Here is a 288,358-nt window from a genome sequence, read left to right as displayed (position 1 = left end):
TAATGCCTTAGATAAGTTCATTTCCCTTTCTAGGCCTTAGTTTCTTCATTTAGTAAATGAAAGGGATTGAACTAGAATGAACTCTTAAAAGTTTTTATCCATAAGATCAATATTTATACAACTGAAGATTACAGTGACGATACATGCTCAGTTATTTGAAATAGAACTTTCATTAGGCCCAGCTAGCTCAGTCAGTGGAGCATGAGACCCTTGAGGCAGTAGTTTCAAACTGGTTTTTTACCAAATCCACAAAAAGAAACACTACATTTTGACCCAAGTGTGTGCGTGTACACTAATAATAAACTACTAACCTTACGTTTAATTTCGAATTTTACATACTATGTAACTTTTTTAATGATGGTTAGGCCCCAGAAATTAATTTCATGATCCATTCTTGGCTTATAGCCCCTGTTAAACATTGATTGAGTATATGCCATTGCCTTTACAGAAAATTGTTCAGAACCTGGATCTAAGCCTATTAAGGTATTGTATTGCTCTGGTCACAGGAATAGCAGGTGACCTGATACAGGCCAGTAAAAAGCAAGGACAATTTAGGGGGGCTTTCAAAAGGTGTTTCTTCATTCTGAGGAAGAGATAAATATCCTATGTGTGTAAGAGCTGGAATATTGCAGCTCCCTAGCTGCCAGCCTATGGATAAAGCCAACACATAAGAGGGCAACCCAAAAAATTAATGAGATACCAGAACAATCGGTTACTGCCTTGCCTTTATTGTTGTTGTTGTTACATAGGCAGTAAATGCCCTTTATTAAGAAAATTTAAGTTGGGTTTCCTACTACCGTAGGCAAAATCATCTTAATATAGTGGTCTTGAATTTAGCCAATGAATTACTGAAACCCAGCTGTGCCTCTGTCTTATATAACATCACTGTGAGCGAAATGGACTCAAATCAAGACAAAGTTGATGATAGAGTAATGCATTTCTGCATTATTAAATATCCAAAAACAAATCCATACTACACGTAAGAAAGATTTAATTAATGATGTTTAAATTCATTTTTCCAATTTTATAATAGAGTATAAAAGCGAATATAAGCTTCAAGAGGGCAGGGATATCGAATTTCTTTGCCTCTGTATTCTCCAGGCCTAGAATAATGTCTGATACCTAATAGTTGTTTACTAAAATGTCAAATGTCCAGCATTACAGTGATGTGAAAAGGTCTAGGATTGAATCTCAGCTCTCATACTTTCTAATTGTGGAGACTTGTACAAGGTACTGAAGTATCTTCATTGCTTAAGTTTCTTCATCTGTTTTAAGAATATTTTATTCTGTTTTACTCACAGGCCTTCTCTGAGACAAGAAATCCTATTATGTAAAATTATTATGTAATGTGCTATCTCATTACTAAAAATCATTATTTTAATACCAACAGTGTTATAACACAACATTGCTTGATAGAGATCATGTTAACTTGGGTAATAATATCCTTTTTTCTTTTTGACCATATATTGGTGCCAGATATTATTTAATTATGACAGCAACTCTATGAGGTAGGCTGTCACATTCCTCATGACTAAAACACTCAGGGTCACTCCAGGTGAACTGGGCTGTGTGAAATAATCACACAAGAGACAGAGATATCTTTTTCTTTGGGTCCTGTGACAGCTCCTCTGACCTTAAGGGTCCACAGAAAGAGAGAGCACATGCTGAACCCTTTTATTGAGGAGAAACCATTCAAATGAGGCAAGGAGTCAGGTTTCAGGGGGCTGAGTCTAGCTTCATGATGTCTGCTGTCAACAGGTTGACTGACATCTAGGAAGGCCACACCCAAAGCCAGAGCAAGAGAAGGGGAGACACAAAGGGCATTTCCATGAAACATTCTATCCCAAATAGGGCAAAGGGGTGGTATTACAGAGGGATAGGTGAGTGTAGCTGAACCCCATGGGTGACATGACTACATCTGAAGACACGCCCTCAACTTCCTGAACTGGGACAATGTCCAGGTCACTACAAAATATAGTGACCAGTCAAAGCCTCTCACTTCAGGATGGAAAGCATGAGTCATTCAGAGTAGCTATCAGCCCCATTTTAGAGATAAGAAAACTAAGGCTTTAGTCATCTATTACATAACAAATTACCCTAAAACCTAGTGACTTTAAATCATCAACAGTTATTATCTCATTGTTTCTATAGGTCAGGAATCAGATGCAGCTTAGTTCAGATTTTGCTTCATAGTCTCATGAGCTTTAACGAAAGTGTTGGCCAGAAGTGCAGTCATTTCGAGGCTCCACTAACAAAGGATGTTCTTCTAAGCTCACTCCTGCCCACAAAATTTAGTGTCTCACAAGCTGTTGGAAATTCCTTGACACATGGACTTCTGTAGGCAGCTCACAACATCTCAGCTGGCTCTATCAAATTGAGCAAGTCGAAGAATGACAGACTGAAGTCAATCTTTTGTAACCTAATTTTGGAGTTGACATGCCATCAGTTTTGTTATATGCTATTCATTAAAAGTAAGTCACAGGGCTGGGATATAGCTCAGTTGGTAGAGTGCTTGCCTAGCATGCATAAGGCCCTGGTTCAAACACCAGCACCACACACACAAAAAGCACAGTAACTAACCCATATTAGGAGGGAGTGTATTACACAAAGGCATGAATACCAGGGACAGAAGTCATTGTGAGCCATTTTAGAAGGCATCTCCTACAGGCTGAGAATGTACAAATTGCTGATTCAGTTTTACAAAGCTAATGAGTAGCAAACCTGGGATTTCATGTCATAATCTGCCAACAAAACCCACAGTGTTTCCATCTATTCTTTTTATTTTATTTTTCATCTGTTCTGGTAAATACATAGGAATGATATTCTGTCAGCATAAAGTTTCCTAGAATAAACTTTCCTAGAATTCTTCTAAAATGTTATAAGTCTTTTTCTCAAGGACAGAATAAGCCATCTGCATTCTAATTGTTTTTCATAGGATAGTTCATCCTAATTATTTTCTTTATAGATAGGTCAAGGTAAACCATTTTTATTCTTGGTCTGTATAATAACTTCCACATTTTGGCAATATAGAATTTTCATTTTTAAGAAATTATACAAAGAAATTACTTCTCAGCAAGATTATGTAAAGGAAACAACTTGGTAGCCACACCAGTATTACTAATGGGCCTTTGGGGAGTATATCTTTTTGTTAATTTATTCACATTTGGATGGGGAAGAACATAAACATTTGTAAATAACAATAAAGATGTATGTATTTATACATGGAACTGTATAAAGTTCAGAGAAGAAATATAGTGAAAGAAGTGTGTTAATGAAGAATTTGTTCAGGAAAAAAAAAATGCATTGAGACTTGAACCATGGATCTGAGTGTATCAGGTTATTATGGCACTGAGTTGTTTTAAGAAAAAAAGAAAAGTATCGCCCAAGATTTTTTTTTTTTTTTTGCAGGGGTGGGCAGTGTTGCTTTTATGTATTTATTTTCCCATATTTGTAATTGGTACATTATAATTATACATAATACTGGGATTCATTGTTATATACCCATATAACAACATAATTTAGCATGGTCCAAGATTATTGGAGCCTAAGCTGATTCCTAGCAAATTTGAAATTTTGAGTATTTTCTGCAATATAGGGGACAGATGAGATCTGATTGGCAAAACAGCAGTCAGACTTCAGGACCAGCAGTGATAGAAACATGGAGTTGGGGTGTGAGAATGGAGGGAGTACATATGTCCTAAAATAAAGGGTAACTGTTGGAGAATGGGATTTGAAACTTCTAGTTCAATTGGTTTCTTTCCCCATTCACTCTCTTCAAAACCAAGGGTACCCCAGAAAGGTATTTGTCCCTTGCTAGCACAGTGACTGGAAAGTTGGGGCAGATAAGCCAGGCAGTAACCCAGAAGGCTATGTCCAGGAAAGGAAACCTAACTTCATACCTACAACACTAGCCAGTGGCATACCCTATCCAAGATTATATTTTATTCTTCCCTTACAATTACTAGAGCAAACTATGTTGAACAGAAATGGTATCATGACATAGAATAGGAAATACCAACACAAAAACAAAATCAAAGCCAGGCGCAGTGACGCACACTTATAATCCCAGCAGCTTGGGAGGCTGAGAAGGTTCAAAGCTAGCCTCAACAATTTAGCAAGGCCCTAAGCAACTCAGTAAGACCCTATCTCTAAATAAAATACAAAAAAAGGGCTGAGGATGTGGCTTAGTGGTTCAATCCCTGGTAAAAAAAAAAAAAAAAAAAAAAATACCCAAAGAAGACTAATATCATGAAAAGGTAATACCAATCAACAAACAAAAGACTAACACCCAAGAAACCAGTTATTAGAGTAAACAGAGGAGGATCTTAGAAATTATATTTATTTAGTGCATACTGGTATGGTGTCAGGCATTGTTCTAAGGACCTTAAATGTAATTTTAATTTAATTCTTATACAGAATATCCCCAGAGGAATGTGAGAGAATATTGCATCATGAAAGGAGAACTAACTTATGAAAAAGAACCAGTTAAAGATTGTGAAAATTAAAAAATTAAAAGATGAATGAAACAACAAATGGACTTTGATGAAGTGCAAATTAGCAAAACTGCAAAAGTAAGCTGAAAAAATTATTCCAAAAAGAACAAGGATTGGGGGAATATGATTTTAGAGACTATAGATCCAGAAACTAATGTCTCTTTCATAGTTCTAAAGAGAGACAAGAATTTGGGGGAGGGAATAATTGAATAAGTGATAAAAGAAAAATTCTTGGTATTACTCTAGCATAATTTATATTTAATGCCATTTGCATTTTTTAAAATGATCAAGCATTACATAAGTGTATCTATTTTTTATTACAATTTGCATCTAAAATTCCATCACTTTGTAATATGTATTTCTAAATTATATTTTATGTTTTTATAACAATTATGCTAGGTTTTTAAACTTTATTTTGAAATAAATTTTCACCTAACAAAAGTTGCAAAAATACCTTTCACCCAGCTTCCCCTGTTATCAACTTACATAAGTACAGTGTAATCATCAAAATTAATCGATTAACATAAGCACAATACCATTAACCAAATTATTAATATGCCTTATATAAACAAGGATGCAAAACAAGTCAACGGGAATGATTAATGTACACAGATAAATGCAAAATAGAAAAAAAGAAAATGAATAACTATTGTATCTTTATTTCTATAATTGGTCTTGGTGCCACTGTTTACTATGTCCTTTCATCTCTTCATATTCTTTTTCTCAATATCTTCAGCTGGTTAAAGTTTCCGTGTGATGTGGTGATCCTCAAACTTGAGAAATTTTGAGTTCTTGATGTTCTGTTTTAATAGGTTCCTGTGGTCCTTTTAACATTTGCCACTGAACTTAGCAATACAAGGAGATGATCTGAAGTATCTCCTAGGTTTAAGACTTCCTCATCTTTGTGCTGAATATATAGCAGCAATCATATTTCCCTGATATCAAGCCTGTGCAGTAACCTGTTTTTCCTTCTATTGTTCCAATGTTATGAAAAGTCCAAAATAACCAAATAATAGAAGAAAACTTCCAGTTAAGTAAAACCATTCTTGGGTTCTCTGGGGAGAGTATTCCTTCCTTGGATACAAAGACCTTTAAATAGGCAAAGCTCAAAGTTGTGGGAAATAGAAAGCAAAACATATTATGAGTGGATCAGTGGAGGTATTCATCTCACTTCTGGGTTTCCCAGCTGATAAATTACAGATAAAAGAAAAATAGCATTTTATGTTGGTTATTGGTTCCCTACACATAATGCTGTAGGATAGGAGTTGGAAGACTTCTTTTCTATAAAGGGCCAGGTAGCAAATATTCCAGGCTTAAGGGCCACATAACATATGTTTTTTTTTTTTTTGTTTACAACCCTTGAAAAGTGTAAAAACCATTCTTAAAAGCTATACAAAACAGGATGTGGGCCATATTTGCCCTCAGACTCTAATTTGCTATGATAGGGCAACACCTAATTTTGCAAAGTGTTCCCTCCCTGTTGGCATTGGAACTGAGTATTTAAAAGGCCATTTAAGAGTTCTTAAGACCAACTGCTTCTGGATGATGAGATATACTATACAGTAAGACTCTAGTGAGTCTTGTGAGTATGTTATTCTGGGCAACCAGGGATTAGTACTATTGTCTAATAATCCCTTTAAAGAGAAAAATGTTTCCATTCCCCATGTTTGGTTTACCCTAGCAAATAACTATATATCCCTTTGAGGGAAGGCTGAGAAAAAGATGTACATATCATAATCAAAAGCTCCTTTCTTTAAAGTATATAGAATATTCTGTACTCAAGGGCCTCAGAGTCTGAACTTCCCAAGACTAAAAAATGGTTGAGGGCTTTTACGCTTAATAATATCCACAGTCTGGCCTCTGTTTTCCCAGCTTAGAGTTTATTCATTTGTATAAATATTTAAGTCCTAATGAGCTATCTGTTACACAGCTTTCCATCACTGTGACAAAATAACTGAGAAAATCAATTTAGAGGAGGCAGGATTTATTTTGGCTTACAGTTTCATAGGTTTCAGTCCATGGTTAACTGGATTCATTGTTTTTGACCTGTGGTGAGGCAGTACATTATGGTGGAAGGGGTGGTGGAACCAAGCTGCTTACCTCACGGAAAGCCAGGAATAAGAGAAATTGGGTTAAGAGAAGGGGCCAGGGACAAGAGACACCCTTTGAGGACACACCCATGGTGACATACTTTCTCCAACTAGGCCCCACATCCTAATAGACCACTCAATTAGGAACCTATCAATGAACCAACCCATTGATTAGATCAGAGCCCTCATGATCCAATCACTTTCCATAAGCCCTATTTCTGAACATTGCTGCCTTGAGATTTTAAGCCTTCAACACAAGAGCTTTTAGTGGGTATTATAGATCCAAACTATTTTTCTGGTCCTAGAAACTGATCAATTAGCCACCACCAAAGATCTATAGATCAAAACTTTGATCTTCCATTCTAACCCTACTTGGTAATCATGTACAACATGATGATGGCAGTTATGTTCTGCTACCTGACCTCTGCCACCTCAAGATCCTTCACCATCCTTAAATTAGAAAGCCATTTCAATGCTAGCACATTACAGCCATTACAGTAATGTTTAGGGATTCATGTATCATCCTTACCAATCTGTTTCTTCATGCTATGATATGAAGAGAATGTGCTCTAGGCCATTTGGGTATACAGGAGTAGATGATCTTAAAAAAAATAAAATAAAAAATAAAAAAAAAAAAACACTTCAATGTTGCTTTCTTCTGAGAACATTGGAATTTGTTTTCAACATTATACCAAGAAATTCTGGCAACTAACTCAGTTTTAGTCACCAATTGAGTCTAGTTTTTAATTAATCAACACATCTAGAACACTCCTAGCTACCCAAACTAGTAACTAGTATGACTCCAAAATTTCTAGTAAGTGTTCTCATATCAACCAATTCATCACAATCTAAAATTATGTTCTTTCTCTGATCTTGCACCCTTGGAGTCTCTTCCTATGCATATCCCTAGCATTTGGCTTCTGTAATTTAACAAATCTTGTCATTTGGGGGGCAAGTAAACCTTCTCTTCACAGATTTATTATGTAATTCCCTAGAGCATCCTGTGGTCTGACTCAATTTATATATAGGCAGTCATTGAAAAGTAGGGTAGAGGGGGAAATTTGATGTCCCTGTGCAAGGTGGGGCCTGTATTTATCTTCTATTGTGCAGCAAATTACCCAAAAGTTAGCAATGGAAGATTATAAGCATTATCTCAGTTTCTTTAGATCTGGAATCTGGAATTCTATAGCTGGGCAGTTCTGGCATAAGTTCACTCATGAGGTTGATATTAAGAAATCAGCTAGGGACACAGTCAGCAGAAGGCTGTAGGATCTAATTCCAAGATTTCTCACTCACATATCTAGTAAGTTAGTGCTGATTATTAGCTGAGGGCCTCAGTTCCTTATCATGTGGATTTCTCTGTAGTAAATACTACATGACATGGCATCATCTGACTTTTCCCAGATTGAAGAGAGTACGAGACAAAAACTGCAATATTGCTGGGAGCCATCAGCCAAGTAGGTATGACAAATTCCTTGCCAGCTTACTCCCATGCTGTCTAGTGGAAGGACTTCTGAAAGGTGACCTTGCTCAAGGACCAGGGCAGGATCCGTGTTTAGGGTGTTCCCCCTTTAGAATAGGGCAATTTAGCATAATAGGAGAGTAGGGTGTTTCCCCTTTAGAATAGGGTGGTTTAGTAATAGGAGATTAGGGTGTTCATCTTTTGGAATAGGGCGTATCCTGCTGCTGAGTTCCTCTTGAGTGCTTAGGGTCAGACAGTATTTTTTGAGAGACAGAAGCCCATGCGGTGTGGATTTAGGCAGGAGTGGATTTGGGTGGATTGGATTTGGGCAGAGAACCTGGATTCCCCCAGAACGTGTTTGTAGACGGCCGGTGTGAGTTCGGGAATAAAGAATTGCTGTTTGAATCTACAAGCTGTGTGGAGACTCGTGATTTGTGCCCAGCCAGAGACTGCGGCACAATATCTCTTACAACCTAGCTTCATGAGTCACACACCATCATTTTTGCAATATCTATAGGTTACACAGGTCTACCCTATTCAGGAGGGGAATATACACAGACATTTATTACTAGGAGTTGGAGATTACTGAGGCCTTCTTGGAGACTAGTTTTATAAGATCACAGTAGAGTTTTCAAAAAAAGTGAAAAGACAATCTTATCAGGGGACAAAGGAGACTACTTCTGTAAGTAAGGGACAAAGGATTTGAGGAACATAGAATGCCATATTTGGAGTCTTCTCATTTCTAGTCAATGCCCTAACTTCCACATTGGAGATTAAGTAATACTATTAATTCTACCTTAGTCATAATTCATCATTCTTCTAAATCAAATTTTGCTTCAAGTTTTTGGTGTGTTAGACCTGTAGCTATAGAGACAAGGAATTTTTTTAGGAAAATCAGAATAAAACCCTGGTTTTCTGAACATGCCCTGAACTAAGAATTTGAAATCTGGAGTCTACAATTTTCTTTAAGCTTTTTTTAGCACAATTAATACAGTTAGAAGCAATCAGCAAAACCCTGACCCTTGTGCTCCTTGTACCTTCCACAATGACCTATCACTGCAACAAGTTGGTCCACCAAAGAATTGCCTTTAATAGGTACTTCATTCCAGATAACCAAAGGTAATAATCTTTAGAGCAAAAAGAGAATATGTTTTTATACATAACTGAAATTTTTCTGAATTGATCTAGATCCAGGGACTCAAATTATATTAGAAAGAATCTCTACTCTTGACTATATCATTCTCTGTTGTGTTTATTTCCAGGAAGACTCCTTCCATGTGATAGCAAAGATGGTCTCTGTCTTACATTTTACTAGCTTGGCAGTTCATAGATGATAATTTTTTTTTTTAGTTGTCGATGGACACAATACCTTTATTTATTTTTATGTGTTGCTAAGGATCAAACCCAGTGCCTCACACATTCTAGGCAAGCATTCTACCACTGAGCTACAACTCCAGCCCCACAACTGTTTCTCCACTGTGTATCATTAACCACTTGCTTCTTCTAATAGTAATCAAATTCTCGCTTCCATATACAATTAGTTCAGAAAACTGGTCCCACATTTATATTTCCTAGAAATTTGATTGCTTATAACTTTTCTTATTACTGCATCAATCAGAGTTCAGCTGCATAGCAGATAATCCAGTTTAGGCAAAAAGGAATTTAAGGAAAAAAGCTAGATGCTTACCACTAAAAAGACAAAAGGAGCAAGCTCTTAGACCAACACCTCAGAACAACCCCTAGTGTTCACAACCACTCTATTTCTACCATGATTAGAAAAACTCAATACAATTGTTGCAGAAACCTACTGCCATTTTTGCTCACCACACAACCACATTACCTCTGCTACTGATGCTATAGGAAACCGCCAACTCCAGACACAACACACATCACCTCTGACAAATCCACACGTGCATCTTTCCTCTCTTGTGTTAGTTCTGAATTCGTTTCTTACAAGATACATTGAACTGAACTCTGGAATCCTAATGGAAAGGAAGTCTAGGAAGTGTCACTTGTTAGCTTTCCAACTTTTGCAACTTGGAAAGGGGTTGGGCTTCCATAATATTCTCATAACATTAACCCACAGCTCTCATAATATTTTGTTTATATCAAGAATTGTTATTGTACTATAGAATTGTTAGTTGTAATGTCTATGTTAGATTGAGATTTCTTTAAAAACAAGATAAATTTTTATTCATGGTTAGGATACCCTACATTTACTAGGAATCTTTGTGCATCAGAGTAAAGACTGGTCGTTATACAGTCCTTTCAGTCAGACCCTACTCATTGCCTCCATCCTAACCCTTTATTGAAATGAAAATTTGCTTCACATCATTTCCTTTCTTATCATATAGTATGCTGACTAGAAATATCAAGAATCTGGGATAAATTTGCATTTGAATTTTGGCTTATTTGCTTACTAGCTATATAACTTTGGGTAAGTTATTTATCCCTCTAAACCTTAACTGTACTATGAGGAAAATACGTTCCTCATAAATCTTTTGTGAGAGTTAAAATATATGAAATTACCTGCCACATAGCACACACTCAAAAAGTAGTACATATTATTATAAAAATGTCTTCTCCTATCTCGTACATATAACTCTGAAGTTGGAAAGAACATAAGAATTTATCTAATCCGGCCCCATAATACAAATAAACCCAAAGTCAGAGGAAGTAAAGTTTCACATCTCTTGTTTCTACTTGCCCCAGCTCATTCATGGATCATCTCCTGTGTATCAACACAATATTTACTACATGTTGACACAATTGCACCTCAAATTTCCTGATTAAATACTTACTTGAATAGCTTTTCATCTTCCCTTTGAGTGAGATTTAGTATGGAATTATCTTCAACTACTTGGCCCAGAAATAGCTGTCTTATCTCTATCCATGATATTTAGTCTCAAGGACAAAATACCCCTATGTGCCTCACTCTGAAAGGCAGTTATTGCCTCAGCATTCTGGAATCCAAGAACCCCCTTTTAGACACCATAACATGTAGTCTTGATGCAGCTACTTATTTTATCATCACTATAGATTGACCCATCTTTGGCTATTGAATCTCTCCTACATTGTTGAACATCCCTCTGCCATCAGTCAGGCCCAACGTTGTGGCAGTGTCTAATGCATAGGTTCTCGGCTGGGAAAGAAGATAATTTTGGTCTTTCAGTAGACATTTGGTAATGGTGGAAGACATTTTTCATTGTCACAACTGTGGGAAATGTTCTACTGCAGTTAGTGGATAGAGGCCAGGGATGCTGCTAAATATCCTACAATACACAGAACAGGCTCCTATAACTAAAAGATTATTTGGCCCAGAATGTTAATAGTGTGAGGTTGATAGATTCTGGCTTTTTAGACCAAAGTCTTATTCACTTAGCCTTGTCTTATAGTGTCATAACTTACTAATAAGTTCTAGAATAGGACATTTCCATCAAGATACAATGCCTTATCATTTCTTCCCATAGAAACTTCTTCCTCTGCCTTCATTAAGGATTTTAATCATTTATAGTCTAATACTCTCTTAATAGCTAATAGCTCTCTTTTATCTTTTCCGTGTTTATAAGTTGTCTCCCCAACAAAGCCATGAGTAATTTGGGGGCAGTATCCCCATTCCCTATATTCTGAAGCTCTTTTGTGTGTAACAGTATTAAATAATCCATAAAAATAATAACCTGGATTCATATAAAATCTTTCAGAACGCTCCCACTTTCTGGGCAAGGGCCCCAAAAGAAAAAGAATAGGGTCCTTCTTTATGGAAATATTCAAACTACTTGAAGTCAAACAAGTCAAATCTCCTTGGCTTCATGAATCTCCATCCATTCCCACCCATTCTTGAGTATTCCTGGGTTTTGTCTCAGCTTTTGATTTCCTTGCAATCAGAGTTTTCTTCTGCTTATCTTTAAGTGCTTTCTCCACTAGTTACCGTAATACCTTGTGTCTCTGACTACTCTCTCCAATAATATCTACAGCACCCAGGATTTCCTGTGTCATAACACTTCACATTTGAATTTCTTTTTCAGTGCCTTTCTTCCCCAAAAGACTTTTAGCCACATGAAGGCAGAGAAAAATCCTGTACTCTTCATTATTATATCCCCAGCATCTTAACAGAATGCCTAACACACAGTAGGCATTTAGTAGATACTTACTGAATGAATGCAGCACCTCTGTGCCTAGCCTGAAGTTATACTGTCTCACATTTCTCTCTGGCCCACATTAGTAAATAACAAAATTTATTTCCCTTGTCATAAATGCATTTGAGATTTTTTTTTTCCAAAACGAGTTTCATTAAAACATAATGGAGGGCTGGGATTGTGGTCAGAGGTATAGTGCTTGCCTAGCAGCATGCATGAAGCACTGGGTTCAATCCTCAGCACCACACAAAAATAAAATAAAGGTATTGTGTCGACCCACAACTAAAAAAGAAAAGTTCAAAAACAAAATAATGGAGTGGTAGAGCACTTGCCTCACATGCGTGAGGCAATGGGTTTGATCCTCAGCACCACATAAATAAATAAAATGAAAGTATTGTGTCCATCTACAGCTAAAAAAATTTTGAATTAAAAAAAAAACAGACTGGACTCCGAAAGGACATTCTATGAAAGAAACTGCAAAAAAGAAAATTGAAATTTTTAAAGTATAGCTTTCTGTTCTAACACTGATTAATTCCCAGGCTCATGAGATCTGTTTCACAGCCTACTTGACCATCTCATTCGCCCAGGGTAGCCTACCTTTCTCCTCTTTCTTCCCTGAGGTCTCAAATAGGTAAGTCTTGGGGAATGTTGTGCACGAATGGGCTGAGTCTTATGTGATGCCCTTACTCTTTTCCTGGTGCCTGTTAGAAGTTTATCTTTCTGTACTTCCATCTGTAGTGACTGGACAAGGGAAATGATAAGCCTTTTCAGTCAATGAAGGGGAAAGAAAAGAAACTGTACTACTTTTGTCTAATTAGAACCACTTCTTCTTAATTATCTCATTTGGAGAAACAGATATGCCAAATAAAATCCAAAACTCCATTCGAGTCAAACTTAATTTCATAATCACTTCCCCTTCTAGTCTTCCTGTTACAAAAAATTGGCTTGAGAGTATATTAGTCTATTTAGTATCCTATAACAAAATACCATATACTGGGAAGTTAACTACAATAATTTATTTCTCACAGTCTAGAGACTAGAAGTCTCAAAATGAAAGTGCCAGCAGACTTCTTATCTACTGAGGGCCCTTGTTTTGATTCAGCCATGGTGCACCTTCTCTCACACTGTGTCTTCACATGTTAGAGAAGCAAACCTTGGTCCTCTTTTATTACAGCATTAATCTTATTCATGAGGGCTGTGACCTCTTGATCTAATCATTTCTCAAAGCGGGGAGTTAAGATTTTAACATACAAACTTTGGGGATGGTGGGGGCAAGGTGGTATAACATTCAGATCATAGGTAAGAGAGATTTTCTTTTTATAAAGCCATGCTTGTTATTACTTGTCCTGTGATCAAAAGGAATAAGGCTTTTTAGGAGCAGGAGTCCAGGGATGGAGTTAGAGAGAAATGTTAAAACTCTTTAAGCATACTGCCCTTACAATTAAATCATCAACTTCAAAGCTTGGCCTCCTGGTTCTGTCTGTTCCCTAACCCATCCCCAATGCTAATTTTTGTCCTGGTTTTTAATCTCTTTTTTTCCATCTCCCTCCCCCTGACTTCTTCCTCCTTTTCCTCTTTCTTTTCTCCCTCATTCTTGTTCTCTGCAATTTCTATTCAACATACAAGTACCCAACCAAGAATTTATGAACTTCTGAAATGCCTTATTATTCACTAACTAAACTGTGGGTATGAGTGAAAATGTTTGCCCCACTCCATAGGCTGTCAGAGGCTTTTCTTGATTCCCAGAGCTTACTATCAGCCAACTTCCATTATATTTAGTAACTCCCCAGCTTAGTGTGACACTTCCTCTTCTTGATTCTTGAGTCAGGCAGATATCCAATTCAGATTTAATATATTGTAGAGTTACCCTGGGGCTCTTTGCTGATTAATCTGAGGTAGTATATAAGTGGTGGTACAGCATTTGGGCTCTAACCCATACTGCCTAGCCTCAAATCCTAGTACTACTACTTAGTTCTCTATGCTATTATAGAAAGAATAATGCTATCAACCACCACCAAAGGTTGGTATGTGTGTGTGTGTGTATGTATGTATGTATGTATATGTGTATGTGTATATATATATATGTCATTTAGAACATAGTCTGAAACATGATCTAGTAAGTATTAGTTATTATTTTGAATTTACCAATGACCTTACTGGGGAAAGACACAGGTTACTTCTAACATACTATTCAACAAATATTTATTGAATGACCACAAGTGACAGATAATGTGCAGGCAGAATATAGAGATGAAGCAGAAACTAGTTCTAACTTCAATGAGCTGCATTTTGTCTATAGATAGAACTAAGGGCAAAGGAATAGCTGCTTTTCTAGATAATCCTTTGCTATTATCTCTATTGACTTTAATTCAAGAAAGAATGTTTACCCTTTGACTAATATTATATTCAGTTTTCTTCAGAAGGTCAGAAACACATTTTGTAACCATATATCATGATCCCCCTTGCTCTCTCCTAAATATACTAGGGATTACAAAATTATATCTCTTCTTATTAACTATCAACAAAAAGAAATAATAGGGGCTGGGGCTGGGGCTACAGCTTAATGGCAGAGTGCTTGCCTAACATGCATGGGGCACTGGGTTCAGTCTCAACACCACAAAAATTTTTTTAAAAAGGAATTCTCTCCATCTACAACTACAAAAAAAATTAAAAGAAATAATATCTTGTCTTTTCCCCAAACTTCAGTTCTTCAAATTCTCAGATATGATAACTTTGGATGATTCTGGTCCTTTTTTTCTCCATCTGACTTTGATTTGGTGGTTTGTCAATATATATCTGTTTTCCCTTTGTGTATAGTGAAATGTGGAAAAGTAAGCTGAGTCAGAAAAGTGTCATAATTTACCATTGTTGTGGTAATTATTTAAGGCCCTTTCTCAACAATTTTTCCCAGATTCAGCTGCATATCTCTGTGGCTTATGATAACATAGTAAAAGCATGCAGACAGGAAACAAATTTAAAATGTTTTCACCAGAAGATAACAAACAACACTTTCTAAAACAAAACATGAAGTTCTAATATAAATGGTGCTTGAGAGGGGGAAAAAGGGATTTTAAAAAAAGATACAGTGAATTAACTAAAAAATAACAGCCAATTCTTTGTTCTGGTTATCATTCTTATTCAAAACCAAGACATTTTTATTTGTATACTCTGATAAGCATTGTCTCTTCTAAGGGAGGGAAGGAGTCATGGACAAGCCTGAGCTCAGCTGTAGGAATATGAAAATGGAGAAGTGCAGCACTGTGGGGACAGATTAGTCTCTGGAGAGCACTGGGTCAGCATTGTTTTATCATGGTATGTTTGCTTTCTGTTTTGAGTTCTTTGGTGACTCACAAATGTTCTCTCTCTCTCCACCCTTTATCTAACCAGCCACAATAAAATCTAACTGTCAGAGAACAGTATGTTTATTACTAAGGAAAGGCAGGTATTTGATGTAATAGTAACCAAAATTGGCTTAATTATGTAAAATTTGCCATACTATCATCAAATTTCTTTTAAGAATTGATTCATTATTCTCTTTTTAAGCCAATAATTATTCAACTAGTGATAATTAAAATTATTTTAGTAAATCATTAATATCTTTTAATAATCTTTAAAATCACAATTAGAATAAATATGCTTTAGACAATTTTAATATGAACAGAGCAATTACATTTAGTTTCTTTTCAGTTTGATGGGGGTAAATAAAAACTCTTCTATATTTTAGTTTGAATACCAAAATGTAAGATTCAAAAAAGAATACAACTGGTTAAGCTATAAAAACTACCTACTGCTTTACTTGACATCACAGAATTTTCCCATTTTCTCACATTATCTTTCCCATTTCCACTAATATTTTCAGTCTAAAATTTGTAGCCATGATGAGTACTCAATTCTAGATCCAGACATGCTAGAATTCTCAATAGTATATAAATCTTTCAAAGTCTCACCTCATCATTAAAGTCACTCTTTAAGGTTATATGCAACCTGTGGCAAATTATTAGGAACATAGAATATCTGAACATATAACAAGTACAACTCTTGTTCACTGCCTAAATCTGAATCAGAATCAGGGATCCTGAATTCCTGGCCCAGGAAACCTATGAATAAACAAATTTTAAAGGGAGAGTATTTGGTCAGGGAATGTGGTATCCTGGCTTCTACACCTTGAGCAACCTTAGGAGCAAGTCCCTAAATATAGATCGTGCCTCAGTTTAATCACCTGTGGAACTGTGATACTATTATCTATGCTTTAACATCCCCTCTTAGGGATACTGAGATCTAACACAGGAAAGTGCTTTGAACTGCTCAGAAAATAGTGCTACATAACTTCGAAGATTATCATTATTATCACCATCTTTATACTTGATACTTATTCTTGATGTTCTTTCCATTAGAAAAATTCAGATTTACAAAGAGAGATATATGTATTCATATAGCATATCTCTGGGAGAAATCTCTAATTTCAATATGCAAAATAAGTAATTAAGCAAATTAAGTTTTAAGACAAATTTAAATGATCCAAAGCCAGAATTCCAGTCTAGTATATACGAATATATTGGCTCTCAGAGCAACAGCATTATAAACTCACTGGTAACTGAGTCAATCTTCACATGACTAAGTCTAGCAAATTTTGTAATTTTGTTGCTGAAAGCTCAGTCCTTGTCCCCAATGTTAATCCAATAATGAGGACACTGTTTTGAGAAAAAGGGAAAAGAAGTTTCATTGCTTTGCTAGCAAAGGAGAAACACAAGGAACTCCTATCCCAAAAGCTGTGATTCTGCCCATCCACAGGAACAGGGGGCTTTTATAGAGGTGATTCAGAAAAAATGAGATTAGGGAGAAGAGATCAGGAAGGAGAAGTTTAGGGAAAAGAATATCAGAAGATCAGGGAGGAGATGGGAAAGGAGAAGAAGGTTTGGGAAAAGAAGATCAAGGAAGAGACTGGGAAGAAGAAAGTTAGGGAAAAGAAGATCAGGGAGGAGAAAAGAAGATTGGGAAAAAGAAAAAAACATGGAAGTTTCAAGCCAGAAGGGATATAGTCAAAGCATCAAGAATAAACAATGCATTACAATTTCACTTTTAAAATTTCCTACAACCAGGACTTCCTTTTAAATGAATGGCTTTTTAAATTAAATTAATGATCAATATTTCAAAGAAAGTGAGAGAATGAGAGAAATTCCAGGTTTCCTAAGACAACAACTCTGATCATAATAGATTTCCAGATAGCTACTGTGTTAATAGTTCTCCAGAGAAACAGAATCAACAAAGGGTGTGTGTGGGGAGTATGGGGGACAGAAGAAATAGACAAAGCACAGAGAGAGAGAGAGATTTTAAGGAATTGGCTCAGTTGAATGTGGAGGCTAAGTGAGTACAATATCTTATGGGCTAGTCCAGCAGAATGGAGATTCAAGGAAGAGTTGCAGGTCAAATCAAATTGCAGATTGAATTCAAAGGTAGTCTGCTGACAGAATTCCTTCTTGCTGGAGAGAGGTCAGTCTTTATTCAGTTAAGCCCTTTGTTTTAGTCAGCTTTTTCTCTACTGTGACTCAAAGTGAGACAGGGTGTCATTCAGAAGAGTATAGCAGAGGAAAGCATCTCAGGACATGGTCATTGAGAGGGAGAGGGAGGGAGAGGGGGAGGGGGGAGAGAGATAGAGAGAGAGATTGATTAAGCTTAGTTTACAAAATATAAACCCCCAAAGCATGACCCCAGTGACCCACCTCCTCCAGCCATACCCTATCTGCCTTCAGTTATCACTCAGTTTATTGCTATCCAGGGATCAGGTCATTGATTGGGTCAAGGCTCTCATAACCCAATCATTTCACCTTGTATTGTCTTACACATGAGATTTTGGAGGACACCTCACATCCAATCCATAACAGCCTTCAACTGATTGGATGTGGAAGGAAATCTGATTTACTCAGAATCCAGTTGAAATATTAATATCATTCAAAAAACACCATCACAAACACATCCAGAATAATATTTGACCAAATATCTGGGCATTATAGTCCAAATAAATTAACACATAAAATTAGTGATCACAGCTGCTTTGGTTTAGTGGCACTAAACTATAAAATATAAATATACATTATTACATATTGTCTTCATTCAAAACACTTTGATTTTTTTAATTGACATAAAATTGTATGTATCGATAATGTGACATTTAGAAGTACATATACATTGTAGATTGACTAATTAGTTAACGTATGCATAGTTATTTTGGTGATGAGAACACTCCGCATTTTTCAAAAATATAATGTTACTAACTATAATCACCATATGGTCACCATGTTGTATGATAGAGCTCTTGAATTTACTCCTCCTATCTGAAATTCTGTATCCTTAATCAACATCTCTCCAACACTCCCCCCACCTCGCCACACACACAGAGACACAGCTGTCCCAGCCCCTGGAAATCATCATTCTACTCTGTAGTTCTATATGATCTACTTTTTTAGATTCCCACATGAATGAGATAATGCAGCATTTGTCTTTCTGTGCCTAGCTTATTTCATTTAACATCATGTCCTCCAACTTCATCATATTGTTAATATATGTGGCAGTATTTCCTCTTTTTATGGTTGAATAATATCCCATTGTATAAATAAATATTTTCTTTTTTATAATACACATCCTAGCAGGTATGACGTGATATAGCTCATTGTGCTCATTGCATTTTCCTGCTGTTAAGTTATGTTGAGCATTTTTTCATATATGTGTTGCTGTTTGTGTGTCTTCCTAAGATAAATGTATATTAGAGTCCTCTAACCAGTTTTTGTTTTTGTTTTTAATTTTTTAAGTTGTCAATGGACCTTTATCTTATTTATATATATGCAGTGCTGAGAATTGAACCCAGTGCCTCACACATGCTAAGCAAGTGCTCTACCACTAAGCCACAAGCCCAAGCCCCTCTGCCCAGTTTTTAATCAGGTTATTTATTTACTTACTATTGAGTTGTTTTAATTCTTTATATATTTTGGAGATAAACCCTTTAGCAGATATATGATTTGCAAGTATTGTATCTCACTCTGTAGGTTATCTTCACCCTGTTGATTGTTTCCTTGAATGCACATTTTAGTTTGATATAATCCCACTTGTCTATTTTCATTTTGTTGCTTTGGATTTTGGGGTCAGACCACAAAAATCATGCCCAAACCAATGTCGTGGAACTTTTCCCTCGATCTTTTTCTAGTAGTTTCATAATTTCAGGTTTTACATTTAAGTCTTTAATCTACTTTCAATTAATTTTTATATCTAGTATGAGATAGTGATCTAATTTCATTCTTCTGATGTATATATCCACTTTTCCCAACACCATTTATTGAAAAGACTGTCCTTTTCCTATTTTGTGTTCTTGGTATCTTTGTTGAAAGTCAATTGCCTATAGATGTGTGAATTTATTTTTGTGCTCTCTGTCCAGTGATCCATGTATCTGTTTTGTTTTATATTTGTTTGTTTTGCCAGTAAAATGCTGTTTTGGTTACTATAGCTTTGAAGTTGGATAGTGTGATACCACCACTATATTCTTTTTGTTCAACATTGCTTTGATTGAGCAGGGTCTTTAGTGGTTCCATGTGAATCTTAGAATTTTTTTTCTATTTCTGTGAAGAATGTTCTTGGTATTATCATAGGGATTACATTGAATCTGTAGATTGCTTTGGGTAAGTGCAGATATTTTAACAGTATTCATTTCTCCAATCCATGAACATGGGATATCTTTCCTTTCCTATGTCTTATTCAATTTCTTTCATTAAATTTCTTAAATTTCATTAAAATTCAATTTCTTTCATTAAAACATTTAATTAATGTTTTATACTTTTCAATGTATTAATCTTTCATCTCCTTAGTTAAATTTCATTCTTTAGTATTTTTTCTGTATTTCTTGTAAATGAGATTGTTTCCTTGATTTTTTTTTTCAAATAGGTTGCTGTTAGTATATAGAAACACTAATGATTTTTATATGTTGATTTTGTATCCTGCAATTTTACTGAATTGTAGCAGGTTGGGTTTTTATTTGGGGAGTGTTTGTTGTTTTGTGTGTGTGTGTGTGTGTGTGTGTGTGTGTGTGTGTTTAAATGCCTTTTCTTTCTCTTGCTTAATTGTTCTGGCTAGGACTTCCAGCACTATATTGAATAGAAGTGGTGAGTGTGGCATTATTTTGTTCCAAATCTTAAGAGGAAAAGATTTCATCTTTTCCATGTTTAGTGTGGTGATTTCTCTGGGTTTTTCATGTATAGACTTAATATTGTGCTGAAGAATGTTGTTTCTATACTTAACTTGCTGAGGGCTTTTATCATAAAAAGATGTTGTATTTTGTCAAATGCTTATTTCTATTGAACTGATCATATCTATTAGTGTGATGTATTACATTTATTGATTTGTGTATGTTCAAACATCCTTGCATCCCTAGCATAAATCCCACCTGATTATAAATTTAGTTTCCTGGTATTTTGCTGAGATTTTTTTTTTTTTTTTATCTATTTGCCTTTATTTTTTTTTCTTTTTTTTTTTTATTCCTTTTCTTTTTATACTGTCCTTTTCCAGCTTTAGTATCAGAGTAATGCTGACCTCATGAGTTTGAATGCATTCTCTCCTCTTCAATGTTTTGGAAGAGTTGAAGCATTGATGTTAGTTCTTTAAATGTTTGACAGACTTCAGCAGTGAAGTCATCATGCTCAGGGCTTTTGTTTAATGGGAAACTTTTTTATTACTGATACAATTCCCTTACTCGTTGCTCTGTTGAGATTTTGTATTTCTTCATAATTTAATATTGTAGGTTGTATATGTCAAGAAATTTATCCATTTCCAATATGGACAGGTATGTCCAGTTGTTGGCACATACCTGTCCATATTCATCTCTTACGATCTAATCAGTATAAATACATGAATACTATTTATGCCAGTGATATTGAGCCCAGTTGTATATTCTATTAATTTGTATTTCTATTGTATTAGGGGGTTTTATTTGGTTGGGTTTTTTTGTTGTTGTTGTTTTGTTTTTGGTGGTGGTGCTGAGAATTGAACTCAGGGCCTTGTACATGCTAGGCAAGCACTACCAACTGAGCTATATCCTCACCCACCCACCCCCACCGTATTAGTTTTAATGTCTCTTTTTTTCATTTCTGATTTTATTTAAAGTCTTTCTTTTTTTTCTCAATCTACCCAAAGGCTTGTCAAAAATCATTTCATTTCATTGAACTTTTTCCTATTGGTTTTCTATCTACTCCATTTATTTCTGCTAACTTGGAATTCTGTTAAGAGATAAAAAGTCAAGCAAAGTCAGGTAGAGTGGTGCATGCCTATAATCCCAGCAACTCAGGAGACTGAAGCAGGAGGATCACAAGTTCAAGGCCTCAGCAATTTAGTGAAACCCTATCTCAAAAATAAAAACGACTTGGGATGTGGCTCAGTGGCAAAGTGCCCCTTGATTCAATCCCCATAGAAAGCAAGCAACCAAGAAAGAAAATCAGCCAGTAAAGGAAAAGCCACTGGAATCAAAATTTTTGAATAGATATGGATGTGCCAGGTGAAGTGGCACACTTCTGTAATCCCAGCAATTTGGGATTGCAGGAAATTTGGGAGGTTGAGGCAGGAGAATCAAAAGTTCAATCAAGGCCAGTCTTGGCAATATAGCTAGATCCTGTCTCTAAATAAAAATAAAAAAGGGCTGGGAGTGTAGCTCAGTGATAGTTCCCCTTAGTAAAATTCCCAGTACTACCCCCCCAAAAAAGATGTAGATGTATGTTTATCCAGACCTCAGTTTCCTCGTCTGTAAAATGGATATAAGGATATTTCTTCTGAGCTGTGAGTGTAGCGCAGTGATAGAGCACATGCTTAGCATGTGTGAGGTTTTGGGTTCAATCTCTAGCACCCTGAAAAAATTTTAAACTTCTATACAGAAGTGTTCTTGAAAATGTAAATGAGCACTTTACAGATTATCATTTATATATATAACCTGCTTTTTAAAACTTTTAAAAATTTGTTTTATATATATATAACAATATAATGCATTTTGACCTATTTTACATACATGCAGTATAACTTCCCATTCTTGGGTTGTACATGATGTGGAGTTACATTGGTCATGTATTCATATATGAACGTAGGAAAGTTATGTCCGATTCATTCTACTGCCATTCCAATTCCTATTCATCCTCTCTTCCCTTCATTCCCTTTTGTAATCCAATTAACTTCTGTTCTTTCCTACCACCCTCTTATTGTGTGTTAGCATCCACATATCAGAGAGAACATTTGGCCCTTGGTTTTTTGGGATTGGCTTATGTCACTCAGCATGATAGTCTCCAGTTCCATCCATTTACCAGAAAATGCCATAATTTCATTCTTCTTTATGGCTGAGTAATATTACATTGTGCATATATACCACATTTTCTTTATCCATTCGTCTATTAAAGGGCACTTAGGTTGGTTCTATAGCTTAGCTATTGTGAATTGAGCTGCCATAAACATTGATGTGGCTGCATCATTATAGTATGCTCATTTTAAATCCTTTGGATATTGATGTGTGGGTTAACTGGATCAAATGGTGATTCCATTCCAAGTTTTCTGAGGAATCTCCATACTGCTTTCCACAGTGGTTGTACCAGTTTGCAGTCTCACCAGCAATGTATAAATATAACTTCCCCCCCACACACATCATTGCCAACATATAATCTGCTCTTAACATGTATTTTCTGCCCTCTAAAACATGCCAAAATCCTTGGTTTATTGCATGTATATCTCTCTATTGCAGTTCAATAACAATAATTTGCATTTTCTAGAGAATGATTCATCAGCTACATTGTTTTACCACATTTTGGTCATACTTGGATATAAAATGTATTATAAATAAGCATTATCACTAATAAAATTTATAAAGTACTATATAGTTTGCAAATGATTTTCTTTTTTTTTTTTAATTGTAGGTGGACACAAAACCTTTGTTTTATTTATTCATTTTTATATGGTACTGAGGATGGAACTCAGTACCTCACCCATGCTAGATATGTGCTCTACCACTGAGCTACAACCTCAACCCCTCTTTTTTTAATGAGAATGGATTCAATATTACCCCTATAATAACATTCTCAATAACTTATATTCATATATGTTTTATTTCTTTTGGGAAAAAAAGAATACTAGGAATTACACATAACTTGAAGTATATTGTCATCTAAGTTGTTGCAATAATCTTGGTCACCTTTTAGCAGTATTTCTTTTATAAACTATCTCTAACTTTAGTTTTCCTAAGTGAAATAAATTATGATTACAGTAAACTAGAAGCATCTGTTGTTCTCCTCTACTTAACACTTTCAGTTTACAAGTCTAATATTTGAGTGTGTTGATGAAGTCTATTGACATCACCTCAGTTGTGCTACTATTTATACATTTAAGAATTTAAAAAAAAAATTTACTAGGGCTGGTAATATAGCTTATGGTGGAATACTTGGCTAGCATGTGAAAATTTCCAGCACTACAAAAACAAAAACAAAAAATTAAATACTATGTTTGACTTATAAAAATATTAGGCAGGGGTATTGTCTATTAATTCTTTTGGTCTAACAACATGCATCATAAGTAAGGGGATCATAGGCCATGGATTGCCTGGTATACTCATGATTTTTGCCTGCTGTACCAATGTAATTAATAATAACCCCCTTTTTCAACCTCCAAGTATAATGTACTCACTACTATTTATCAATGTATACCCAATTTCTAGTATTACACACATAGCATGTATTAGGAGCTCAGTATTTGTTAATGAATAAATGATAGTCCATATCCAAAGAGATAATCCCATTAAATAGAGTTCAAAGAATATATTTCTGCATTAAAATACTATGAGCATTTTGGTGGACTAAATGAGGAATCCCGAGAAAGATATGTTCATGTTCTAATCCCCTGGAACTTTATATTTCAAAAGATGTGATTAAATTAAAAACTTAAAAGAGTTTATCCTGGATTATCTGAGTGCAATCACATGTATCTTTATAAGACAGAGGAGGTTTTGTGATACAACACACACACACACACACATACACACACACACACACACAGAGAAGGCACTGTGAAGACAGAGTAGAGAGATATGACCACAAGCTAAGGAACAACAGCCAACAGCCACCAGAAGTTGGAAAAGACAAGAAATTAATTCTCTTTAGAGCCTCCGTTGGTAATATGGCTTGCTAACACCCTTTATTTGCGGTTTAGGGCCCCTAAGAATGTGAGAAAATAAATTTATGTTGTTTTCATTCACCCATTTTGTGGCAATTTTTTATGGCAGCCAGAGGAAGCTAATACAAGCTTTTTACACATTGCTTGCAAAAGTAAAAAAATAAATAAAAGAATATCCTCATGGTTACTTATGTTGTTGTAGGGGAGAATTTTGTGCACTTGGGAAAGTATGAGATTCTTCCACACATTAACTAAATAAAATTGGAAAAATTACTTAAATTTCAATTTCATGTATCTGTAAAATGGGAGACCTGATACATCCCTGCTTAGCCCAAAGTGGTTTTGTATTGAAACTAAATTGCAAGAATGTATATTTCATACTCAATAAATATTTATTGATGCCTACTATGTACCAGGATCTATTCTAAGCTTTTAATCTCTTGTTTTCCAATACATTGTCTACCAATGTATTTGTTTATGTGTGTGCATGCATCTTTTAAAACTTTTAAAATGGACACCAAATGACAGTCATGGTTCCTAATGTCATTGAACTTACATTCTAATGCAATGAGCAGGCAATACACAATAAAAAAAATTCAAAACATTATTTCAGATAATAAGGACTTTGAAAAAATTAAATGAGGTAATCTAATAAAGTGCTTGGGAAAGAGAGCAATTTTACACAGAGTGATCAGGAAAGGATTTTCTAAAAAGATGGCTATTCAGCCAGGCATGGTGGCACATGCCTATAATCCCAGCAGCTCACAAGTTCAAAGTCAGCTTCAGCAATGGCTAAGCACTAAGCAACTCAGTGAGACCTTGTCTCTAAATAAAATACAAAATAGGTCTGGGAATGTGCCTCAGTGGTCAGGTGCCCCTGAGCTCAATCCCTGGTACCCCCCCCCCAAAAAAAATGGCTATTCAAGTTAAAACCAATTTAGTAGTGGGGAAAGCCATCTAAAAAACTGGGATAAGAGGCTGAGCACGGTGGTGCACGTCTGTAAATCCCATCAGCTTAACAGGCAGAGGCAAAGGAGGATCATGAGTTCAAAGCCAGCCTCAGCAATTTAGCAAGGCACTAAGCAACTCAGTGAGACCCTGTCTCTAATAAAATACAAAACAGGATTAGGGATGTGCCTCAGTGGTCAAATGCCCCTGAGTTCAATGCCCAGTACCCCCAACAAAAAAAGAAAAAAAAAAAACTGGGATAAGAGCTTTTGAACAGTGGAACTTGAAAAACTAACCATAATTTTTGCATGTTGGAGGAATGGAAAGCTTTTCATGAGTTTGAAAAATAGAAAAAGGCCCAGTATGACTAAATTATAGAGATCAAGGGAAACATTGCAAGAGATGAAGTCAGATATTCAAGGGTCAGATCATGTAAGGTCATGTAAGCCATAATAAGGAGTTTTGATTTTATTGTGAATATAATGTATATCCATGATTAGAGGGTTGTATGCATGAAACTGGCATTATCTCATTTACAGTCTTAAAAGATGACTAGATTCTGAGTAGAGAATGTATTAGAAAGCAAAAAATGAAACTGAGGGACCAGCTCAAGGAGACTGTTACAGTAATATAGGCTAGATATAATGGTGGTTAGATTAAGGTGACAGCCATGTAGATCAAGCAAAGTGGATCAAGTTTAGATATATTTTGGGAGACAAAACTTCTGATGGATGGGATATGGAAGATGAAATAGAAAAATTACAACCGATTCAAAGATTTTTGGTCTTAGCAACTGGCAGATGATGAACAATAGGAGAATAACAATTTTTTTTTTTTGTACTGGGTATTGAACCTAGGGGCACTTAACCACTGAGCCATATCCTCAGCCCTTTTATATATTTTGCTTAAAGAGTCTTGCTGAGTTACTTCGGGCTTCACTAAGTTGCTAAGGCTGGCTCTGAACTCACAATCCTCTTGCCTCAGCTTTCCAAGCTGCTGGGATTACAGGCATATGTCACTGCACCCAATGGAGAATGACTATTCTGAACATGTTAGATTTGGAATACCTAACAGATATCCAAGAGAAAATTTTAGTGGACATTTCAGTACATGTGATATACATTTAGAGCTTCCATGGTAGGGAAGTGTGGATTAGGGATGAAGATATGAATTTGGAAATAATCATCATAACACTGATATTTAAAATCACAGAATAGATAAATTACTTTTGGGGAAAGTACTCAGAGGAAACAGAAGGTCCAGAATAAATCTTCAGGGTACTTCAATATTTGGACATCAAACAAGGCAGAAAACAGAACAAAGACTAAGCTAAACTGTTGAAAGAGCCAATGAGATAGGAAAAAAATCCTAAAGAAATATGAATCAATAAAATGTCAGCAAGATAATATTCACTTCTGTATGTATAAATAAATCTATTGGTAATACAGATTTATTTACATATACAGAAGTGAATATTATCATGTACCACCAGCACAAGAACCTTATAATTTTGGAAGGAAGATAAATATAAACCTCATAAAAACAATAGAGTAAATATTGCCCTCTAACTGGTCTTCCTATCTCCAAGTTTGCCTTTAATTTACTCCATACAAGCCCCTGGTGAATTTCCCCAAAAAAACAGTACTCGTGTCAATGAAAAGTTATTGGCTTTAAACAAAAATGATCATAGTTCTCATATGTTCAAGAATTTTCTTTGCCTATGTAGTCAATTATCATCTCATTCTGGTGCTAAACAAAGGATGGCCACAGCCTCATCTCCTGTTAAGCCATTTATGAGATCTTTTAGCATTTTTTTCTTGGTTGTCCTATTTATCATTGATTTCACCCATTCCTTCTCTTGTTTGTAACTAGTGTATTTATCTTGTCTTTGCCTAAATTGTGAGCTCCTTGAAAACAGGTTACATCTAAGCTCCTTGCTTAGCCACTAGTATAGTAACTAAATGTATTTATTTTTCTTCCAAATGGGCAAAGACCAACAAATTTTAATCATATAATATTTAACACTGGTGTTAAAATGGAGCAAAGTTTGAGTATCATAAAATTAGATTAGGGTTAACTGTGGGAATGAAGGAGAGATGAAGTAGTCTGAAGCCAGATTACAAAGGGCCTTTTATACCAAACTAAGGAATTCAGATGCTATTCAGTTAGGGGAGAGCTAATGAAAAATTTTTTAAATATTTTCTAGATGTTGATGTACCTTTATTTTTTTATTTATATGTGGTGCTGAGGATTGAACCCAGTGCCTCACACATGCAAGGTGTACCACTAAGCCACAACCTCAGCCCCAAGCTAATGAAATTTTAACACTAATATCTGTGTCAGGAATGAATCAGTAGAAAGAATAAATGAGAGTAGCATCAAATTGCAAGCAATGGGACATTAGTAGGAATGAATTTTTAGGGGTAGCCATACCAGTCTAACAGGCTACCCAAAAGAAGATTGGGTGTCTGGGAGTGGTGAAAAATAAGACCAATGAAAGAGGAGCAGAATATGAAGGACTTGAAAGCCAAGCAAAAGCATATGACTTGAGATCCCTGGTTTCTAATGCCTGTTTCCCTCCTTGGGGAACACCCCTTTTCTTTTCTGGAATGCAGTTTCCTTTTCCTAAGGTTTTCTTCAACAATAATGTTAATTTTCTATAATGCTCTGACCTGATATAGAGATTCTCAACCCTTCACTGCACATTAGAAATTCAGCAGATTAGACAAAGGGGAATGAAAAGAAGGAAGTGGGGGGTTGGGAATAGGAAAGACAATAGAATGAATCAGACATAACTTTCCTATGTTCATACATGAATATATGGCCAGTGAAACTCCACATTATGTACAACCACAAGAATGGGATCCTAATTAGAATAAGTTAGACTGTATGTTTGTACAATATGTCAAAATACACTCTACTGTCATGTATACCTAAAAAGAAAAAAAAAAGAAAGAAATACATGGAGACCTTTAAATACTATTGATTTCTAGATTCTGGATTTCAGATATTCGTACTTGTCTGAACTTGATTGTCTGACCTTAGATGCAGTCCCCAAGTGATTCTACTGTACAGCCAAGGTTGAGTTCAACAGATGAAGAAAACAGTGAAGCATCAAGATTGTTAAACATAGTAATGATATCTTGGGAGGGAATGTTTTAGGGAAGACTAACATGAGTATATAGACTAGAGGGAAAAGACTGGAACGAGCAAACAAGGATTTTTCAATAATTCAGGAGAAAAACTTCTAAGGCCTGGAGAAGCATGCATGCAATAACACTATAGGGAAGAAGATGAGTGAAAGAAACATTTAGAGAAAAGTAATACCAGAACTCAATAGCAGATTGAATATTAAACCTGATCAAAAGGAAAGAGAAAATATAAAGTCAAATTTCTAGCATAGGGGCTGGGGATGTGGCTCAAGCGGTAGCGCGCTCGCCTGGCATGCATGCGGCCCGGGTTCGATCCTCAGCACCACGTACAAAGATGTTGTGTCCGCCAAAAACTAAAAAATAGATATTAAAAAAAAAATTTTTTTTTTTTAAATTTCTAGCATAATACATTGTGAAACAGCTGGTTACTCATGATTATTGACAATATGGTAACCAACATTAACTACTATGTCAGGGTCTACTCTGTGTGCTTTATCTCATTTAATCTTTACAACTCTATGGATACCATCATCATTACCATTTTACAAATTCAAAAACTGAAGACAAGAGAGCAATTAAAGAAGTTGCCCAACGTTGCACAGCAAGTTGTAGAGAAGATATTCCACCTCAGTGGGTCTGACTCCTTTTCCTTAAAATAGGAAGATGATCTGCTACATATTGAATCTGGTGAATTTGAACAAGCAACTAGAAAAAGCAAAGTGGCTATAAAGAAGGCCAGACAAGAACATAAATGACTGAATCAAGTTAGATTTGACTATAGAAAATAATCTTTTTCTTCAATGATAGGGATCAAACCCAGGACCTTCTCACATATGCAAGGCAAATGCTCTACCACTGAGCTACATGCCCAGCTCCAAGAGGAAAACATATACAAGAGGCTCCTATCCTGCTATACTCGAGTGTTGCCCTGTGTGAATTTCAGGCCCATTATTGTCACTTCTTAAGACTTTTTCTAAAAAGATGGAAATCTGGGTTCATATATACAATCTCCTAATACTTAAATATCAATTAACTCAAGTGTCAACACTACTGGATTGTGAGCGCAGTAGCGTTCATCTGTAATACCAGTGGCTGGTGTGGCTGAAGCAAGAGGATAGTAAGTTGAAAGCCAGCCTCAGTAACTCAGAAAGACCCTGTCTCTAAACAAAACAATAAAAAGGGATGGGGATGTGACTTACTGTTTCAAACTGGTTTTGTACTGGGTTTAATCCCCAGTACAAAAACAAACACTAATGTGGCCCAAACTAAATATGGCTGCAGATTTGCCTCTCTGATCAATAGGCTGTTAGAAATTCAGTATTGGATTTAGATTGGAAGATTGGGGCTTAAGATGTATGATTAGGGAATCCTTCAGCACAGAGGATAGAAATGTTGTAGAAGTAGTATGCACTGGAATAACTACCAGCATATAACATTTGTTAAAACAATGCAAAAATATATGTTAACAAGACCAGGACTCTTTCATGTTTTTTTTTTTTTTTTAGCTTTATAGAAAGCTGACAAAATAGAAGTGTAAAACTAGCAGTTGGAAGTATGTTTAGTTCAGTTTTCTATGAACTAAATTTTTAAATTCCAGACAATGACCTGAATTTTCAGGTATCCAACATGTGATGGAAACATTTGAAATTGTGAAAATATTTTTATCCCCACTGATTGAAAGGTAAATAAAAAATTGTGTTTTATCTACATTTTTACTTTTTCTTTGCTACTTTGGGTTACTCCTTCCCAGTTCAGTTTCTCACAAACACTCATATTTTAAAAGCCTATAGCAGAGGGATTTACTATTAGCAAACATTAAAGATTAAGTAAAATCTTTTCATTTTTAATCATTCAGTTTCAAGTTCCTTAATTATTAGAACATTCGGGTTTTAGGGCTAAGTAACTATTCACTTTGATGTCTAGGTTACTATAGTGTTTCTGAAGTCCATTCTCACTATCAGATAAATGTATTCATTATCAGACATGAGGAGTGTAAACCAGTTGTGTAAAAATACACATATTTTTTGCAACTGCAAAATCCTACAAAAAAGTATAAACAAATATTATTCTGCTATTATTTTGAAGCTAGAAGTGTCCTGAAATTATAACATGAAACCTCTTGTATTTAAAACAAAATTTGCATCTTTCCTAAAAATATTTCCTTTTTTTTTAACACACAACTAAGTTTATGAATAAAAATGCTTTTTTTCTGGTTCTTAAAAATAAAGTGAAATTGATTTAATAGCAATAATTGTAGTAACAATAAGGTGGGGAATTTTTCCTATTCCATAGCAAAAATCTAAAAATGCAGAATTGTGTCAAAAACCTTCAGAACCACACCACTCCCTTCTATTATCAGATTTAAATGTTCAGGATAGTGCAACTGTTATGAAAACGGTATTCAGGACTAGGTACTTGGAACACCTAGAGCTGTTTTGACATGTCAAACCTAAGTTTGGGTTTTTGAAAATCCTGCCGTCCATTGGACACTAAGTCATTCACGATAACACACAGTTTTTCTTTTGATTACATTGTATCAAGAACTGTGCTCAAAATGGAGATGGGGACATTTCTGTTGTTAAAATATATAGAAACATGACTCCATTTTTGTAAAGCTAAAATGTCGCAAACGGTGGAACACTTACCCTCTCCTTTAATATATTACCTGAGAAATATAAATAGTTCAACCTGCCAGCTTTGAAAAGCCTAACCCTGTGTCTTAACGTGGACTTTATATAAAATGGAAATAAAACTGCTAACAGTTTTCACTGTGCTTTAAAGAAAAAAACAAAAACCAAGAGTGAGCAATTTAAAACCCTCCAAGCGCCCCGCGCTCTACCAACACTTCTTCAGAACAAGTCTGGCATATTCTGAGCATTCCTCGGTGACCGGTGGCCGGACGTTCCTTTGCGGAAAGCTGTTTCTAACCAGAGGTACCAAGACAATAAGCCCCTTCCTTTCATCTCTTTCTCATTCACTTTGTAGACGGCAGGCCAATAAAGAGCTTAATGTTTTCTTTCCGCACTGGGGCTTTTCGCTTTCGTCTCCTGTCCTCAGCCCTATCCCCGGATCCCCCACCCCTAAGCCTGCCGAAACCTAGGACCTGAAGACTGGTAGCGATTCCCCGCGCGGCGCCCCGGGGGCGCCAGGCCTCAACGCTGCAGGCTGGTCCCAGGACGCCTGACCTGCGCTGGGCAATCTCAGCTCCCTAGGGGCGCCAGGGAAATCAGTGCTCAGACACGCCACGGACAGGGGTTGGGTAAGGTAGGAAAATCGTGCGTTTTCTTCCCAGGTTGCAGCAGCAAAAACGAGGAGGGAAAAGAATCGTGTACAACTCGAGCTCGGGATCCGGATTCTGGGAACAAAGAGCCTATGCAGGAAGACGAGGCAACCACACCAACGCACTCAAAAGGGCTCTCCAGCTTTTACGCAAGCGGCCCGCAACTCAACAACGCTCGGCTCCCCTTACGCCACTGGCTTGGTCCCAGAGCCTTCGCGAATAAGGCTTTGCGCACTGCGGCGGGGCCGCGCCGCAACCGAGCTTGGCCCTCTGGCTCCTCCCCGCCGCCCTGCGCGGATTGGTGGCAGATGGCAGCCAGGCTGCTGATTGGGTGGCGAAGGAGCCATTCGGGGCGGCTCTGGTGGGTTCGGCTGCCCCAGAGTGATAAGTTCGGCTTCTGACACGCCTCAGCGCCAGCAGCGAGTTGGAGCTCTATGGAGGTGGCGGCTGGTACCGGGTGGTGGCTGCAGCAGGGACTCCTCTGAGCTGAGAGTTTCAAGCCGTCCCCGACTCCTTCCTCCCCCTTCCCTCCCCCTTTTTTGTTTTCCGTTCCCCTTCCCCCTCCCTTCCCCGTCCCCGACGACCGGATCCTGAAGAGGCAGCTGCGGTGGCAGCTGCTGAGTTCTCGGTGAAGGTGAGTGGAGTCGCCGCCGCCGAGCGGAGCGCTCTAAAATGGCCGCCGTCCCCGGCCGCTTCTTCTCGAGTGGTACAAAATGGCGGCCGCTGGCGGAACCGGGCGGGGCGACCCTATTTTAGCGTTTCCTCTGCACTTGGGGCACCTGGAAATTCCTGGCCTTTGCTTTCCTTTGCCGTTTCTGTTGGAGTAGAAGGAAAACTGCAGCTTGACTACGCTTCGTGTCGGGTGTTGGCAGGGTGCGCCGACGAGGCCAGGCGGGCCGAGGCATGGTGTGCTTGGGCGGCGGGCGAGCGGGGCGCGGGCGCGGGCGCGCGCCGCGGCGGGAGGGCGATGGGCCGCGGGCAGGGCCCAGCCGTTGGCGCGGGACCAGCGACGCGCAGGAGTCCCGGAGCCCGGCCTCCCGGCGGGGCGAAGTTAAGCGGGGCCTGTCGGCCGGCTGCCCTTCGTGGGGGGAGGCAGAGGGTGAGGGCTTGGGCCCCTTTGTCGGCCCGCGGAGGCAATGGCGAGGCGGCTGTCAGTCCCGGGGGATTTATGGGTGGGAGGGGGCCTACCCAGAGCGGCGGGTGGGCCGAGGCCGCCTTCCTGCCCCGAGAACAAAGAGCCGGGCGCTGAGCCGGCGGGGGCGGCCTCTGCTGCTGCTCCTGCCGAGGGACCCACGGCCTCGCGGGGCGCCTGTCGGTAGCACTTACCTAACTCCAGACGGGGTGGGAGGAATCCGCTGCTCTATTGTTCCCAGGAAGGGAAAACGGGGCGGAGGTTTTGCTGCCATGTTGTGGCCCTGGTCTTTCGCCTGCCGGGTGCCTGCACGCCTGGGCCATCGGCGAGTCTTAACACAACATGCCTTATGCGAGAAGGAGGGACGGGCAGTGAGGAAAGGAGTGGAGCCGCCTTAGGCCTTGTCCATGCCGTGCGGCTCGCCACCGAGGCAGCACAATTATGAGAGCAGACATTTCCCACCTAGTGCTCTAGGTGTTGATAACTTATCTTTTAAGTTTTAAAGATAGTAGCATGTGGCTTGGTTTTGAGCAGTTTGAGTTCTTGTGTGTCTTCGAGGGCTGGTCTTGCGTCCTTGAGCAGCCGGCAGTTTCTTAAACAAAAAAAAAAAAAAGATTCTGCCCATTTGTTTTTTGAGTACGTTCTATTTTTAGTGTTATGAGACCTGCAATGCAGTGAAAGTTAAATCAACTGCAGTGCCAGGATCTGAAATAATTTATTGAATGAAGGTTTATAGATCTCTGTGTTAGCAGTGTCTAATTTTGATGCTCTTTCTCATTCTAGGTTTTTCATTTCTCCCATCCCCTCCCTTCCCCACCCTATCCATTAATATTATTCTTTTGAAGATTCTTCGTTGTCAAGCCGCCAAAGTGGAGAGTGCGATTGCAGAAGGGGGTGCTTCTCGTTTCAGGTATGTGTAGATTTCTTTAGGGGGGATGGTTTAGAAAAGTGATAACAAAATAAGAAGTCACTACACTAAATAATTCTGACTTAACATGCTACAATTTTTAAAGTCCTTAAGTTTGTTGGTTTTTTTGTTTGTTTTAATGACAGTTTTCTTATTAACTACTTGAAGAATAAATGCAATTATTAGTGTTTTCTCAAGGCCCAAGTTCATCTGTGATTAATTTCTGAAGTATTTTTTTTTAAATAACCTTTATTCCTTTAGAATGAGACATGATTGGTATAATGAAGCAAAAAAAAATTTTTTTTAAATAGTGCTTCTTCGGGCGGAGGAGGAAGTAGGGGTGCACCTCAGCACTATCCCAAGACTGCTGGCAACAGGTATGGTAAACATGTAAAAACATCAACTTAATAGTAGATTAACTCTTGATCATCTCTTAAATAGATCATCTAATGTGAGTTGGGACTCTGAAACTGCTTATTCTTGGGTTATTTTTAATGATGTTATTTTTTGAAATCAGTTATTATTTGTGCAAGGTGTTTTATATGGAATGTGATCACAAGATATTAGTGTTCTCAAGGTGTGGCTCCTGGACCACCTGCATTAACATCATCTGAGAATATATACTGGAAATGAAAATTCTTAGGCACTACCCCAAACCTGCTAAAGCAAAACTGGGAGTGGGTCCAGCAATCTGTTTTATGAAGCCCTGTGAATGATTCTGATATACCATACTATTTGAAAATCAGTTATTTCCAGAGTTACTTTGTTGTGGAGCAAGTAGAGAAAGCATAGCATAGATTTTTCTGTTTGATAGAGTTTCTGATCAGTGTGACATTTGGTGTGTAACTGGCTACTGTTTCACATTTTCTTGATTTGAGTCTCTTTTTTGACGTTAATCAGCGAGTTCCTGGGGAAAACCCCAGGGCAAAACGCTCAGAAATGGATTCCTGCACGAAGCACTAGACGAGATGACAACTCCGCAGCAAACAACTCCGCAAATGAAAAAGAACGACATGATGCAATCTTCAGGAAAGTAAGAGGGTAAGTTTTAAAATCTGCTTTCATAAGAAGGAAGAAGTATAAATTAGCTGTATTTACACAGCGTATACCTTATACTATTCATAAGGTAATGTTCGTGCCCAGAGAGCATATTTTTTTCTAAATGTTTATTTTTTTAGTTGTAGTTGGACACAGTACCTTTATTTTATTTATTTATTTTTATGTGGTGCTGAGGATCGAACCCAGGGCCTCGTACGTGCTAGGTGAGCGCTCTACCACTGAGCCACAACCCCAGCCCAAGAATATATTTTAGTGAATGTTAATGTTCACAGTATCCCAAATAGTCTTAAACTGAAGAGAATCACATCAGTATTTGTACTGTTGGTTCTAGTCAGTTGGTTATAGCCATAAGCCTATTGTCCTGGCGTTTCCCTCTTGGCTTAGTGTGTAACCCCATTATATAGTAAGGAGTATAACTATCACAGCTAATGGTCTCTATTTAGTCCCTGATAATGAGGCTTTTGTGCTCTTAGTTTTGAAAAAGGTTTGTTGTCAGACAGCTGGGAACCCCCAATTTGACAGATATTATAGTCTAAACAACAGTGACAAGGAAGAACCTTTATTCTGTTTGCTGATATTTCAAATGTGATTCTTTTTTCCCCAGCATACTCAATAAGCTTACTCCTGAAAAGTTTGACAAGCTATGCCTTGAGCTCCTCAATGTGGGTGTAGAGTCTAAACTCATCCTTAAAGGGGTCATACTGCTGGTAAGTTTCAAATGTTGGAAACTTGGGAAGACAAAAATATTAACCCTAGATTGTTTTTTTTGTTTGTTTTTGCCTTTAATCATATCTTTACCCTGAGGTCTGAGTTAGAGGGACATGTGTTTCTGAATACTGATAGTAATAAAAATAGAACTATTAGCTTTGTCATCAGATTTAAGAGTGAAGTTTAAGTTGTTTATACTGTGTTCAAAGGGGCTATCAGCGAGCTATTTGTTTTCCTTTTGTAGAAATGAATTGTATGATAGCAAAAGATTTTTAGTGCTTTTTTCCACACACACACACCCCAATACCACCATCACCCCTTTGGACCTCTGGCCTCATATGTGCTAGGCAAGTGCTCTACCACTGAGCTACATCCCCAGCCTTCCAGTGTCTTTTCCAACTTGGTGGTAGAGGAAGGAATGAGAACACATGAGGTCTTTTTAACAATAAAAGAAGCAAAGAGAAATAATCTGTCATGAGATTTAAGACTGCCCAAAAAAAATGGTCATAAAAGGACTTGTTTGAAAAGCTGCCAGTTGATTTATTTATTATAAATGACTTCCTCTGTAGATTGTGGACAAAGCCCTAGAAGAGCCAAAGTATAGCTCACTGTATGCTCAGCTATGTCTGCGATTGGCAGAAGATGCACCAAACTTTGATGGCCCAGCAGCAGAGGGTCAGCCGGGACAGAAGCAAAGCACAGTATGTGGTGACTTTTATTTGTTTATTTTAAAATTGATTTGAAAGACATCGTTAATAAAGCCTGTGCCTTTTATTTTCAGACATTCAGACGCCTCCTAATTTCCAAATTACAAGATGAATTTGAAAACCGAACCAGAAATGTTGATGGTAAGAATTTGTTTATATATGAGGGCTGAGATGTAGCTCAATGTAGAGTGCTTCTTTAGCATAAGCAAGGGCCTGTGTTTGATCCCCTGCACCACACCAAAAAATTATATTTGATACTAATTACGTACAGTATATTTTCAACCTAATTCTAAGTGTTGGCTTTATTTTTTTCCCCCTTTAGTCTATGATAAACGTGAAAATCCCCTCCTCCCTGAGGAGGAGGAACAGAGAGCCATTGCTAAGATCAAGATGTTGGGGAACATCAAATTCATTGGAGAACTTGGCAAGCTTGATCTTATTCATGAATCTATCCTTCATAAGTGCATCAAAACAGTAAGTATTACTGGGAATTTACACTTAAATTAAGATAATCAATGAGTGCATCTTTGGGAGGAATTGAGTCAATTATAATTGTTTTGTGCCATCTTAGTAGATTCAGTGGGGCTGGGGCTCAGCAGTGGAGCACTCGCCTAGCACGTGTGAGGCCCTGGATTTGATCTTCAGCCCCACTTAAAAAAAAGATGTTGTGTCCAACTACAACTAAAAAACAAGTTAGTGGATGGTTAGTGAAATATTTAGATGACCAACAAAACTAAATGCTGTAGAACAATATTTAATATGAAAATATGCCATGTGTTTTACAAAGTAGATGTTGAACTGATTGTCCACATCAGAACTGCTTGTTTTGAAGGGATTGAAACAAATCCCTTCAAAACAAATTGAAACAAATCAATAGAACTATACTAGATGCTGTAGGAAATATGAATGGATCAGTGCAAAGCAAACTACTGCGTAACCCAGAATAACTAAAATTTTGTCAACATGTGGCCTTTCAGGGCTGGGGATGTGGCTCAAGCGGTAGCGCGCCCGTCTGGCATGCGTGTGGCCCGGGTTCGATCCTCAGCACCACATACAAACAAAGATGTTGTGTCCGTTGATAAATAAAAAATAAATAAATATTAAAAACTTCTCTCACTCTCTCTTTAAAAAAAAAAAAAAAAAAACATGTGGCCTTTCATTCTTTTGGTAGCTTTTGGAAAAGAAGAAGAGAGTCCAACTCAAAGATATGGGAGAGGATTTGGAGTGCCTCTGTCAGATAATGAGGACAGTGGGACCTAGATTAGACCATGAACGAGCTAAGGTGTGTATGTTGCTGATGAAAGCAGTATATGTACTTTATTTTTTGACATTAAAGGGGGTTGCCATGGTCATTTACCTTGGTGATAGTTTAGGAGTCTTAAAAGCCTAAGACAGTACACATTTGTTTTAGTTCTTTCAATTATGTATTTTTCTCTTTTATCAGTCCTTAATGGATCAGTACTTTGCCCGAATGTGCTCCTTGATGTTAAGTAAGGAATTGCCAGCGAGGATTCGTTTCCTGCTGCAGGTAAAACTGGTTTGTTTGAATACGTTGTTAAAGCTGAGTTTTTTTGTTCAGGAATATAAAAATGAAATTTACACTTTTAAATTACAGGATACCGTAGAGTTGCGAGAACACCATTGGGTTCCTCGCAAGGCTTTTCTTGACAATGGACCAAAGACGATCAATCAAATCCGTCAAGATGCAGTAAAAGTAAGATGATATGTGTTTATTTAATCAAGTAGACTTGAAGTATTTTTATAGTAGCACAGGGACACAAACCCTCCCCATCTTATTGAGATTGTCAGTGGGAAGTTCTTACAGAAACATAGCAGTCAAACATTCTATAGGTTTTTCTGTTTTCCCCAATATTAATTTTAGTTTTCAGTAAAATAGTGTTAAAAATGAAAGTACTTATTCACCTCATTTTCAAAGGATCTAGGAGTGTTTATCCCTGCTCCTATGGCTCAAGGGATGAGAAATGACTTCTTTCTGGAGGCACCATTCATGCCACCCAGGATGAAAATGGATAGGGACCCACTTGGAGGGCTTGCTGATATGTTTGGACAAATGCCAGGTAATTTTTGAACAGAACAGAAGTTTGGTTAAACTAAAAAAACTAAAAAATTAGTCTAAATTTTTTAATAGTAGAGTTTTAAGAGTTGCTCATGTATGTATTTTAAGGTAGTGGAATTGGTACTGGTCCAGGAGTTATCCAGGATAGATTTTCACCCACCATGGGACGTCATCGTTCAAATCAACTCTTCAATGGCCATGGGGGACACATCATGCCTCCCACACAATCACAGTTTGGAGAGATGGGAGGCAAGTTTATGAAAAGCCAGGTAAGAAGGCATTAGGAAACAAGTGTTAATATTGCAATGTCAATTTATTTTGCTTCTTTATATAAAGATAACAGCTATTTTAGGTGTCCTTTCTAAACTAAATTTACATCCTTGGCAGTTATTTCAAATTGAGTGAAATACTTAAAAAGTCACATTACTTTGATAGTTAGGCTAGATTTTTATTCTTCCCTGTTTCATCTTTTACTTTCTCTGGGCAAATTCAATTAAGCTTTCCCTATGGCTTGGCTCATCCCTTTGGTAATTTGTGGACCCCCTTTTTATCTAGACTTTCTTTCTCCCTTTCTGAAATAGGGGCTAAGCCAGCTCTACCATAACCAGAGTCAGGGACTCTTATCCCAGCTGCAAGGACAGTCGAAGGATATGCCACCTCGGTTTTCTAAGAAAGGACAGCTTAATGCAGATGAGGTACATTTGCCTATGTTACTTATATATGGTAGTTTGTGGATTCAGAAAATCTATTGCCCGATGATTATAAAAAGACGCGTTATTTAATGCTGGAGTTCTTTTCTTTTTTCTCTTTTTCTGTCTTTCTTTTTCTTTCTTTGAATGTCCAGCGTCCTATGAGCGAAGATTATGAGATATGAGGGCAAGACTTTATTAGTTAGGGTGAGGAAAATGGTTGTCAGTATGTTGTCCTGGTTTCCTTGTAAGTAGAGTGATTTAAGAACAAAGCAAGATGTTTTCTGAATTTCATTTAATTTGCTGGGATTTTATTTTAATAATGCTAATCCTAGGAGAATTCCAATGGAAATGTAAGGTTTATGACAATATCTTATTCTTCCGTGGATCAGGTCTTCAATTTTCTTGCCAGAAATTAAATGTATTACGTTAACATTGAATAACTTTTTTTAGTTTGTTTTTAAGAAACATTTCTGCCCTAGATTATATCATGTCTATAGAATTAATTTTAGGATATTAGAGTGTTAAATTTAACGTTAGCCAACTATATGTATTAACTTGGATGTCTGGTATGGTTTGTTTTTAATTCCAGATTAGCTTGAGGCCTGCTCAGTCGTTCTTAATGAATAAAAATCAAGTGCCAAAGCTTCAGCCCCAGATAACCATGATTCCTCCTAGTGCACAACCACCACGCACTCAAACACCACCTCTGGGACAGGTATGGGCCCCATAGTATGACATCATTCTTCCTTTTTAACTTCATGTTTTCTTCCACTAATGTCACATGTTCCTTTTATCTGTCATGTTGCTTATCTTTTAGACACCTCAGCTTGGTCTCAAAACTAATCCACCACTTATCCAGGAAAAGCCTGCCAAGACTAGCAAAAAGCCACCACCGTCAAAGGAAGAACTACTTAAACTAACTGTAAGTATCTAGTGGGTTCTATAAATAATCTTTAGTTACTGGGGTATATTTGGAATAGAGAAAAGTAATTGGATTGTATTCTTTTTAGGAAACTGTTGTAACAGAGTATTTGAACAGTGGAAATGCAAATGAGGCTGTTAATGGTGTAAGAGAAATGAGAGCTCCTAAACACTTTCTTCCTGAGATGTTAAGCAAAGTAATAATCCTGTCACTAGATAGAAGTGATGAAGATAAAGAAAAAGCAAGTTCTTTGATCAGTTTACTCAAACAGGAAGGGATAGCCACAAGTGACAACTTCATGCAGGTAGAATACTTTTCCTGATTGTTTAATAAGAACTCCACTCATTGAAAACTGTAACAAACTGACTGTTGTGTGTTCCTTCTAAGGCTTTCCTGAACGTATTGGACCAGTGCCCCAAACTGGAGGTTGACATCCCCTTGGTGAAATCATATTTAGCACAGTTTGCAGCTCGTGCCATCATTTCAGAGCTGGTGAGCATTTCAGAACTAGCTCAACCACTGGAGAGTGGCACCCATTTCCCACTCTTCTTACTTTGTCTTCAGCAATTAGCTAAATTACAAGATCGAGAATGGTTAACAGAACTTTTTCAACAAAGCAAGGTCAATATGCAGAAAATGCTCCCAGGTAAGAGAATGCTGGTTTGTTAACACTAAACCTAGAGGTTCTTGGTAACTTGAGTGGATTTATGTGGATCAGACAGCTTTATACCTTTCCAAGTAATAATAAACATTGCCCTGGATACATCTTAAGATCTTATTTTAAAAGGGGATTATCAAATCTTTTTACTTGATCCATGTATTAAGAGTTCATTTTGCGGTTGTGGGGTTGTAGCTCAGTGGTAGAGCACTTTGTAAACAGGCCAGTTGGATAAAGTAAACTGCTACTCAATGATGCAAATGATTTTATCTCTTCAGAAATTGATCAGAATAAGGACCGCATGTTGGAGATTTTGGAAGGAAAGGGATTGAGTTTCTTATTTCCACTTCTCAAATTGGAGAAGGAACTTTTGAAGCAAATAAAGTTGGATCCATCCCCTCAAACCATATATAAATGGATTAAAGATAACATCTCTCCCAAACTTCATGTAGATAAAGGATTTGTGAACATCTTAATGACTAGGTAAGATGAATGGTCTTCTATAAACAGTAAAATCCATGTTTTATTTGCTATAGAGAATAAGTCTGCAAGGCAGGGAGCTAAAAGTTAAACCTGTTTCTTGAGCCAGATAACTCACTTTGTGGTTCTAAAAAGGCTTCTTTTTGTCCAGCTTCTTACAGTATATTTCTAGTGAAGTAAGCCCACCTAGCGACGAAACAGATTCTTCCTCTGCTCCTTCCAAAGAACAGTTAGAGCAGGAAAAACAACTGCTTCTTTCTTTCAAGCCAGTGATGCAGAAATTCCTTCATGATCATGTGGATCTACAGGTCAGTGCCCTGTATGCTCTGCAGGTGCACTGCTACAACAGCAATTTCCCAAAAGGTGAGATGACAGGTGTTAAAGGAATGAGGAGTTCAGGGGCAGTGCATGAGATAGCCCACTAAGTGGGGATTTGGGGTTTTTTTTAGGCATGTTACTCCGCTTCTTTGTTCACTTCTATGACATGGAAATTATTGAAGAAGAAGCTTTCCTGGCTTGGAAAGAAGATATAACCCAAGAGTTTCCAGGAAAAGGCAAGGCTTTGTTCCAGGTAAATTTTTTAATTTGGTTTGGGGTTTCTTGCTTTTTGTTTTTCCAGTTTCGTTGGTAGTATTTTAATGAGTAGTGTGCTCGCTCCCTCGCTCGCTCCCTCTCACTCTCTTGTAGCCACACAAAATACCTGTATTTTATTTGTGTTTATGTGATGCCGAGGATTGAACCCAGTGCCTCACATGTGCAAGGCAAATGCTCTACCAGCTGAGCTACAACCCCAGCCCCCAGTAGTTCTCTTTTTTAAACTAAAATACAGGCAAAAGATAGTCCTGAAAGTTTCTTAATCCATACATATCATTTTGTACTGTTCAAAGCTATTAAAAGTGGGCAGTTAGCAGCATGAAGTAAAGCTAGGAGGTGAAATTATGCTTAAATCCTAGTGGTTTATAAGATGTTGAATTAGAGGTGATTAACAAAACTTTTTGGTATTAAAAGTACTTAAACAATTTTGGTGATTGGAAGTTTATTTTTTAATTTATTCTGTCTGTAAGTAAAGAATTTAGTATAAAGGTTCTGGTTTAGTAGTTTTCCAAGGGACCAGGCTTTGGGAAACTGTTGTACAGCGTCTTACCTTACTCCTAAGGGTTACAGAGTAGCTTCACAGGGATCATCTTGAGACTAAAAAGATTTCCTGAAATGTAAGTGGACAAATGTCATACTAACCTTGAATTAAAACTTAAGGCTGATTCACACAGTACATTTGCAGCTGTTTGCAGTAATCAAAATGTGGTTTAAGACTTTTGCCCTTGGGTAAATGTTTGGTTTTGGTTATGTCTTGAACCTGCTGTTGAATAATAATTACAAATCTAATTTACAGGTGAATCAGTGGCTAACCTGGCTAGAAACTGCTGAAGAAGAAGAATCAGAGGAAGAAGCTGACTAAAGAACCAGCCAAAGCCTTAAATTGTGCAAAACATACTGTTGCTATGATGTAACTGCATTTGACCTAACCACTGCGAAAATTCATTCCGCTGTAATGTTTTCACGATATTTAAAGCAGAAGCACGTCAGTTAGGATTTCCTTCTGCATAAGGTTTTTTTGTAGTGTAATGTCTTAATCATAGTCTACCATCAAATATTTTAGGAGTATCTTTAATGTTTAGATAGTATATTAGCAGCATGCAATAATTACATCATAAGTTCTCAAGCAGAGGCAGTCTATTGCAAGGACCTTCTTTGCTGCCAGTTATCATAGGCTGTTTTAAGTTAGAAAACTGAATAGCAACACTGAATACTGTAGAAATGCACTTTGCTCAGTAATACTTGAGTTGTTGCAATATTTGATTATCCATTTGGTTGTTACAGAAAAATTCTTAACTGTAATTGATGGTTGTTGCCGTAATAGTATATTGCCTGTATTTCTACCTCTAGTAATGGGCTTTATGTGCTAGATTTTAATATCCTTGAGCCTGGGCAAGTGCACAAGTCTTTTTAAAAGAAACATGGTTTACTTGCACAAAACTGATCAGTTTTGAGAGATCGTTAATGCCCTTGAAGTGGTTTTTGTGGGTGTGAAACAAATGGTGAGAATTTGAATTGGTCCCTCTTATTATAGTATTGAAATTAAGTCTACTTAATTTATCAAGTCATGTTCATGCCCTGATTTTATATACTTGTATCTATCAATAAACATTGTGATACTTGATGTACTTTTATGTGACTTTCAGTAGCACCTGCAGCTTTGTGGGGAATTGTTAGCTTTTGAGGATTAGAAGATGCATCTCAGTTTGAAGATTTAGGAACTTTTAAACTCATAATCTATTTTTTCATGATAGGACACAAAATGAGTAATTTCTCAGGTGAGTTTATTAGAATTATATTTATATAGAACTATCAACAGTTTCTGTAATCAAAGACCATAAGTCTCATGAATTTAGAAGAATGTTGCTATCTATGCATAGCAACCAAAACTGGTATCTTCTCATCAGGCTGAAGTAGGTTGATAATCTGTTCTCAAGAAGATTTCACATCCCCTCTTGAAAAATCCATTGTCCCAGTAAAATTATTTGGCATCTTTATTCAACTAAATGTTCATCATGGGGGTTAAGATGTATTTTTCAGAAACTCCTTAAGGATTTACCCATGCTCCCAAGCCTTGGAAGATTTTTCAGTCCTGGGCTTAATGTTAAAACTTGGGCAGGGACACTTCTGCCACCTGAGAAGAACAACCTGGTCTTGGTTTACAGAAACCTTTAAGGCAGGCAGTAGTACATCATGCTAATAGGCACTGTTGAAAGAGGCCCCACCTACTAGAAAGGGGTGATAGGTAAAGCCAATATATTTGTGTTCCATTGGGATCAGAAAGGCTAACCCTTTGTGGGGATGGTCATCTCTACCATGCGGCCAGCGCAATGGTTTCATTAATGAGGTTCTTGGCATAACAGTTAGCTAGCGAGATCGAAATAAACACACAGACTCAGTTACCTTTTTCTATGACCAGGTCCGAGAGGGCTCCCCTCTCTGGTTCGTTCCTCTAACCGCCCGGCAGGGCAGCAAGGATTACTCAGGGCTAGCAGGAGAGAGAGCACGCCAGGGAGTAGCCTTTTATTGGGGAGCAAGAAATTCAGGGGAGAATTCCATCCAATGAAGGTTGAAGGGGGGGCCGCACTCCAAGGCCGGGGTCAGTGGTCAGTTACACCCCCACACGGACAGGTTCTCGACAGGAGAGGGCCGGGAAAGCTCCGACACAGCCAGAGCGCCTCAGACCCTAACCGGGAGTCACCCAGTCACGTGTGAGAATGGCTCCCAACAGTCATCACTAAAATTCTAACAATTTATAGCTTTGGGTAGCTTTTAGTGGCTATCACAGCAAAAATGGTAGGTGAACAACCTACTTTAGATTTCAGGAGACTTGAAGGGTATTCAGATAAAATTGTGTTATTCTTAGCCATCTGCTCAGTAGTGCTACATGCCAAGGGTGAAAATTGATTAACTCAGCAAAGGTAGCACGTGGTTAGGGGGCATGGGTTAGCCCCTGAATTCATTTTATAGCCATAATTAATCCATTTTGGCCAGGGACTAGCAATCTAGTCCAGAGACTTAGAAATCTTATTCCAAATTTTTGATGTTGTATTCACCTCCTTTTCTCCCAATCTCAAACCTCAATACCCTTTGTACCTCTACTCGCAAGGTCACCAGTAACTCAAATGTTCTGCAATATATTTTTGATCATCCCGCTCATTCCCACCACCAGATCCCTTTTATAGCATAAATGCCCCACTATTGAAAAGTGTGACAGCCTCTAACAAGACTCAGGAGTTTGTACCAAATTCTTGATTGGAAAAAAAAAGACAACTAAGTAGAAAGTAAGTTTACTGGAATCCAAGTAACCAAAAGGGAGCCTAGAGAACCAGGCTTAAATATGAATAGCAACTAAGGGAAGGAAGTTTAAGCAGCACAAGCCACAGAAATTGGGGCAGATTTTTAATTAGCCCTTAGTCCTTGCAGCTTCCCTTACAAGTATCTTGAATGAATTCTCCCAGAGACAGAAGCCCCAGTGTCAGAACCCCAGGCAGAAGCTCACAGTTGCTAGTGGACTGAGTTAGTGTCATGCCTCCACCCTTCACTACCTTGGCTTCCTGTAGCAGAACCAGAATATGGTTTTTGGGGTCTGTTAAATAGGTGTAAGCCTCCAAGGCTTACAGTGTGGGAGAAAAACTTTGGAAGAAATTTGAGTGGATAGTCATTAGAAAGAACTGCCCATTCTCAGGCCCCTCTGTACTCCACTGCCTGATACCCCTGCTCTCAGCTTTCTCCTGTCTCCTGAGAGGACCATCTCCCTTCCACTGTCCACCAGAAGAGCATTTTCCATCCACAGTTTTGAATGAGAGGACACACTTCAAAATCTGTGGGAGGGGGCAACAGGGGTCAGCTATGATTCTCAGCTGTCCAATGAGGCCAGGAGAGAGACCAGGATTTACAAATGTCCCCACTCACCTCATTGGCTTTAGAAGCAATCTTCCAAGGAAAAGCAACCAAAGAGATGCCCAAGCATGGAGTGGATTGGTTGAAACAGAACACAGAGCTACATGGGCTACCTAGACCAAGACCCTGTCCTCCCCACCCCACATCTGGTTTAGGAGGATAGGCAGGAGCCCCATGACCCCTGAAGAGACCTGACTCCTGCGCCCTCTGCTTTGTAGCCTTGCAGGTGAGAGACCATGTGGCAGGTGAGATTCAAGGTTCTCATCCTATACATCCCAAAGGAAAGCAAGACCCAGACCTAGCAAACACAGTCACCAAGAAAGGGGAGTGAGAATTTTGCTCTCAGTTTGGTTCCCCGTCAACTATGGAAGATGCCTGATGTGCCTGATGAGTAGTGAATCTTTAAAGGAGAATAAACTATTGTTTGAAGCCACCTAGTTTGGCACTCTGCAAAACTGCAGCCTTGGGGTATCAGTCCCCTGCCCTCACAGACTCACCTCCATGAGGGCACTATGGCCTCCAGCTGTTCCCTCCCTCTCTCCCCAGACCTCTGGAGTTGTTTTACAGCTCAACTGAGTACAGAGGTGAAGGAAGAACTTCCACAAACTAGTGGAGGAAAGAAGAAAGGAATGTGGCAGTGATTAGAACTCTGTTGAGAATTCTTTGAATAAACTTACTGCACTAGTAATCCACCTTGACAATGAAAAACTAGAAAAATAAACCAGAAGAAAAGATAAATTAACATTGTCCATAATTTGCGATGGAGTGACTTTTGTTAGTATCAGAGGAAGTTTCAGATTTTATGGGATTGGAGGGCTCTTTTTCTGTTACTAGAAATTAAATCAAGGAGTACTCTCCCACTGAGTTACATCCTCAGATGTTGAGGGCCACGAATCAAGTCAAGATGGCGCCTGGCAGTTTGCCAGGAGGAGTGGTTTGTGAGGCAACGCCACCGAGCCATTAAGATGGTGGAGATTCCTTATTGGCTGATTGCTGTATCTGGATGATGCTAATTGAGTCAAGCTGTGTGTAATCAGTTAGGTATATATACTGCTGCTATTCCATAATAAAGCAGTTCCCGTTTCAACCTTCAAGTTGCTTGTCACCTCCCAGTTATTTTGCCCAGCTGGACTGTGGCACTCAGGCCCTTTTATTTTTTAATTTTGAGCTGGGTCTCACTAAGTCTTAAACTTGAGATCCTCCTGCCTCCACCTTCCAAGGCACGGGGATTATAGTCATGTGCCACCATGCCCAACTTGAAGGGTTCTATCTAAGAAATTGAATCCAGAATTATATATACAAGATGAAGTATTGGGTCTTGGAAGAAGCCCAAGCAAGTGCGGAACCCTGATGCATAAACTTTATAACTTTACAGAAAATCCACTCGTGGGCTGGGGATGTGGCTCAAGCGGTAGTGCGCTCGCCTGGCGTGCATGTGGCCCGGGTTCGATCCTCAGCACCACATACCAACGAAGATGTTGTGTCTGCCAAAAACTAAAAAATAAATATTAAAAATTCTCTCTCTCAAAAAGAAAGAAAGAAAAAAAAATCCACTCGTGTGTGGAAAAAAAAAATCCACAAGTCATAAAGGAAAATGTGCCTTTTAATGTTTGATTCAAAATGCTACAAAGGACAATCTAAGAAAAATATTTGCTATACACAAATTATAGGCTTGGCAAAAAAAAACTCTTTTAAAAAAATCCCCCCCTATTCCCACACACACAAAGTGAATTTTAGGGCTGGGGCTGGCTGTCACTCAGTTGTAGAGCACTTGCTTAGCATCCAAGAGGACCCGGTTCCATCACCAGTATTGGAAAAAAAAAAAAAAAATCAGTGGGGAAAATGTTTCGAACCCCGACTATATTAAGATGTTGAAAACTCGGTTCTTGTCCCCAGTACCAATCCAATAACAAGGACACGGTTTTGAGAAAAAGGGAAAAGACAGTTTATTGCTTTGATAGCAAAGGAGAAACACAGGGGACTCCTGTCCCAAAGGCTGTGATTCTGCCCATCCGCAGAAAATAGGGCCTTTCATAGAGGTGATTCAGAGAAAATGAGATTAGGGAGGAAAGATCAGGAAGGAGAAGATGAGGAAAAAGAAGATCAGGGAGACATTTAGGGAAAAGAAAAAAAAAAAAGTTTCAAAGCCACAAGGGATATAGTCAAAGCATCAAATGAACCCCTGTTACAATTACTCTCAGAAATGTCTTTGGATGTAGACAAATGTCCGTGGAAGACCTAGGATTTTAGGTTTTGGATAAGCCCGAATCTTTCTGGTTAAATAGCTCGTTGAAATTGGAGCTGGTTTCTAAGTGTGGTGAAAACAAAACATGGCTCCTTCTAGGTACTTCCCTAAGCTTCCTCTAGTTCCCACCAGCCTCTTGATCTGGAAACGCCCTACCTTTCCACACCCCTCCCCTACTTGATGACATCACCTTCTTTAAGCCCAAGTGAAAAATGTGATGGTGCCCTCTAGCAAGGGCACATTTGTCAGGCTATAGATCCTTGCTACTCAAAGTCTAGGCTTTGATTCAGTACACTTGGAAGCTTGTTAGAAGTGCAAAGTAATAGCTGGTCTCTTTCCACACCTACTGGATCAGAATCCCCAGGTGATCCAGTAGCCCATTAGAGTTTGATGAGTTCTAATCCACAAGACAACCTAGGCCTGCCACAGTGGTCCGCTTTATGCATTGAATGTAGCCTTGCGGCTTTGCCACTGCAACTGATTTTTTAAATGAATGTCTTTCTTTCTCTTTCTCTTTCTCCCTGCTCCTCCCAAACCTCTTCCCCTCTGTAAGTAATCTCCAGGGAAATAGGATTACCTTTCTTCCCCATCCTAGACAGATTTATCTGTCCTTGAGTACACACCCACCATAGGAATGAAATTCCAGACTTTGAGGATGGCACCAGACGATCTCAGAAATGACTACCTTCCAAATTAACAAGTGAATTACAACTCCAACAAAGGACATGTGGAATATAGCTTTTGAGTCACCTCTTTAAAGGTCCCTGTTCCTGCTCTTGAGGAGAATCACAGTCTCTGGGACAGGAGTCCCTGTGTTTCTCCTTTGCTAACAAAGCAGTAAACCTTCTTTTTCCTTTTTCTCAAAACCGTTATTGAATTGGCATCTGGGACAAGGACCAAGCTTTCAGCCGCAGGCCCTCTTACTGACTGCCAAGGATTATCTTCCCAGCTAAGGTGACCCTATGTCTCGGCTTCTACTTCAGAATAGAAGCAAATACTCTACTCTTGTATCTTACTACCACCCAAAGTACTGACATGCCAAGTAGTGTACTGAGACATGACTTCCTTCTCTTTATGAGGAGGAGAGGTTCCAGCTCTTTCCAAAGACAAAACCTCCTTAGGCAGGGACCCCATTCCCTAGAGCCAGATCACAGCAAAGCATTTGCACCCTCACCACAGAGCACCAGGGCTCACTGGCCCCAGCACAACTGTCCTGTGGCCCACAACCCCAGCCACCTGAAGAGGAGGGGGGGTTGGGACAAGATCAGCTGTTTGCAATGTGAGATTCCAGAAGTTCGAGTCCCTGGCTCTTCCTAGAGAACAAGAGGATGGAAACCTGTGTTCTGCAATTTCTGTGAACCACGAAAAAGGCTATGCAAGGCACTGCTAGAGAGTTCAGAAGAGGACCTCCAAGAGGATTGTGGGCTGCTGTGGCAGGGCTTTTATGTCTACTAGACCAGCCCCAGCCCTGGTCCCTCACACAATTGTTCATGGTCAAGGAGTATAGCAGGGCTCCAGTCTCCCACTTCCTTGGCCCTCAGATGCCCCTTCACACTGCCTTAGCTGCTACTCCAAGCTGGAAGCAGCAGGAGGTGAGATAAGCCAGGAGCATGTCTGAAGTTTCCAGCCGCCAGGACAATGGGCAGTGGTTAGGCAGGAAATGGAGTCTCCCTGTCTTTCCAGTTAAGGAAATGGAGCACCAGCTCCCATGGGAGAAATCAAAGCAGTATTGTTTCAAAGAACAAAACAGTTCAAAGAGAACAAAGTTTTTGGCATTGACTCCTCTCTGGAGAGGGTACTATCATATACACCACCCCACTTGGATGACTGCAGCCTCTCTGGCGGGGATTAACGACCAATGTACATGTTCATTTATGAGAATTATGCTCAAGGGTAGTGATCTTTCAGTGTCTTTTAATACTCCATACCTTCACAACTGTCAAAATGAGAAAATCTGGCCAGCAATGAGAGCAGGTTTCTAAGCTGGTAAGCAGGAGAGTCTGCCAGGGCATTTGCTCAGACGCCATATCTGTGAAGGGCCCTTGGACTCATGCCACATGGTTGCCATTGACATGACTTCCAATTTTCTGGAAGGGTAGAAGAGAAGCATGGAACTACCAGAGACCGAAGAGCCTAGAATCTAGTCCCTTTCCACAACTTCCACTTATAGATACAAAGTTAAATTTTATTTTTTTTATTTTTTTTTTTTTTTTTGAGGAGAGAGAGAGAGAGAGAGAGAGAGAGAGAGAGAGAATTTTTTGATATTTATTTTTTTTTTTTAGTTATCGGCGGACACAACATCTTTTGTTTGTACGTGGTGCTGAGAATCGAACCCGGGCCGCACGCATGCGAGGCGAGCGCGCTACCACTTGAGCCACATCCCCAGCCCCAAAGTTAAATTTTAGGAACAAAATAGACATCAGCATCTATTTCTTGCCAAGTCTTATGGCTTGGCCATTGGAAAATTGATGAAAAAAAGCATGAACCCTGTCCTTGGGTTCATTGTGTGATGGGAATATATACATAGAACATTTTCTGGGGCCTGACATTGATCAAATTATATTGTTACATTGTTTGCATGACCGAATATGTAACAATAAATCCCTCCATTATGTACAACTATCATGCACCAATATAAAATGTGGAAATGTGGGGCTGGAGCTGGGGCTCAGAGGTAAAGCTCTTACCTGGCATGTATGAGATTCAATCCTCAGCACCACATAAAAATAAATTAATAAAAATAAAGACATGTTGTCCACCTACAACTACAAAATTTAAAGAAAAAAAAAAACTGGAAATGTGACAGGGGTTTCTTTCACTTGATGCCTTGACTATATCTCTTGTGGCTTTGAAACTTACGTGTTTTTTTCTTTTCCCAATCTGTTTTCCCCTAAATTTCTCCTCCCTGGTCTTCTTTTCCCTAAATTTCTCCTCTAACCTTCTCCTTCCTGATCTCCCCTTTGATCTTCTTTTCCCTGATATTCTTTTCCTAAACTTATTCTCCCTCATCTTCTTTTCTCTGGTTTTCTCCTTCCTAATCTCGTTTTCTTTGAATTACCTCTATAAAAGCCTCCTATTTCTGCAGACGGACAGAATCACAGCCTTGGGGACAGGAATCCCCTGTGTTTCTCCTTTAGCAAAAGCAATAAGATGTCTTTTTCTTTTTTTCTTAAAACTGTGTCCTTGTTATTGGATTGGCATCAAGGACAGGGAACAAGCTTTCAGCAACAGAAAGAGAAAAAATAATTTCCAGGGATAGTGTGAGGGCATGCAGGGCAGAGACACACTTTAGTTTTTATGGCAGTGCATGATGATAACCAATGTCAAATTATAATCCTGGGTTAAATCTCCAGGTAGGTTTAAATGCTTCCTTCAGAAGTGTCATTGAGAAAGAGTACACAGCAATCCTTCAGCAGGAGTATAGGTATATTATTTTTACATTTTATTACATCACATATTCTGAACCCATTTATCATGGTAACATTTAAGAATGAATGAAGCCATATCTTTGACAATACTGAGTCTTCTGATTGAAATGCACCTTCCTTTCACCAACTGCACCTCACTCCCCACATCCAGTTAAAGGATGTAATTACCTTCTTAAATCAGTAGTGGGAAACAGTTTCTGTGACTTGTCACCAAAAGCTTCTGATTGCCATAGCTTATCTGACTCTGGACCATTTTGTGATGGAGTAGGGTGTGCTGGAAAACACTCTGGGAACCACATTGGATTAGAGATCTGTTTGGAAGATAGAATGTTCAAGAAGGTGAATTCAAATTAAGGTGACTTCTGGGAGAGACATCTGAAAACTCAGTCCCCTTATTCTGTATATTCACAAGTGTTCTTCACTAGTCAGCTGGGGGATCCAAGAACAAATACAGATTTGCCTCTGGAGTGTTACAGTAGTTGCAATTCTAGGATTGATCAACCATATCAAGACAAATACATAAAATGTTATTATTTTCCAAAACTCAATATTTTCAACATGAAAAATGTTACCAAAACATTTCTTGTATAAAGCAGAATAAAGAAAAGCCAAAAAAAAAAAAAAAAGCCAAAATTTAGACTTGAAATAGCGACATTTTGTTTTCATATACTCAAAACAGAAATACCTCAAGTTACTAATGCAGTTGGGATAGAGACACACTATTTAAAATTCTCTTGAAAAATGCTGGAATGTTAAAAGATTGCTAACGACTTTATTTTTATTTGCTAATTTATTTGTACTGGGGATTGAACCCAGAATATTTTTGTCACTGAACTACATCCTCCAATTTTTAAAAGTTTTGAGACAGAGCTGGACGTGGTGATTCATGCCTGTAATCCCACTGGCTCTGGAGGCTGAGGTGGGAAGATGGTGAGTTCAAAGCCAGTCTCAGCAATAGCAAGGTGTTCAGCAACTCAGTGAGACCCTGTCTCCAAATAAAATACAAAATAGGGCTGGGGATGTGGCTCAGTGGTTGAGTGCTCCAGAGTCCAATCCCCAGTACAAAAAAAAAAAAAAAAAATTTTTTTTTTTTTTTTTTTTAAGGCAGAATCTTGCTAAGTTGTTAAGGATTTTGATAAATTGCTGAGGCTGGCCTCAAACTTGCAATCATCCTGCCTCAGTCTCCCAAATGCTGGGATCACAGGCATGTGTCACTATGCCTGACAATAACCTTTATTTATATAGATAGGCTGAAAGTGAAACATTTTGTCACACCAATGTGTTAGGGTGGCTGAAAGCTTTGGCAACCTTCCCACCACCAGAGTCTGATGCGAAGTGAGAGTGTTTGAGGGAGGCTGAGCTGCTCATTCACTTGACCACACATCATAAGGTACACTGAGATTTTGCATGTGGTTTGCCTTTGGCATTTGCCCTCTCTTGTGTTCCTATTGCTGCATGAGAAGCAATACCAGCAAGCTGATCCAACACACCCAAAGCCAGAGCACCAGAAGCTACCTCTAGAAGGCTGCAGTAAGCAAAGGCTCTGAAATCCAGTTCATTGATCTTATTCTCTTTCAAAAGGTCTTTCTTGCCTCTGATGGCTACTTATACTCCCAGGGATGAAAACAATTTATTAGTGGAATCTAAACAATAGACACCTTAAAAGCCCCAGCAAAAAATCGTATTTACTGAAGATTCTAATCAATTTTTCTCAAAGGGAACTAGGAAGAATCAAGAATTTTTTAAAGGACGACCTTAAGAAAGAATAACTGGCATAGTCTCCCTTTGATCCAGACAAGTTGAGCAGGATAAACAAAGCCCTTCAGAACTGATTTGATCACATGGGTACTTTTTTATTGAGAATTTATATTGTGCTCATCAATTAATGTACCTTAAGTTGTAATCTTTACACCAATCCTATGAGTTAGGTATAGTGTTTTGCTATAATGAAATAGTTGTCTGCTAAGAACACCTGTTATAAAAATAGCAATTTCAGGGGGAAGGGGTTTAAAGTTTCAAATTCAGAATAAAATGGTTTTGTTTTTATGCAGCATTCCTGGACTCCATCATCCCTGCTCCTTATTCTACACCGCCTTCTCTGCAGACATTGACTCACTAGAAAATGGAAGGTGGATCCGCGTGCATAGAGAGGCTGTGGTAACAGAGGATGGGCTGCTGAGTTCTAGGGGCAGCAAGAGTGGAGCCTTCCACTTCGTCAGAGGAGCACTTTCCACTTCTGGGTCATTCCTGTAAGTGGTCTGCCTCAAGCTGCAGCCCACAAGGAAGCAGTACCTGGAGAAACATCAGTCTCTTCTAGTGTGGGCAGGACGGTGAGGAACATTACTGCTTTGCTTACCTAGGGACAAGGGGGAGGGGTGGGGGGGGGTGGAGGCAGATATTCCGATACAGAAGAGTTTGTACTCAAAAGGAACCTCTGTGGGCTGGGGATGTGGCTCAAGCGGTAGCACGCTTGTCTGGCATGCCTGCGGCCCTGGTTCGATCCTCAGTGTCCGCCAAAAACTAAAACATAAATATTAAAATTCTCTTTCTCCCTCTCTCTTTCTCTTTAAAAAAAAAAGCACCTCTGTAATCAAAACCTGGAAGAGGAGGTGAATCACTGGAGAAATTACCATATACATTAGGTAGAGTCTTCCAAGGAGGCCCAACAATGTTCATTGAGCCTGAAGTGATGGGAGTTGTCAATTGGGAAATGCTGTTTTTTTGTTGTTGTTGTTAGACTGGCATAGTCTCCGTTCGATCCAGACAAGTTGAGCAGGATAAACAAAGCCCTTCAGAACTGATTTGATCACATGGGTACTTTTTTATTGAGAATTTATATTGTGCTCATCAATTAATGTACCTTATTGTTGTTGTTGTTAGCGGGGATTGAATTCAGGGGCACTCGACCACTGAGCCACATCTCCAGCCCTATTTTGTATTTTATTTAGAAACAGGGTCTTACCGAGTTGCCTAGTGCCTCGGAGTTGCTGAGGCTGGCTTTGAATTTTTTTTTTTTAATATTTTTTAGTTTTCGGTGGACACAACATCTTTATTTTTTTATGTGGTGCTGAGGATTGAACCCAGGGCCCACGCAAGCCAGGTGAGCGCATTACCGCTTGAGCCACCTCCCCAGTCCCGGCTTTGAATTTTTGATTCTCCTGGCTAAGAAACATCACTTATCAGTCTCTGTAATCCTAAACCACTGGGATTACAGGTGTGCACTATTGGGCACGGCTGGGAAATGCTTAATTTAGATGGATTCTTGTCATTTGGGGATTAATCCACCTCAGTAGTATGGGCACACTGGAAAACACAGGCAGACAACAGAAGACCCGGATCCTAAATCTGAATGTCACTGGTACTAGCTGCACCACCTGCATCCACATCACTGAACCTGAGGCTCTGCAGAACACCCGCTGCCTGTAAGGCCCTCTTTGACTCACAGCTTGTCCTGAGAGCTGCACGAAGCCTCTTTGGTGCTACCATACCCCATGACATCAGCAGCCAGTCCCTCACACCAGGACAACTACTCTTCATGAAATTTTTGAGGACAAGATGAATTGAATGTACGATGAATTGAAATGCATTCTGCTCTCATGTACAATTAAGTAGAACAAATAAAACATTAAAAAAAAAAAACAATAATGGTAGTATTTAAATACTGACTGTACCTAACTATACCACTTTTGAATAAGTCAGGATGCATCCTGACAGCACTAAAACTCACCAGGGATTATCTCTGTAATTTCAATACCTTCGTGTTTAATACTTGTGGGGACTATAGTAATTAAACTTTTTTTTTAAACAGTTACATAAAATATTATTGGTAACAGGGATTGAATCCAGGGTGCTTACACACTGAGCCACATCCTCAGCCCTTTTTATCTTTTATTTTGAGAATCACTAAGTTGCTGAGGGTCTCACTAAATTGTTGAGGCCGGCTTTGAACACACAATCCTCCTGAGCTGCTGGGATTACAGGCATGTGTTACCATGCCCAGCATAAAATATTATTCTTAAACTGTTACTGAATAACAAAAAAATTACAGAGACACTGTTTTCTCGAAAAAATCTGTAAAGAATTAGAGAAATTGTGTAATACAGGTTTCCTAAAATTATCTGTGTAATTTATTTGTTAATTTTCATACACAAATGTTATCAAGCAAAAATTGGACAAAAAGTTACACACAAAAGTTGGTAAAAGAATTTATTATGTGGCTTGGGAGGTCTTTGCATTCTAACAGAAAAGCATGTTTCCACACCTCATTTAACCTAACAAAGTATCTATTTGTGACTTTACTGCATGGCTGCAGCACTATACTATGAACATCTGACTTTCACATGTACTTCGGTGCAATTACAGTAGACACCTCTTTTTCCAGGAAATAAAAATATTCTCATTCTAAACTCAAAAGGGAACAAAGACATTAAAAATGAACAATTTAAAGTTTCTGCACCACTTCATAAAAGACTGCAATAAAAATCAAAACAGTATGCTGCTTCACATACAAAGAAGAGACATCTGCCACAGTCCAGTCAAACCTTTGTAGGAATGATTTAGCATCTGGGTTTATGTTTACTGCACTTTCACATATGACAGGTGGAACTGTACCACGATGAAGAATACTCTCATTTGCACAAGAGGTTCAAATATTGGACTCCAGCACAGGAAATGTCTCTTGGGGCTTAGTAATATACAAACGGGTAGAAAAAAAATTGCCTTAAGAAAAATTTCACAATTGTTTGACCAAACATCTGAAACTTTTTATCACAGCTTTCATATATTAAAAAAAAAAAGTCTCCTCCAGAGATGAAGCTCCTTTATGAAACAACCTAGTCGCTATCATCTGACCCATGTTCTGAGCCTCGATCCGAGGCCTCGTTGTTGGATCCCTCTGGCTCGGATTCATTGCCAGAGCCTTGCCCGGAACCCTCGTTGTCAGACCCTCGCTCCGACTCGCGCTCCGACTCGGCACTGGGAGAGGCGGCGCGGGAGTCGTCGTTCTCTGAGGCCGCCGAGGGGCTTCTCCCAGACTGTGCGGACTCGTTGTCGGACTGTTCAGAACCCGAAGGCCTTCTCTTTCTGGATGGCTGGTCGCTGTCAGAATCCTCATCTGACTGCTGTCTGCGGGGCCTGCGGGGACTGCCCGCCTCACTGCCAGACTTGTTGGGGTTCTCATCAGAGTCGCTCTCGGATGAGGCGCGTCTCTTTGGCCGTTCATCCTCATCAGAGTCGCTGTTGCTGTTGCTGTTGCTGTTCCTGGGGTGTCTGCAGGAGAACAATGCAGGTTAGACACTGAAGCCTCTGGCCATCTCAGCTCGGCTCAGGCTCAGCTTAGGCTCTGATGATTGGAGTTTTTGTAAGGATGATTCTCACTGGCTCACGGCAGGCACTTTTTGTGAGAATTTTCCCAATTTCATACACAAAGGAAAAGGAAGGGATTTGTTAATCTTATAAATAAATTAATAGCCACTAAGGTAAAACCAGGATCTCAAATGGCTGTCAAGATTCTGAAGTCCCAAGGACTCCCTGTCCTATGTACCATCTGAACTAACAGACACCTAAAGAAGAGTGAAGTCACTATTTGCTTCTGTCCTGGGATTTCTATCCTAGATCCCCTGAACCATGATGAGACTTTATTCAAGACAGGAAGCTGGACTAAGCAGGTCCTGCAGTTTATCTACCTTTGCTCCCAAGCTTCACCTCTCCCCCCATGGTCAGCTGATACATGAAAAGGAAAAGGAACTGGGAGTCTTGGCTTGGCTTCCTGGAATCACACAGACAGCTGCTGGAGAGAAAGAAGGCGCACTTCACCAGCATTGTCAGTCCTATAAAGTTCAGTCTAGGAAGGTCAAACATACTATTCTCTTCAGAAACTAAGACATCCTACAGAGTAAAGAAAGGCTCTTTGCACCTAAATCTGAAAAAAGAAACCAGACACACATTATATAACCCAGGTCACTCTGAGAAAACATGAAGAATGACTGAAAAGGGGATAGTGTACACTCATTCTGTATATTAATGTCCACAGGTCCTGGGGCTGGGGCTGGAGCCTAGTGGCAGAGCACTTTCCTAGCATGTGTGAGGCACTGGGTTCAATCCTCAAAATAAACACATAAAATAAAGGCATGCTGTCCATCTACAACTATGGAAAAAAAAATCCTCTATGATCTATTTCACTTCAATCCATTTGACTAAATACACAAACACATTTGATGATGGTCAGGATAAAGTTTAACTGACTCAAGTGCCTCAAATACACTTAGCCTTGATCTCAGGCATAGGCCTAGCAGCAGCTCAGACTCACATTGGACAGACCTTTCTACCTTCACATTTTAACAGACTCATTCTTCAAAAACTACACATTTCATTCCACTGATCATGCATGTAGCAGACCAGGATGACACTGTGGGATAAAGGGCCAAGCAGTGCGTTAGGGAAAGCAATCCAAATTTGTTCAGCCAGTGTCTTCAGAGCAGCACTTCAAATTCTTACAGATGGATTTCTACACATTTCTACCCTATGAGGCTAGTCCCTCAGCAGTACCCTTATTCCCTTCAACATGTTAACTTCTCATTTTTGCCCCACCTCTAAGTCTCAACATCCTTTCTGTTATAAAAAATATTTCTTAACAACTTCCATCATCAACTCCAGATTAGATATGGTCCCTAGAGCAATAAATTCATCAGGTGGGCTGTGAGCTGAAGTCCTGTCTAAGCACCATAGGGTAAGCCCTCCAAGGACCAGAGTTGAATCACCACTGCCCTGAGCAAGGGAGGAAACAAATAACCATGAAGCTCCCCATCTGCACACGGCCAGGACCAGGCTGCTACTACAGTCAGTCAGTCAGTGGCAATTAAAATTAAATTAAAAATTAAAGTTCATTTAGGAGGATGTTACCTAGGAAATACCAGCTAATATCCAGGAAGAAATAAGATTTCAAAGATTTCTTCTATGAGGGAGAAACACGTAAAAGGATAAAATGACAGGGTTGGAATAAGAGGTCAGCTAAGGTTTCTTCATGTTGTAAGATTCTAAGAAGCTGGAAAGAAAAGACATTTTGGCACAATAACCACTCCTAGGTTAGTTATCTGTTTCCCCCAATTTTTCAAAAGTCTCTTTTCCCTCATATTAAAAAAAGAAAAAGAAAAGTATATTTTCCCTAATCCAGACAGGGTATTTAACAACCACTTTTGGTTTTACCACATAGGTAGGAGACTTTACAAGGAAAATATTCTTACCCCTCATCAGCAATTTTTAGCTTATCCTCATCTGAAGAATCATCGCTTGATGATATTATGGCTTTAGATTTTATTTTCCCCTTCATTGAAGGAGGCAGACGTTCTGGCTTGGGCTAAAGAAAGAATGTCAAACATAATAAATTAGTCAAGACTTTTTTACATTAATTAGGACATCTTATTAAATTGGGTTTGCATAATGATATAATCACAAAGCTACCAATAAACTTAAAAAAAAATCTGTACTTGAAGAAGCTGCAAGGAGAGAATAATTCCAATGTGCTGAGATTTTCTGTTTTATCAGGGGTGGGAATTAAAAAGAAAAAAAAAAGGAAAAAAGAGGATTATGAACTTACAGTCTTCTTCTTCTCTGCTCTTGGTGGCCGGCGCTTCTTTGGTCTGGGCCCATTTTCTGTTTCATCATCATCTGAGCCCTCTTCTCCCTTCGGAGGTCTTAAACAGTGAACACCAAGAGCTTGTCAAGAGGCACTCATGCCTGTGAGGTCTACGACTACTTGATTATCAAGTATTACCCCCTGCATGGGTGCTGACCTCAGTCATACTGCACACTTAAAGGCAGAGGCGACAATTTACTCTTGGTGCACCTGTCTCAGTCTGCAAAATCATATTTATGCAATGTTTGGGACTTAGTCACTGCTGAGCTCCCCCCTCATCAATCTACATTTGAATCCTGTCCTTGGTAGAGTGATTGAGAATGGGAGAAAACATCCAGGCTCCAGAGCTCCACATCTTTCCCCTCCTTTTCCCTCCCAACTACTAACTCCAGACCTGCTACTAATGTCCTTATCATAGCTCCAATTATCCAGGTCGGTGTCTCAATGAATTCACCAGGTTCTTGCCCATTTGTAATCAGCTAAGGGCCAGGAAGGGCAGGTCTAGGTAATATACTGAGTGGAGGTTCCCAGATAGGAAAGTGCCATGAGAAAGGAACGGTACTGCTCAGAAAGCACCCTTGATCTTACAGCAAATGACACTGGGTGGTTTAAAGGGCACTTTCATACATGTTGACATTTTGTGCACTGAGCAAGACATTGGGTGGTTTAAAGGGCACTTTGATACACATTCACATTTTGAGCGCTGAGCAAAACCATGAGGTGGTCATCACTGCTACTGTTTTACAGAGAGAAACCTGAGATTCAGTTGACTTGCCAAGATTGACACGAATGGGTGTAAATATAATCCACATCTTCTCCTTCTACATCACATACATTTTCCAATAAGTATTCTAATTTTAAAGTCACAAAACAAGTGATGACTAATTTGTAGCTCTCAGAAAGATGGAATGGAAATTAAGCACTAGGGGGATTCTGAAATGGGGTCTGTTTTAGGATTAAAATTGAGAGTGGGGGCACAAAAGTTTCACTGTTAGGGAAGATTAAGTGGTTCATAAATTCTCCACATACTCAGAAGATGAAGGGTCTTTTTCCACTTTTATAAGGCTATTTAAAACACTAATAATGATAGTACCTTCTCCTCTTTTTCTTTTTTCTCTCACCACCCTCTTCCTCTTCTCCTTCTTGTTCACTACCACTGCCCTTTCTTCTCTTCTTCTTTTTGGATATAGGTAGGTCATCATCAGTATCATCATTGACAAATTCATCAAACTCTCCTCCTTTCTTGGAACGCTAAAATCCAAACAAGAAGACAATCAGTTTTTTTCAGGCTGGTGTAGTGGGGCTACAGATTAGGAAGAGGCCATACAATATTGTTTAAAGTCATTTGGCAAATGAAAGATCTCTTACTAAGCTACATGAAAGAGGCTTGGCTAGGCCCTTGTTTGAAAGACTCCTAATGGAAGAATGTTTCAACTGTTAAAAAGTTGCAAAAATCATCAACTCAAGAGGTTACTACAAGGTAAAAGGCATTTAGCTAACCGTGGAATGCATTTCTTTCTTTTTTTTTTTTTAAACAGAAATGAATCTTTTATAACTTTTTTTAAAATATTTATTTCTTAGTTTTTGGTGGACACAGTGTCTTTATTTTATTTTTACGTGGTGCTGAGGATCCAACCCAGCACTCTGTGCATGCCAGGCGAGCACGCTACCGCTTGAGCCACATCCACAGCCCAGTGGAATGCATTTCTAAATACGAATATTCAACTTAAGATGAAATTAGGTCCTTGATATATGCACTGTAAGTTAAAAATGCATTCAATACACCTAACCCACTGAACATCACTGCTTAGCAACATAGCATGCTGTCACCTTGATTGTTTACCCTTATCATCACTTGACTGACTGGGAGCTGTTTCACTACTGCTGCCCTGCATCTCGATAGAGTATTGCACTGTGTATCCCTACCCAGGAAAAAGATTAAAATTCAAAATTCAAAGTATGGTCTCTATTGAATGCTATCATTTTTACATCATTGTGAATTCAAAAATTGTGAGGTGAATGGTTGTTAAGTTAGAAACCAACGTGGCTGAATGGTAGAGCATTAGCCTAGCCTGTGTGAGGCCCTGGGTTCAACCCTTTAGCACCACCAAAAAAAAAGGGGGGGGGGGACAAGTCTATACTAAATGCCATTTAGATAATTCTGTACTGGAAGACTCTTAATGATGGAGAAAGTTAAAGCTAAGAACCAAGTAGAGAGTAAATTAACCAATTGTCTTCATTTCTAAAAGCCAAAAGACAGAGACTGATGTCATTAGTAATGGCAGGAATACTGTCTTACCCGTCCACCACCTCCACCTCTTTTCTTCTCTTTTGTTGCTTCAGTCTCACCAGTAAACATAAGAATATTTTTGGTCTTCTCCACATACTGGGCCCGCTGTTCTAAAAGCTTTTTTTGCTCTTCCTTTTCTCTGAGACGTTTTTCTTCCTATGAGGAAAAAAAAAATTAGGGAGAAAAAAAAAAAACCCAAAATGTTCTTAAGATGAAAAAGCTCATGCATGATTATAGTCCTAAACAGAGGACTTTTTTTTTCTTTAAACAAAGCACATATATTCACACAATGTTTTAATACTAGCATAAATGAACAATAGATACCTGTTCTTTAAGAAGTTTCTGCCTTAGTAGCTCCTTTTCTTGCTCTTGCTTGGCCCGCAACTCCCGTTCCTCTTCATCCTGTTTGCGTGCCCGGGCCACGTGGTACTGGGCCTGGCTCAGTAAATCAGAGCACTGCCTACAACGTTCAGATTTAGAGAAACATGAACACACTATAGATTATTTAAAAATTTGAGTATTTGTTTTCCTTACATGCATTTTAAAAATTTGAAGCAGAAAGATTGGCTGATACCTATATGAAGTTGCAAAGCTAAAAAGATTTCCAACATTAACTTCACATATGACTCAAAAGATAGGAATCATATCTTGATTCTAGTGACAGAGCTAACACTAGTGAAATAGCATTTTTTCTCCAGAACCCAAGTACTTGTTCTAAATCAATTTTGCTAAATTTCCTGAAAGGAAAAAGCGAAAAAGCCTTAGCACAGATTTGGGCATCCCCAAGAAGAGTGCAAAAAGACTGACTTTTGGGAGGATGGGAACCCTGTTCACTACTGTGACAATCTCTCAGTCCACACCAATATCACTAAAATGGGTGACCGCTCGATGCCTTCCATATACAGTAACATTACCTGGCTTCTGTAGCAGCGAGGGCCAAATCGAATCTCATTTTATCTCCCACTTTACTTAAGTAACTGAAGTATCTAAATGAAGTGAGAAAATAATTTGCTTTAAAAAAAGATTCTAATGAAACAAGACCCTCTATATTTCTATAAAAACAGTCTGAGAAAAGGTTTATGTATTTCCCAACTTATATGAATTATTTAATGCATAAAAGCCTATTATTTCAATAGGAAAATATACACATTTCTCATTTTTTAAAAAAGCTCATCAATATGCCATTCAGTATGTTTAATAAAACATAAATTTATCCAAAAAAATCAAAGATATATTTAATATTTTCAGAAAATCCAGAATTACCCCCAAAACCATGCAATGAATGTTTGATACACTCTACATTTACTAAATATGTCATATGGAGATAAGAGTACTTAGGCCATGAAAGCACCTATACTTTATCAGATACCAAAACAAAAAAAGAATGTATACACAATTGGGATAAAACCTGAAGGAATGTCAATTTTTAATTTCATCACTAACTGAATTATTAAATAATAAAAGGTTAAACAAAGTTTTAAATGAGATGATAAATCTATTAAGCAATATTTAAGAGGTAAGATTTTAATTCAATCTTAACAAAAATCAACATCATCCTAAAAAGACATACTATTGTAAAAAATAAAAAACAACATAAGTACAGTCTAAAATTTCGCATTTAAAATGCTAGATCACATTATTGTCAGATTAATGAGCAATCTAGGGCAAGTGTGCAAAGCTAGCCCCCAGCTACATGATATGGCAGGATAAGGGCTACAGTTTGGTGCCCCCTGGTGGTAAGTATCTGCTTTGGTTTAAATATTGGCAGAATGATTCTAATGGAGTTATTTACTTATTTATTTTTGGTACTGGGGATTGAACTCAGGGGCACTCAACCACTGAGCCACTTCCCAAGCCCTATTTTTAAATTTTATTTAGAGATGGGGTCTCACTGAGTTGCTCAGCACTGTTGCTGAGGCTAGCTTTGAACTCGTGATCCTCCTGCCTCAGCCTTCCGAGCAGCTAGGATTACAGGCTTATGTCACTGTGCCCAGCTTTGGAGTTATTATTACTTTTTTGTGGTGCTGGGGATTGAACCCAGGGCCTTATGCATGCCAGGCAAGCACTCTACCAACTGAGGTATACCCCAGCCCTGGAGTTATTTTTTGAAGAAAGTGATTTTCAGCATTTTTTTGAGACAAATAGTTTTTTTTGTGTGTATATGTGGTACCAGCAATAGAACCCAGGGCCTCACACAGTGTTCTACCACTGAGTCACATCCCCAGCTTTTGTTTATTTTTATTTTGATACAGATTCTCAAGAAATTGACAAGGATGACTCAAAATTGCAATCCTCCTACCTGGGTCTCTGAGTAGCTGCAATTATAGGTATGTGCCATTGAACCTTGTAGGACAAACAGTTTTAAAGTGACAAATCATTTCAAAAATGGGTTCTATAAAATATTTTACCTATGTGCAAGCTCCAGTTCTTTCACAGCATTGAGTACTTCCTTCAGATTACTTTTTTCATCTTTCAGGACAGAGGTAGCTAATCTTTGCAACACCAACGCCACATTAAACATAAGAACTGTATCACTGGGTGCTACATGTCTAGCCTGTAAACAAAAAGAAAGCAGATTATCTCATATGATCTAATGACATGAAGAGTTTTAATCAAATAAGTATGCTAGTACATTTACACACACAAACACACACACAAAATGCAATACAGCATAGGAATGGACAAGAGTAATAGTGAATTCTCCCTATTACCTTCAGTAGAGTCTGTTTGCATTCCTGTAACTTGCCACATTTGAAGAGGGCCCGGGCCAAATAGAGCACAACTTCAGTATTTTGATGTTTATAAAACTTTCTAAGGCAGTTTTCATACTTAAAAAAGAAAGAAAGAAAAGAAAAAGTTAATTAAAAATACAACAGATTAAGTGATATTTTCATTTTGTAGCAAAATTTTAAACCATTTTAAAGCTCCATAAAAATGTATTCTTCTCTGGTTAATTTTAGAGAATACTTTGAGAAATCATTTTTTTTTTTTTTTTTACATTCATCAGGAAACATTTTCACAACATAAAAATCTGATCACAGAAAAATAAATCTATTAACTTTCTTCTTTCCCTCCTCCCTTTCGCTTCTTCTCTCCCTCTCCCTTCCTTTTCTCTTCTTTTTTTCCCCCCCAATGTTAGGGACAGAATTCAGGGCCTCACATATGCTAAGGAAGCACTCTACCACTAAACCACATCCCTAGCCCTAGAAACTCTTTTTCATATGTTTAGCAATACTACCTACAATTTATTTATTGGCCACTTAATAGAAGTTATATACCTGGATCCTTTCAGTTATAGTCTCTAGCGCCTTTCTTTAGATTTGTGGAACCTACCAGAAAGGAGCATAAAGAGTCTTACAGTTCTGTTTGTTAATTTGTTGGTAAAACCAATACAACAATACCAGTGTTCATTGTGACATGAACATGGCTCTTTTTGACCATGGAATACATCTTGTCAAAGGTAAATGACAAGATGATTTCAAGGAAAATGGTTAGTTCCTCCCCAACTCTCCCTAGTGATTTATTTGTGTTTATAAAGGGAAATATTATCATTTTGAGATAGGAAGTCTTAAAAAAACCTCTGAGATTACCATATTACCAATTACCATATTACTAATCTGGGTTCTGTTACTCTGTAGTAGTGTCTAGAAAAATTGTATCTAGAAAAAAAGGTAAACCACTTCCCAAAGCCTATACTTATACTAGTTTATTCTGCCTTTTGTAAGAAGCTTGTTCTTTCTGATCATATATTATGAGCATAAGAGTCTTTTTACTTTTTAATGTTATAGATGCTGAGTACAACTTTTATTTCAAGTTCAAGCATCAACAAATATGATATGCATAAAAAATTCTATAGGCATGACATTCTATTCCCATAATTTTTTCTTTTTCAAAAGAAGTCATCTAAGATGAGTATAGTGCCTATAATCCCAGCTACTCAGGAGGCTTAATTGGGAGGATCACTTGCCCGAGCCCAGAAACTTAAAATTATCTTGGGCAACACAGAGACCCCCATCTCAAAATACATGTATAAGTAAATGAATAAATAAAGTAGGTCATTTAACCTTTTTGAAACTCAGTTCAGTTCAACAACTGAACAAATATTAAATCTATTTTTCCTGGATACGTAAAGAGTATGCTAGGAATGTTAGTGCCAAATACTGGATCCTTACAAAATTCTATGTGGTTAAGGTAGAATTATCTCCCTTTCATAGATAGGAAAACCAGGTCAAAGAAAATGTTCTTTGCCCAAGGCATGTAATTAGTGGCGGAACCAGGACTCACATCTATCAGGACATCAAAGTTTGTCCTTATCATTATATAATTATAAACCTCTGAACAAAGTATCAGAAGAGAATTCATGCAGCTCCACAAGAGGGCCAGAATGGTTAAGGAATTCTGTTTATCAATGAATGTGACATGAAGATATATTGAAGGATAAGACATTACCATCTGAACAGCACTGATATACTGCTTTTGCTCCACATAGATGTGTGCTAAGTTCAACCACACATCACTGATATCTGCTGTTGCTTCTCTTACTTGGGCAAATACATCACGAGCTTCACGGAAATATCCTTTGTGGGCCAAAACAGCTCCTAAAGTTATACAAAGACTCACATTCAAAAATTTTCTAACCATAGCCAGAAAAACAACTAAAAGCGCAATTTTATTTATTTATTTATTTATATATATTTTTGGTACTGTGGATTGAATCAGGGGTACTCAACCACTGAGCCACATCCCCAGCCCCCTTTTTTGTATTTTTTATTTAGAGACAGGGTCTCACCGAGTTGCTTAGTGCTTTGCCATCGCTGAGGCTGGCTAAAAGCACAATTTTAAAACAACTACATAGTTAGAGAGAAAACCCTGATTTACAAACATGCCTCCAAACGCATTCACTTCACAAATCATTATGGATACCCAAGTCTTTTAATTACCTATGCCATTAGCAGCATACAGATTCTTTGCATCATTTCTGAGAACTTGTTTATAGATGGCCAGAGCACGATCTTGATGACGCTTTTCCTGTAAGAAGAAATAAGCGTTATTAAAAAAATTTAACCAAAATGCAGAATCTCAGTTTTGCTTAAAAAGATAAAACAGATTACCTTTTCTCGGTCTCGGGTGGGCTGATGCAAAGTTTGGAGCCACACATTGCCAAGGGCTAGCATAGAGTAAGTGTCACTCTGTGTGGAGGGCTGTTTTAATATCCTCTCAAATTTCTTCTGGCCTGGACCCCATTCTTGTTTTGCCAAATGAAGATTACCAATCAAAGACCAAGCATCTGGATGATCCTGAAACACACATGTATAAAGAAACAAAATTGGTAACTTAATGAGCAAAATCAACCATCTTTCCATGATAGCTAACAAATGATGTGTTATAACTTTCAAATAGAGTTGAGACTCGTTAGTGAGTTGCAAAATTAGCTTAATGTATAGTTATCAGTATATAAAGTGTAACAGAAAGGAATACAGTAAAAATATCACTATATTGCCCATTGGTGAAGGCAAATGATGATTTGCAAAACTTTCAGTTGTTGGTATACACATACGTTACATGTGTACTAGACAGTAATGTGAAATCTATTTCTGATTGGCTACAACCAAAATTAAATTAAATTAAATTGAACCAAAAAAATTAAAATTTTTTAATAACGCTTGTTTCTTCTTACAGCAAAAGTATCATCAAGATAGTGCTCTGGCCATCTACAAACAAGTTCTCAGAAATAATGCAAAGAATATGTATGCTGCTAATGGCATAGATAATTAATTTAGATGACCTCTAAAGTTCCATTTAAACTGCTAAGATACTATAAACTTTTCTCATAAGGTGTAACTAAATCCTTATATGTGAAGAAAGTAGAGAGGATAAAAGACACCTGAGCTATGTCATATGTTGATATACAGGTGAAAGGATAGAATGGGGAAATAGAAGGAACAAGGGATATAGAAGAGATCTATATAAATAACGTAGTCCCCCTTATTACATGATTAATCATGCAACCTACTATACTATTCAATATCTTATATAAATAAGTGGAAAGAAAAAAAAAACACCAAAAAAAAAAAAATAAGCAAAACAAAACAAAAAAAAACCCAGAAGGATGCCAAGGTTATTAGAAATACAAGTCATTAAAAGGAAAAACTGAGCTAGGCATAGTAGCACATGCTTGTAATTCCAGCTATTTGGGAGGCTGAAACAGGAGGATTGCAAGTTTGAAGTCAGCCTGGGTGATTTAGTAAGATTCTGTCTCAAAAGCAAAAAATAAGAAGGGCTGAGAAAGTAGCTCGGTGATTGAATGCTTGCCTAGCATGTACAAGGTCCTAAGTTCAATCCCTAGTACAGAGAAGAAAGAGAGGAGAGAGAGAAAGGAAGGGAGGAGGGACGGAGGGAAAGACAGAAATAAAGAAAAGCGGGGTATAAAGTGAATATAATTATTTCTCAAGAGTCAATATTACTAACCTGATTAATCTGAAGAGCTTCCTTAAACCAATCTGAAGCCTCATAAAAGTTTCCTTTATCTCTGGCCATGGCTCCTAGACGCAAATAGCCTGAAAAAATACATTCGAAAGTTTTTATGTTCAAAATATTAGCCATAAATGATCATAACTTTAAAGTCATACTTTTGAGAAAATTGTGTTTATTAATACATCCATATAAGGAACAGAAAGTCTCATAATGAAGAAACATCAAACATCAACCTAATGAGTTATAATTTTGGAATCAAGTCTCATGCTTGAAATCTAAGATTCATCTCTTCCAGTTCATTCCAAAAGCTAGCTCCCTGCTGCAAGTCCTTATCTCAAGCCAAGTTATTTTAAAAGTTCTGTTTCTGATTTCTCTTCAATGTATACTACTACCAGTTACTTTTTCTTAAAAAGCTACTTGTCATATGAAAAGTAGTGAATAGCTACTAGAGACCATCAGTTAGAAGGCCTGAGTTCTGACCTTGGTTCTTCCACTTAAAAATATAGTTCCATACAAATTTAAGTGTTTTCTCTGGAAAATTTCTCCTCAAAAAACCAATAATGTGCCAGGTGCAGTGGTGGCACATGCCTGTGATCCCAGTAGCTCAGGAGGCTCAGGCAGAAAGATTGTAAGTTCAAAGCCAGCCTCAGCAATTTAGTAAGGCCCTAAGCAATTCAGTGAGACCCTGTCTCTAATAAAATATAAAAGAAGGCTAGGGATGTGGCTCAGTGGTTAAGCGCCCCTGGGCTCAATCCCTAGTATCAAAAAACAAAACAAAATAAAACAAAAAAACAATAATGGCTATTACCTATCAAATCAATTTAAAGTCAATCTGTTATTCAACTAAAATATTATTTATTCTTGAGCTGGGGATACAGCTTAGTTGGTAGAGTGCTTGCCTCGCATGCACAAGGTCCTAGGCTGGATGCCCAGCACCACATACACATACATACTTACATATAAAAAGAAAAGAAGGGCTGGGTTATGGCTCAGCAGTAGCACACTTGCTTGGCATGCGTGAGGCACTGGGTTAGATTCTCAGCACCACGTATAAATTAAAATAAATAAATAAATAAAGGTTTATCAACAACTTAAAAAAAAAAATTTGTTTCATGGACCGGAGTTGTGGCTCAGTGGTATAGTGCTTGTCCCGCATGTGTGAGGCCCTGAGTTTAATCCTGAGCACCACATATAAATAAATAAAAGATCCATTGACGCCTAAAAAAAAAAAAATTTTTTTAAATCTTATTTATTCTAAATCACTTTTGCATCCATGATGCCAAGATAGATGCAAAAAAAAAAAAAAAAAAAAAAAAAAAAAGCTTCTGATCTGACTAGAATCAAAACATGTTTTAGGTACTTTTAAATAAAGTACAGAAGTCCCCATTATCCTTGAAGGATTCATTCCAAGTCTCCCAATAAATGCTAGAATCTGTAGATAGTAATGAACACTATAATTACTGTTTTTTTCTGATATATATATATAGAGAGAGAATTTATCTGATAAAGTTTAACTTATAAATTAAGATAGTAAGCCAGGCGCAGTGGTGCATGCCTTAATCCCAGCAGCACAGGAGGCCGAGACAGGAGGATTACAAGTTCAAAGCCAGCCTCAGCAATGGCAAGGCACTTAGCAACTCGGTGAGACCCTGTGTCTAAATAAAATATAAAAATAGGGCTGGGAATGTGGCTCAGTGGTTAAGTGCCTCTGAGTCAATCCCCAGTACCAAAAAAAAAAAAAAAAAAAAAAAAAAATTTAGTAAAAGATAAATAATAGAACAATTACAACAATATACTGTAATGAAAGTTATATGAATATGATCTTTCTCTAAAAATCTCTTATTGTATTATATAGATCTTAGTAAACTCAGCATACAATTTATTCATTTTTCTTCCTTATTAACAACTGATATGGCTACTAAGTTACTAACAGATGGGTAATATATACAGCATTGATACACTGGACAAAGGGATGATTCATATCCTGGGCTAGATGGAGTAGGATAGGACAAGATTTCATCACACTACTTAGAATGGTGTACAATTTAGAACTTATAAACTGTTTAATTCTGGAATTTTCTGTTTAACATTTTGGGACAACAGTTGAACTGTGGGCAAATAAAACTGAGGAGAGTGAAACTATGGATAAGGAGGGACTACTATATGTTATTGTAAATTATTTTTTAATTATAAACTTTGAATATTTTACAATGTCTAAGTTAAACTTAAAGTAGGACATTTGAGTAATAATTGTTTCAAGGAAAACCACTTCTTTTACTCTTATAAACACTGTAAAAATGTTGATATGAAATCAAAGGATAGTTACAAAAGTAAATCCACTATCAAAATATGCCAAGGAGTTACTAAAAGCTTAACAAAGGTAGAAGACCCACTGAACATAGCCTAATCATTGAATATAGTTCAAGTAAATTTTGTTGTTTCTTTTGTTTTCTAGGATAAATGTAAGTGAAGCTGTACTTTTTTTTTAAGGCCACAGATCTGCCCTGAACAAAAGGGGACATCAGAACCTTCAAAATATACGATTGTTTCTAAGACTTTTTTCCCCAATTAAGTTTTTGCTGCTATTGTGGGAATTTTATTACGTAAGCAAATTTAAAATTCTTACAGTCAACATAATTAGGATGCTCTCGTAAGATGTTTTTATATAGTTTTTCTGCTTCATGGAATTCACACATTGCCTCATACAGCCTGGCTAAATTGTATGATGTGGTAACAGAAATGGCATTATAATAATGTTCATCATGCTCAGCTTCTGCCTTTGCACGATCCAATGATGCCAAAAAATATTTCTGTGAGGAAGAAAAATTACATTGTTAAAAGATTTGATACATCTATAAAATATGCATTCAACTTGATCAAGTATAAAAGAAGGGAAGATTTCAATTTTCCTACCTTTGCCTCCCCTAGATTTCCAAGTCTAAAATGGAGGGCACCAACGTTATTTAGAATCTCAGGGGGAACATCAGCCTGCACTTTCTCTTGAAGGATTCGTGTTGCTGTTCCATAGGCTGAAAGGGCACCCTGTATTTTTGCAGTGGACAAAATACGGTATGTGTGCAAATCAAAAAGAAATAGTACACCATGTTTACAAAAAACACATATAGAAGATGAAAAGCATGACTACAATACCTGTATATCAGTCTGTTCCAAGATTTGTGCCAATTCAATCCAAGCTTCAACATCATCGGGATATTGTTCTGTGACCTTCTTCAAATGGCCCTGGGATAAAGAGAGTATCATATTAGTGCTGTAAAAGTAATAAATAGTGGCTAACTTAGCTAACTTAAGTCAACTGCTTTTTTATCTAAAGCAGAACAAGCTCATTTAACAAAACTGCTTCTACTGTAGCTCTACTAGCAAAAACAATAAATGAGCCAGGAATAGTAGTGCACACCTATAATTCCAGTGGTTCAGGAGACTGAGGCAGGAGGACTGAAAGTTCAAAGCCAGCCTCATCAACTTAGCAAAGCCCTAAGCAAGACCCTTTCTCTAAGTAAAATATAAAAAAGGGCTGGGGATGTGACTCAGTGATTAAGTGCCCCTGGGTTCAATCCCCGGTACCAAACCAAACAAAACAAAACAAGCAATAAGGACTTTGTCAAGGTTTTTAAAAATTTACCTTGGCAATATCTCGTTTTTCTTGATCTTCTGAGGCAGCATAGAGAGAACCAAGAATTTTCATAGTTTCATAATTATTAGGATAAGCTTTCAAAACTTTCTCAAAACATTGAGATGCATTTTCTTTGTCACCTCGATAAATATACATTTGTCCCAAGCCAAAAAATGGCAGCACAAAAGAGGATGAGGCAAACTGTGTGGCTTGATAGTAGTACTGAAAAGCTTGGTCATAATCTTCCTAAAAACAAACAAATAAGACCACAAAAAAAGGTTAAAAAAAGGTTAAAAAGAGCTGAAAAACTATAAATGCAAGAACTAGATATTTAGAGATGTTATAAAATTATATTACCTGAACGTGGAATGATCTGGCCAGCTGATAGCAACTTTCTGCTTGCATAGCCTCCACTTCTGTATTATGGAATGCATGAAGAGCCAGGTGCTGGACTTTACTATAATCCTGAATAACAGAGATTAAGTTGGATTAGCTGCTCTATAAATCATAACACTTCATTTATCTATATAACACATTTCCATCTTCTCCCTAAATAGTTGTCTGTTAGTACTATAACCATTATAGCCTAAACCTTAATCGTAATTCATATGAAAGTACAGTGTACTTCTATAGGCAGTGTAAAAACTACGATTAGTAGCCATGTACACTTAGACTATTAATTATGCCTCAGTTTGCTCATCCACAAAATGGGGAGATTACTTATTTCAGAGAATTATTGTGAAGATTACAGAACACTTGGAATGCATTTTTTTAAAGTGCTTAGGATTTAGTAAGCAATGCTTAAATGCATATTGATAACAACATAGTAGCTCTTACCAATAAGATTTGATACATTTTTGTGAGCTTTTATCTAAATTGCTATTTAACTGGTTTAAAGTTCTTAGTATAATTTAGTACCTGGTTTCAATACGGTAGGTTAAATTTTCATGTTCACTTTATAAAAACGACATGTCAACAAAATCTTGGTTATATATTTTAATATACCTAAAATATCATTGCTTCTACAGAATTAGTGACAACTTTAAAATGTATCACAGTAAACTTGCAAACATAAAAATGTCAATGACTCCTTGTTACCCACATAAGTACATCCAAATTCTACTACACAAATGCCTCACTCTCTGGATCCAATGCATTGCTGGTCAAAAAGTCTACCACATGCTATGCTCTCACTGAACTAAACTGCCAAGACTATTTTTAAGAAGTCTATCTTTCCCTTTTCAACTGCTTAATGCTCACCTCCTAAAAACCTAGTTTGAGAGCTTTTCTGTTGTGGTGAAAACCCTTCATAATCACTTGATCACTTCCTCATTTTTCTACCATTAGTGGGCAGAGACCTTTATCTTTACATTTACATTTGCTTACTCAACTGTGTTTTCTATGAAACTTAACTCCTTGAATGCAGAAACCATGTCTCACTCATCTCCACATTCATATCACAGTGTCACACACAGTATAAATGTCAATAAATATTAAGTAAATGAATGAATAAACAAATATATCCAAGCCCAAGTAACTAATATAAACTAATTTGGAAAAAACTCTTTTGACATTTTCAATTTTTTTTTTTCCAAATTAAAAAAAAAATAAGAAATCAACTACATTCAGGAAAACAAAAATCAGGATTTAAAAATAAATGATTCCTCCTACCTTTTTGAAGAAAAAATGATTTGCCAAGTGGTTTAATACCATAGGGTTGCTAGGATCAATAGTATAGGCTCTGGAAAGAAGCTGGACACCATTTTTGATGGAATCAGCCTAAAAGAAAACATTGCAATAGAGTGGAGTGGAAACATTACTTAATTAGCACTTATTCAAAATTTTCTTTATACCCTCAAAAAAATAAGGTTGTATAATCCTAAATTCAGACACCAAGATACAACTCTTATTATAGTTAGTCTTTACCAAGAATGACAAATTTTAATCAATGAGTCAAATTGTTAGAATTTAGTTTTCTTAACAAAATTTAAATTATAAGTTACATCTATAATCCCAGCTATTTGGGAGGTTAAGGCAGGAAAACTATAAGCTTAAGGCAGGCCTGGGCAACTTAGCAAAACCCTGTCTCAAAAATAAAAAATAAAAAATAAAAAAGCTGGGGATGTAGCTTAGTTTTAGAGCAATTTAGTCCCCAGTACTGAAAAAAATCAAACAAACCAACTAACTGTAATTATAAAAGCACCCTCACTATAATGAATTCCCTATTCTCTGACACTAGATTTATATAATAAATATATTTGCTATTATTGTTTTAAATAGTTCATACTGATCTCCAAGGGCAAATATTAGAAAATATTCCCCAAATCTATTTTTCAACACCTTTAATGAACTTTTTATTTATTGAGCTATATACTTTATATGCTATGTTGAGCAAATTGTGCCATTTTGCCATTGCAACAAGAAAGATCAGCTTCTTGTGAATTTTAAATATCTATGTTGCATTTGCAATGAAATCCCCTTTTTAATCCTCAATATTCTGCCACCCAGGGGGTTGCCATTTTTTCCTCTTTTTATTCTCTTGTTCAGTTCTTGAGATTTATCTACTTTTTAGTTCCTGCCTCAGCTGTCTTTTTGGTGTGACAGCCATATCTATGGATAACACAACAATGATTTTGCTTCTCTTTCCCTACTAAAAAAATGGAAATTTTATAGCCTGTGTGATTTTAGGAAGGAAAGCTCCCTTCCCCTCCTCCACAATCCCATTATTGATTTTCATCAGTCAAGAGAATCTATTCCCCATTTCTGGAGACTGGTTTAAAGCAGAGGTTCTCAACTAGGAACAATGTCATTTTGGTTCTCTCAAGTGGGGAGATGCTACAACAGTGCTGATGCTGAGAAACACTGGTGACCTTATTTTGGACAGTAATAAATAAAAAACATGATGGGGGAACTTCTCAATATAAGATAGAGATTCTCTAAGAAATACTTTTATCCTTTCCATTTTCTCCTCCAATGTAATAACAAGATGCCTGGAAAGGTGGCAGCCATCTTATGAGGTGACTGACATGATGAAGAAGGGCCACACACATTGTGGCTCAGTAGTAGAGCACTTGCCTAGCATGTGAGAGGCAATAGGTTCAGTGTGCATATAAATAAATTAAAAAAAAAATGCTTAAACATTTCTACTTATGAGTTGCAAAATTCCCCAAATTAGCCTCTGTATAACTACACTACAAAATTGCTTGGCCTACCACACTAAGGAAAGGTGGCCACACACTAAGGAAACGTGGATAAAAAGATATTTTAAAAACTTTGGGTTTGATGACACTGAAGTGCCATATCTGAGAGCTTAGACATTTGGTTTAAAACCCTTATGTTTTCAAGTTGCTGAACTGTTTCTGTTGTTGTTGTTGTTACTTGCAACTGAAAGCATTCCAAACTGATACACAGGTCTACAATCCTTATCTGAAATTCAAAAACAATTTTTTAAAAAAATACCCAGGTTTTTGTAATCGTGGAGCAAATTCATTTGATGGGAACCCTTTACCTGAATTGTGAGGCTATCGTATTAGTATGAAAAGTAACCATTTTGCCACAGAAATATGTGTGCTTTGGGGACAGTGCCCTAATAACTTAAGAATTATATATTATGCAGTATAAGTACCATATTAACCTTTCTATAATCAAAAGTCTTGATTTCTAAGGCATATCTGCCCTGGGAACTTTAAAATACAAGACTAGGTTAGACAAATGAGTCAAAAATATCTCCCCTACATACCTCTTTATTGTTGAGTTCTAGAACAGCCAGGCCAACCAACGCTCCCACACATTTGGAATTTAGTTCTAAGGCTCTACTGAATGCTAGACGGGCTTTCTCTAGTTTGTTAAGTTTCACAAAGCAATGGCCCATTCCTAAACGAACTTCAGCTAAAAATAAAATAAAATCAAGTCATTCAATTTGTCAAATTAAGCATTTTTAGAGTTCAATTACAAGAATGCTTAAACATTTTCTATTTATGAGTAGCAAAATTCCCCAAATTAGCCTCAGTATAGCTACACTACAAAATTGCTTGGCCTACCACAAATTGATTTCACTAGAGGTTAGATTGTAACACTCTCTAACTCTCTCACCTCTTTCTATCATTGAACAGAACATCTATAATAATATTGGTATTATTCTTTCTCCTAACACCCCTGCTATATTTTACCTTCATCAACATGCCTCACTCAATTTCAAATTCTTGAAGAGCAATATTTAAAAAGAGAAAAATTTCATTAAGACTTCAAATACTGTGTCCAATTCCACGTACATATCATCATTCCCTTCAGATCTATGCTTATATGTGCTACCTCATTTCAAGACCATTCAGAACACAAACAATTCCTACCTAAGGCCAACCTCTATGATAGTCACTGGATTCTTTCTCATCTATTTGAGGCCACTGCTTCACCAACCCTTCCCTATTTTTCCTGCATAAATATATTTTCCTTCTCTACTGGATCATCCTTATTCACATACAAGCATCCCCCGCCCCCTTTTTTTTTTACAGTGCTGAGGATTGAAACAGGGCTTTGCATAGGCTAGGCAAGCACTCCACCAACTAAGCTATATTTCCATCCCTATAAACATCCTTTGTTGAATTAATTTCCTTTTCCAGTTATCAATTTATTTCTGTTCTTCCCTTGGAAGCAAAATTCCCTGAAACACACACAACTGCTGTCTCTAATTCCTTTCCTTCCATTTTTCTCTTGAACTCACTCCAGTGAGGTTCTTGCTCCCATCATTCCAGAAAAAAACTGCTTTTATCAAGGTCATTAATGATTTAAATGCTCTTTAATCCAAAGATCATTTCTCTGCCCCTATTTTATTTGGCCTAATAATATACCTATTCTTTCTGAAAATGTTTTATACTGGCTTCAAGGACACTGCACTTACCTTGTTTTCCTCCTATACATCTAGCTTCTCCTTCTCGGGTTCCTTTGCTGATTCTTTCTCATTTTCCTCACCTCTAAATATCAGAGTGCTCTAGAGCTCCACCCAGGACCTCTTTTCTGTCTCCATTCACTCCCCTGGTAATTTCATGTAGTCTCATAGCTTATATACCATCTATATGTTGATGAATTTAAAATTCATTACTTCAGCCCAGACCTTTTTCCTGAACTCGAGGGTCTGATCTCTTCCCTTGTTGCCTCTTCAAACTCACTTCAAACTTTTCATGTCTAAAACTAGCTCCCCTTGAACTATTTTTCCAAATGTAGTAAAATGTAACTACATTCTTCCTACTGCTTCAAGAGTTACCTTTGCTTCTTACTCTTATCTTCACACATCACATCTACTCTATCAGCTCTCCCTTCAAATTACACCTAGAATCTGACTACTTGTACCATTGCCACTATTAGCACCCAGAGGAACCACAATCACACATGACCTGGATGACTGTGATAACCTTCTCCCTAGTCATCCTACTTCTGTCATCGCCTACTCACCCACATCCCACTGTAGACTCAACTCAGAAGCTCAAATGACTCTTTTTAACTCTAAGTTAGATTATGCTTTTCTTCTGCTCAAAGTTCTCCAATGGCTTTTTATCTCTGTTACATTAAAAACTGATAATAATCCAGGATGCCCTACATGATTAGTACTAGGTTGTATCTTTGATCCCATTTCTTACTATCCTCTCCCCCTATCCTGCAGATATTACTGTTTCTCAATCTTCCTTCAGTACCTTTGTAACTCCTATGTTCCTCTGGGAATGATCCTCTCCCATATATCTGCATAGCTCTTAAGTTTTCTTAGGTTTTTACACAAATGTTACTATCTATGATGAATTTCCCTGGTCACCTTTTTTACCAACTCCCAATGCTTCTCATAGGCCTTTTTTGCTTTATTCTTCTTTTCAGCCTTTGGCAATATCTTACACAGTATACATTTTCCTCATTTCTTCCCCACTGGAAGTAAATTACATAGGGGTAGGGACTTTGGTCTCTGGTTCATTGCTACATTTCCAGGGTTGAGAACAGTGCTAACATGTGTTGGTACTCAGTAAACACCTGCTAAATGAATAACATTTTGCAAAGTGTCATGGTTTGGATGTGAGGTGTCCCCCAAAAGCTCATGTGGGAGACAATGCAAGGTTCAGAGGAGAAATGACTGAACTGTAAGAGTCTTAACCCAATCAGCAAATTAATCCCCTGATAGGGATTTAACTGAGGGGTAACTGAAGTGGTAGGGTTTGGCTGGAGGAGGTGGGAATCGGGGCATGGTTTTGGGGTATATATTTGTATCCAGTCAGTAGAGTTTCTCTCAGCTTCTTGATCATCATGTGAGCTGCTTCCCTTCACCACACTCTTCTGCCATGATGTCCTGTCTCACCTTGAGTCCCAAAGAATGGAATCTGCTGTCTATGGACTGAGATCTTTAAAACTGTGAGCCCCCAGATAAACCTTTCCTCCTCTACAATTCTGCTGGTTGGGTCATTTAGTCACAGTGGCAAAAAAAAAAAAGGCTGACTAGGGCTGGGGTTGTGGCTCAGTGGCGGAGCATTTGCCTCATACAGGTGAGGCACTGGGTTTGATCCTCAGCACCACATAAAAATCAATAAATGAAATAAAATATTGTGTTCATGTATAACTAAAAAAAAATTTAAAAAAAAGGCTGACTAAAACAGAAATAAAAGTTGTATAGGGCAAAAGATTATAATATGATCCATTATCCAGCTATTAAATCAAAGATAACACTAAGAAAAAATAATCTTTCAGGAGGCTGAGGCTCTAAGGAACTTAGCAAGACCCAGTCTCAAAATAAAAAAATGAAAAGGATTGGGATGTGGCTCAGTGGTTAAGTACCCCTGGGTTAAACCACTGGTTGCCCCCCACCGCCCAAAAGAGAAAAAATATCTTGACTGTGTCATTTTAATACTCCAATAGTACCTTTTCACAACTGACTTCATAAGAAACTACCAAATTATCAGTATTTCAAGTTGGGCTATATACAGATTAGACCTAAAATAAAGTTTTTCTTTTACCTGGGCATCCTGGATTAGTACGTAATGCCTTCTTATAGTAAGCAAGAGCTCCTCTGTAATCCTTTTTGTTGAATGAAATGCAAGCTTTACCTATAATGATTTCAAAAAAAATAAACATGCACCACCTGATTAATACAAATTTACTACACTTTATACTAACTACTTAAATTTAATACATCTTTCAGTAAGAAATACTTAAAAATAATGAATATGATTTCACATTAAAAACTTGTTTTCGATTTGGGTATATTAATTTATGTCAAAGACAGGATATTCTGTCTTTACATTAAATGTTATAACGGAATAATTGCAACAACTTGAATCGTCTAAGTATAGATTGTTTATTGACTTTCTGGAAGCAAATAAATTACTTTTAACTGGTATATATTTTATTTTTGCAATTTTAACAATAATCTATTGTAGATCATTTTATTTATAAAAAGAATAAAGCTCTTCTACTTTGCTGTCCAGCTCAGTTATTAAGGTGCTATTACAAAGAGATACACTCTAGACATATGCTGAAAAAAACAGATTCCTAAGATGGTTGCAAAGATCACTCACCAAGAAGGGCTGGGATGTTATTTGGAGATTGGTTGAGTACAAAATGAAATTGTGCATCAGCTTGATCCATTTTGTCACCTTCAAGTAGACAGAAGCAGGCTCTTCCCAACAAATGGTTCTATAAAATAATGTATCACCTTAGACTTTACTAAGGGCAAACAATAATTTACCATAAATGTACAAATAAAAATGAAAACCACATAGGAAGGAAGTAGAGTATAATACAAATTCCTCTCTCAACTGTAATGTTCAAGCTACCAATAAACAGTTCTTCATTACAAAATGAGAAATTATCCCAAAATGTAAAACCTCTGTGCCAATAACAATGACAAAGAACTATATTCAAGATTCCTTAAAATATGGTTGAATTTCACCTGGAAATGTTAGAATTATTGATTCAACATAGGAGGACGTTTTACATACTAAATTTGTCTATATTACTTCAACAGTAAGTATAAGGATTGAAGGAATTCCAATTTTAATGAGGAATCCTTCTTTTTTTTTTTTTTTATTATATCAACATGGTTATTTTAAGAAACATTCTTTCAAAAACATCTGCTGCCTATCACACACATTTTGCTTTCATATGGTAGTTTTATCCTTTCAGAAATTTCAAGAAATTTGATTTGCTTTACCTGATCATACATAATAATTTTATCAGCCATTGTATACAGCAAGGTTGCCTGTGTAATAAGATCCTTCTTATTATCCTTGTTCTTTTCTTTTCGAGCCTGTTGTACATAATAGGCTGCTAGTGTATCCAAGCAAGTCATCTGGTCTTTTTCATGGTCTCTATAGTCCAAATTACCATCTATACGTGCTGCTTCCAACAACTTTACAAACTCTTCTGTTTTTCCTTGCTTGTAGTATTCCAGCTATAAGGTTAAGGATCAAATTAGAGCATACATTAAAGCATACATTCATATTAAAAAAAAAAAACTACACAAATATTTATAGCAGCTTTATTTGTAACAGCAAAATACTTGAAACAATCCAAATGTTGACTAATAAGTGAATGAATAAACAAACTGTAGTATAGCTGTACAACAAACACTATTCTGCCTCTAAAAGAAGTAAACAATATGGATACATCTCAAACCAATTATGCTGAGAAGAAAGCCAGAACAACAACAAAAAAGTACATATTGTGTGATTACATTTTCATATATTCTAGAAAATGCACACTAAATCTTAGCAAAATAAAAGAGATAAGGTTTGCCTGTCACTAGGGGGTTGGAGTACTATTAACTTAAATGAATTTTGCCTTTATCTTTATACATACTAATTTACCAGCAGAGTAGCATATCACTTAAGAAACTAGCCTTATTGTTCAATAAATGATAATTTATTTCCATACAGATGATATGATTTACTTATCATGTACCCAAATTGGCTACTGCTACATCTGAAAACAGAAAACACATATTTTCCCAGTCAACAAATAAAAACTATTTGCTACATGAACACTGACCGCCAAAGCAATCCATATGTGCAGTTGTGTGTGTTCCTGTTTCAGAATACTGATAACTTCATCTCCCTCCGGTAACTGATCGAAGTCAAGTTCAATGACCTAAAACACAAAATGTAGGTTTTATCTCTTATTTTTATTTTTTAAATTTCTATTTTTCTTTTCAGTTTTTCCTGACTATATATCAACACACATATACAGAGGATACTCATTTTCAACAAGGTTCAGCCAACACACAGATTTTATAAACACAGATTAATTGTACAAATTAATGGGTTTCAGTGACAATTTCATACATGCACATATCGTGCATTGATAATGTTCACCCTCCCTTCTACTCTTTCTTAACCTCCCTTATTTCCCCTTTCCTCCTGCTCCCCCTTCCCAATTCCATAAAAGTCCCTCTTCTACTTTCAAGTCTTTTTTTTTTTTTAAAATTTAGTTTCCACATTTGAGAGAAAACATATGTCTGTGTTTAGACAATATGTGTTAATATTTAGGGAGCACAGGACAAACAAACTACTAACACGTTAAAGTCTAGAGAAACAAAGAACACTGGCAATTGTCCCCAAATACTAGAACTATAAAATGCTACAAATGCTTTGTTTATTCAAAAGTAACAAAACAAAACCCTATTTCATCTATAAATCCAAGTAAAGTGCTGATAAGCACCCTGAAGAAAGATGCCATAGGTCTGACACCTTGGAGAAACATGACTCTAGAGGCCATGCAAAGTTGAATGCCACTGTACACATAAATCATGGAAGCAGCATTTGTGTGTCACAATCATTACTGAATGTGGGAACAAAAATAATAATAGAAAAATGTTCTGGAACTAGATGGAGGTAATAGTTTCACAACTTTGGGAATATATACAAAAGAAAACTGGATTTTATATCTTGATATTATACCTCAAACCAACCAACCAAAATAAGTACATGCAATATCCAAGAAGATTGAACATCAAAGCTGAGATTTATTCAGACAAACCAAAGGCCACCCATGAATGAGGAAATGTAAGGGAAAGGGGGTTGATTCCATCAGCACGCTGTAGTGGCTAAGTTTACTTCGCACATAGTGTACCACGTCATACTCGAGTTTCTAATGCACAAGAGGCAACCTGCTATATATTCCTAGGAGTTCGAGTAGCAGGTGGATCACGGTGACATCAGCGCCCACCTCTGTAATCTGTGAGGTGCTTCAGTTTATTGGGCACTCTCACGCCCCTGCGCCGGTGAATCGGGAAAAAAATAAGACTACTGTCAAATAAAAACAGGTTGGAGAGGAACTTTCAAGAACTCCTCCTCCAGTAACCTGCCGGGATGCAGCGCAGGGGCGGGGGAAGGTGATCAGGGCTTTGGCTGGGGATTTCGATCGAGGCTCCTGCGGGAGAAGGGTGTGCCCTCTTCGGAAACGAAGTCTAGCGAAGTCGGTGGGGGTCACAGTCCAAGTTCACGACCCCCACCCATTCCACATTGGACACCTACCTCGTCAGTGTCCCGGAGGGGAATCTCGATGGAGCCCCGCGACATGATGAGATCCAAAGGCGAGCGGGAATAGCGCTCGCAGCTCCGCAGCCGGCAGTCCTTGCTTCTGGCTCGTCCAGGAGGTAGCGACCGCCCAGGAGCTGGTCGTGACTGCCGCCCCGCGGCGTTGTCGGAGCTCGGGCCTCTGCTTCCCGTCAGCCACTAAAACAACGAACAGCGGACGGCGACCGGTCACTTCCGGAGGCCCCGCCCCCTGCCCCGGAAGCACTGCCCTCGGGGGCGTGTCCGACGCGAGCTCCGCCTATGGTTCCGGTGTTTCCCTCTTCGGAATTATAGCTCCGAGGATGTTGGCGTGTCCGCAGCAGCCGGCCCAAGAGCCTGCTGGACCTTCAGGGCTCTGCGGCTTTGGAATCTGAGCCTGGCGCTGGCGCGGGTCCCAGCCAAAGCCCGGAAGGCGTAGCCGCTCCGCCCAGCGGTGGGCGGGGACTCTGGCTGACGTGTCCTCTGGAGGCGGGGCCTGGCCAGCCTTGTTTTTTTCTCTAGATTGTTGAGCACGATTCCATTCAGTCGTTCATCTCACCCAATCATTAGTTCATCGTCCGACAGCTGCTGCGTGCGAGTCATACCGCCGATATCGTGGTGACCAGTTTAAATAGGTTGCAATGAATTCTGTAATCACGGGATAATACATGTAACCCTTTTTAATAGTTTTTTGAAGTATAGAGGATTTATTTGATTTGTGATTTTAATAAAATTGTGGAAGAATCTGATTAAATTTGTAATCAATATTTTGATTAAAGGATAGCATTTGATTAAATTCGTTTATAATCAGTGTTTTTACTAAATCGGAGAAGAATCTCATTGAGAGTATCAGTTTTACTTCCCAACTTTTTCTCAGACGCATGCCCTTCTCTTCACCATCTCTGTCTAGCCTAAACCACTATCATTACTCATCTGGATTACTACAGTCGCATTCTTTTGTACCCAATACTTTATCTTTTCTGGTCCTGAGCTCCAATCGAGCTTCAACCTTGTTACACACTAGGATTTAAAAATATATATCTGATTTTTTTTTCCCAGTTTAAAACTCTTTAAGTGGAAACTTTGTTAAATTTATGTTTTGATTTATTGGTTGTGTAACTATTTTAATGTGTATGGGTAATGTTGTCCAAATACAAATACAATGCTAATAATGTGCAATTTAAAATTTTCTAGTGGCCACATTACAAGAGTAAAAAGCAGATGAAAAGAATTTTAATAGTATATTTTATTTAACCCAATGTATCAAAGATATTATCATTTCAAATGATAAGCACTATAAAATTTGAGATAATTTATATTTTTTCCAGTATATGCATAATACTGGTTTACTTCACCTTTAGAAAACACCCTTGCTGCTTATTTTAAAAAAGGACATGTTTTTCTTTTCCTCTTCTCCTTCTTCCTCTCCCTTTCACTAACCTTTTCCCATCCTGGACCAAGTTATCTTTCTTTGAGTGCACACCCACCATAGGAAAGAGATGTCACCAGAAAACCTAAGAAGTGGCTATCTCACAAATTAACAAATGAATTTCAATACACCATCAGGACTGGTCCTCTGTCAAAACATACCTGGAGTGCAGCTTTTGAGAAAGAGCTTCCTTAAAAGCCCTCTGTTCTCATTTTTGGGCAGAACCACAGTCTCTGGGACTGGATTCCCCTGTGCTTCTCTATAGCTAGCAAAGCAATAAATCTTTTTTTTTTTTTTTTTTTTATCAAAACTGTGTTCTCATTATTAAATTGGCATAATTGGCCTCCAGGACAACGACCAAGCTTTCACTAACATATACTCAATCCATTTGCTTACTCTTAATTAGGTCTATATTTAAATTTGCTAAAATTTACAGTTGAAGAAAGATCTACATACATTAGTTTTTCTACAATTTCAATTAATTAAAAATTAAAAAATTTAAACTCAATTCTCAGTTGGATGAGTCATATTTCAAGCCCTCAACAGCCCCATGTGGTTAGTGAATACTGTGTTGGACAACAAAGAACAGTATTTCTTTTCTTTTCTTTTTTTTTTTTTTAATTTATTTTTCTTTTTTTAGTTGTAGTTGGACACAATACCTTTATTTTATTTATTTTTATGTGTTGCTGAAGATCGAACCTGGGGCCTCACACATGCTAGGCGAATGCTCTACTGCTGAGCCACAACCCTAGCCCTGGAACAGTATTTCTAGAAATACGTTTAATACGTTTTTAAGGTTTATAAAGTGAGCATTAAAAACATAGTAGTGGGGCTGGGGATGTGGCTCAAGTGGTAGCGCGCTCACCTGGCATACGTGAGGCAATGGTTTCAATTCTCAGCACCACATAAAAATAAAAATAAAGATATTTTAAAAAGTGGTCAAGATGGCAAATTAAAAAACAACAACAACAAAAAAACAACATAGTAGAGATTGTTATTCTCTATGCCCCCCAAACATTGCTGGTATTAAAGACCCTACTGATATGTTTGGTTTTTCACTTCTGAAAACCAAAGGCATCTTAACTTACAATGCAGAACACTATGAACAGAAGAGGAGTTCAATTTAGATTGGGATTTGGAAGGAGGGACATTTAAGTTGCAACAGGGAAAATTAGCAAGATTTTGTGAAGTAAAAGATACAGGGGAACATGTTTTAGTCAGAGAAGACAGCACTCTAGTGAAGACATTTCTGATCTTGAAAACCCACGTGGCTAGAACAGAAAAAGTGAGGGAAGAGGTTGCAGTGGCACAAGCCTGCAATCCCAGGTACTCAGGCTGAGGCAGGAGGACTGCCCATTCAAGGTCAGTCTGGGCAATTTGTCTCAAAACAAAAATTTTAAAAAGGGCTGGGGATGTAGCTCAGTAGTAGAATGTCACTCTATTCAATCTCCAGTACTGAAAAAAAAAAATGAATTAATCTAAAAATAAATAAATAAAAACGAGGAGAATATCATGAGGAGGAACTGAAGACAAGAAATTCTCTGACCATGCTGGGCTTTATCCATAAAGCAATACTGACAACTTGTACTGTTTCCAATGTAAATTAAATGTAGATATCATGCCCCACAGTTAGGAAACACAAATACTTGGTGCTCTGAAATAAGCCATAAAAGAACAGTAATTCACTATTTATTGTATCCAAAGTGAGTAAAATAGTCAGTATTTCCCATATGTTACTGACTCTTTGAAGTAAAACAATTTAATTGCTGACTTTGAAAATGCAAAAGTCAGAAGATATGAAATAATTTGGGGGTACAGGCAAGTATATAAGAAAACTGCCTTTTTCCCAGCAGAATCCAATTAACTATAAGACTATATCTGGGTGCTTGGAATGTGTGTGTGTATTTTAAAGCCTGAATTTGCTTATAAACTTTTTTTGGGGGGGGAGGGTGATACTGGGGATTGAATTCAGGGGCAACCACTGAGCCACATCCCCAGCCCTATTTTATATTTTATTTAGAGAGTTGCTTAGCGTCTTGCTATTGACGAGGCTGGCTTTGAACTCTAGATCCTCCTGTCTCAGGCTCCTGAGCCTCTGGGATTACAGGCACGGGCTGATTTTTAAATTTTGAGACAGGATCTCACTAAGTTGCTTAGGGCCTTGCTGAGCGGCTAAGGCCGCCTTTGAACTTGATATAAGGTTTTATCTTAGATGCTATGTGACTCAAGAGTTTTAAGTGATGTGTTTATGTCAATGAGAGAATGAGAGAGAATTGATTTTGTGGTTCTAAAAGATTGTTCTGACAATGGGGTAGAAAATGGATTACAAAGTGAGAGGATGTGGGGCAGATCACTTGGGAAACCACTGTTGCAGCGACAGAATAAATAGCTAGGTATAGGTTTAAAGAAATGGAGGTAGAAAGAAATGAATGGGTTTAAGCTGTATCTCAAGTCTATCCATTGATTGATCAATCAGTAATCACAAGGACTTGCCAAGGTATCAATATAGGGATAACTGAAAAAGTAGTGTTGAGAAAAACTTTAAAAAACTCTGGCATAAACAACTGGATAAATATATGCCATTTCCTATGGTAGAAAAGACTAGTGGAGGAGCACATTTGGGCGATGATAGATCATTAGTTGAGTTTTAGATGTGTTGTTCACACTGTCTCTGGGACACCCTACTAAATTCATAGTGAAGTCATCTAATAATTTGATTAACAGGCAGTGAGGGCTTTGCTAAGGCTAACCAGATAGTGGTGGGTGAGAGCCGAAGGTTGTCCATATTCTAGTGACTTGTGTTTTAACTCCCACAGGGAGACAGAATTAGACTTTGGGCCTATCCTGGAACCCTTAAAAGACCACACCCTAAGTGAAAGGGGAAGCTAGAAACAACCCCACTGTTACAAATACTGCAGTGACGCAAAAAAAAAAAAAAAAAAAAAAAAAGAAAAGAAAAGAAAAGAAAGAAAGATAGAAAAGAAAAATAAAAAATCTTGAAACTGGGTGGGCAAGGCAAACTTTTACCCCTGCCAGAAGAGTGAGCTACCAGAACCTGGCTAGCAAGCAGCTGGGCAGGCAGGCCTTGTGCTCACATCTCTAACCTAAGCTGCCCTTCACTCTGATTGGAGGAGTTTGGGGTTACAATCTATGGGAATGGCTAGTTTTAAAATTGGGGGTGGACAAAGGGAAGGGCTGTAATTAAAATAGCTACAGTTGGATCCAATGAAGGCTATATTCTGGAAATGGACCACTGGACTTCTATTTCTCATACCACCAAAAGAGATGCCAGTCTGGCTCCTGGGTATTCCAGTTAAAGATGTGCATAAGTCTGTATCTCAGGTAGGTTCCATGTTGGACATTTACCTGTTTTTCTGGGAGTCTCCAAGGCACAAGATTAGTATAGAAATTATCCCAAAATGTGACATTCTTGGCATGCCTAGTCTGATGGCCTAACCTCTTTGGTTGATCCTTACATCCTCTGGTAGTAATTACATAATAGTAACTAACAGGTAGTGAATGTTTGTGTCAGATTTTACATGCCCAAACTCATTGAATCTTTAAAACAACCCTATGCAGTAAACACAGCACCATCTATGGATGGTGTGGTGTGACCAGGGTGGGAGAAGGGTAGTCCTATCTGTCTCCTAGGATTGGTTTAAAAATAAGATGAAGTGGGTGGGGAGTGAAAGGGGGTTGGCGCATGCTGGTAATAGTAGCAACTCAGGAGGCTGAGGCAGGAGGATTGCAAGTTCCAGGCCAGCCTCAGCAATTTAGTGAGACCCTATCTCAAAGTAAAAAAAAAAAAAAAAAAAAAAAAAAAAAAAAAATATATATATATATATATATATATATATATATATATATATATATATATATAGAGAGAGAGAGAGAGAGAGAGAGAGAGAGAGAGAGAGAGAGGGCTGGTTATGTGGCTCAGTAGGTAACACCTCTGGGTTCAATTACAGGTACCTAAATAAATAAATAAAATTCAGTGTTGAGTGTGTTAGATCAGTGCTTATCTGTGTCTGCTTTGGATGCTGCCACCATATCCCTTGGGGTTTTCTTACTTCAAGTGGGACACAGACTCTCAAATTCATTTCTTCCTCACTTTCTTCTTGTCCCCACAGATAAGAACTGACAAGAATTTCTTATTGTCTCCAAAAATAGTTTGGTATTCCAAACTGTATTTAATTTGGAAGATTAGTATTTATCACAGCATATTTACCCCTTTCTCTAAATACACTGTGTGTGTGTGTGTGCCTGTCTGTCTGTCTTTCTTTCCCTCTGACTCTGACCTTTTGGAAGAGATACTTTCTGAATACTCCCCTCTTCCAGTGTGAGGACCCTAGACAGCCTAGACGGGGTATTCAGTAGATGAAGATTTTTAATTGCTTTATAAAAACTATAATTGAAAGCATAGAAAAGGACTTTTATTTCCAAAGACAAATGTACTCATGGAATTTGCATGTTATTACATCCTATAGATGAAGCTTTCTACTTAAATGTTTAAAGAAATAATTTGAAGATATTTTCAGGACCTCAAAAAGAGAAGATTGCTCTTCACATGCATTTCTAAAAGTTGTAATAGTATTTTAAATTTAAGGAAAGATGGGTTATTTTGACTGAATTAGCCTAGACTTTATATATTAAAAGACCAATGTTTATAAAATGATTTTAGACCTATTTAAAAATAGTTTTTCCTGATTCTTTGTCTCCATTTATGAATGTTATAAACATGCCCCTGCATCCTGGGACTTCCTGGGGCCAAGAAAGTTAACATGCTCTCCAGTGAGAATTTTTTTTAACTTACCCCTGGAGTGATTTTATGCCTAAAGAAGTATAACAATTTAAGAAATTTCTTTCCCAACTATCCTATCTGCTTGCCCCTTCAATTAGTGTGGAAAATCAACTTGACTGTGTTTATAGTTGGGTCAGATTAATGGTTTAAACAGTGTACCTAAACTTAGCCAACTTACCAGTGTGTTTTGACTGAGGAGGTGTCCAGGCCAGGTCATACTGACATGTACCCTGGAGGACAGGCTGCTCCCACACAAGAGACCTGCTTACAAAGGCTTTTTTTTTCTTTTTTAATGAAGTCTTGGGATCAAAATTTCAACACTATTTTTATTTTCATTCCTTTTGTTTGAGAAAATTGTTTTCCAATGTTAATAGCATTTTAAAATAACTTTATTTTATGATAAGATAAAGAAAGAGCTTTTCAAGTTTTGGAGAGATTTTTTTCTTTTCCTTTTCTGTTTCCTAGATAGGACTGTTCTTTAGAACAAACTTTTTCAAACTTTATTGTAATAGGCGTCACCTAGAGAATAAGTTAAAACTCAGATTTCTAGGTCCCAGTATCTGATTTGGTAGGCATGAAGTGAAGTGGATAATGTGCATTTCTGCTAAGTTCCCAGATGATGCTGTTCCTGCTGCTCCAGGGACCACATTTTGAGAACTTGTGATTAGAGAAGCCTAGAGTCAGACCTTAGAAAGAAAAGCTATAATTTCTTGAGCATTTAAACTGTGCCAGGCACTGTGCAAATCACTTATACACATTCTGTTTAATCCATACCTCAATCCTACAAGTTGGGGGTGATTATTACTTCTTTTGTAAAATTAACTAATTAATTAATTACTTTGTTCTAGTTTATCATACATTACAGCAGAATGCGTTTCAATTCATATTCACAAATGGAGAACAATTTTTCATTTCTCTCGTTGTACACAAAATAGTCACACCACACTTCATACATGTACCTAGGGTAATGATGTCCATCTCATTCCACCATCTTTCTTACCCCCACGCCCACTCCCTTCCCCTCCTTTCCCTTTGCCCTATCCAAAATTCCTTCATTCCTCCCATGCTCTCTGACTCACCCCCATTATGGATCAGCATCCACTTATCAGGGAAAACATTTGGCCTTTGGCATTTTGGGATTGGCTTACTTCACTTAGCATGATATTCTCCAACTCCATCCATCTACCTGCAAATGCCATAATTTTATTCTCTTTTATTGCTGAGTAAAATTCCATTGTGTATGTATACCACAGTTTCTTTTTTTTTTTTTAAATACAAGCCAATTCATGGCTTGGCCTTTTTAATATTTTTTTTAAATGTTTTATTTTTTTAGTTGTAGTTGGACACAGTACCTTTATTTTATTTATTTATTTTATGTGGTGCTTAGAATTGAACACAGGGCCTTGCACATGCTAGGCAAGCTCTACCAGTGAGCCACAACCCCAGCCCCATATACCAGTTTCTTTATCCATTCATCTATTGAAGGGCATTTAGGTTGGTTCCACAGTTTAGCTATTGTGAATTGTGCTGCTATAAACATTGATGTGGCTTCGTTACTGTAGTATGCTGTTTTTAAATCCTTTGGGTATAGACTGAGAAATAGGATAGCTGGGTCAAATGGTGGTTCCATTCCAAGTTTTCTAAGGAATCTCTGTCCTACTTTCCAGATTATTTGCACCAATTTGCAGTCCCACCAGCAAATGTGTGTCTTTTCCTCCACATTCTCGCCAACACTTATTGTTGCTTGTATTCTTTTTTTTTTTTTTTTTTGTGGTGCTGGGGATTGAACCCAGAGCCTTATACATGCAAGGCAAGCACTCCACCAACTGAGCTATATCCCCAGCCCTTGCTTGTATTCTTAATAACTGCCATTCTGACTGGAGTGAGATGAAATCTTAGTTTTGACTTGCATTTCTCTAATTACTAGAGATGTTGAATATTTTTCATTTATTTGTTAAACTCAAACTTTTGAGAAGTGTCTGTTCAGCTTCTTAGCCCATTTATTAATTGGGTTGTTTGTTTTTTTGGTGTTAAGTTTTTTGGGGTTTTTTTTTTGAGCTCTTTATATATCCTAGAGATTAGTGCTCTATCAGATGTGCGTGTTGTAAAAATTTGTTCCCATTCTGTAGGCTCTCTGTTCACCTCACTGATTGTTTCTTTTGCTGGGAATGATTATTACTTCTTTATAGATCAAGGAACTGAAGCTCAGGAAGTTAATTGAATCATCCAAGATCACATAGCTAGTAAGTTGCAGCTAACAAGTAACTTTTTAAAAAATTCTTTTAAAAAATTTTTTATTTTTTTAATTAATTAATTAATTAATTATTTTTACCAATAACCATAAGGAGTAACTTTTGTTGTTGTTGTTGTTGTTGTTCTGAATCCAAGCTATTTCCATTAAAATGTTTTTTGTTTGTTTTTGCACCAGAGATTGAACCCAGGGCACTTAACTATGGAGCCACATCCTCAGCCCATTTTTGCATTTCTTCTTCTTTTTTTTTCCCCTATAGTGCTGGGGATTAAACCCAGGGTCTTGTGCCTGCGAGGCAAACATTCTACCAACTAAGCTATATCTCCAGCCCTCTTTTTTTCATTTTATTTAGAGACAGGTGACCAGTTCTGCTCCCTCAAATGTTGAAGTTTAAACATTAGAGAAGCATGAGGAGGCAAGCATATAAAGCAGAGGTTATTAAAAAGGGGTAACATAGACTTCTCCCAGGAGGGAGAAGGGGGCCATAGTATCCTGGATCCCCTGAAGTGAAGTGTTCTGCCCTTTTTGTGTGTCCTAGGCTTCCTTTGTTCTCCTACCCTCTTCCCCTTATCTCTCTCCCTCCTGTGTATGTGACTAGGCCCTCCATGCTCTGAACCTCTGCTCCTTATTGCTCCTCACTTGTCAACATGGCTATATCGAGCACCTACAGTGTACTGGGTGACAAGATTCTGAAGAAACACATGGTTCTGGTCATTTTGGAAAAAAACCCCTTTTTTTCCTCCTCCTTATATTCTCTAAAATGTCACTAAAATACATGTGGGCTGTTTCCTCCACATCAATCAATTCTGTAGTGGACTCCAGAATTAAGGGCTCAGTAACACAGACCGTTCCCCTACCACCACTTCAGATGCCAATCCCAAGGCCTAGGTGAACTCCTATAAATTGGGAGTTCACATGACCCCCTTCTCCAGTTTCATTGATTTGTTAAAGTAGATCACAGATCTCAGAGAGACACTTAATGGTTATTATATTAATAAAGAATATTATTATATTAATAAAGAATATGATAAAGGAGAGGGATGAAGATACAGATGAAGAGATGCATAGGTGTGGGGGAACGGTTTGGGTCCTCCGTGCCCTCCCAGCAGCTCCATGCATTCAGAAATCTCAAAAGTCTTTGAACCCTACAGTTTAGGACTTTTATGGAGGCTTCATCATGTAGGCATGATCAATTACCAACTCAATCTCCCACTCCTCTCCCCTTCCCAGAGGATGGGGATAAAGCTCAAAGTTCCGTGCTCCTAATCATGCCTTCATCTTGCTGGTGACCAGCTCCCACGCAAGAGCCCACCCAAAGTCACCTCATACCCAACTTAGATTCCTACTTAGACAAATTTATTAACAATTCCCCTTAAGGCTTCTGACTTTTATATTCATTTCAGAAAAGGTGTCACCTTTCTTAGATTAGTAATAGGCTAATCCACATTTTTTTTTTTTAAAGAGAGAGGTGAGAGAGAGAGAGAGAGAGAGACAGACAGACAGACAGACAGAATTTTTAATATTTATTTTTTAGTTTTTGGCGGACACAACATCTTTTATATGTGGTGCTGAGGATCGAACCCGGGCTGCACGCATGCCAGGCGAGCGCGCTACCGCTTGAGCCACATCCCCAGCCCCACATTTTTTTTAAAGACTGCTTTTTCTTTTAATTTTTTTTAGTTGTAGATAGGTACAATATCTTTATTTTATTTATTTTTATGTGGTGCTCAGGATTGAACCCCAGTGTCTCACACATGCTAGGCAAGCACTCTACCACTGAGCCATAACCCCAGCCCCTAATCCATATTTTAAGATTTATTTTTTACGTTTGCCTATTTGATTCGTTTGGTGTGCATAAGGAGTGAGATAAGAACTCAGAATTGACATCCTTTCAATAGGTGCTAACCAGTTGTGCTGGCACCCTATATATACTAATCTTTCTTTCTTTTTAATATTATTTTTAGTTGTAGTTGGACACAATACCTTTATTTTATTTATTTATTTTTATGTGGTGATGAGGATGGAACCCAGGGCCCCACATGTGCGACGTGAGCGCTCTACCGCTGAGCCCCAGCCCCAGCCCCCTACTACTCTTTCTTTTTCCAAGTGATTTGAGATCTCACCTGTACAGTATATACAGTTCCCTGCACACTTGAATCGATTTCTGATTTTTCAAAGTACCTTATTGACTGAAGTTTCCAAGTCTGTTTTGGTATAAGTGGAGACTTGGAATGGAGTGGCCAGAGAGAGTTTTGCTGACTAGGGAACATTCAAATTGACCTTCCCAGAACAAGAAGTAACCAGGTCTGTGGAGATGGGAGCAGAAACAATCAAGTTAGAGGGAGCAGCATCTCCAAAGCCTGGGAGGCACATGACAGCTTGGTGACAGCTTGGTGCGTTTGAAAGTACTAAAAAACAAAAACAAACAAACAACAACAACAACAACAAACCCTCCCAGCATTGTGATCACATTCAATAAAGAAGAGAAGGGTGGGAGATGGGGTTGGATGAACCAGATAGTGTAGGACCTCACAGACCCTAGTAAGGAGTTTGGTTTTGTCCTCAGCACAAAGGGAAGCAGTTAATGAATTTGAAGGAGGGAAGTGACATGCTCACAATGTCATTCTGAGGGCTGGGGCTGTAGCTCAGTGGTAGAGCACTTGCCTAGCATGTGTGAGGCCCTGGGTTCGATCCCCAGCATCATATAAAACTAAATAAACAAAATAAAGGTATTGTGTTTGTCTACAACTAAAAAAGAAAAAAGAAAAAAACCTAACAATGTCATTCTGGCCATTAGTTGGAGGAGAGGTGGGAAGAGAGAAAGTTGCATGAGGGGCCAAGTCAGAGGTGGTGGCAGTGTTCTGGGTCAGGCATGGTGCCGCTCTGGTGTGGGCAGTGGAAAGGAGAGGAATGGTTACTGTCCAGACACATTCTGGAGCATAAACAGGTTTGGGAGTGAAGGGATGGGGGCCGAGTTTATATCAAGAATGCAGAGTTGAGATGCTAAGGTTGTCTGAGAGATACACAAGCAGAGGCCAAACAACCCTTATTGTATGTGGTTCTGGAGCCACAGAGGTCCAGGTGGAGACACCAACCCACCATGAATGCTATTTAGAATCAGAGCAATGATGAGATGATGTAGGAGGAAGAGGGTGCAGAGAGAGAAAAGAGCCCTGGAGGGATGCCTACATTAATAGGTGGGTGGAGAAGGAGGAGTGGGTGGGAAACTGGAGAGCAGCCAGAGGCATGGTGGGAAGACAGGAGGGTACCATCTCCAAATGCACTCCCCAACCCTTTCTGGTTTCCAGTGCTCTTGGAGTAGAGGCCAAACCCCTTTCCACCATAGGTAAGGCCCTGCCCACTTTGAGGGGTGTCCACTCCCTGCTTCAGCTCTCCTAACTTCCAGCCTCTGTCACCTTCTTTGGTTCTCACCAGGGTCTTCTAGCCTCTCTGCTAGAAAAGCCAGCTGCAAACCCCTTGTCTCTTGGGTGTGACTCATTCATCCTCAAGTTGCCTCCTTCCCATCTGAGCAGCCTCTCCTTGTTATGGCCCACCCTAGCATCTTATTTGTTGTCTTCATGATTCATCTCTCTATATTTGTTTATACAGGGCAAAAAGCTCCATCAGGGCAAGGATTGTTTCTTTTTTATTCCTTGTTGTATCCTTAGTTCCAACAGTATCTAGCAAACAGTAGGCATACAATAAACATATGACTCATGAATGAATAAACCCTTTTAATCCTACCATGGCTTCCTAACGTAATTTTAACCCTTTTCTTTCCTTAAAACAAAACAAGGGCTGGGGCTGGGGCTCAAGGGTAGAGAGCTCACCTAGCATACATGGGGCACTGGGTTCTATCCTCAGCATCACATAAAAATAAAATATTGTGCCCACCTACAACTAAAAAAATAATATTAAAAAATCAAAGGGGCTGGGGATATGGCTCTAGCGGTAGCGAGCTCGCCTGGCATGCGTGCGGCCCGGGTTCAATCCTCAGCACCACATACCAACAAAGATGTTGTGTCCGCCAAATACTAAAAAATAAATATTAAAATTCTCTCTCTCTCTCCCTCTCTCTTAAAAAAAAAAATCAAAACAAAACAAAAGCGCAGTTGAGAACTTGAGACTCAGAACCAGCCTGTGATCGTTCAGAGGTTCCAGCACAGTGATCAGCGACAGGGGTGAAAATACCTGCGAGCAGCGTTCCAGCCGGGGACCAAAGGGGCAGGTGCTGGCTAGGGTTGCGGGACTGGGCGCCGCGGTGCATGCAGGCTCCCGGCAGAGGGCGACAGAGGCCGTGTTAGCGGGACGGGTCGTCGGGCTGGAAGAAGAGGACCTGTCTAGTTCTTCGTAGGACTCGAAAGAGCGCCGAGGTAGCGCTTTTGCCGGCCTTCCTCTAGGTGCAGATTTCCACCGCAGAGTCCCGGGAAGCTTCTTCCCGTGTGCCCCTGTTGGAAAGGGCTAAACGAGGAGTCCCTCCCAGGAGGTGGGAAGAGGTGGGACGGGCGGGGCGAAGGAAGGTTGGGGTAGAATGAGGAGTGCAAATGGGATTTTTTAAGATTGGCTGCAGGGGACAGGGGACAAACCTCCTAGAGACTGTTCTGCAAAGCAGGAAATAAGGTGGCTCCGGCAGTTAGAGCCAGGCAGGGAGTGGGAAGGATCACAGGCAGACCGCACCTTGGGAAAATAGGTCATTATTATTCAGCCCCCCATACAGTGTCAGAAATGTCTTTGTGTGTTTCTTATGCTCTCTGAATTGATTTCTTTTCTGTTCTCCTTTTTTGGTTGCTATTTGTTAGTAAAAGTGTATTTTTTTTTTTTCCCCAAACTATCGTCTGTCCCTCTGGGAAAAGGGATTTTGCATGGGCACTGGCCTTGGGGCCAGTGAGGGCACAAAGCCCCTGGGGCCAGCAAGGTGGTAGCAGCAGAGAATAGAGTGAAAGGCTCCACTTTGAGGCGACCCTTAGTTCAGGCATATGATCTTTCAACTAATACATACATACTTCACATAAAGTAACAAGCACACACAACATACACGAATGTATGTACACATCTCATATGCATGCTCATATAGATATGACACCCCTAACATACACTCATATATGCACAAGTGTACACATCACACTGACACACACAGTATAATACACCAACACTGATAAAGAGTTTTTTTATTTCTATTTATTTTTGTGCTGCACTGGGGATTGCATCTAGGGATACCAGTGAGTACATCCCTAGTCCATTTTGAAACAGGTTCTTGCTGAGTTGCTCAGGCTGGCCTCAAAACTTGTGATCCTTCTGCCTTAGTCTCCTGAGTAGCTGTGTGAACCAAGTTCTGATGATGAAAGGTCTTGGTGGTGGATATTACTGTTGTCTCTCCAGTAGTCATTTGAGGTTTTCTCTCCTCCAAACCCATGCCATTGCATATAGCAGCAGACTGGTTAAAATCTTGTACTCAATCAACTCTTAGTTTCAAGGGTAGGTTCCCACTGGCCTAAATCAGTTAACATAATCCTAATCCCTGGGCTACTGTGATTGTTTTAGGAGTGAGCACACCATTGTACTGATACATTAGATGTGAATAAGGAAGCATGTAGCCGCCATCCTGTTACCCCAAGAAAAGTCCAGTTTAAAAAGCTAATGGAGAGATGCAGGTACAAGACTTACAAAGACTCCCAAACATTGGGACTGCTTCTCAACTTTAGATTTGATCAGACCAATGAATTGTTACAATTGCTTATGGCATTTGGGTTGGAGTTTCTGTTTCTCATATCTGAAGACCTCAAAGTGAATCAACTCCTCCCAGAACTCTTGTGAAAGGTCTGGGATGGCCTCACCTCTTCTTTAATAAGTCTGTTATTAAAGAAGCTGTTCCTTCTCCTCTTCCTCTAGCCTCTTGGTTTTTGATGTGACCACAATGCACCTTGGCACAGTTCTTGGAGTTTTACACACATAGCAGAGAAGCAGAAAATGGAATTTAAAATCAAGACCAATTGTAGCTTCTTTGCCTTATAAGGAAAGTGACACAATTCAAATTTATGCAGGAATAAATCTCTAAATGGATCTTATTTCTTTCAGAGGCTGGGATGAGATGCAAGCCAATGGTTTTGAATTACAAAGAGCAGGAAATCTTGCTTGTTACAGTATGTTCGAATACACACACACACACACACACACACACACACACACACACACTCATTTAACTCCTCTTAGTACCCTAAAGAGGGCACATTACTAACTCCATTTTATAGGTGAGGAATGAAGGAGTGTCACCTGCTCAAGCCACAAAGAGGTGAAGCTCAGCTTCCCTTTCAGGAGTCTTTGGTTCTAAGGCGTGGTTGCCTTTTCCCATGGCTACTTCCTGCATGTGATTTAATCTGGGTGGGCTTCTTGAGAAAAAGGGTAATGAAGAGGGTCAAAGGAAATTATTCTAGTATGTTTATTTAACTTTTCATGGGTGTGGTGGAGCAAATAGGGAGAAAAGTGAACCTCTTACACCAGATTCTGATTGTGGTAGAAAGGAGGAGCAAAGTGGGTCTTGGAGAGCCAACTTCTGCTGGGAGGCAGTACACATAGTAGCTGGGCATCCAGGTGCAGAGCCTGGCCAGTATGGGTTCAAGTCCCAGTACAATGGTGCATTATTTCTGTGACCTCTGTTCCTTACCACATGGGCTCATCTCTTCAACATGACAGTTTTCTTTCATCAAAGTCAGCAAGCTGAGAAGGAGAAAGAGGGAGAGGGGGAGGGAGAGAGAGAAACTGAAAGTCAGGGTCCTAGTCTAATCTCAATAGTGATACACCATCATTTTGGTCATATTCTTTTTTTAAAAATAATTTTTAAATTTGTTTTAATTAGTTACACATGACAGTACAATGATCTTGACATATCATACATATGAATCAGATGGGATATAATTTCTCATTTTTTCGAGTGTACAGGTTGCAGAATCACATTGGTCATGTAGTCATGCATGACTGTGTATTATTGTATTATTGTACTGTATTATTGCAGTACAGTAATACAGCAATATTAATATCTATTTTATTCTGCTGTCCTTCCTTTCCCACCTTTCCCTCCCCATTTTTGTCATATTCTATTTGTTTCTAGATGTAACTCTATGGCCAGTCTGTCCCCATCCCCTGTGAAGAGATTACACCAAGGTGATCTGCTTAGAGACCAGATCTTCAGGAACCATTTCAGATGAGATAGGGCACGTTTGGGGTGGAATGGCCGTGGACCAGGAACCACTTCAGAAGCCGCCTACCACAGGAAGGGGGTAGGGATAAGCAACTGGGATTTATTGAGGTCCAAACATGTGTCAGGGCCCATTAAGTTCTCAGAGTAGGCTTGGGAAGAGACTGGCCTTAGTTATCCTATGCATGAAAGAATATAGAGGAAGCCTTTGAGGATTTAAAGGCCATTTGGGAGACCCATATAAATCTGAAGAAGACAAATCTGAGAGTAGTGAGAAACTGCCTGTGGGACCCCGAGGTTGGAACTCAGAGACTAGTTCAGTGTGCAGTAGGACTGGTAACTGACAGACAAGCAGACTCGAGATCCTAAGCCATTCCTTGAATGGGGCAGGTCATGGTTCTCATGACAAGTGAACGGGGGGACAATGATGAGGCTGCCAGAACAACTCCCCAGAGGCTGAGGCTGGGATTGGATTTACAAAGAAAATGCACTCTGATGTTCCAGAATTGTCCACAATATTGTCCACAAATGGTGAGAGGCTCCTAAAAGAGGAAGTCATCTGAGAATCAGCCTATGTGCTTCCAGAAGGGTGGCAGTGGGCATGGCAGCCCCACAGAGCCTCACCTGGGTGGCAGCCTCAGGCAGAAGTCAGCAGATGGGGTGGTTCCTGACATGATCAGAATGTCTAAAATAGGAAGAGTTTGTGTGGGGAGGACCTCAAAGTGGAAACCATGAACATTTGGAATGTTTATAGATGAACTAGTTCTTAGCCTGTATGGTGGGAATTCTCCCTACTATCCTGGGATACATCTGTCCTGATGTGACTTGGAGTGAACAGCTTGGCCATCATAAGCCTTAGTTCCCATGCCTTAAATATGGTGGTAATATCTACTCTGATTGTGTTAAGGAATTAAATAAGTAATGGATATAATCACCTCATATGTAATAAGCACCTGATAAAGTACTCACTGTCTTCTCTCTGCCTCTTTTCTTTCTCCTCCCATTCCAAATGATATGGTGTGGTCTGTATACACACAAGTGATTGACATTCAACCTTCCCGCACATATACTGCAAAGACCTGGGAAGCTAAACACTACTTTTCCCAGATTCTCATGCCATAGGGGTTCTCGAGGGGATTCAGATGCACAGTGGGGGACCTGGGCAGAAGCCAGCAGAGACCATACTTCTGCTCCTGCTCTTTCTGCTGGCCCTGCAGTGGAAGGACTGAGTTTTCTCTGGGTGCATGAGCAGACAGCCTGGACTCCTGTCACTAGCTTCACAGATGTTGGAAAATGAGGGGTATCTCTTTTGCTGGGGGTCTTGTGTCAGGAGCAGCTCTGGTTCTGGAGCAGGCAACCCCCTGGTCAGAGGTGACCCTGCAACTCCCTTGGTGACCCGGTTATCCTTTGTGGAGGTTTTGAAAGCTCAACCTAAAGTCTTTCCTAAATCCCTCCTTGTAGTTCTTTAAGACACTTAATACTCTGTTGTAAATCCTCTCTTGCCTAATGTAGCCAGAGTGGATTTTGTCCTCTTTAACTAACCAAGCCAAGTGGGATAGTGAGGTTTTAATTACTGGGTTCCTCAGAGAAAGTGTGTGTGTATATGTGTCTGTGTGTATGTGTATGTGTGTTTTGGAATGATGTGTTGACGAGTGCTTGGAGAGAGGCTAGTGCCCCTCTCCTGAAAGCCTTCCTCCTACCCAAGGCCCAGGTGTCAGCTCACACTAACCCTTTAGGGAATTTTTGAGTTTCTCCCTAAAAAGACAGACAAAAATGTAGCAAGAAGGCAGAGGAACTCAATGAATGGCAGAAGGTCAGTGCTATATCCTTTGGCCTTTTCCGGGACCCCTCCCCATATTTTCCACAAAGCCTGTGTATGTGCTTGGTGTGATTGACTTTTTTTTTTTTCTTCCTTTTCTTATTTTTGTCATCAAATCCAAAGGAGTGACTGAATTTCATGTTGGGGAGAACACAGAACAGAGATGGAAGTTGTGTGAGAGGAGGCGGGAGTTCCAGAAAGTAGAAGAGCCAGGAGACCATGGGTCTTCCTGATGCAGGGCACTGGGATCTTTGGACCTGAAACTGATGTAAATGAAATTTAGTTAAGTGAGGGAACACGAAAGCAAGATTTTATTGGGACTTCCATTTAGAAAGGGAGACATAGCTCCAACAAGAAGACGTCAGGGTTCCCTGAAGGAAAGAAGGGAGCTGATTTTATTGGTTCCTTGCAGGGGTGGGAATGTAGTGTTACTCAGCTTGACGTTGCACCCTGTTCTAAAGCTGAGTTACTGCTGCTGACTGAGCAAGAGAACACACTCGGGCACCCTGACCTCAATGATGCAAGGCTGACCCTGATGAGGGTGGCACACACCAGACCCCTGGGACCTGCTGTCAGTCAGCCTGCAAGCCAAGGCCCAGAAGTGCCTTTGCCCTTTGTGCCTACGGTGTCACCACCTCACTCCCAGGAAACCAGCAGAAATCTTGGGGAAGGTGTTGAATTCCTCAGCCCATGGGATTCAGAAGTGCAAGGCCATCTCATTTGGCTATCAAGGAACAGAGGCCCTCCAGAGACTCTGCAGTATATACAAATGGCATCGAGGATGGATTCCCTCCTCTTCTGCTTGGCTCTTGACCTTACAACTTGATCTCTATCTCCTTGGACTCTCCAAATACTCAAGCTCCACAAAGCTTCCAGTGCTGGTCACCTTCTCATCCCTATTTGCATGGTTGCTGTTTCCCTTCTCTGAGAGCCTATCAGCTCCCGGAGGGCAGAAGCCTGAGTTGAGTTCACCTTTCAATCTCTGAAGCTACTACACGCAAGAATTGTGTGCATATGGCTTTGTGCACGTTTCTGAGGACAGTACCCAGAACTTAAATCATATTTTCAAAGGAATAGGGGCCTAGAAAGTGTTAAGAATTTGCATGAGTGGATCTTTGGGGGGAGGTAATCTGGACACTGTTCCTTTATTACATATCCCAAAGAGTCAGCTTTCAAGAGTCAAATCCAGCTTATCCACATGCGAGTCTTTCATCGAGACTGTGCAGCCAATGTGGTCTAAAACCCTCAGGCAATGCAGCGAACTTGGAATCTGTCTCTGGCTTTTAACATTCTGCCCAGCAGTGGGTGTTTATAGCTTCTTCCCCAGGACGCTCTGCCCTGCACTCAGAGAGGTTTACAAGGCAGACCGACACCAGGCAAGCCTCCTGGTGGGTGGGATCCATGACTGTTGCGTGCTTTCCAATCTGCTGTCTCTCAGACTGTAAATATTTATCCGGTGAATGTGGGCATGTCGGGCTCAAAAGAGTGTCCAGGGCAGAGTGTGTGTGTAGGGAAGAGAGCCCGGTGGCAGCTGATGTGGGATGTTGATGTTTTAAAGATTGAACACAAGAGCAATAAAAAAACCATCAGGAGTCCGTGTCTCCACGCTTCACTCTAACCTGTACATCTTGGCTCAGTAAAGCACAGCTGAGTTCCCAAAAACTTTCTGAATTGGTAAACTTTCTCAAGTTCCCATATTTCTCTCCTAAATTAACTGAGGGACACTTCCATTTGGCCTACAACAGTGCATGTGAGAGTGTGGAGGGTTCCAGCAGGGGAGGCAGTAAAAGATCAGAGAAGGCCAGAGTATATTTTTGTTGTTGTTGGCATTTTGTGGTTTCTAACGTGGCATTGTTGGTTGTTTAAAGTGGAACTGTTTGATTCTCAATTAGCAGAGGTTCCACAATTCTGGCATTTTCCAAATTAAGATCACCTGTGAAATGCTGGCAGAGGGATGGTCCCTCACCCACTTAAGGCTGTGAAAGAGCTGACATTGAGGTGTCGAGAAGGAGTCAACCCTGGAGGAAGAGATGGAGGGGAGCTCTCTGTGTGCTCAGAATCTCTCCACCCAACTCTAGATGGGGTGCTGGAAGGCCTGAGCATTTTCTACTCTCAGGAAGCCACCTGTCAATTTGCACAGCTGACATCATGGAACCATGCCACACCTTTAAGATCTCACAGCAAAAGAACATATACTCTTTCACCGGACACCATGAGCTAGTGTCTGAACAGAGAGACCACAGCCACCTGTACTAAAGAAAACTTCAATATCTCCAGAGCAGAGCATGCCAGCTGAAACAGCAGTAGGCACAGAACCTGGTCCTACTGTGTCCTCCAAGACTTGCTATAGTGCATACTACTGGCAGAACCTAGATCCTATCCAGAATATCACTTGTCAAGAATCTGGAAACTGCTTTATCTTATCATGTGCAGTACAGAAAGGCACACCAGAAAGGGTGGGAATGAGTGTTGAGCTTCAGTTCAGCTCACCTAACATACTCCTACTCATACCCCAAGACCCACATCAAATGCCCCTCCTTTCTGATAATCACCTCCCACTCCCCTCTGACTCCCCTAGAAATCTTTCTATTTTATGATCCCCAGTTTTTTTTTTGTTTGTTTTTTTGTAATCCAAGGTAACATATCAGCCTCCTTTGTTAAGATGAGAGTTTTCCTGAGAGCAGGGATTTTGTATTTCTACGTCTCTAGCACTTAGTAAAAGGCCCAATAGGCAATAACTGTGGTGCTTTTGAAATAAACCCTCACAAACTTTGATACTTCTCTCTTCAAAAAGTAGAGCCTAATTGCCCTTGCTTTGAGTTTGGGACAGACTTACTTGCTTCTAATGAATAGAAATGACGCATGATTTAGAGAATGGTCATAAAGACATGGCTTGATCTCTCCTGGATTGCCCCTTTGGGGGAAGCCAGCTGCCATGTTGTGAGGACACTGAAGGATCCCTGTGGAGAGAGCCACGTGGCAAGGAGCTGAGGCTTCTGGCCAACAGCCAGCACTAACTTGCCAGGTCTTTTTCTTCTCCCAGGAGGGCAACTCTCACCTGATGTGAGAGAACGTTCAAGACTCTTGCTTCCTCTGATTCACTGAAGTGGGTAAACCACAGCCTGCTGACTCATCCTGTCTGTTTCCAATGAGCTGAGGTGTGGTGGACAAAAGGAGAAGGAATCAAGGGTGGACAGGGTAGAACAGAGGCTGGGACTTCCCTGTTTGCATTCAGGGTTACTGATTGTGGTTTGGCCAAGCCTGAGGAAGGACCTCAGTACTTCAGAGTCCCTTCACTCTCCTTGTCAGGAGGAGCCTGAGGTTCTAGTGGGTCCCGGAGTCTGGCGTGATTCTTGCCTGAGGAAGGAAAGTCCATTGGGGCGCAAGCAGATGATCTGGAAAGCTACACCACACAGCTGAGGGAGGAAAAGGATTGTTACTTGCAGTAATGCTCAAGGATCTAACCCAAGAGTGTTAAACCAGTTATTCCAGCAGTGCCTCCACCAGGACCCTTATCCCCAACACCACCATCTTCTCTGCCTGTAGAGTCAGTTGGTGATCCATTTTTCAATGTCATTTCAATGTCATTGAAAAATTCTAATGACACAGTTACATATATAAAAAAGCAAATATTTCCCTTCACATTCTTCTACCTCCAATCTCATTCCCCCCCTACAGATAGCAGCTGAGGCTAACACCGTGGCGCATGGTCTGCCAGAGCTTCTGGACGTGCAGGTTTCATGCCTTAGGTATTGCCCTGCCACGTGGCTGGATTTTTTTAAAAAATTCTTTTATTTGATAATAAATCTTGGACACCTTTTTTTTCTCTTCCATGTCAGTGTGTACAGATCTGATCATGCTCTTCCTGGGAGGTGGTGAATTCTCCATAGCACGTGTGAAAGGAAGGGGACATGGTGGGAATTACCATCTGCTGCTGTCCGTGGGGAGGGCTGAGCGTGTCAGTGGAAGGCTCTTTGCTCAGCTGAGCATCAGAGGGGCAAGAAGGGCGAGCATTGGGAGTGGGTCATGGGGAGCTGAATTACTGTGGGATGGAGCTGGGGGGGGGAGGCGTTTGGAGCTTTGGAGTCATCTGGAGAGGAGGGAGGATGGGGGAAGTAAGGGGTTGCTGATAAGATGGCATATGGGGGGGGCGTTCTTCAGAGTGACCGCTCTCCACTGCCCTTATATCTTCAGAAAGTTTGCTAAGTTCATGAATGAACATAGTTCTTATCTTTTGAGCATTTCCTTAGTGTAACATCACAAGGATTCTATTACTGGGTTGAAGGGTAGGACTTCCTCTGTGGCTTTTGAGACATTGTTTCAGTTGTTTTCCCAGAGGACTAGAAGAATTATGCTGCTACTTATAATGTTTCCCGGTGTGGGGAGCTGGAATGAAACCCCAATTGGGGATGTGCACTTCTAGGACCTAAGAATTGAGATGATCTTCCAGATCTTCCAGATCTTCCAGATGAATCAGCACCTAAATATGGGTGCTTGTGATGTGCTAGTCCCTGATGCCAATGAGGGTGACCAAGCTCAGGTATCCGCCTCAGCTCCCAGTTCCATGGCACTGACAAGCCTGGAGGTCAGGGCATGTGGATAGAGAGTGGCCAAGAATACTAAGGAGGCCACAGGCCAGCTGTGGTGTGTGGCACCTGTGCTCAGGATGTTTTGCAAATGTTCCTGATTCATCAATGGACATTTCTTTCTTGTTGGCCCAGAGCCTTCCTCAGAATCCTTTTCAACACAGTGTTCCACGGAGCCCTTATTAGTCAGATATGGATACTGGACGGAACATATTTGGAATATATTTGCTTTCCCTGCTATAGGTTTAACTTAAAATGAGTTTCAGAAATTTTGCCTTTTCCAGGATTGTTTTTTTTTCACAATGTAGATTAAACTATATAACTAAAAACATTTAAAATGCCTCTCCATGCCCCACCAAAAGTTGACAGGCACACTTGTCAAAGTCATGGCGTGTTGGAAAAAAGGGTGAGCAGAACCCAGAGGAGAAGCAAGTCTCTTGTCACCAGCTTCCTGAAGGCTGATCGTGGGCCCATCTGGTGAGTCTGTGAGACCATATCTGAGACTCCAGACTTGGGGAAGCAATGGTGGCCTGCTGATAGTGGCTGGGAACCTTGGGAAAGTGGCTAGGGCACTTCTGCTGAGCCTGTTGGTATGCTATCTGGCAGGAAGTCATGGCCTGAAACTGGAAGAGAAATGAAGGGGGTGTGTTTTGTTGAGCAGCTGTTAATTCCTCTTCTTGTCTCTGCCTTTTCCCTACAGAGTCAGACCCTAGGGGATCAGCCCCTGAGACCAGTTAGTTCTGATGTTGGGACAGCATCTTCCCAGAGGAGCTCCTCTCCCCATCCTACCTCTGGCCAGTACTAGGGTCATTCTGTCCTTGAATCACAGTTTTCCTGGTCTCTGTAGGTCCTAGATCCTGCATTTATAACCCTTTCTTTAATCCAATTCCTCCCTAGGCCCCGTTCTACATAACTGCCCATCTGTTTCCTTCCTACCCTAGGTTCCCTTGGTGCCCAATGCCACTCGCTCTAGAATTATGACCCAGCCTTCCAGGCCCATGAATACTGGCCTCACCTCCTTGACTCTTCCTGACAGCTGGGCTTGGCCTATTAGCCACTCTAGCCCCTGTGTGGCCATCTGGGAGTTGTCACATGCTGTCTGTCCTGAGTGGCATGAGCAGGAAACTCATTTGTATTGACAGTGCTTTGAGCATGTCCACACAGAGAGCTCACGACACAGGACAGTATTACTCAAGGGACAGAAGTAAAGAACAGGGACTCGGGGCTGGGGATGTGGCTCAAGTGGTAGCGCGCTCACCTGGCATGCGTGCGGCCCGGGTTCGATTCTCAGCACCACATACAAACAAAGATGTTGTGTCTGCCAAAAACTAAAATGTAAATAAAATATTAAAAAAAAAAAAAAAAGGAACAGGGACTCCAGACCTGATCAGCAGACTTTCAAATACTGGCTTGACAACTTAATACCTTGGGCAAGTTTCTTAACCTTTCAGTCCTTATTTGGACAATGAGGGCAAATAAATCACCTAGCTGAGTTATTGAAATGATAACTGAAATGAGTCAATAGGATTTATAGTGAGGAATTTGGGGTTGAAGCTTCTGAGGATTGAACCCAGCAGCTCTTAACCACCTTTTTTTTGTATTTTATTTTGAGATGGAGTCTCGCTGAGTTGCTTAGGGCCTCTAGTTGCTGATGTTGGCTTTGAACTCACTATCCTCCTGCCTCGGCCTCCCAAGTGGCTGGGATTACAGGCGTGCTCCACCATGCCCAGCCTTAGCCCCTTTTTATGTTTGTTTGTTTGCCTGTTTGTTTTAGAAGGGGTCTTACTAAGTGGGTGAGGCTTGTCTCAAATTTGTGATCCTCCTGCCCCCGTCTCCTGAGTTGCTGGGATTACTGGAGCGCACCACTGTGCCCAGGTACAGTTAGAGGTTTTTTTTAAATATTTTTTTTAGTTGTTGATGGACCTTTATTCTATTCATTTATTTATATGTGGTGCTGAGAATTGAACCCAATGCCTCACACATGTGAGGCAAATGTTCTACCACTGAGCCACAAGTCCACTCCTACAGTGAGAATTTTTGAAGTGTATTATTGGTTTGTCAGGGCTGCTCTAGCAAAGTGCTACACACTGGGTTCTGGAGGCTAGAAGTTTGAAATCCAGATCTCCTGGGGTGGTTCCTGCTAAGGACTGTGAAGGAAGGATCTGCTCCAGGCCCTTCTGCGTGGTCTGTAAATGGGGTCTTCTCTCTGTGTCTCTTCACGTCCTTCTCTCCCTGGGTGCATCTTAGAGTCCAAATTTCCTTTTTTAATAATAGTCATATTGGATTAGAGCCCACCCTAATGACTTCATCTTAACTAATCACATCTCCAACAACTGTATTTCCAAATAAGGTCATATTCTGAGGTACTGGGAGTTAGGACTTCTATATATATGAATTTGGGGGTGATGCAATTCAACCTACAATAGTAAGTTATCAGTATTTGTCAAAAGTTTTAATAAAGCCCTCATTTATTGATGGAATTTTTGTGGAATTTAGGAGTAACCATTAAACCTTCTCAGTGAGCTGCATTCTATTTGAGCCACCTAGTATATCAGTCATTGTTATGGTTTAGATATGAGGTGTCCCCCAAAAGCTTATGTGTGAGACGATGCAAGAATCTCTGGAGGTGAAATGATTAAATTAGGAACACTGCAAACTAATCAGTGGATTAATCTGCTGATAAGGATTAACTGGGTGGTGACTGTAGGCAGGTAGGGTGTGGCTGGAGGAGGTAGATTCCTGGGGGAGTGCCTTTGGGGCTTATATTTTGTCCCTGGTAAGTAACGTTCACTTTGCTTCCTGATTACTGTATCCTGAGCTACTTTCTTCTGCCGTGATGTTCTGCCTCACCTCTGGCTCAGAGTCAGCCATGGGTGGACTGAGACCTCTAAAATTGGGATTTCATCTTCTGGTTTAGCTTAGATCCAGCCAATGTTTATTGACTATCTTCATCATGTTAGCAATTACAGTTGAATACTAACACACAATCCGATTTCAAGGAGTTTACATTCAAGAGAAAGATGGAAAAAATTCACCAAGTATAGGCAGAGAGTGACAAGAATGGCTCAATAGATGACAGGAAGTCCTGAGAAACAGAAAAGGAGTGGTTACTTCCAACTGGGGTCATGGAAAATCTTCATTGAGGAGGTGGTGTGTGTGCAATTTGGAAGGATGGGGGTGGATCTCAGTGAGTACAGAGAGGAAGGAACAGAAGGAACAGACCGAGTAAAGACAGGAAGGTTGGAACATGCAGGTGGGCGATGGTGAGCCGGTATTCAGGTGTGGTTGAGTATGGGGTGGTGGCAGGATTCATGTAGGGATAAGATGGGAGATGAAATTAGAAAGCTGTGCCTGGATTGTGTAGGATCTTAGATGTTCCTTTGAAGGATTTCGATTTTATTCTGTAAGCAATGAGGATGATGTTAGAGGAGTTTAGATTGTTTTTACAATCTGATCAGAATTGTACCTGAAGATTGATCAGATAGCTTTCTGGCATGGATGGCTTAGTGTGGTAGAGGATGGAGGCAGAAAAGCCAAAGTGGAGGCTGCTGTATTAGCCCAGGAGAGAGATGAGGCATCACCTAAGACAGTAGACAGGGGTAGGATGGTTACAGGTCAGGAGTCAGAGTGGATGAACCGTAAGGGACCTCCTAACTGGACAAGTCCTTGAGGATATGACCCACTGGCAGGTCACACAGAGGATTCTGACTGACTTATGCTGTGACCATGTGGTAAGCAACAATTATTTCTGTCCCTCAACAGCACGGGTCTACAGTCATGGTGGGGCATCTCGAGTGGGGATCATGAGCACAGGGAAATCCAAGTTAGCAATAGCTGGAATTCCAGGCAGGGAGCCTGGAAGCCGGGAGTTCTGGGGACCCTGCCTAGTTGTGCAGTTTTAACCAGGTGTTTTCTTCATTCTACTCCAAACCCAGTCCTGTTGGTCAGGTCAGCAAGTATCTTGGTTATCTGTGTCTTCCAGATTTACCTTTATTGAGAGGCTAGGGGACAAGAGTTGGGGATTCCATCCTTCAGTCCGATCTCTGGAACCAGAGCTGCTTCCCCAAGGTCTCCCACAACTTTCAAGGCCTGGGCCTCCGCTGTAAGAAAGATAGGACAGTACACCGGCTCATGTACCTCCCAAGTCCTTTGTCATCTCCAGTGAGGCTTCTTGAGTTTCTTCTAACAATTTCATCATTCTTCCCATGAAACAGCAGGAATTCGGAGTGGTGGGCTATTTTTGGCATCCTCAGGAGAGCTGTTGGCACATCTCAGATTCAGGGTCCAGGAAGGTGGGACATGACTTTCCAGACCGGGGACAACGATCAGCCACTTCCCTCAGAGCCAGAGGCAGCCAGGTGCACACTGCCCCACACTTGGTAGTGTCTTCAGTGCTGGTCGAGTGGCCTTTACCTGTTTAGGAGCTCCATCTGCTCCGTGTCTCAGGGATACTTGGCTCTTCAGATGCTGGACACTGGATCAGGCTTTACTCCCTCACCTTTTGTTTTTCTCCTTCATACTCTCTGGGATTCTTGTAGCTCTACTGATAAGCTGAGATCTAGAGAGTCTGTGATCAAGCCTTTGACCACCTCAAAAGAGGGACAAGCTTTCCCTGTAATCTAGTTGTCAGCTGCGGCCTCCCTAGTATTTGAGCCCTGAAAAAGATTGCTTCCGACCCTGAGTCACACAGTCCAGGGAAGTCCCACGCACTCCCCATCTACTGTGAATTCTCATGGTGCTTCTTCCCCTGGGCTCTGGCAACGGTGTAAGCTGTTTTGGGTTGAAATGCCCCAAGCTAACCTGTGTGTACAATTCACACCAGTACTGGTGTCCACAAGAGATCCACTCGTAGTGAGCATTTGTGAACTGAGCAGAAGGAAGGGAGGCACTTCCTGCTCCCCAAGACCTTCTTACTGGCTCCTCTCACCTAATGCTGTCATATCTTCCTCCAAAGCATCCAGGAGGTTCCTTCCTCCGTTGTAATGCTGAATAATCCTCATCTGATGCCCCTTTCCCAGTCAAAACTTGGATCTCTTCTTATCCTGAGAATTCTCAAGGTGCTTTTCTCAGCAAAGTTGTCTTTTCCCTAGAAGATATACTACAGTCAGCTCTTACAATAATTTAAATTTCCCTGTTATTTCTATATATTATACACAGGGCTAGGGCTTCTTAAAACAAGAAGTTCTCTTTAGCAATGAAGATGCTTTGGGTACAAGTTAATAGGAACCTAATTCAAAGTGGCCTAAATGATAAAGATAATTATTATCTCGGTAAAATTAGACAGATTGGCTCCAAAAACTCCAGGGTTCCAGCTCTACTTCTTGGTTCTGTTTCAGGTTTAGTCTCAAACTGGTAGCAGTATGGCTGCTGCAGGTCCAGGCAACACAACTAGAGCCCACAATGTACAGAGCAAGAAAGGACAGTCTCTTCTCATGCCTCTTCCTTAGTAGGGCAGAGACACTTCCCAGAAGCTCCTCAGCAGATATTGCCTTCCTGTCTCATTGGCTAGCTTTGGTCACAAGCCTACACTCATGGCCAGAAAAGAAATGGGATCTGTGATTGGCTTAAATTAAATAAGAACTATCCCCTGCAATTGAGGAGTGGTGCGATACTGAAGCACACAGCTGTAACACTAGGGAGCCCTCCTGCCGCTTAGCCTCCTGCCCAGCGATGGCTGATTGCTAGCTCCTCTCCCAGCCCCAGTCTGTTCTTACTGCCAGCCAGAGTGGGCACCTGCCAACCCTCAACATCTCTATTTTTTCCAACTCTGCTCCCACCTCTGCACCAAGGGCAAGCTATTCCTTCCTGGAATAAATTCTTCTTCTTCATCTTTTTTTTTTTTTTTTTCAGAATTAGCGTTTTCATCTTTGTTTCCCTATTTAGAACACACTAGCAGACTTCTGCAAGAAATTGCCTTGAGTATTTTTTTTGAGAGAAATGACACACATTTGAAGAATTCCAAAATTTTATTTCACATGAGCTTGTTAGAGTTTTCTTTTAAAAAATATTTTTATTAATTTTTTTTTTTTGTCTTTCACTAGCTAGGATAGTGGTTCTCAGATCTTAGTGGAAGTTTTTTAGACGATTGATTGATAGAAGTAATAGAATTCTGCCAGGTGCAGTGCACTTGTAATTCCAGCAGCTTGGGAGGCTGAGGCAGGAGGATTGCAAGTTCAAATCCAGCCTCAGCAATTTTGCAAGGCCCTAAGCAACTTAGCAAGACCCTGTCTCAAAATAAAATGAAATAAAACAAAACAAAACAACAACAACAAAAAACCCCACAAAACAATAACAAGTAAATCAGCAAAACAACAATAACAAAAAAACCCATGGGGATGTGTCTCAGTGGTTAAGCACCCCTGGATTCAATCCCTGGTATCGAGAAAGAGAGAGAGAGAGAGAGAGAGAGAGAGAGAGAGAGAGAGAGAGAGAGAGAATTCCATGATAGAATTCCATATCCTCCCCCTTGCTGCCTCACTGAATTCTAATCTGAGCCTGTGTATATAAAGTATGCATTATAGGTGACCGTAGGAGAAGAATCTGGACCTAACCCTGCCTTGACAAATTAATTCTGGGGAATGGTGATTATTCCAGTTTTATGAAGTTTCATTTTTGTTTATACAAAAATGTCAAACCAGATGTAAGTTGAATTTTAGATCATCAGGAGATTTTTCTTTGAAGTACCTGTTACAATTCAGAAATCTCCCACTAAACAGTCTTCTTCACTGGAATTTAGGGTGCCATTTGTTCAGATCCAGTGGTAGTTGCTTACTTTCCAAATGGCAAGTGCTAGGCTGTGTAAGACCTTGACATATCTGGGGATGAAAAGAGGAATGAAATGGGAAATTCAAGGGGCTGAGTCCTTTCTTTCAGTGCTGGTATTTGGTCCTCTCAGCCAGAGCATGAAAGCATGGATGGCATTATAGAAGTGCCTCTCTGGATGCTGTGGGGAGATCAGATTGAATAAAAGCAAGCAATGAGAAGAATAGTATATAGCTCAGTTGGTAGAGTGCTTGCCTTGCATGCACAAGGCCCTGGGTTCAATCCCTAGCACCAAAAAAAAAGGTAAATATGGATTTTTATTTCTCCCAACACCATTTGTTGAAGACGGCTCTCTTTTCTCCAATGTATGTTTTGGCACCTTTGTATGAAATAACTGTATTTATGTGGGTTTGTCTCTTTGTCTTCTATTCTGTACCATTGGTCTACATGTCTATTTTGGTGCCAATACCATGCCATTTTTGTTACTATAGCTTGTAGTATAGTTTAAGATCTGGTATTGTGATGTCTCCTGCTTCACTCTTCTTGTGAAAAATATTTTTATTTTTCCAAATGAATTTCATGATTGCTTTTTTTCTACTTCTATAAGGAATGATGATGGGATTTTAGTTGGAATCATATTGAATATATATAGTGATTTGGGTAGTATGGCCATTTTGACAATATTAATTTTGCCTATCCAAGAACAGGGGAGGTCTTTCCATCTTCCAAGGTCTTCTTCAATTTCTTTCTTTAGTATTCTGCAGTTTTCATTGTACAGACCTTTCACCTCTTTTTGTTAAATTGATTCCCAAGTTGTTGTTTTTTTTTGTTTTTTGTTTTTGTTTTTGTTTTTGAGGCTATTGTGAATGGGTAGTTTCCCTAATTTCTTTTTCAGAGGATTTATCAAGGATGTACAGAAATGCATTTGATTTATGGGTATTGATTTTATATCCTGCTACTTTGTTGAATTCATGAATTAATTCTAGAAGTTTTCTGGTGAAGTGTTTTGGATCCTCTAAGTATAGAATCATGTCATCAGCAAATAATGATAGTTTGAGTTCTTTTTTTCCTATTTGTATTCCTTTAATTTCTTTCATCTGACTAATTGCTCTGGCCATATGCAACAAAATGAAAATAAACTTCTATCTCTCACCATGCACAAAACTCAACTCAAAGTGGATCAAGGACCTAGGAATTAGTCCAGAGACCCTGTGCCTAAATAGAGGAAAAAGTTAGCCCAAATCTTTATCACATTGGATTTTTAGGTCCTGAATTCCTCAATAAGACCCCTATAGCGCAAGAATTAAAATCAAGAATTAATAAGTGGGATGGATTCAAACTAAAAAGCTTCTTCTCAGCAAAAGAAATAATCAATGAGGTGAAGAGAGAGCCTGCTTTTTGGGAGCAAATTTTTACCACACACATGTCAGATACAGCACTAATCTCCAGGATATATAAAGAACTCAAAAACTTTAACACCAAAGAGACAAACAATCCAATCAATAAATGGGCTAAGAAGCTGAACAGACACTTCTCAGAAGTTTGAGTTTAACAAATATATGAAGAACATTCAACCTCTCTAGTAATTAGAGAAATGCAAACCAAAACCACTCTTAAGGTTTCATCTCAGGCCAGTCAGAATGGTAGCTATCAAGAATATAGACAACAAGGGGCTGGGGTTGTGGCTCAGCGGTAGAGTGCTCACCTAGCACGTGTGAGGTGCTGGGTTCGATCCTCAGCCTACATAAACATAAATGAATAAAATAAAAGTATTGTGTCCTGCTATAACTAAAAAAAAATTTTTAAAAACTTAAAAAAAGAATACAGACAACAATAAATATTGCCAAGAATGTGGGGGAAAAGGCACACTCATACATTGCTGGTGAGACTGCAAATTGGTGCAACCAATCTGGAAAGCAGTATGCAGATTCCTTTGAAAACTTGGAATGAAACCACCATTTGACCCAGCTATCCCTCTCCGCAGTCTATACTCAAAGGACTTAACAACAGCATACTACAGGGACACAGCCATATCAATGTTTATAGCAGCACAATTCACAATAGCTAAACTGTGGAACCAACCTAGATCAATAGGTGAATGGATAAAGAAACTGTGGTATATATACACAATGGAATATTAACACAGCTTTAAAAGAGAATAAAATTATGACATTTGCAGGTAAATGGATGGAATTGAAGAATATCATGCTAAGTGAAGTAAGCCAATACCCAAAAAAACAAAGGCCAAATGTTCTCTCTGCTGATTCATAACAGGGGATGCGGGCACGGGTGGGGGGGGGGATGCTGGGGAGGGGGAATGGGGAAAATGGAGGAACTTCTGATAGGGCAAAGGAGAGGGACTGGTAGGGAGGGGGCAAGGGGGCAGGAAAGATGGTGGAATGAGATGGACATCATTAGTCTAGGTACATGTATGACTACACATATGGTGTGATGCCACATTGTGTACAACCAGAGAAATGAAAAGTTGTGTTGCAATATTGTACAATGAATCAAAATTCATTCTGCTGTCATATATACCTAATTAAAATTAATTAATTAATCAATTAATCATTTTTAGAAAAGAATAGTTAGCCTAATCACGTACAACCACAAGAATGTCAAGTGATAGTCCCTGTATGTATAATGTGTCAAAATACATTCTACTATTGGGGCTGGGGTTGTGGCTCAGTGGTAGAGCACTTGCCTCCCATGTCTGAGGCCCTGGGTTTGATCCCCAGCACTACATATAAATAAACAAATAAAATAAAGGTATATAAAAATACATTCTACTATCATGTGTAACTAAGAAGAACAAATAAAAACAAACAAGCTACAAGGAGTTAGAGAAAAGTAAATGCTAATTGAACAGATGTACTGCTTTAGCTTTGGGTCCCTGCTCCAGCCACAAAGCCATTCCCTGCAGCTTGCACCATGCTCCCTAGAGACAGAGGCAGGTCTTCACATTTCCGGAAGAGTGAAACCCTTCCCCTCCTGTCTCTTCCACTGCCTTGTGGATCCCTACTCTTTGCTTCCCGGGACAAAAGTCCCTGTGACTGTAGTCCCTGAGATGCTCTTCTGGTTTTCCTGTGCTCTCTGGTGCTTGGGAGCTCATCCACAAGCTGGCATTGAGACTAGTTCTCTGCTCTGGTGAACTTCACTTCTTCACCTCTTATAGTCTGAGCTGTCTTTTGCATCATAACAATATAATTCACATCATTTTTAGCCCACCGGCATCCCCACACCAACACACCACATCCACATTCAAAGCGCAAATCAGGTAATCTCTGGGCTCTAGGAGGGTGCTCCCAGGCAGAGCCCACATGGCTGCCAAAGGCTATGCACTTGATAGGGATCATTCACTCTACTGAGTCCCCTACTCCCCTTGGGGGATCCATCTCCCAAGTATCAGTCCCCAGGGCCCTGGATGGTTTCAACTTTTAGAAAAGCTCGACAGGCATCATTTCCACCCAGGAAAGATAAGGAAGGTCCTTAGCATCCCCAACTAGCTTTTGGAGAAACCAAAAACAGGCTTAGATGATTTTAAGACGTCTTTTGCTTTTAATCCACAGGAGGGAAGGAAGATCACAAAGGAAGGCTCAGATCCAAAATGAATTCCTTTGTCTAATACATGGTTTATTTTAAATGTGAAAGTTCAAGGTTACAAAAACAAATGGTTTGGATGGGGCATTTTGTGAATTCTGGAGCGTAGACGTTTCTCCATGTGTGGAGGAAGTGAGATTTGTGCAATTTTTGTCATTGTGAAATAAATGAAAGAGGGACCGAGGCTGTGGAACCGTGCACTCAGAACGATGTGAGAAATACATAAAGGACAGAACAGGGTCCTGCAACCCAAGAAGGGGAGGCCCTGGCTGGCATTACCCACACAGGGCACCAGGTTGGAAATCTTCTTTCTGAAGCTCCAGGCCATGGGATGGACAGGTCTGCTGATTGAACGGAATGAGTTTGTAGGGCAGCTGCTAGGGGTCATCTTGGAGACGTTCTTTGTTTCACCAAGCTTCCTTCTCTTAACTGGAAGATGCAGACCAAGCACTTTAGGGTGGTGGTGGTGGGAGGGGGGGGTTGGGAATGCATTCTGAGAATACACAATCTATGGTGCCTGGTAAGTCTTCCATGCCCAATGGCTTGTTTTCCTTTTGGCCTAGCTTCTTTCCCCATTTCCCTCTTCACCTTTTACAAATGCCCAACATGGCTCCCATTTTTAGATCCGGGTTCAAATCTTGGCTCTTACCACCTAGGAGATCCTTGAATTCTGGCGGACTTATCTGTAAAATGTGAGTCATAGTAGCACTTAGTAGGTACTCAGTAAACTCACTTATTCAGCCAATCAAGAAGTATTTACTGACTGCTCACATACAGTACCAGGTACTGTCGCAGAGCAGCATCAGGGATACGACAGCTGATGAAGCAAACTCCTGCTTTTTACATCCCTGGAGCAAGACATAGGTAACCGACAAATAAATATATTAGATGTCGGCAAGTGCTAGAAAGGAATAAAACTGCAGAGAGTTTCAGGGTAGAAGACGATGCTTTAGATCAGATGATCATAGAAGGTATCACTGAATAAGATGACCCAAAAACATGGAGGGAGGGATTTCAGCAGACAGTAACTGGGAGGAGTATTTCAGGCACAGGAATAGTAACCTCAAGGGCCCCAGGATGGAAGTGAACTTGCAGGAACAGTGAGGCTAGTGATCCAGGTCCAAGAGACCAGGATCTGACCAAGTAGGGGTCAGATTGAGTCATGGAAAGGTCTCTTGAGTCATGAAAAGGACATTGGCTTTTATACTGAGTACATGGAAAGCCATTGAAAATGTATTAACAGAGAAGTGATCTAGCATAATTGAGAAGAATACTGTTCCTGCTTTGTAGGGCAGGGAGGTAATTAGAAGGTGATCACATTGATGACACTGCGAGAAATTACGAGGGCTGGGATCAGAGCTGCGCTGGTGAAGGTGGTCAGAAATGGTCAGATTCTGGACACATGTCGGACATGAGCCAACAGAATCTTCTGAGGGGTTCCCTGAAGGGTATGTGGGGAGAGGAGCAATAATGTATGAGACTCATGCTTTGTGTTCAGCAACTTGAAAGATGGACTTGCATTTACTGAGATGGAGAAAACAGAGTGCAGAGAAGGTACTGGACTGTTAAGGGGGGGCATCTATGAGACATCCAAGAAGAGGTGTTGAGTGGGCAGTCAGACAATGACAGTCTGGGGAGAGGTTCAGGTTGGACAGAAACATTTGAGAGTCTTCAGGGTATAGATGGTATTTAAAATCATGAGCTTGAATAAGATCACCTTGGGGGTGAGCAGAGACAGAAAAGAACCTGGGCCTGAGCATGAAGCCCTGGGGCAGTCCTGTGGTTACAAATCAGGGAGATGAAGAGGAACAAATGCACCCTCCCCCCTCCTCCGCCTCCTTCTTTTTCTTTTTTTATCATCATGAAAAACAACTATTTAATTCGGTTAGCCTTCACTGGAACAAAGCTGCTTACAAAACTTCTCTGGCTTTTGCTCTTCAAAAAAGTGATATGCGCTCGTTGCAACTTCAAAGACTTTCTAAAAGAAAAAGCACCAAACTCGGGGCTGAGTGCCTCGTGGTGCAGGCACTGAACCAGCAAGGCCAGTGCATCCTTTCAGGATTAGGGGAGTGGAGCTTTTGTTAGCATTCATCTGATGCTGGAATGTCAACTTGAAAACCTCAAAAATCCTTTTCTGCTTCATATCTCTTTCCCTTTTCCATCCAACAGAAAAACTATGTGAAGCCAAAAAGGAGAATCTGAGAAAGGTTTGATTTCTTCCTTTGGGGAGATAAACAATCTGTTATATCATGGCACCAGTATAGAGATACTGTGTTGGAAAAGCAGACTGAAGCTACAGTGTTAGCTCAGATAGTTTAATGGGGAACAAAGTAGGGATATCAACCCCTGTGATAAAGATCTGAGGGTCTTAGTGAACTACGTTTTTTTGTCTGTTGTTGTTGTTTGTTTGTTTGTTTTATGAGCCAAATAATAACATGGCTATTACTAGAACCAATACAAAGAAGTCTAGTTTTTCCAGCCATAGGAAATCAGAGTCCCCTTAGTAAAGAGACTACAGGTTGGAAGATACCAGCTGTCCCTTATATTGTGCTGGGCATTGCATTATGAGAGAGATTTTGGCAAACGATGTGGTGTTCAGTGCAGAGAAACCAACATGGGATAAAGATTTGAACAAACAACAGGACTTTGGCCTGCTGGATTCGTGGCTCTGCCATAATCAGTGTCTTCGGGTATTCGAAGGGCTGCCAGGGGACAAGGAGGATTAGTTCTACAGGTCCCCACAGGGAGAACTAAAGGCGGGAAAGTGAGGTTGCACTTTTTCTTGTTGGACTGGGCTGCTACATACAGCATGGAGCTTTCTCTCAAGTAAGTGGGGCAAGTGATCAGCAGTCAGGGGTGCTGGGGTGGGAAGACTGGCAGGAGGTGCCTGCGAATCCCATGGAGGTCTGTAAATCCCATGAAAGTATATGGCAAATCGTACAGTCATGTGTGTATTTCTCTGGGGAGAGAGTCCATAACTTTTATGATATTTTTGGACTCATTTGACTTAAAAATGTTAAAACTGCTTGACCTCTGTGGTCTTACTTGACTAAGAAAAATAGTTTCTTTTTTTCTCTTAATATCTTTGTTTTATTTATTTATTTTTATGAAGTGCTGAGGATCGAACAGGGCCTCGCATGTGCTAAGCGAGTGCTCTACCACTGAGCCACAACCCCAGCCCAATTCGATAGTTCTTACTAGCTCTAATGTCCCCACTTCCCAGGTGGAGTGGTTCTGTGGAAAGACTGGTTATTTTTTAGTTGGACAAATTTAAATTCATCTCCCTTCTGCCTTTGAGACCCTGGGCAAGTGGTTCCTTTTCTTTTATTTATTTTTTATTATTTTTTTTATTGGTTGTTCAAAACATTACAAAGCTCTTGACATATCATATTTCATATATTTGATTCAAGTGGGTTATGAACTCCCATTTTTACCCGGTATACAGATTGCAGAATCACATCGGTTACACATCCACGTTTTTACATACTGCCATACTAGTGTCTGTTGTATTCTGCTGCCTTTCCTATCCTCTACTATCCTCCCTCCCCTCCCCTCCCATCTTCTCTCTCTACCCCATCTACTGTAATGCATTTCTCTCTCTTGTTTTTTTTCCCTTTTCCCTCACATCCTCTTATATGTAATTTTGTATAACAATGAGGGTCTCCTTCCATTTCCATTTCTCCTTCCATTTCTCCCTTTTGGTTCCATTTCTTTTAAAGCTCAGTTTCCTCGTTTGTAGAATAGGAATAAGGACATCTCTCTCACTGGGTCTCCCAACACAGGCTTTGGTAAATGTGAGGTCCTTCTTTCACTCCTTTTGTGTGACATCTCTATGTCCTGACCCCACCACAGCCTCTGAAAAGGGTGCCCCTGGTCACCACGAGGCCCAGCAATGACTGTGAGAGAGGGATTTCCATTCCAAAGGCAGCTCATGATTCAGGAGACCTGATCAGACGAGCCAGCAGGTCAGATCTCTTCTGAGAATCTGAAGCAAGGGATGGTTTGCAGGCGGTCGTGGGGAAGATGGGGTTAGAACTTGGAGGCATGTTGGGCACGCAATGAGAACTCAGAAAAAACAGGAGTAAAGAGAGGAGGGGAAGGAGGAAGCAAAATGAATGGAGAGGAGAGGAGAGGAGAGGAGAGGAGAGGAGAGGAGAGGAGAGGAGAGGAGAGGAGAGGAGTGCGGGTACCTCACCATCTGTGGGATATGAGAGCAGGGCCTCAGTTCCCGAGAGCTCTCTGCGTCCTTCCTCTCCTGACCTTGGTTCTCTTGTGGGGGTTCTGTTCCTTTACACTTGACTTAGTCAGAGTTGGTTTCTGTTCTTTGCACCTCCAAGAATCCTATGCTCTGGCCATCCATTATGGCCATCAGGCCCAGCATGGCCTGCCCACCCAGCAGCACAACCTGCAGTTCCTTATTCTCCCCTCACTTTCTCAATTCTCCCAGCACTCAGGTCCAGCTCCTACCTCCCCATGGGCCCCTTCCTGACCACCCCAGGTCCAAAAAGCCTTTCTTTCCTCTGAGTTTCTGCAGTTTTTCTGGCCTTCCCAGCCTGGCCTCATCTTCCCATGGGCAGGTAAAGGTCTTCTTGGAGGCAGAAGCTACACCTCATTTCATGTCCTGCCTGGCTTTGTCTGGGCTTGGAACCAAGAAGAACCTACTAGGCAAGTGTCCAATGGCTGCATCTCCTCAGCCACTCAAGCATGTAGACCTGGGTCACTCTTCTTTCTTAGCAAGGAGGTTTTAAATTTGGAATCCCCAGACTATTCTGGATTCCTGGACAGTCCCCTTGCTCTTTCTGAGGTTCTCCTTCCATGGACTCTTGCCCCTCTCAAACATCAGCCCTAGAACTTCACAGAAGAAATGCAATTGGTCAACAAATAGATTAAAAAATGTTCAACATCTCTAGCAAATAGAGAAATGCAAATTAAAACTATACTGAGATTTCATCTCACTCCAGTCAGAATGGCAATTATCAAGAATACAAGCAACAATAAATGTTGGCGAGGATGTGGGGGAAAAGGTACACTCATACACTGCTGTGGGTTTGAAAATTGGTGCAACCACTCTGGAAAGCAGTAAGGAGATTCTTAAAAAAACTACAAATGGAACCACCATTTGACCCAGTTATTCCACTCCTTGGTATATATCCAAAGGACTTAAAAACAGCATACTACAGTGATGTAGTCACATTAATGTTTATAGCAGCACAATTCACAATAGCTAACCCATGGAGTCAACTTAGGTGCCTTCAACAGATGAGTGGATAAAGAAACTGTGGTATATATACACAATGGAATATTACTCAGCCTTAAAGAAAAATGAAATTATGGCATTTGCCAGTAAATGGATGGAAATAGAAAATACTATGCTAAGCAAAATATGCCAATCCCAAGAACCATAGGCTGAATATTTTCTCTGATATGTGGATGCTAATTCACAATGTAGGTGGTAAGAATAGAGGTGTTTTGGACTAAACAGAGGGAAGTGAAGGGAGGGGAGTGAGCATGGGGTAGGAAGGATAGTAGAATGAATCGGTCATTATTACCCTATGTGCATATGTGATTACCTGACCTGTGTAATCTACATCATGTACAACCAGACGAAAGAGATTATACTCCATTTATGTATGATGTGCCAAAATGCATTCTACTGTCATGAATAACTAATTAGAACAAATAAAAACAAAACAAAACCAAAAAATCAGCCCTAGAAACTATCTGCCCATAACTTGCTCTTTCATTCTTCCCATTTTAACTCAGCCAATGTTCTTTGAACACCCAGCATGTATCAGACATTAGACTAGGCATGGGGTCCATTAAATAAGGATGGTTTTAGAAGGTGGTTCTTGATTTTGACTTACTGGATCAAAATTCAAACTTGCTCTTCTGACAGCCAGTATCCTTAGTTGAGTCCCTGGGTATCCTCAAGGCTTAGTTTCCTCACCTTTGTCATGGGTTGATGTTGATATTAATAGCATGCCTGCCTCATGGGGCACTAGTGGGGATGACAAAGGACCTAGCACAGTGCCTGTCACATTGATCATCAATGCCTCCCTGATGTCATTGCAGTTATTTTTATGATATAAATGCATTGGTGAAGTCCCTGGTTTTGAGGACCACACAACTAGGTAGGAGAGGCAGAAAAGCCCAAATTCCAAGTGACAGGGTCTGGAGCTCAGTTTCTCTTTGTGAACTCCAGCATGTTCATGGCCTATGAATGGGACATCTTTAGGCCAAGATATAAATTCCCCTCAGTTCTTTGGGTGTGTTGATAGGGTCTGGGGCCATCAGAACCCCCAACCAACTGGCTGTAGCCATGAGCAGTCTTGGCCATTGTCCCTCAGGTGCCTGCACATAGACTGTAACCCTTCACGTGTGCCTTCTCACCGAAGTTCTTGCCTTAGCTCTTTCATCTATATTTGCCCCTTAGTCATTTGCAAAGGCCTCTGACCTAAAGTTCTCCTAGATGAACATGGGCCATCAGGACTTCTCTTAAACAACAGCCTGGCAACTGTGCATTTCTAACCACCTGCCTGGCATCTCTAGGGGTAGCTCAGCAGCTTCTCAAATTGGACTCACGTCTTCCTTCGCTTATGCGCTCCTGCTCCTGCTTTCCGTGTTGACATTCTCTCTATCCAGATGTTGAAACTCTGAAGTCACCCCTTGTTTTAGTCATCTTTGCATCACTGTGACCAAAATGCCTGACAAGAACAACTTAGAGGAGGGAAAGTTTATTTTGGCTCATGGTATCAGAGGTTCAGTTCATGGTGGGCTGAACACCATTGCTTTGGGCCCAGAGTGAGGCAGGACCTCATGGCGAAGGGGCATGGCAGGGTAGTGCTGCTCTGTTCATGGCTGGCCACAAAGCAGGGGCAGAGGAGTGGCCTCAGGAAAGATGAACCTTTCCAGGGAATGCCCCTAGTGACCCACCTCCTCCAACCATGCCCCAACTGCCCACTGTCACCACCTAGTTCATCCATTCAAACTAGGAAGAGCTGATTAGGTGACAGCTCTCATGATCCCATCATTCACCTCCAAACATTCCTGCATTAACACAGGAGTTCTGGAGGGACACCTTATAGCCAAACCATAACATCCCATCTCTCCTTTCCATTCCCCACATGCAGGTAGCTCACAAGCTTGCTGAGTGTGTCTTTCATCTGCAGATCTCATCATTGCTGTCATCACTGCTCTGTGGGGAGTCACTTGTTCAACAGCCCATGTGTCATCTCACCTGGAGGTTTCATAGCCAACTACAACCTAACATGTCCAAAATGGAACTCTTGCGTCCATGCTCCTGTGGCCCAGGTCACAGTCCCCAGGCTTTCTCATCTCAGTAAATGACCTAGTACAAACTCATTGCTCAACTCGGTCATCCTTGATATTTGCTACTCTCTCGAGGGCCACATCTTTATGGGGTATTCCAGGCTAAGGTTCCAACTAGCCTCCCAACCATAGTCAACTATTGGCATTGTTTAGCTATTGAGGTACTTCCCTGCCAATTGGCAAATAGCTGCTTCCCTGAGACCTATCACTACTCCCTGCTCCTATCACCCCAGTCACCCTGGCCTCTCTCCCACTGAACCTCCCCAGGATTTGACAATTAAAAGGTTGATGCCTGGTACTGCAGGGGACCTCCAGGACATGGCTCTGACAGGACAGCCACGGTATTATTCTAATTGGTCAGTACCTGGGCTTTAACAGTTGTTACTTATCTTAAAGACAGTCCCCAATGTTACTATTTTGAGGAAAGAGAAAATGACACAGGAGAAGTTAATTAATTTCCCCAGTTTCTTGGAGTCCATCTGGTTCCAAAGCCCACTGTCTTTCCAGGATATTTTGTAATAATTCTCTCACTCGTCCTCTTGCCCAAGAGCAATCTTCCAAAGCCCAGTTGTCAGGTATTTTCTCTGTTTAGAAACTTCCTGGGCTCCCAGCCCTCATGGAGGAAGTCCAAGCTCTTAGACCTGGGGTTCAAGGATCATTCATAATCCAACCTACTCAGTCGGCCTCAGGACAGAACCCCTACCACTGCATTTCTGAATGCTTTGCCACAGTAAGGCCTTCACCACTTCTTCCTCCAGGAACACCTTTCCTGAGTTGCTCCAACCTTTTGAAACCTTGACCTATTTGGACTCATGACCTTCTCAAATGCCAACTCCTTCAGGTAGCAAATCTTCCTAGTGCCTCTCTTCTTCCTTGAGACTCCTGCCACACTTGATTCAAGTTCAATGAGTCTTCCCCAGCCTGCTTGTTGCCCATATTCTTCCTCATAGAATAGTTTTACTATTCACAGAAGCACACTGACAAAGAGTTTGCACACACTTTCACACACCTTGTATTGTAGATGCTACTGACTCGTTTAGTTATGGAGACTCCAACCATCTGCTAGCTCCTGGAGGTAGTTGTGTCTTGCTCACCTCTGCAACTGCTGCCTAGCAGAGGCTCAGGAGCAAGACATGTGCGCAGTGCACATCAGGGAACAAATGCACAAGTTACACCCTTGAGGCCTGTGGGAGACCAACCTTACACGTGACTGAGTCACACTCCCCGGCTGGGTGCTGAGGCGCTCAGTCACAGAAATGTGGCAGAGCTTTCCCCACCCTTCATGGGTTCAAGGGTCAGTGTCTTGTGCTTGGGTGTGCCTTGCTACAGCCCCATGGGTGAAGCTATGCTCACCTGTTCCTTTGTAATATAACCCCTTGCCCTGTTTAGGATAGAATCTTCCATGGAAGTGCCTTGTGTGTGTCCCCTTCTCTTACTGTGCCCTTGGGTGTGGCCTACCCAGGTGTCAGTCAACCTGCTGACAGTGGACATCATGAAGATAGACTCAGCCCCCGAAACCTGACCCCTTGCCTCATTTGAATAGCTTCTCCTCAATAAAAGGGGTCAGCGTGTGCTCTCTCTCTCTCTTTCTGCGGACCCTGAAGGTCAGAGGAGCCGTCACAGCGACCCCAAAGAAAAAGGTACTTGTGTCTCTTGTGTGGTTATTTTGCGCAGCCCAGTTAGCCCAGTTCAACTGGAGTCATCCCTGAGCCTTTTAGTCGAGAGAACAGAAACCCAAGTGGGAAAAGTAGCTGACACATTTTTTTAGTAGTTATTCCTTCTATGCAGGATGCCAGGACCCTTGCTCTCCTTTTTTTTTTTTTTTTTTTGCCTCCAGGGTGCTCTATAACTGAGCCACATCCCCAGCCCTTTTAATTTTTTTTTTTTTTTTTTTTTTTTTTGGTACTGGGGATTAAACTCAGGGGCATTCAATCACTGAGCCACATCCCCAGCCCTATTTTTGCATGGGTTCTCACAGGGTTGTTAAGCACCTTCTCTTTGCTGAGGTTGGCTTTGAACTTGCGATCTCCTGTCTCAGCCTCCCGAGCTGCTAGGCTTACAGGGATGGGTTGATTTTTTAATTTTGAGACAGGATCTCATTAAGTCGCTTAGGGCCTTGTTGAGCTGCTGAGGTTGCCCTTGAACTTTCGATCCTCCTGCCTCAGCTTTCCAAGTCCCTGAGATTACTGTCATGCACCACTGCATCCATCTTGAACGAATTTTTAAATCAAAGTATTACCTTTACATTTTTTTTTAAAGGATGAGATAAACAGGGTGTTGTTGTGCATGTCTATAATTCCAGTGACTCGAGAAACTGAGGCAGGAGGATGGCAAGTTCAAGTCCAGCCTCAACAATTTAGCAAGACCCTAAGCAATTTAGGGAGACCCTGTCTCAAAATAAAAAATAAAAGGCCTGGGAAGTATGGCTCAGTGATAAAGTGCCCTTGGGATCAGTCCCTGGTGCCAAAAAAAAAGAGGAAAAAAAATTTTTTTTTAACTTTTTATTTATTTATGTGGTACTTGTGTGTGCAAGGCAAGCGCTCTACCACTGAGCTACAACCCCAGCCCCAAGAGAAAATCTTATAATAAGTCTCAGTCCCTCCCCTCCAAGTTCTTTTTTTTTTTTGTTTTGTTTTGTTTTGGTACCAGGGATTGAGCTAAGCACCTTGCTGTTGCTGAGGCTGGCTTGGAACTTGCGATCCTCCTGCCTCAGCCTCCCGAGCCACTGGGATTACAGGCATGTGCCACTGTGCCCAGTTTCCCCCACAAGTTCTGCGGAAGGAATCCCTTTAACTACCTTTTGAGGCCAGCTGTTTCATGTACAAATCTGCCTTCTACTAGTGGAGGTGAGAAGAAAGGATAGATTGATGTTTCATCTATAGATTTTTAAAAAACTGAAATATTGAAATTTGCCTAATAAATGTCAATTCCCACTTCTTTGTCATAATTTCATCTACAGAAAAATTTCAAGAGTAGTCAAATAATTATTGAACACTCTTCACCCAACTATCTCAAATATTGATCTTTTGTCCCATTTGCGCGCCCTATCTATCTATCTATCTATTCATCTTTTTCCTCAGAACTGTCTGCATATCTTATTCAGATTTTTGCCAATGGTTGTAATAACGTAGTTTAGAGCAAGAGAAAACCCCAGATCATTTTTTGCATTCAATTGTCTTGTTTTTTTTAGTCTTCTTTTATAGGGAATCCAATAATGATGCTGAGATTTTTGAAGAGTAGAAGCAGATTTTTGCTTTTGTTTTTGCTTTTACATTTAGATGTATCCTCATGATTAGCTTCAGGTCACACACCTCTTCAGGAACATCGCAGAAGCCATGCTGTATTCTTATTGCCTACTATTAGGAGGTTCATTGTGTCCATTTCTCCCACTACTAGTGACCTTAACTCTTGTTCACTTGGCTATTATGATATTGGCCAGCTTTTTCCATGTAAAGTTACTATTTCCTCCTTTCTTTTTAATTATCATTTTGTGGGGGAATACTTTGAGACAATGTAAATATCTTGTTATTCCTTAAAACTTTTGACCAGAAGTTTTAGCACTGGTTGATGATATTTTGTCAGAATCAATGATTAACAAGACAATTGTCAAATTGTGATTTTCGAATTCTGTCAATCTTCTACATTTCTTTTTTTTAAAATAACTATATTTTATTTATTTATTATTTATTTATTTATATTTATATGGTGCTGAGGATCAAACCCAGTGCCCCATGCATGCAAAGTAAGGACTCTGCCACTGAATCATAACCCCAGCCCCAATCTTCTACTTTTCTTTCTTTCTTTTACTTTTTCTTTTTTTTAGTGATTTTTAAAAATTTATATATGACAGCAAAATGCATTACATTTATTAAAGGTTGCTTTTTACTATAAAGCCAACTTTCCCTTCTCCTTGTTTGTTGTATCATTGTGGACTCACAGATTCTTATTTTATTCAATGGATTATAATCTGTTACTATCATTAATTATTTTGACATCCATACTGTCTCAGATTTGGCCAAAGGGAGAGCCTTCAAGTGGTCCTGTGTCCTCCTGATACATCTTCAATATGTTTGTTTTTGTTTTTTGTGGGATTTTTTTGGGGGGGGGGACCAAGATTGAACTCAGGGGCACTTAACCATTGAGCCCATCCCCAGAACCTTTTTAAAATATTTTACTTAGAGATGGGGTCTCGCTGAATTGCTTAGGGCCTTGCTATGTTGCTGAGGCTGGATTTGAACTTTCAATCCTCCTGCCTCAGCCTCCCAAACTGCTGAGATCACAGGAATGCAGCACTGTGTCCAGCCGGAAGGTTTATTTTGTGACATAATAAGATGCTGAATTCGTCTTGTACTGTGCCTGTCTCAACTCTAGAATAACCCACTTCTCCAAAGACCTTGATTTCTTTTTATTGGAAAATGGTATTTATAAGCCAAAATCTGGGTGTAAAGTGTGCTCTTTTCTATTGGATCGTTCTTATTTTTAGACCCTCTCAGTAGCTAGAGATAGAAAACAGATGAATTTTTATGTACAAATACATATGTACATCATATATGTATATGCATGAATGCATATCCAGAATTCAGTCCCTGAATTATGAGGTTCAGTTTAATGATTTTTTTGACTTCACAATAGTTCTAAAGCAATACACACATCCAGGAGAATCTGTAGTTTGAATTTAAAATTTACATCTTTTCCCAGGTTGGCAATATGCAGTGTCATGGTGCTGGGCAGTGGCCATGGGTTTCACTTTCAGAGAGCCACACGAACCCTAGAGTGACAATCTCTAGTGCTTTATGGATACAGGTATTCAGTAAGTTCCATGAGCTATTCCACATTTTATTATACGATAGTGTTAGCTGACCTTTTTCCAACTGTAGGCCGATTAAATGTTCTGAGCACTTGGAACAAGCTAGGCTGAGCGATGATGTTTGTTAGGTAAGGAGTATTAAACACATTTTCTTCAATATCATTGAATTTTTAAAAATTTCTTATTTGTTCCTTTTAGTTATACATGACAGTAGAATGCATTTTGACACATCATACATACATGCAGTCTAACTTCCCATTCTTGTGGTTGTACACGGTGTGGAGTTACACTGGTCGTGTATCCATATATGAACATAGGAAAGTTATGTTGGATTCATTCTACTGTCTTCCCCTTTCCCATCCCCCCCTCCCTTTGTCTAATCCAAAGTACTTCTATTCTTCCCTTCCCCCTGCTTATTGTGAGTCAGCACCCACATATCAGAGAGAACATTTGGCCTTTGGTTTTTCTTGGGATTGGCTTATTTCACTTAGCATGATAGTCTCCAGTTCCATCCATTTACCAGAAAAAGCCATAATTAAATGCATTTTCAACTTACAATAGGTTTATTGGGATACAATACCACTGTAAGGAGCCTCTTATATGCACACCCATGTACATTTCTATTTGTCTACCTCGTCCACTCCAGTACCTACAATGGCAACACAACTCTGCACGATTTAGCTTACTTCCCCCCTTTTCATATTTGACTGAAAAATTTGGCTTTAATTATCTATTTTCTAATTGTTCCATCCTAGAATGTACAGAAAGCATTTTCAGAATTGTTATCCCATGTATCTACGAAACAGAAATCTACTCAATATTTATTTATAGTTCTTTTTCTCTTTAGCCTGAGGGCCTCTAGTCTAAATATAATACAAAAAATTACTTGGACTAATTCCTTTTTTGTCCCTTCTGTCCATAAACTTTTAACTGTCTCTTCTCTGTGTCACACCTGTTTTTTCAAGTCTGGAGCTTATTGGGGTCTCTGGGCTGGTGAGTTCCCCTCTCAGCTCACTCTTTCTATGTCTAGGCAAGTCTGCCTCCTCCCTGCTCATTTGCTCACTAGGCACCACCCTCCATTCTCTGCCAGCTTCACTCATTCCCCTGCCTCCCATTCTCTTTGTGGCTAAAGATTTCTTTCTGTTTTAAGGCGTCCTTGGCTCTCATTTTAATGGGATCACAAGAGGGAGAGGGAGACGCCTTCCTTGTAGGAGGGAAAAAGAGACTGAGAACCTAGGTTCCCAGGCTGCTGCCTCAAACTTGACACCTGGGGCCTCAGGAGACAGAAAGATCTGGTTTATAAAGTGTGGGGTATTGGCAAGCTCCTTGACCTGTCCAAATCCCAGTTTCCTCATCTAGGATGTGGAGGTGAGGAGCCCCACATCATGTGGTCCTTACAAGGACAATGTCAGATGAAGGGTGTGAAGTGGTGGGCACGATGCCTGTCACCGCATTCAGTGCCTGTCATTGTTGCCTGCATGCCACTCTTGCTGATCAGCCTCTCATGTGTCCACGTCCTCGCTCAGGCTCACCAAGAGTTGAGCACGTCACAGAGTCCCTATTTATAAAGGGGCAGGGAAGTCAGAGCTTCCAGAGAGGCCATCCCAGCAGCCAGAGCTGGGGTGCTCTGGCAAGGGCTGTGTCCCCTCTCCAGCCTCCCTCAGTCCCAGGATGTGCTTTTTGCCTGGAACTTTAAAACTTCTTGCCTGGCCCTGGTTCAGCGGCCTCTCTGAGAGCCCCCCCTAGCTGTGTGCCAGTGGGTCTCTGCTGGCCGGTGACTTTTAAGCCCAGGACACATGATTGTTCCTGATGAGATGAGTGATGAGCTGAAAATTTTGGTAGAGAGAGGCCAAATCCCTGTGTGGCTCCAGGAACAAGGATAAATATAGCAGAATAATTGCTCATGCTCTTTTAAGGATTAAAAGTCAGCTTTCGGGCAAGCTGTGAAGCTCCGTGACCAGGACAGCAAGGGACACAGTTCCTTTTTTTTAGAGCCCTGGTCAACACTCCTTGTGTATTCCTGGATCTCAGGCCTCTGTGCTGCTACTCTCACTTGACTAATGGGGTCCCACTCCCTGGTCCACACATCATGGGGGCAGGCAGGGGTCGAGGTGTTCCTACTGCACCCCATTAGCCAGCACTACGCCCGGCTCATCCAGGTGCTCAGCGAACACTTCCACATGAATGAATGAGAGCTGTGAGAAGCCTATGTTTTAAAAATAACCTTTAGAATGAGATTTATAGTCTCGTTGACAGTAATGTCCCAATGCCAATTTCCTGGTTTCGAAATATATCGTATAATAGCAATATAAGATGTCATCAGTGAGGGAAGCCGGGTGAAGGGTACATGGGACTATGTACTATTTTTGTAACTTCCTGTGTGCCTGTAATTATTCCAAAATAAAAGGTTTTTATAAAACCCACCAGGAACCTTTAGTTAGAATCATCCAACACTCTTGACACTTGGAGGAGGCAAGTGCCAGAGATGGATTGATTAAATTCCTACATCCCTGCTTACAGCAATGCTTTTGTTTTATTTTTTAATTTTAATTTATTTTTATTTTTGGGAGCTGGGGATTGAACTCCAGGAACACTCAACCACTGAGTCACATGCCAAGCCCAATTTTGTATTTTATTAGAGTCAGGTCTCACTGAGTTGCTTAGTGCCTTGATAAATTGCTGAGGCTGGCTTTGAACCCGTGATTCTTCTGCCTTTCACCTACCGAGCCTCTGGGATTAACAGGTGTGTGCCACCGCACCTGGCTTTTGTTTATTTTTATAGTTATTATTGAATGTAAACATGTGATTTATTCATATGGTCCAAGACGTTAAATGATAAACTATACAGTGTATTCAGTGGAGAGTCTACTTCAGCCCCTTAGTTCCTCTCCCCATGAGCAACCATTGTTAATGTGATTTATTTTTGCACTAATTTTAATGATATTCTATGCACACATACAAATTATTTATTTATGTGCACACACATATGTAAATATGAGCCCACACACTTTTTTTTTACTTAAATGATAGCATTAGATAAACCTTTCTTCGATTTTTCCCATGTAGCAATATATCTCAATGGCTTGTCATATCAATATACTAAGAGCTTCCTTGTCCTTTGTTGTGGCTACACCCCCATCTTCTTTTATGACCCCCAATTAGTGAACATTTATGTCATTTCTAAGCCTTTGGCTTTTATAAACAATGCTGCAATGAATAATCATGTCCATTTGTCATTTTCCAAGTGTGGGAGTGTGTTTGTAGAATAAATTCCTAGAAGTAGAATTGGGTCAAAGGGTATATAAGCTTTACAATCTTGATAATGCTAAATTGTCCTCTATAGAGTTCATTCCATTTTATACATCCACGAGTCATGTGTTTTATAAAATGTGTGTTTAATGCAGTAATTTTTAAAAAATTACTTGGTGACCTCTTTGTGAGTCTGATAAAAGTTATTGGCCTCTACTCAAGAAAAACACAATCATGTAATGTTTTGCATACAATTTCAGTTGGCTCAGAGACCCATGAAGGCCATTGATGGTTTAAAAAATGTGACAGAAGGGGCAGCAGTATGATAAAGAGGAAAGAGTTTTAGGACTAAACCATCTAAATTCACATATTTGTCCTAATACTCAAGGCTGCAGAAAATTAGTCAAGTCATTCTACTTTGACCTTTGGCTTCTTTTTGAAGGGAAGATATAGTAATTCTATTTCTTAAGATACCTCTGAGAGATATGCATACTTTCATGTAAAGCATCTAATATGATGCTAAGAGTTTAATATGTGTGTACACTCACATGCACACAAAGCCTTAAGTTCCATTTTAAACTCTGGTAGCAACTGCAGCTGGATTCACAAAATCAACCTTTGCAGCAACATTTCCCAAAATAGGGTTCTTAGACCAAGTACATGAGAATAGATCCAGGGCCATAATTCAAAGGCAGATTCCAGGCTCCTGCTTTAGATCCATGGAATCAGAATTTTTGGAAGAGAAGTCTAAGGACCTTAACACTGGGGATTCTAATGCACACTGAGGTTGGTAAAGCATGCTAAAAAGTTTGGCAAGTCCCTTATAGTCCCTATGCTTGCAGTTCCAGTAGTTCCCACCATGTGGCTCTGCCAGCAGGAACCTGTACCAGCAGATGGACAGGTGTGGACACCAAGAGAAAGTTTGGTTAGTACCCAAGGCAGTCACTCCTCACCCAGTTTCAAAAATATAAAATACAATTACTCATAAGGGTAACAGGCAGAATGACTGCTCCCCTATCAGGATATCTTTCATAACACTCAGGAAGGGAGACAATCCAAGACTACACATTGAAAGAAAGCCTGGGATGGAGGCCGGGTGGGCCAGGCTCAGGGGATAATGCCTGCTGTCGCTGGGGTGACTGACCTGTGGCCAAGAGCTGGGAATGGGGACTGTGCAGGTCCTGGCAGACTTCACCAGGAGGGCTTGAAGCTATGGGCCTCAGAGCTCCCAATCACTAATTCTCTTGTTCATGACTGGTGAATGTTTTCTGGGGTGGCCAGTGATGGCTCAGGGATAGGATTTCCAGATTCAGCAAATAAAATTACAGGATGCCCTATTAAATTTGAACTTCAGATAAATAACATACAGTCTTAATACAAGCATATTTATCCTATACAATATTGGGACATACTTCTACTGAAATAATTATGTGTTGTTGCTGTGAGATTCAAATTTAAGCGGTTGCCAGTCTTGCAATAATCTGGCAACATGACCCAGGGCTTCTTGGTGTTTCTTTTAATTGCAGGAGGGAGTTCCCTTGGGGTCGTTCTAAACTTACTGCTCCCTGATCTTGACCTTGAATGGGAAATGCACCTGAGGAGGGAGAAGAGTGAGTGTGGAAGGCTGTGGGACTTCCAGCAGAGATGCAGCCCCTCCTCACCTGTGCCCGGGTAGGGGCAGCCCATTCATGCTGATGTAGCTCTTGAACGTATATCATTTCATGCCCCCAAGGAGCCAGTGAGTTAGGCATTTTCACGATTACTCCCACTTTAGAGATGAGGAGACTGAGGATCCACGATGTTAAGATCACAGGGCTGTTAAATGGAGGAGCAGGGACTGGCCCTTGGGGCCAATGCCAGGTCTGAATTTAGCAGAATCTCCTAGTCCCTTGGCTCTGGTAATCCCAAGGGTTTAAGGTAGGACCAACTCCCGCTCCCAAATTCCTGAGACAGGAAACGTTCTCAGTCTCTCCTGGCGCTGGGCCAGGGTCTTATCCCAGCTCACATGCTTGCCAGAGAATCCAGGCTGGGAGGCGGGTCTGCAGAGTCCCCTTAGTCCCTATCTGACCAGGACAGTGTCCAGCAGCATGAGCTACCCATGGGCATTTGCCATCTGCTGTGTGGGTGCCATGGGAGGGGCCTGGGGTTAGTGGCTACCTCACAGGCCCTGCCTGCCCAGAGCCCTGAACGGAAGGGTGGGCATCCCCTGCCTTTAGACCCCAAGAGCCAGGCTGCAGAGGAGCTCTAGTTCCAAGTTCCAGCCCCTCTCAGAGGAGGCGGGCGGCCCTCTGCAGCCAGCGGCTTCTCAGCTCGGAGCTCCAGAGCCAGATGTAACATTGACCTTAAATGGTAAAAGCTCCCCAGAGTGAAGAGAGGCTGGCCAGAGGAGGAAAGGGGAATAACTCAGTTTTAGGTAAGTCACTGCTATATCCTAGAATAACCTGCCTCTTCAGCTGAGAGGGAAGCAGAGGGAAACTTCTCCTCCTTAAAGGTACAGGGTGCTGGGAGGGGGCGCTGAACTTGGACTTTCCAGGGGAGCTGGCTTTTTTGGGTGGTATTTCAGCTGAGCGTTTTTATTGTTGCTGTCTTAAGCCTTAAATAAGAAGTGAACCTTGCTGGTACTAACTTAGCTAAATTATGCTCCTTTGGTTAGCTGTTGGAAAATATGCACATGTTGGGGTGAGGATGTGACTTCTTACTAGAGATTCCCATTCCAAGCTTTCGTGTGGGCCCCTTTGTGGAAATAGAGAGGGGGTTTGAGGTTATGCAAGACTGCCAGGCAGGGTTTTCTCTCCTCTGTGTTTCCTGTGTTCTCCTCTGTCCTCCTGTGCCTCTGTGTATGTGAATTCTGTACTGGCCCATTTTACCTCCATCCTTGGCCCTGTGGCATTTCTGTCCCTGACCCTCCTGTCCTTTGTTCTGGTCACTGCCCCTGCTTTTATCTCTGCCCCATCTCTCCTTTTGTCTCCAACTCTCCCCGCCTCCTGTGCCCTTTCCCTGTTCCTTAGAGAGGTACATGTGTCTGGGCCTGTGCCCTGGCCCTGCTCCCTTCCAGGGTCCCGTGTTGAAGCTATTCCTAGAGTGAACTGCACTCAGACTGGCTTTCTGCAAAGGGAAAGCCTGGGGAAGCCAGAGGCCAGAGAGAGGCCCAGCGGCCCCATCCCTCCTGCGCATTAAACAGTTGTAAAAGCTGGAGAGGCTCTGCAGTTTGCGTAAACAGCAGCGCAGGTCCTGGACCCCTGGCTGGCGCTCCCAACTGCCAGAGCTCCAGCTGCTGTTTGCTTACACTTTTCAGGCAGCTCTCTGGAGTGGCAGGGGAAGTGAAGCAGCCCCAGGGCTTGTCTGAGCTGGGGTGTTCTGCAGGGAAAAGGAGGAAGCTGCCCAGGTCTGCTAGGCTGGGGGTGCCAGGGAGGCAGAACCTGCCAAGGACAGTGTTGCCCCTATCAGGGGGTGCTGATGGGCCTGTGAGGCAGGTAGAACTACCTACCACTCACCCCAACTCTTTTACGGAGGTGGGAACTCAGGTTAAGTGACTTGACCAAGGTGATACTACCAAGAAAGCAGTTAGGACTTGAACCCTGGCCTATGTGATTCCCATCCCAGTGCTCCTGCTCCTCAGCACAACTGAGTGTCCCCAATGGTGTATTATAATTTTTTACCTAATAGACAAAACAGTTGTCATTGTCATGTTTGTTTGGTCCACAATTCAGTAGTATGTGTGTGTGTGTGTGTGTGTGTGGTGTGTGTATGTGCATTGGAGGTGGCTGTTTGTATTCACAGCTGAGGTCCCTTCCTCCACGGTTGGTGGTAAGTGAGGTGTTTCTATGTACTCTCTAAGATCATCTGGGAAGGACAACTCCATTCTAATTTCTACAACATGATCAATTATCCTCATAAGCATATTTTTTTTTTTTTTTTTTTTTTGTGGAGAGAAGAAGCAAACATGTATGCAATGAACATTGCTCTGAGCCCTTCCCATATACCATTCCCACAACCCTACAAGGCAGGGATTATTATCACCATCCTCATCTTAAACTCAGAGAGGTCACACAGTAGGCATGTGACCCCAGGCAGCCCACCTCTGGAGGCTCTGGTCTTGACCACCTCAGCCCTGTTCACCTCTGCTTGGCTCCATTTCTGAGAGGACAGCGGGAGAAGCACAGACGCTCTTCCAACATACTGCATGTGAGGCTGTCACAGATGGGGCCATGTGGCCCTTACAACAATGCTAGCAGAGATGGATCTTTACTTCAGTTTTGCAAGTGAGGACACTGGGGCTGGAGGGGGTTAAGTGACTTTTCCAAGCTCACCCAGGCATTAAGCAGCAGAACAGATCTAAATAGTATCTTGGGTAAGTTTATTTAGGACGGCATGACACTTTCTACTTGAAACTGAATTCCAAAGGGGTCCCAGGGCTGGTTCTGGGATGAGGGTTTCTGCAAGCATGAAACGCCTTACCTGAGCTGCCCGATGGTTCTCTGGTTTCCAAACAGAGTGCGTGTCTTTCTTCTTCACCTTCGTAATGAAGATGGATCACACACCCCAGCAGGAGCATATGATAAGCGCTTGGGGTCAATTATTTTTGGTTGAATAAATAGGCACAATGATAATAAAATGTGTCCTGGTTAATGAAGGTCCTGGGTTTATTAAGCACATGTTTCTGATGACCAGATTCTTGTAGTCTAGTTTGAAGGGATGCAAGGTAGGGTCTCTAATTATCCACCCTATCCTGCCACCTCTCCTGCATGGCCCCACAGAGATACTGGGATGCACCTCACCCATCCTCACTGTGGCTTCACGGTCAGCAAGATTCTGTTTGATGCCCAAGAAGGAACAGAGGCACATGTGGATGGAGGAGAGAGAGCTTTGAGCTGCAAGACTCTGCCCCTGCACCTTCAGGAGCTATTTGAGTGAGAGGAAGGAGATGGAGAACTGAGTTCTGGTGTAGTGAATGCAAAAGGAAAGGGGAGAAAACTGATATTAATAGAGCTTCTACTTTGTGGCAAGATCTCTTATTTAATCCTCTGGTTAGAGTTCAGGATGCCATGGTTCAAGGAGAGGCACACAACTGCTGGTGATGAGCAGGGATTCCAGCTCAGGCTGCCTTGGTTGGCACTTTCTGTGTTAGATGTCACATTCTAATTAGGGAATCGGGTCCCAGAGGCAATTATTGAGTGTCACAGACCAGATCATGGGAGAAGCAAGAATAGAAGGAAAGGGAATATCATGCTTGCCTTGAGAACCTTGAGTTCAGATGACAGCTCAGGGCAACCTCCTCATCTGATGAACCTTCAGACCCAGACTTAGCAGAGGTGACACCTGTTGTAACCTTGAAAGCCCCCACCTTTTCCTTCTCTGAGGGAGATAGAAATCAGGTGACAGTAAATTAGACAGACAGAAAGCCTTTTCCAGCCAGCAACAGATGTCAAAATGTTTGTTAAAGCAAGGCTTAGTCAGTGCTGCTATGCTGTTACATTCTTCCTAGTACTATTTTTTAAATTCTAATTTTTATTAATTTTTTTTCTGGTACCAGGGATTGAACCTAGGAGTGCTTAACCACAGAACCACATCTCCAGCCCTTTTTTATATTTTGCTTACAGACAGGGTCTCATGAAGTTGCTGAGACTGGCTTGGAGTTCACTATCCTCTTGCCTCAGCCTCCAGAGCCAGTAGGATTATAGGTGTGCACTACCACGTCCAGCTCAAAAATTTTTTTGGTCATAAAGTAACATATATTCCTTGCTAAACTTTCTTGGAAAATGCAGAAATGACATAAATAAGAAACTCAGAATAAATATAAAGGGTTTAAAAACTTTCCAGAAAAATCCCATCACTCAAGAAAATATTATTATTATGTGTCAGAGACCAGCTCCAACAGGGGGTCTCAGGAGACGAACGGATGGTGAGGAGTCGGCGAAAGAGGGGTGGAGAAACAACACAGACACCAAAGTGCAGGTGTTGATCCCAATCTTTACTTGTGAGGTTGATCATATATACTTTTCATTTTGGCAGGTTCACAGTACTTTGTGGTTACAAAACAGGAATCATTATTCAAAGAAACAAAATATTACCTAGCTACAATCAGAATAGAAGAATGTATCTTGGCTTATGCATAAGCAAACATTTGTACTTTCAGTTCGTGTTCTGCTTTGAGCTGTTTCTGCTTAGTTAACTTTTAATAATAATTACAAATGTCCCAAACTATTGGCCTATACCTTGACTATTCTTTCTTGACTTACTGACTGGAACCGGTGCCATGGTTATGGCAAGTGGTTGACTTGTTATTAATTTTAATCAAACAAGAGTAAGAGCACAAACCATTGTGCACAGGAACAAGAACAAGTTGCCCAGTACTAAGCACTACTCTGTCTTCTTAACATTAATTTTTCTTCTCTAGATTTTAATTTTAATTTCTCAAAAACTTCCTTGACAGGAATACAGGGAGTTTTTCATTAGACATTAACAATTTACACTCCACAGCTGAATCATTGCATTTAGAGCAAACAGATCCATTCTTTAGAAGTAGTTGTATTAACTGGGAAAGTCATACTTAATGGTCATATGAGAAGTCACAACTATACTTATTAAAGGAATACAAAAACAAATCAGCCCATTCCCAGAAATATACTGCGCTCCTCCAGAGGATGGACGCCTTGCGCCATCCACCTCAGTAGGGCCTTGCCATTGCCTGAGTCAGGGGAGGGGCGCAGCAATTATGGTATGTTTCTTTGTTTAAATTTCTCTATACTTTACAAAACTCAGGTCTTATTGGCAACTTGATTTTGTAGTCTGCCTTTTAAAAACTGAACATCTAATCATAATCATTTTTCCACATCATTAAAGATTCTTCCAAGCATGAGTTTGCAATAGTTGTATAACATAGAGTAATTTTAGTTGTGTAACAGTTTGACCATTCTTCCTGTGGTTGGCATTTACAAATGTGGGTTTCCTTTGAGGACTATCTCACTGGCACACACAATGTGACAGCTTCCCAATATTTGCAGCATTTGGGGACTCTGCTCTCAGAGGCGGGCTTGTGCCTCATGGTCATGACGTGGGCTTGTTCTGCAAGATGATTATAAGATGCTGGCCCAGCCTCAAACACCCAAAATCACACAGTAAGACAGTATTTTGTTTGAGTTTTCAGTCCTTCCTGTCAAGGAAAAATTTTCTATTGGAGATCCAGTGACCAGCTGTTCAGGTTTTTCTGGGAATGAGAGTTGCCCCAGACTTTCAGTGCTTAAAAAAAAAAAAAAAAAAAAAAAAATAGATGGCCTGGGAAGACTTGGAAGTTAGTGGCCCTCCCTTGAGCCCAGTGTTCCTTAACATCCTTCTGACACTTGCTTGTCTTCCTTCTTGGCATGTAGTCTGGAAGGCAATAGCAAGAATTTAATAACTGTTTTCATTACATTTATTTTTACCATAACTCTATTTGTAGTAAGTGGTACTGATTTTTCCATGTAAGATAGGGACATAAAGTTTCCTTTTTTTTTTTTTTTTGTGGGGCTGGGGATTGAATCCAAGGCCTTACACATACATACTAGGCAAGCAGTCTACCATCATGCTACATGCCCAGCCCAAAGTTTCCCTTTTAAATCAAGGTAGTGGTGATGTTAGCTAATATGTATTAAGTGCTTGCTGTGTGCCAGGTGCTGTTCTAATGTTTTACCTGCAATAGGTCATTTAGCTCTCAAAGCAACCCTTGGAAATAGTTACCAGCATTGCCCACGGTATACAGATAAGGAAACTGAGGCACAGAGAGAGTACGGAGCTTGCCCAACAACACAAAGCTGGTAAAATGCAGAGCTGGGATTTCACTCTTGGCTTTCTGACTCAACATTAGTGAAATTAAAGGATATTAAATAAATAAGTATATAAGTGGAACACAGATGTGGCAAAAAACGTGAGAGCCGTATGCAAGTCTAGGACACATGGCTTGGTGGAATTGGGGCATCAGTAAGAGGAGGGTGAGGGAAAGCTGATTTGCCCCAATAAAACCAAAGGAAGTTTAGAGACCCATGGGCTAGTGGGAGAGGTGGGGAGGGAGGAGGCCACACACGCTCACAGCCCAGCTAGAAGAGCAGGATGTGGTCCCCAGAGTGGCTCTGCTGGGAAGGGACACAGAAGCTATAGAGAGTTCTGCTGCTGACGGGAGGATGTTTCCAGAGAACCCCAGGCTCCTGGTTCCTCAGGAGAAAGCCTGAAGACACCCTTGGCTTTACTCACACATGTGTGGCCAAATATACACTGGAGCTGAGTGGGAAGATGGGCTTAGTGTCAACCAGCTCCTCCCTTGTTGCTGCCTCATGCGGGAGCCATCACAGCTCCCTGGTGTAAAGTGTGGGCCCTGGACAGACCACGTCGGGCCATCACTGAGCAGCTACATACCTCAAGCTGCACCCATCTCTCTGAGACTCAGTATCCTCTCTTGTGATTCAGAGTCTACTTTGCATGGTTAAATCCCTTAGTCCAGTGTCTATTCTTGGCACCCAGGATACAACAATTATTATTATTCCTAGCATTCCTCTGTCTGCCACCAGAGTTTCCATCAGGGAGGCTTCTCACTGGGTTTGAGATTCTGACTACCCATAATCCTGGGTCTTACTTGTACCTCTATAGACATCCAAGGAGAATGGGGGAACTTATTTGCTAGATGATTGGCTTTTGGTATCTGATGGAGTCTTTAAAGAGATTATTTACCCAGTAAATAACCTCTTTGTTTACCTTATGTTTTGAGGCTTGTTGAGATTCAGGGACCAATACCCCCACATGACTGGAAAAACTGGGGTTGGAGAATGTGGGCCCATTGGCAGGCAAGCAGGCTTTCTAACAGTGTATTAAGCAGATGTATCCCCATTCCGCTGTGGTGCCCTGCGGTGGAAGCTGGGTCCTTTGAACCTGGAAGCATGGAGTAGCAGAGCAGATGGTGTGTTACCTATGGAAAGAGCTGAACAGTTCACGATGATGTGCCCGAGGGTTCTCTCAGAACTATCCCTCTGGGTGGGCCAGGACTCTCACACTCTTGGGAAATATAGTAAGGACCTGGTCCAAGGCCAGTTGCAAAGCAGTCCTCTCAGGTGACAAATACCTGGTGAGACTTGTGCCATACCCTAGTGAGAGATGCGAAGGGCTGAGGCCACAGGGGCCCCCATGTGGAGCCCCAGCTCCTGCCTTTCCCACGTGAAAGAACCTCACCCTCTCTCCTCTGGAGATGCTGCTGGGGTGGGAGAGAGTTGTTTGGGGCAGGCCTTCCTTAGACAACAAGCACCAAACTGGAAGGATCTGGAATGATTATTTTTTCAAGAAGTTCCATTAGTTCCATTTCCACACAAGGAATCCCTCCTTCTAGGTTACTTTACAAAGGAGGTGAAAGAGGACAGAGGAACAGAACCACAATTATCTGAGCACAATGTATGTGCCAGGCATTTTAGGTAAAATAATGCACTAAATCCATATGTTAGCTGTTAAGGTCCATGAGTGAACGGACTCTAGGAGTCACTCATGGGCCACTTATCCAAGACCACTAACGAGTAACTAGTAAGTGAAGAGTGGAGAGTTAAACCTTCAATCATCAGGCTCCCAAACCCCCTACTCTTTGCATCTCTCTGTGGCTTACACACTGGGCTACAGAACAGAGCAAGTAAGTCCAGCCCTTTGGTCCTGATCCTATAGGAACAAGGTCCAGGAGGCCCCAGTGCTGCCCAGAACAGAGGCTCTGAGCTCTTGGGACAGCTGCCCCCCAGGCCTGCTCTGCTTTGCATCTTTCTTTTGTCTTCTTTCAGTATGTGACAGTCTTTATCAGGTCTCATAAACTTATTCACAAACAAGATCCTCCCTCTATTGAGAAGGAAAACACATCTAGTCATGAACTTTCTACTGACAAGAAATGCCATGCCCTATGTCATGAGTCTGAAATCATGGTCCATGGCTCACCGAGGTCATAAATATTGTCAAGGTCATCTAAGGCAGTCAGGAGTAGTGGTTGAGCCGGGTTCAAATCCCAGATTTACAATTTACTAATGAACAAATGATCTAACCTCTCTCTGTCTCACTACCATTACCTTTAAAGTGGGACTGAGGATAGTACTACAACTGCTCAAAAGGTAGTCATGAAGATGGAATGGATCACTCTATCTAAAGCACTTACACATGTGTCTTAAATAATAAAAATAATAATTATTACTATGTTTTGTAATAATAATTATTATGATGATGATTGGGGTCTGGATGGACATCAGGCACATGGGCCCTAGATGGTCAGGTTTCCTGAAGGGCTATCTTGTCTTGATATTTTCAATCTCTTTGGAGATTGGCTTCCTGGTAGAAAGAATGTAATAGCCTCCTGGACTTCTTTCCTAGCTGAGGCCCAACTGATCCTAAGGTAGGTTAGAAGATGAAGACGAAGCTGGGGCTTGTCAGGAGGAAACTGGCTTCCTAAGGAGCATCACCATAGACACAGTTCTAAGTGTCTGTGTGCCAATGTATTGTGGGAGATGACTGTGTTCATAAGCAAAAAGCCTAGGAGATAGAGATTTCAGTTGTGGGTTGACAATTCTGATGAGCCATTGCTTCCCATATCAGAGAGACTCCTCCAAAGCCTAAGAGAGGCATCTCTCTTCTTTTCTTTTTTTTTGCTGTAGGAAAATACTCTAGAATTTATTTGGTGGTACCCACATGGCCTGTTCCCAGGTAGGACACAGAAATTTATTAGATTCTACCTTTGTTGGTTAAAACTCTTTGGTTACCAAGTATCAGAAACCTACACTGGCTAACTCAAGAGAAAGTTTTGATTTTTGGAAGGTATTCCAGAGACTTCAAGAATGAAGTAGTCAGCCAAGCCTCAGGAAGGCAGGACCTGGTGCAGCTCAGCCCGCAATGGGAAGTTGCCAACAGTTTCTCTGGAGCAGAGAGCTTCAAGTTTTTGTTTTTTTAATGGTGCATCTTATTTGTTTAAAAAAATTAATCATGCATTCAAACAAATGTATATTGGTTTTGATTTATAAAATATTTTATAAGACATAAAACAGAATTTTTTTAGAATGAGAAAAATAAATAATATTGAAAATCATGCCTTTTTTTTTTTTTAACAGTGCCAATAATTTTTCTGCTTTACCCAAAGTAAAAGACATGTGATAAATCCTGCTTCATTATTTTGAAAATCTTGGTTTGGCACTTTGGATAACCCCTGGTTTTAATAACTGTCATGGCTAAAAGAGACACTTTGTCAGTCAAGTTCCCAGCAAGGAACCAAATCCAAGTCAGATGGCTCAAGAGACTTTGACAGTTGACAGAGGTATGGAAGCCAACAAGGGATGATGCCCAGAAGCCCCAAACTAGCAACAGCAGGAAGTCATTACCAGCCTAACTGGGAGGGCAAGAGAAAGACACTGTGTTACCAGAAGCCAGTGAGTTCTGGAGCCAGGGAAGAGGGTTTCTCTAAAATAAGCTGTGGTTATAGAAGAATGCAGGCCCCCAGACCTCCTGCCAGAGATGTAGTGCTAAAGCAAGGAGGGACAGCAGGAAAGCCCCAACCTCCCTCTCCTCCAGTCCTGCTTGTCCATTGGTCAAACTCAGAGAGCCAGCAAGGAAGGCCAGGTGATATGTCCACAGGTGTCATCCTGGAACATGGAGAAGGGGGGTGGCTCTCTGACAGGGCAGGCAGAGAGAGAGGGAGGGAAAGCAGAGAAAACCCAGCTCATGTGGAAGGGAAATATGGCTACTTTCTGAACAAGATGCTAAAATTTCTATTTTATCCACCTCTTTGTAAAAATTTTTGAGGTTGGTTGTCATTTTAGCACTAGCGCCAGTATCTTCACTCCCCTGTTTTGTCAGGGAGTCTTTTAAGCCATTTGCCTGTTCTGGTGGTTGGATGATTAAAACTAGGTAAATATATTTCACTAATCCATTCACTTACATACAGACTGTGTCACCCTGCACTAAAAGCAAATGAACACATAGGAGCTGTATCAGTGGCTCCACTGTGGAATTCCCTCTGAGACCTTAGAATGTCTCATGAACTGAACATGAAAGTGACCTTTCAACATATAGAGTGAATAAGGGCACCACTGCCAATCTGCCAATGTTTTCATTGAGTATTAAGCAAGTTTACTTTTGTTTTTACTTTAAGATATATATATTTTATGTGGTGCTGAAAATGGAGTCCAGTGCCTCACAAATGCTAGGCAAGCACTCTACCACTGAGCCACATTCATAGCCCTTTTTTAACTTTTTAATAGAAATAGCAGATTGGAATTTTCTTCCTACATTTCACTGAACCATCTGTATTCCTTGGCATATAAACTCCACTATGCAGATCACTGCTCAGCGGCACAGGTCTAGCTTGCCCAGGCTCCAATGGCTCATAATCTCTGTCCTAGTTCTCAGGAAAAAGATCCTGATACACCTAGCTTGGAATTATAGCCATGGTCAGTGGTCAGTATCATAGGACACAGATGTGGCCATGAGGATCATCCCTGGTATATAGGGGTTTCTTCTAAGAAGGGGAAATTTCTAAAAACAAAAGTGTCTTCAAAGGGTGTCATGACCTGTTAACTTATAACAGCCCTTCTGTCCTGCCTCCTGGAGGTCTAGCAAGCCCCCTGACTCCTTAGCACATACATAGAAAACCTCTTGTGTTATTTCAACAAATAACTCATGGTGTTCATTTGTGTGTGGGTTTCTCACCTGTGAATACATTGGAGCACAGCCTTATATGCTATTGTCTCTGTGTATGGCCAACATTCCCAACAGGTCTGGGGTCCACAGGGTTTTCCCTAATCTGGAGGCAGAATTCTTCTCAGGCCTGCTGGGCCTGGTAGCGGAAAATATGGTTGCTGGATGGACCTCAAGCATCTGGTGCATTAGGTCCCCAAATACATGGTAAATTATTCCTATATCATGGTTCCTACAATTGGAAAGCACAAAAGTTGCTTCCGCACACAAAGAAAGACTAACTTTTAAGAGGCCTGGAAGGGAAGGTTCCACTTGCTGAAATCTGTTGGGACTTGTTTCACATGACAATAACAAGAGTAATAATACTGTATTGATGATTATTACTATAATAGCTATCCTTTATTGAGCACCAGCTAAAAACCAAGTTAAGTGCTTTACATATATCATTTCATATTTTGCAACATCCTCAGAGATAGGCAGTAATAATATATCTGTTTTACTGATGAGAAAAATTGAGGCTTCCTGAGGTCTAGCAATTCACTCAGGACCACACAGTTGGAATGTTCCAGAGCCAACACCCTATTGACTTTGGTGCAGAGTACAAGAGAAATTTGCACTTGGGAGTTTACCAGGCCAAGAGGGAGTAGAGGCTGGGCCAGTAAAATTTCAGAAAAGTTAGATAGGCTTACAGAGAGGTATTAGGGGAAGCCAGCACCTGAACAGGGGTTCCAAACTTTAGGCCTGGCTCTGCTTCCAACTCATGCTGTGACTTCAGTAAATCAATTCTCTTTTCTGAGGCCTCAGTTTCCTCATCTGTGAACCATTCATTCTCCAAGGTCCAGGAATTCACCCCAACAATCACATGACTGAGGCCATCCCAGAGCAATAATTTCACCAGACACTGGGTCCGTGACAAGGGAGAGATTGCAGGTGTGTCAGAAGGGTCTCTGTAATTGTTCATTCTCCAAAAGCCACTGCAGTGTCTTAGGGATAGTTGGAACTGACATCAGGTCCAAAGCAAATGGAAGGGTTTGTTTTTAAGAAAGTATTTCTTGCTGAAGAGAATGTCTACTCATTTTCTTTTTGGTTAAAGCAAGAGTCTCTTGATTCTTGCTTTAGACATTTACTGTTCAGATCAGAAATTATGGTCTTCTTTTTGTCACTAACAAAGGCAGCTGCTAAAACCTGGTCCCTGCTCCCTGTCTTATAGGACCAGCTGCTTCAAGCCTCCAGCTCTGGGAGCAGATGGGTGTGCCTTCTGGAGTAGGTGGTGGGGACATTGACAGGGAGGTCAGTGTCTTAGAAGGGATGACCATCTTAGGCATCCTACTTTGAGGGGAGGGGGCTCCAGGAGGCCTTGGGTGCCCTTTGGAACTCCTTAAGTGGAGGAGATCTGATGAATGTGAGGACTCCTGGGAAACTACTCAAGCAGCTCACCAACAGAAGTGCACAGCACTTTCTCTGATCCTCCCTGAGGGACCATGGAGCCTGTTATCTAGGTAGCCTTTCATGAATTCTCTGGGTTTTACAGTGTTAAGTGGCAGAACCACTCCTACCACCCCTTGCCCCATCCCTGGACTCCCACTAGTATTTTTGTGGGTCCCCAGATACTTTTGCCTTCATGGGTCCCTTCCTCCTTATGAAAACACTAAAAATTTTATTTTATGATTATGCTGGTGGGAAGATAAATATACTACCATTACCTATTAAAATGTTTTCTTTGACCTAAAAGTTTGTTTGTTTTTTTCTTCAAATTTTGGAATTGAAACATTTTCTTGGGCCCTCATCCCTGTTCCTACTGCACATTGGATTGACAGCCCTGTCCCTGCCAGCTTATTTTTCCAGAGTGTGTTGTCTAGGGACCAGCAGCATCAGCATCACCTGGAAGCAGGTTAGAGATGCAGAATTCCTAGAACTGCCTCAGATCTTTTGCATCACACCCTGCACCTTAACTAGACCCCAGCTGACCATCTGCACCTTACAGCTGGAAGTTCACTGCCTATACACTGACTCTGGTATACTGGAAAGACCTGGATCACAGGACACAGGTTGTTCCACCAAATTATAGCAAGAAGTCTCATGGTAGAGCATCCTATATGGAAGACATGTCCATCATTAAATGGCTATATAAATGCCAAGAATTCCTGTCTGCCTCAGCCCTTTTCTTCCCTTACTCAACCAATGCTCTCCCAGTTTCCCTGACCCCAGGGGAAGGAGTGAAACCCAGGAAAAGTGAGACCCATGGGAGGGAGCTAATTCTCCCAACTAATCTTTCAGTTTTCCCACAGTATGGCCTCCAGAGTCATCTCTGCAGAGGAGGAGAGGGATGCTGGAGGCACCAGCTCTCAGGGCTTTCACCCAGAGGTGACATGGTTTTTTGTCCAGAATTAGTCATGTGACTCCAGGCTGTAACCACTCTACCTTCTCACCTCTAGATGGCCTCCAACCCTAAAGGGTTTAGGACACCTGGACTGATCTCCACTTTGAGATACTCTTTGAAAAAAACATATCTGGTCAAATAAAGATCGGAAAACATTGTATCTTGTTGCTCCTTTCTGGAGACTTATATTACAGGATTTGCTTCATAAAGGCTCTGAGTTTTCCTGCAGGACAGAACTGTCTCACATTGATATCTCCAAATGCAGTGATACACAACCTTTCTTTTCATAACTCCTATCATGTCTAGAACATGCTTTGGGAAAAGCTAACTGGGGCATTTGTGCTTGAGTGGATGTGGGGTGGATCTTGCCGCATCTAGAGAGTCCTCCCCACGTGCAGAACTGCTAAGGAGGCTCTAAGTGGGCCGGTCAGCCCAGAAAGCTTCTCTCTAGGAGGCAGACTGTGGGCTACGGTGGAGAAAACAAGGGCTCTGATGGTTTTCAATTCCCTCTTGGCCATCCATCAGTTCTGTTATCTTGGAGAAGTTATAGCTCCTCATTGAGCCTCACTTTTCCTTTTTACAAAGTAATATCTACCTCATAGGAAAGTGAGGGGATTGAGTAAACTTACCTAAAGCATAGGCACACAGTGTGACTTTGCTGAGTGGGAAGTTACTGCTATTACCTGTTGTCTCTTTTGCTTGTTTTATTCTTTACCATTACATGGTCCCAGGTTGATGTAGGTGACGAGGATCAGAAGTCTCCAACAGGAATGCTGGACACAGCTCCACCATGTCAGGTTTTTGTGCCTCTTTTCTACTCCAAAGAGGTCAGGGGTCTCCTTGATCCAAGAGAGAGTTTCCTCCTAAGAAGGTAAAGAGAACAGTCTCATGATGAATGAAAGAATGGGAGAAAATTCAGAGAGTTAAGGTTGAGGTTGGGGGACGGGTTCAGATTTCCCTTCCTTTGACTGACATCAAAAGGGAAGTTTACCCCAGGATTCCATAAAGGAACAAAAGACTTCCCAAAAGGCAAAAATCTCTTTGCTTTGGCGAAAATCTGCCCCAGGAAAAACGTTTTGATTCGAAATGAGGTGCCAACTGACAAGAATTTATTCAGGAACCCAGCAATAGCCATTTCTAAGCAATGGTGGATCCTAGAATAGATTTCTAAAGGTGATCATTTTCAAATGACCTTGGACAGAGAGCAAATGGAGAGAAGGCCCTGATGGTAGTATGGAAAGGGAATGGGGTTGGGGGTGTCAGACTTGGCTGCACCTTTAATGGCTGAGACCTTGCCAAGTCACTTTACCCCCCTGAATCTCAACCTCTGTTTCTGAAAACAGACATAATAGTATGCCCTGCAGTGTTGTTGTTGGAGTAAATCCAATAGTGGACATGAAGTAGCTTAGGCCATGGAAAGCTCTAAACATAAGAGGTTAGTATTGAAAACCAGGAGCATCCTTTAAGGTATGCCAGGAGGGATGATGGTTAAGGTGAAATAGCTCCCTCTAGACAGCCTTGAACCCTCCCTCTCCAGGTGAAGTCAGCTAAATAAATCCAGTATGTTGGCGAGAAATGGAGATAGTAAGAATAAGCAACTTCCTGGTAAACAGAATTTCCACATGATACAAATGGGTGACCCCACTCCTAGGTATATATCCCAAATACTTGGAAATATGTTTTTGGTCAAACAAAAACTTGTGTAATAATGTTTACAGCAGCACTATTCACAATAACTAAAAGGTAGAAAGGACTCAAATGTCTAACTCCTGATGAGTGAATAGGCAAAATGTGGTGTATCCATACCACAGAACTTTATTCATCTAGAAAAAGGAATGAAGTTCTGAATCATGCTACAATATGGATAAAACTGAAAAACATTATCTAAATGAAAGAAGCCAGACACACACACAAATTACATATTGCATGACTTTGTTTATCTGAACTGTCCAGAACAGGTAAATCTATATATAGAGAAAGCAGTGGTTGCCAGGGACTGGGTGCAGGGAGAAGGGAGAGTGACTGCTTATTGGACATGAGGTTTCTATTTGGGCTGATGAGAAGGTTCTGGAACTGGATAGTGGTGATAGGTGCACAACATTGTGAGTAAGCTTAGTGCTGCTGGATTGTACACATTAAAAAGGTTAAAATTATAAATTCTATGTCATGTGTATTTTATCATAATTTTAAAAAATAAAGGTTCCTGGTAAAGACAAAATATGAACAAAGGATTGCTCCCATTGCTCAAGTGTTGAGGGAATGGGGTGGGGGATGCAGAGTTGTCCGCTGGAAGGTAAGGACTGATCTAACAGAGTCACCAAGGGCCTGTGGGGCAAATCCAGTACAAATGCCCCCAAGGGGATCTGGAAATGAGTAAGACATACTTCTGTTCTCAAAATGTATATAAATGACCCTCACATAAGATAGACTGAGTGGTACTATACATAAAGGAGAAAGTTCAAGACAGGGAGGCATTTCTTTGTCTGGGGTCATTTGTAAAATCTTAGAAGAAAGTTGAATAGGTGGAATTTGGGCAGGTAGGTAAGAAAGAGGCATAAGGTCTTTCAGGGAAAGGGAAAGGCATGAGAACATGGAAGGAGTGTTTCAGAATGGGAGTAGTTTGATATAAATGGGGTGCAGTGTGCACAGGGCTGACAGAGATGGTCATGGAAGAGAAACTCTTGGAACAATTAGGGTCAGATTGTGGCAGGCTTTGCAGGTGGAGCTGAGGAACTTAGGACCTTGATGTCTAGGTAGATAGTCAGGAGACTATCTAGGTGGAGACTTTGGAGGTGGAGCTGAGGGAGTCAGGACTTCTCTAGGCAGTAGGGAGTCAAGGAGTCCTCTAAGCCAATGTTTGAGAGCAAGCAGTGTGTTAGAAGGTGGATGATGAATAAGGGAGAGAGGACAGGGAGTTGAGCTATGATTTCATCTCTGTTGGGGTAAGGAAGGCCCCACCAGAGAAAGGGCAGCAGGAATGGATAAGGTAAAGCAACTCTCTTGAACTGTGCATTAGCCAGGATTCTTGTTTGCATGGACCAGAAATAGATGCAAATTATATTAGAAAATTATCAGAATTTTCTGGGTCACATAGTTGAGAAGTCTAGGGCAATTTCAGATCCCTGCAGCAAGAACTGCCCCAAAAGTTCCAATAAAAGTTACCAGATTGAATTTGTTGGTTTGTTGACTTTCTCTAAATGACATGCTCATCCTTGATTAAATCAGGGGTCTGGGGTGAGTTGATGGACCAGTCCTGTGTCAAAGTGGCACACTCCCCTAGCAGGGCCAACGGCCTCTATCCAAGCACAAGAATGTTGAAGATGCTGCTGGGGGGACTGGACACCAGATGGGCAAAAGCTGCACAGTTCACCAGCTCTATTCCAAGCAGTTGAAACATTTGATTCATCCTCTAAGCCAGTCTGAAATAGAGACTGTTATCTCTGTTTTTACAATGGAGCAAACAGGCATAGATTAGCTTGCTCCTCCCTCTGCCTCTCACATCCAGAACTTTCTATTCTGGGGTACTGGCATTTCTTAAGGAGGCAAAGTAAGGCCAATGAGATGCAATACAAGGGACACAGCTAAGAAAAGAAGAGCTGAAGCACAGGGTCATAAAGATCAAATCACTTTTCTTTGGGCTACAGACATCAAACTACATTTAAATCAGAAAATCCACACAGGGGCTATAAATTCCAAGCACTTAATTGTTAGAAAATTAGAGGTCAGTCTCCCAAGAGGCAGAGGGTTGCTTGTTCTGCATCATTCCTACCCTGTGGGCAAGGCAACCAGGAATCATGGTCCCTGGGCGATGGGGGGGAGGGGAGGTATGAATCTCAGAACAAAGATGGCTGCTCAAAAGCATTCAGAGCAGACCAACTCAGGGAAGACTCAGCTTCCCTGTCCTTAGGAAGGTACTATATAACAGGGCGAAAGGCACTGCTCAGTCATGGGGAGGAAAGGACACTCTGCACACAGAGCACATTATGAGGAGAGGCTCTAAGGTGTGCATGGAGTAGCATGTCTTCTTTATGAGCAAAGATCCAGGGATCCCAGAGCAACTTATCTAAGAAAGACCAGACCCTTGGGGAATGGCTCTCTTTTTAGTATCCTGAACAGGCCAGAGGCTCAGGGATACCCCAGGTGACTCTACTTCTCCAATCTTCATTTTTCCTAATTTATTATTATTGTTGTCACAACTCAATGACAGAGCTACCCTGGCCACTTCTCCAAGGGGTTGTTTCTGCCCTTCTAAGCCATGTGCCAGATTAAAGTCCTCTGACTTGGTAACAGCAGGCATCAGGTATAAATTTCAAGAATTTCCCACATTTGGGAAGCAGTGCATGTGATGCAGAGTAGAGAAGAAACCGGCAGGAGCAAACAGAACCAAGAGGACATCTGGGTGGCCCAGATCGAAGTTGAGGTCTGACAGGCATACTGGGTAAACAGGGATGTCTTAGAAATGCTAACATTCCCAGAGGACAGGCCCAGCCCAGGATGGAAAGCAATTTTAGATGCTCTGACTCCTATTTTTGGAGCCTGAATCACATTAATTCACTACTGCTCCAAATGGTGGGCAGCCAGGGAGACCTTCAGGAACCCAGGGACTGTTTCCCAGCCCAGTGGGGCTAAGCCTTCCCAGACTCTGCAGGCCAGTGTCCAGGCCTTCTCTGCCCAGGTTGCTGTGCATTTCCTATACATATGCTGGTACCCTGTGCCCAAAGCACCCTCCATCAATGTCTCCACAGAGAATCCTTCCCTAGCTCATACGCAGAGGGTGAACTGCCATCTTAGGATGGGATTCCAGGCAATCCCAGGAATATCGTTCATCTTGTACTCTAGCTAAGTCTGGAGTTAGAAGGGGGACCAGAGCAAAAAATATCCAGAAACTTCCCTGGACTTCTCGGAGTTGGTTGATTGGCAAGGATCCTGCACCGTGAGGGAAGTGGAGTTACTTATGAGCTGAAATTCCCTTTCACGTGCCGGTCAGCAGTAGAGGATCCACAAGGCAGGGGAAAGGGGCAACATGTGATGTCCTTTCTGGGCTACATCTGAAGGGGATGAACGGAGCAGGGAACAGAATGTGTTCTGGGAAGTTTCCAGCCGAAAGCCCAGAGGAGGAGCACTGGTGTGCTTGCAATAGGTCACATTCCTGTTTCCAGTTGAGTGCTCACTGATGAAGGGAAAAGCGCACTGGGAATCTCTGGATTGTGGGATGAATCCCATCCTTGGCCTCATTTCATAAAGACTTCAGGGTGAGAACTACAGGATGCCATCCCCATTGGTACCCATACTTGTGAAAACATGACATCAACTCGAATGTCTTTGCTGGCAGAATTCTAAATGCCTTAGATAAGAAATGGTGCACCCCACGAAAATGACTCTGGTTTGGGAAGTGCTGCGTTTGCCTGTGTGTGCGTTCACGCATGCGTCTGCGTGCTGCCGCCACATCTTGAACTGCTGCGTGACGGCTAGCACTGTGTCACTGTGTACATCTGGACATGGCTGTCACTGCTGTACCTCTTTCTTCTGAGCTAAGCAGCCTCATCAGCCAGATTGACTCCATTGCACATTTTGTAGGTGCTCAGTGAATAATTCTCGCTAAATGCGAGAATGGATAAGTGATCTGTACCTGCATAGTGAGTTTCTTTCTTTTCTAGTATTTTCTCCTTGGGTCCACGAGTCTGTCTCTCTGAGACTGTGTTCCTTGTCTCTTCATCTCATACTAGTTCTTTTAGTCTTTTTATTGTCTCCTCCTCCTTCTCTTTTCCCCACATGATCCCATCCTAGACACAAACTCCAAGTCTTTTTCTCATGTATTCTCCTGCATTATGTATACTCAGAGATTTTAGAAATGGAAGGAAACTTATAAATCATCTAGCTTAATTTTCACCTTCTATGTTTGAGAAAATGGTACCCATAGAGGTCACAATGTGGCAAGGATGAAACCTAGCGCTCGCTCGCTCTCTCTCTCTCTCTCTCTCTCTCTCTCTCTTTCTCTCTCTCGGAAGGTTTATTTTTTTTATTTTAAAAAAACTTTATTAAGATGTAATTCATATATGGTACCTCTCACCCATTTAAAGTGTAGAATCCACTGTTATTTTAGTATATTTGGAGGCTTATGCAACTGTCATTACTATCTGATTCTAGAACATTTTTATCACATAAAAAGAAACCATGTGCTATTAATAGCCACTCTTCTTTCCCCTTCCTTCCAGCCCTAAGCAACCACTAACTTACTTTCTGTCTTTGTAGATTTCTCTATTTTGGACATTTCATGTAAATGGAATCATGAAACATGTGGTCTCTTGTAACTGGCTTCTTTTACTTGACATAATGTTTTCAAGGTTCATATTTTAGCAGTACTGTATCTTTTTTTTATAACTTTGCATTGCCATTGTAGAAATATACCACATTTTGTATGTCCATTGATGGACATTTAGTTTGTGTCCACTTTTTGACTATCATGAAAAATGCTGCTATGCGTGCCATATTTGTGTTATTATGTGATCATACATTTTCATTTCTCTTGGGTATATACCTAGGAGAATCAGTGGATAATGTGGTAACTGTTTAATCTTTTGAGTTAATACCAAACTGTTTTCCAAATGGCTACACCATTTTACATTTCTATCAGCAATATATAAGGATTCTAGTTTCCATTTCCTTGTTGACACTTGTAATCTGGCTTGTTAATTTTAGCCATCCTAATGGGTGTGAAGTGGTCTTTCATTGTTTGTTTCAACTTGTGCTTCCCTGATGGCTACTGATGTGGAGCATCTTCTCATGTGCTTTTGACCATTCATATTCATTCTTTGGTGAAAAGACTGTTCAGATCTTGCACCCATTTTTAAAACTGAGTTGTCTTTTTATTACTGAGTTGTTAAGTTCCTTATTCTAGATACTAGTCCCTTACTATATAATTTTTAAAAATATTTTTTTCCTATTATGTGAGCTATCTTTTCACTTGCTTGATAGTATATTTTGCATGGCAAGTTTTTTATTTTGATGAAGTCTGACTTAGGTACTTTTTCTGTTTCTGCCTATGCTATGATTTTGTGTTTCAGAAGGCACTGTTTAACCCAAAGACACAAAGATTTACTCATATGTTTTTCTATAAAAAATTTATACTTTTGGTGCTTCCATGAGGGTGTTTGATCTATTTGAAGTTAATTTTTGTGAATGGCATAGGAAAGGATCCAACTTTATCCTATTTTTGAATCATATCAATTTTTGTACCTAAAAATTTAGTTGTTCCCGAATCATCTATTGAAAAGACTATTCTTTTCCCACTGAATTATCTTGACACCCTTGTTGAAATCTATTGACTATACATGAAAGCATTTATTTATAGATTCTCAACTCTGTTGTATTGCTCTATATGTCTCTCTGTATTATTAGAATAATATGTTACTATATCAATGCAGTTTTATAGTAAGTTATGAAATTGGGAGTTTCAAATCATTCACTTTTCCTCCTTTTTAAAGTTATTCTTGGTCCCTTGTATTTCCATATGAAATCAAAATTTTCTATATGCCATCTTTTTGCCCAAAAAAACCCTTTTCTAACAAACAAAAAAACAAAAAGGCAGCTAGGATTTTTGTTAGGGATCATGTTGAATTTGTAGATCAGTTTGGAAAGTAGTGCCATCTGGGCAATATTGAGTATTCTGAACATGGAATGACATTTCATCTATTTAAGTCTTCTTGACTTTCTTTTAACAATGTTTCTGTAGCTTTCACAGTATAATTTTTGCATATATTTTGTTGACGATATTCTTAAGTAATTTATGCTTTCCAATGCTGTTTGAATGGAACTGTTTTTTAAATTTCACTTTCAGATTGTTCATTACTAGTATATAGAAATATAATTGATTTTTTGCTTATTAATCTTGTATCTGGCAAACTTTCTGAACTTTGCTTATCAGTTCTAATAGTTTTGGGGTGGATTATATCACCCCATCATCTGCCAATAGAGATAGTTTTACTTCTTCAAAGGTAAGTAGTAGTCCAGAGTATTCTTATTTCATTGGAAAGATCCTAAAAACAGCTTTGTTGTTGGCTAGGGAAACACTAAAGCAATTTTTCTCCAAAATTTATTGATCTTGATTTCAAAGATTAGGTGCTTAAAACAAACTATAATTTAAATATAGGATGCTAGGGATGTCATAGCAAATACCTGGTTTAAGCAACAGGAATTTATTTTCTAACAGTTTTGGAGAAGCCCAAGATCAAAGTGTCAGCAGGTGTGATTGATCCAAGGCTCTCTCCTTGGCTTATCAATGGCCACCTTCTTGCTGTGTCTTCGCATGGCCTTTTCTCTATGTGTATACAATCCTGGCATCTCTGGGCATCTACACTTTCTCTTTTTATAAGACAGTAGTCATACTGAATTAGGGACCATTCTGATGGCCTGTTTAAACTTAATTTCCTCTTTAAAGGCCATATCTCCAAATACAGTCATATTCTAAAGCACTGAGCATTAGGGTTTCAATGTAAGAATAAGGGTAGAAGGAGCACAATTCAACCCATAACAAAAATCTTGTAGTGTTCTTCTGAGATCTGAGTTCTGATTAGTTGCAGAATTTATGAAACAACACATTTACTATGGCTGCTCAATGAGAGTGACCTGCAGCCACTGCTATTGTCCCTGAGCTAAAGAATCCTTGATGTGGTTTTTGGTTTTGCATTTTCCTGGAGTTCTTTGTAGTCAGAGTCTACCCTAATGCCATATCAGGGAGGGCTGATGACCAGCCATCAGACTCAAACATGCACATGACATCTGGAGTCTCTATTTATACTGCCTGCTTTAAAAACCAAAGCAAAATCTCTCCAGATCCTACTGTGTAAACAGCCTGGGAACACATTTGCACAAGGACAGCTTCTATGATGGGAACTGTAAAGTTCAGAAATGGAAAATCTCCATGTATAACTAATTAGAACAAATAAAAAATATAAATAAATAAAATAAAAATCAATAAGTTAAAAAAAAAAAAGAAATGCAAAATCTCATTCCAATTCTGCTCTTTTGAGCTAAGGGTCAGTTCTGAGGATTAAAGATGTAAGTATCCTTGCTCTGCAATTCTTGCGGAAGCCAAAAGCAAATGCGGCTGATCTTAAGTGGTTGTCAGCAGGAACTGGAACTCTAGATTCCCCTCCAGTCCCAGAGCTCAGGAGTCATTCCACCTCAGCATGGAGTTATTTCCCTTTTTCTTCTGCTTGTTCTTTCAACCATTATTTTTAACTCTCTTGGCCTCTGAGTGTTTTTATTGACATATGGCCACAAGGCCTTTTAGGAAACAGGCAGTTATAAATCACCCACAAGGAAATTGATAAGAGTCAGTTCAATCTCTGGTAAAATTGATTTGCCTCCAGATAAACAGGACTCTGCAGGCTCAGGATTTGGGCCCATGGGGGTTTCTGCAGGGTAAAGGGTAAGGTGTCGGGGGAGGTCCTTCTGAAAAGGCAGTAGTATGTTCTGACTCCTGGAGGCTGAACAAAAGAATAGTCTTTGACCTCCCTCCATCCATGGCTTCTTGTCCAGCCTCAGGGGAGAGCTCAGTGTTTCCATTTCACCCAGCTAAGAGTTTTCCACATCAGTGGTTTCCTTATCTTCTGAAGATCTGCTTCAGGGCTAAAGTATCTTCTTTAAGCCTGAAGAAAGGACCATAGGAGGGAATCTCCATATTTGCTGAGGAGGGCTACAGTGTGTTACCACAGTGCAGAGGCACAGGAGAGGCAAGAATCTTTACCAAGCTGTTTGTTGCTTGGCCACTGTCAATGGTCACCAAAAGCTGGGGGAGGCCAGTCCCTTGACAAAGTCTGAAAGTCATTGTACAGAAGCTAAAAGTGAGGCCCAGAGAGGGATATAACTAGCCAAGGTCACAGAGTGGTTTCATAATCATCTCACAGAGAAAGGGACTCATTGCATTGAAATCCTAGTTCTCTTCCCAGAAGGAGTTTTTCTCAGAAAATATGAATTTATGGGTAGTTGAAGCTAAACAAATGTAATTCTCCAGAGAACTATCAATCAGTTCATTTATTAGAAATGGGTAGACCAAGTCACCACTGTAAGATTTATAGGGATCACTGAACCATTTGGACCATGCACACATGCCCTCTTAGAAAACGGGAATACACTAACCATCAAAAAAGACAATTTCCTAAAAGTATCTTTTTATTTTTATTTACTTATTTATTTTTGGTCCCTTCTGCATCAGGGAAAATATTACAACTGCAAGGCCTAGGTTCCTGGGGTTGGGTGGTGGGAGTCAATGAGACCCTGATGCACTGAGACCATCTCTTCTCCTTCCCCAGGGCAGGAGACAGGCTCAGAATTAAGGCTCCATGATCCATGGTGAATGGGGCCCAGAAACCTGCCTGGCTCACAGCCTTCAGGAGGACCAGAGCTGGAGAGAGTCCATGGGTAGAGTCCAGGTTCATTGGCACTAATGTGAGACTCTACGCTGAGCCTGCCAACTTCGCTTGTTTATTCTCTAGCCACTAGCACCAAAGAACCCCATACCCCAGCATCACCTAGTGCCCCAGTTTCCAGAATCTTCAATATGCTGTCAAACCTTAATGCCACTCCTGCCTAGAGGACCATTTCCCCTACTTGTCTCCAGGGAAGACTCTACTCATCCTTCAGGAGCCACTTCATCATTCTCACCATATGAACCTCTTGTTTCCCATGATCCACAAATGCCTCATTTTAATTCCCATTTGTCCTTTGTTTTCCCAATTTCTTTAGCCCTGACCCTCCAGAAGTCTTGCTTTAAGGGATCTCTGGAGATATATGCATTTAAACTAGATTGGAGAATTATTTGCTTCAGTTCAACATTTGCTGACCCCTAATCATACATCAAGTGTTAAGGAAACAAAGGTGAGAAACACTGGTTTCTGAGGTCTTCTGCCATGAAGACCTTTGAGTGCTGTCAGCCAAGCGGAGACCAACCTGAAAACAAATAATTGCACTGTATTACAGCATGGTTGGTAAACCTCTATGAAAGGTAGAGATAGAAAATATTGTGGTTTTGTGGGTTAGATACTGTGTGCCTTAACTGCTCAACTGTCCTCCAGTATGAAAATACTGCTGTGACAATATTCCAATAAGGATTTATTTACAAAAACAGTCAGTCAGTCATTCATATTTGGCTGAGGCCATTCTTTGAACTCTGAGCTAGAGGAATCTCATAATAATATAGGAATATGAATAATAATAATAAAAGCTACCATTCCAATAGTTACTTTGTGCTAGGCCCCCACTAGGCACTGCACAAATACACTTTACATCCTATTTTTATTTGCAATTTGTGAGGATACTGAGATTCAAGATAAAGCTAGGAAATGGCACATACAAGGCTTAAGTCTCTGTTCCCGACTAAACTATTTTAAATGCTGAAAGGAAATGGGACAAAAGGGGTGGATCTGGTGAGGATCATGAAATGGCTCTTGAAGGATGAGTAGAACCTTCCATGGAGACAGGTAGGGGAAATGGCCTTCTAGGCAGGAGTGGCACTGAGGTTTGACAGCACATGGAAGATTCTGGAAACTGGAGCACTAGATGGTGCTGGGGTATGGGATACTTTGGTTCTAGTGGCTGGAAAACAAACAAGAGAGGTTAGTTTGTATGTAGATAGTAGAGAGTCTCATATGCGTGTCAATGAACCTGGACTTCACCTGTGGATCAGGAGTTCTCCAGCTCTGTTCTCCCCTGAGAGCTATTAGCCAGACAGATTCCTAGGCCCTATTCCCATATTCCAATTCAGCAGATGGGATGAGCCCAGGAAACTGTATTTTATCAAACGCTTCAGATAATTCTAGTCAGCAGCCAGATTTGAAAGTCAGTGCATGGGAAACCACTGAAATGTTTTAACTAGAGGAAAACATCACCACAGTTGTAGAGAGACCATTTCAGCTTCGTGAAAGGCTGGTTACTTTATTAGGAGAACCAGTCCTCCCCTGGGTCCTTTTTCTGGTTAATTATCAGCTCCTCTCATCAGAGGCAAAAGGCTGTAGCATGGCTAAATTTTGATGAGGAGGGAATTGTGGGCACCTGAAGCAGGAAGAGGTATCCGGAAAGCACTAGGTGGAGGCCCAACACCATCTATGCTGTCCCCTGTCTCCTGTCTTGGAGCTCCTGGACCACCTGGGCTTTCCAATCCTGCCTTAAGGCTGGCAAAGCCGAGCTGCTCCAAGTGCCAGCCCCAGCTTCAGAACCTGCTGGCCATACCCCAGACAGCACTTCCAAGGGCAGGCCCAAGGAGGCCTTCACTTTACCCAAACCCTGCCAACCTGAGAAAGGGCCCTATGTGGAGGCTCTAGAAGGAGGGGTCAAGGAAAGGGCTCCAGAGGCAAGACCAAGAAAATAGTGTCCCAGGCCTTTGAGATCCAAGGTGACCCCAGATTTGCTATCTTTTTCTTAAAATTCTGCTCTATAACCATCCATGGTCATATTACAAATATTCATATTCCTCCCAATTCTATCCTATTGTTAATGAAAAAAGAAAAGAAAAGAAAGCAGGAGTGGAGGCAGGTGTCCAGAGCCCACAGGCCACCCAGCTTCCTGAGGGATGGAAACTCCCAGTGTGTCTACAGAGGCATCGGGGACGTTGTCCTGCAAAACACCAGAGACTTCCCAGTGCCTGTGCTCCTGAGGGCTGAAACTCAGCCTGGAAGGGGGTCTGCTGGCCTGCCTACCCTCTCTACCATGTCAGCCACTGCAGAATTGCTGAGGCATCTCCTGCCTGGCCCGGACCATAACTGGCTTTCAGCTCTCATTACTCAGACTTTATACAGATAAGGGAAAACTTCGTGATGTGACTCAGCTTAACACCCTGGATGAACCCTGTGATGTTTACCAGTTAACTGAAGTAGAGCTAGGCACATTGAACAATTGGCAGCTTAACAGACAAATGTGGATCCAATGGTCAAGAACAGGCTCAGTCTCATGAACTCCTTCTGCTTCTCCACCAGTGTTTCTTGGGGGCGGGTGGTTATGGTTGAAGTAGTTGGTGATGATGTTTGGTTCTCTGATGCTCCAGAGGTCTCACCACGAACTATTGAGCAGAACCTGGGATTGAAGTCAGACTACTCTGAGCTTGAACCCTGTGTATAATATGTGCCTAGTAATCATGATGCCTGGAGCAGGTTACTTCACCTTTCTGAAGTTCAGTTTTCTTGCCTGTAAAATGGGAATTATGGTACTGTACAGGGATGTTGTAAGGACTCGATAAGAAAAAGGATGGAAAGAGATAGGACAGCTGGCTGACAAATATCTCTTCTCTCCTGAGATGCCTTGGAGTTACTCCCACACCCTCCCCACCTCTCCACTGGGGAGAAGCAAGTCCTCCAGACAGAAATTCTATGTGGCTTCTTCCTCTCTCATATCAAGAATAGCCACAGTTACACACACCCATTTCAGTGGCAGGATGCTGAAATGTAGGTGCCTCAGGCCCCTATTGGGAGGGCCCTTCCCAGGCCCCTTTCTCCACCTCTCCTGGTCCATTTCTGAACACAGACTATGGTTCAACTTGTGTCTATCAACTTGTGTCTAAAGACTCAGATCCTGCCACACTGCACATAGAACTGAATAACCAAGGGGACTTCTCAATTTTATTTGAACATATGGCTTCATGTGCACACAGATGCCATCTCACAGTCCCACTCAGGATCTATTGGAGAAGCAAAGACACTGGCCAAAATCCACAACTGCCCCCACCCAACCACCGGTCTTGGTGGGTGAGGCTTGGGCTTCCTTCTTATCCTACACACTGGACTCCTCACCAGGGGTCCAAGCAGAGGTCTGCAAACCTATTCCCATAGCTGATTCTGGCCTGGGTCTCACCTTGGGGCAGCTCTTGGGGGAAGGTGAGTCAGAGCCCATCTCACTCACTCTGAGCTGAAGATAGGTAGATAGTCAGTTCCAAGAAGCAATGATGTTTGAACTTGGAAGTTGAAACTTGACGCATGAACATGTCTTGCTGAACTCTAGACTATCTTTTAGTTGGGAACATGGAAGTTAATCAAACCCAGTCCCTCCTCTGGGACTAAGTGTTTAGTGGGGAAGAGCCCTGAGACCCAGTGGTTTGGGCTGGAGTTTCTGAAGGATGCTGAACTCATCAATGGGAGCAGGGATACAGGAGAAAGAGCACGTTCTGAGAATGGAATGTGGTGATATTTTAGCTCAGGGCAAGCTCATTGGTTCTGGATCTTCGGGATTTTTTTATGTTTATTTTTTAGTTGTAGTTGGACACAATACCTTCCTTCTTTCCTTCCTTCCTTCCTTCCTTCCTTCCTTCCTTCCTTCCTTCCTTCATTTATTTATTGTGGTGCTGAGGATCGAACCCAGCACCTTGCATGTGCTAGGTGAGTGCTCTACCGCTGAGCCACCAACCCAGCCCCTGGATCTTAGTTTTCCAGTTTAAACTTTCATGTAAGCAACAGAGCAGAGAGGAGAGAAAAGTCTTTGGTGCTGAGAAAGACCTTGTACAGACAGCTTTATGAAGGCTAGGCTGTATGTACCAACTGAAATTCTTTATCATAAGTGCCCAACGAGCCCACACATGCTAGCTTAAGGAAGAAAAAGGAGTGGGGGTGGTATTCATTTGTTCTCAAAACACAAAAGCCCAGAGATACCAGGCACAGCTTGATCAGGGCCTTAGATGGAGATTAGCCTCAGTTTCTTTTTGGTTCTTAGCTGTGCTCTGTTTCATCTTGATTTAATCCTTATACAAGTTTTTCATCATAATTGTTAGCCCATAAAAACCAGGCCAAAGGCAAACTTCACACATCAGCTCAGCAATTTTATTTAGGAGTGAAGTTTTATGCAGGAATGGGGTATACAGGGATGGGGTGATGCTCCTCTGAGGGACCCACTTTCCTGAGTCCCAAAGGAGGAATTTGGGTTTACACAGGTTATATGGAGAGGTGATTTAGTGAGTGTGTCAGCTTGAGCACTCAGGAATTTGGATTTTTAGATTTGGGGTTGGTGGCCAGCACCTGGAGAGGGTTTATCTTGGAAGAGATTAATGTTTTCCAGAGATATCATTCAAGGGTTGATGAAACACTCTCTCCCCACCTGTGGCCAGCATCTGAAAAGGATTTAACTTGAAAAAAATGAAAGTCATCAACATATGGCTTTCTTTTTCACTCCCTTTTCCTGGGCCACATTATTTTGGGGTTTTTAATTTTCCATATCTAATAATAACAAGAGTGATTCTGGTGTCACCCCTTTAAATCCAGGTTCTGCAGTTAAGAATAAGAATCTTTTTCCCTGGATGCCCAGTGAAGTCTTATTATTTCTCATTGGCTGTAGCCAGGTCACATGCTCACTCTCCAGCCAATCACTGTGACCAGAGGGATATGAGGCAAAGATGTCTTAAGGCAGCCTCTGGCCCTGGGGTTGCCACCTAGGCACCTCACTTTCGACGACATGACTGCTATCAATAGGCAATAGGGAACCCTGAACTTGTTGGGGAGAAAGTAGGGACATAGGCAGGCAACTTAGGTCAACCCTGCACTGTGATGGGGAGTCAAGGGCCACCGTGGTGGAGAACTCATTCCCTCATGGCGATAGTGTCGTAGTCTGTTCTTCGTCTCCCAGAAGGCCCTGTCTCAGTCCTGCCTTTGGTTTGCTGGAGCACAGGTTAAACCAGACTCTGCCCTCCAGGCCACACCCAGGTTATTGGACCTATTTCCATGGCTTCTGAGAATTGGGATCCCCAGCATGGAGATGAGCAGGGGCAGCACTGAACCTGGGGGTGCTCCACCATCCCTGGAAAAGCTCTCTCTTCCCTGTGCCTTAGAGGATCTCAGCTGCTTCCTGCGGACCCCAGGGGACACTGTGGAAGGACTTTCAGTTCCTTGGAGCAGGGCTGTACCTCACCTGGGATGGTACCGGTGGACTGTGCTGACCCTGGGGTAGGGCTGTGATCTGGAATGATCAAGATCCCCATCAGGAAATGTCTCCCAATGCCCGTGGGTCTCTGCTGAGGTTAGAGAAGAACAGAATGAGCCCTCCTGAGGGACAGGGTGAAGACCCCATTTTGGGAACAGGAGAGTCAATTTTCATCCTGATTCTGTTTCTCATGCTTTGCCTCTCTGAGGTTCAGTTTCTTCATCTGTAAGATGGAGATATGATAGTTTTCTAAGAGCGGAAACATCCAAGAGCGTAGCTATGGTTATGTGCTGGGTGAGTAGCAGGCCATGTGAAAAACTGAGGTCTGATTCCAAGAGTTCACAGTTTCAAAGGTGGGACCCACGAGGTACTCAGCATTGCCTTTGAGCTGTGCTAGGTCCCCACAGTGAAGGAAATGACAAAGCTCTCTATCCTCAGACTCAGCAGATGAGAGGAATGTGGAAGAAACAGAAATAGCTGCATGGCAGACAGGGGCAGCCACGTATATAATATCCAGAAAGAACAGGGAAGGCTTCCTGGAGGAGGCAGCCTTGACAGACTCACTCCAAAGCCCCAGTGCATAGCACAGCACCCGACACATGGCAGATGCTCAACAAGCATTTTTTGAATGAATGGATGATTTAGGCAGGCATCAGGGAGGCCATCTTTATCTTCTGACTTTCTTAAGTTCCTGCAGAGAGATCCTGATGGACACTTTCTAGAACAAAACTGGCAAGGGAGGGGGAGAGGAAGGGAAGCAGGAGAGAGGAACCCTTCAAGGTGGCAAGAAGCATCTGGCCTCCCTGTAATGAGACAAAATGGTTTCTAGAGGTCTGTTTCAAAGGAATGAGTGATTCCAGGTGCTAGAGAGCCAGGTTGCCTTAATGCCAGGTTGTCCCCTTATTAGGAGTTGGGCCATGTGTCCAGGTTTGGTTCAAGACTATGGCCACCTTGCAAACCCTCATGGTCCTCTCTCTCAGGAAGGAGATGGTTCTGAGAGTACCATGGCAGCTTTGCTTTGACCTACGCCACCAGCTGCTTAGGGATGCTTTGGTTAGCTTCCTGAATGGAGCTGGAGGGGGCTGAGGGACTGCTCTGGGTCTTCCTGCTGAGGTTGAGGTAAAAGTTGGAAGTTCTGATAAGTAAATCCTAAAAGTCACGTTTCAAAGGACTCCTGAATGGTAAAACAGAGGCATGGAGAGGTCAGAGGAGGAGACCCTGCTCTTGGTGAGGTTCTATTTGATTGAATCCTATGGGCAATTTGCACATCTGTGTGGCAGAGAAGATGGGAGACCCAGTTACATCACTGGGAGAAAAGCTCAGCTGGGAACCTGGGGAAGCTTGATGAGAACAGGGCAGGCAAGGTCATCCACCTGTGTGCACAGCAGCAGAGCTGACTCATGCTCACATCCCTCCAAGAAAGAACCATATTCTCCCCATTTCCTGTGAGTGGAGCAACAAGCTGTGATGGGCTACAAGTGGAATCAGCCCTGAAAGGGTCTCTTGGCTTCCCAGGCACGCTCAAAAACCAGGTTTTGGATTCTTAACTTCTCTGTTTTATGGAGTATGTGAGAGTTTCTTTTTTTTCACTCATCGGTTCATTCATCTGTTCAAGAAACCCTTGGAGATAGACTGTACACTGCCATGCTGGAGCCCATCCCGACATGGTTCTTAAATGAAGCATAGTTGAGAAGAGGGAAAGGGAGAAGGTGGTGGGGAGAGTGTGCCCCAGTAGCGGGGAGCTCAGCACAGTGAGCTGGAGGACTGTTCACACTTCATACCACCCTGGAGATTTATGCCTCTATTGGTTGATAGATATTTGTCATATCTGGACTGGGTGGCAAAAACCTTTGAGAACCACTGAACAAATGATCACAAAACAAAGTGACAGCAAGAGACTGTGGAACCCAGAAGAGGGCCATCAGAGGGGGACACATGGGCAGGGTTCCCAGAGGAAGTGGCTGAGCAAGAGTTAGCCAGGGAACTCCAGACAGGAAATTCCCCTGAAAGGTTCAGAGCCTCAACCAGCACATGCTGAAATGAAGACCAGTGACGTGCTAAAGTAGTCCGTGTCAACTGTTCACTCTAAGTCATGTTTCAGGACACCAAAGAGACTGTTTTTTCCCTTTAACAATTCCATTCTTTTGTATGCAAATAAGGCAAACTTATATCTATGGGAAAACATAGATATAACTATTTTAAATAGAGTTTATTCATAATTCTGCTTGAAGATAACCACTCTTTTCTGGAGATTGAACTCAGGGGCACTTAACTACTGAGCCACATCCCCTGAAATTTTTTTGTATTTTATTCAGAGACAGAGTCTCACTGAGTTGCTTAGGGCTTCACTAAGTTGTTAAGAGTGGCTTTGAACTTGTGATCCTCTTGCCTCAGCCTCCCAAACTACTGCGATAACAGGTGTGACCAGCAGATAACCACTCTTAACATTTGGGTTTTGACCTTTTGGACATACACACACACACACACACACACACACACACACACACACACTCTTCACATACAATGTATATACATAAAATGATATGTGATTTTTAATTGAAAGTAGAATCATGCTGATCATACTTTTCTTTCCCCACCCAGTAGATTGTGAACAAAAACAAATATTTGTAGAGCATCAAATCTTTACATATTTTGAATGAAAGCATTCTGAAAGGGAACTTATTCTCTGGTGTATCCCAAGAAGCCAGCATGGGAGCTTTACTTCATTCATGCCTACCCCATGTGCTGGGCTGTAATCTGGGCATGGGCTCTGTGGCCAGGAAGGAGCAGAGAAAGAAGCCCACCTGTGCTGAGCAGGGCCAGAGTCTGCTGTCTGTGCTTCGGGGTGCAGCCACTTCCTTGTTCATGGTCACTTGCCCCTTCTTATTGGCTTTTGTGTGCTGTGTTTTGGAAAATCAGAAACCCAAACCTGAGACTTGCGTGGAAAGGAGGCACCTAGGTTAGAACTGAAGTCCCTATTGCAAAAGTGAAGGTGACTGTGTTTCCAGTGTTCTGTGTCTCAGAGACAAGTAAAGGAACCCTTTCTAAGTGTCCACTCTGTGCTGCACATTACGTGTTTTATCTTGTTTTAGCCCCATAGCAATCCTCTGAGAGAGTATCTGATCCCCATTTGACAAATGGAGACTGAGCCCTGAGAAGTTCATTGCTTTGCCAAGGGTCACTGAGCTGCAAGGGACAGAGCCATAAGGGAGCCTGGTCTGTTCCACTCCCAATCCCTGCTGTTCTCTTGGTGCCTTGGTTTGCTATCTCTCTGGGGCTGCTTTTGGAAGGATGGCATTTTCATAGGCATGAGGCATGACCGCTGGAGTGAGAGTGCAGGGGTCCTTTGCTTAGAGAATGCTCTGTGTCCCACGAAGGTTTGAGGCAGACACTGGCCAAAGGATTTCTCCTTAGGTGATTTTTCTGGGGACCAGAGAGACAAAGAGAGACCCATGTGTCACAAACTACATGGAGAACAGGAGTCGTGTGAACAGAATGGGGAATCATCAATCTTTAGGAAGGACGGTCTCTGCTTAGCTCACTGGCCCCGCCAGAGAGAGCTCACAGATGACCCTGCTTGATTTAAATTAGATTCATTAGCGAAGAAGGCCCAGAGGAACATATTTTAGGGTATAAAATCAAAGGTGGCAACTGGTGGCTACAGAAGGAATTCCCTGAAGATCTGTTTGGCCTTCATATTTTTCTAAACTTTTTGTTGTTATTTCTCTAAATTTTTCTGTTGGCTTTAACATTTATAAATTGAGTGATATTACTTTTAATATCTATAGCGTTTGGTCTTTTCTTGGAAACTTGGGAGATTTGGTCAACAAAAACTGGTGTTTCTTCTTGACCCCCAAGCAGAGTGGTCAGGAGGCAGAGGACAGGGAGAAAAGATGCCCCAGTTCAATGGCACCTGCACTCTCTGTCTCACCACTGTCCCCATATCTCCAGGGTGGCTCTGTCATTCACTGTGCCTACCTGGCCCTGAAAGGACTTGAGTGTATTACTTCTGCATGAATCTTATTTTCACAGAAAATCTTCTTTTCTGTTTATTAGAGACCTGCTGTTATTCATTCACTGATTTGATAAATATTGAGTGAGGAACTATTCTATTTTTGACCCCATACTGGATATAGGTCATTAAATGATAAATATTTATAAGGGTTTTCACAAAAAATATGAGTAAAGCTTGGTCCCTATTGTCAAGGTGGGGTGAGGTCTGTGCCAAGTACTCTGGGAGAAGAGTCCAGTAGACTGAGTAACCCCCCTGCCCCCAGATGTCTACATCTGGAACCTATGGATTTTACCTTAAATGGCAAAAGAGCTTTTGCAAATATAATTAAACTGAGATGCTTAGATGGAGAGATTACCCTGGGTTATCTGGGTGGACCCAGGATAATCACAAGAGTCCTCAGACAAAAGAGATGGAAGGTCAAATTCAGAGAAGGAAATGTGAAGATGGAGGCAGAGGGCAGGGAGAGAAGATGCCAGTTCCTTTGCTGGCAGATTTTCCTCTTGAGCTTCAGGAGAAACCCAGCCTGGCCAACACTTGGATTTTAGCTCTCTTGAGACTGAGTTTGGACTTCTGACCTCCAGAATTGTAAGATAATAAATTTATGTGGTTGTAAGCACCAAGTTTGTGGGTTCACAGAAGCAGTAGGAAAAAAAATACAAGATAGGAATAACTTTTTTTCTGGAGAAAAGAGGAGGGATGGGTTTATGAGGGAGGGTATATTTGAACTGGGTCTTGAAGAATTAGTTCTTAGAGAATGGGGGTGGAAAGCAGCTCAGGCATAGGAAAAAGGATACATGCAAAGCGTGTTTTAAAAAGCAGGGCATATTTGGAGGTTGGCTTAGGTCTATTATGGTTGGAGCACAAGGTGTGCGACGGCTCTAAGAGGAGATAAGGATGCAGACAGACTGAGGTTGGCTCAGAACTGGTCCAAAACTCAAAAATTTTAGAAAGGGGAAGGACAGTCTCATTTATGCTTTAGAGAGACTGTTCTGGCATCATTGTGGAGGGTGGTTGGAAGGAGCCAGACCAGAGGTAAGGAATCCAACAAAGCTATTGCAGTGACTCAGGTCCCACAGAGCCCTGGCAGGGACGGCAGGATGGGAAAAAGGGAAGTGATCAGAGGTAATTCTGAGCTAGGATTGGCAGGGCTTGGAGTGTAATGGGACGTGGAGAGGGATGGAGATGGTGGGGTCGTGGTGGCTTCGGGTTTCTAGCTTGGTGCCATGCACTATAGCACCCAGGGAGTGGGCTGGGGAGGGCAAGAAGCAATGGGCTCCCTTGGGAGGGGCCCATGTTACACTTGGGAAGCATTGTCCAAAGGAAACTGGCATCAAATCTCCATCACAGTGCTGTGACAGGGTGGTATTCTGTATTCCTTTTGAACCCTGACAGGAGCAAGAAACAGGGGGTCTGGGAGTACTGGATCTGGGGTGGCAGATGTTTAACAGGCAGCTCTCTGGAGGAAGAGGGGCCCTGTTGCCTCACATTTTCTCCTTCTGTAGGTCACTACTTTCATTATGACCAATTGCTAAGTGGACATCACTGATGATGAAGCTAAGAGATGTGTGGTGCACATCAAAAGGCAGTGTGTCCCCTCTACAGTCATCTCAAAGTCCTAGATCATAGTAAAACCTAGGAAAATGAGAAGGAAGTGGTTGAGTATTTATTTCTTTTAGTGCAATTTATTAAATTCTAAGTTTGTGTGATTTATTTATTTATTTTTGGTACCACAGATTGAACCCAGGGATGCTTAACCATTGAGCAACATCTCCCCCTTGCCCCCACCTTAAATACATATTTTATTAGAAACAAGGTCTTGCTCACTGAGTTGCTCAGGGCCTTGCTAAGGTTGCTAAAGTTGGGTTTAACTTTCGATCCTCCTGCCTCAGTTTCCCAAGTCGCTGGGATTATAGGTATGCGCCACTGCACCCAGCCTGATTTAATTTTTAATAATGTGTTTAACAGCCAGCTTTCAAAACCCCTAGAAACTTTACCTTTGGTCTTGTGAACTGTACAAGCAGGGTCCTGCACCCCACTGGGAGGCCCCTCCAAAGTGGGAGGTAGAAAGGTCTAGAAACCTGCCTACCCCTCCTCCACGCTCAGGGTCTCACAAGGTTACACGCCTAGGGAGGCAGAATGGAGCCCAGATCTAGGAGCAGCTCCCTCCCTCCATTTCTTTGTGGTGACCCCTTGGGGCCTTGCCCTTTATGGGGTCTCAGACCCAGGAATACCGTGTGGTCCTTGACCCCAGAGATGATGACTCATGTCACTCCGCAGTGAGTGACTCAGGAAAGAGGCTGCCGGACGGACGGATGGCCTGGAACAAAGCGAACTGGGCAAGATTTATTTCTGCTTAGAGCTAAATGGGAGACTCAGATACTTTTCTGCTGTTCCCGGCGCCTTTGAACTGCCTCCGATTGAGCAATTGCACATATTTCCAAGAAGAAAAAAATGTTTTCAAGTGGACTTATTTTTAAAAAAGAATTGCTGAAGTGAACAAGCTGGAAAGGAAACCTGGGGAGATGTTTTGGCTTATTTCCTGTCATGGCCAGGGGAGGGGGAGAGAGGAGGAGGGGAAGACTGACCCTGGCTTGACCGCTTCTCAAGGGGTACAGGACCTGGATCTCAGACATTTCAGGACTTCCTTGACCCCTCTCTTTCTCCAGAAGGCATCTAAATTCCAAGGGGCTTCCTAAGAACCAGGGCACCAGGGCGAGGACAATGTCACCTGTCCTGATTTGACAACATGCCCCTCACCTCCCCAGCAGTTCTTGGTCAGTAGGTCACTGAATCATCCTTCTCAGGGCACCTAGGGATCTGGCAACTCGTGGGTCCACAGAAATGATTGTGCTGTCCCCTGCCCCTGGGACATGAAGGCCCTGTGAGATTGTCTAGAGGCCTGACCTATGTAGACATACCAGCGGCCACTCTATCTCACTGGGGGCTTCTCCCTGAGGTTCTGGCTGGGAAGTGGGATGCAAGGTCACTGGGCTCAGCTTGGGGTTTTCCCAAGGAAGGGAAGCAGGCCCAGGCCCCTTCTGGGGACATCCCAGTCTGCCGTGTCGCTGCCTCTCCTCATAATCCTATACTAGTCCTGGGGAGAGAGGCTTACCTTTACTTGGGATGTTTTCTCCCAAATCCTTTTTTCTGTGTCTTATACCCTTTCCATATCCCTTTGAAACCTAAAAGGTAGAACTGGGCTGTTTCTTCTCTACCTCCTGCTGCTACAGGGTCCCCAAGGCAGTGGGCACAATGGTGTCTCCAAGGCCCTGAGATAAGGGTCATTGGGGAAAAGTAAGTCCCCGGGAAGTGAGGGGTCTCATGGCTATTTACTTCTCTTGGTGCACTTCCTCCCTGCCCCCTGCACAGCTGAGCACCCCCAGGAGCTGGTCCAGCCTCTCCTTCTGTGGCCTGGCTCTGGTCTGCAGGTGTGGACTCTCTCTGGGAACCCCCAGTCCACTATAGAGATCTGGGGGAGTGAAAAGTGTGGCCAGAGACACTGGGGCCTGCAAGGTTTCCCAGAGAGGGGCAGATCCCAGGGAGCTGGGGTGCTGGGGTCAGGCCCTGTGCTCCAGCCAATGGACCACAGGAGGTGGTGCTGAGGGACAAATCCTGGGGAAAGTGTCCTCCGATTCCTCATCCTTCCCTGTCTTTGCCCGAGGCCTTCTCCCCACTCCTCCACCTTCTCCACCCCCCGCTACAACCCCATTCTGCCCTACAAGCAAAATATGCTTTCTGAAAGAATCTGGGGTCCCCACCAACAACTGGGTGTAGTGATGTCCTCTGCAGTCATTCATCTACTGGCCAGCACTGTGCCCTGTGCTCTTCCAGGACAGGACCTGCTCTAGGTCACGCCTCTTACTTGTGGATAGAAACCTCTTGTCCTTTGGGGCCTACCCTCACCACAGGGGTGGCAGAAAGAACCAGATGTGAAACCAGACAGACCACACTACAGATCTGGGAATGACCACAGTGCAGATCTGGGACTGACCAAACTACAGACCCAGGACTGACCCCAGCACTGACCTGGGCTGTCCACAGCCCTGTGCTCCCTCTCCCAGCCCAGTCATGTTTGCAGAAGGACCCTCATCCACAGGGCATGGCCTCTGAGGGCTCTAATTCCAGGCCTGTCTGATAATGTGGTATCTGTTTTTCTGTACAGATGAGAAGCCCATGGCCAGGCCAGGACTGTGTCTCCTCGACTTGCAAGAGACCAGCCAGGGGATTCTAAGCCACCTAGGATGAACTGCAGGACATCGGGGCCGTGGTTGCGTCGTGATGCCATGGCTGAGAGAACTCAGCAGCCTGCTCAGTGCGTGGGAAGGACCCTATGGAGTACATGCTGTGTGCCACCTTGCACGCACTTCCTAATTTAATCCACACGACGGCCCTAAAAGGTGGGTACTACTACTTCCATTTGACAAATGAGGAAACTGAGGTTGGGGAAGACAGATCCAGCAAGGAAAAGGCAAAGCGAGAGTTGAGGCTCCATCTGCCTAGCTCTTAAGCCCTCTTGGGACCTCCCAAGACTAGGAAGTGATTGGGTGTCCTGGGGTGGGCCTCCACCAGGGCACATTTATGGGGTGCAGGACTCAGCTCTACAGTTGGCCAGGCCCAGGGACCATAGAAATACCTCCCAACACCTCGAGCTCTTTTCCAGTGCCCAAGGATGTTCTCCAAGTCTGCCCTAGGTGAAGGCGGGGTGGGAGCATCCTCTTTCTTAACAGCATGAGACAGATCTGGAGGGGAAGGAAGGTGGGGGTGCTGCTTCTTGGTGCCAGCACGTTTGCTTATTCTCTGCTACAAGCCCAGCCTCCAAAATCAGATGCCAGAAAACTTCCAGGGCGGCAGGGGCCAGGAGTTGGGGGGCCTTCTCTGATGCTACCTGCCTCCCAGGCATGGCATTGGTCTAATCTTTATCCCTGTCTGGTCTCAGTTCCCCGTTTGCAAAAGTGGGAGCAGAGGAAACACTGACAAATCTCCAGGGACCCTCCCTGTCCCTTCTGGATTTTCAGAGGGGTTGAGAAAGATGTGTACAGTTACCCCAAGCAATCCCCTGCCTCAGCTCCTCATCCAGAAAGAGCTAGACCAGATATTAATAGCAGCCTAATCGCTCTCACATTCTTTATGTGCTAAATGAAAGCAAAATCCCAAGCTGGAAGAACAAAGTCCTCCCTTCTGAGCAGACTGAGTCACTCCATGAAGGTCAGCGGAGCCCAGTTAACCCCTGCTTTTCCAGATTGACTTCTTGGCTCTTTCCCAGTGACAGAAATTAACAGAGAGACTGAGCCACATGGCACACAGGCTGTGCTCCTGGAACACTGTGGTTTCAGAGAGGGCTTTGATCTCTTCTGGGCTGGTCACACAGCTCTGGGAGAGGCCACTGCCTTCCAAAAATGCCACTCACAAGGCAGAGGGCCCCACAAAGAGCTGGAGAGTCAGACAGATCTGCAGTGCCGTTCCGAGACCATGTGAGGTTGGGCAAGTCTTGGGCCCTCTGTTTCCTCATCTGTAATGGTGACTGTGGCTGGCCACACCAGAGCTTGCACGGTCACTCTGTCATGGCAGCCCTCTTCTGCAGCCCACAAGGTCCTGCAGCAGCTCTTCTCAGGGGAACAGCCTGTGCTCTTGACCTGGAGTGGGACTTCCTGGGGTGAATGGTTGAATGAATAAACTTGTGGTATGAATGAAAGAGTCAGGAGGTGAGGGGTAAGTGCATGGCTGATGCGTGGATGGAAGGATGAAGGAACACCCCTGTAGTTCCACAAGGTGGGGGTCTTGCAACCTCAAACTGTGGCCCACTCTTTTGTGCTCAGAAGATCCCTGGACTGGCAACCAAGGTGCTGGTGTTGCTTCCACTTCCCTGCCCCTGGGAGCTGATGCTCTGGTTCTCAGTGGGTTGTGGGGCACCCGTGCTAGGCTTTTCTGCTACACTCTAGCAGAACTCCTGGTGGAGAATGCAGAGGAGAAGGACGACGGGCCTGGGAGTCAGACGAGCCTGGTTTATAATTCTTGCCATATGCTACTGTGTGATCTTGAGCAAGTTGCTGAACCTCTCTAAGTCTTCATTCTTGAATATCTTCAATGGGAATAATTCAACCTATTCCATGAGGGTTAAACAAAATAGCAAAATAGCACCTGAAATGTACCTAGCATAGGGCCTCATACAAAGTGGGAAACCTAGAAATATCTGATGCATGCAGGCATGAACAAAAGTATGTTCCACTAACAGGGGCAGATAAGCATATTTAAGAGTGGTATTTCTAGCCTCCTGAGTTACACAAATGATGGAAAGTTACTCCAGAAGAGGCTCTTGGGTAATTTGCACCAGGTGAAAAGGTTACTAAACCCAGTTAAGTTGTATCTCCTCTCTGCACCTCAGTTTCTCTTCCTGATAAATGGGCCAGGTTCTATTTAAGCACTGGCTAGAGGCAGAATGAATGGAGTCCAAAGAGCTGATTGGTTCTTGGGATAGTCCCATCTAACCCTTTCCTGACCCAGCTGGAGAAAGAGCGAGAAGGGCCGGGAAGCCAGTTAAAGAAGGAGCTGCAGGGAGACCAAACATCACCAAATGTTTTTTCCTTTTTTGGGCTGGTGCTCTAGATCACCACTTCCTGGAGATTGTATTCCAAACTCTGCTGTGATGAATGTGAGGTCCATGTGCCCATGAGCTCCCGCGGAACCCAGATGTCACTCTGGGGGAGGGACTCGGCTTCTACCTTGCTATTTTAAGCAGCCAGTTTATAATAATGGATGGGAGAGAAAGCAAACAGGGCCGGAACAGCGTGGGAATGGCTGCAGGCAGGGCTGCCGGGGCTTCTCTGAGCAGCTTGGATTCCACCTTGTCAAAGGTGGGACCTCAGCCACCATTCACTCTGCCTTCCTCCTGCAGCAGGCCGCTACGTTAGTGTTTGACCGACTTCAGTCATTGATGTTTGCTTTGCTGACCAGGGACTTTCTCGAAGAGAGGGAGGGGGAAGGGACATTGAGGGTTAAAATCGGGGTCTTTCTGATGTGATGGTGGAATGTCGTGATTCCAGAATTCTGGGATGAAGCCTCAGGTTTTGCAGTTTGTTGTGACTAAGAAGAGTCCAGGATTTCAGAAGTCAGGACTGGAAAGCTTCTGGCATTGGTTGGGAATCCTGTGGCCCCTGCACCAGCCTTTACTGGAACTCTCTCAGGACTAGGGAGCTCTCTGCCTTAAAGAGTGAGTGCCCTGTTCCGAGTGCCCTGTTTCATCTTCAGAGAGTACCAGACACTACAAGGTTTTGCCCTCCTTCTCTGACCTTTGTGTCACTGGTCATGCACCTGTCCTTTGGGGAACAACAGTCTTCAAATGAATGCCTTTCAAACCTCTGTGAAGAGATTACACTTTCCCCGTACCTTCTCTTGTCCAGGTCAAAGTCCTCTAGTTCTTTAAACACAAGTTCTTGTCCTCTGAACATCCTGCTTCCCCTTTTCTGAACATGTCCTAATTTGTCTGAATCCTTCTTACGCTATGGAGCACAATGCACTTTTTATAGTTTAAGACCTAAAGGAAAGATGGAACAGTTACCTCCCATGTTTTGGAAACCATACTTTTATCAAGATACCCAGGACCTGCAAATCTTGAGTGGGAGATAAGACCAACTTTGTTAGTAGAATTGGGGATTGTGGATACTTTTTTGCTGTGGTGCTATGACCATATAACCCCTGCTACCATATACTTTATAGGTATCACTGATATCATTACTGCTGAGTTCCACGTAAAGATGATAGAAATTAGCCACAGAGCTCACTTTTGGGAGAATCTCTCAATGTATTCATATGGTAGCCCCTTGGGATGGAAAACACAGTGTCCTGGCCCCATGACTCTCATTCCTGAGAGCCAGGTTAAATCTGCACGGGAGGCATCTCTTCTTCTAATCTCATCTATTCTGTCTAGATAGATTTCGTTTGCATTTCAGTATTCATGGCTCAGCTCAAACGCTATTTATTTTTTGGGGGCAGGGTACTAGGAATTGAACTCAGGGGCATTCGACCACTGAGCCACATCCCCAGCCCCCACCCCCTTTTTTTTTTGTATTTTATTTAGAGACAAGGTCTTGATGAGCTGCTTAGGACCTTGCTAAATTGCTGAGGCTGGCTTTGAACTTGCAGTCCTCCTGCCTCAGCCTCCCAAGATGCAGGGATTATGGGCATGCGCCACCACTCCTGGCACTATTTCTAAAGTAAAATCTTCACTAACATTTCATCCTCCTTCCAAAGTTAGGGATTCTTTCCTGTGGTTTCTCACTGCCAAAGTGTTTACCCCATTATGCTGTTTTCTGACTGCCTCTAACCCTGGATTCCGTGCTCCTTGGGGGCCAAGACCACGTCCTCAGCATCTTGGTGTCACAGTGCCTAGCACAGGCCCAGCAAATTGTGTTTGTAGAGAAAGAACTAATGATGTTCAGACCATGCTGAACTTGAGATTTCTTGAGGTGACCAGCAGGGGTCGCCCCTACCGTTTCCGAGCTGAGTAGGGCTATTGAATTAAGAGCAGAGAAGCACCCGTCAAGAAGGTGGTCACCTTGACAAATCCCAGGGCTGAGGGTTTCTAGTTCTTTAAACCAATAGCCATCTTTGGTGAGTCTTTGGAATATCTGCAATGAGCCAGACACTTTGACTTCCTCAGGGACCGAGGCCTGGAGGTGTGTTGGCAGGGGTCGGGTCCGGGAGCTGGGGCTGATGCCAGATTCCACCTTTCCAAGCCCTTTCTGTGGACAGAAAGAACACCTAATAATCATGGAAAGTGGTGGAGCTTTCTGGCTCTTCCTCCTGCTGACCAAATTAGCAGTCAGCAGCACCTCACCTAGAACCTGTGACCTAGAAGGTGCTCAGGAAATGACAGTGTCCTTCTCTCCATGGGGAGGAGGTCAGAAAACTGCCAAGGAAGGTTGTGTGGTGTAGTGGAAAGAACCCAGGCCTCCAATCAGGAAGATCCAGATGTAAATGCTTGGTTCTTTGTGTGATTCAGGGCAAGTAGCCTCCATTCTCTGAGGAAGTCCGTTTTGTAGAATGGCACCATCAATGCTTACGTCAGAGGTCCTCAGGAGGATTCAACCAGATGATGGTAGTCATGCTCCTAGGATAGTGGCTGGCACACAGTAGGCACTCAATAAATGGTGCACAAATACCAACCTGATCCCAAGGGAGTATCCTTCATGAGCTACAGCTTTGAGGAGTTTGAAGCACTTTTCTCCTTTCTGAAATAGCTCATGTTTACTGTAAGGACCAAATTAGATGCAAAAGGTCACCTCTGACTTTGTAAACAAAGCCAGAGAGCCGGAGGAAGTGCATTTCCAAATGCCCTCTCCTAGCCTAGCTTGACCTCAGGCTTGATGCAAACTCAGGCTGGCTCTCTCCGTGGCTCTTGGCTCCTGGAAATGGAACCCAGCTTGGGACAGGGATGGGAAGGAATTTGACTTGTCCTTTTGGCGTCTCCCCAGCCTGCGGAGCCCAGGCCTCTTGGAGCATCTTTGGGGCTGACGCAGCAGAGGTTCCGGGCACACGCGGCCACTCCAGCCAGGAGGCTGCCATGCCCCACATTCCCGAGGACGAGGAGCCCCCCGGAGAGCCACAGGCAGCCCAGAGCCCTGCCAGTCAAGTAAGTGCCCCCCTCCCTGCCCATGGCTAGCCTGGCTGGGGGCCAAGACAAGTGCCCTGGGCTGAAGCCACAGCTCTCAGCAGGTCAGGGGGTTCTCAGGCAGCTTGTGTTGTCTGCAGTGGTACCTGGGAAAGGTATGTGGCTTCCAAACAGAGGAACACATCACCCTGAATTCATTTGAAGTGACCATGACTGACATCCTGCATGTGGAATCATCTAGGCTTTATGGGAATTCAAACCCCCTAACCCCGGCAGCCTCCTCCTGAATTGGAGAAAGGCTTAGAAGAAAACCTGCCACACAGAGTCCAGTCATATCGAGGTGGTGATGGGCACCAGCCAAAGTCCACTTAGAGTGAATCAGCCTAAAATGGAGATCAAAATTTCATAGCAAGTAGTGAAAAAGAGTATTCAGTGAAATTTTATTACAAAATAGGACATGAGGAACATAAGTTAATGAAGATAATATCATCAAGCAAATGAAATTATTAAAACAAGTTGTTTTTAGCTATACATATTACAAAGTGTAGATTATATGCTAATTTTCAGATTGAACAAAGAATCAAGTGTTGATTTGGGTGTTGATGTGTTTATTCTTTTTTAAACCAACAAAATGATATGTTCCTATGATGCCACATTCCCTAAGATTTATTTTATAATACCTTCTTAACAGACTGTTTAGTATTTAAGGGCTTCATCTAAGGATCTCTTTAAATTCTTTGCTATTCAAACCACCCAATTTTGAAGAACCTGTCTTTCCATCATCCTCATTATTTTTTCTTAATTTGCTAATTGATCCAGCGCCATCTGATCCTTGCTGGTCAAAGACTGTGCACATGAAGGTGCCCAGCCTTGTTTTCTTTACTTCATGAACTTTGCAGTTGATTTGCACTGACAGTCCTGTGCTATCTGACAGTCGTCCAAACTGACCAGCACCACTGGGATGGACACTTGCTAAGCAAGGCAGGAATGTATGAGTGAGCGTTATTGTTCCAAATGGGCAGATTCCTAGTGAATATGTTCATGTTATGATGACATTTGTTTTCTTATACATCATGACTGTGGGAACTTAGATATGGTCCCTGTATCCCCATATCCCAAGTTCATGGGTCTGAGATATTGTAGAACTTGGCAGCCTTGGGGTGGCAAGATGTCCTTTCCTTGAATGTCTAAATGACTGTGTGTCCAGTCCCATCTCTCTGTCTGCAGATAGAAGCTCAGGGTTTTACAAGCACCCCACGCCCACCCTGGGACATCTTGGGCCAGAGTGGGTCCTTTCTTATCAGCAAGCTTCAAGGTTGCCAAGTTCCAAGAGCTTGGGGACTGAAGAAGGAAATGGCAGCAAGGAGAAACCACAGTGGGATTGGAACGTGACTAATTCCCGATCCTCAGGTCATGACTTCCCCTGGGCTCCTCTCCTGATGGTCACCTGACCCTTAGCCCTTCACCAACAATGGCAGTGCCCTTGAATCAGATCCTCATGTGAAATCTAGCTCTCCCATCCTGGGCAACTCCCTCAAAGAGCTTCCCCAAGAATAAAAGCATTCCTAAAAACAGAAATGAAAGATCAGCAAAGACACAGCTCCATTGTCAGGGAAGATAAACTCATTTTCTATTGAGTTCTAGTCTTCCTGGTTCTAATGTTTTTTTCATGAGACATTCTTTCATACCATACCCTCAGGAGTACTTCTGGCCCTTCTAACTCTCATGACTTCAAGCTACACGTAGGTACAGGTCCCGAGGACAGAGTGAAGGTGAGTTTCTAGAGGAAGTCTAGGAGGGGAAGGAACCAATGAGCTTACTGCAAAGGCAGGGGTTGGAGACCTTTGATTGACCAGCAAGAGCTCCAGATTCCAGTTCCCCACAGGTTCAGTATCCCTGTGATCTCAAGCCAGAACCAGATTTCTACAAAATGATAGGATGAATTCTGATGGCCTCTAGTCCTGAGACCTTGAGACCAACCTGTTCGCTTTTTCATGTCTGTGATTCCTCCTGTGTCAACTAGGACAACTGAGCTGTTGCCTCTGGACTCTGTTCTCAAAGGGAAGAGTTTGCAAAGGAAAGAGTTTGTAGCCAAGGACTGGGGGTCTTAGGGAACCCCCAGAATAATAGACGATCCGAGGTTAGAGGATCCCAGATCACAGCCCAACATAACCAGAGAGATGGGGGACCATGCTGCTGAGGCAGTTTAGATCCTCACCACATGAGATTCAACATTCTTTTACTCTCTTCCCTTACAGCTGGCCCTAGCCTCTCAGACTTATCCTAGAAACTAATCAGGTATTGCCACTAAAGAGCTAAAATACTGCTGCTATTGCATCCACCAGGCAATCCACATTGGGCTTTTAAGGCAGCCTCAGCCTTGGGGGAGGGTCAAGTCTCCTGAGCTGGGCTGAAGCCTCCAGGGGCCGGGGCTGGATCCTGAGTGCTTAGGAACAGTGGAAGCCAGGCAGTCAGGGAAGTGGGCTGGCCAGGAGGATGTAGCCGGAAGTCCTGGTACCGTGTGAATTCCCACTCTGCATCCTTCTGAGTTTACAGCTCCCCGGGGTCCAGCCCTAGTTCTGGTTGCTCTGGCCCCAGCCCCCATTTCCCATCGCTGGCATGAGCAACTAGCTGAAGCCTCCTCACACAAAAACACATGAGCTATGGGATTAGATTCTGGTTTTCTCTCTGTGTGCACATGCACGCACATACAGTGTTTGCTGGGTTGGCCCATAAATAGCGAAGGGAAGAATTTGCAAAGGGAAGAGTTTGTAGTCAAGGGCTCTGGAAGGATTGAAGCTGTCAGGACACAGGTCTGGGGCCTTTGGGGACCCAAGAATAACAGACTATCAGAGCTAGAAGATCCCAGATCACATCTAACCTCCTCCCAGACAGGCAAAGCTCTCTGTAACATGAGCCCTAAACCAGTCACCTAGGGAACTTGTGGACCCCCAGGCTCTTGAGCACCCCAGACCTGCTGAATCTTCAGGAATGAGTCTTGGGAATCTGTAGGAATGTTTTGATGCCAGGAGGCTCATCATCTCATAGGAAATCTGGGCTGTGATTGGCCACCTCTGTCCTGGGTTGAGTTGGATCCACCTCCCCAAAGCTGTCCCTCAGTTCTACCCCTGACAAGAGCCTGTAGCAGATGAAATCCTGTAGAGCCAGTTTCTGGATCTTCCCAGAATCTCCTTTCCCATTGTCTCTCAGTCTTTGCTCCAGTGACAGTGTCCAGAGCCTGAAAGCAAGTGCCAACCTGTCCCCATTTCATTGTGCAGCCCCAGACCCCAGAGTCAGTCTGACAATAAACCAGGGATTTCCTGGCCTGTGACCAGCAGCCTTGTTTGGAAGCCAACTCATGGGGACAGCATACCAATCTCAGAGGTGCCTGGCAAACCTGGGGGACAAAGAGACTCATACTAACTGTGAGCCAGATTTTTCACTGGCTCTGACTTCCACTTGAGAAACTCTACTCTCCAAGAGTTTCTGGAAGCCCCCAGGGCAGGTCACTCATAGGCAGACCTCTTCACATCATCTTCCCCAGCCTCCCTACTACCACCCCGCCCCCATGTCCATTACCCACAAAGCCACTTAACAGTGACAGCTAATCAGGTGTCAAGTACTATTCTACTGCATTAACTCATTTAGCTTCCACCCAGTTAAATGATGTGTTCCTTCCTGCTTCACAGTTGAGGAAACGGAGGCACAGAGAAGTGGACTATCTTCCTCCAAAGTCACATAACTAGTAGGTGGCAGTCCAGGATTTAAACCCTGGCCACCTGATCCTGGAGATTGCACTCAGACGTTTCCTCGGGACCTCCACGAGAGCTCTGGGCCCTGGGCCAAAGGGATTTTGTCCTGGGCTACCAACCCACTGTTCTGAGATCTCCAGAGCACTGTAGCTGTGGCATGGCTCACACCAAAGGCCCTCTGCTCACTGTCCTCTCAGTTGCAGGAGCCCCTTGGGGCCAGGGAGCAATGCTCCAGTCTCACATCCTGCTGCCCTGTGACTTCCTCATTCTCCCTCAGCCAGACATAAAGCAGCACAGCAAGATGCACGCTGACTCCGAGAAACACAGACCACCATGCTGCAGCCTGGTACGGCCTCGGCCATGAGGCACTCCAGGTCTCCCAGAGCAGCCACTGTGTGCTTCATATATGAGGCTCTAGGTAGATGTTTAGCACTGAAGGACAGTAGCAACTTGTGGTTTAAGATATCATAGCTCTTGACTAGCCAATGGCCTCCCCACCAAAATGTTAAGTGTCTTAGATGAGGTTGGATAAGCAATTCTTGGCATGTGGCCCTAAAAGGGAGGGCGCTGTTTGCAAGGTGTCTAGAACCTTTATCCGAAAAGCCACTCTTTTGGCTCAGAATTGGAGACCATAGTAAATGCCACCATAACAAATGGGAGTGACAGGGTTAGAGACCCATCCTAGCTCCCACCCTCCATCAGTGGGCTGGGCCAGAGCCAATATAGGGGTCTATCCTCTTAGAAGAGGCGTTGACAAGTAGCCCATCCCTCCCCCCTCAAGCATCCAGAGAGTCCTGGAAGCTGCAGGAAATGCTCTGGGTCAGAGGTACACAGGTATCACAGCAATAGCAGGGGGAAAGCTAGGCTCCATTTTCCTGAGGGCAACCCTGGATACAATTTATCCTGCCTCAGTGTCCTCATCTATAGGCTGAGGATTCCAGTAAGTGCTGTGAATACAGTAACTAAGTATGGAGGGCTTACTGTGTGCCAGGCACTATGCTAGGCTTATGGTATGTATAACCTCATTTAAATCTCACAAAACTCTTGCATGGTAGATACTATTATTATTTCCATTTATGTGAAGAATTTGAGCACAGAAAAAAGAAAATAATTTGTACTAGATAACACAACAAAAGTTGAAACCCATGTGCTTCACCTCAATTACCAGAATTGTTTACATACATATGTATATATATACATCCACACAAACAGAGAGAAAGACACACACACAGAGAAAGAATGCTAAGCAAAGTGCTTAACTTATAGTAGATGCTTAATCCCTAATAAGCACAAAGCAATTGACTTTCCTATACCACTGGGAGGTAGCAGGGCAGAGGTCATCTCCCTAGGAAAGCAGAAGTTCAGAGCAGTGGGCGTCTTATCCAAATGAAGGAAAGAAACTGACCAACAGGCCTAATGTTTTCTAGACTACACCCTTTTCACTTATTATCTCAGCTTATTTCATACCATTTCTATAAAGGAGCAGTGTCTGTGCCCATTTTATAGATGAGGAAATTAGTTTTGGACAAGGTATACCTGCTGTCCAAAGTCTCATATAAAGAAATTACAGGCCTGCATTCTAATGTCCCCCAGCTCCAAGTCAAAGATATGTGGCTACAGTTTACTGCTTTTCTTCTTTCTAGTCCAGAAAATATCCCACTATACTGCAGTGGTGTTTGAGCCACAGGCAGCAGAAGACTTCACTTACACATGGTGAGCACTTCACAAATATAGAGGGAAAGCACATTTACTCAATAAATGCTTATTGAAATTCTTCAATAAATGTTTGTTGAGCATTCACTAACCAAGTCCTGCTCTCAGCATGCTCATATCTTAGCTGATTTGCAACTGAGTGCTCATTCTCTCTGATTTGATTTGCTCTGAGTTCCCCAATGACCTTCTCTGTTCTGGAACTGGAGGATGTTTGCTCTGTGAGATCCCGAGATCACCTACAGCCTAACAATCCACTTTACTATTTTAGATGGGTATCCAGCTTCTCTCTCCATCTGTTTTAGTTGCTTTTTCTTTGCTGTGACCAAAGATTCTAACAAAATAAACAAAGGAGAGGAAGTTTATTTGGGGTCACGGTTTCAGAGGTCTCAGTTAATAGACGCCAACTCCATTGCTGTGGGCCCAGAGTGAAGCAAATCATCATGGCAGAGGGCATGGAGGAGGAAAGCAGCTCAGACATGGCAGTTAGGAAGCAGAAGAACTCTGCTCACCAGGGACAAAATATGAACCCCAAAAGCACGCCCCCAGCGACCCACCTCCTCCAACCACATCTACTGGCCTACAGTTACCACCCAGTTATCCACAGGTTAAAGGTTAAATCCATTAGGTTAAAGGTCTCATAATCTGGTCATTTCACCTCTAACCTTTTTGGCATTGTCTTGCACGTGAACTTTGCAGGGGACACCTCATATCTAAATCATGATAGCATCTCACCTCCCCTGGGCTGTCCAGACCCTGTCTTCACTGGCCAGGAAAAAGGTTCTGTCTGCTCCTCCCTGGAGACTCCTTGGGGAATGTGTACTCATCCACTGGAGGAAAATGTTTTAGGACCCAAAGAACCAATTCTCTATCAGGAATGAGATGAAGACAAAATGGATAATACTTAGAAAACACTCGGATCCCCGTAAGGACTGGGTAGGGTAGGGACCTTCCCCAGACAAAGTCACCCCGTGAGGAGCCTCATACCATGCTTCCTGCAACTAGGCACTGTTCTTAATATGCAGTAAGCTCACAGTGACTCCAGGAGACAGGTGTTGTTATCATCCCATTTTACAGGTGAGAAAATGGAGACCAGTAAGTACATTCTAACCACCAGAAACTGGGAAGGAAGTACCTGAATATTCCAACCTAGGATTTTGAATTCAACTTCCTTAAAGTCATTTCCACTTACCTCATTACACCCTTTGTAAGAACGAGTTCAAGTAAGATCTATAATGAAATATCTTCAAATAAGTTATGAGCAAAGAATTAGGATCTGGTGTGTGAGGCGTATGTTGGGTAGTGGTCTCGTCTCTCCAAGGTGGGTATTACTATCTCTATCCTATAAAGGAGGACACGAGTCTGGGAAGTTATGTAATTGTCAAGGTCACATAGTAGTGTCGTGATTGAGAGAAGATTCAAACCTAAGTTTCCTTCCTAGGTGTTTCTATCAGTTTTACCACCTTTTGACCGTCCCCAGCAGTAAAGTCAGTGTCTTGTGTACCAAAAGTCACAGGCATGGGGAGCAGGTGCTTCATGCTCCATCCTCCCTGGAGAGGGGACTTTGGAAGGATCAAGGGACAGAGTAAGCTATGAGGTGATAGCTGTGGGAGTGCCTAGGTCAAAGTGGACAGTGTCTCAGAAAAGTTGGCAGTTACAGACAGTCAGGAATGCATATGACAATTATTTGCCCTTAGTTCCTACTGTGAGCAGTGAAGTAACTTGTCATTCTGTGTTTCTCTGTCACCCCTGTGAAGCTGTGTGTGAGCTACTTGGAGCCATGTCTTTCACCCATGAATCTGTACCCTCAGCAGAGGCCCTAGTGTGTGGTAGGGGCTTAGGGAAGCATGGACGGACAGGTGGAGGGATGGATGGATGGATGGGTGGGTGGATGTGGGGTAGGTTGGTTGGATAACTGGGATGCTGGATGATGGATTGAAGGGAGGAAGAGATGGAAGAAGGAATAGCGTTAGGAAGGCAGGATACAAGATGATGCTGATTGGCTGAGTGACCCTACAGAATAAGGCCTGGCCATCCTGTCTACCTTCACGCTCTCGAAGTCCATGGGCATGAGGCGAAAACAGTGACGTAGAAAGCAGGATAATCTGGTTATCGACTCCTGATGCCTAAGGTTGGAGTGGAGGAAAGAGGGTCCACCAGGGGCGGGGCAGGCACCGGCACATGGGAGGATCCACAGAGTGGATACAGGGGAGGCTGCAAGGAGCCAGAGAACTGGTGCTCAGTGCTTGGCAGGGAGGAGCCCAGGGCCAGCAGACCTCAGCAAGAGGCACTGCCACTTCCTCCTGTGGCCTTAGGCCTTGACACTAGAATAACCATTTTCTTGCAAGTCCCCTGAGAGTCCTTTCATCCCACCATAAGAACACTAACTCCTCTTTGGGACTGGGCCCCTATCTACTGGGGCACCCCAGCTTGCCCTCCAGGCTACGGCTAAACAGTGCACACCCATCACACGCTCACTCTTGGCATCATTATTGCTGTATTTGTTTTTATCCTTAAAACAAGTCTGAAAAATGAGCATTCTTAGCTCCATATAGTGTTTGAGAACATGAAAGTCAGGGAAGCTAAGTGACTGGCTGGAGGTCACCAGGTGGGACTCCAGTCTAGGCCCATCCTACCTCTCCACCACCTGGCATTGTCTTCCAACAGGGTCCTCCTCTCCAGGGCTGTCACCCAGGGCCCATCAAGGAGCCAAACTGCACACGCCCGCCCGCGCCAGGGCCAGGGCTGTTCCTTACTGTTGCCTAGTCTGAGTCTCGTCATGTGATACTGGGGAGTCAAAGCTAATATTCCCGTCTTTGACACTGGCCTAAATTTATCCCTGTGCTCAGGCGCTTAGGAAAATGTTGTGCATTCCTGGGAATTTATGAGTGAAATAAACATTTAAATGTTTCTATAAGATTTATTTAAGGGGAACAAAATGTGACCTGTGTGCTTGTTATTGAGTGAACTTGCTGGGAGGTGCTCCAGCCTCACAGTGCTTGACTGGCTTCAGGGAAGGGAAATGGACCCCCAGGGAGCACAGGCCTCTGGACCCGTGACAGGGGCAGTACTCAAGACACCTCTGGACCCGTGACAGGGACAGTGCTCAAGACACCTCTGGCCCCAGCTGTCTTTCCTCCAGCTGTGTATTCAACCCCATGTTGGCTGGAAGGCTTCCTGGAGGAAGAGGCACCTTCTGTGAGGAAGTGTGCAGCTCAGAAGAATAAGAGAGGAGTGTCAGAGGCAGGCAAGATGCCAGGAACCAGGGGAGGTGCCATCAAAGACGAAGATGGCTGTAAGAGTAGGATGCCACAGTGGAGGGACGCAGCCAGTGTTTTGCCACCTCCACTGTTTATCGGCTGCAGAGCCACAGGACAAGTTGTGGGGGGGTTTTTTGTTGATAAAGTAGGAATCAAAACAGGAGCCGGGCATGGTGGTACATGCCTGTAATCCCAGTGACCCTGGAGGCAGAGCCAGGAGGATCACAAGTTCAAGGCCAGCCTCAGCAATTTAGCAAGGCCCTAAGCAGTTTGATGAGGCTCTGTCTCAAAATAAAACAAAAACAATAACAACAACAACAAAAAACCTCCTTGCAGATAAGCATCCCTGGGGTCAATCCCCAGGACCAAAAAGCGGGAGAAAAAGAAACATGTTAATGGTCAACTCTATGCTATAAGCTTTGCTTTTATTGTCTCATGATTTTCCAGGTCGGGAGGTTTTATCATTTGCAATTTCTAGGTGTGTGTCCTAAGTTTCATTCGCAGAATTGCTGGGGGGATTAAATGAGAGAACATGATGGGACCCAGCTGCAGGAGGTCTCTGTAACTATCAGATCACTTCCTTCTACCTGCATGTTTCTTTGCTTCCTTTCTCTGTGACCGGCACCAGGCATCTACTGTTTGACAAGTGGAGAGTAAGAGCTGGCATGGACCAGGTGAAGGGCACTTCGGGGTAGGCTACCTGGGAGGCTTTGACTGCTGGGGCTTGTGTGGCCTGATGCCCCAGGGAAGATGCTTTATAGCTCACAACCAGAAGGGATGAGTAACTTGCTCAAGGTCACACAGCTAGTAAGAGACAAGCTGTATCATAATAGTGTGCCTCTGAGTCTGAGTTCCTTGAATTTCAAAGTGACTTGCCTGGCAAACTCTAAATTCAGTCACATGCATTGCCCGCCCGAACAAGTTTTCTTGAAGGCCTGCCTCTGTCAGGCAGCTCAGAGTGGGAATAGGGACAGGTATTTGTGATGCATTAAAACCTGGCATAATTCACCCCAGAGGGATCCTGAAATCTTCCCACACTCTCTTCTCTAGAATACTCTTTCCTTAGTCCCTGCTAGAGTCAAAAACAGCCCACACAAGACACAAATGTTCCCACAAATACGGTTTTGCAGAAAACTAGAATTTTCCGTGGGGTATCCAACCGTTCTGTGAGCAAATTAGGGAAGAAGCTTCTATTGTATTACTTGTGTATTTTGCACACATTGGAAGGAGAGAATGAAGACTAGGATGTTCTGTGTCAGGTGGTTCAGGGACTGCTTCATGACTCTTGACTGCTTTACGCCCCCTGTTTTTTTTTTTTTTTTTTGGTTGTTGTTGTTCTTGTTTTGGTACCAGGATTGAACTCGGGGGCACTCGACCACTGAGCCACATCCCCAGCCCTACTTTGTATTTTATTTAGAGACAGGGTCTCACTGAGTTGCTTAGCACCTCTCTTTTGCTGAGATTGGCTTTGAACTTGTGATCCTCCTGCCTCAGCCTCCAGAGTCGCTGAGACTACAAGCATGCGCCACTTTGCCCAGCCTTGCCTCCAGGTTTCTAAGAAGCTAGAATTGTGTGATACACTTGGCACTTACCACTGTGATGTGGGTCTGCCATTCTGTGTGGGCTTCACTGCCTCGACCCTCCTCTAAATGAGGGGAACTGTTGTCCCAGGTAAGGCACTCACCGTGGGACTGCGTTAGGGCCCATGGCCATTAGCCAGCAGGCGGAGAAAATCCCAAGTAGAAAGCTGCTCCCTCCAGTGCCTTGCAGGCCATTGACCCTGTAGGTGCCAACCCCGAGGGTGCTATCGGGGGTGGGGGCAGGTACTCTTTCCTCTCTCCATCCCTTGGTGCTCCCAGGAAGCACTGCAGAGGCTGCGTGGCTCACCTTTGCCCCCCAGGCCGTAGCATAGACCATGTCTACATAGGTGCACAATGAATATTTGCTAGACGAATGGAGAGAGATAAGAGCAACAATGTGGTCGTGTTGGCAGACTTCATCCCTTTCCTGGAGTCCAAAAGGCATTCCATCTCTGCCAGCACAGGGCCCCTCTTCTCAGAGAAGGTCCTGCCTCTGCAAGACTCTTGTAAACTGGTGGGGGCCAGTCACAGAAGCAGAGGTTCAGATGATCTGCACGATCAATTGTAGGAAGGAGCTGAGTGGGGAAAGCACACCCTCGTGAGAGAGAAAGATGGATGGATGGAGAGAGAGGGACAAAAAGAGAGAGAGGATTTGGGTGGGAAAGGTAAACCAGTGTCACCAGAGGAAAGGGTATGAGAAAAGGGAGGAAAGAAAAGCAGGGGAAAAGAGAAGTGAGGACGGGCATCAAGATTTGTTTCCCTTTCGTGTCCGGTGAGAGGTGAGAGTAAAGAAGGAGGTTTCTGTCTTTTCTTTTTCTTCTTTTCTTCCTGTTGAGCGGTTCTTTAAAGCAATCTGCTCAGATCCTGGGTTTCAGGTCAAACAGTCTCACTTCAGAGCCAAACCATAGATGGTTAGAAGGAGCAAGGGCTTCTCTTTATCTGCTATGGATATCTTTGTCCATCAGATTGTTCCCCCTCTTTTAAGGACTTATGATTTTTATATCTTATATTTTGTAGCCAGATGCTTTAAATTGCTTCGGGGAAGTAGGTAGTACGTCCATAAGTAAAAGTAAAATCGGTTACTCTTCTTCCTTAGAAGACTGATATGTTAAACTCTCAGAGATGGATACATACTCCACCACCAGCACCACACTATTTTTCTGGAATGCAACATGGTTGGCCCATCCCACCCCTTTATATAGATGTAGCTCACCTGCACTAGTGAATGCTGGGAATTTGTGAAAGCCCCGTCGCAGGGATGACAGGAACTGTATGAGATAACGTGTATGAGAATGGTATTTTAGCCAACATGCATTTCTTCTTGCTTACCACAGGACTCAGGAAAGAAATTCTCTATAAATAGGGGCAAACCTAAAGAAGGCAGTTTTGGGAGATCACATGTTTGCAGTTGAGATAGCATCCACCCAGGGAAGGAATCCCACACACATTATGAGCATAGTCAGAGTTTTGATTGGTGTTCCTATAGCAAGAGTCATGCATGAGCCATTGTGAGTCAACCTTGTGTTGCTGTGACCAAAAACCCAATAAGAACAACTTAGTGGAGGAAAAGTTTGTTTTTTTTCTTATGGTTATTGTGGTTTAGTCCATGGTTGGCTGGGTCCATTTCTCTGAGCCCAAGGTGAGGCAGAAATCATGGTGGAAGGGCATGGTGGAGGGGCACTGCTCACCTCATGGTGGCCACGAAACAGAGAGAAGTGAAGGGGCCTGCAAGGAAGATGAACCCTCCCAGGGAACACCCCTGATGACCTGCCTCCTCCAGCCACACCCTACCCACACCCTACCTATTCAGTCAGTCTATTCAAACTAGAACTGACTGATTAGGTGACAGCTCTCACAGTCCAGTCATCTCAACTCCGAACATTTCTGCATTAACACAGGTGCTTTCAAGGGACACCTCATATCCAAACCGTAACAGCCATCAAGATGATATGAGTGGGGGATACTTAAGGCACAACCTTAAATATGTTCCAGAAAACCAGGCCACAATAAGAATCACTTGATATGGGGGCAGTAACTCAGATGCCTTTGGGGCCACGTATCATAAATGATTGAAGCAAGACAGTTTGAATGGCTTAAACCAAGGGTTACTCTGCAGAACTGTGGACCTGAGATTGCTTGATATTTCAGTTTTAAGAAAAGCAGGGCATCCACACCTCCATGCACATTGTTTCCAGTGTGAACTGTTGGTAAGTAATTTAAAAACTTATAACTTCTCCTAGAAAAAGGTCCCACAGGTCTCTGGTTTGTGCTTCTGTTTAAGTCAGCTTTTTCACTGCTGTAACTAAAGGACCCAACCAGCACAATTAAAGAGGAGGAAGAATTTATCTGAGGGCTCATGGTTTCAGAGAGGATAGAAGGATGGCTCCATTCCTCAGGACACAAGGTGAGACTGAACATCATGGCTGGAGAGGATGGCAGATGGAAGCAGGGTGATCAGGAAGCAGAGAGAGTCTCTACTCTCCAGATACAAATATATACCCCATAGCCAGGCCCCCAAGGAACCACTTCCTCCAGCCACACCCACCTGCCTCCAGTTACCACTCAGTTATCCCATTAGGGATTAATTAGCTGATTAGATTAAGACTCTCGGAAACCCAAGCATTTCTCCTCTGAACCTTCTTGCATGTCTCACACATGAGCATTTGGGAGGCACCACAGCTAAACCATAACAACCTCTGAGCTCAGAGATGATGCTACAGAAGATGCTCATTCCTTGATTGACAGTTAAGAGACAACGCAAGCCAGACATATTTAATGATATGATGAGGAGACTATGGAAACACTTCAGCCTTTCTTGCCCACCAGCAAATCCACACAGTCAAAACCCACTCCAACCTCTGCTGGCTTTCTCATTTAGCCTCATCTCACCCACTTCTGGTCCTGCCTTCCACCGTCTTCATCTTGCTACCTGCCATTTTGACACACTGCTTCCCCTTCTTGACTTCCCTGGATACTGTTCTACTGTATGTCCTCATGCTCCCACCGTGATTCCAAGTCCTCCCGCTTCCCTGCTGGACCCTGGGAGCTCCCACCTCTCTGCTGCTAGTTGGCCTCTTACCAGGGGAGGTCAGTGGACAAAAGATGGGGAGAACTGGTTCACTCAGAGCAGAGCCACTATTTGTTTTGAGAACAACTATAATTAATGAGTATTTGTAGACCCTATGATGCTTATCACTGTGGATATCCGTGCATTATTTTATTTTATTGGCACAACCTTCATCTGAGACAGAGCAGGCCTTTGACCATTGTATCACCATGGGAACGGCGGCATAATGCAACAAAAGAACAAAGCCATGGCCAGCTCATCAACAGCCGTCAAGGGAATACTGTCCCGAGAATGAGTAATTGTTTTCTGGGAAGCTCCCTGGGCATCACTTTCAGGAGTCTTTTACAACAGGACGGGTATCTGTGTTCTTGGAGGAACTGGAGCTCTGGGGTTATGGGGACAGATGCATATGGCTGAGCTCTTCAAAATTCCTGTGCAGGAGGAGGATGGATGCTTTAGCAACACACCTCTTCTGTCATCTCCACCACTGCAAATCATGGGGATTCGTGGACGGATCTGCTGTCAACATTTCCGTGTTCTCCCTTTGGCAGTTAATTTACTCCCAAATCTACCCTCCAGGGGTCCCCATCTCCAAAAGTACAAGACCAAACTCTGTGGAATAGAATTTAAGGTCCTTCAGAAGCTGACTCCACCTTTTATCCTAGTCGCAATCCCCCCTCCCCATGGCGTCTCTTATCTCTCATACCCCATAATCCATGTTCCTGCTCCAGCTACATTGGCAAATCCCAAATTCTTTTGCCCCAGATCTCTCTTCTAATATCTTTGTCTTGCAAGGTCCTAATCATCCCTCCAGACCCCTAACCCAAATGCCCACTCCAATACAAAGTCTTCTCCACTTTCCCTGATTAGATAGATTGTTTTCTTCTTTACTCTGAGTTTTCACAGAATGTGGTCCATCGCTTATCATCTTATTTTTTTTATATTACTTTTTCTGTATCTGTATCCCTTGCTTGACTGTGAGCCCTTGAGGGTCTCTCTCTCTCTCTCTCTCTCTCTCTCTCTCTCTATATATATATATATATATATATATATATATATATATATATATATATATATATGGCTGCTCCTAGCACATGATGGAAACAAAAAATTGCTGAATGGGAGGGTAATTAATCCGAAAGTCAAATAATCATTTATTGAAAATGCCCATCATGTACAAGGTGCTTTATTGACATATTTTTAATCTTCATGCTAACTTGTGGGTTAGATTTTATGATCATGGAATATAGAAATATCAAATAACTTTCTCAATGCCATACATCTCATAGTTGATGAGCAAGAATATGAGCCAGGTCTGTCGGACCCTCCAATAGACAGTGCTGCTTTCTATTCCTCCTGCCCATTCGAAGTCGCTGCTCAATCTTCCTTCCATGTGCTGGGGGATTCTGAGTGCCTCTCTCTTCCAATACCTGCACCTCCCTACACTGACAAGGACTCAGATAAGAACACAGAGCGCAGAGAATCACTTCTCAGGGCTTTGGCTTCAGGTTTCCAAATAAAAGCATCCTCTCTGCAAGGGAAGCAACACAGCCTTCCATGGGTGGACTCTTGCTTGGTGATATCTCCAGCTCACGTCCTAAGGGAGAAAAGAAATGCAAATGAAAATGAGAAGAGCTGGGTTCACTGCAAACTGTGGCCTTGAAGAAGTCCACACAGCACTGTGCAGGACCGCTTAATAAGGTATAATGTGAAAAGGAAAGAGGAGCCCCTCCCACCTTGCAAGGAAACATCTGTGCACTGAGGGCAGAAGAGGGCAGCTCAGCCCTGGCATTTAGGGGGTCCTTTGGAGGCAAGAATGCTTAATGCTCAGGGGCTTCAGAAGATTCATCCCCTAGGGAAAGTGGCAATGAGGACAACTGGGACCCACTGCTGCAAAGGTGCAGGAAGCAGCACCAACAGCAGAAGATGGTGGTGAGGTGCTCAGGAGCATTAGGAGATGGGCCTTTGACCTGGGCAGGAGGGTGATCACAGAGGGCGCTGACAGCACACCTGTCAAGGAGACAAGAAAGAGGAGAAGGAAAATGTTTGAAGGGACATGGAGAGGATGCAAGGAGTCTCCCACATACACCTGTGAACAATTCTGAGATGAAAATACTGCAAAGCAAGTAGCAAAAGGACCAGAGAGACTTGGTGTATTATTATGAGTATGGGCCTATTTCCCCAGAAATTGTACAGAATATGGGCCCAGGAGGTGGAGGAAATGAGATGTTGGTCAAAAAGTACAAACTTCCAGATATAAGATGAGTAACTTCTGGAGAACTAATGTGCAGCCTGATGACTACAGTTAATAATAATGTAGTATATACCTGAAATCTGTTAAGCATTCTCACCACACACACACACACACACACACACACACACACATTTTAGTTAGCTTAATTATGATAATCATTTCACAACATACATGTGTATCAAAATGTCACATTGTACACCTTGAATATACACAATTTTCATTTATCGATTATGTCTCAACAAAGCTATACCAACAAGCACCCTGCATTGGTCTACTGATTCAGAGGGCATTGAATGTCATAGTGCTGCTGGAAGCTCCCACCAGCCCAGGCCTAACTCTCTCTGTGTTCTTGTTCTAAACACCAGGACTCTTCCTCCGCAGAAATATTTCACAGTCCACCTACAATTGTCCTGACTGGGGATGCCAGTTCACCTGAAGGAGACGCTGACAAAAACCTGGCCAACAGGTACACATTCCAGGTGCCTGATCCTTGTGCTATGATGGGCAGAATTTCCTAGAATGTGGGGAGCAGATTGCAATATTTCTTACAAATCTTTGTTTTTTCTTGCATCATTTTCTTGATGAAAATGTTCTTCACAATGGGAGACAGAGGTTAGGATTTTCCCATTATCTTTCTCCCACTTCCAAAATGACATTTCTCTCCTTGATTTGGCCCTTTGCATTCTGCTAGCAGGATCATAGCAGGAAGTTTCTCATAATAACTGTCCAGATTTTGCAGACAAACCTAAGAGTGTGTCTCTGACTGCAGAATCCCACCTCTGGCCATAGTGGGTTCCATATGGAAGATGGTCACTTGGGAGGGACCCTGCTCACATACACAGGGATGTCACTGTGTGTTTTACACAGCACTGGCCAATGCATTGGTCTAGGTGGGATGAGATTGTCTAAGTGTAATTTCCAAAAAATTAAAGAGAGAATTATCCTACAAATATACAGTGAGCACATGTCAAAGACCTACTTCCCTTATTGACAAGGGAGCCAGCAGGAATAGCAAAGTGGACTCAAAGGAGGATACAAGAAATGGATATGCATAATATTATATCATACATAATATGTATGCAAGACGTTGCTCTAGGATGACACGGAAAGAACAAGCTGGCAACTTTTCCAGGTTGCTTTCCTAATGAGTCGACTCTGTTCTATCTTACAGAGCTCACAGTCCCCACAGAAGGCTGTCTCACCGGCACCTGAAGGTGTCCACTGCTCCGCTGACTTCTGTGGGTAAGAGTGGTCGTTTTTGAGTAGGAAGAGTAAGGTCTGGCACTGGCCATGCAGCACCTTCTCGTCCTGCCTGCTCAAGGCCACCCAGCCCTGTGAGCCCAGAGGGCAGAGTGGAGCAGCCCCTTGTGTCTGCCTCTGGAAGTACTGTGTCGGATTTCCATCTCTTGTGGTAAAAAGACAAGACTGGGACATGAGGAGGAAGAAGAGGAGGTCTAGGAGAGACAGCTGGGTGATGCTCATTTCGGGGGCTCAGAGGGCAGAGTCCTTCAGCCCTTCTAGAAAGGCCCACATCTAGGTCAGGGTGTGTTTGGGCTGGCTGCCCCCGTCACCTGCTCATTCCCCAGAGGTGTGTCAGTCTTCCCTGGGCCATCGGAACACAAATGTGATGCAGCTTGGTCACAGGCTATGGGGTCACCAGAAAGTGAACACATGTAATCAGGACACAGGATCAGAATGGCCTTCACAAAAAAGCTAGGGGAGCCAAGGCAAGGAGACCAATTCTCCTTCTTGAGTAAGAAGGCTGGGTAGAAGCGGTTTTCCAGATGAAATAATACTGAATTTTCCTCTTAGAGAATTGACAGACAGGCAAGAGGAAAGAAAGGCATTGCAGGTGAAAGTAGAGACATGGGAGGAAGCAGGTGCCACACAGAGCACCCTATTGGCAACAGAACTCTCTGCTGTGTTAATCAGGACTCTTTCAAATGATGGGAACCCACTTCACACTAGCTTACACCATAATAATAATAATAATAATAATTATTATTATTATTATTATTATTATTATTATTCCAGGGCTTGTGATTTTAGGTAGTGCTGGATCCAGGTGCCCAAACTGCGTTACTAGTCATCGTCCCATTCCATCTTTCAGGTCTCCATTCTTGTATGTTAGTTCTCGGGCAGGTCCTTTATACAAAGGTAACAAATGACTACGAGCAACTCTAAGCTTTCATCCTATCAATGGAAGGAGAGTTTCTCTTCCTCACGTGCTCCACACAATTGCCTTTGCCTGGTCTCACTTGTCTGTCCCTGAGTTGATCTCTGTGTACACATGGATGGCATTCCTTGGCTGGCCAAGGCTGGCACATATTTCCATTCTTTCTCTTGGCACTTGGGACAGGGTTGTGGGTGGAGATGGTTAGCTCCTTCCTAACTAGTGTAGTGGGCCACAGAAGGGTTTCACCCATGAAAATGAGGACCTGCTTCCAGGAAAGAGAATGAAGGCTGGGGAACAAAACGGGAGCTGCAGGAAGCCCACTACAGAAGGCTTGGGTGGAGGTGCCTGGAAGGAGTAGGTGGGGCCAGAGAAATGGGCTGGACCCAGTGTGGAGTGTGGATGTTATCTTGGGGACCTTGAGGAGAACCCATGAGATGAGACAGGAGAATGGCATGGTCAGGCATGACAGCTGGAGAGGTCATTCCCCTAGGAATGGAGGATGGAATGGAGGAGAATGACATGAAGACAGGGACCTATTAGGTGGCTGATGTCAGAGCCCATGGGCATGAATAAGGGTGAGGGGTGGCTCAGCGATTTCATAGATAAATGCCAGGACTTGATTGGGAGGTTGGATGTGGAATAGATGGGAGAAAAGGAGGTATTTGGAGCCACTCTCATGTTCCTGAGCCGCTGGGGAGAGGTGATATCACTCTCTAGGGGAGCTGCTGGAGAAGGGGCAGTTGGGGAAGGAGGGAAGTAGACCTTGTGAGTTGAGGAAAGAAGAGGGAAGGTGACCATGGCATTGGGTTGTGGCCTTTGATCCTTGGACTTCTTCCTTAATCCACAACTTCACCTAACTAAGTTGTTAAAAAAATAAAATAAAATAAAAAATTAAACAACCAGAGACCAGAAGGAAGAACACAACAGGGGGAGTGAAGAGCATGGAGGAGGGGAGCCTGGATGCCCTTCCTTGAACAACAGAGTTTAGGGAAATTTTAGAACCCTAAGGTAGCTTTATGAATACTTGTGACATTTGTGACAGAGAACTTGCCACAGCCATAGGCTACAAGCTAATAGGGCACAGAGGGACCAGGTTGGCTGAGGAAGCTGCTGTCTGTCCCCAGGCAGTTCTCTGTCTTGCACCAGCACTTAGCTGAGGTTCTTTGGTCTGTGTTATCTCTGGGTGACATCTCTGGGCTGGGGTGTGGGGTGCAGGGCCTCTCAGCCTAGGACCACGCATGCAGCGAGCGAGCGGCTCTCATTCCAAGCTCACTCTTCCTCTGCAGACCCTGCGGGGCATGTTATTGACCTGGTAAATGACCAGCTGCCAGACATCAGCATCTCAGAAGAGGACAAGAAAAAAAACCTGGCCCTGCTGGAAGAAGCCAAGTCTGTGAGTGAGCGATTCTTGACCCGCCGTGGGAGGAGGTCCAGGAGCGGCCCCGGAGACTCCCCATCTGGTAGGCAGGGCCCGGATTACAGGTGGTTTCCCTGAACCCCCGTGAGGCAGGGTGGGCTGGGTGGATGGGTGGTGGGTATGGAGGGAAAACCCAGGCCCCAGCTGCAGTGCAGCCCTCTTTCCATGAGGGTAGACTGTGACTCACATGTCCCTAGGCCTCAGGGGGTCTGCGCCCTGTGGAGAAACCCCTACAAGGAGAATGTCTTGCTCAGTTTCAGGAGCTCTAAATGCTGCTCAATTCTAGCCCGGAAAATTCTCCAGTTTTTCAGCCCTGTGTGTGACTATCATGGCTTCCTGTTTTGCCAACAAGTCAGCCCACTTGATACCCACAAACTGAACCTGGGCTTCCCCTCTCTCCCACCAGCTTCCACCTCCCAGACCCCTAGGTCACTCTGCATGGGTGGAGTCTGAGGCCCTGCTCTCTGCACCTCCTCAGCAAAGGTCCCAAGAGCCATCCTGGGCTTCCTCCCCCAACCTCCAGCTGCAGACTGGGAAGGACCTTCGCACTCTGGGGAAGGAGAGGCAGTATTGGGGAAAATTTTCTGGGTTAGAAGGAAGATTTTTCAGGGCTCTCCTGTGGTCCCTCTTCTTCCTGAGCAAAAAGTTGAGACAGGGTTTGGACAAGTCTGAATGGACTTAGAAGGGCAAGGAGAGCATTTGAAATCAGGGCCATCCTGGGACATCTAAAAGTACAGTCCTTGGGGCTTTAGCAATATCAGGTCCTTGGTTCTGGAAGGTGCTCTGAAGTCAGGGTAAGGAATGTATCTCCCCACTTCCCAAATGACTTGAGGGTCCCTTGTGCTGGGCTGGCAGCAGAGAAAAGTTCTCTGCAATAGGAGATTTGCATGGCAGTCAGAATTGGCCCCTGACAAGACAGGCCGAGTCCCCAGGGTTGAGAAATGTCTGAAAGGACATTTGATTAGGTGGAGGTCCTGACCCTTCACCAACACCAGCCTCTTTGTGTCTATCTCCACAGCTGTTTCCCCGCACCACAGCCCAGGAGCTTCTCCCGCACACTCCAGGAGCAGCTCACTCACAGTCCCCACCTTGCCAGGTGAGGCCCAGCCATCCTGCCTTTGGCCTAGCCTGACCAGGATGCTTCCCACTGGCCTTCCCTGCCTGCAGCCTTCTGGATCAGGACTCCTGCTGTGTCCCCTTCTCAGGGGGCTCCCAGCCAGGTCACCCTGAGGAGGCCGATCTGTCTATTGGGGTTTGGGACCAGTGTGTGGAGGCAGGAATAACTGAAGACACCCAGGCTGGGTGAGGACAAGGGCAAGGTTATGGGAAGGGGGCTGTGATGGGTGCTCATTGCTCAGAGAGAAGTTAGCACAGAGCTTATTTGGAAAGCGCTCTTGTGTGGGCCACTCTTTGCATTTGATTTCTTCCCTGTCCTTTGGCTGTGTCCAAGCCACACACCCCCTCAGACCAGCAGGGGATTGGTGGGGGAAGGACGGCGTGCCCCGGAAAGCAGCCTGCCCTGTCAGTGCAGCCAGGCAAGCCTGGGCTCACATCAGCAGCCAGGGGTCACATCCAGCACCTATGCTTCCTGCCCATGTGACCTTGAGGTCTCTGTATGCCTCACTTTCCTCATGATTTCCATGGGAATTCACCACCTAAGAACTAGCTGGCGTGTGAGAGGCACTTGACAAATGGCCACGTCTCTGGCTCCCAGGCCTACGATTGCTAAGGGACGGCATCCTGCAGAAAGGCTGTGTTTTTGCTAAAGGGAGAAATGAGGGTCTGGGGTGCTGGACATCATTTCCTGTGTCAACCATTCCAGGTTTGGATGTGTGCGGTGGCTCGCAGTCCCCTCTGCCAGGAGCACCTCCACAGGTAAGGGTCCACTGGCTGTGGTGTTTCCATGCCAATGGACCTCTCCCCTCACCTCTTCACTGCTGGGAGGCCCTCCATGACCCTGAGCTCGGGTGCTGGGTGGGGAGGCATTCACACCACAGCTAGGCCTCCTGAGGCATTTCAAAAGGAAGCCAGCCTCTTCCCATCCAGGCTGACCTGTGTTCACTTCTTCCAGCAGAAGGGGGATGACGCCGATGTCTCCGCACCTCACCTTGGCGAGCCTGTGAGTTTGAGCTCTGTCCCATTTGGATGACCTCGGCTGGCCCCTGGGCAGCCTGCAAGTGTGTGTGCATGTGGGCATGTGAGGGGAGGGTAGAGACTGGGCAAACAGCAGGTTCCTCTGCCCTACCATGAGGTGGAGCCAGTGGGGAGACAGGATTCGATCAGGTTGCTGGCCAGAGGCAAGTGGAACTCCAGGCCCAGCAGCAGCCAGGCACAACTGATGCTCCTCTCAGCTCCAAAGAATGTATAGGAAAGACCCAGCCCCTGCTGGAAACAGCCAGGAATATTTCATCTCTGTTGATGAGCAACAGAATTGCCCACGCTGCTCAGAGCAGGTGGCCAAGCACTCCAGGTGGAGTGGAGGGCAGGCAAGATTACAGTCTTGCCTGGAACTGGGCCTGGGATAGAGTTTTTTGAAGATTCAGCACCTACACAGGTGGCAGATAACCACACGCAAGCCCTCATGTCCCCCCCACCCCCAAAGCAGGGCAATGAAAGAAGAGTGCAGAATCTTGGAACTTCCGAGGAGTAAGATGCCACTTTGCAAGGATCACCTAGTTATATGACCCTTATCCTCTTTGGGTTCATGGACATCTCTGAGAAATGATTAAAAAGTGTGAATTTTCTTCCCAGAAAAATACTCCTGACACCCACAAATATATTTGCACATTTGCATATAATTTCAGAGTATATCAACCTGTGGGAAATGTGATCCCTAAGAGTTAAAGGCCTTGCCAGGCAGAGCCAGGACTTGAATGTGGGCAACTGAGCTGGAGCCAAAGCTTTCCTCCCAATGTAGGAAAGCTCTCCTCCTTAGCTTCTAGTGCTTGACAAGTTCAGGACTAGTTTTATTTTTTATTAATTTTTGTATTTATATATGACAGTGGAATGCATTATAATTCTAATTACACATATAGAGCACATTTTTCCTATCTCTGGTTGTATACAAAGTATATTCACACCATTTTGTGTCTTTATACATGTACTTTGGATAGTAATGTCCATTACATTCCACCATAATTTCTAACCTCATACCCCCTCCCTTCCTCCCGCCCCTCTGCCCTATCTAGAGTTCATCTATTCCTCCCACGCTCCCTGTCCATACCCCACTATGAACCAGCCTCCTTATATCAGAGAAAACATTCAGCATATGGTTTTTTGGGGGATTGGCTAACTTCACTTAGCATTATCTTCTCTAACTCCATCCATTTACCTGCAAATGCTATAATTTTATTCTCTTTTATCGCTGAGTAATATTCCATTGTGTATATAGGTTGGTTCCACAGTTTAACTATTGTGAATTGTGCTGCTATAAACATTGATGTGGCTATGTCCCTGTATTATGCTGTTTTTAAGTCCTTTGGGTATAGACCGAAGAGAGGGATAGCTGGCTCTAATGGTGGTTCCATTCCCGATTTTCCAAGAAATCACCATACTGCTTTCCATATTGACTGAACCAATTTGCAGCCCCACCAGCAGTGTATGAGTGTACCTTTTCCCCCACATCTTCACCAACACTTATTGTTGTTTGTATTCTTAATAGCTGTCATTCTGACAGGAGTGAGATGAAATCTTAGAGTAGTTTTGATTTGCATTTCTCTAATTGCTAGAGATGATGAACATTTTTTCATATATTTGTTGATTAATTGTATATCATCTTCTGAGAAGTGTCTATTCAGGTCCTTGGCCTATTTATTGATTGGGTTATTGGGTTTTTTTTGGTTTTTTTTTTTTTTTGGTGCTTAGCTTTTTGAGTTCTTTATATACCCTAGAGATTAGTGCTCTATCTGATGTGTGAGGGGTAAAGATTTGCTCCTAAGATGTAGGCTCTCTACATCTGTTTCTTTTGCTGAGAAGAAACTTTTTATTTTGAGTCTATCCCATTTATTGATTCTTGATTTTAATTCTTGTGCCAAAGGAGAAGTTCCTGACTGGTTTTAAATTGCAGGTCCCCTTGTCCTCACTGTCAAACCCCAGGCTTGTTGTGTGTTCCTTGGCTGGCTCGGCCTGAATGAGAAGCCTTCCACCTTATCCACTCCACCAACACACACACACCAATGTGCCACTTGACAACGTCTGTATCTCCTCTTCAACCTGCTTTCAGGACCCCAACTCTACCTTGTCTCTTTCAGAATATTCCCAAAGGGCTAGCTGACCGGAAGCAGAATGACCAGAGGAAAGTGTCTCAGGGCAGGCTGGCTCCTCGCTCTCCCACAGTTGAGAAGTCCAAAGAGCTTACAATAGAACAAAAGGAAAACTTTGATCCCCTTCAGCACCCCGAGACTACACCCCAGGGCCCAACTTCTGGCACAAGCAGCAGTGGGAAAATGGCCCTGAACAGCCCCCAGCCTGGCCCTGCTGAGAGCGAGTTGGGGAGGCAGCTCCTGAAGACAGCCAGGGAGGGCAATCCTCTGCCCAGAAGTCCAGCCCAGGGCTCGGGAGGGGTGGCTTCACCAGCTCCCCAGGGAAAAGGCTCAGCCGGAGAGCCCCAGGGATCTAAGTTTGGCTCTAAAGCTGAGCTGCGTCCCCCTGTGTCCCGGCCACCCCTGATACGGGGAGTGTCCTGGGACAGTGGCCCCGAAGAGCCTGGGCCCCGGCTGCAGAAAGTGCTTGCCAAGCTGCCTCTGGCAGAGGAAGAGAAGCGGTTTCCAGGCAAAGCCAGTGGCAAGCTGGCCAAGACTCCCGGGCTTAAAGACTTCCAGATACAAGTGCAGCCCGTGCGGATGCAGAAACTGACCAAGCTCCGTGAGGTGGGTTTCTAAGGACCAACAGGGCAGGGTGAGAATGCTGGGTCCCTCCTGGGCTGAAGACCTCTGGGCTGAGGCTGGACCCTGGGGAAGGGCAGCTCTGGCCTGGACGTGGATTTCACAGGGCCCCAAACTTCCCTACTCAGAGAAGCCAGGCCACATGCATGACATCTTCATAGTCCCAGTTTCAGGCATGCTTTGCACTTATTAATAGGCAGAAGTCAGCTTAGAATATAGCCACCAAACAAAGCCACATTTCAGGGTAAGGTGGGTGTGTGGAGACACACATGGGCCCTCAGTCCTGAGCTGTTTTCCTTCCCCAGCCAGAGCTGGTGACTCGTAAATGACCCTCTGATCAAACCTGGTCATGCTTAGGACTGGGCGAGACTGGGATTAAATAGGTTTTCCTTTTGTAATAGCACCCAATCTTTCTTCCTGATGCCTGGATCTAAGGCCCTTGGTTAAATATGATGAGGACCATGAAGGGCTTCTCCTTCCATGGTGAATTTTTCCCAATGTCCCTGGTGCCCCCAACTTCCTTTGGCCATCAACCTAAGCACAGTGGCCATCCACGGGGCTGCCACACTATGCAAGGGATGATTGGGATGTCCAGAGATGCAGGGGAGAGAGGCCAGAGGGAGGGAAAGAAGAGCTGACAAGGCAAAGAAATATGACCCAGTCCTTTCTTCCTGAGAAGGCCACCCCAGACACAGAACAAAGCAACTGGGATTCTGCCTGGTGGGGCCTAGAGCTGGACAGTGCTCCCCTAAGAGGAGAGTGTGGGACAGGAAAGGAAATGAAGAACCCAATAGCACTCCAGCACAAGTGAGGGTATTTCTGTGTTAGAAGGACACGTTCCAATGCTGATCACTGTCCTACTCAGAAATGGTGCTCTAAGTTGGAGGCTCAGGGGAGCCGGGCCTGTCTGCTAGTGTGAACACTTTACACGTAAAACCTTACCTCACCAGAAAGACCTAAGAAACCAGTGGAGCTGGACAGGGACTGGAGGAGCTACCCATGGTGGGCCACAGTTCCACATCTCTGGGGGGCAGGTGAAGCCAAAGATTCCACACAGCCAGGGATTTGCCTTCACGAGCCTCTAAGACCTGGGCAACAAACCACCCCATCCCCACCTAGCAAAGAAAGTTATAGGTAACCTGGAGGCCCCATGCTGCCAACTGCCTCCACAGCAGCTGAGCACCCTCCCACTGCCCAGGTCCACTGTGCTGAGAGCTGATGGACTGTGGGCCTCCAGCTTCTTAAGGAAACAGGTAAAGGGCTTGGTCCCGCTTCCCTTTGGATCATGAGCACCCTCTGCTGGCCCCTTCCTTTCCTTCTTTACCCTGCTCCCCCCCCCCCCCCCCCCCCGTTCCATTTTAATAACTCACATGGCCTCTGCCACCCAGGAGGCTGAAAAATCCATTGATGACATAAGTCAAGTGGGTGCTCTGCCAGGCATTACTCAGAGGGCCTGAGTCTGATGCTACCTGACTTGGAGCAGGTGTGGGCCTAACGATGCCACACACCTATGATCAGCATCCCACCTCTCCCCAGCTCTGCCTGCTGAGGCCCGAAGGTAGCAATTCTCAGGCCTCATTTGTCTGGAGGTGCCATAAAGGCCATTGAAGAAGGAATGGTGGGCAGGGGACAAGTCCTGGAGTGATCCTCCCTGCCCAGAACAGCAGGGCAGGAAGGTGCAGTCAGCCAAGAGATCACCAGAGAGGATCACAGGTGTACCCAGGGAAACTTCCTGTGCCCAAGCCCCCAGTTCTGTTTGTCCTCCAGTGTGGCCGAGCACTGAGGCCCACAGACTTCTTAGAAAAACAGGCTACACCAAGTACAAGAGCCAAGGAATGTGGCACTAAAGGGGTTTCAGGCACCTTTGCAGGCTGGGGGAGGAACTGGTGCCATGTTCTGCCTATTTACTCCCCTTTGCTGCTGCCCCAGTGTTTCCTAGCCTGGTTCAGTGTTGCAGAACCACAGTGGGAACCCAGAGAAGCATCCAGTCTGATGCCACCACGTGAAACACTGTCTCTCTTTTCCCATAAAGGAGCACATCCTGATGAGAAATCAGAACCTGGTGGGGCTCAAGCTTCCTGAGCTGAGTGAAGCAGCTGAGCAGGAGAAAGGTAGGTGGGTGGGTGGGGCAGGGGCTCCTCTGGCCAGGGCTGAGCTGTCTGCCCACCCCATCAAGGCTGGGAAATGTGTGAACACCAGACTTCCTGCCCAAGGCCTTGGTCCATCCCAAGGGTGGTGTGTTCCAGACACAGAGCAGTATTTGCAGATGAATGAGGGAAACAGATGGTGTTTCCTGCCCAGGCAGAGCACCCCCAAACCTGTCTCTTTCCACCAGCTGCCTGGGCCCTATGAGCAACAGTGGGTCTGGAAGGGTGCCCCAGGCCTGAACTTTTGACCCTGCCTTTTCCCCCTCACACCCAGGAAGCCTCCCAAATAGACTAGTTCCTCTTTCAAAGCCACCAGAACCATCTCTTGCTTTCTAACTGCTGTCACCACAAAGTTCATACCCCAGCCTCGCCCTGCTGGGTGCCTGCAAGTCTCTTCCTCCAGGCTCCAGGTCTCTACTGTCCTACCCACCCTCATGCCACATTCATTGGAAAACAAGTCTTTTCATCTCCCACCTGCCTTAGTGGATTTCTGACTCTCCTCCCTCTGCCTCTGGGATCCAGTCCTCTTCCTAGCGCTCTCCTTGCCCATCTTCGGGCCTGTTCTTCAGCACGCATATGCTAGCCCCACTACACGTCAGAACTGAGCAGCTCAAGTCCTGGCTCTGCCACTGCCCAGCCACATGGCCTGGGCAAGCTACTTGACCTCACCATGCCTGATCTCCCTCAAGACATGTGTAGAATGGGACTAATCATGGTTGCCTCAAAGGTCATTAAGGGGATTAAATAAGCTGTACTTGTAAACTAACTGGAACAGTGCTTGGTAGGTAAGCGTTGTCTGATGTTAGCTGTTACCCCTGAGTGGAAGCCCCCTAGGGCAGGTATCTGTCTAGACACCCCCCCATCTGTGTGTGTGTGTGTGTGTGTGTGTGTGTCTACTGCTAAATGCCTGGCACTACTAGGTCCTGAATAAGTATTTTTTGAATAAATGAATGAATGAAATTGTGTACGGCATGGCAAAAGTCATTGCAGGGAAGTTGTTGAGACAGGTTCATAAAAATAATCTCTAACCATAGTGCCTTGAGTTGGGGAGGACCAACAAGGTATACTCAGAGGGAAAAGTGTTTCGGCAGGCCAGGCTCTGTCCTGCTCTGTTCCCCACACCTCCTCCCAGGGGCCACTCACCCTCTTGCCTCTGTGCGGTTGTCCACACCATATATCTCTCCTGACATGCCACCTCCTCTCCATTCTCCATCACATACCTGCCCCTTAAAGCTGTGGGTAAGTCCTACCAGTTCTGAAATCCCAGCTGCTTCCTTGCTTTCTTTTGAATCACTGCCTATATCCTACTCCTCTGTTTGGCACTTATTAATTTTTTATAGTGGTAAGATGTATAATATATACTTGATTATTTTTTACCATGGGAGTATACAGTTCTGTTGGCATCAAGCAGACTGTGCTACTGCGACCATCATCCATCTCCAGAACTTCTTCATCCCCCCAGACTGAAACTCTGCATCCACTAAACACTAGCTCCCCTCTCCTGCCTCACCCAGCACTTGGCAAACACAATTCTACTTTCAGTCTCTGACAACTCTTGTACAATATTATATCCTACCTCTTGTAATGTAATCATGATATACATTTTCTATAGTGCTTTCTGGAGTATACATCATTTTGCACTCTGGTTTATTCATTCCCAATAGACTAAAAAGGCAGCAATTCTTGCTCTCATCTTAAAATTGAGGAAAGGTGATCCAAAGGGCTCCTGTGTCCAGATTGCCTGGTTTTGCCATTGCATGATCATGATCACTTTTGAAATGGTTTTTTTTTCCATATGATATTTCAGACAAACTGATACAGAAAAGGCCAGTAAGCTGGGGAGAGGTCAGTGGGGATGCTCCAGGTGCAAAAGTGCCTTCTGGAACTCTCTTTGTCCTCTGTGGTACTAAGGCACCCCAGTGGACCCAAGCTTCACGGTTCACAGTGACCACTTCATGCTGCCCATGGTCAGTGACAGCGCAGAAGCCTTCTATTCATGGATTGCCATGTGCAAGTGTCCTGGGACTCAACAATGAGTTGGAAGCCCCAGTCTGAAATATAGTAACAAACACCTACCTATTCAACAGGAGAAAGGAGGTTTTAGGAAAGAAAAATTCCTGACAACATTTTTTTAAAAGCTAAGTTTTGTTTTAAATGAACCGTCTTTAGAGGAATCTTTTAAAATGAATATTTCTCTACTTTGAATTTTAAAAATTTGCTTATTAAAGCAGATTTGAAACACTTGGAAAAACTTATCTTAAAATTTCACATACAACCCCATAAATTATGAAAAAGTGACAATTGTTATACTTTCCAATATTTACTCATATTTATAATTTTTCATAAGTTGATTTGATAGTATGCCTACACTTTCCCTTTCTGCTTTGTTTTTACTTATTTATAAATAATTCCATATATTTTGACTTGTCTTCATATTTATCATTAAAGGGTACGTATTTCCTTTTGTATTAATGTATCTATTGTTGGACATTTTAGTGTTTACAGTTCTTTTAACCATGATTAACAACCCTATTATAAACAATTTTGTACTTGTAGGTTTTTTTTTTTTTCTTTCTTCCTTTAAGTTACTCCCTTGGCACATGCTCAGGCTTGAGATTCACTAATTCAAAAGTGTATAAATCTTTGCATTTATTGAATTGCCTCCCATGTATAATGCTATCTCTCTCCAGTGAATACGTATGTTTTTCTCTTAAGCTTGATCAGCTCTAGATTTTGTTTTATATTTGGTCCTATTGACCAAAATACTGTATAGTAAGAACCAGCTAATCAATAATGACAATTACAATGTGTTGTTATTAGTGTGAAATGCCACTTCATTATTATTGCATTAATTTGCTAGTAAGTTAAAACTTTAAACTTTGAAACATTTACTTTCTTTTTTTCTTTTGGGGTGAATCAGCTACTCATTTTTTTGTCTATGAATCCATTCGTGTCCTAGGCTTTTTTTGTTGTTGTTGGTAATAAATGAAAACGTGACAGATATTAACCCTGGCTGGCTATGTTTTTCTCAATATTTTTTCTTTATCATTTTTTCTTTTTAATGAATTAGAGAAATTATAAAGTTTTTATACAATCATTTTTGCTTCTTTTCCTTTGGGAATTCCTCCATTATTTTAATCATCATAAAAATATTCTGTGTAGGGAAATAGTTCTATTTTTATTAGTTTGGTTTACCTATATCTTTGTTAATACCACTGAGCCTCTTTTGAGATATAGGTAGATCTTGTTATTGAAGTCATATTTTTAAAGATATATTTCTTCTGTGGCATAGACAGTCATATTTTACATTCTTTTGGATATATATCACAGACTAATGCCAGATCCCAATCGATACCACATTGTAATCACTGCTTTCATGATAAGTGCAGTAGGGTTCAATCTCCCCCATTGCTCTTTTTTCCCCAGAATATTTGTTAATATTCAAGAATATAGAGAGACAATGAAAATAAGAGCAAGAGCAACTTAGGCAAGAACTTGGGAGATCTGAGTTTGTGTCCCAGCCCAGAAACCAATTAAGGGATGTTTATATGTTTTTCAACCTCTCAGGGTCTCCATTCTTGTTAGAAACTGATACCATTTTGTGTAACATTTTAATTGTGGCTGCTCTAAACCTATACATTGTATTCAGAACTGCCCAAGTACTGTTGGTCTTAAAATTTATAGATCTTTTTAAATTTGCAAACAAATAGTTCTCATTCAGGCACATTTGTCCTTCTGATAATTTAGGTATTCCCCTAAAAATTTTGAGGTCCTTTGTGGGCATTACCCTTGTGTCTTCTATGTGGTTTGTACTTTGCCTGTTTATTTATGAAGCAGAGTCATTTTTATTAGATTTTCTAGCTGACAATTAGTGGCACAGATGAATGCCACTCAGTTTCTTGTATAATAAACATTACTTAACATGATGGACTGATTACTACGGTGACTAACTGGTGTGGTTACTAGAGGGATTGCTACAGGCTAAGCATGGGACAATGTTGGACCTTAGAAAGTGGCGTGGCCTTCTGCTTATCTTTCAACTGAGGATATTGAGGTTTAGGGAGATGAAAGTCATGTGGTTACTAATTACTAAAACCAGGATTGAAGCCCAGATGTGTCTAACTTCAGGGGCCACTTGGCAGAACACTCTTCTTGTTTAATCAACCCACCTGTTCTCTTTATTTTATCCAACTCACCATTTGTCCTAGTTGTATGTGCATGTGTGTACATTTCTCTGTGTGTACCTGTGTGTGTTTTATTACTTTGGCAGCATTCTCTAATTTGATAATGGTGATAGGCAAAACATTATTTGCCTTATTTATCTTTTTAGTTAAATTGGTTTTTTCCCCTCAAAAATCATATTAAACAAATGTACTATTTGTTTATATGTACTATTTAAATTTTTATTTATTATTTGATATTTATATTACTCAATATCATACAATATCTAATAATAATAAAATATGAATGAAACAAATATGGTGTCTGGGTTGGGATACCACACTCACCTCTTTTTTTAAATTCTTTTTAGATATACATGACACAACAGTGTATTTTGACATATTATATAAAACATGATATTGTTTCATATTTTATATTATTTTATGTATTTACCCAAGGTAATAGTTTTCTCCTCCAAGTTTCAAGATTGAATTTTACCAAATGTCATTTGGATATCTATTGAAAAAAATCATATGAATTATTTTATATAATTTACTTAATAATTTTCCATAAATGGAAATAAACCTTTATTTCTGGTGTTCTTACTTCTGGGTACTGGAATGAACTCATTTAATCATGACAAGTTTTCTTTTATATATTCTACCAAATTCTCAATATTGGTATCTCTTTTAAAGTATTGTGCAACTTTCCTGCTTAGGTAAAATAAAATCTAAATTATTGTAACATAGAGAACCCCAATACAATAACGTGTTGGAGAGTGGAGGTTGTTTCACTCTGGAGTAAAAGTTCCAAAGTAAACTGTTCAAGTATCAGTTGCCGCTGCTCCAAGCAAGCAATCTGGGACCCTGATTTCGTCCCTGTTGTCATTTTGCCATGGCCTGTGGCTACAAAGTCAAAGCTGAATCAGATCTTGGTTCTCACTACATGGAAGGAGAAAGAGTGGAGATCCAAAGTAGATAGATAGATAGATAAGTAGGGTAGGGATTGCATACCTCTTTTTATCTGCAATTGTGTAGAGGCTGATGTCGCATGACCATAAATAGCAGAAAGGGAATCTAGGGACCTGGTTGCTAGCCAGACAGCTGGCCGCATACCCAAATTAAACTCCATCCAGTTGGGCAGATTTTGGTGGGTGACTAGGTGCTTATCATATTGTCTTTTTACTTAACATATACTTACCTATATTTAACATATATGGAACTTTTTAATTTTAAAATTGTTTTATAGTATTGCACAAAGAACTGATATAAATACGTATATTTTTCCACACTCACCTTTTATTTTATTCTTTTTGATATACATGACAGTAGAGTATATTTTGAAATATTATATATACATGGGGGTATAATTCCTATTCTTGTAGTTGTATATGATGTGGAGTTACACTGTTCGTGTATTCATATATGAACACAGGAAAGTTATGTCTGATTCATTCTACTGTCTTTCCTAAACCCATCTCCCCTACCTTCCCTTCATTCCCCCTTGTCTAATCCAATGAACTTCTATTGTTTCCTCATCCACTCTCCTTATAGTGTGTTGGCATCCACATATCAGAGAAAATATTCAGCCTTTTGGTTTTCTGGGACTGACTGATTTCACTTAGCATGATAGTCTCCAGTTTCATCCATTTACCTGCAAATGCCATAATTTCATTCTTCTTTATGGCTTAGTAATATTCCATTGTGTATATATGCCACATTTTCTTTATTCATTCATCTGTTGAAGGGCATGTAGGTTGGTTCAATAGCTTAGTTATTGTGAATTAAGTCTCTATAAACATTGATTATTCTGACCTCTTAATAGTATCTATATTATTTCTACTTTTTCTCTATTACTAAAAAATTGTATAATGAACATTGTCCTACACGTATCTTTATAGAAATGCATGTTTTTCTAAGGGATATTATTCTATAAGTGCAATTGATTGATCAAAAGGTATTTACATTTAAATGTATAACATACTGCCAAATTAGCTTACAAAAGATTTTGCCAACTTAAACATGTACTATCTACAGCAGTACCTTACTATCCAATATTATTAAAGAATAAACTGGATTTTAAAAGTAAAATGATCAGGTAAATGAATGATTCCTATTAGCACAAATTTAACCATGGTAGGTCTTTAATAAATGCAAACTTCCTCTTAACTTTCTCTCAGTTTGATAGTGTGGATGGTTAAGAATTCAAGCTTCATCATTTACTAGCTGCAAATCCTTGAGCAAGTTTCTCATTTTCTTGGTGCCTCAGTTTGCTCATCTATAAAATGGAGATTATATTGACACCTGCTTCACTGAGCTGGTATAATGCTTTGTGTGATACTAGTCTTTAGTCCACCAGGCACCTGACTGTAGAAGTCTATCTTGTTGACCAAGTGGGACATTTTTTGTTTTTTAACTCTGCTCCACAGTGATAGGTCAGCGAAGGAGATGTGGGCAACTGTACATTTGGACTGCCATTTGCAGAATTCCTTCTCTTACATTCTGAAAGCCCCTTTCCCTACCAGGACAAAAATCTGTGGGAGCACTCTGAGAGCTGGCCCAGAAAGTATTTACAGGTTCTAAATTCAACAATGCATATGAGCTCATGGGGAAAACTCGAGTCTCTTAAGATGCTTGCTGGCTGTTCCTTTGGGAAATGGGGTAGATTCTTATCAGAACATTCTGGAGTCTTCAGAGCTTTGGCTCTCCTTCAGTTTCTGAGAACTGGGAGGCTCTTTTCCCTGCTACATCTGATCTGTCCAACAGTCCAACCAGTTCCTTTGTCTTTGTTTGTTCTTTGATCACTTGCAAGCTATTTCAGGACAAAGATGGGCGGCTGATGTGAGCCAGGGCTCACATTATATGATCTACGTTATATGATACAATGCATTAGATGAAAAAGACTCAAGGCCTACTCTCAAGGGTAGGGTCTTGTCCAGCTATCATCCCAGTCATCTCAGCTACCTCAACAGCTTCCTAACCAGCCTCTCAGCCTGCACTCCTGACCCCCTCACCCCAACCAGTCCCTCAGCCTGCACACCTGACCACCTCACTCACCTCAAACCATGACCACAGAGCCAGAGGAATCTCTAAATAAAAATCTGCTTCGGTATGTTCAGAGGCTTTATTCTGCTCTTAGGATGAGCACTTGAATCCTTAGTGGGACCTACAAGGCCTCGTGTGGTGGACCCACTTAGCTCCCAGCGTCTTCTAGGGCCACTCTCCCTCTCACTGTTAACGTCTGTCCTCCTTTCAGCCTCTCATTCCTCAGCCTTTTTAGGCTTGGCACATGCTATTCCCTCTACATGGAATGTTCTGCCTCTTTGCCTAATGAGCTCTCACTTATTCCTAAACTATCTAGTCAAAAGTCACTTTTCTATGGAAGGCTTTTCTGGCACCTCCAGTTCTCTTCTTTGTAAAATTTATCAGAGTATAAAATGAAATGTTTAGATGTTTCTCTGATTAACCTCTATCCCCTCAGATAATAAGCTCTCAGAGGACTGTCGTGTGCCAATTTTGCCTGGAACTTAGTAAGCACCTCAGTAGATGTGCTTACTAATACAAGGGTTGACAAAGTCACTACGATACATGGTGATAAGACTTAAAAAATATTTAAAAAATTGTATAGATGCAGTAAGCAGATTTGCAATGCAAGCTCTCATCTTGAGTGCTTTATTTTCTCCTGACCTGAGCAACAGTTATTAGATCACTGTATCATGAGGAAATAGTCAATTCAAAACACGGACCACAGAGTCCCCAGCCTGCCATTAGGTTTGAACAACTGAGCAATTTTGGCATATATCTAGAGGGTTAATAGTTTAGAGCAAAAGGCAATGGTTTTAAATTGTACATTTTTTCTTACAAATGTTCAGATTTATTTCTTTGGGAGAGCAATTTCAATGTGTAGAATCTAAGCCATTCATAAGCTGTTGAACTGGGAGACCAAAGGAGAAAAAAAAATAGAATGTAAATTACTTAGGAACAAAGAGGAAGAAGCAGCCCTCTCAGTAGGGGTGGATTGGGGAAGGTTTCAAGAGGAGCAGCTTCAATCTGAGGAAGAGCAGACCATCCTGGGCAGGGGGAGTCAGTGGGAACAAAGATATGTAGGTATAATCTAGTGCTTGGCATGTTTCAGGAACAGAAGGAATCCCAGGTGAATCAAGTGTGGCCCGTGTGGCCCCAGAGATGGGCAGTGGGGCTGGAGCAGTGGGTCAGGATGAGGGAGGCTGAAGTCTTTGCTGGCCAAAGCTAATGAGTTTGAACTTCATCTAGGACACTTTGGAAAACCAGAGACACCTGAAGGTGAGGTAGCTCAGGATCCAATCCATCGGTTAGAATCATTCTGGACAGATTACAAAAGATAGCTTGAGACAGAAGAGGCTGGAGGCCAAGGGCCATCGTGTAGGAGGATGGGGAAACAGTGAGGAGATGGTATAAATGTCAGGAGGACAGTTCGAGAGCTAACTGGAGGCAAGCTTAGCGAATTTGACAAGGGGGATGAGGGTGAAGGGGAGACCTGAAAGACCCCAGGCATCCACATGCGCAGCTACGTAGTGGATGGTGACATTAATCAGGATGGGAGCATGGGAGGGGAGCTTGCTAGAATAGACAGCGTGTTTGGGTTTGGATACAGGAATGCCCGCAGGAAGCAGCCGGGATGCAATTGTCTGTCAGACCTGTTTTTGCATCCTGGCTCTCCCACTAACCAGCTGGGCCCTGGGGAATCTACTTAGCATAGATGAGCTTCAGTTTCCCTGGGGGGGGGGGGGCTTATTTACTTTGCAGGGCTATTGTAAGAGATAAATAAGAATGATCATCTAATGTGTAGCTGATGATAAATGGTGACTATTGAAGTTATTTCATTCTCTTTATCCAGGTGGTCATGTCTAAGATGTGGCTGGATATCTGGATCTGGATTTTGAGAGAGTTGTGGGCTGAGGCAGAGAAGTAGATTGATGGGCAGTCCTTCCAGATAGCCCTAGAGTGGGCTCAGAGTCTCATATCTCACACAGACCAGAGCCCTTCCTGAGAAGACAGATAGGAAGAAAATCTGTTCCAACCAGTAGCCTTGGCTTTGGAGGATCATCCTGTGTTCAGTACATCTTTAACAAAGCCCCAAAGTTTATTTTCCTCAAATCCCTGAGATGTCCAGAAACCAGTGTTTTCATTAGGATGAGCAAGTATAAGCAGATGTTTTGAAACATTAAAAATGGTTCATGCTCATTATCAAGAATTTCAACTCATAATGAAAGATACAAAGAAGAAAGTAAAAAGTAGCTTACACCAAAAACCCCCTCCCTACAAAATACAGAAGGAGGAAAGGAGGGAGATTAGACTAGATGAATTTTTTCAAAATAAAAAAAAAAATTACAACTTAATTGAGTTTGAATTAAAGTGAAGTGAAACTACAGGACTTGCTGAATTTTGGTAATTGCTTCCTCCAAAGAGAAGAAATTAGTTTCTAAAAGTTTTGAAATTGTATTATGAAATTCATTAGGGGTTTGGAGTTGTGGTCGGTTTTTGCATGTTTTAAATCCAGATGGTTATTCTAAACTTTGTACCCAGCACTTGTTTTAACCAGGTAAGACACACAAACCAGAGAAATGATTCTTAGGAAGGAAGATATTTTTACTCACAGATTCCCCAAAACAGGAGACACAGCCCACCTTGGCGCAAGGCTACCTGGGCAAGGACCAGGGTTAGTCAAGAGGCGGAGGAGGGAGGGGAGAATTGAACCCAGGCTTTTACTGGGGTTTTCATGGGAAGGAATGGGCAAGGGAAGGGAGGGGTACCCTGAGTAAGCTTAGGATTGGATAGCTTGAATAATATTGTCAGGCTTGGCTAGAGGGGAGGTGTCTGGTCGTCAGGTCCTTGTTCCTGGGTGCTCTAGAGCAGGGAGAATATTGGCTTGGAGTGTGTGAGTTTGATAAAGAAAATGGTTGGGTGCAGGTTCTGGATTGGTTGGTTGGTATGTTAAAGCTGAACTTGAAAGAAACTTGGCTTCTATCTCCAGGAATTACCTAGCCTTGGAAAGGCAGTATCTCCAGGATTAAGGCCCCAAACCCTTGACACCAAGAATAAAGACAAGAACATTCTGTCACTACGATGGTCCTACTGACTTCCTGGGGGAAAAGATTAGAATGGCAGCATTTCTTCCCACCTTCATAATACTTCCTGCCTTTTATGTCACTACCTATACATGTGCTGAATTCTCCTTTGTTTATTATCAAGGTTATAGCTTTTATAATCCATTCTGCAGCCACAGTTTTCACAGTTGTTCAGCCTTGGACTTACATGTAAAAGGATGTCATGTTCACCACTGGTACTTTACCATGGCTCACCATCCCCAAATTGATTTTGATTTTTTCCTTGGTTAACTGGAATTTCATGATCATAGTTTGCTCAGGAGGGATGAGAGATGCTGTATTCCCTGAGTTCTAACACGTTTGTAAATGTTGTCCAGATCTTGAACAATAACTTACACAATTGTAAAATCCTTCCCCTCAGAGCTCTGTAGATTTGCTCCACTGACTTGAGTGTCAGTAGAGAAATCTAAGGCCAGTTGTTTGCCTGCACTCCTTAGCAATCACCTCCCCCAGTAGGTTTCTTACTTTTCTGTGATGGTGGCTGGAGAAGCATTTCTTTATCTACCTATCTTCTTATGCCAAATGCCCCTTACCTACAAATTCAGGAGGAAGGGAGGAGGGAGATGAGACTAGATGAGCTTTTTCAAAATTGAAATACAATTTTTTTAAAATAGGAGGTCAACTTACAACTTCAGCTTTCCCCTCATTTCAGGAAATTTTTTCTTCTGTTATATCTTTGAATATGTTCTTTGTTTCATTGATTTGCTTCACTATTCCAGAAAGAACATAATCTATACAGTGGTCAACAGTGTCTCAACTCCATGTTCATATTCCATCTCTATATACGTCATTCTTTTGTTAAATATTTTTTTAAATTATAGATGGACACAATGTCTTTATTCTATTTATATGTTTTTATGTGGAGCTGAAGATCAAACCCAATGCCTCACAAGTGCTAGGCAAGTGCTCTACCACTGAGCTCCAGCCCCAGCCCCATGCTTCATTCTTTCTTTTCTTCCTTGCATTCCTTGTGATCATTCAGTCTCTCTCACCTTCCTTACTAATTCTATTTGAAGCTCTATATGTTATATTTCATATTATTATATTTAATTTTCCAACCTTTGGTTACTTCTGTATTTTCCAGTTCTGTTATTTTGATCTTCAATTTCTTTCCTTATGTAGAAACCCTCTTTTATCTCTGTATGATCTTCTCATCTCATCCTTCCTTTCTTATTTTAGTTTTTTTTTCCAGGTTCTAATTTCTCCTAGAGTCAACAAATTTCTGGCATATATTTTGCACAGAAATGCATTTTTGCATTTTGGTTTTTTTTGCAGCTATGTTTCCATCCTGACATCTGTCTCCTACATGTTTCCCTTTTTTCTTCCTTTCTACCTTCCTTCCTTCTGTCCTTCCTCTTTTAACTTTAGTATTTTTGTATAGCTGCCATACATTGGTTTTCATTTTCTTTCTTTCTGATCTGGACATTTCTACTTGGATTTTCTTTTGCCCACATACATTGTGTGGGTTATTTTTCATTGACTTCTTTGTACCTCGTCTGAGATCTCATTACCCTTCCTTCAGCCCTTTAGTTGAAGACTGGGTATTTTGTGTCTGTCTGCTTGTTACTGGTGGAGAAAAGGGGAAGTTCAGACAGAGCTGTGAATAATAGTGTTTGCAGGACTGGTTTTTGCTCTTTTCTATAGCCCCCAAACTGGGTTCTTTAAAGCAGACTGGGGGGTGTATCTGTTTCCTTGATGGGCAATTGTGAGCTTTGGATTGCTTCTCCAACTAGGGGACTTTTAGAGACAACCTGTCCAGGGGTTTATCTTCAGACTAGGCCCATCCTCCCAGGAGCCACTCATTCCTCTGCCAGGCAAAGGAAGGAAAAAACATCAAAATCCAAGACATTTCGTCACTATGCCAGTTTCAGAAGTGGGGTGGGGGTGGGGATGGCTTCAATTGGGGATTTCCAAGTTTCCCCCGCCAATCACTCTATCCGAGGAGCTTGTCTCATTTTTAATCTTCCTTTCTGGTAAATCCCTCTATATTGTTCAAGATAAGCAACTCAGATAGAATTCTGTGTGATCATTCTGCTTTTCCTCTCCCCTCTAAGCTAGTAAGAAATGCTAAGTGGCAACACAGTTGTTCCTCTCTTTTTCCTTCCTTAAGGCATTGGTGTGTGGGATGGAGACCCTCTAACCTGGAAAACCTGTGAGTGTCCTCCTCAGGCAGCCACTCACCCCTCCATCCACTTCCCTGCCGTTCTGTGTCACTGCACTGCATCAGAATTTCTCCTCTCACATCTTTGCAGAACTCATTCTTTGGGGGAGGAAGAAAAAAAGAGTTGTCAAGGGTGGGAGCTCAGTGTGTATTATAGTAATTTCTGTCTTTCTCTAGACATTATTTTTAAAGAGTGTTGCCATTTCCTGTATTTGAATATTGCTGGTATATTTTTGGTTGATTTTAAATTTTTTTGTTGCTAATTTGGTCCCATTCAGGAGGAGAGTGGTTGATTCTGAGATTCACCAATTCTGGGATCACTCTTAAGGGAGTTATTTTAACAAGAGTTAGAATCATTAAGTAGTTCCTTTTGTCTTCTTTCTTCTTTCCTCCCTCCCTCCCTTCCTTCATTCATTCCTTCATTCCTTCCTTCCTTCCCCCTTAACCTAGGGGACTTTTCTAGGCAAAAGCCCCTGGTACAGTTCCACTCAATTATTAGGCTTCACATTGTTCAGTCTATCATACACAGTTCTCAGCAGCCCACAGCATAATTGGTTCTCTGCTGAGTGTGGTGGAGCAATGCCAGAGGTAGCACAAGGTTGGCCATCTGTCACCTGGAAATATCAGAGAGCAATAATTGCCTATCAACCGAAGAGTTGACAGGTAGCTAAGAGTATATCTAGTCAATGTTAAACCAAAAAAAAAAAAAAAAAAAAAACCATTGTTGACGATCTCTGACAGATGGCCCTGCAGTCTGCGCTTGGATACCTTGAAAATCAGGGAACCCATGAACATCATTCTGTTATTAGAAAGCTAAAAGTATTTAAAAATTCTTAACCTAGAGCCCAACTCTATTCTCTTTTCTCTGCATGGCTCCTTTGGTGAGGCTTCTATTCACATGGCTCCCAATTCTAGGGCTATTTGGATGGTTGCTATAACTAGTCCTGATCTCCAGCCTGGCCTACAGTCCTGGAAAATAACCAAGCAGGTTGGAAATCTGCTAGGTCAAAGCCCATGATAGGGATAAATGTAAATTCCTGAATGCAAATGGAAAACAATCATTGTATGGGATTAGGATACCTAATTAAAAAATTAAATTAAATTAAAAAGAAATTGGAGGCTTTGACTTAACCTTAGTAAACTATGAGCCCATAGTAAGGCATGGAAAGTCTACATTGTGTGAATAATGAATGTCAATGTCAAAGTCACTTTCTAATGTCCTCCTACGCTGAACTTGTTGGAGCACACCTAGGCCTCCAAAACAACAAACCAGGATGCAAGCATAAACCTTGGATCATGGTTGGCCACACTGAACAGCTAGAATGACTGGAGGCTGCAGAAGGGAAGCTCTGAAGTGATGCAAGAGGTGTCTTCAAATAAGAGAAAGATTTATGAGATCACAGCACAGATCCAGCCTGGTTTCAGGATAGACTGTTCCTTGGCTCTGTTGCTAGTAGGCATCTATATTTTAGGGATATGTAAAAGGGCCTTGAGGTCCTGGACCTTAACTTTGCCTTAGACATTCCCTGTTTCTTTTCCTATCTACAAAGCTATGAAACCAAATGCTGATTTCTAGGTGGGAACTGAAAAATAGAACTTTTGAATATACATAAGGAAAAATAACTGGATATGAGACCTCCTGAGAAACTGCCAGGTAGAGAGTTTTTTCCCACTCACTTATTATAGCCAAACAGGCAACCAGTTTTCAGTTGCCAAAAAACAACATCTGTTCCCAGACATAAGATCATGCTTGATACTGTGAGGAACTATGGGAAGAAAGAATTTGAAACAGGCAGACCTAGGTCTGAAGTCTGGCTATGCCATTTACTCTGCCTGTAATCTTGAGCAAGTTACTTAACCTTATTGAGCCTTGGCTAAGCTACCTGTAAAACAGGAGGATGATGTTCTAGCTCATTGGTTCATTGTGATAAATAAGATGATAATTATGAAAACTCTTATCATCTAACTAAGTGTTTATAAGTGTTAAAATTCTTCCTCCCCATCCCACCCCCGAAAGTAGCTGCCAATAGTTTTACTGTGATTTCAAACAGACATTTCATAAGAAAGCACTTTCATTTTTCAGGGATCCCTTCTGAATTCTCTCCAACTATTGAGGAAGAAGAGTCAAAGAGTGGTTTGGATGTCATGCCCAATATTTCTGATGTGCTGCTGCGCAAACTGCGAGTCCACAAGTCCCTCCCTGGAAGGTAAAAACAGAACTTGGATTGCAGAAGAGCTGTATTGGGTGGTGCCTGTGTTAGATTCTAGGTGAGACATAGAGGAGAACTAATCTTGGTTCTTAATCCCAGAAGGGCCAAAGTCCAGTGGTCCAGGAAGGGGTAATGAATTCAAAACAAAAAGAATAAGAAAGGGCCAAACTGGGAGTTTCCACCTGAAAGAGTATGCAGGATTCACAGGTGGGCATAGCCCTTTGGACACAGGGCCACCAGAAACTCATTGTAGCAGATGGTGCAGGCTTTGGGAGGGGAGAGATGGGTTTCAATCCAGATATTCCATTTACCTATAACGGAGAGAGTCTAGGTCTGAGATTTGCATAAATGGAGCAACCACGTGAAGAATGATTGCTTAAAAAAACCCACCAGACTTCTTCCACTCCTAGAGGTAGTGCCTTTGCTTTTGAGCTGTGGTTTCCTTCCTTTCACAACAGAGGTCATAAGTACTCTGTCATTGGTAGAGTGTGATGCTGGCTAAATAAGATCTTGTGTGATCAGGGAGTTATGACATAACAGGCCCTTGAGAGCTGAGCTAAAAAGTGAACAGTTTGGGTATTTGAGAAAATACTATACTATAAAGACCATGAAATAGGGCACAAATAGACAATGACATGGGAGAGAAATATTGAGTAGGGAGTCAAGGAAGTTCTCTGTGATGATCTAATAAATCTGAGATACACAAATGACAAAACAAGATATCCAGGCAAATATTTTGATGAAAAAATTTTCAAACCAAAAACATTAGTAATTTCAACAAATGGTGGTGGGACAGATAGTCACATGCAAAAGATTGAACTTATGGGCTGGGGTTGTAGCTCAGTGGTAGAGTGCTTGCCTCCCATGCATGAGGCCCTGGGTTCAAAACCCAGCACCACATTAAAAATAAAAACAAATAAAAGTAAAGATAGTGTGTCTATCTACAACCAAAAACAATATTTTAAAAAAAGTGAACTTATAACCCTACCTCACACAGTACACACAAAAAAATTTAACTCAAAATGGATGGTAGAACTAAATTTAAGATATGATACTATAAAATTCTTAGAAGAAAACAGGAATAAATCTTCACAACCGTGGGTTAGTCCATGGTTTTTTAGATGTGATACCAAAAATAGAAGACAAAAGGTAAAGGGGCTGGAGATGTGCTCAGTGGTAAAGCACTTGCCTAGCATGTGTGAGGCCCTGGGTTTAATCCCTAGTACCACCAAAAAATAAAAAGAAAAAAGAAAGAAAAAGGGTTAAACAAACAGATGAATAGAACTTCATCCAAATAAAAAAAACTTCTGTGCTAACAAACAATGCCATCAAGAAAGTGAAAGGCAACCCACAGAATAGGAGAAAATATTTACAAATTCTTAATCTGATAACAAACTTGTTTCTCTATCAAGAGTTCTTATAATGCAACAAAAGGACAAATTTTTGTCCTGTTTCTCAAATAACCAAAGATTTAAATAGACATGTCTTCAAAGAAGATATACAAGGAGTCACATGAAAAGACACTCTGTCCCTTCAGAGGTGTGTGGCTCTGCCTCCTAGCTGCCAACGCCAGTTTATAAGGCCCAGTTCTGCTACAGGAACTGGCTGGGCATGGGACTTCTTGGCTTAAATCACACACCTCCCTGAGTCCTGCTGCACCCACCTGGGAGTACCACATACCATAAAACAAACCAATAAAAAAACACAGTTGGGTGTGTTCAAGAGCAAAAAAGCAGTCAACAAAGTAGGAGGATAAAGGAATAAAGTTAGATTAATTATTTATGAAAATAGGCAGAATTGCACATAATACATAAAGCTAGGAGTCAGAGGCACTCTCAGTAAGCTTTGATAAATCATGTAGAGAGTGTGTGATGCTCCATAAGAATATGTGGTAAGAGTGAGTCGGCCCACAGAGGAAAGGGCCTGCTGGGTGGGGCTGTGACCAGGGCTGTAACATAGCACATCTTTGCAGCCGTTTATCTCCTGTCCTGCTCTCAGCTGACTTGGTGGCCGTGGGGTCTTGTTGCCTCATCCTAACAGGAAGGCTCTCACAGTCCCTCCTGGAGGGTGAGAACCAGCCCCTTGCAGAGATGGCTGACCCCTACCTTTGATCTCAGGTCCCTCTGCACCCGTCAAAGGGAGGAAGCTGTGTTTCCTGTGAAGCTTATTGATGGCAAGCTCTCTTGCCAAGTCCTGTGACACTGATCGGACCCCTCCCGACCTCCCCACCCAGCACAGGAAAGGGCCTGTGCATTATTTACATTATCTGGGTTTCAGAATACGTCCAGCTTTAGTTACTAGCAGGAACAGAGGTGGCAGCCACACAGCGTGGACATGCAGATAAAGGAACTGCTTTCTGGGGACAGGCTGTGGGACCTGCACATGACAAGCAACTTCTTGGAAGGGCCCCTTTGTGCCAACTGGGACTCCGTTGACATTCTGATTCCTACCATCAGAGGGTCTTGTCATGGAGAAGAGCTCAAGATACTCTTTCCTATCTTTAACTCTTTGGCCACATGGAACTTTGTCACAGCGTTCAAGAATGAAAAGGTCAGACTTTGCACACCTAGGTCGTCCAAGGAAAACTGTAACAGCAACTTGGATGTGTACATAGTTTATAAATTACAAATGCATATGCACTTATTAATTCCTCATAGCAAGCCTGTGAGTAAATAGTGACAATACCTAACATTTCCTGGGAACTACTGAATGTGGATGTCCTTTAGCAGTTGGCTCTCGGGATTCATGAAGAATTGGTTTCAGGACCCACCCCCTTCTGCATGGATACCAAAAATCTACAAATGCTCAAGTCCCTTGTTTAAAATAACGTAGTATTTCATATATTATAGACAGCCTCCCATGGATTTTAAAGAATCTCTAAGTGACTTATAATATCTAGTGCAAGGGCAATGCTATGTAAATAAGAATTTTACTGTATTATTTAAAGACTATGACCAAAATAGTCTGCACATCTTCAGTATAGACACAATTTTCTTGAGTATTTTCGATCTGCAGCTGGCTAAATCCAGGAATGTAGAATCCACAGATATGGAGGGCTGCCTGTATTTATGGGCACATACCCCTTCATACTACATATATTTGCATATTTTTTATTAGACTTCTGCAAGGTAGATAATATTATTCCCATTTTACAGATGAGCAAGCTAGCACTTACAGAGATTAAATAACTTATCCAAGGTCATAGAGGTAGAAGTGACATTACTGGAGGACTGACCCCAGGATCTAATGTTTTCTTCAATGCTACCTCTGCAAGGATCAGAGTCTCATAAAAGACAGAGAACACAAATGGGACTCTGCCGTATTCCCATCTCACCAACTCAGGTTACTCTATTTCTGAAAACACTTGTCTGCTGGTCGTTTATTTACTGGGCTGGATAAAGTTCATATGTGTATTCTCTCTTTTTCACAGCACCCCTCCACTCACTGAAAAGGAAGTTGAGGTAAGTGGTTCAGGTGCTTTATGCAATTAAGTGCCTGCGATTAACTCAGCTTATTCAAAACATCTCTTCCTCCAGCCCCATCCTTACATTTTTACACAAAAAACAAGAACAAATGACCATGAATAACATGGATATTCATACCCAACTGCTGAACCAACAAGATTCCCACTCTTGCTCCTGTTAATGGAGGATTTGGTCAGACGTGAGAAGGTAGTTGGAAATTCCATGTTCCTTTGAGGAGTATATGTTTTTGAAGTGAACATTTTTGATGCACGAGTCCAGCTGGAAGGCTGCAGAATTATATCAAATATTTTTTGAAGGAGTAAAAGATGATAAGATTTCTTTTTTTTTGTCTTTTAAAAATAGCTTTTATTATTTTAGAGCAGTTCTGGTTTATAGCAAAATCAAACAGAAAGTACAGAGATTTCCCAAATACTCTCTAACACTATATAACCACAGTCTTTTTTTATTTAATTGATTTTATTTTTTTAAATACACAACAGTGGAATGCATTACAATTTTTATTACACATATAGAGCACAATTTTTTATATCTTTGCATATAAAGTATATTCACGCCAATTCATGTCTTCATACATGTACTTTGGATAATAATGTCCATCACATTTCACCATCCTTGCTAATCCCCTGCCTCCTCCCTTTCCCTGCCACCCCTCTTTCCTATCTAGAATTCATCTATTCCTCCCATGTCCCCCCTCCCTACTCCTCTATGAGCCAGCCTCCTTATATCAGAGAAAACATTCAGGCATTTGTTTTTTGGGATTGGCTAACTTCACTTAGCATTATCTTCTCCAAGCCATCCATTTACCTGCAAATGCCATGATTTTATTCTCTTTTATTGCTGAGTAAAATCCATTGTGTATATATGCCACATTTTTTTAATCCATTCATCCACTGAAGGGCATCTAGGTTGGCTCCACAATTTAGTCATTGTGAATTGTGCTGCTATAAACATTGATGTGGCTGTATCCCTGTAGTATGCTGTTTTTAAGTCCTTTGGGTGTAGTCCGAGGAGAGGAATAGCCGAGTTAAATAGTGGTTCCATTCCCAGCTTTCCAAGGAATCTCCATACTGCTTTCCATATTGGCTGCACCAATTTGCAGTCCCACCAGCAATGTATGAGTGTACCCTTTCCCCCACAACCTCGCCAACACTTGTTGATTGTCTTTATAATAGCTGCCATTCTGACTGGAGTGAGATGATATCTTAGAGTAGTTTTCATTTCTCTTATTTCTAGAGATGATGAGGTTTTTTTCAAGATAAGATTTCAAGTTTCAAACTTTAGTTTCTAGGGAAAAGGTGCTAGCCTTCTGAGGGCTTTAGCTGCAATAAAGCCAGCTCAGCTGCCAGTAGCACAGCTGCCCCTGACTTGACCTTAGTCCTCTTAGGCCTTCTTATCCCAAGGTGGGTGGGGAGTGAGCTGAGAGGAAATTGCATTTTGCTCTGGTGAAGGCATAGATGCACAAGGAGAACCTATCAGAGGTGAGACAATGCAAACCACTGGTGTGGACCAGATAAGCAAAGGAAGACAGATAAAATGAAATGTCTGCCACAGATGGTAACAATAATCTTGTTCTAGACACAGCACTTATAGCTTGAGCATGCATAGCTATCCTTTCAGTTGACCCTCCCATCAGCTCTGAAAAGCAAGTGGAGCAGGAATTAAAGAAGAAAAACGTACCAATCAAATAATTTGCCGAAGGTCCCACATCCAGTATTTAGCAAAACCAAGATTTGGACCCAGGTGTTCCATCTGAATTCAGGACTTGATGCCATTAAGGTACAGAGAATTATACATTGAGCATTAATCATAGTTTTGACGGAAGCTGAGTAGAACAGAGAATCCGCATCACAAGGCTGAGAGCTCAAAGCCCACTCACTGACATTTGTGAACATGAGCCATGGGCAGTTTGTTTAATGGCCAGATTCTATCCTCAGATGTGTCTTGACAGTCAGCTCCCAGCATGGTGGAAGTAAAACAGACTTTGGAAGCAGTCCAAGAATTAAGTCCTGGCTCTCCCACTTCCTGTCACCTTGAACAAGTTAATGACCTCTCTGGTCCTCTCTTTACCCACAAAATGAGTATGTTAGTTCCTACCCCAGAGGGTTGTTGAGGGATTAAACGAAATAGGTTTGTAAACTCATAGCAGCCCTGGCATAACGTAGATGTTCAAGAAGGAGTCGTTTTCAATATTGCCAATGTCTTCATATGGAGTAAGTTCAGTGCCTTCAATTCTGTCTGGAGACGTCTGCCCACTGCAGGTCATGAGACACCATCTTCATAAGCTCAGGCACAGTTAGTGACCACTGGATGTAAATCTGCCTCCACTGGACTTAGGCCAGGAGATGAAGGCTATAAAATTGAAGACTCTTCCTGCCTTCCTGTGTGGAGTCCTTCTGTCTAGTCTTCCCCAGTAGTTTCCTATTTCTCCAGGGTTTCCATGTCTGATCAATACCACCTTTTAAAAATGTATTCATGAACGCCACGATGCATTTTTGGCATGGAATATTTATTCCAGGAAGCTTATTCTAACAGAACCATACCTGGCCTTATTTAATCCCCTGGCAGCTACCTAAAGCTGCTATTGATGTAAGATTTGGAGCAGTCAGGCAAGATGCTTGTTGAAGTTTTGCTTTAAATCAACAAAACTTAAACCTCAAATAGGGTTTCTTTAAATACAGAGGTTTCATGCAAAATCTCCAAAATCCCCTGTGCAATAAATCCTAGCATAAATCCAAACTGCTTACACAATCAGCTTCACTGGCCTGAATTTAAACCCAAATACAGGATGTTACTTTCTTGAAATACAGGAGAAAGCAGAGTGTTATTCTCTTATTATTTTTTGGTAAAAAGCATTTGGCGTTCTGGTCCTGGAAAGGGCCTGGCCTGGACTTCGGGTTGCTTTTCTCCATCATTTGTGTGGTTTACCATGAAGTGAGTTTCATTACACATGGCTGCCTTGGTGCCTTTTTCTGGGGGCCATTGTAAAATGCTTGAGCAAGAAACACACCTGCAGCCTTGTTCCCTGCAATAACTCCTCCTAGCACCTCTTCCGCACTCTTGTTCCCAACAGAACGTGTTTGTACAACTGTCCTTGGCCTTTAGAAATGACAGCTACACCCTGGAATCTAGAATTAACCAGGCTGAAAGGGAACGCAACCTGACAGAGGAGAACACTGAGAAGGAACTGGAAAACTTTAAAGCTTCCATTACGGTAATTGTGGAGTTTGATTTAAGGAATTCTTGCAATAGGGACTGTCTCCATGGGTCATGCCAAGTATCACACATCTCTTGGTCACCAAGTAGAGACTTCTGAAATGAGAAATGGAGCCAAGATCCTGATACGGCCTTCCTCAGAGAGCTGGGGGAGCTGAGGCATAGATCCTGAAGGCCAGATTACCTTAGGTCTATGAATGAGGCCTCAGAGCCCTTGGGAGCTTCTCAAGAGGGGCTGGGTGCCTGCACACGTGACTCCTTTCAGGCCAGCCAGGTATACAGTATCTACGCAGGGGTTCTCCAATTTCCAGAAGATGCTGTGGCCCTAGCTCTGTCTTAGCCAAGATGAGGCCCAGGGCTTGTCTCATGAGCCTGTCATATTATTAGGCTTAGTATAGATCCAGTCAGCTCAGGCTGCTATAATAAAATGCCATAGACTGGGTAGCTTAAACAACAAGCATTTATTTCTCACAGTCCTAGAGGCTATAAGTCCAAGATGAGGGTGCAAGCATGCTCAGTGCTGGTGAAGGAGCCTCTTTAGGCTTACAGACTGACATGGTAGAAAGAAAGTAAGAGAACTCTCTGGGGCCCCTTTCATAAGGTCACTAATCTACTCCTGAGGGCTCTACCTTGGGACTTAATCATCTCTTTTAAAAAAGCCCCACTTTCTGGTACTCTGACACTGGGGGTTCGGATCTCAGCATATGCTTTTGAGGAGGGCACAGACACTGGGTCCACAGCACTACATGAGGACACTGGGTGATGTTCCTTCTCACTTCTCAGTCCTCAGCATCACTCTGGCACCACTGTGAGCATCGTGAGACCTACCAGAAGCTGCTGGAGGACATCGCTGTCCTGCACCGCCTAGCTGCCCGACTCTCTAGCCGAGCCGAGGTGGTGGGGGCTGTCCGACAGGTGAGTCCGTCCAACCCCAGCCTTGCTGACTGGTTCTTTTCTACTTGTGGTAACTAGCACAATGACCAGCAGGGACAACTAGAGACAACACCCAGTGATGTGTTGCTTTGTGTCAGGAGGAGGTTATTGACCTATTGTTCAGAGTATTTTTATTGACCCAAAAAACCCTCACGATGCTTCCTGGAAAAAGCTTTCTGTGGACATGTAACTTTGGCGATGACTATTTACTGTCTTTCTTCTTGGAGATTTCTAAAGCATATTGGTATTGAGAAGTCCTGTAGGAAAAAAGAATGGGTACTGAAAAAAAGGAGAAGATGAAGACAATGAAAAAAGAGGAGGAGAAATATAAAATAAAAGAAAATAAACAAAGTTTAACTTGTATTTCCCAAATGTATTTGACTAAAGAATCCCTCACTCAATTTTTCTCACAAAGTAACTATTTAACTCCCACGGAACTAGGATTGAGAAAAACATCCTTTAGGAAAAGCTGTTTTGTTTCATTTGATTCATCCACTAATCCTCCAAAGTATCTGTCCCTTTTCCCAGATGAAGATGTAGAAGATCTGAAAGGTATAGGTTGAGCATCCCTAATCTGAAAATCCAAATTCTGAACTATTCCAAAGTTTTTGCACCAATAATGATGCCACAAGTGGACAATTCTACACCTGAATTCATGTGTCAAATCACAGTCTTAATGTAGATGCTCTAAAAATATTGTATGAACTTACCCTCAGGCTACAAGTGAATGGAATACATGAAACATTAATGCATTTCATGTTTAGACCTGGCTTCCATTCCCCAAGGTATCTCATTATGTATATGCAAATATTCCAAAATCTGAAAAAAATCCCAAGTCCAAAATGCTTCTGGTCCCAAGTGCTTCAGATAAGGGATACTCAACCTGTGACAGCACCAGTGAGTGGCAAAGCAGGGGGTGCAGGCCCAGGTAAGGCTCTCGCTTGGCCACTTTGGTCCACTCTGGTCCAGCATGGTGTTATAGGGCCGGACTGCTCAAGTTCTAGTCCTGGTTCCACCCCTCACTTGCTGTGGACCTTGGGATGGGTACCAAGCTCTCTACGCTTCAGTTTCTTCAGCGGTGAATGAGGATGATCATGGGCCTGCCGTCGGGTTGCTGTAATCCCTGTAAAGTACTTTGATGTTGTCATGACGGTTGCTATTTTCATGGACCCACATCCTGCTGCACTGGATGCATGAGAGGATGTTCCTGGGGTGTAGCCCTGAGCACTGCCTGTGAAATGAAAAGACAAGCCACAGGCCTGACCCACCCTTATGTCCTTCTGGATAGAGCTCCTGACTCAGCAGTGTAGCCCAGGAAGTCACCCAGCTGGGAGCAGCCACACAGAGAGGATGCTAGGGAGTGGCCCGTCTCAGCGCCACTGGGCTATCAGGACCTCTTCCAGGGAAGTCAATGGGGAAGTCCCTCTGAGGCCAGATGGGGTCTGAGCTAGACCCTCTGAGGGATAAAGAGACACTGTCCTCCCAAACGTGTGCCACTCTCCCAAACGTGTTTTTTGTCCCCTATGTTGCTCACTCCATCTTTGCTCCTCTTTAAATGGCTCCCCCTCCCTGGCTTCTGTTCCAGTCCTTGCCTTCGTCTCTGCTCCCAATGGACTAGCTCGAGTGCTTGTCCTGTCTTTCTCTGTTGCTGTCACTGCCACCAGTCTCACTCCCTTTCATCTGTCTCCACTCATATTGCCTCTTACCTTAAGAAATTGAGTTGTTCCACTTTTTTTTCAGAATAATCCTAATTCCTCCATTTAGCATTTAGGGTCCTTCGCAGCCTAGTTACAGTTCACCTGTTTTTTCTTACTTCTTCTTCCCAGCTGCTAACTGACCCTTGCCTGAGTGGGACAATGGCACAGCCCTGGTTTATGCCTATTGTCCCAGGGAGATTTGTAATGGCACCCCCTTTTCACTCTCTAAAGGATTCCTGTCTGGAGGATAACTCCTCACCTACATTCAAGCCTTATGAGGTCCTTCCTTGACTCACCTTGGGGTTCCCTGGCTTGCATGCTCTTTGTGTCTCCCCGCCTGTATCTACATGCTCACATGCTGCCCACACCCTGCATCCATGACTTCGTTTCATCTCCACCCACCCTCCCCTGACCCATTCTCTGCAAGCAGAAACAAATCCCTTCCTCCTCTCACTTTCTGCTACACGAGGCTGGGCCTTTCTCCTTATCCCTGAGCACAGGTACCTGAGTCCATCTCTTGGTTTACATCTTGGGCAGCAGTCTCATAGGGAGCATTGTCACATCTGATGGGCCCCAGTATCCTTCCCAATCTCACAGCGCAGAGCCTGGCTCAGAGCAGACAAGTGCTGCTGATGCCTTTCCTCCAATTGCCCCCTGAACACATGCTCTCCTTCCCTGCAGGAAAAGCGCATGTCAAAAGCAACAGAAGTGATGATGCAGTATGTAGAGAATCTGAAGAGGACCTATGAGAAGGACCATGCGGAACTCATGGAGTTTAAAAAACTTGCAAATCAGAATTCAAGCCGCAGTTGTGGCCCCTCTGGTAAGGACCGGGCTTCTGCTCCCATCTTGCTCTCAGCTAGGACCAGAGGGATCAGGACAGCCCCAGGACCTATTTCCAATTGCAAGTCTCCCTTCCCCTGCCCAATGTCACCCACAGGGCATTTGCAGCAGCTGCTTCAGGGAGCCTGGGGTCCTGGAACCAGGAAATGGGAATGACCTCTTGACTCCCAACACAATTAACCAGAGTGGCTGTCTACAGACAGAAATATATGTATACGCTGCAAGAGCTCTCTTTACCTTGTGAGAATGACCCCAAACCCCATAAATCTTTGTGCTTTGGGCCCCCCTTTTAGGCACCATATGCTAAAGAACTTGAGCTTTATTTTGGAAAGCATTAGGGATATGACCAAGGATTTTAATCAGGAAAATGACGCGATCATATGTGTAGTTTAAGAAGGTGCCCTCCAGCCGCGGTGCATCAATCACATTACAGGGGTAGAGCACAAATTGCTATAGGAGCACAGAGGTTCTACACAAATTGCTATAGGAGCACAGAGGGCTGCCTGCTGATTCTGCTTAAGGAAGTCATCTCCACAGTATTTTAAAATAAAGCTAGGAGTTCTGCAGTTAAGAGGGGCAGATTCATCCCTGGTGGAGAAAACAGCACGGACAAAGATGTGGAGGTTGTAGGTGAGAAGATGAAACAGTTTGATGTGGTTGCAGTGGGGACAGGTTGAAGATGACACCTGGTAGTCCAGGGCTACCTGCCAGGCCATGATGATATCAATGCAGGCCTTTGTCCTCCAGCCAGAGAGGAATCATTGGTGAGTCTGTCATGTGACATGATAAGATTTTATTTTTAGAAGATCACCTGACTTCAGTGTGTACAGTACATTAAAGGAGTGTAAAGTTCAAGTGGGGAAGGATGAGTTAGGAGGTTCTTGCTCAGTGCAGGAGGGAGATGTCAGTGCCTTGTCAGTGCCTGCCAGGGCTTGGGCTCTGCTGATGAGGGTAGCTAGTGGAGAAAACGGACATTTTAGCATAAGGAATCCCAGTGGAATGCAAACATCCATGTCACCAGGAGGAGGAAGAGTGCAGAAAGTATAATAGATGGAGAAACCTTTATAAACAGGAGGTTTCACAAGTTTCCTGGGAAACATCAGTGACACTTCCCAGAGTCCAAAGGCAGTGCACGCACGCTCCAGGCTGTCTGCTTTGGATCTTTGCAGCAAGGCTCCTGACCCCTAGGGATCTGGGCTTCTAGCAAACCACTCTCAGCCAGTGCTGGAAGAGGGGGAAGGGATCACCAAGGAAATCTTTGTACCTGGGTTATCACATTATTGTTCTATAAGGTTCAAGGTCTCCCGAGGACCACCTTATCCAGGATTCATGGGATGAACTTCAGTCTTGTTCGTTAATTCTACACTTATTAAGCATCATCTGTGTGCCCCATATGATATTGGAATATAGAGTTTAAGGCACTTAGTCCCAGACCCAAAGGAGTGCCCAACCTGTGGGGAGGTCAGGACGCTGTGGCCAGTGCCTTAGCAGAAATAAGCAGATTTCCACATCTGCTCTTGGGGGATAGGAAAATGCTTACAGTAGGAAAGGATATGATAGCTGAGTCTTGACTGATGAATCAATGGTTTGGCAATATTTGGCCTCCCTTCCATTGTTTTTCTGAGCTGTGCCTTCTCTTGAGCTGGTGGCAAGGGGTCAGCACTCACCCAACAGGTGTGTCCCTAAGAGATGTTAATACCATTCCCAAAGACTGCTTTTTAAGCCTTTACATAACTTCTGACCATCTTTGTCAATGAGACTTTAAAGACTTCAGTGAAATAAAATATCCCTGATTTTTAAAAAAGTTATGTACATTAAAAAAAATTCTGAAACTGCAACATGCTGATTATGTGTATATTATATTAAGATAGATTTTTAGTGGTATAAATACTAACTCAGGGAAAAGAAAGATTTATAAGGATCTTAAAGCAACTTATTTTCAAATAACTCATTTCCATTGAATGAATTACAGTGAGGCTCAATTCATTGTGTCACTGATGCCATTCTTTTTCTTTCTCTATAAAAACATGTCTGACTTTGATAGGCCCCAATTTAACCTCATTGTGTTAATTTATATTTCTGTGCTTTTACAAATATTCACTAAGATTTATATCTCCACTTCTGTAAATTCTTGAATTATGATGTTTGCCCACTTGTAAGATTGGTATTTTATTAATTTACATGAATCCTTCAGACATAAAGAATTTCATTTGGTTCTGCAAACTGGGCTGACTAGAAAACTTGAAAATCCTTTAACCACAAATACTTAGAAATTTCTAAAGGACAAAATCAAGCAAGCAATCTTAAAGAAGAGCTGAATCCACAGGAAAATAAATTGAAATACTCAGATACAAGAAAAGAAAAGAGAACTGAAACCAAGCTGGCCCTGCAGCTTCCTAGGGGACAGAGTCAGCCTGAGTTATCTGGGGGTGGAGTGTTTGCACTCCAGGTCCACGGCTGTGGCTGCTCCAACAGAGTTGACACTGAAATTCACACAGAAGGCAGAGACCATCCAAAGATTTTACCTTTATAGAATTTTGTTGAGGGGAAAACAGTCACCAAGCAACATAGAAATAAATAAGGAAGTTTGTCTGTTTCATCCTGCATTCTAGTAGGGAAAAAAACACTTTCTCCTTCCTCATAGGAAAAGTACATACCCAGAGTGAGAGCAGTAATGATGCAATGTGCAGGGAGCTGAAAGAACAGCAGGATGGGGCCTCGAGGAACACTGTCAGCCACTCCAGAGAGGCACACCCTGCACCCAGGACACACAGGCTCCCTCTAAATAGCACCCCACTGAAGACAAGTTCACGGCATAAAATGATAAATACAACATCACTGAGAATCATCAGATCCACCAAACAATAGGATTGTAGCCTAAGAACATCATATAGGAAAATAATTTTTTTTTAAAAGATATCTTTAAGGGGCTGGGGTTGTGGCTCAGCGGTAGAGCACTCGCCTCTCACGTGTGAGACCCTGGGTTCGATCCTCAGCACCACTTAAAAATAAATAAACAAAATAAAGATATTGTGCCCATATTAACTAAAAATATTTTTTAAAAGATGCCTTTAAAATTATTAGAGAGATAAAAGGATGAAAGGAAGATATGAGAGTAAAAGGGTATAGTTATCCAAAAAGAAGAAAATAGAATTCCTCAAAATGAGAAACAGGGTCCTCCCTAACATGCATAAGGCCCTCGTTCAAACCCCATCCTGAAAAAAAGAAAGAAAGAAAGGGAAAAGAAACAAGCTAACTTTGATGAGTTCAACAAATAAAAGTTCCTGCCTCCCAAATGACTTATCAGTGTCTGTACTTCCTGGACAAGAACAAGGCTTTCTTCCACTTTGAGGTATTACATTGTGCACAATGTTGACTAAAACATCCTCACCACGATGTACCAGTGGCCAAGATGGAAATAAAATTCCCATTTTATAGAAAAGGTGACTGAGGTGCAGGTTGCTTGTTTGACAGGGAGTCTTAGATTTCCTACTTCATGGAGAAAAGTAAAGGATTTTATTTTCAGGTTTGTAGCACATCAGGGCTCTCTGATTTTAAAACTCTGAACTGATTCCTGCACAATAGCCTGTGGCCTGTAGGTCCTCTTTCTCATGGAAATGGAAAATTTCCTAAAAATTGGGTCATAGAAATAGAAGATTGAGTAGTTGAGGTGCGGTAGATGTGGAAGTTACAGGAATTGAGGTGATTCCTCAGTATTCTAGGTATCTTCCTTCTGGGCACCCTTCCCCATCCCCTGGAAGTTACGCTAGGCATGAGACTGGCTTTGTTACGTGAGATGTGTCACATCTGAGCTGAGGTCCTTAGGAACTAGTGTGTAGTTTGCCCTGACTTTCTTCCTCCTGACCTGACTATGGTCACTGCCTCAGAATACTGAAAGATCCAGCTTGACTGGTGATAGAATAGATATAGTCACCAAAAAGGCAATTCAGAGGGATACAGTGAGTAAAGAAATAAAAGAAACATTATGAGATATGGGATGTAGAGTCCAGAGTGAGAAAGTCTGCAATCCATTTATTAGATGATCCCTAAGAAGCAAATTAGAGCCAGAACATACTCAAAGAAAGAATAGCTGAGGATTTTCCACAACTAATGAAAGACCTAAATCATTGAATTCAGTAAGCATAGTGAATTCCATGCAGAAGACATAGCACACGAAAGAGAAGCTTCAGAAGAACAAAGACAAAGTAAAGATCTTAAAAGTCACCAGAGAAAGAAGAGAGTTGACAAAGCAATGGCAAGTCTCAAAAGCAATAATGGTATCAGAAGACCATGGAGTAACCTTTTCAACGAGCTGAGAGAAAATTATTGTCAACATAGAAATAAAAGTGAGATATAAGCAAATCACTCAAGATAGAGGGCTAGGTCAAGACATCTGGAGACAACTAATGAGAAAGTTTACCCCTCGAAAGTCCTTGCTCAAAAACCAAGTAACTTTGGGAACAATGAAATTGAGTTAAAGAAATAAAATGAGCAGGATGTAAGAAAGAATAGTGACCAAACCAATTGTAAGCATGTGGGCAGATCTAAATAAGCATTTGCTGTAAAAAACAATAATGAAAAATTTTGGACTATAAAACAAGGTGAAAGAAAAATAGTGAAAATTGGGAGATTGTTACTGTTTTAAAGTCTCAGGAAAAGAATAGAGATCTTCATTAATTTTATATTTAAAGTCAAATTTAAATTTCGAAAGTTAAAGGAATACACTAAAGATTAGAACTACAATGAATAATTTTTAAACTAATATTAGAAGTAGCTAAAGAATTAGAAAAAACTTAATGAATAAAGCAGGGTAAATAGAAAATATAAAATAAGATAATGGAAATAAGAATATATGAATAATCATAAGAAATATAAGTAGCATAAACCTGTTGGCTAACAGAGAACCTCAGATTAAGGGAAAAAATATGTAGTTATGCACTTTTTAAGAGACACACCTAAAGTATATAGATATGAAGGCTATACAGATATACAGGCTAAATGATATTGGTCAAACTGAATTAACCTTGCAAATACCTGTCTTTGCACATATTCAGATGTTTCCTGGTGGCACTGTTATGCAGGTGTGATGCTAAACACTTCATATAAATTATGTCATTTCATGGATATACTAAGGAGAAGAAAATCCTAGGGTGGTGGCTTCCTTTGTTCTGAATCATTGGGCATGTGATATACTGAAACTACATCTTTAGCAAGTTTTCATTCTTAACAATACCATACCTTCCTTGCTCAAGAGTTTCTCTGATTATACCTCCCTTAAGTGAGCATGAAAGACCCAATAAGCTTTGGTGTTGCTATGAGTATATCTCACACATTATCCAAAGCGACACCCAGAGATTGTGTAGTGTTCAACGAAGACCAAAGGTTCCAGACTGTGACTTCTTATTAATGTCCAGCAGATCTAGGATAAAGATTTCATGCAAAAGAGTTCCCATTCTGCAGATGATCATCTCAGAGAGTGAAGGGCCAAACTCAGTGTCTCAAACACCCAGACCATTGGGCTATTCCTTTGACGGCCAGTTCTGACTGTGGCTTAGTTTCTGCCTGTTTCCTGCTGAGGCCCACTTCGAAACTTACATGAGTTTTCTCTGTTTCCTCCTGTTATAGAAGATGGGGTCCCTCGCACGACGCGGTCCATGTCCCTCACGATGGGAAAGGTACGCACGTTCAAGGAATACTGGGGCTCCAGGAGAAAGTAGGACAGAAATTTCTATGGTCACTCAAGAAATCATTCACTCATGGATCATAGGATCCAGAGACCCTCTGAAAGTTTCCATTGAGCTTCCATATTTGTTAGCTTAACCACTGGAATCTCACCTGTCTTGTACCTATGTAGCTTTCCTGACTATACATCCTTTAAAGAAGATGAAATGGTGCATAAACTTTGGTGCTGCTATGGGCAACTTTTAATATACTATCTAGGATGTTATCAGAGACCAGGGGATCATTTCCATTCTGTTTCTCCAGGATTTCATAATCTAAAGTAAGAACCTGCTGAGAGATCCCTCACCACCAATAGAAAAAAATTGAGTCAAATTTGGCTACTCACTTCACATCAATTTTTCAACACCATCAGTATCCCAATACCAAAATATTCAGTTAATATCATTACAGCATTAGGAACTAGTAGGCTTTTTCCAGGCCATTCAGAACTATGACTGTTATTATCTCCAAGAAAGTGGGCCTGGTCACTTCTCTTCCTACAGAACATGCCCCGCCGGAGGGTCAGTGTTGCTGTGGTTCCCAAGTTTAATGCCCTGAACCTGCCTGGCCAATCTCCCAGCTCATCACCCATTCCCTCTTTACCGGTCCTGGTGAGTATGATGAAGCCTGCCTCCCATTCCTGGTCTACCTTTCCCTCACACTCATGGCTATGGAGGGGATCCAGATTGGGGCAGGATTGATAAGAAAAGGAAATCACCAGAACAGAATTCGGGTGGTAATCTCAAAACATTTAATGGAAACTAGGTCATGTGTACACCACTGCTCTGAGAAGAGGTCTCAGTGTCCTTGAGCAAGGCATAAGCAGCTCAGAAAATGTTCCTTACAAATGGTAGCTCTTCATACTGAAACCCAATTTTCCAAGGTGGGTATTTTTTTCCCTACTCTGCAATGAGTCTAAAGAGCTGAAGGTGAATGGGAGTGGGAGAGCTGAGCCTTAAACCCAGGCTCTCTAATCCCAGAGTCTGCATTCTTATACCTAGTGTTATCCTGCCTTGATTCTTGACAGCATTGTATGTTACAACCTAAGGTGGGAAACAACCTAAGGTCCATGCATGAGAAATTGGTAAACAAATTATGAATATTTCTTTAAAGGGTTTCTGTAGAATAGAATTTTTGTCCATAATGCATTCTAAATAATTAGCAATTATATATACTAGTTTGTATATACTATAATTCTGTTTTGTAGTTTTTAAAAAAATATTTCTAGATGTGGACATAAAAAATTCTGGAAGAATATATTTAAAATTTAGTAATGATAATCTCTGGACAATGGTAAAACATGAAATTTTTATTTTCCTTTTGATGCCTTTTAAAATTCCTATAGTATGAATTTATGAGTGATAATCAGAAAAAAAATCCATTTAAATTGCTTTAAATACAGTTTCTATATTTATAAGAAAATATTTTCCACATTCCAGGCCTCTGTGTATCTGATTAATTCTATCTAAAATGCTTGTAATTCCTTCTCCAATGGTTTCTCTATTCCTGGTTATAACTAGCATTTTTATATAAACAATTTGTATAAGCAATTGGTAGTTCAAGTTCTATTGCCACAGCAGTAGATAGCAATATATTTTCAGTTTCTTTCACCTCTTCCCATCTCAAGCATTATCATCTATGAAATGATCCTCAATTTCCAAATCACTAACACAAAGCAACCTAAAAAAAAAGGTGTTTTAAAGGTTGGGAAGGATTGGTTAGTACATTTAACAGAACTATTTCTTCCCATACTCTACCTAAAGGTACAATGTGGTTTCCAAATATATATTTATTTAGACTAGTGGTTACCAACCAGGGCTGTACATTAAAATCATAAGGGGACTTTGAAACCATTGAATGCCCAGGCCCCTTCCCCAAGACCATGGGGGGTGGATTCATACTTTTAAATCTCTCTCCAGGCCATTTGTCTTCCAGGTGGTCCTAATGTGTAGCCCATACCCTCTGGGACAAAGCAAGGTGGGACTTCTTGGAAAGGTTCATACAAAGGTGTTCCTGCTGGTGGGTGCCTGCAGTAATGGCAGGCATCTCCTGAGAGTCATGCTTGGAGCTGTAAATTTAGGGGCAGTGGTGGGCTTGTGTGAGCCCATCCTGGGGAACAAGGGACCTGCATTGCCTACTGGCATTCAGTCACAGTCAGGAAATGGGACAAAGGAAGACCGAGGGCTCCCTTCTAGAATGGAACCTTAAAATGTAAAGTCTTAAGAGAAGGAAAAGAACAAGTTTCAGATGCCTCAAGGAAGGCCCCAAGGGAAAGGGTAAACACCTGCACTCCCATGCAGGTTGGCAAGTTGGGGAGGGAGTGAGGAAGGGGGAGAAACAGGCCCTCCCCAGTGTCAGCAGAGGCTCAGCAGCCCTGACTTCTGTGGCTCACCCTCAATCCTCTGTCTCCTGTTTCCCGTCCAGTCGGAATCACCCAATGGGAAAGGCAACCCACCTGTCACCCCAGCACTGCCTGCACTTTTGGAAAAGTAAGTTTGTTGATTTTTCCTCTTAATGTTGGGGATCCCTAAGGAAAGTTTCCCCAGCTTACCTTCTTTCCTCCCGTTCTCAACCCCAAAATTCAGTGAAAAGAAAATTAAGTTCTAGGGGTAATCAATGGGACTCTGAGATCCACAAAGATTTCCAATCCACTTTGTAAAATTCTTAGACCAGGAAGATGTTATGGCTGAGGCCAAGTGCATCCAATCTAAGAGCCCAGGAGAAACGGAAGTCTCTGCTGCTGGTTAGGATTCTTGGGCTATAGATACAAGAAAGCCACAACTCAGCAGGGCTTAAAATATCAGTCCAGAAGTAGGGATGTGCAGTTTCCTTTGTTCTGGCTACTTCATCATCAGGCTTATGGTTATGGTTTTGCTAGGTCCAGGCATCCCATCCAGACAGGACACTATCTGAGGAAATGCAGGCACCATTTCTTCCCTATTTCATTCTTAAGAATGAACCCAAAGGTTTTCTTAGTCTTTCCTCTTATCTCATTGGCAAATTGGGAACATGGTCCCTTTCTAAACCAATTATAGGCTTTGGGACTGAGCTCGCCATTGTGGGCTTAAACTATTCCTTGGAGTTGTGGAGACATTCAACTTCCTCTGAAGCACAAGGACTCAGTGAAGAGGAGTAAATTCCTGAACAGAATCTTGTTGCTCTTAGGAGGAAGGAAGAGAAGGGCTGCATTGGCAACCTGGAGGTCTGTTTTGTCTGACTTCTCCAGGCGCCTATGCAATTCGCGGGTCTTTTCATCCTCAGCCAGAGTGAGACAGGCTGTTTCTATGTACTCAGGGGAGTTTATAACTTACTTTTCTAATTCTTCCATTTGCTTGGTGGAAAACATCTGGATCACAGCTGGCACCTCTCAGAACTTTCCCCTTGCGTCTTTCTCTCATTCTTTCTCGTTCCTTGCCCCGAGACAGCTTTAGTCCTTCATTTTCCATTGCTGTTAGAAAAGTTTTGCTTGATTTGGCAAGGAATGTGTATGTTGGGCCCCTTTTCAGGTTCAGACAAGTCCCCAAGCTCTCCACCCTCAGACTTGGCCTGTGCAGTCACCACCTTCTCATGCACTGATTTCCTGCGGGTTAGTCTCCCAGATTGCCCAGCATTTCCACCTTTGCCACATCACCCTCTGAGCTTGGAGGTCCTTCGTGGTATGCAGTGCATCCTTCCCCTCCTCCTTCTTCTCCATCTCTATAGAGAAGGTGTAAAGAAATGACAAATTAACTACCATGTGAAGTAACCAAGGATACAGAATCTTACCGAGTCCCTGGAGTCATAGTGCCTAGCCCATGGTCTCTGAATCTCTCCAGATATGGTCCCTTGAGGCTCTGAGTGAGGAGTTACATAAACCTCTGTCAACCCTCCCTTCACCAGTTCCAATTAATTCCCAAGTCTAGACCTACGGAGCCAGTCAGGGCAGAGAGGGGTCCCCATGTTCCCCCACACTCTGATCATCATGGAGCAGGGCCTGAACTCTGTAGAACTAATGTGCAGCTGAGAGCTTCTGTCCAAAGCAGTGGAGATCGAGAACATGATGGTAGGAGAAACTGGGGTACAAAGTCGGGGATAACAGCCAACAGCCCCAAATCTAGAATGTCAATGAGTGAAGATCAATGATGGTGTCAGCTTTGCCACACTTTAGAATCAGGAGAGAAAGAGCCAGAGTGAAAATCAAGGTAAGGTAAGTAAGAGGTTCCCAGGAAGGCATCTGCAGCTCCCTCCCAGGGCTGACCAGAGAGATGGCCACTTGCCATGTGTGCTGCAGACTGACTCCCCTGTTGGGAACCTGTCCTGCAAGGATGCTGTGAAGAGGGGAAGGAGGAGTCAAAGGAGAGGGTCGGGACTAATAGCAGCTTTTCCCTCCAGATTTATAAAAGGTGCTAACTGATTTCCATCAGATTTCATAAAATTAGAAACATTTTAGACTAACATTGAGACAGTTGGTGAGTGAAAATGAATTCACACCTTCTGTTCTAGACACAGATGCAAACCATTCTAGCTACCCTGTCCAAACTGTTAAAGAAAAATAATGTGGTATAATTTAGTAGCCAGTGCTTTCTAGATTGCTGTATTCAACTTCATGTTAAAATGATTCCACATGCACCCAGTAATTAAGCAGGAAGGGACCTGGCTGACATGTGATAGGAAGATCGAATAGCCTGTGGCTAGTTCACAAATTCTCGAAAGCTGACTGCACTGCACAAAGTGATTTGAGAGAATTCTGGGCCTTGCGTCTTGTAAGTCCTCTGGTGATAAACTGTTCTTCATTCAACAAGGCCTGGGAACGCACGGGCTTAAACACAGGTAGAGAGTGGTATTCAAAGTTAGAGATTTAAAAGAACAAATCTTGGGTCAGGGTTGTGGCTCAGTGGCAGAGCCCTTGCCTAGCATGTGTGAGGCACTGGATTTGATTCTCAGCACCACATACAAATACATAAAATAAACATCAACAACTTAAAAAATATTTAAATAACTAAAAAGAACAAAGCTCAAGAGTAGTTCCACACCTAGGAAGAGCTGGATATTTGTAGCCTTTTATTCTTTAATTCTTGTGATTTTTTTTTTTTTTCTGGTGGACACAACATCTTTGTTTATATGGGGTGCTGAGGATCGAACCTGGGCCGCACGCATGCCAGGCGAGCGCGCTACCACTTGAGCCACATCCCCAGCCCTCTTGTGACATTTAATCATGGAGGATCAGGCACATAGAAGGCTCTCAAGGAGCTTCAGTCTAGTGGGAAAGGCAGATCGGAAACAGCCTATTATTTCACCAATGTGCTGGGTATTACTGGAAGGAAGTACAGGTTGCTAAGGGAGCAACACACAAAAAAAATGAGCAGCCAACCCAGTGTGGATGTAGGATAGCGGGAAGGAGGGGCTCAGAAAAATTCCCCCTAGGAACTTACTTTTAATGTGCATCTGAGGGGGAACATTACTTTTCAAGTGAAACCTACGGGTTATATAATTAACGAGGTGAACAGGAAGGAGGTTCTGAGGCAAGAAGGTGTGGAGTGTTTAAGGAATGATGATGATGATGAGATAATGATGATAATTTTATTTACTGCACATTTTTTGTGTGCCAAGTGTTTTACTAATTGCTTTACATGAGAATCTTATTTAATCCTTACAACAATCCCATACATATTTTATAGGTGAGGAAACTGATGCTCAGAGAAATTATCACTTACCTGAGCTCATGCAGCATAGTTCACACTCTTAACCTCTTAATAGACCCTCCCACTAGAAAAACAGGGGAAGTTTAGTGTGACTATTGGGAAGAGGATAGATTTAAGAGCTTTTTTGTTTTTTTAAAGAAACTTGTGATTGGACAGGCATGCAGAGGAGGGGCGGGGAGCACGATATGTGTGGAACTAATCACTAGGGGATCAGCAGAGCCAGGATGTGGATGATGCACAAGGCTAGTTGCTCAAAGAGGCTTTTATTCTATGTACCATGGTAGAGTGTTAAGCAAAATCTCTAAAATCACAATCTTCCAACACTTTTGCAGTAGCTAGGATAAACACTAGGGTAAACCACTTAAATATTTCATATGCCATTATATTTGTACAGTAAGCACCCCTCCCCCTTGCTGATAGTATTCTGGAGTAAATTATCCTCCAATAAACTTGTTGGACCCTGAACCCTGGAATATAGGAACAAATTACAGTTAGTTCCACTAACTCCAGTCATCTGGGCTGGTCTTGTCAGAGTAAGCCAGGGCAATAGGGGTAATTTAGAAATATTGCTGAGCCCAGGAAGATAAGATTTGTCCTTTGGAAAGAATTGTAGTCACTTTCAAATATTGTTTAATATGTGGAGAAAACTGAATGTAATAAACCTGCCTAACAACATATTTTGACTAAACAGCCCCTCACTTTATTAAGAACTCAGGATACTGACAAACACTTTGACCTGGTGGACGTGTGAGAACAATGAGCTTAATTTTAATGAATCACCCCAGAAAGAAGGTACATAGGATTTCAGGCTGGGGATGGATGCCAAGATCTGTGAGTATTTGGCCCAGAAAATCCCTGTGGTAGGCACAGGCTGTGCTCAGCACTCATTTATAGACATGGGAAGATTCCTTTAGCCCAACCCAAACACTGGGTTCTCAGGAAACACAGAGAGAACCGCCCATTTCACAAGATTGGTAGACAGAGACTGGATAGATACATCTTGAAGAAGACAGGGCAACTCAACAAACTCCCAAAAAGTACCTGCTGTACGCCAAGCATCATTTTGACTCAAACACAGTCCCTCCCCCTATGGCAACAATCATACAGAGGAATGCGCAGGAATATAAAAATACCCTCTGTCTTAGCCATGGTGTCATGGTGTTATGGGCGGAGGGGGGTGAGAAAGCAGAGGGAGAGGGAGAGATCAACTTTAACCAGAGCGTGTGGGGGAAGGGAGAACATCAGCAAAGGCTTCATAGAGGAGGTTTTGAGCTGAGTTGTAAAGATATGTAAGGATAAATGTCTAGGGAATTGGAGAAGATATGTAGGGAACTGCAAGCTCAGTCTAGAGGTTAGGAGATGACAGTGAACAGCGTACTTACTGTGTGTCTGCCCCACCTCCAATCCTATTGATCCTGTCCCACTTGAAGCAAAAGCCCTCCACACTCCGAACCTGCAGCCTGTGAAAGAAGCACAGCATCGCTAGCTGTGCTCCAGCCTGCAGGTGGGGATGGCTTAACTCAGCAGGTACCTTGGAGCCCACATACCACTCAGAGCTCCAGGGAAAGACTTCTACTGAAAGAGAGGCTTAGGGAGACTTGGAAATGAGTCTTGACACAAATTTAGAAGACCAAAGTGAGAGTCCCAGCAGCAATAATGTGACTTGTAGGCAAGTCATATACTCAACCCAAGCTTGGGTTTGTTTTCTGTCAGGTGGGATCATGTCTTGCCTGGTGGCAGATGGTACAATCAAAAGTATGGGCAGGTGTTGGGTTACACAGGGTCCAATTTGATTTGGAGCTGGTCATTTAACTTCTCTGAGACTTGGTTTCTTCATCTATCAAACTGAGAACAGTAATTCCTTATAGGGTCATCCATAAGTCCTAAGTGAGCTCCTAGAACAGAGCCTGGTATAATGTTAGCTCTTCTTGTCATTGGGAAGATCAAGGGAGAGAACTTATGTGAAAGTCCCATAAGGGAGCTGAAATGGACAGAAGCACAGAAGGTCCATGTTGAAGGGTGAATAAAGTGGACTTCCGGGCTCTACCAAGGAAGTTTGTCTCTAGAGAGCAGTGGTGGCCCAAGGACTATAAGATTTAGGATCATGTAGTCAGCAAAACTTGAAGGTGTGTGTGCTATGGTATGTGATAGTCATGCACTGAGAAAATTTTAAAGCAATTTTAGGTAAATTTCATGTAAATTATACCATACCTAACATTAGTTCACATTTAGGGTTCCTATGACTTTGAGTTGTCAGAGTAACCTATATCAAGTTCTCCCTTGAAGATGTAAAATAATCACCTGGTAATTTATCAGCTTTGATTTTCTTTTACTGGATGAGGTTCGAAGGAAGCTCAGCTTGCTCCCAACATTTACCAATACATCAACTGAATAACGGTAACAATAATACTAATAGATATCATTTGTCCAGTGCTATATTCCAGAAAGTATACTTATGTTTCTCCATTAACTCCAACACCATCACCATCAAGTATGTATTATTGCCCCCATCTTATAGCTGAGGATCTGCAGTTCAGGAAGGCTAAGTAACTCACATGTGTTGGAGCTGGGATCTGGACCCAGGCTTGCCTCGGTGCCTTCTTTTCCCCTGTCCTCCTTCAAACTTTCTTAACATTAATAAACCTCTAAGGTTGGTAGCTGTAGAGAAAAGAAAAAGCGTGATAGCAAATATCTAATATATAAATATATTTCTTAAAAGAATAACTGTCCCTGCCCTTGGCTCTAGCTATGTTTTTCTTCTCTTGCTCCAGTCATTTGGACAAATAGGAAACTGCACATTAGGCAAAGGTCACATGGAAGGGAGTGGATAATGTAATTTGCAAAAGGAGAAATGTTATGAATAACTGGTATTTTTAGAGTGTTATCTTTCTTGTCCACAATGGGTTTTGGTTTCCAGTCTGATGAAATGTAAATCCTACAAGGTCTAAGGGAAAAACTAAGAGATGGGAAACTGATGCCAAGAATGAGGAGCAGATACAAGGCTCACTCATAAACCCTGCCTGAGGTCAGGGAGGGATGGCAGCTGTGATCTCTCAGAGTCCTGGCTGGAGAGCCCTGCTCACAGTTTTGCCTTGTTTGACGGTTCCTCCATGACAACATTCCTCCCATCGGGATCCTCAGTGGGCTGCAGGATGTGTAGGGAAGGCATGGCCTTGAAACCTGTTCTCTCAGTACTTTAAATAAGGACTCAGCACTGCTCAGCCGACCTGCCGTGGTTTTCTAATATGTTTATTTTCCTAATTTCCCACATGACTCTTATACTTTCTGCTTCCTCCAACTTTTTTAGGGCCCTCTATCTCTCACTCTCAGTAAATAACCTCCCTCTTTATGAGACATTTAAGCTGCCTGTCAGTAGGAGCCCTCTCGTCTTCCCTCAACAGACCCCCAAGATGTCTCCATCTTCTTCTTCCCTCTGTTGTGACCAAGGGATCCAGATTGTGAAGCCTCTGCTCCTGAGCCACCCCCTGAGCTGCCTGAAAGAGAAGTCTTCATTACTTTAGTCAAAGACTTTGCTCCTTTGGTCATCCCTTTTAAAAAAAAAAAAAATCCCTCTACTGGATTTTTGATGTTCAAATGTGATATCGACTCTTGGCCACTTCTTTGGCTAACTGCTTCCTTCAAAATACTCCTCTGTCCTCGTCTGAGTTAAATGCCTGTGTCTCTGCCTGTCTCACCTCCCTTTCCTTCCTAAGTCCACTTGACCTGTCCTTGGCTCCCACCCTTACCTCAAGCCCCTCTAGACTTCTGTACTATCATATCTATAGTCACTCTGAAGATACAGGGAGATACAGTGAACTCTCCCTTGCCACACTCTCTCCATTCCTAGTGCCCAAGACTCTATACTCTCCCGCTCTCTCTTGCCTTTCCAGTAACTACTTCTGGATTGCCTCTGGAGGTTCCTCCTTCTCCACCTAAGTGAGGAGATACTAGGGATTTGGTCCACAGGTCCTGTCTTATCTTTCCTCATGCTGTCTCCAGGCAATCTTATCCAATCCCTTAGGTTTAAGTGTCATCTATATTCTGATGATGTCAATGTACATCTCCAGCTGAGAATTCTTCTCTGCCTCACTTGGGCATGAACAATTGTCCTCTTGACCTCTCCATTTGAATACCTCACATTCACAGCAACTTCATCTTTTCCAAAAGTTAACTCCCACCAGGATGACTGTTTGCAGCAACTCCAATGTCCCAGCACCTTTGTGCTTTCAGTCTTTATATATCCTGTATCCTCTACCTGGGATGATCTTTGTGTGCCATAGACACAGCTGCACTTTTATCTTTTAGGCCTGTGCTTCGATTTCAGCACTTCAGAGAGGCCTTTTCTGACCATTCACTCTAAACACATTCTCTCATTATTTTCTGTCACTACATAGTTTCGTTCGTAAGTATCATAATGTAGTAAATTACAAATTTTTTCTTTCCTCTTTTGGGGGAGAGGGGATAGGGATGGGAGTCTTTCTCTTCTGAGAAGCTCCACAATAGCAAAAACCATCTTGTTATTTTCTTTTTTTTTTTTTTTTTTTTTGTTAGTGGGGATTGAACTCAGGGGCACTTTACCACTAAGCTACATCTCCAGCCTTTTTTCTTTTGAGACAGGGGCTTGCTGAATTGCTGAGGCTGGCCTTGAACTTGTGATCCTCCTGCCTCAGCTTCCCAAGTCACTGGGATTACAGGCATACACCACCACAACCAGCTCTCCTTTTGTTATTTCCTAATGTATTCTAAGCACATTGCAATTGCCTGCAGCTTAGTTATATTCAGTAGCTGAAAGAGTAAATAAGGTCATGAGAATATTTTGATTCACCCTCACTTTCCTCATCTCAGTGCCATGAAGCTCTGAATCTGTCCACTTATAGCACCCCCTGGAATAAGAATTAAGGTGGATTTGGGCACATGAGAAGAGAAGCTGGTACAGTTTTTGATGGTCTAGGAAAGATTCATAGAGTAGAACTTCATAAAATCTTTTCTCAGAGCAGAAGGATTTTTTAAAAATCTAAAAGCTAAAGAAAGAGCTGATTTTCTTACTTGTAATCAGGAATCAGGCCAAAGACATGGCTTTGTTTGCAGATGCTCAACCTCTCCCTAAAATGACACCCTGTGCTTCCTCCTTCCCTCTAGTGGAAAGACAAATGGGGAGCCAGATTGTGAAGCCTCTGCTCCTGTGCCACCCCCAGGCTGCCTGGAGGAGATTAGCCAAGAGACCAAGGCCAGGGTGGAGGAAGAAGCCTACAACAAGGGGTGAGTCAGACCTCGGCCAGCCCGGGGGCACCTGGCAGATCTCAGAAGATACCTTCCCACGGGCCTTTTCTTTTCCTAAGAGGTTTTGGGGAGGCAACCAGTGATCCCAGGGCCTCCTGACCCCGTAGGAAAAGTGTAAGACTATTCCACAGGAAGAACAGAAGGAAGCTGGGAAGGAGGGTGTGGTTAGGCAATAATAGACTGCTCTCTTTTTAGGCTTGAATACTACTGCTGGGAATGATCTGGAAATCAGGGGCTCAGGGTAGGTTCCTCTTGGTGGTGCTTGAGGTTTCCCAACACATGCGAGAAGCAGCCATGTTGCTGCCAACCATTACCCAGGGGCAGCTGCAACTCTGCTTCCCAGAACTGCCCTGTCATCCCCTCTTCCTCTAAACTAGAGTCCCCTCCAGCTTCCAATTATCCCCTTCTCTAACTGAGCTGCAGGAGTACCTAAGGCTGACTGTTAGTCACTGGGGAGATGGCACTGAGCAGGCCCAGACCCCAAGATAGAGAATCACCTCCAACCTGGCTTGATGCCCCCCACAGCTCCTGAGGGAGATGCAGCTTCCTGCCCATCAGAACCCCGGAGCGTCTGTGTGGCAGTCACACGTAGTGGGGGGACTGCTCCAGCCAAATCACTAAGTTAAGCACCATGCTATAGGACAAGTAAACATATGTTCAGGATGATACTGATCCTGGGAGAAGGAAATCAGAAAGTTCTCTCCAGGAAAGCCTATCTTTTCACCTACAACTGTTATCTACCCTCAGAATGTGTGGGGACAAACTCCTCCATTGGTTTTGTGAATATTTACCGACTACCCTTCTAGGTTGAGCCCTGGCACTTCTGAAAACTGTCCTGTGCCCTCTGAGATGGGGCTTACCCTCTCTGTTTTACCGATGAGAAGATGAAGTTCCAAGGGTTACGCAGAGAACAAATGCAATCTTATCTCTACAATATGTTTTGTAGGATAAGAATCCAGGAGACCCTGTGCCCGCATTTTTTTTCCCTGTCAGTTTGTCACAGTGTCACATAAACAGGAAGGATGACTGAGGAGTGAGGGGAAATTGTACTGACATGAGCCACGTTGGGGTTCAGTGGAGCTTCCCAGCTTTTTCCTGTTGTGTGGAATCACAGGAAGTGCATCATTAATGGAGGTGCTCAAGTCCCCTCCCCTAGGAACTCAGGAAAGGATGCTCCTCCATGCCTGGCCCTTCCAGATCCAGTTGTTCCTTTTTGCCTTCCAGATATCAGGAAGGTCTAAAGAAGACCAAAGAACTTCAAGGCCTAAAGGAAGAAGAAGAAGAACAGAAGAGTGAGAGTCCTGAGGAACCTGAGGAGGTAGAAGAAACTGAGGAAGAGGAAAAGGACCCGAGAAGCAGGTGGGAAGCTGTGTATGGAGACCTGAGATTACTAAAAATGGATTATGATTCATTTATTTGCCAAATTGCACAAAAATCTCTGGAAATGTCAGTCCAGGGCAGTAGTAGGTCTGGGGCCCCAGCATGGCCAACAGAGAGACCAAGAGGGCACTCAAGATGGAGAGGTGGTAGAGGAAATTAAGTGCAAAAAATAGTTCACAATGGAATATTTGCAAGAATTGAGGGGTCAGAGGTGGTCATGGGCAGGACAGACAGCAATCAAGAGCTCTTATAAGCTGAGAGAGAGTAAAGGATCCTGAATAGACTCCCTCCCAGCCTAGTCATGATCAGCTCATTTTTTAGCCCGCCTCAGGAACAATCCAAAACCAAGGAAAGATTCAACCAAGAGGGTTCAGCCTGCCTGAGTCAACCTCATTGTTCAAGGGAAATGGCATCTAGGAGAGCTGGGGAAGTGCTTCCCCAATGCTGGGACACATGGCCTCTCCTGAAGGAACCTCAAGCAGCTGGATGCTGTTCTCCTTATGGCTCCTTCTTCTTGGGGGTCCTCTGATTTTATCTTTTAGGCCATCATACTGCCCTTCTTCTCTTTAATGTCATCAAGCCCAAGTCCAGACAAGCCCTTCCTTTGGCATCCTGAATACAGTGAAAACAGGCTAGAACTTCTAACGCTACCAAACACTGAGAAAAAAAAATAAAGAGAGAGAAATAAACAGAGAGAGTACAAGGAATATAAACAGTCTGGTTTACAAAGCACAGGCAGGATTTATCTCGCTTATTTTGATCTCAGGCAATTGTCATCCCCCTTCCATTTCATAACAGGGGAAATAAGGCTTTGCCTGGCATCCATTTCTGCCAGCTGGTTATAAGTACTTGGCAATGACCACCTGTAGCATCCATCACTCAAAAGTGTCCTCTTGATCATCCTGATCCTGAGAGAGCTTGTTCTGTCTCCCAACTTCTGCTCCTCCTTGGATTTGCTTTTTGGTTTTGAGAATAGACCTGTTCATCAGGTGACAGATACCAGGCATGAGCACAGCCCTCAGAAGGGTCTTCGTCGTTCAGCACAAGGACGTAGCTTCACCTTTTCAGGCCTAGCAGTGTGGTGTCATCTTCTCCATAAGGGCTGAGGTTGCTATCATATTAGCCTCAAGAGCTGTTGTCTTCAATGCCAGGTGATCCTTGTCCACCTGAGCCGCTTAGACACACAGTTGCCTGCAGACACCTGCTCTCAAACCTGATCCGGAGGCCATGAAACTTTGGTACCTCACTAACAAGCCAGGTCGGAAGTTATTAAAAATTCCACGTCCTATTTTAGTACATTTTAAAAACATAAAAGCTAACTCCAGCAGCTGGTCCCTTATAGAAATTCAACATGAAACACAAGTGTCTTTTTTTTTTTCTGAGTTTCTACTCTGTTATATGCCATAATGTAATCTGTTATAAGCATTGCTTTCTGGAGGATTGGTTTAAAAGAAGTGTGGGTGAGTCAATCCAACATCTTAACAATATTCAAACAGAGAATATATCTGGCATTGATAAGACATTGAACAATTGAGACTTATGATGTATGATATGAAACTTTGTCTTTTTCCTGACATTTTTTCAAGTCACTCTACAAGGTTAAAATGATATTTAGACAGGTTCCTTTATTTTACCCTTAACTCTAAGAAAACAAGTTTATTTACAACAACCAAAAAATTGACTTCCATAGGAATTCTTTTTCTAATCTCTTTATTGTTGCATCTCAATTGTGCAGAATGATGGATAATTTATTGTGGCATATTCATACATACATGAAAATACAATTTGATCATGCTAACCTAATTTAATCTCTGACTTCTCTTATAGACCAGAAATGGATAACTACCTAAGGGTCACAAAGTCAGGTCTTTTTTTTGCTACTGGAGATTGAACCCAGTTGTGCTTTACCATGGAGCTACATCACCAGTCCTTTTTATGCCTTATTTTTGGATCTCACTAAGTTGCTTAGAGCCTCTCTAAATTACTGAGGCTGGCCTTGAACTTGCGGTCTTTCTGCCTCAGGCTCCTGAATTGCTGGGATTACAGGTGTGCACCACCAAAGCCAGGACTTAACCTCCTTTGTAGTCTCACTTTAATGTAGGGTTAGGGTGGGATTCTTCCCACTCTAGTAGCCTGTTTGGGGGCATGAAAATATAGCTCCAAAGAGTGACTCCATTTTGGCATCCAGTTATATCTTAATAGGATCAAAAGAATCTAAATAGGACTGAAAGGAAATAAGGCTTGCATTTCCAAGCTCTACCTTCTCAATAATTGTGAAAATAGCTAGTAGTTTTCATATCAGCCAGCATGCTCTTTTTTTTTATTGCTAAATTGTGCCTGAAATGATCTGATGGGGTTCTCACATGTACAAGAAACCAATCACTGTTCCCTATGGCCTTAATATGGGAGGCAAACATTCTGAGCATTTGGCCTCTTTCTAAGGAATTGAGTTTTTCAATTCATGGCAAGTTTTTCACTCTCTACTAACTCTGCCTTAGAGCTCCCTACATCTCAGCAACAGGCCTTCTGGTGGAAAATCAAGCTGCTTTTGAGAGCTTAGCACAGTTCTTCCACTCTGGACACAGTTGGAGATGGAACTGAGAACAATGAGTTATGCTTCTTAGCACTGATGCAGGGTACAGGTTAGAACTTGGAACAGATCGCTAATAAAGCTAAGAGCAGTAGCATGCTGGTGCTATCTGATCCATGGGAGTATGGATCAGCCAACCTTGCACTCTGGGGATCAAGAGAGTGCAGATATCAGTGATCATCCCATGAATAGATGAGAGCATGTGTGAATGGGTGAATGATCAAACAAGTAATAGAATGTTCCTGACCAGTAGCTCTCACCATCAATGCTATAGACCAGTGGTGTCAAAACCATCTAGGGAAATGTGACTATAGATTCCTAGACCATAACTCTGGAGATTCTCATTCAGAAGGCCTGAGGTATTTTGAAAAATTGCTGCCAAGATCCATGCATAGCTGAGAACCACTGCTCTGGATAGCATAGGAGGAATCCCCAGACAGAGAGCATGGGTCTGGGCATCATACATTGGCCCAATATACTAAGCCCTCCACCTGTTTTTTCATTGACAGCAAACTTGAAGAATTGGTCCATTTCTTACAAGTCATGTATCCCAAACTGTGTCAGCACTGGCAAGTGATCTGGATGATGGCTGCTGTGATGCTGGTCTTGACTGTTGTGCTGGGACTCTACAATTCCTATAACTCTTGTGTGGAGCAGGCTGATGGGCCCCTTGGAAGATCCACTTGCTCAGCAGCCCAAAGGGACTCCTGGTGGAGCTCAGGACTCCAGCACGAGCAGCCTACAGAGCAGTAGGAAACCTGATTCCTAGCCAATGCCCTGCTCCAGGACATCAGCCACCACCTTGTCCCCAAGTCTAGTGCATCAGGTTCAGGTCCATGGACATCCTGCCACCCCTCCCGTTGGGGGATGAGGAGGGCTTCTCTTCACACTTGGCACCACTGTGGGAATTATTCAGACCACAGTAACTTGATGTTCTTGGAGGATCAACAAACCTGCTTGGAAAAGCATCTGGTGGATGAAAAAGTGACTGTCACCAAGGAAGTCTAGGCAAAGGGAAGGTCTCCTGATCCTAGCTCAGATGGCTAGAGAGAATTAATACACCTTCACTGGGGGACAGTAAGAAGCTCACTCTCCCCTTTTCCTCTCAGCAGTTGGGTACCAGGAAGAATTGTGCTTAACAGCTAACACTGGCCCAAAGAGTCAGACCTAGAATTCCGAGTCACACGTGAATATCTTCCCAATTCCCATCTCATTCTCCGTAACACTCCTTTGACCTCTCCTTCTCCCCTTCAGAATCAGTTTCTTTTCACAGAATAGGACAGGTTTCTCAGAAAAATGGACAGGCCGGATTTAGCTCAGTGCTTGAAATGAAATAGGGGAAGATGCAAATCAAGGTCTGTGCATGTGTACACAAACACAACACCCACAACACGCGTGTGCACGAAGCCAACAACCCTTCAAAAGTGTGCTCTAAAGAAATACGATGCGTGTCAAGCCAACCCATAGATTTTCACTCAGTGTGGGGCAGTCACAGCACCTGTACAGTGAACTATCCACACAGAATGAGGATGTTTGAAAAACACTGAAAAACTTGTGGCTTCTATGGCAGACTTGCTGGTCTCCATGTCAGATGCCAACTCTAAGCTGCTGTACAGCACAGTCTGTTTCCTATTTGTTCTCTCCCTTTGAAAGTAGTTAACCCACCTCTCAAGTGAGCAAGGAGAAATGGTGTGCTTTCAGCTTCAAGCTTTCGCTCTAGGGGGGCCACATGCAAGGGGGAAATTGCACTTTTGGGCTTCCGTTGCAAGGGGATTTCCAAACCTCGAATACGCTCTGGAGCATTCCCAATTGTTCAGCACAGAGCTGAAGGAGCAAATCTCCAATTTGATGCCACTCCCCTCCTTTTCAGCCACTGCCTTCATCAGCCCTCATCAGTTTGGTGGTGGTGGTGGGTGTTGGCTTCAGTATGGGTTCTATGTGGTTGCCTTAGGTTTTGTTTGCTATTGTTTACTTTTGCAGCCAACATTCATATAGAACTTATTCTGAGCCAAGAACTATTCTCAGTATTATATGAGAGTATTAATTCGTTTAGTCCTCAAGGGGGAAAAAAAAAAAACCCTCTGAGATGGATATTATTCTTTCCATTTTCAGATAAGGACACTAAAGCACAAAAAAAGATAAGTAACTTGTTAAGAACACACAGCTAGTAAATCATGGAGCTAGCTCTCCAAACAGGGTGGACTGTTTCCAGGGACTATACCCTTAACCCCTGCACTATATTGCTTCTCCAGTAGTCTCCTAGCTGGATGCCTGTCCTTCCAGTCTCACTCACCTAACTGGTCCTTCAGCTCTTCCAAGGCACCTCTGCTTCCCAAACTATGGCTGTTTCCCAAACTATTGCTTCCCAAATTATGCTGTTCTAGACTTCCAGTCATTAGTTTTTCTCTTGCTCTTATTTTCTTTTCTTTTGTTCACTCTTGAGGACCAAGTGCAAAAATCGCCCCTCCATACAGGCTTTAATGACCTTTTTCCCACACTCTCCCTACACCCAACATAATGGTTCATACCCTCTGTGCTTTCTGGCTCTTAAGTATTTTCATTATTTACCTATACCTACCATCTATCACCATAATTTATTTATATTATCTGTTCCTCCAAGCATTTTTCCTCAAAGACAAGAACCATGTCTTACCCATCTGTTGGGTAGGTACCTAACATGGTGGCTGATGCTTGGGAGGGGGTCATTAAATATTGGTCAAAAGAAGAAGTGGAACATTTAAGATGGTGGAGAGTACCCTGGGACTGCTGAGATTTTTGCAGTTTTCCCAGTACCAGCACCAGCACCACCTCCATCTCTATGAGAAGAGTCACATTTTTGTTGACCTGAGCTTGTTTTAATATTTCTCAGGCTATTCTGTGAAGAGCAGGAATGCAACGAGGCTAGCAGCAACACTGTTTCCAAGTTCAAGGATGGGCTCAACACAATCACTCCCTTCAAATAGTCACCTTTAGACTAGACCCCACTTTAAAACTGCATGTTTATTGAAGGGGGTGTCCTTTACAGTGGCTGGAAAATGACTGAGAGAGAAGCCCAAACCAGGGTTGACCAAGGATGTGCCATTAAGGTAAAGAGGTGCAGAACAAAGTAGAGGGACTTTGGAGGCATGGGTGGATGGTTTACCTGGCCTCTTCCAATAGGCACAGATACAACTGAAGAAGCTTTAGTTACACAAGGCCCTCAGAGCCAAAGGCAGGCTGTGAATGGAGATCCAGAGAGAACAGCTGTAGAACAAGACTCTAGGTGGCCAATATCCAATCTCAGTCCCCCATAAAGAAGGACTAGGCTGAATTGGCCCATTGCCCACCTGGCATAAGGTTCCCATCCCTGTTTCCAGGTGAGACAAGGCAAGGAGAGCTGGTGCTGAGAGCTTCTGCACCTCCAGCTTCCCCTACAGAAAGGCCCTCAGAGAACTTCAGACACAAGCCCTCGCCCACAATACTCCATTTGTGAGTAAGGAAAGTTGAGGAAGAGGACACTCCAAAAGGGAGCCTAAGGGTAGCCATATTAAAATAGGCATGGCTGAAAAAGTACTCATCAGTCTGTTTTTTTCTGGAAGCAAAGATCAACCTGAAGTAGTTGTATCTGCTGCCAAAGCAGCCGTGAAAGGGAAGAAGCCCTGTATTTCTAATATGGCATTGATCTGAAATAAAGTTCCCCTCAAAATGCCTCTGACATTGCTGCTGAGCCTTAGATGTCTGGTTGCCTACCTTCAGTTGCAAAGTGATGTGTGGTTTGCATCATTGTTGACCTCACCTCCTGAAAGACTTTCACTTTCTGGCTGCCGCAAAGTTGTGTGTGCTGCTTCCCAGGAACAGCCTGGCAGAGTCAGACAGGAAGGGAGACGCTGGATTTGTGTATCACTGGCTGTCAGTTGCTAATGTTGTTAAGTCTCACACAGGTGTGCTAGCATTGAACTATAAAGTGTCACATACCTGAGTTTGAAAAATAAAAGCACATTTCTAAACCTTTGGCAGCAGACAAATGCCTCTTCATTTTATGGAGTGGAGCCACAATCTTATTCCAAACCTGAACAGGATTCCTTTGGATATGAGTTCCTCCCAGAACCAAGCCAGAGGTCCCCAGCTGTGTTAGTCAGCTTTTTTTTTTTTTATCACTGTGACTAAAATACCTGACAGTAACAACTTAGAGGATTTAGAGAAGGAAAGGTTTATTTTCAGCTTACAGTTTCAGAGGCTCAGTACATGGTCAGCAACTCCACTGCTCTGAGCCTGAGGTGAGGCAGAACATCCTGACGGAAGAGTGTGATGGAGAAAAGCTACTCAGCTCAGGGTGCCCAAGAAACAGAGAGAGGGGAGAAGTCAGGGGAGCAAGATATAATCCCCAAGGGCACACTCCCAGAGACTTACTTTCTCTAGCCACACCCCACCTGCCTACAGTTACCACCCTGTAGAATAATTCTTTCAAATTATTAATCCATCAATAATTCATCAATTGATTAGGTCACAATTCTCATATTCATTTCACCTCTGAACATTCCTGCATTATCTATCACATAAGCTAATTGAAGAACATCTCATATCCAAACCATTAAGGCAACCATTGGGTCATTGTAATATGAGTTTACCTCACAGGGGCTGGATCAGTTCCTGTCCTTCATTCTTTGCCCATTCCTGGTTCTAGTTTCCTGTTTCTTCCTCGTATATGATTTTTTTTTCATTAATATATTTTACTATGTGATAGAAACTACTAAGTTTTCACCAACCCTATTTCCATTTTTTCTTTTTTTTTAATTTATATATGACAGCGGAATGCAGTACAATTCTTATTACCCATATAGAGCACAATTTTCGTAACTCTGGTTGTATACAAAGTATATTCACACCAATTCATGTTTTCATACATGTACTTTAGATAATAATGACCATCACATTCTACCATCATTTCTAACCCCATGCCCCCTCCCTACCCCTCCAACCCCTCTCAGGGGAATGTGGACCATGTGGATCTAGTGTCCTAAAAACAAACTCTTCTGCCTAATATTCCACACTTTGTTCATTCTCTTTTCTACTGCTCAAAATCAGAGGATTCTGAGGAGGCATCTGAAGCCTGATAAGATAAGCAGAACCCCTGAATGGAGCAGGTCTCTGATGTGTACTTACAACATCAAACTGTGACATGAGTAAGAAGTAAAAGTTTAGTGTGTTAAGCCACTAAAAATCAAGAAAGTTTGTTACAGCAACTTACCTATCCTGAAGAATGTATATATTTGTACCTGAAATAGGGGTGGTTTAATAATAAAATTTTAAAATTTGAGAAAGTGGTTTAACAGTCAAGTATTGAACAACAAGCTAATCTGGGGAGCTGGAAAGATAATGGCCCATGTTGTGAATAAAACAAAAACATTTGGTGAAATCCTACCCATGATAATTTGAAAGGCATTCCATGAGTACCTTATAATTCTAGAAGTGAGTGGAAGAGCAGAAGCATTGGAATGTGGGCCTCTATTGGCTGCTTTTGACAAGCTATTTCAAGAAAAGGTAGCACTTGCGGGGCTGGGGTTATGGTTCAGTGGTAGAACACTTGCCTAGCATGTGTGAGGCACTGGGTTCAATTCTCAGCACCACATGTAAATAAATTTTTAAAAAGTCCCATCAACAACTAAAAAAGTAACTTAAAAAAAAGAAATAAAAGACCAAAATGAAAAAAAGAAAGAAAGAGAAGCACTAAGGAAAGAATTGTCTATTTTGAAGCAGAAATAAAAAACAATATAGAGAACTTGTAGGGACTTAAGGGTTAGAAAACCTTATTCCTTCTATATCCCAAACAAACTAAATACAAGTTAGAGAGAAAAAGAACCACTAAAATGTCTCAGTTAACAGACCAACTTAGCCTTATGGAAAAGAATAGATGCAGGATGTGGCTCTCCCATTAGTGGTTCCAAATGAAGTTAGGTTAGCCACAAGAAAGTACTGGGACAGGTAAAGCAGAAACAGATTTAGAAAATAATCCTGACAGAGGATTTGGGCTATGATTATTGGCACGTGGAAGCAAATAACCCATAAATCTATATTTGTGAGGGAATCATATTTACAAAGAAACATAAGCCAGAACTGAAAACCTCTTCAGAAAACCACCATTGAGATCCAGCGCTTAGGCCAGTGAGAAGGTGTGCTCCATAATAGCTGCTTCAAATATGGCCAATAAAGATATATGATGAAAGGCCTCCTAGAAAGAAAACAAGGGCCACAGAGATCAGTGGACACTGGAGTTTCAAAGTTGAATCGGGAGCTAAACAAAGGCAGGTCACGGTGGTAGGCAGAATTTCTAAAATGGGTTCCCAAAGATGCCCCACCCCAATCCCTAGAGTATTTGAAAATGAGGTATAACTCTTTAAGTTATGTTGTAACTTTCACATTATTTGGTAAGTTGAACTTAACATAGAAGATTATCCAGGTGAGCTCAGTGTAGTTACATGAGCCTTTCAAAACAGAGAGCTTGCTCTGTTTAGGAGTGGAAATTGGAGAGATGAGAAGGACTGAAAAACTCCTTCAATTCTGCAAGCTAAAAAAATCACTGTTTTAAAACTGAAGGGCCTCTGGGAAATCAGGATCTTATTTCTATAAACTCAAAGAAATGAATTCTTCCATCAACTTGAATGAATTTAGAAGTGGATTCTTCCCCAGCATCTCCAGTAAGAGCTTACCCCCAGCTGATATCTTGATTTCAGTCTGGTGAGAACCAGAGCAGAGCTCAGCTACAGCCCACCCAGACTCTGAGCCACAGGAACTATGAGATAATAACTGGGTGTTGCTTTAAGCTTCTAAATCTGTAGTGATTTGTTATGCAGCAATAGAAAACTGATGTGACTGTGTTAATGCACTTTTCACCATCATGATGAAAAATCTGACACAGACTACTTATGAAGAAAGTTTATTTAGCTCACAGTGCTGGAGGCTTAAGGGCATGGTGCCTACGTAAGCTTATTTCTGGTGGAGACCTCTTGGCAGGTGGCAGTGGCAAGAGTGTGTGTTGGAGCATGTCTGTCCAAGAAGCAGAGAGAAAGGACGGGCAGGGCCAGGCTTGCTTCTTACGTAACAACCGCTCAGGAGAACTACCCAAAGGTGTTGCATGAGAAATACCTTACATACCCAATGTCCTAAGGACCTCCCAAGGGACTCACTGCTTCCCAAAATAGTACATCCTGGAGACCAAGCCTTTAATCACAATGGATCCTTGGGGAACATTCAAATCACATCCAGCCTATAAAAGTGACCTTGATAGTATACCTTCATTGGTAGTCCAGAATACTATGGCCTGCTGACTGCTGTGACTCCCATTCTTCCCTTTACCCCTGGGAAATTTTATTGAGGCCATCCTGTTTCACAATCACATTGGGGCACAGGGGTAGTATATAACTTGCTTAGTTCATAGGTCACCAGACTGCTAAGTGCCACTGCCAAACCTGATAGGGAAGACTGAGCATAACAGATACTGTGGACTTTGAGCAGGATATAACCTTGGATTTCCTCCTTTGAGACTAGAATACCGCATTCTCCATGGGAGGAGGAATAGCAAAGCCAATATTAGGTGATCAGAAGAACCAACTGTAGCAGAGACCTCTCTGTTCACCAAATTGTTTTTCTTTTTTCTCCTGAGCACATAGCTAGATGAGAACTCCTTTGCAGTTAGGTACAACATGTTACAAATTTTTGGCTAATGGACTATTGGTGGAAATTATATATCCCAGGCCTGCAACCTTGAACAATTTCCAGCACCATCCTCTGCACTCTCTTTCTTTGGTTGCTAGCTCTATGTGAAGATCTTGGAGAAAACCCAGAAGTACTACTAGGTCATAATAGAACTACACAAAGACTGGTGGCAGGACCTTCAGCCTCTAAATAACTGTGTGGGAGTATCTCTCCACCAAACAGACATCCAACTTACCACCATCACATGTATCAGCCATTGGATTGTGACATGAAAGAAATTCTTAATTTATTAAGTCATTGAGATTTGGGAATGTTTGTTACAGCAGTTAGCCTACACTAATGCTTTTTTTTTTTTTTTTTTTTTTTTTTTTGATACTAGGGATTGAACCCAGGGACATTTAGCCACTGAGGATCTCACTAAGTTGCTTAGGACTGCACTAAGTTGCTGAAGCTGGCTCTGAATTTGTGATCCTCCCACCTCAGCTTCTCCAGCCAATTACAGGGATTACAGATGTGCACCACTGTGCCTGGCTAATATATTTTTTAATGATCCTTGTAATATCAAGTACCTTAGAATTATATTACTGTGTTATTTCCAAGTTCATATAATTCAGGTTCCTTCTTTGACAGATGACAAATTGAGGCTCAGAGAAAAGTTATTGACTTACTCAAGGTTACATATATTATTAGTATTAGTATTGTCTTGAGAAAAAAAAAAAACATGTTTGAAGAGAGAAAAAAAAAAAGATAAAAGATATTGCCCTAGATCCAGTATTCTGGTCGTACCAGTACTTCTTTGTGTCACATTTCATTTTCTACTGATTAAATTAGTATTTTCATGTGTCAGATTAAATAGGACTCATCTGGCTCCAAGTCCATGACCTCTGGGATGGGCTCAGTCTTCCCTATCAGGCCTGACTGTGGCACTTTGTGGTCAGGTGACTTACAGACTTTTACTCTTGTTTTCCATATGCAGAGAATAAGAAAATCAGCCTGGGTATTCTGTATTTCCTGCTTTCCTTTGAAACTTAGTGGTTGTCCTTTTTATTTTCCTTTATTTTGCACATCTAATTGGGCAACTTTCTTCTTTATGGATTCTCCTTGATGACAGTGTAAACTTCTACCTACGAGTAGACAGTGCTGCTGGTTCTATTTTCTTATCCTGAACACTCTCTCTCAAAATGGTGAAGAGAGATTCTCTGGCAACATTTTCTTTATGCCTCTCCACTTGAGCTTTTTAGCTCTTGACAATAAATTCTTTCAGAACTTACCATAAGTGGGAGATCTAGAAACAGACTGAACATATTATCACTTAACAAGAGAGGCAGCAAGTTCTAACAAAGAATTTCCAATTACCTTCCAAAGGCAGCTTAACTTCTCTCAATGGAGGCATGTATATATATATATATATTTTTTTTTCTTCCCTTCCAGAAACTGATGATTAAGCATCAGCACAATTATGCAGACTCCCTTTATCCAATAATTCCCTTTCTGTATATTTGTTTCAAAAATCAAGTGTCTTCCAAAGACCAAATTATGGAACCAGTCTAAGTGTCCCTCCACAGATGAATGGGTCAAGGAAATGTAATTTATATACACAATAGAGTTTTATTCAGCCAAAAAGAAAAACAAAATTATGTAATTTGCAGGAAATTGGATAGAATTTGAGACCATAATGTTAAATAAAATAAGTCAAACTCAGAAGATTAAGAGTTATATGTTTCTTCTCATATGAGGAAGTTAGAGAAGAGGAAGGAAAAGAAAGATGGGGTGGGGGATGTCTCAGGAAAATTGAAGAGAGATAGTAGAGGAAAGGAAACGGGGTGGGGGCAGGAGGAGGGAAGAAAAGGGGGAAATACTGCAGAGTGCTACAGGCAAATGACATTGTTATATTGTATGCACATACTAATATTTAACAACAATCCCATCATTATGTAGAACTATAATGCACAGATAAAACATGTGGGGGAGGGATCAAGTGTCTTCTCATTTCTCATAAGCTATTTCACCCATGCCTACCCTGCATAATTCATTTTTCCCCCTTACTATTTTATTTCCTTTTCCCTTTTTGTAACAGTTTAACAAATTCTTAAAAACTAGCTATTTTTCTAGGCATGGTGCTGGATGTTAAGGACAATTCTGAAGAGGTCATGATTCTCTCTCTACCTGTCTACTTGCCAATGCAATGAGAGGAACATACGTGTTTTAGGTACTAGGAGCCTAGGACTTGTGCTCACCTGAGGAATGAGTCTATATTGGAGATATTTAGGGGCAATTTCCCTGGTCTCTTGGAAGCTGCCCGCATTTGTGCAGAACAAATTCTTTTTTCATTATTATTATTTTTTTTTGCACACAAATCTCTAACTTCATGGCCAGTACCACTTCTATAGAAAAGAACTTGTCATCCATACCCTTCATATAAAAGACATTCATTTTGGAGAAAAGTTATGAACTTTTGCTCAAGGCATTGCTTGCAAGTCAGAACTTCATAATTGCCATGGAGGGCAAACCTCTGAAAACTGCTGGGAAAACATCGAGTACTCTCACTTAAATACAGAACAAATACCCCTCACATTCCTCAAGGGAGAAGGGAGAGTCTAAATTAGAATTTGGTCCACCAGTATATAATAGAAATTATTCAAGAGAAAGCGAAGTTATATAAAGAACTTCTGTGGTGATCACTATTGTAAAGTCAAAAATTCTTTTGTGAAGTGTAAAATGACTAACTTTGTAAATTGCCCTCTAGTTGTGTTTCAGAGATATGAATTTTTATGTGTGTCTGATTTCTTTGAAAAAGGAATCCCCTGTAGTGGCATTGAGATTTCCAATGTATAAAAGAAGTCCCAAAGGAAGGCATGGGATTTAAGTGGGCATTTACTTTCATCATTTCCCCCGACACATTATAAGGCGATGCTGCTGAGGGGGGAAAAAAATCGCTGAGAGGAAAGAAGCACACCCACGCTCAATCTCCTTCTGACAGACACGTTCCTATGAGTGTGTGAATGAATGGGCTCCACAGCAATAACAACGACTGGTGTGAGAACTGAGCCCGCAGGGGAGGGCAAGTGGCAGGGAACATGGGAATTAGGAAAACCGTCGGTAGCTCACCCTGTGCTCTCTGCCTTCCTCATTCGTGTGTTTTCTGAGTCAGCATTAGCTAAATTTTCCAGAAAGCCATCCACAAAGTACAGCCTGGACATTCAAAGGACGTCACTCATTTCCCCCAGTGGCCTTGACAAGTCAGGAGCTTGAAAGCAGGGAAATCCGGATGTCTCAGCTATGAAGTGGAGCAGTGGCCTCAACATATTTCCAGAACCCTCCATCCAGCCTGGTGATTGAGCTGCTGCCTCCCTTGCTGCCAGTGGTCACCTGCAGTGCTTCCCTGGCTCTGAGGGGTTTGCACAATGGCCAAGTGCTTCAGCCTGGTGTTGCTTCTTGCCTCCATCTGGACCTTGAGGTTTCTGGCCCAAGGCTCTGTCAGAGTACAAGGTAGGTTTCTCACCAGATTTCCAAACAGAAGCGAGGCAAGGTCTTGGAAACTGTCCTAAGCCCACTGGGCTCTTGACTAAGGACTACTGACTGGGAATGAGGGCAACACTCAGGGGTCACAGAAGATCTAATGATAGGATTGCTCAGCCAGAAGCGAGCAATTGACCATATTGTCAACTTCACCAACATGATGATGTTTGCCTTGATATCCCTTTGAATGTTATTTTGGTTATGGCATATTTTAATAACAATATATATAAATAAAACATGGAGGAGAAATAATTTGTTCTTAAAAGTGTTTCATTCAAGAAGCCAACTATGACTATAGAAAATTTGAAGCAATTACTAAAAAATGGGTAACTGTCACTAAGTATTGTCCTATTTTGTGTTTTTAGAAGTATTGGCATAATTATTTTAATTCCAAGTACATCATGCTATACATTAAATACTATATATTAATATGCATTGAATTTAATATGCGGGAAAATAACTGAAAAAAAAATTTATGAAAATGTAAGTTTAAAAATTCACCGTCAGCTCCCTTCCAAAGGAATGACTTAAAGTGATTTCCGGGCTTTTGGGATGTCTAAATGGAAATTTCATTCTGCTCTGTAGGCAAAAAAATTATAACTACAAATCACTTATTACAGCTCTGGGCAAATGAAAATCTGAGCACTTTTATTAAAGGGAAAATAGTTTTTTCCTCTGTTGGAAGATGGCACAAGATATAAAATATAACTGAGAGACACTTGGAATTGACTCATATATTGTACTTTAATTTCTAAGGGAGTTTAGAGTTCTATGATTGATATTTACCCCTGCCTCCCAAATATCAGAACGGTTACTTGGGGTCTTTTTGTATTATACTGAGTATTGAACCCAAGGTTGCTTTACCAGTGAGCCACATCCTCAGCCCTTTTTTTTTTTTTTTAATTTTAAGACAGAGTCTCACTAAGGAACTTATGACCTACTAAGTTGCTGAGGCTGGACTTGAACTTGTGATCCTCCTGCCTCAGCCTCCTGAGTTGCTTGGATTACAGGCTTGCACCACCATGCCTCACCAGAACAGTTACTTTTATTAATTTAGATACTGGGAATTGAACCCAGAGGTGCTTTATCACTGAGCCATATACCCAGCTCTTTTTATTTTTTATAGCTCACTAAGTAACCTAGGCTGGCCTCAAACTTGTGATTCTCCTACCTCAGCCTCCCAAATTGCTGGGATTACAGGCTTGTGACACTGAGCCCAACAGAAATATTACTTTTTTTGGTGGGAGAGGGTACCAGGGATGGAACTCAGGGGCACTTGACCGCTGAGCCTCATCCCTAGCCATATTTTATATTTTAGAGACAGGGTCTCACTAAGCTGCTAAGCACCTCACTATTGCTGAGGATGGCTTTGAACTCACTATTCTCCTGTCTCAGCCTCCCAAGCTGCTGAGATTACAGGCATATGCCATGGCTCCTAGAGAAATGTTACTTTTAAATAAGCTTGGTCCTTTTTGAAATTGCCCTGGGGAGACTTCACTTTTCCCCTCAATGCCACCATTATTCCAACTATTTGGGAAATCAGTGCTAAAACAATGACTCCATTGCACTCTGTGCACTGTCTTCAATGATGAAAAAAATTTTCCTAAGGAAATTAACTGTTTGGAAGCAACTGAAAGTACCTTAACCACATTTGTGGAATCAAGATGTGATGAAGGTGAGTGATGGTGATGAAAACTTTTCTGAAGGTCTATTATGTATTATAGAAGGCTTCATTTAATCCTCTCAAGAACACATTTTATGAATAAATAAACAGCAGTCCCACCAAATGTTATGCAGGAGATAAATGCTAAAACTTGGGGTTGAAATCAGCTCTGATTTCCAGGTACATTTTTACTGTTTTCTAAGAAATATTTAAGGAAGGGGCTAGCAGAGTGCCCCTTAGATTCCAGCTCCCTATTTTTATATCTAAATGAAATAGGAAAGCATGAAATTGCTTAATTTTTGTTGATTGCTTTCTATGGATCCAGTGTCTGTGAGGTACAAGTTATCTCATTTAATTCCAAATAAAAATCCTGGGATAATGTAGCAATCTCCATTTTACAGACAACAACACTAACTTGTCCAAGGTCCTAAGGACCAGTTAACAACAGAAGAAATTTCTAAAGCCAGGTCTATTCGCACAGAATAGGTCTATCATGACTCTAAATAATAGCACTACTCTAAATAGTAGCAAGACCACTTTATAGTGTAACAAAGACTGTCTCTGAAGTCAATTTCCAAAGAAGCAATGAGAAGACATCTGAGCAAAAGCAAGCTTATATGCCAAAGGAGCCAAATTCAAGGGCAAGTGGACAACTGTCTGTGTATGTGTGTTTGTCTGTCTCCCTGCAGTAAAGTGGAAGGCAGAATCTGCCCCCACGTTTCTTATGTCCTTGGGTTTAGAAAAGACACTTACACAAGTTTTAAATTTTCTCTTAAAAGAGGCAGGGTTTAGCACAGAATAATATCAACAGATGATAGGTGTGGGAATTACTATTGATTTTAGTATTAATAACAGCATTGGCATAGGCATGAACAACAGTGCATACAGTCATAGGTCGCTTTGTGGCCCCAGGCACAAACATTGGTATTAGGGTATTGCTTTCTGGTCTCTCTTGGTGACAGTAGAATCTGGATGCAAACAAGGCCACTTGCAAATACACATCCCTTCCTCTAGCCCCTGCTTCAGAACACAGCAAGATCACACAAAGGACTTAGAGATGTTCCTTCTATGTTTACAATAAGAAATTTCCTTTAAATACCAGCCTAGAAAGTGATAGAGACATTTCTGCATCCACCACATAGAGCTCTCTGAACAACCAATTACTTGGGAGATTAAAATGCCCTTTGATGCCTTTTTTTTTTCGATGAAGCCCAATAGGAATAATATACTTGAATATAGTGCAACATGATAATTTTATATGGTCTATAAATCCAAGAACCTAGAGGGAAAGGGTCAAATCAGTTCCCAAGTCCATTAGATTTTGGGTAAAAATATTAGCTACATCTTAACAGTTCATCTGCCTCAGCTGCCCCAGGAAGATCAATTATTAAGCAGACTAAAACCAAAATGCTTTGAAGATGACATAATGGTGATGTTATCTACGATTACATATCAGTACCTACTATATGGTAGGCACTATGCTAAACATTTTTATTAGAAATTCATTCACATGATTCTCACTACCCTATCCAGTAGATCCTGTAACTGTCCATATTGTAAATGAGGAATCTGAAGCTCAAAGACATAAAGTAACTAGCCTGAAGTCACAGAGCTAGCAAGAAGCATAGACTAGTTCCAGCCCAGGTCTGACTCTAAAATTCTATTTCCTTTATTTAGTTTCTCTGCCATGCAAGATTTATTGCCCAGGAACTCCAGGAACTTCTGAGTAAGCCTGCCCCCCAATGGTCAGAGAAGACCTGGAACCGAGAGAGCCCACATTCTGTTAAAATGAATGCAACATTTTTCAGTCTATTTTAGAAATAGTGGTGTCCCCAACTACATTGATTGGGAGCATTGCTAATATTAATAATTATTCTATTAACCCAATGCCTGATTTCGGTCTTTCCCAAAGCCTCAGAGGCTTCATTTTACAGAGTCCAAAAAGATCGGCAGCAGCTCTATTACCTAGACCACACCCCAGGAGCTAGCAGCCAAAGTCCCCATGCAATGAATGAGGTACCTTATTAGAGATGGATTGGATGGATTTGGATCTGGTGAGATTTGTAGCTTGAACCAGAGCAAGCATCCATCTAACCCAGCAGGCTGTCCTTGTAGGAAATTCTTGGCCTATGTCCTGTTATTTCTAAATTCAATCCCAGCCCCCAGACCTACTGCCACACCACAGTAACAATTCTCTTGCGAGAAGGAGAGCCTAAGGTGTGGGGCAAGGGCAAAGCACTGAGCACCTATGTGATTTCCCTGCAGAGCTCTCCATCTCACTGCCATGCAGAATTCTGGGGGTCACCCTCGTGAACAAAAAGGTACACCGGCAGATGAACTTCACAGAAGCCAAGGAGGCCTGCAGGCTGCTGGGACTAACTTTGGCCAGCAAAGACCAGGTGGAAGCAGCATGGAAGTCTGGCTTTGAGACCTGCAGGTGAGGAACGACTGGATTCACTAATGCTGCTGAAGTCCTTTGAAGCTGTGTTCTTATTCAGCACTAGACATGGTGCTTTCTAATCCTTTGTCCATTCAATGCATGTGTTCTTTTCCAGTTATGGATGGGTTGGAGAAGGGTACACGGTCATCCCTCGGATTCTCCCGAACCCCAAGTGTGGGAAGAATGGGATAGGCGTCCTGAGTTGGAAAGTTCCAGTTAGCCATACGTTCAGGGCCTATTGTCACAACTCATCTGGTGAGTCCACCCTGCAGCCTCTCCATGTGGCATGTCCTTTATGGGTATCTACAGCTCTGTGGCCTGTTTGGGTAGAGTAACCTGGGCAGCAGTAGAAGCAGCCATAGCAAAGGTCAGCCAATTCTCCCAAGACTGCCTCCAACTGGGCTCATGCCCCCCAGAGCAAAAGTTAGGGAAAATACGACTGAAAGGCAGTCTAAGAAGAGGGCATCCCAGGAGACTCAATTACTATCTCTACCACCCCTGCTTCCTATAAGATAAACAGGAAGAAGGGAAGGAACCAAATGTCACATGTATATGACCCATCCACTGTGAATGAAGCATTATGCAGGTTAGTTGTCTCTGAACCTCCACAGCTGCCCTGTGAAGGTTTTATCACCCTCAGTTACAGGATACAGAAATTCAACCCAGAGGATGTAAAAACATCTCTAAAGTCTCTGTATTAGTAATTTTCTGTTACTGTAATGAAATACCCGAGGCTGAGTACTTTATAAAGAAAGGAGGTTATTTAGCTCACAGTTCTGTAGATTCAAGGACATGTTGCCAGCATCAGTTCAGCTCAGGGAATTCTTTGTAGAGAATGGCATCCCAATGGTGGGAATGCCTGTGTGAGAGAGAGATCAAATGACAAGCCTGTAAGCCAGAGCCTGATCCAGGATGGCAACCCTCTCTACCAGGTTCCTAGGAGAACTGTATCTGTTCCTTTAAAAGGCTATTACCCTTAATGACCTCCCACCAGGCTCCACCTCTTAAACGACCCACCACCTCTTAACATCATCACACTGAAGACCAAGCTTCCAACACGTGAATCTTTGGGGATTCTCTCAAACCACATTCAAACCATAGCAGTCTCACCCCCATAAAGGTTCAAACTCAGGTCTAACTCTGACACCTTGCTCTTTCCACTGTTCCACACTCTTTTAGAGGAGAGGAAATACAGATGCAACGTTTGACATTTTTAAGAACAAACACAATCTCCATTTAATGACAGAAGGAATTGAATCCCAACCAGTCTAGTAGTCAATTCTCAGAGCATTTTCCCTTAAATCCCTACTTGCTCTCAATTGCCCTAGGAACCACTGTCTGGCCCATTACTTTTCACACATACTCAGATGCTTGACCCTCAGATTAGGTGCTGAGTGGTCCCACACAAGATAGATTTTAAATTCATTCCCTAAGTTCCATGAGATAAATGTTCACCAACCAACATGAGCAAAACCCCAGAAAGGCAGTAGGGAAGACAAGCAGTTAGTTCCCCGAACCTGGGAAAGGCCCTCAGGGCACCTTGTTGGGTTCCCTCACATCATGGATGAAATGACCGTGGTTCAGACTCGGGGCAGCACAAATCTGCAGTTAGTGGCAGAGCCCGGCTGGAGCACAGGGCTTCTTCCAACATTTTTTCACCACCGTCCTTCTGTCCTCTGTCTCGTCAGCCTGTCATGGTTGGCTAGGGAATTGGCCATTGACATGCCTGCTTGTCTCATATCCAGCCCATGCCTGTCAAACAGCCTGGTAGCTGCCTTGCCTTCCCGCCAGCTGTCAACGTGACAGTATGAAACCCAGGCCTCTGACTTGGATTCGTCTGTTGACCCATGGTTTCCTTTAACTTGTTCTCTCATTCCCTTGGTTCCTGCATACATCCATCCATCCTTCCTTCTACATTTGTTAGCTGGCATCTGTTAAGCCAAAGGCTTGATTAGACTCATATTCAATATTTTTGGCAAACATATTTTAGAGATGATATTATCATATTGTGTATTTTGGATCACATCATCACAATAAAAGGCACTTAATGTAATTATGTCCCATTTTTAAATTATGCTTTGATCATTTAATTAAGATGGTGACTGCCAGTTCCCTCTAATGGAATTATAATGATATGTCTTCCCTTTTGCAATTAATAGATAATCTATAATGTGATATTTTTGCACCATGAAAATAGGTGGACCCACAAACTGCCTTTTACCTAACAGTTTAACCAATCATTGATGAGCTTCGCTGGAATCAGTTATTATGTAGGGGGCTGGAAAATGATGATTTTTCTAAATCTATCCTTCCTTCTACATTTATTAGCTGGCATCTTTGATAAAGAAGAATCTCTTTGGGTGTGCGATGCACGCCTATAATCCGAGCTACTCTGGAGACTGAGGCAAGGAGGATTGCAAGTTCAAAGTCAGCCTGGACAACTTAGTGAGAACCTATCTTAAAATTTAAAAAAAAAGTGCATGGAACGTAGCTCAGTGATAAAGCACGCCTTGATTCAATTCCCAGTACCACACACAGAAAAGGAGAACTCCCTAAGAGGAAGAACTCTCTCTCACATATACACAGACACTTACATGCACTTTCTCTCTCCAACTTATACTACCATGACACATTATTCATAATGCTCTCAATGTTATAGTCAATCTTACAATTATTATTCTTATGGATGTTCAAATTGTCCCAATTCTGGCAAGTGTGAGCACCTTCTAGTTCACTATTGTGTCCTCTATCCTATTTTTGCTAATATATTTATTTTATTTTATTTTATTTTATTTTTTGCTATACTGGGGATTGAACTCGGGGGTGCTCCACCGCTGGGCTATATCCCCAGCCCTTTTTATTTTGAAACAGGGTCTCACTACGTTGCCCAGGCTGACCTCAAATATGCAATTCTCCTGCCTCAACTTCCTGAGTCACTAGGATTACAGGCATGTGCTCCTGCAGCGAGCTTATCTTATTATTTTTTGAGTAATTCCTTGCTCCCTGACACTATGACGTATCCCAGGCTCACTTTGTACTTTCTCTGTCCCAAATGTGAGAACAGCTACTCATTTCTACAAAGAACCTGGTTCTTTTTAGTGAAGAATGTTAATTAGAAACCAAGATCTGCATATAGGTTGTTCTCAGTACTACTAAAGTTTCCATTGCTTCTTGGTCCTTTTTGAATGAGCAGCTAGGAATGTCATATATATATGACTCATAATTTTAAATATACATATATATTTTTAAATATACATAATTTTAAATATGCATATATAAATTATAAGTTTATATTGATAGTTCCAGCTCAAATTAATAATGTATTATTTCTTATTTTACTTTTTAAATATTTGTATCTCTTTTTTCTTTATTGAAAGTCTTAGTTCCTTGTAAACTATATATTTTATTATCCTACAAGTTTCAAAATTATAAAACCAATATCATCAAGAATAACAAACCTACTGAGTGGAATTTAAGATTTCTTTGCAAGCCTTTTAGTCCTTAGAACAAATCCTTGCAAAGATTGTTATCAGTGACTTATGTACCAAGGTGACTGGAAAAAAATCTCTATTCTATGAGGTTGTATTATCATTTTTAAATAAGGTAAGTTCACTTGTATCTGATTGTGATCAATTAGAGTTCAACTTTTTTTCCTGTGTTTTTTGAAATAGAAAAAAACACTTACATGCTTCGATGGCCCAAAATATGCTTTTTTAAAGTATAGTCAGAGAAGTCTTCCTCCTAACCTTTCCACACTGTTTCCACTACCATTTAGGTTTCTGGTTTATCGCTGATTGTGTGTATAAAGGGAGCATGTGCATACATGTATTTGTATGTGTGTGTGTGTTTTGTTTCCCCTTTCTTTCTTACAAAGAACTAATATACTATATACACTACTCTTCTTTTTCATCTAAATTCTAGAAATTACTTCATATCTGTTCATAGAGATATTTCTCATTTTAATGGCTACATAGTACTCTACTGGCTGATTACAGCATAGCTTATTCAGCCCCTCTCCCATTGATGGACATTTGGGCTGTTTCCAGTCTTCCTAAGGTCTAAGTTTTAGGATTCCAGGTATTTCTAGATTCTCCTTTTTCTGTGCAATTGCAATAAGCTCTTCCTTTGTCCCTGGATTGGGCTGTCTCCCTCTACATTTCATCCCCCACGCACGTCCACTGGTAACTATGTTCCTTCTCTGATCACAGGCTTGAATGATTTCCCATTTGAGAATGTAAATTGTGAGGGCTTTTGCACATAAAGGTGGACTTATATGAGAATTCTGTATGAAATTTAGGAGGTTGGTGGACCCCCGTTGAAAATTCCCTCTCCTCCAGAATTGAGTCCAAATTCTTTAACATGGTAATTATGAATCTTGATACCATGGCCCCACCTATCTTCCCAGTCTTCTACCCTGCTCCTGGCCTATCAAGTTCCCTCTTCCACACACACTATGTACTCTAGCCACACTGCACTCCTTGTTATTTTTCTATCATGACTATACTGTCCAGCTTCTGGATATTTGGATCATGCTGCTCCTGCTGACTGGGATATCCGATTCTGCCTTTGATCCTAGGTGAGCTGTGCTCTCTTTCAGCCTTACAGGCTGCCTTATTCACCCCATGGGTGAGTTCATTCAGCTCCGGGCTCTCGTACCTTCTGTTCTCTTTACTTTGAATGTTTTTGCCCTAGATCTTCAATGACTGGCCACTTTTCATCATTTGGGTCTCAGCTTGAGTGTCACCTCCCCAGGAGACCTTCTCTTATCGCTCCATCCAAAGTATCTGTCCCTCTTCCTCCACCCTTCTCAGTTGAATTCACATCCTGTCTCATTTTCTTTACACTATTAACCATCCTCTGAAATTCTGGCTTATTTGTTCACTTATTAGCTTACATACCCCTAAAGAACAGGGACTTGGTCTCATTTGTATCATGTCCCTAGCACCTAGAACAGGACCTAACACAGAGTTGATGCTCCATAAATCTTTGCTTTATGAACACACCAATCCTCCATGCTCCGCCCAGATGACTTAATCCTCGATGATCACCTATTTTCTTATCCTGGAAGTGAGAACCATGACTTGCTTGTATTTAATACTAGTCCCCAACATAGTCTGGTGAGCTGAGTGTTTTCCCCCTGATATTCAGAAATGTTCATCTTCCATGGGAAGAACCTCGGGATGAAGTGGGATTAAAGAATGCAAAATGGGATTAAAAATTCAAGGCAGAGAAGGTCAAGGATGATATCGATTTAAATGGAGGTATTTTTAAAGTAGAATAGAAAAATAGCACACAATTTCATGCATATGTGGTCAAATTGTTTGATCGGTTGTGTTCGTGAACTTGATTGGCAATTCACTTAATTTTCAAGCAAATCAACCTAATGGAATTACTTTTTGTCTATAACAAACATTCCAACTGATGCTATCCACTTCTGAAAAAAAAACAGGGATTTAAAATAGATGCAAATTGATATTATAATATGTTTCATGGCTCTGTCATTTACTACTTACTCTGTCATTTACTTGACTTTGAGCAAGTTATTCAATTTCTTTCAACTTCAGTAATCTCCTGTGTAAATAAGGATTTGGTAAAATTGTTAAATGAGTTACCTATTTAAACACCTAGTACCATGGTTGATTTGGAGTCAAATACCAAACAAATATTAGTTTCTTCTCTACCATTTTTTCAACAGATTAGAAAACAAATACACATGGCTCCCATGGTCTCCCCCCTGCCTTTTATATTTTGGGGTTTTAGTTTTGTTTTGTTTTGTTTTTTATGAGCACAGAGAAATTTGGTTTTAGCAGATCTTATCCTGAATTGTATCACAAGTGTGTCTTGGTTCCTTATCTACTCTTTCTTTCCTGTTGTTTTTCCTTTATTTTTTATCAAATATTTATTGGGCCAGGCACAGTGGACACAGCATGATGACCAAGCAAGACAGGGTTCCTGCTTGCAGGGGTGGTCATAATCCAATGGGGACCAGTGTAATGAGAACTAGAAGAGGTACAGGAACAAATGTTTGCACATCCAATCTAGTTCCCAAGTCTACCTAAGCAAGTCAAGGTGAACCTGAGGCCTGAAGGATAGGTAGGAGTTAGGTAAGCAAAGAGCCGGCAGAGAGCCTGAACCCATTTTGTCCCATCATTCCACCTGGAAGAACACCTATAAAAACTCAAGCATAGTATATAATATAATTATATTATAATAATAAGACGAACATAATCACATTATAATGTAATAATTATAATATCAATATAATAATAAATATAAGCTCTACATCATGATTTGCAACCCGTGTCAATTTTATTGGAATATTCGCAGATTTGAAAATTAGGGACTTATTGGGTTAAGGGTAAAGGAAGCTCAGGGGAATGCTAGGCTGTGGGAGAAAGCATGTCAGGAGCTGAAGAAATTTTTGTAGGTAGGAGCCATGAGAGAAAAGCTGAGCAGATCAATCTTACAATGTCAGCAGGGCAAGACCATGGAGCACAGCCATGCAGAGTAGAGACAGACTCCGCAGAATGCTAAGGAAGGAAGTGATATAATTAGATTTGCATTTTAGTGAGACCTTTCTGCTGCCGTTTGGCGGGTGATAAGACTAGAGGGAGGAAGAACAGTTGGGAGGCGTTGCAATAACTTACTTCTCATTTCATTTTTCCCTCTCTGGGCAGATATTTGGGTCAACTCGTGTGTTCCAGAAATTATCACCACTGATGATCCCATGTTTGACACTCAAACTGCACCATACACATCAGAGTTCACTGACAGTGACAGCATCTACTCAGAAGCATTCACAACACCTGTTCTTGCCACTACTCCTGCTCCAGCCACCACTTCTGTTCCACGGAGGAAAAAATTGATTTGCATCACAGAGCTGGTTACGGAAACTAGCTTCATGACTACAGAAACGGAACCCTCTATTGAAGGGGAAAAAGCTTTCAAGAATGAAGCTGCTGGGTTTGGAGGTAAAAGCTTTTTTGTGTCTATGTTCTGTGTTTATGTGTGCTGATGTATAACAGACAATGCATATAGAATGCAGTCTGCTCCAGATTAGGCACTTTGCACCTGCTAGATAAAAATGAAAGCTCAACACAAATTCAGTTTTCATAAGGGCATAGAACTTTAGAGTCGTAAAGAACCTTAATGATTAAACTACAGATCACGAGTATAAAAGAGTTTCACTGTTGGGAACTCAAGATTTATAAAAATACATTGTTATGTTATTATATGTTCAAAAATCATCACCTTAACTGCCTGTTACTTAATTAATTTCTGACATCTCTTTGTCAGGCAGACTTGTTAGCTAGATTGAGTCACTAGAGTTCATTAGGAAATGAACTCTGGTTTTTGAACTGCAATTGCGCAGAGTCGAGTCGGAGAGGCAAGACTGAGGAATCTATAGGCAGGAAGCCAAGAGGCTGGCGAGGGTCAGAGAGTAGGCTCTTCTCCTGCACTACCTATTGTCCACATCATGTGTATCATGAGATGCGCAGTAGGCGCCGTGAAGGACCTGCAGGCCTTCTCTGTCTCCTCCAGGTGTTCCCACGGCTCTGCTGGTTCTTGCTCTTCTCTTCTTTGGTGCTGCAGCTGGTCTGGCAGTTTGCTACATCAAAAGGTAAGATTGTTGGTACATTGCTGGCCTTGTCATCTTTGTCACATCCTTACCTTGTGTTTTCTGGGATTGTTATTGGCATTTTATTGGTCAAAACGGAGACGGCACTACTATAAATTTTCTTTTTCATCTGGCCTCTCTTCCCTACCAGCTTATCTTTCCTACACTTGCAGCATAGGCATGTCATCCAGACTGTAGACACTGGTCAATGAGTGTCCCTTTGAAAATCAAGATATAAAAAGGAAAGTTTGACATCTAGGGAAAATTTATATGCTACATTTGATTTTCGGGTTCTTGTTTTTCCTGGAAGAGTTGAGAGTCCAGCCTAAAGCTGGGCCTGTGAACATACCATCTGATTTAAATGACTCCGTTAAAGTGGGGGGAATTAATGTTTTGGGGCGTGCCTTAGCATCATTCCGAAATAAAGGTATTTGGTGGACTGTGCCAATAAGCACCGTTACTGGTGAGGTGTTAACTATTGTGATGCGGGTTACATAGAAATCTCACACTTTAATTTTATGTATACTTGCAGGTATGTGAAGGCCTTTCCGTTTACAAACAAGAATCAACAGAAGGAAATGATTGAAACCAAATTAGTGAAGGAGGAGAAAGCTGATGATGGCAGTACTAATGAAGAATCAAAGAAAACAAATAAAAATCCAGAGGAGCCCAAGAGTCCACCCAAAACCACAGTGCGATGCCTGGAAGCTGAAGTTTAGATGCAAAAAGAAATGAAAAGCCACACCTGAGGATAGTTTCTTTCCTGAACCATCCCAGCTCCAGGTGGGGAATCTAAAAAGGCCAAAGAACCAAAGAAGAAAGTCCACCATTGGTTCCTAATGGGAATCAGCTCAAGGCTGCCTTTGGGCTATGGTGTTCTCCAAAGGGACCCCTCTCTTCTTACCGCACCCCTTTCTGGACCCTATCTTTCTACCTCCAAAACTTCCCACAACCTCTCCAGCCTGCCTGTGTCCTAGTAATATCCCACTGGGAGAAAGGAGCTTTGCAAAGTACAAGGACCCAGGAGTACTCATCTGTACACATTTGTAAACTGGCTTCTGGGTTGGCAGAGACTAGGGAGTAACAGGCAGAGGCGTCACTGAGACCAGGCTGGCTCTGTAGCCCAGAGCCTCTCTGCAGCTCTGAAAGGGAAACACTTATATCACCTGACAGGTCCCTCTGAGCCAGGCACAAAAGGTTTGAGACCTAATCTCTGGGAAGCCAAAATAAATAGAGCGATAGAAGGAGGCCAGGATCCTGCCAGCACCATTGTCAGCAGGGACTCTAAACACAGAGGGCCAGGTATTCTTCCCTGAGCAAATTGATTGGAAACACTTTTTAGAACATTCTCACACTTTCTTTTTCTCTCTACTATTGCTGATTTTCTCCAGAGGAATAGACTTTTATAAGGAACAAACTCCCCAAAAAAGTACAAATTTCTGTTTTTATCTGGGTTAAGAAATTATTATTAAAGACAATTACTGTTAAAAAGTAATAAAATTCAACAGTTAGTTGTCAAATGTCTACTATAGGTTGATTATCCTTTATCTGAAATGCTTGGGATCAGAAGTGTTTTGTATTTTGGATTTTTTTTAGATTTTTTAATATTTGCATATACATGTTGACTATCTTGGGGATGGACTCCAAATCTGAACACAAAATTCTTTTATGTTTCATATATCCCTCATACACTTAGCCTGAAGGTAATTTCATACAATATTTTTAATAATTTTGGGGGCTTGAAACAGTTTCATGATGTAGATTTTTCCAATTGCAGATGTCATGTTGACGCTCAAGAATTTCTAGATTTTGGAGCATTTTGGATTTTGGATTTTTGGATTAGGGATGCTATATATGTATAGGTCAATGTGTATATATCAGGTGCTGTGCAAGATATTACATCCTATAACTGAATATTATCCACCAAAAAATTGCATATAGTTGAGTACTGTCTGAAGCTAATTTTTTTCTAGTTTTGAAATGCCTACCTTGCCTACTTCCAAACTAATTGTGGGCATTGGTTTGTGTTTTTTTTTTTTTCTTTTTGTTTTGCTAAGACTAATCCATTCATTTTCTTTAATATGGCAACTATTATAACATTAATTTATTATTAACATACATAACATTATTACCTCTGTATACCAAAGCACAAATTTTAAAATGTCATTAACAAACATATCACTAGCTCTTGTTTTTCTAGCAAGAGCTGTGTGAGATGTGCAGAACTATTTGTGCCAAAAAAAAAAAAATTAAAGTATTTAGAAAATTTATTTGCTCTCTTATTTACATAGATGCATTATATCTTTCATGAAAAATTTAAATAGCACCAAATTATAATCTGTAGTTTGCAAAAGTGAAAGGACAACCTTGGTTGCTAAAATTCAGATTCATGTAAACACAGCAGTATATAATCACCATGTGGACCATCCTTGCTTCGGTTAGTCTCATGTTAAGTTGGTCAAGCACACACACATTAATTAGTTCTTTACTTGCAACTCAAGTCCTACATCCCAATCCACATAGGGTTCACAGGGGAGCTGGATTTGGAACAGCTCATCTGTCTTGGCTCCTCAGCTTTCCCTCTCCCACTCTCTAGACGCCTATCTCCCTCCCCTCACCAGTGACCCTGCAGCCCCAGTCCTTGCAGTCCAGAGGTTAGAACCTGGGGGTCGTCTTTTGGATTGGCCTATAATTAAACAATTGTCAATTAATTCAATTGTCAATAATCAAAAATCAGAAATCTTATATGTTTATATTTCTAGGTTCCCTTGGAAAAAATGGGAAGATCTAGAGTAGAGAACCCATATTATCTCACTGCATAATTACCTGAGATAGAGCAATGCTGTCCCTCTTGAGGGGGCAGTCTCTCATTTCCCCCGCCCTCATCACTGAGTTGCATCCTCATGCCAAAGGAAGGGTGCCAAACCCAAGGATCCTGCGGCACTGTTGCGTTTGTCATGTCCTGCCCATGTACCTCATTTGTACTATCCATCTGGCCCTTGTGAGTTGGAATCTCTGGTTCTTCTGCTTTATCAGCTTTTTTACCCAGTTCTGGGGAAGTAAAGAAGAAAAAAGAAAAAGCTTAAATACTGGCCTTCCTCTGGGTGTGTTAGCTGAAAAAACTCAGATCTTCCACACATCTCCCATCTGTGGGCATCTACTATGTATAAGAATGCTGTTGCCTACTTCTGTTCGTTTAGACAAGTGTGTGCTCTTCCCAGGAGGAGAAAGTGGAAGGAGAAAAATCCACACAGTCACATATATAGATAGCTCCTCATCACCATGGTTGCACATCCATAGTCAACCAAGAGTGGATTGAAAATATTTAGGAAAAAAATTGTGCCTGTGCATTTACATTGCATTCAATATTATAAGTAATCTAGAGATGATTTAAAGTATTATGCCATTTTATATAATGGACTTGGGCATCTGTGGATTTTGTCATCTGAGGGGGAGACTGGATTCAATCCCCGAAAGTACCAAGGAGCAATAGTAATCACTCAGTAGCCCAAATGTCATTTGCAAACACACTAATGAAAATGTAACTCCCATCATTTTGCAAGGTAGGAAAGGGAGGAAACTAGTATTTATTGAGCACTTAAAAAGTGACAGTCATTAATCTCCACACCTTCCCTGAGAGGTCAGGACTATTACTGACATCTTGTCAGTTAGAATATTGGGTTTTTAGAGGACTCAAATCACTTTTGGAGGTCACAGCTCTAGTTAAATGATAAAGGCAGGATTCGATCCAAGGGTGACTGCAAAACCCATGCTCCTTTCCCTAAACCACAAAACATTTCTTGCCAATGACATCATAGGGATGGATGGAAATTGTTCCAACATGCAAGTTTGAAATCAGACACCTGCCAAAACAACAGGGCGAAATAAGGAAAACTCAGGACTCCAGTGTCAACTCTGGAGAGCCTTCCTTAAATCCATTGACAATGACAGGGAGAAAAGAAAACCCACTGAAGAACTGTGAGAAGTGCTTCCTCATTGATACAGACACCAACCAGGGCCGACTTAGCCCGGCTAGCATGGGTAGAAGGAACTGAGACAAGCTTCTCTAACTCCTTTTTCACAGAGTAAAACATACGAAGCCTGGGCTGGGGCTGGGGCTGGGGCTCAGTGGTAGAGTGCACTCATGAGGCACTGGGTTCCATCCTCAGCACCACATAAAAATAAATAAATAAATAAAATAAAGATATTGTGTCCATCTACAACTAAAAAAAAAAAAAAAAAAAAAATTTTAAAATACGAAGCCTAATATAACAGATACCTAGAGGTAAAACCGAGGCTAGAAGTCTCCTTTTTCCTAGTCAAGTTCTCTTTACTCTCCACTAAATAAAAAGAAATTGGAAGAGTACAAGAAATCACCCCAGTTCAAACCTACAATCCATCGCCCTGCCCAGAAATCCCTCTTCTTCAGGCCTGCCTCCTTGGTTCAAACTTAGTAGATCCATTCCTTTGACCAAAGATTCTGTTCCAAGGAATCTTCTGTAAAATCGCATGTTTTGTGTAAGGCCGGGCTGCTATCAAATATTAACACGTCGTTACAGGTTCAATGAAGACAAGCTGATGCCTAATGACAGAAAACTGGAGTAAAGCCAATGATTTTAATCCCAGCACAGTGCTGTACATAGTTGGAGTCCATAAATGTTCATGGGCTTGAACAGAATTGAATAATATCCATTTCCAGACCAAAGAAATCCTACATTTTGTTGCCTGTAGACCTTCAGTAAATGTCCAGAGCGAACCCAATCTTTCTAGGGAAGAACAGGTTTGTAAGGACAATGATAGCAACATGTTAATAAATATATTCTTACTAAGAAACAACCACTCAAATCAAAAATAAAATGTCTTAAGCTTTTCAATGTGAAGAAAAGCAATTATCTGTCAATCCAATCTTGTAGTTGAAAATAAATAAAATTTAATTGTCACCACAATGGTTTATATGTGGACTCAGCTTTAGTCAAAGAGCATTTTTTTTAACTTTTGCTTAAAATTTATTAAACATCCTTAGCTGATGTGGTATAAATATCATAGAATAGTGTAGAAAATTTGTCTCTAGAAGGATATAAATTTATTATAAATCAAAGATTACTCAATATCCTCACTTTTGAAAACTGGAGAAAACAATTCTAACACAGATTCTTCCATCAGATTTGTTCCTGAGGGTTGTTTTCTTTTTCTTTCTTTCTTTTTGCTCAAAGAGCATTTTAACAATATTATAATGCAAAATCTACCAGAGATAGACACTGGTTTCAGTGGTAGGGATGTGTTGATATTCTTAGTTGCCATCTTCTTGACATAGTGTTGCAAGCCAGCCAAGGGCTGTGTGTGTGTGAACTGGGCACATTTGTGTGGAAGGTCTGAGTTTTTTCAGTTAACACACCCAGAGGAAGGCCAGTATTTAAGCTTTCTCCTTTTTTTCTTTACTCCCCAAGAAATGGGTAAAGCTGATAAAGCAGAAGAACCAGAGATTCCAACTCATAAGGGCCAGGTGGGTAGTACAAATGAGGGACATGGACAGGACCTGATGGAGGCAACGGTGCCTCAAATGAGAGTACTCAGATGGGAGTACTCTTCCCTCTGTATGTACCCAGGAAATGCCCCAAATTTCAAATAGTATTAATGTGATTGAAGATGTCCTTCTTCAGTATCTAGAATAACATTTACTTTTAAAAAAAAGCAACTTTTCACTTCAAAATAGTTTTAAATGTACGAAACAAAAATTGTAAAAATAATATAGATTTCCCATATATCCACACCCACTTTCCCCAATGATTAACATCTATGTTAATATGGTACCCTGTCAGAATCACGAACCAACACTGACATATTATTATTAACCAACATCCATTCTTTATTCTGATTTCCTTAGTTTTTTTCTAATAGCCTTGCGCTGTTCAGATTTTCCTTGTTCTTGATAACTTGGCCGGTTTTGAGGTGTACTGGTTAAGTATTGTGCAGAATGTCCCTCAAATGAAACTTCTCTGACGTCAGCTCATTTCTGCATCTCATAAGCACACTGGGGTTAGAGGTTTGGGGAAGGAAGACCACAGAGGTAAGGTGCCATTTTCATCCCTTCATATCAAGGGTACGTAATATCAGTATGACTGACCACTATGTGATGTTAACCTTGAGCACCAGGTTTCTTCCCTATAGAGTGTTTTTCCTTCCTGTAGTGTATTCTTTGGAAAAAAAGACCCTATGCACAGCCCCCACTTAGGTAGTAGGGAGTGCCCTGCCTCTTTGAGGACGCAAAATCTACATAAATTATTTGGAATTATCCTGCACAGTAGAGTCATCTATTCTCCCTCATTAATTTATTTATTCAATCATTTATTTGCATCAGTACAGACTCGAGAAAATCTCTTTTCCACTTTAGGCTATAACTCAATACCATTTTATTTATTTTGTTGCTCCGTGTGTTCCAGCATCAATCACTGGGAGCTCTTTCAGTTTGGTGCTGTGTCCTTTTGACATGCCCTCAAGGGTTTTTTTTCTTTTCTTTCTTTCTTTCTTTTTTAAGGCATAGATAAAATTTTATTTAGGAAGATAGCTGCACATTTAAGGGAGAATGCAGGCTTTCTTGAGAGTAAGAAGCAGCCCTGGCTTGGGCCAGAGGTTCAATATTTATAGAAGGCCTGTATCAGGGGATAGACTGGAGGTGGATTCAGGGTGGAGCTGCACAATTTCTTGCCAGTTTTCCTGCACTTGTGTATTTTCCTCATTTTACAAGGGCACCAGGCCAAAGGCATGGGCCAAGGTTTGCAGCTCATTTCTGCATCTCAATGACTTGATGGTGTTTCCCTTAAGATTATGTATTTCTCTCTCCTTATCCTAGATCCTTACCTCATCTCTCAACCCCACACACTTTGATCCTTAATCTTAAGGGTTGGTGAGGGGTAAAGATCTCTCTTCTATAGCTGCTTCAGGCTGGCAAGCAGCAATGACCCTGCCTAGACAGGGATCAGAGTCCCATCCTTCTATTCTAAAGGAGATAGACACTGGTTTCAGCTGTGGGGATGTCTGATATTCTTATGTTGCCATCTTCTTGACATGATGCTGCAAGCCGTCCATGGGCTGTGTGTGTGAGCTGTGCACATTTGAGTACTTGAGGGGACTGGTGCTCTTGACTGGGCTGTGTGACATATGTGTCCTTTTCACTCGCTCTGCATCCCCACACAGCATCTGAGATGGGTGTGGCATTCCAAGATGTCAGTCAATCTGCTGACCCCTAGATAATACCAAGCAACCCCTAAGACCCAATCCCTTACCTTATTTGGGTTGAACTTTCTCGAATGTTTCCCCCCAATAAATAGGATGGTTTCAAGCATTCTCTCTCTCTCTCTCTCTCTCTCTCTCTCTCTCTCTCTCTCTCTCTCTCTCTCTTTCTCTCTCTCTCCTGGCCTCCCTGTGGGAGATGGAGGAGCCATCACTGAACCCAAAAAAAGGTATTTTCTGTCTCTGGGTGGTTATTTCGTAGCCAGCCCAATTCACCTGGAGTGTCCCGACTAATTCAGTCACGTGTTGCGGCAATGTGGAATTGTTGTAATCAAAGTTGATGTCTCTGGAGCCCCACGTTGAGCACCGATGTCAGAGGAGAAGAGATGTCACCAGAGAAGGGTCCAAGGAGTTCCCAGACAACAGGGGGAACTGAACAGGACCAGGGGAATTCTTGGCATATGTGATAGAAAAGAAATTCAGCAGGAGCCAGACAAAGGCATAGTCAGAGATTTATTTAGGAAGGTAGATACACAAAGGAGAATGCGGGCTGTCTCAAGAGACAGAATTCTGCCCTTCTGGCACCATAAGATGTTCCAGTTTCATCTTTTCTATTTCATGACTAAGTTCTAGAATCAGCCATTTCATTTCTGCAAGGAGCCTATTTTTATTTGGTGTTGGTTGGTTGGTTGGTTTTTGTTTTTTTAGAATGGTATTAGAATTAGAAGCCAAGATCTGGGCACTATGCACATTCTTGCTACTGGCATGTCATTGCTTCTGGGCCTTTGCCAAGCAATTTAGGGAACAAGAGTCCTAAGTATTTCCAATTTCATAGACCAATGATTCTTTTGGAAATCTGGGGTGCAACCCAGGCTTACTTTCCAACTTTCAAATTTAATTCAGATATTGACATCTGTAAATTAAACTTCTATCTAAAAATCATCATCATATTGTGAAAACTAACAAAGAGGAAGGATGCAAAATTAGAGTAAAGAGAAGTCACTAAAAAGTCTAGTTTTATGAAAAATTCACTACACAAATTAATTTTGCTCTTTTTTTTCCTGGTATGAAGACTTACTAATGATAAACACCAAAGGATTAGCATTTCTCAGTCCACTAGAAAGGAAATAACTATCTGTTGAGCATGGTAGTACATGCCTATAATCCCAGTAACCTGGGAGGCTGAAGCAGGAGGATGGAAAGTTCGAGGCCAGCCTCAGCAATTTAGCAAGGCCCTAAGCAACTCAATGAGACCCTCTCGCCCACATCCAACATGGGTGATGGAATTTGGGTTTCCTCTGAGTGATGCTGGCTGGCTGTTAAATAAAGCTAAGAAAAGGAAAGGCAGAGAAGAAATCACAATACACAGGAAGTAATTTTGAAAAGCGAAGGCAGGACGGCTCTACAACCTTAGGGGTTCAGCTTTCACACTAGAAAGAGAGAGAGAGAAAGACAGTGTGGGAGCCCACTTTTTTATTTATACAAGGGAACTTCAAAGGTTTTCTACAGAAGTTTCTTCCACAAAAAAGGCAGGAAGTAGGCTGACCAAACCCAGTGGGTTTCGCCCAATTCTGGAGCTACGAGAGCTGTCCCAAAAATGAAGGCAGAGATCTCCGCCTAGGGCAGTCTATAAACAGGAATACCAAGATCATCCCCAGGGGAGACCTAAGTCCCCCATGGCTCAGTACCGAGTTATAGACCACTCAAGAAGCTTCACAGGTGGCACACCACAAGACACTGTCTCAAAAATAAAGGTGGGGGCAGCTAGGAATGTAGCTCAATGGTAAAGCACCTCTGGGTTCAATACCCAGTACCAAAAAAGAAAAAAAAAGAAACAACTTGCTAAACCTGCAATTAAGATAAATGTTCAGGATTATGTTGACGCATGATCTAATTCTTTCTACTCTCTCAATAATCTCTCCTTCCACATTCCTCCCTTCTACCCCATCCTTGTGCTCTGCATACAGAGAGCACCACTATTAAGGAAAGAATCAAGAAGAGGAGAGGAACAATTTACAGCTCACTTAATCTTGACCTAAAGAACTAAGTGCTATAAAACTTAAGCTATGGGAACTCAGAGAAGGAACCACTTCCGGCTTACTTTATCAGCAAAGGCTTCATGAAAATGGTAAATATTTGAGTTAGGCTTTTAAGGATATGCAATATTTTTGATAGGAGAAAAAGAGAACAATAATAAGAGCTTGGAAGTCTTGCAAAAGCACCGAAATATGAAAGAGGAAACACCTCAATTAAGAATAGAGCTAGTGTATTCTATACAGTCCAGCAATGTCACTACCGGGTACGTATACAAAGAAAGTAAAAGCAGTAGTCTATGTGATATGAGCATGCCCATGTTTATTGAAGTGCTATTCACAAAAGTAAAAACATGGAAACAACCCAAGTTATTGTGGTATGTGTATATATCAATATAGATATCACACATACATATGCACACTGAAATACTACTCAGCCACAGAAAAGAACGAAAATCTGTCACTTGCAACAATGTGATTGGAACTGGAGATTATTTGGTTAAGTGAAATAGGCCAGACACAGAAAGAGAAGTTCAGCATAATCTTACTTATATGTAGAATCCAAAAAAGTGGATCTTATACAAATTGAGAATAGAATACTGGTTACCAGAGGTTAGAGAAAGTGGTGGAGAGGAAGGGATAGAGAGAGTACATTAAGTCATAGATGGATAAGAGTAAGAAATTCTGTGTGCTATTGAATAACAGGGCAGCTGTGGATAACAATAACATGCTATATTTTTTTAATCTAATAGAAAGGATTTTGAATGTTTTCATATAAAGAAATGGTAAATGAGGAGAGAGAAATGTTTGATCTGTACTATATCTTCTCACCTTTGAAAGTACTGTTTCATTTCAATCACCCTTGATTTTCTTCTTAATGGTACTAATTACCTTTTGCTGCAATATAACTCACCTTAAAAGTTAATGGTTTACAACACTTGTTATCGCATGTGTTGTAGGCTAGGGATCCCCAACACATAGCCAGATCTGCTTTGGGGTCTCTCACAAAGCTGCAGTTCAAATGTCAGCCAGTGTCACAGTCATCTCAAGGCTCAATGTGGGTAGAATTCACTTCCAAATTCACTCACATGGACATAGTTCTTGCTTGCTATGGGCCAACGACTGCCCTTAGTTCTTCCCCCATGTGAAAATCTTCCTTGGAACATCTCAGAAAAATGACAGCTTGCTTTATCAGAGGCAGAAAGCCGGAAGAGCCAGAGAAAGTATGAAAGATGAGAGTCATAATCTTTTAGACCTAATCTTGGAAGTGGCATCCCATTATTCTTGCCATCTTCAAATTCATTGGAAGCAAGTCACTATGTCCAACTCACTGTTGAGGAGAGGGGATCATACAAGGGATAAATATCAAGGAAGTTTTGGGAATCATTTTAGGAGGTTACCCATTACCACATGACTAAATCCTTCTTGTTCCTTCCTTTGTGATCTGTTTATATAGCCAAGTTAGCACATGCCACATTGTATTACAGTTAATTTTGTATGTGTTTTTCCTTTCATTTTTAGCACTCATGTAGTATATGCAAAGCTAGCATATGCAAAGAAAGCTCTCAGTAAATGTTGTTCAGTGAATGTGAGCAATCTTTGAGATTGCATGAACTGCAAGTTATATCCTTTACCAGGTATCTGTGTTAAGCGCTGAGATCATTCAACACAGGGCCCACTATTCCTGCCCACCTAAATTTTGTTCTTGATGACTTTCTCTTGGTGTAGAATGCAGCTGTAAACAAACCAGAAGAATGTATAAAGGCTATTATATATCTAAGTTTCACTGAGTTGGCCATTAATTTACCTCTCTGAGTCATATATTTATAACAGGAAAACTAATGTGTTTTGGACTATGGTCAATTCAGAGAAAGCTGAGCTCCCTCAGTAATCACAAACCTAATAAATACTGGCAAATTTTTGTTTTTTGTGGGGCTGGAGTTGCAGCTCAGAGGTAGAGCATTTGCCTCATACAGGTGAGGCACTGGGTTCGATTCCCAGCACCACATATAAATAAGCAAACAAATAAAGGTCTATCAACAACTAAAAAATTTTTTTTTTAAACTTTTTTTGTTTTATGGGTCTCTAGATTTTTATGTTAGTCTTTGAAGTCTATGCTTTCTTGAAAGTCTGGAATTCTGCACTAGACACTATCACTTTCTGAAAATTAGAGCCCTTTTCAGGGTTCCAGATCCTTTTTTACTGCTCCATTTATTTTGTTTGGCTTTAGCCTTTAGCTACGCTGCCATTCTTCAGTGACCAAAAAAAAAAAAAAAAAAAAAAAAGACAAAATTAATTAAAAATAAAATCTTTACAAATGTCAAAATACCTAATTGAGTATTCTACTGTGCTATGCAGATTATTTCAACAACAATCAACACTGCAAATAATAATAATAATAATAGTAACAAAGATTTAAATGTTGCAAAACTTCACAAAACTACAGTATCCTGAGGAAAAAAACTTACAATCACGTCAAGTTTTCTGCATTAGTAGATTTTTTTTAAAAGAATCGAGTACCAAGTTAAAGCATATGACAGAAACTTCTATATAGTATAGGACCAGGGAGGAGATGTTTATATCTGCAGATTCAGCATGAGAATATGTCTGGGCAGTAAATCTGAAGAGAAGCATGAGACGAGGGTCATGCCCCTGGTAGGCCTCAGAGACAACGTCAACTCACCCTGGGTATTGGCTGGCGTCTGGTTAGAGGCAAGAGGCAAATCTGATTCCAGTTTGGACTGAAACAAAGTTTTGTCTGCAGGGGATTCTGCCCTCCATATGAGACCCCAGAGCAGGTAGATCAGACCACTAAGATGCTCAGCCAAAATGACAAAATAATAATTCAGTAGGTAAGCTGGGTGGGGGATCTGTACCTACATGGAGGAAAAAAGTCATGTGGTGTCAACAAGAGCTGGGGACACTTCAAAAAAATATTCCCATCTTTGCTCCCACTTCTATGTCCCCTTTCTAATCCCACCTCATAGGAAGAGGAGTTGCATATCTGACTGATAAAGACTGTAAGACTAGAAAAACACCGCACCACACGACATAGATCACCAAAGAGGTTTCCACTTTATTACAAAAGGCTGTGTGTTTATATAGGTCTAAGGAGAGGTCGCAGGGCTGAGGTAGATAACAGGTCGCCCGTTTATTGGCAAGCTCTTCCATATGTCAGTTCCGGAGCCCAAGAAGTTAATTCTAATTGGGGCTAAGGCTTCCCACCAGCAGGATTTGAACATTGGTGCCAGCGGGAACGTTTCGTGCCAGTGAAAAAAACAAAGAGGAGAAAGAGGGTCGTTAGATGCCATGCTGGGGTTTTTCTCTGGGGTGCTGCTGCCGTTATATGTTTACCCAACATTGACCAGGCTAATTACTGTGGAGGGACAAATTTTACTGGTGGGTCAAATTATTTTGTCTTAAAGCTCAGCACCTATTCATGGCTCCCAATTGTCTGCTCCCTGCCACAAATCCTGGCAGAGCCTTCTGGTCCTCAGAGCAGATTAGTCATTTTGATCCACCCTTGCCATTTTATACACATGGTTGGATAAGTGGACCTCTAATCCCTGTTGTTTATCCTGTTTAGGCCTCCAGGGTTAAGCCATATGTTCAAAATAGGTTCTCCAGACGGCTTTGAGCTGGGGTTACTGGCTGGTATTAATAATGTGTGGGCGAAGGCAGAGATAATTATCCTTGTTATAATATCTTCTTTATTCTTCCTTCCAAGAAGGTTTGCTAACCTTCATGTCTCTAGATTTGTTAAAGCAGATGCCTAATCCCTGAAAAATAAAAAGCAATCCTCCAGGTTCATCTCGAAGCAGGTGACTCAAATGTGTTCCCATTTGGTCTAATTCTACTCCACTGAGTACTGTCCTATATTCCACTAGGCACCCCAACCATTTCTGTTTGATTTGTTTTCTACTTTCTTCCAAGTGCCATGACTATTTCCACTAGGTATCTCCCAGGTCCACTGACTCTACTAAGCACTGCTGCTATACCAGCTGGCACTGCTATACTAGGAAGGCCGACTTTGCCAGACTCTGCTGCTGCTTCCCTGGAAATATTCTAGATGGTGGCTACCAAGAAACAATGCTACTTCTCCTGATGACTGGTGACTGCTGCCTTTTGACCCAGTGGCCTCAGAATTCTTCAGGCACTGCCATCTCTGCAGTTACTGTTGCTGACATTAGCACCTCTTAAAGCCATTTTGCTGTGGAAATCATTGAGTTCTGGTCCCATTGCTATGGCACAATCATTCCTACGGGAAATAGTCTACGGGAAATACAAGATTGAAATACCAAGGAAAGACAACTGGCAAAATAGATTTGGAAATCATCCAAATATACATGATAATTAAAGCTATGAATGCATGAGGTCTGCAAATACTTAAAATAAAAGCAGAGGGTTGAGGACAAAGCTTGAGTAGAAGCAGCCAATAAGATATAAAAACCTCAAAGTGTAACATCCTGGAAGATATAAAGCTTTAACCTTAGTTGTGGGTACCTAATTGTTCCTCTGTATTATGCAATGATATAATTAAAAGCTGCAGCTCATTGTGAGGAAAAGCACGCTAGATTTGTAGCCAGGAAATCTGGACTCTAAGCCAATTTAGTTAACTTGCTTAGTCCTTGGTTAATCATTTCCCATCTTTGTATCTCAGTTTCCTCACCTATTAGAGAAGAATGTTGGACCAGAGGATTTTCAGACAGTTATTTCAACTCTATGATTTTAGGAATCACATGCAGGAAGTTAACTGTTAACAGTCCATAGCCATTCACAGTCTTTCTCTAATATTCCCACAGTCCTGTCACAGATGTTTAGTGACCTTATAAAAACAGGAGGCATTGGACATGCACATATCTTCCTAGAAAAAATATACCATTTCAAAAGTCAAAATATCCTGGTCTCCACTACATGACTATGTTTACTATAGTTTTATGAAAACCTCTACCTTTTCAAAAACTGGAAACTACCTATATAAACTATGAATACACAAATTACAAAATTCATTACCAAGGCTCCTTCTTGTAAATAAAATTAAATTAGAGGTCTCTTCTTCCATAACTCTTATTATTTATATTTATGTTTTCCTACAAATATTTTTCCTACACTTTATGTGTAAGAAAAATAAAGATTTCCTTATCCTTCTACAAAATAACTTTATAATTCCTATTTCATGGAGGATTTTCAATCTCTGATGTTTTAAATATGTATTGGTGTCTTATTCTGTTTTACATCCTAGTTAATTCATTATGCTTGTGTAAAGTTAGAAAAAAAGCTATACTAAGAAGGAATTGAAGGATATGGAAAATGACAATTCCCAAAACTGATCTGGAAGAAGATGGAGGAAGAAAGCGGAGGAAGAAGACAATCATTAATCCTCTCCCAGTAAATCCTTTCCCAATAACATGGGCCCTGAGGGCAAAAAAAGCAAACTTTCATCCCTTCTGGGGTTCATCCCCAGCCTCTCCATCAAAAGCAAACATTCATTCCCTCCCAACCACAATGGGTCCTGAAGAGAGGAGGCGGTCGGGAGGCAGTCTATACTGAAACTGAAACAAGGCCCTGGACTTTTACCCTTTCCCATAAAAGAGTCCTGGAAGGAGAAAAGCAAATAGTGAATGAAGCTTGGGTAACAATGGGTCCCAGAGGAAGAAGCAGTGAACACGAAGTTCTGAGCTTTTCCCAGTGACAATGAGTTTCAGGATTTTTACAACTTTTTTCCTGACTGCCCAAACCGACACATCCTGCCTCAGTCTCCAACGATTAATTCACCCTCATTGTAAACTATAAAATTCAGACTCCTTCTGCAGCTTGCAGCTATTTTTCTACACACACACACATACACACACACACAATGAGCCCCTTTAGCACCTGATTGATTAACTGTGCTTTGGAATAAAGGAGAGCTTGCAGATCCATTTGAGGTCTGCTTCCATCCTGGGTAAAAGCAAAGCAAAGAACTGAGGATGGGCAAGCAAGAAACGAAAGATGGAGACCAGGCAGAGATGCACGAGAGTTTATTTGTTAGAGCTGACAAATAAAGACCATCTCTTTATAGATGGAGAGAGGCAATACAGACTTGGGGTTGGAGACTTTTATGGGGGTGGCTCAGAGATTAAAGCCGGGCAGGTCCTAATGTGGACAATTAAGGGTGGGATTGGTATGCCCTTGGACGGGAAAGAATGCAGGTGGTGAAGGGTTGGGTTGATATGAGGGAGTGGTGAGCCCTTCTCAGAAAGGCCCCTGAGCTAGAAAGCAAAACCTTTCCTTAAAATGGCAGCTGTCACTTAAGATGGCCACCCAGATGCTAAGCAAGGACCTTACATTGGTTATTTGTATTTTCATTATGGTGCCAAAACCATGTTGGTTATTTTTGCTTAAATACAGGATTATATAGAGTTCTCATTGACAATACTACTTTAATACTGATTTTTAAATATTTTAGTCTAGTAGTCCTCCCTTATGGACCAATCCTTATTGTACTTACTACAAAAAGGAGGACTGGTGACATTTGATGAAATGTCAGAGATTTATTTTTGTAACTTAGTAGGTTCAGATTAGACTGAACTTTCAGAGATTTATTTTTGTAACTTAGTAGGTTCAGATTAGACTGAAATACAAAACCTTTTCAAATTTAAGTAGTCTTTTTTGACAATTTTATTGATAATTGTAAAATGTACTCAAAGTATACAGTTTGAAAAGTCTTGACGTTATATATACATTTGTGAAACTGTGACCTATAATCACGAAAATGAACAAATCCATCACCCTCCAAAATTTCCTCCTTTATAATATCATCCTGCCACCCACCTCTACCTACTATTTCCTCACCATTTTCCCAACCCACTCCATCCCTAGGCAGCCACTGATTTGTTTTTATCACTAACAGTTTGGATCACACAGTATAGTTTGTTTTGTTGCTATAACCAATCTTTCTTATTGCTGAGTAATATTTCATTGTGTAGATATGAGATGGTTTTCCACTATTTGTCTACACACACACACACTCACAATCTGGGTTGTTTCTAGTGTAGCCCTATTAACAAAAAAATGGCATGAATATTTATGTAAAAGTCTTTGTGTAGATAAATGGTTTCATCTCTCTTAGATAAATGCTTAGGAGTGGAATGGTTAAGTCATGTGGTAGATGTATGTATAGATTTTTTTTTAATGACTAAATTTTCTTCTAAAATGGTTAGCATGTTACATTCCCAACATGCAATATACTAGCATTTCAGTTGTTCTACATCCTTGTCAACATTTGATACAATCAGGTTTTTTAATTTTAACCATTCTATTGGCTAGTGTTTATGGTGATATTTCATTGCACTTCTAATTTTCACTTTCCCAATTATTAATGATGTTGAGCATCTTTTCATGTACTTATCTTTTTGTCATAAACCTAGATGATCTTCAAATCTTTCCTCCATATAAAAAAGTTAGAGTGGCTTATTGATTTGTAAAATTCTTTTTAGAGTCTAGATGGAAATCCTGTGTCAAATATATATTTTCAAATACTTTCTTCTCCAAGTCTTCAGATTGCCCTTTCATTTTCTTACCAATCTTTTGAAAAGCAGAAGTGTTTAATATTGATGAAGTGGAATTTATCAATTTTTTTCTTTTGTATAACTTATATTCTTTGTGACTTTTAAAAGAAATCTCTGCCAAATCCAAGGTCATTAAGATTTTCCTCCTACATTTTCTTCTAGTTTTGTAATTTCAGTTCTTATATTTAGATTTATGATATATTTTAGTTAATTTTGTATGATACGAGGAAAGGATCTAGACTCCTTAGCTTGGCATATGCTATCCAATTTTCCCAACTTCATTTGTTGAAAAGATTATCCTTTTCCCCATTAAAGTTCTTTGATATATTTGTTGAAAATCAATTGACTGCATATGTATAGATGTATCTTGGGTTCTGTTTTGTTCCATTGTTCTTTGTCTATATTTACACAAATACCATATTTTGTTGATTGCCATAGTTCTTATAACACCTCTTGAAAGCAGATAGTGTAAGTCCTCACACTTGATCAAAGTCTTGGCTATATTAGGTTCTGTGCATTTCCATATAATTTGTTTAATTAGCTTGGTAATTTCCATAAAATAGCCTGTGAGGATTTTTACTGGAATTACCTTGAATCTCTAGATCAACTTAGACAGGAATGACATCTTTAACATATTGACTTTTCTAATTCAAAAACTATGTAACTCTATTCATTTATGTCTTTAATTTATCTCAGCAAGTTTTTGTAGTTTTCAGTATGTATGTCACATGTTTGGTCTTAATTTGTCCCTAAGTATATCACATTTTTACTACTAAATGACATTTAAAATTTTTTTCAATTTCTAATTGCTCATTGCTAGTTTATAGAAACAACTGATTTTATATATTGACTTTGGGTCCTGCAACTTCTACTAAGCAAAAAGCTAAGTTCTAGTAGCTTTTTTTTTTTTTTTTTGTAGAATTCCATAGTATTTTCTTTTTTTAATTAATGTAGATAACTATACATATTAGAATTTATTGTTACATATTTGTACATGTACACAATATAAATTGGTCAATTTCATTCCCTTTCCCTCTTCTCCTCCCTCCCCCTGGTCCCTTTCATCTATTCTAATGGTCTCCCTTCTATTTTCATGATCTATAGTATTTTCTTCTTTTTTTGAGAGAGAGAGAATTTTTTAATATTTATTTTTTAGTTTTCAGTGGACACAACATCTTTGTTTGTATGTGGTGTTGAGGATTGAACCTGGGCCACACGCATGCCAGGCGAGGGCGCTACCACTTGAGCCACATCCCCAGCCCCAATATAGTATTTTCTTATGCCAATGAAAATTGTTACATCTTCTTTCTAAGCCTGGATGCCTTTATCTCTTAGTCTTGTTTTATTACACTGACTAGAATCTACAATGCAATGTTTAAAGGCAATTTTTTTATGTGTCCCTTAAGTCTCTTTATTTTTTAATTTATTTTAATTTACTTATTTTAAAAATATTTTTTAATTGTTGTTGGAAACATGTCTTTATTTCACTTACTTATTCTTCTGTTGTGCTGAGGATCGAACCCAGGGTCTCACACATGCAAGGTGAGAGCTCTACTGCTGAGCCACAACCCCAGACCCTTATTTATTTGTTTTAATTAGTTATACATGATAGTAGAATGCATTTATGCACTTTGATATATCATACATAGATGGGATATAATTTCTCATTTTTCTGAGTGTACATGTTGCAGAATCATATGGTCATGCAGTCACATATATACATACAGTAATGTCCGTTTAATTCTAATATCTTTCCTATCCCCACATCCCCTCCCCTTCCCTTCCATCACTTCCCTCTAACTAAAGATAATGCTATTCTTCCCTAGTGCCCCCACTTATTGTGAATTAGTATCTGCATATTAGAGAAAACATTTGGCAATTAAAGGCAATTTTTACAGAGTATTATTTCTGACTCCCAGGCCCAGATTTGGCTGAAATATAGAACTTGTTGAATTCAATTAAATATTCTTCTTATTTACCAAATCATTAAATTCAATATTTTTAATAATTTCAGTCTTAAGTTTTTTGTCTTCCCAGTGTTCACATATTTATCAAGTAGTCAAACTTTGAACAGCAAGCTAGGCGCTGTGCTGATTGTCAGGGAGACAATGGTGGACAGAGTCACCTTGATGAAGTCATACCATCTTACTGAGGCAGTTTAAAACAAGAGTTAAAAGCTCAGGCTTAGAGTTCAGTAGGCTTTGGTTTGAATCTGGTGCTGCTCCTTACTCATTTGAAATATCTTGGAAAATTTGACCTAAGCCTGTTCTTCATCTATAAAATGAGGATATTTATACCTACCTCATAGGATTGCTGTGAGAACTAAACGAATTAATACCTTTAGAGTTCTTAGAACAAGGTCTGACACATAGCAAGCAGTCAATGGATATTATTTATTTTTAAAGGAAAGGATTAGGCTTTTTTGAAGAAATTTTTATTGGTGCATTATAATTATACATAATAGTGGGATTCAGTATGCCATAATGTAATTTGCTCAAACTCCTTCCCTAGCACCTTCCTTTTTCCTCTCCTCCACCCTCCCCCATCCATTTGCTCTACTCAGCTGATATCCCTTCTATTATTAGTATGTTAATTTGTGCATTATTTTCATAACGAGATTCATTGTAGTATACTTGTACATGGACATAGCATCATTTGGTAAATTTCCTTCCC

At 41.7% G+C, this 288,358-nt stretch overlaps 4 protein-coding genes and 2 non-coding genes across 14 annotated transcripts; 5 read left to right on the top strand and 1 right to left on the bottom strand.

Annotated features, from left to right (window-relative positions):
* Window positions 1-28,904: 28,904 nt before the first annotated feature.
* Eif4g2 (eukaryotic translation initiation factor 4 gamma 2) lies at window positions 28,905-43,313 on the top strand. Its single transcript, XM_076842513.1, has 24 exons — window positions 28,905-29,088; window positions 31,751-32,119; window positions 32,230-32,372; window positions 33,716-33,780; window positions 34,089-34,154; window positions 34,678-34,818; window positions 35,441-35,543; window positions 36,114-36,245; window positions 36,326-36,392; window positions 36,574-36,725; window positions 37,423-37,533; window positions 37,696-37,779; window positions 37,867-37,965; window positions 38,188-38,329; window positions 38,437-38,597; window positions 38,910-39,023; window positions 39,610-39,735; window positions 39,838-39,942; window positions 40,031-40,246; window positions 40,330-40,588; window positions 40,879-41,083; window positions 41,232-41,443; window positions 41,530-41,651; window positions 42,471-43,313. Exons 1-24 carry the CDS (start codon window positions 28,905-28,907, stop codon window positions 42,534-42,536), a joined length of 3,444 nt encoding a protein of 1,147 aa, XP_076698628.1. The 3' UTR covers window positions 42,537-43,313.
* Window positions 39,077-39,208, top strand: LOC143393310 (small nucleolar RNA SNORD97). The gene has a single exon (XR_013090602.1). It is a non-coding gene; the product is annotated as a small nucleolar RNA SNORD97 (small nucleolar RNA).
* A 12,129-nt stretch (window positions 43,314-55,442) lies between the features above and the next one.
* Window positions 55,443-82,005, bottom strand: Ctr9 (CTR9 component of Paf1/RNA polymerase II complex). The gene is made up of 25 exons (XM_076846892.2): window positions 81,781-82,005; window positions 80,297-80,395; window positions 79,461-79,700; window positions 78,826-78,943; window positions 78,265-78,354; window positions 75,018-75,166; window positions 72,950-73,057; window positions 71,636-71,743; window positions 71,288-71,524; window positions 70,798-70,887; window positions 70,561-70,689; window positions 70,274-70,457; window positions 67,642-67,730; window positions 66,285-66,470; window positions 66,114-66,201; window positions 65,623-65,771; window positions 63,885-64,001; window positions 63,582-63,727; window positions 62,088-62,159; window positions 61,498-61,633; window positions 61,183-61,329; window positions 59,977-60,134; window positions 58,845-58,941; window positions 58,492-58,604; window positions 55,443-56,518 (listed from the first exon to the last, which is right to left on the bottom strand). Exons 1-25 carry the CDS (start codon window positions 81,823-81,825, stop codon window positions 56,083-56,085), a joined length of 3,531 nt encoding a protein of 1,176 aa, XP_076703007.1. The 5' UTR covers window positions 81,826-82,005; the 3' UTR covers window positions 55,443-56,082.
* A 49,702-nt stretch (window positions 82,006-131,707) lies between these two features.
* Window positions 131,708-249,931, top strand: Irag1 (inositol 1,4,5-triphosphate receptor associated 1). Of its 9 annotated transcripts, none has more exons than XM_076846884.2 (22): window positions 131,708-132,039; window positions 168,750-168,984; window positions 174,058-174,215; window positions 190,183-190,283; window positions 190,989-191,059; window positions 193,280-193,453; window positions 194,429-194,506; window positions 195,233-195,285; window positions 195,485-195,529; window positions 197,661-198,278; window positions 200,326-200,404; window positions 214,991-215,114; window positions 218,548-218,578; window positions 221,673-221,813; window positions 222,599-222,730; window positions 225,127-225,268; window positions 230,914-230,963; window positions 231,513-231,620; window positions 233,434-233,498; window positions 241,830-241,949; window positions 243,195-243,329; window positions 246,450-249,931. In XM_076846884.2, exons 2-22 carry the CDS (start codon window positions 168,918-168,920, stop codon window positions 246,691-246,693), a joined length of 2,736 nt encoding a protein of 911 aa, XP_076702999.1. In that variant the 5' UTR covers window positions 131,708-132,039; window positions 168,750-168,917; the 3' UTR covers window positions 246,694-249,931. The 9 variants fall into 9 exon arrangements, with proteins under 9 accessions (XP_076702999.1, XP_076703000.1, XP_076702997.1 ...); XM_076846885.2 differs by having other exon boundaries at window positions 195,482-195,529; window positions 230,917-230,963; XM_076846882.2 differs by having other exon boundaries at window positions 195,482-195,529.
* Window positions 215,946-216,018, top strand: Trnag-ccc (transfer RNA glycine (anticodon CCC)). The gene has a single exon. It is a non-coding gene; the product is annotated as a tRNA-Gly (tRNA).
* A 6,752-nt stretch (window positions 249,932-256,683) lies between the features above and the next one.
* On the top strand, window positions 256,684-271,583 carry Lyve1 (lymphatic vessel endothelial hyaluronan receptor 1). The gene is made up of 6 exons (XM_076844210.2): window positions 256,684-257,121; window positions 261,080-261,251; window positions 261,370-261,509; window positions 267,932-268,225; window positions 268,797-268,875; window positions 269,405-271,583. Exons 1-6 carry the CDS (start codon window positions 257,037-257,039, stop codon window positions 269,589-269,591), a joined length of 957 nt encoding a protein of 318 aa, XP_076700325.2. The 5' UTR covers window positions 256,684-257,036; the 3' UTR covers window positions 269,592-271,583.
* Window positions 271,584-288,358: the final 16,775 nt, after the last annotated feature.

Source organism: Callospermophilus lateralis, chromosome 2 (assembly GCF_048772815.1).
Source record: "Callospermophilus lateralis isolate mCalLat2 chromosome 2, mCalLat2.hap1, whole genome shotgun sequence".
Taxonomy (NCBI): domain Eukaryota; kingdom Metazoa; phylum Chordata; class Mammalia; order Rodentia; family Sciuridae; genus Callospermophilus; species Callospermophilus lateralis.
Note: the sequence above shows the minus strand (reverse complement) of the source record. Positions and strands in the feature narration are given on the sequence as shown.

Excerpts from the sequence above, each read along its gene's own strand:
- Ctr9 (XM_076846892.2), bottom strand. The coding sequence starts at position 81,825 with ATGTCGCGGGGCTCCATCGAGATTCCCCTCCGGGACACTGACGAG. Across the intron at positions 64,002-65,622 it reads ATATCAGTGCTGTTCAGATG|TATGAAAACTGCCTTAGAAA; the intron begins GTAATGTCTTAT and ends TTCTTTTTTAAG. Across the intron at positions 63,728-63,884 it reads GCAAACAGACTCTACTGAAG|GCTAGACATGTAGCACCCAG; the intron begins GTAATAGGGAGA and ends TTTTGTTTACAG.
- Eif4g2 (XM_076842513.1), top strand. The coding sequence starts at position 28,905 with ATGGTAACCAACATTAACTACTATGTCAGGGTCTACTCTGTGTGCTTT. Across the intron at positions 36,246-36,325 it reads CGGGACAGAAGCAAAGCACA|ACATTCAGACGCCTCCTAAT; the intron begins GTATGTGGTGAC and ends TTTTATTTTCAG. Across the intron at positions 39,736-39,837 it reads AAACACCACCTCTGGGACAG|ACACCTCAGCTTGGTCTCAA; the intron begins GTATGGGCCCCA and ends CTTATCTTTTAG.
- Irag1 (XM_076846882.2), top strand. The coding sequence starts at position 168,918 with ATGGAGTACATGCTGTGTGCCACCTTGCACGCACTTCCTAATTTAATC. Across the intron at positions 193,454-194,428 it reads CCCCGGAGACTCCCCATCTG|CTGTTTCCCCGCACCACAGC; the intron begins GTAGGCAGGGCC and ends CTATCTCCACAG. Across the intron at positions 200,405-214,990 it reads AGCAGCTGAGCAGGAGAAAG|GGATCCCTTCTGAATTCTCT; the intron begins GTAGGTGGGTGG and ends TTCATTTTTCAG.
- Lyve1 (XM_076844210.2), top strand. The coding sequence starts at position 257,037 with ATGGCCAAGTGCTTCAGCCTGGTGTTGCTTCTTGCCTCCATCTGGACC. Across the intron at positions 261,510-267,931 it reads CTATTGTCACAACTCATCTG|ATATTTGGGTCAACTCGTGT; the intron begins GTGAGTCCACCC and ends CTCTCTGGGCAG. Across the intron at positions 268,876-269,404 it reads GCAGTTTGCTACATCAAAAG|GTATGTGAAGGCCTTTCCGT; the intron begins GTAAGATTGTTG and ends GTATACTTGCAG.